Source organism: Bos grunniens, chromosome 6 (assembly GCF_055505025.1).
Source record: "Bos grunniens cultivar Pamir isolate PY7600 chromosome 6, Bosgru_T2T1.0, whole genome shotgun sequence".
NCBI lineage: Eukaryota > Metazoa > Chordata > Mammalia > Artiodactyla > Bovidae > Bos > Bos grunniens.
In genome coordinates, this window is record NC_141170.1 from 14,725,430 (window position 1) to 14,991,129 (window position 265,700).

At 50.6% G+C, this 265,700-nt stretch overlaps 2 protein-coding genes and 1 long non-coding RNA gene across 4 annotated transcripts; 2 read left to right on the forward strand and 1 right to left on the reverse strand.

Moving 5' to 3' along the window:
• Window positions 1-2,582: 2,582 nt before the first annotated feature.
• LOC147370316 (uncharacterized) lies at window positions 2,583-3,930 on the forward strand. Its single transcript, XR_015166119.1, has 2 exons — window positions 2,583-2,784; window positions 3,730-3,930. It is a non-coding gene; the product is annotated as an uncharacterized LOC147370316 (long non-coding RNA).
• Window positions 3,931-13,347: 9,417 nt separating this feature from the next.
• On the forward strand, window positions 13,348-45,203 carry WFS1 (wolframin ER transmembrane glycoprotein). Its single transcript, XM_086407515.1, has 8 exons — window positions 13,348-13,500; window positions 21,441-21,673; window positions 30,884-30,966; window positions 31,426-31,570; window positions 33,521-33,691; window positions 35,398-35,478; window positions 36,345-36,490; window positions 42,429-45,203. Exons 2-8 carry the CDS (start codon window positions 21,442-21,444, stop codon window positions 44,235-44,237), a joined length of 2,667 nt encoding a protein of 888 aa, XP_086263641.1. The 5' UTR covers window positions 13,348-13,500; window position 21,441; the 3' UTR covers window positions 44,238-45,203.
• A 13,309-nt stretch (window positions 45,204-58,512) lies between these two features.
• Window positions 58,513-226,303, reverse strand: PPP2R2C (protein phosphatase 2 regulatory subunit Bgamma). Of its 2 annotated transcripts, none has more exons than XM_086407517.1 (9): window positions 225,746-226,303; window positions 119,948-120,045; window positions 117,350-117,515; window positions 113,702-113,814; window positions 107,947-108,124; window positions 89,547-89,711; window positions 79,323-79,492; window positions 71,799-71,890; window positions 58,513-61,306 (listed from the first exon to the last, which is right to left on the reverse strand). In XM_086407517.1, exons 1-9 carry the CDS (start codon window positions 225,771-225,773, stop codon window positions 61,015-61,017), a joined length of 1,302 nt encoding a protein of 433 aa, XP_086263643.1. In that variant the 5' UTR covers window positions 225,774-226,303; the 3' UTR covers window positions 58,513-61,014. The 2 variants fall into 2 exon arrangements, with proteins under 2 accessions (XP_086263643.1, XP_086263642.1); XM_086407516.1 differs by having other exon boundaries at window positions 225,823-226,283.
• Between the last annotated feature and the right edge of the window lie 39,397 nt (window positions 226,304-265,700).

Below are 265,700 nucleotides of genomic sequence, written 5' to 3' on the forward strand. Positions count from 1 at the left end.
GTGGTAATAACAGTGATAACAAATGGGTTCCTGTGTGCTGGAATAGTGATATCCTCTGCACTAGGATCCACTACTGCCTGTGATGCCTGGAGCCTTTGGGTCCAGTGAGCTCCCTATAGGAGTAGCCTCACCCCTTTGCTCTAATCTGTACAAGTACCATTTTTCTCTGTGAGCTGTGACTTCAGAAAGGCTTGGAAGCCCTGTTTAATTTGATGCTGTTCATATCATTCTGCCTTATATTTGTTGCTTGGTAACACTGACTCCCACTTCTTTTCTTTTCTTTTTTTTCTCTAAAGACAAAGGCTTCCCACTTTGCTCTTTTCATTCATTTCTGCAGACTCTTTAAAAGGTCTCTGGACAATTGGTGGAAGGAGAAAATCAAAGCCCTGATCCCAACAGCTTGTCTTTTTAGATGAAATATTTTCCTTTTTTGATAAGTGGCTTTAAAGCCTGTGTGTTGAGGAAAGACCTCTGGCCAGGAGCCAAGGACTTGAACCTGAGTTCTGATTCTCCACTATGTCAGCCTGACACTGAACTGGTTACTTAACTCCCTGGGGGTCCCATGCTGCAGCAGATGTAAAATGGCTGCAAACTCTTCATCACCCATCATGTAGAATGTGGGCTGGCTCCCCTGTGACTCATTTTGAACAATAGCTTGTGAACATATGATGCAAAGAGATGTTCTTCTCTGAGGCTGGGTCTTAAGGGAGGTTCAGCTTTCGTGCCCCTCTTGGACCCTCCCTCGTGTAAACCAGCTGCCACATAAGAAGCCTGACTGCCCTCGGCCACCATGCCAGGAGGAAGCCCAAGCAGCCACATGAAGAGACAGAGGCCACGTGCAGGAGCCCAATGTCCACTTTATGTGAGTGAAGCTGAGGTAGGAGATCAATGGGTTCCAGGTTAGACATTTACAACTGGGCCTCCTGTTTGCATTTCATGGGGCACGAAGAAGTAGGCTTCAGGCTGGATCCTTAAAATTGTTAGCACTTCCTGAGACAGTGTTCTCCAGTTAAAGCATTTACAATTAGCCTCCTGCTTGCCCTCTGAAACAGAAGTAACAACAGAAACAGGATGAATAGCCAGTCTTTGTCTCTTATAAGTACCTTAAGGTAGTAATCTTGGCAAGGACAAAGAGGGGCAAGATTCTGTTTGAGTAAAGGATTAAGAGACCTCTGCTTCCCCTCTTTTTGAAATAAGGAAGACACTACACGTGTGCAGAAAGGCTCCTTGGGGGTCAAAATTTAGTGGATAATGCCAGGCCATAATGAGTCTTGCTCCTCCCAGAAGCCTTCCCTTCGAGATCTGTCTTGGCTGGGGTGTGCAGGCGCAACCAGGGAAGGGTCCCAGGATGGGTCAGGTGTGGAAAAAGAAACCAGATAACTGGCTAAAGGTAAACAAAGACCCGGAAGAACTGACCTATATAAATGACTTAACTGTCTGTTTACCGCTCTCCTCCTCACTAGGGGGGACACCCATACCCTTTCTCTTTGGGTGTGCATCTCTGCCTTCCATCTTAGCTAAGCAAACCATTTCACTGCGTGTTCTCCTACTTCTTGTTGTGCTATATCTCTGATAAACTTTGTATCTGCATTCACAGTTTCTGCCTCCATGATAAATCCATTTTTCACCAGGGGCAAAGATCCAGGAGAAAAGAGCTTCTAGCCTCTAGCCCTTGCTGGTCGGGTGACTAGGATTCCTGGTTTTCATCCAGGCTCCCCAGGTTCACTTCCTGGGCAGGGAATGAAGATCTTGCTTCACGTCATGGCTCACTACTGCCTCGCCGAGATCAAAGCCTTCTTGGACCTTCCAGCCCTGCTCAGCCCCCAGCAGAATGCTGCCAAATGGAGGACCCCAGCTGACCGCTCACTGCCCCCTGCAATGAAAGAACCACCCAGCTGATTCCTGCCCAAATCCCTGACCCAAAATGAAGGGCAGGTGAACTGGTTGTTTTCAGCCACTGAGTTTGGGCATAGATTCTTACCTAGCAGTAGATAACTGATTATCATGAAACATGCCTTCTTCCTCTCCAGGGGACCACTTTGGAACATTGGGTGTTGGGGATGGGGTTGCTATTCCTTCACCAGTGGGTAATCTGCAAACTCTGAACTCTTCACCATCCAGCCCTCTACGGCCTCCTGGGCTGCTGCTCCCACCCCCTTAGCTCTCATCAGCCCAGATCTCTGCCTGGCTCTGCTCTGTCTCTTCTCCATGCCTTTGCATCCATCCTGACTTCTTCCTGAGGAGTCTTTTCCTCCTCCTCTCCTACAGCACAACTCTGTCCCTCCTTTGGGATCTAGCTCAAATGTCATCCTTTCTCTAGCTGCCCCTAGGCTACCTCTGGACCCCACAGGCCCTCATGAAGTCTGAATCTTATTCTGAAAATAACACTGCTGCCCTTGGTGGGGCACATCCTGGATCCTGGTGTGTCTCCAGGCAGACTGTACATGCTGACATCAGGCCAGACCGTCCCCTTTGGCTCAGGGACCAAGATGGATGTGCTCTGGGATGGCAGCTCGTGGTCCCTGCATCGGGGCAACACAAAGACCACCTGAACCGTGGCTAACCACTCTTATTTTCCCCAGGAAAGAAATTTCAGTTCAACACATTCGTGCAGCATTTCGTGTACCACACAGTCTCAAACAGCCAAGAGGATCTCCTGTACCCAGGCTCCTTCTCCTTTCTTGTTCTCAAAGTTCTTTTGCAAGTTACAGAGCAAGTTGCAGCCACAGTCTGACAGCTTCCATTGTGTCAAAAACTTCGGGAAAACAATTATATGCGATCACAGTAAGCTCTCTGGGTAACTTATATTTCTAACAATTGTCAAAAACAATATCTCTTTTTCTAAACTGTCCAAATTGCTCCCACAAATATCAAAAGTGATTTTTTTCTTCCGCCCAGCGTTCTCTGCCAGTCTCTGCATTGACACCTATCTATGGTGTTCCTATCGCTGCTGCTAAGTGGGTGTCTGGAAAGTTTCGGGGAGGATTTTGAATTGGGTAATGTTCAGCACTTCTTGACATTGTTTGAGTGCTGTGTGCCCAAGTTTTCTTCTATTGTTTCATGCTAAAGTGAGCGATAAGTTCCCTCTCCCACTAACTCTGGGTTTTGTAAAGATGACAGCAGGGACTCAGACTGAGAACTTGTCACTTCCGAAGGGAGGGAGGAAAAGCCGCACCCCCTCCCCCGGGAAGGTACACGAGGAAGTTGGGAACTTACAGACTGGGGGTGTTTGTTTAAAAGAGCGCTTTTGGTGACACATTTTATCTTCCCTAAAGCCACCTGACCCTCTGCCCAGGTGAGCTTGTTAGGGTTCAGACAGGGGGTCTGGGGGTGGCGTGGCATCACAGCAGGGACTGGGGACAATCAGACCAAAGAGGTGTCATGGCGTGACCTTGGGCAGGTCCCTCCACCTCTCAGAGCTTCTGACTCTCTGTCTATAGCCTGGGGATAATACAAATTCTCAGGGTCAAGTGTGGACTTAATGAGCCCCCAGGTGTAGTGACCCTTTGCAAGGGGTACTGATCATTTCTGTGATGATGTGCAGGAACCAGAATCCACTGGTCCTGCTGTGCTCTGGCCCTGTACTGGCCACTTCCCGCAAGTTAGTTCATGGACCTTCCCAGCAACCTGTGGGGTAAAGTGTGTGCTGAGCTGATGCTCAGGGAGATCCCTGAATCTCCTGGGCCAGGCTTACCTAAGGACCCTCTCTGCTCTGTTCTCTGATGCCAGGTCTGCACCTCTCGGGAGCAGCCATGATGTCCTTCAGTAGGTGATGGATGGATCAACGGACACATCCCCACCTGGAATACCATACCGTGCTGAAAAGAGATGAGCTATCAGGGGAGGAAGGACATGGAGGGACCCGATATGCATATTACTAAGTGAAAGAAACCAATCTTATAAAAACTCCCTACTATGCGTTTCCAATTATATGACCTTCTGGAAAAGGCAAAACTATGGAAAGTGAAAAATCAGTGATTTCCAGGCTGATGACGGGGGCCGGGGATGAATGTATGGGGTACAGAGGATTCTGAGGGCTGTGAAACCGCTCTGTGTGATGCTATAATCATGGATACATGTATTTTAAATTTGTCTAAATCCACAGAAGGTATAAGACCAAGAGTGAACCCTCGTTAAACTATATGCTTTAAACAATATAATGACGTCATACTACAGGTTCCCATGTGGCACTAGTGGTAAAGAACCCACCTACCAAAGCAGGAGATACTAGAGACATGGGTTGGAGCCCTGGATTGGGAAAATCCCCTGGAGAAGGACGTGGCTACCCACTCCAGTATTCTTGCCTGGAGAATTCCATGGACAGAGGAGCCTAGGTCGCAAAGGGTTGAACATGACTGAAGTGACTTAGCACAATGCAAGTTCATTGATTATAACAAGTGTACCACTCTGCGGGGTGGGGGTGAGGGGGCTGTTGACAGTGGAGGGGGCTCTGGGTGTTAAGGAGTAGGGGGTATATGTTAAAAGTATCTGTACTTTCCGCTCAGTTTTACTGTGAACCTGAAACTGCTTTAAAAAATAAAGTCTACTTTTTAGAAAAAAGAACAACAAAAAAAGTCAAGTCAGCACCTCCTCCAGGGAGGCCTTCCCTGACTGCTGCAGCTGGTGGCAATTTCTTTGCGTGCTGGGAATCTGTAAGCCAGCACCACTTCTTCCTAGTTATCTCCTCATTTCTGTTCTCTAACAGGTGGCTGGTATTTTCCAGCTTCTGGACCAAACCAGTCCATAAGCCCCTCCAGAACAAGGAAGTGGATACACCTTAGACTCTTCCATCTCATGCCGCAGTGCTCAGGAAGGAAATAAGCAGGAGGTTCTTGGCAGATGTGGCCCCTGTTGCTGGTGACACAGAGCCCTGTGGCTTGTTCTTGTTGACTGAACCATCAGTGGCCCCTGAGCTGCCCTCAGTGATGCCACGGGCAGGCCCCACGTTGGTGGCTTTTGCGGTCACCTCTCCCCACCCATCCCAGGCCAGCAGGCTGGGCCCATTTCTCAGGTGAAGGAGCCAACGCTGGGGGAGTGGGTGCCCCCCCAACCCCGGCGCTGCAGTGGCTGTGACTGGTTAAGTTTATGTGCCTACCTGCCTGGACCAAGGGGTGTGCAGAGAGCTGGTTAGGCCTTCTTTCTGAGCGTGTACATGAGAGTGCTTGAGTTGGGACTGAGAAGGCAGATCACCCTCCCCAGTGTGGGTGGACACCCTCCATCTGTTCAGGGCCTGGATAGAACAGAAAAGGCAGAGGAAGGGCGGATCCACACTGCCTGAGCTGGGCCGTCCACCTTCTGTCCTTGGACCTTGGCTCAGGTGCTCTGACTTGGGTTGGAACTACCACCAGCCTTCCTGGGCCTCCAGCTTTACAAAAGGCAAATGGTAAGCTTCCGTAATTGCATGAGAATCTCTCTAAGGCATTTCTCTCTATATATCCATATAGGTCCTGTTGGTTCCGTCCCTCTAGAGAACCCACCTAATGACCTAGTGGGGTGACGGGGACCCGGGGGGATGCCTGGGCCTTGCTTCTCCCCTGAGCAGGCATTTGTCTGTCTTCTGCCCCAAAGCTGCCTTGGCATGTTGGGAGGTCTTTTTTCCAGTATGAAACTTCTTGATGTGTTCGGTGACTAATCCATCGGAAGGCCCTTAAGAGTGGCAGTCACACTGCCTTCAGAGATGAGTAAATCACGACTCAGACTTGTGGGGGCTCAGAGTTCCCCAGCAACAATGCAGTGTAGGGGGGTGGAAGTGCAGGTCAGCGTGGGTAGGTGAGGTGTGTGGGGGGCGGCCCTCATGTAGCACCCGGCGCTGGTGACACAGAGCCATGTGACTGGTGCCAGGCCCTCTGTCACAACTCTGGACACTTCTGTTGCAGTTTTAAGGATTCTGCAGAGTGGACTGTGAGCTTGGGTTGATAAAGGCACATAGGGAAGGAGGGTATTGGGGGATGGTTAGAGAAGTGGGGATAGAGGAAGCGGAGCTTGGGAGCCCAGAGATTCTGCCACTGACCCGCCCTGTGATGTGTGATCCTGGGGAGTCTCCACTTCCTTGGGGACAGAGGGAGGCCACCCGGTCATGGTGTCAGGAAGATCCATGGAGATGTAACACTAAGAGAGTTTCCTGTCTAAGACATGGTCAAGAGCAGGGAGAATGGCCTCCAGCAGGGAGGCTGGGAAGGGGTTGGAGGGAGCACGGCTGGAGTGCGCTCCTGAACTTGCTGAATGAGGAGCACGGCCCCTCTGCTTCCAGCTATCCAGGACTCCCCATAAATCCAAATTTCTGACTCCTTTGGCCTGGGCAAGTTAGGCTTTCCAGGTGGTTCTTAGACGCATGCAACCTGGTCTGGGAAGCTGCAGCCCAAAGCAGGGCACCTCCTACTTTACCATCCACACAAATCACAGGCGTCTCTCTCTGAAATGAAGACTCTGACTCAGGAGGTCTCAGGTGGAGTGGGTTTCTTCATCTCTAACAGGTGCCCAGGTGAAGGACAAAGATCACACTTTCAATGACGCACCTTTACAGTCATGGGTCTCAAATTTCCCTGCACATCAGAATCCCTCATGGGAGTCTGTGAAGCAGGGCACTCAAAGCCGGTGCTCTGGGGCAACCCAGAGGGATGGAGTGGGGAGGAAGGTGGGAGGTGGGTTCAGGATGTGGGGACACATGTGCACCCGTGGCTGATTCATGTCAATGTATGGCAAAAACCACCACAATTATTAATAAAGGAATTATCCTCCAATTAAAATAAATAAATTAATTAAAAGAAATGTGGATACATGAGTGGTCCTAGGGTCTCACAGTCCTGGACACCCAGTGCGTGTCTGACATGCCCAAATGTTGTTCTGGTCTCACTAGCCCAGGGGGCTACACACTCAGGACCTAGGTCACTGGGTCTGTGGAATTCTCAGCCTGGTCATTCAAAGGCACTACCCACCTCTCAATACAGCTTCTTTATTTTCCTGGTCCCTTGATTTCTTGATTTTGATGAGTACGGATTTGAATGCCAAGGGGTTGGTTCAGTGCTCTGGTTATGTTTATCCCAAGGCTGTGCTTGCAAAGGTTGGAATCTCCATGCCTCACTCCAGTTCATCTGCAGGACCCTGGTGGACAGCAGGTGACAGCAAGACCATAGAAACAACATAACGTCAGGATTACCTTAGTTTCCTGAGGCTGCTGTGAAAAACTGCCACAAACTCAGTGCCTTTAAACAACAGTTCTGGAGCCAAAGGCCTGAAATTAGTGTCACTGCACTGAAATCAAGGAGGATCCATTTCTTGCTTCTTCCAGCATCAGTGGCTGCTGGCATTTGACGGCTTGTGGCTGCATCACTCCAATCTCTGTCTGCTCCATCTCCGCATCACTTTCTCTGTGTGGGTGTGTGTGTGTGATCTCCCTTTGCCTCTCTCCTTCAAGGGTATCTGTGACAGTCTTTGGTGCCTACCTGGACAATCCAGGATAATCACCCCATCTCATGTAATGACATTACATGTCATTTGGTCACATCTACAAAGACATTTTTTTCCAGATAAGGTAACATTCACAGATTCCAGGAGGTAGGGCCTGATATCTAGGGGACTATTTATGGCCTAATAATAATCTAAAACAGGCCCCAACTCTGTTATCCTTCAGATGATAACTCAAGGCCTGGAGCTGGTGGGACATCGCTGAATGCTTGTGGAGTAAACTGAAGTGGTCTTCCCTGGTGACTCATCAGTAAAGAATCTGCCTGCAATGCAGGAAAACCGAGTCCGCTCCCTGGGTCAATAAGATCCCCTGGAGAAGGGAATGGAAACCCACTCTAGTATTCTTGTCTGGAAAATTTCACGGACAGAGGAGCCTGGCAGGCTACAGTCCACGGGGTCTCAAAGAGTCAGACATGACTGAACAACTAACAATATCTCAATATCTTAAATAGGAAGGAAGTGGGCAAGCACATGAATTCAGAATCTGAAAACAGTGAGGCATCAGAGAACTGCAGTGGGAAAGTAAGAATGAAGTGTGGGAGGTATTTTTTTTTTTTTTTTTTTGGCCACACCGTGTGGCATGTGGGATCTTAGTTCCCTAACCAGGGATCAAACCCACGCCCCATGAGGCAGAAGCATGGAGTCTTAACCACTGGATCACCAGGGAAGCCTGTGGGAGACTTTTTTAGATGTTCCATTAAAGAGTCTGGACACTGACCTGAATGCAAGAAAGAGCTCCTTATGAAGCCATTCATTCATTTAATACTCAACAATAAAGCACAGGGTTATTTCGACTTTGTGCAGAAGTGAAGACAGGCCTCCTAGAGAGATGGCATTGAATTAGGACAAGAGCTGTGTTTCAGTAGGTTCTCTTAGTAGGTCTAAGTTAGTGCCCTATGAGTTTGGGTGCTGCATCAGTCAGGGTTCACTAGAAAAACAGAACCAATGGGAGATATCTATACCTATATCTGTATCAACATCTGCATCTGTGTCTAATATATGTATGTTGTTTAGTCACTAAGTCTTGTCTGACTCTTTGTGACCCATGGACTACAGTACACCAGGCCTCCCTGTCCCTTACCATCTCCTGGAATTTGCTCAAATGTATGTCCATTGAATGGTGATGCTATCCAACCATCTCATCCTCTGCCACCCTCTTCTGTTTTTGCCTTTAATCTTTTCCAGCACCAAGTTCATTTCCAGTGAATTGGCCGTTTGCATCAGGTGGTCAAAGCATTGGAGCTTCACTTCAGCGTCGATCCTTCCAATGAGTATTCAGGGTTGATTTCCTTTAGGATTGACTGGTTTGATCTCCTTACTGTCCAAGAGACTCTCAAGAGTCTTCTCCAGCACCACAATTCGAAAGCACATATATATATATATATATATATATATATATATGAGAGAGAGAGACAGACAGAAAGACAGAGAGAGACAGATGTAGAGATTTCAAGGAATTGGCTTATGTGATTGTGGGGGCTGACAGGTCCAAAATAAGTAGGGAAAACTGGAGACCCAATGAAAGGTTGATGTTGCAACTCAAATCTGAAGGCAATCTGATGACAGAGTTCGCTTTTCCTCAGGGGACCTCAGTCATTACCTCTTAAGATCTTCAACTGATTGGGTGAGGCCCACCCACATTACAGAGGGTCATCTTCTTTCCTCAGAGTCTACTGGTATAAAATGTTACTCTCATCTAAAAAATATCTTCACAGCAACACCTAGACTGATATTTGACCAAATCTTGGCCCTGTCAAATTGATGCATAAAAGTAACCATCACAGCTGCTATATTTTCTGGTGAATTAAGATTTATAACTATTGAATCTCAGCAGATTGTATCTTGCTCCATTACATAATAGCCCTCTTTGTTCCTGTGAATGCTTTATGCCTTGAGTTCTTTATGCAACATTAATTTGTCACTCTTGTTACATTTTAAATTTCAGTTTTCAAATGTAGTCCCCTTTGGACCTCTGTTTGTTAGCATTTTGGGTGCAGTTCTTGGAAACAGCACTTAAACTGGATTTGTATTTATCTCCCTGGTCTAATGGACTTTAGATAGGAAATGCAGCCCATTCATATTTCTTATGAAAGTTGATGTCCATGGTTTTAAATTTTTCATCCTTTATTATGTTTTGTTGTTCCTGCTGTTTCTTTTTTCCCCTTTCTTTTTGTCTCTTATGCATAATCTCCCAATCCTCCCAACTTCCACACTACTCAGCTCCTTGAACTTTTCCACTCCACCCCTTGCTCCCTCTTCTCCTGGGTTTTGCTAAGATCAATTCTATTTTTCCACTTCCAGGCTACACAGGTTTCCCTTACAGTATGTGGCTTATGTTTCAAGAATCCCTGCTTAGCAATTATGGTACAGAATCCCAGGTATATTTAGATTAAACCATCAATTTTGCAAAGGTCACTGCTCACCACCATTTTCTGAGTTCTATCTTGGGTTATCGACTCTGACTGAACTGTGTTGGTGAGAAAGAAACTTCTGTGGGTAAAAGGAAACTTCTCTGTGTCTGGCCATGTCAGATATTTCCCTTCTTTTGCCCTGACATGTGAATTTCATCACAGGAGGGGAAAGTCTCAGTGTCTGACATTCAGAATCCCTATATATTATCCCAAAGTCACCAAGGAATATGACTCTGCTCTGAGTCTCCTTCTCTTGGATGTGACTGGCTTTTTCTGGAATTCTGCAAGACTTTCTCCTTATCCTTGGAGTTGGGGACTTTATGGCATAGCTTCAGCCCCCGAGACATTTTCTATTAGCATTTCTTTCATTTCTGCTTCCCCTCAAGCTCCTTTTGGAGTGCCTGTTCTTTAAATGCTGTACCTCTTAGAACTGCCTGCAAGCCTCCCATTTTCTCCCTGATGATTTTCATGTTTTCCCTCCACATTATCTCCCAGTTTTTTTTTTCCTTTTATTTCCACCTTGACTGTTTTCTTTCTGAATTTACCTATGACTTTTAAAGTTTTTTCATTCCATGCGCTGTGCTGTGCTTAGTTGCTCAGTCATGTCCAACTCTTTGCGACCCCATAGACTGTAGCCTGCCAGACTCTTCTGTCCATGGGGACCCCCACACCAGAATGCTAGAGTGGGTTGCCATGCCTTTCTCCAGGAAATCTTCCCAACCCAGGGATTGAACCCAGGTCTCCCGCATTACAGGGGGATCCTTTACTGTCTGAGCCACTAGGGAAGCCCACAGCATATGTTAAATGTTTCTGTGCTCTGACTGTGATTCATTTTCTCTCTTTCTTTCCCAGGAGGAACTGTTTACCCTGTCTTCTTCCCTCTATTTATTGGGTCCTTTCAAAGGTTTTGTCCTCTACTTGATGGTGGTCTCCTAGGCAGTGGCCAGCCAGTGGGAGTGGATGACAAGCCTCTTATGTTCTTGTGGACGGTGACGAATGAATTGGAAAAGTCCTGTCGAGATGCTGGAGGAGGCGTCTCTGCTCCCAGGCTTGCAGGTGCAAGGAGGGCTGCTGGTTCTCAAGGGTGGGCTGCAGGAGCCATTCGGGTCAGCCTCCAGCCCTCTGAGCTGAAGGAGAGGGTGGGCAGTAAGGACGAGGGCACGTGTGTGCGCGCGCTCAGTCATTTCCAACTCTTTACAACCCCACAGGAAGCAGCCCGCCAGGCTCCTCTGTCCATGGCATTTTCCCAGCAAGAATTCCAAAGCAGCTTGCCTTTTCCTCCTTCAAAGATACCCATCTTTGGGTTAGAAATAAAAGAAACTCATCTGATTCATTTTCAAAGAGCCTCTAAGCTCCCAATAGATAAATGAGAGAGTGAATTCTTCTCAAAATTAAGAAATATATAATGTCCAGCCTCTGAGTTACCATGGAAATGCAGATTGCAATTGCAAAGAAACTATTTTCCACTTACCATATTAGGCAAGAGTAAAAAATAAATAATTCCCCAAGCTAGTGTGTGCCCCTTGGAGATACACTGGAAGTAACTTTGAGAAGCCTGTTTCAGAAAAAATGTATCTATAGATGTGAAGAATCCTCTCAGAATCTAGGGATTCTGCTTCTAGGGCTTTGCCCTAGTGCCTTGGCCCCCAGCCTTTTTGGAACCAGGGACCAGTTTCTTAGAAGACAATTTTTCCATGGATGGGTGGTTGGGGGGATGGTTCAGGCAGTGACACGAATGATGGGGAGCAATGATAGGTGGTAGATGAAGCTTTGCTTGGTCGCCCACCACTCACCTCCTGTTGTGCAACCTGATTCCTAACGGGCCATTGACCGGTATTGGTCCCCTGAGGGTTGGGGACCCCTGCCCGGGGCTGGGGACCCCTGCCCTAAGGCACACACACATGCACCAACACGCGCAGTGTAATCACAGTGATTTCTGGAAACCCTTCCTTAAATATGCATAAACCATTACAAAATGTGAACAGTAACAGCCTGTGGTTCTTTTCTTTTTTCTATTTTGTGTGATCCTCCAAGTTTTCTGTAATTAGTATACTGTATGGGGGAAAGAATTCTGTATGACTCTGGACAAATAAACCTTCTATGCCTGAGCCTCAATCTTCTCATCAAGAAAGATGAACCCAAAGCTACCTGCCTCACAGGGTTATTGGGGGTGAAATGAAAAACATGTGAAAGCCCCCCAAACTGAGCCTGGAGCAAAGCTAGTGCTGCTGGATGCCTGGCTCCTTCGTTCTTCTGTGGGCCTCACAGGGTCACACAAGAAGATAGCGATGGGACAGAGGTGGGGCACCTGGGAATAAAGTGAGGGAACTGATATGAATCACAAGGCTTTAAAAATTCCCTGAGCTAGTGCGTTCAGCAGATAGACCTTATCTCCGGAACCATCTGGAATCTTTGCTCCCAACCTGTTGGTAACATGTTTCCAGCGGCCATTCTGAGCCGCAGTCTGCAATGATAACCCAGGACAGGCATCTCAGGTTGGCTGTGAGGATCAGACATAGAGCAGACACAGCCCAAGAGGTGCCCCTGCTGCCAACCCGGGCCTCTCAGCCCCAAGGCCTGGCTTAAGAATAGACCTTTGCCCTCATCTCCAAACCACCCCTCTCAGACCTCAGGGGTAGTGTTAGTCGCTCAGTCCTGTCCATCTCTTTGCTATCCCAGAGACTGTAGCTCACCAGGCTCCTTTGTCCACGGAATTCTCCTGGCAAGAATACTGAAGTGGGTTATCATTTCCTTCTTCAGGCTCAGACCCCAGAGAAGGACCCAAAGAAGAGGGTTTCCAGACTGCCTCATCCTTGCCCCACTCCCTGGGTTGGTAATAGATATTTTTAAACGAATTTCACAATTACTCTGTGAACGCATGCTATATTGCATTTGACCTTGTGCTTTTAAAGCAGTCCTTGGTTAAATGAGTCACATTAAATGGGATTTCCAATTCGTGCTCCATTAGGGCAGCCCTCTCCATCTTTGATGGGGCCGAAAATTAAGGCGTCTGGTGCATAGTAGGCACTCACCGTGTCAGTTAATATTGCAAGAGCAGTGATAATAAATCTGAAGTTGGGGAGCCTGGGGCCAGAGTAGTGGGTGAAAGGTCGTCTTGAGCCTCGCCCGTGGGCTTGCAGCCGGGCACAGCAACCCGGACGCCTTGTGGGTGTGGCGTGGCACGCAAGGGTTCAGTCTGGGCAGCACGGCCCGAGTTAGCTCGGAAACTTTCGCAGTGGGCGGGCCAGACCCGCCCTCCCGGCGTCCTCAAGCTTGGCAGCGCCATGGTCCCGTAGGCTGTAGCCGCCGAGGCGCTCTGTGATTGGCGGAGGTGCGGCGTGATTGGCAGGCAGACCGGCCGCTCAGCGGGCCGAGTCGGCGCCGCGTCCTCCGGGCCGCGTCGGGAGTGGAGGACGGCCTGGGGCCCCGCCCCGGCCCCGCCCAGGCCCCGCCCCTCCCCGCGCTGCTAGTTGCGCTCATCGGCTTCCACAGAAACCAGTACAGCCCGCTTGGTCCCGGCTGCTTTCCTTCGGCCCTGGTCCCTCCAGCTGCTGCCGATCAACTTTGTGGCGAGCTCGGAGGCCCAAGGGCGTCGCAGCGCCGCGTGAGGCCCTCTCGCGGGCCGGTGAGTACTTCGGGGCGAGGGGCGGTCGCAGCGGCACCTGGAAAGCGAACCGAGAGCGCCTGGACTGGCCGCCCGCCTCGGCCTCAGTTTCCCCATCTGAGCGGTGGGCGGCTGGTACCAATGTCCCCTGCAAGTTCCCCAGAAGTTGGAGGGCCAGGGTCCCGTCCTCTCCGCGACACTCAGGGCTCCCCCTGCCCGGGCCTGTATCGCGGCTTCCTCCCGGGGATGCGCGCCCCCTCAACCCTAAGCCTGGGCTCCCCGGGCATCGTGGGGGCACCGCGCGCTCTGAGCACCGTCACGCCCGCGAGTCTGGCTTCGAACCCGCCCCCCCCCCCAGCCCCACCGCCAGCGGGAAAACCGGCCTCAGAGGAAGGCGGCTCTTGGCGCTGGGGACCCGGTGGGTGGAAGGGGGCGCCCCTGTCCCCTGCGCCCCACAGCATGGGTCTCGAGTTGCCCCGTCATGATGGCCCTTCCCCCTCGGCCTGCTCGGTGAGACCCTGAGCTGCCCTCAGTGCCCCTGGGGCCGCTGGAAGGCGCATGTCACCCCCCACCCCCTCATGAGGGCTGCTGGTTGTGTGTGTGTGTGTGTGTGTGTGTGTGTGTGTGTGTGTGCGTGTGTGTGCGTGTGCGTTGAGGGTCCTGGTGATCCCAGCCGCCGGGGGAACATCAGTTTCTGCTTTGACAGATGGAAACTTTCTGGGAAATCTGACCCACCTCTTCGGGGTGTGATGGATCTGGGACCTCTCACACCAGTGGTTGTAGTTGATGTTAAGAAATTCTGAGGAGCTAACACTTCCACAGTATTTGACTGTCCAGTAGTCTTAGGGGTATGGGATTATTGGCCCATTTGACAAATGAGGAAACCAAGGCTCATTAGGGCTTGATGACCCACCCAGGACCCCACAGTGGATCGGGCAGAGCCTGGTGGAAACCTGTGCCCCTCCTGGGCAGTCGCTGAGAACAAATGCCTGCCTCTCGTCACCTTGGACAGTGACCCCTGGCACAGGGCCCATTTGTAAAGGGCTTTCCCTTCTTCTGGGATCCATCACTCAGGGAGCAGTGCCCCGGGTACCTGGTGTGCGGGCTGCCTCCCTCACTGCAGCCCCAGTGAGGAAGCCACGCCGAGAAGCCCAGAGGTCATTCTTCCCCACTGCCTGTCTCCAAGGGGCTGTGATTCTCACCGGTGCCCCCTTGGCATCTGATGGGGATTTGGAGGAAGGTTCCTTTATATTCTTGCTCCCCCCAGCAGCTGGGCCTTGACTAGACACAGGAAAGGTTGCCCGGAGACCACATCTCATCTTCTTTCCCAGGATAGAAGGAATCTGGAGGGCTCCCCACTCAGGCCACCCCTGCCCCTCCCAGGCCAAGGCTGGATAGGCCTTTGGGGGCTGGTCGCCAAGGGGGACCTAGTTCAGTCCCCAAAGTGCCTGGACAGAGACCAAACCCTGGTCCATGATGCTGGTGATGAGAGGGGTCTGGTAGAGAGGTTGCTCCATTCTTCAGACGACTCCGTCCCCTCCCTCAGGTCCCCTCCCCAGAAAGTGGCACCACCACCATGGCCTGCACCACCAGTCAGACCACATCCTGCTTCCACACCCTCTCGTTCAGTTGGGGATGCTCTTGTCTCTCCTGGTCCAGGAGTTGTCCTCAGATGCCTGCCCCGGGCCAGGCCTCCTCACTTTCCCTGGAAGGCTGCCCGGCTCCCTCCTTGGTCTCCCTGGCCTGTCTCCGCACAGCCTGGATGGGTCTCAAACTGCCGCTGCCCTGCAGCCCGGCCCTCAATTCTCCTTCTGCCCGGGGCTCAACCCCAGCACCAAGCCTGGCACTTGTTTTAGGGCCTGCCCCAGCTTCCCGGCTGTCCACTCAGCCTCTTTTCTCCTTCCCGTGTCCTCTGCCCAGACTCAGTTCTGCGCCACGTACACCTTCCCCACCGTGTTGCCAGCTCCTTCTCTGTCCACTGCCTTTTCTCCTGGGCAGTCCCCCACTGAAATGCCCACACACCGCTGTTCCTCCCCCTCCTTCACCCTTGCCTGGCTTGTACTGGCTTGTCCTGAAGGCTTGGTCTGGGCCTCTCATGGAGAATCCCCGCCCTGCTCCTTTCCCACGGCTGAGGGTGGCCCCCTTCTGTGCCTGCTGCCCCCCGCAAGTGCGCCATCCTGGTGGCTGTTTGTTTGGGTGTCATCCTTCCCATCCGGACAAGTTTGCGAGTTCGCAAAGGCTGGCCCTGTGGGATCCTCAGTGGGGTGGGGAGGCCCAGCACAGGCCGGGCACAGAATCAGCCCACAGTCCATGCCCACTGACCCACCCTGGCCAGGCGGGAGCATCCCCAGCCTGATTCCCCCTTAGTCCTGTGAACTTGGCACATTGGTAGAGCTGGAATGTTCCTTGGTTTGGCCCTTAAGACTCTGGGACAAAAATAGGTACCTGGGAGTCTCCAAGGGCTTTGTGCCCTTGTCTTGAGCAGCCTCGTGCCAGGCGGCTGGGCTGTGCAGGCCAGAGCAGACATCCCAGACCCTGAGAACCCCTGGACCCTCTAGCTTTGGGCTCAGTCACAGATGGGTTTCAGAATTAACATTTTGTTGTAATTCCAGAAACCTTCACATTCATTATAGAAAATTAGGGGAGCATATTTAGAAAAAAGAATAAAATAAAACTACTTCAGTGGCTCAGTGGTATAAAGAATCTGCCTGCCAATGCAGGAGACACAGGAGACAGGTTCGATCCCTGGATTGGGAAGATCTCCCGGAGGAGGAAATGACAACCCACTCCAGTATTCTTGCCTGGGATATCCCATGGACAAAGGAGCGTGGCAAGCTGCAGTCCGTGAGGTCACAAAGAGCCGGACGTGACTGAACGCCTGAGCACACACCTACCCTCTTCACCCAGACGTAGACACTATTGCTGTCTGTTGGAGGGGGGGCATTTTCTTCTATCTTTTTCTGCAGATGCATTTTGTTTTCATCTAAATAGACTCAGGGCAGTATCTCAATGTTGCTATAAATCCTGCTCAACAGAGTTATACAAACACGTCCTTACCTTTAAATATTCTTACACAAGTTGTGGCTAATGGCTGTGTAGTGTAGCAGCATCTAGAGGGGCTGTGAGTTTCACACCTGCCCTCTCTGGATGGCGCTGGAATGTATGATGGACACACCTGAGAGGCGTCCTGTAGGAGCAGAGACATGGAGGTCCGCAGATGGGTGTGGATGTGGGGTGGGTGTGAAACAGTGGGCATCCCAGGTTATTCCCCTGTAGCTGGCATCAGAGTACGTGAATGTCTTTGAGTCTTCCCCTGAGGGCTTGTTTCAGAGGTGGGTGGTCCCCTGGGGGTCGAGAGCCAAGTGGGCTTGGCCCTTATAAGCAAGGGTTAGAGAGCTTGGGAGAGGGCAATGGCAACCCACTCCCCATACTCTTGCCTGGAGAATCCCATGGACGGAGGAGCCTGGTGGGCTGCCGTCTATGGGATCGCACAGAGCCAGACACGACTGAAGCGACTTAGCAGCAGCAGCAGAGAGCTTGGGCTGAAGTCCACATGCTGCCATTCTCCACCTGTCGGTAGTTATGTGGTCCCAGCAGCCCCCTTGCAGGGGTGGCAGACCCTCAACCGAGCTCTGTGGTTGCTGGCGTTTTTGTGTTTTGCTGGGGTAAAATTATGCCTGGGTGCTCATGTGGAAAGAATGCCAGCCACTCTGGATCTGACACAATGACAGGTTCCAAGCCTCCGCTCTGCTCTGACCGTGGGGTGGCGGTCGGGATTGACCGCCCCTCCTTGTAGGCATTGGAGGAGCCTTGGAGGCGGGGCGGAGTGCAATGCTGATGCTCTGTTCTGTGGTTGAGATTCAGGATGCCGGGCTGGGCCGGAGGGAGGGACCTGCTTTCTTTGGTCACAGAGCGAGATGGGGCCAGCTCTTCTCCAGCCAGGGCTCCTTCCCCCAGGCCAGACTGCCTCAGATGTACCTTGCAAAGCACGGAAGCAGGGATTCTGAGTGAATGAGATGCCGGAAAGAAGACTGTCAGAGAAGGAAGGACCAGACACCACTGTGGGTCCCTCCACCAGGAGAGCATCTGTAGTCTTCTCTGTGACCCATCCATGGCAATGGGTCATTTTGTTTGTTTTTAAGTAACAAGGCCTTTGATCCATAAAGGGTTTGGCCGACTCTCAGGAAATCTGAAAATTAATCCTCCTCTGTTCGTCCATTCTCACTAACTAGAGATTTCACTTTAAAAGTTTCGTTGTGATTGTAATGTGACATGCATGATACTTAGCCCAAGAGGCCAGCCAGAAGCTACCTGTTCTGAAATTTCTATTATAAGGTGTCTCTCAACTGAATGTGCCTTTGTTTTGCACTTGAGAGAAATGGCTTTTTTTTTTTTTAATGATTGATAGTTTGCAGACTGCTTTCTCTTTCTTCACACCCTTACACCCCAGAGCACCCCTTCACTGGAGGCATTATTCCCTCTTTACAGATGGGGAAACTGAGGCCTTGTGAGGTTACGTGCTCAGTCGCTCAGTTGTCCGCCTCTCTTCAACCCCATACACTGTAGCCCGCTAAGCTCCTCTTTTCTATCAGATTTTTCAGGCAAGAATACTGGAGTGGGTTTTCATTTTCTCTTCTAGGGGATCTTCCCAAACCAGGGATTGAACCCGCATCTCTTGGGTCTCTCGCATTGGCAGGTGGGTTCTTTACCACTAAGCCACCAGGGAAGCCCTGCTGCTGCTGCTAAGTCACTTCAGTCATGCCTGACTCTGTGTGACCCCATAGATGGCAGCCCACCAGGCTCCCCCGTCCCTGGGATTCTCCAGGCAAGAGTACTGGAGTGGGGTGCCATTGCCTTCTCTGAGAGAAGCCCTAAGTAGCTACTAAAGAAAGGTAGAACGGACATTCACTCCCTGTGTTGGCTTTTGGTGGAAAAATTGTGTCCTGCTGGTGAGGGATGGTGCTGTCCCTCCTGACCCATCCTTCCTCATAGATGGGGAGACAGACAGGTGTGAGTCCTTCTTGTCCACCTGGCAGAGAGGGCTCTCCAGGAGACATGCCTTGGGTGCTGTGTGGTTCCCTGAGAGCAGGTGATGGAGACAGGACTCGGGGCAGAGGCAGCTGGGAAACTCCCAGAAGGGGGCGAGTTGGGCCCTTGACTTGAACGACGTGTTGGATTGGTCCCGGCGGAGAGGTTACTTCCAGGTCTTGGGGGCACTTTGAGAGCTAAGGCGTGGGGGTCACAGAACTGCAGGTTTGGGAGTGAGTGACAGAGGAAGAGAAAGCATGGTGGGGATTGGATAGCAGAGGCAGGTGGACAGATTTTGAGAGGCCTCTTTTTCAGAAACAAGGTCTTTCTGAATGAGAGGCTCTGTGGTTTTGAATTCTAGCTCCAAGACTCTGAGCTACGAGGCCTTGGGTAGGGATCTCACCTTTCTGGAGCCGAGGTTGCTGTCTGTGAAAGCGGGTGAGCATGGAAGGACAGGTTATCTCACCATCCACCACAGCCGGGTAACACCAGGACGCTCCTCCCGGGCCAGCCACCCCCACCCGCACCCCTAGGAGAAATCGGTGGAAATTGCTGAGAAGGGCACGTTCCAGACATGCTTGTTGCGTTGTTAGTAGTGACAGAGGATCCCTGGTATAAGTCAGCTCTCCGAAGGCCAGCTGCCCTCTGCCACTCCAGGAAGGTAGCACTTGATTCCTGGGCAGTGGGAGCCACAGGAGATGGTGAGGTCAGACGTGACTCCTGTGGTTTGTCTCGGATCAGCCGGGGACCTGCACAGCTGGGTTCTGTCTGCCGAATCCGCGGCTGACTTTCCCCGTGCCCCCCCCACCCCAGCTGGCCGCCCGCCCACGGGGCCTGCCTGCCTGTCTACCCAGACGATGGATTTCACAAAAGTTGCCTCTTAGTTTGGTTCCCGGAAGCCTGGCGTTTGGGAACAGCATTGAGCACTGCGTTGGTTTCCAAGCAGAGATCTGTGTGGCTTGACAAGCTTTTGGTTCACAGCCAAGGGGATGTTTTAAAATAAGGGCTCGGTCCCTCCAAGGGAGTCGTGCCCAGATTGAAATCTCCAGGGTCCTTTGGCGAATGCAGGTCTGATCTCTGGAGCCTCCTCTGACTCTTCTGGTGACGGCGGTCTCCAGGCACGCTTCAGGTACCCACTCCTGCAGGCTTGGGGGAGCCGGAGCTGGACACTTTGGATACCTGGGAGCCTGGCCCTTTTGGTCTCTGATCTCATGTAGTCCTCACAGTACCCCCATTTACAGTCGAGGAAACTGAGGGGCAGAGAGGAATGTGACCCGCTCAGGACCCCAGAACTGGCAGCACAGTGGCTGTGGTGGGTTAGTTTGGGAGCCGGATTCCTCACCCCTGGCCTTGCCCTGCTCTGCTCTCATTTCCTCATCTCAATGAAGAGGGTGGACGTGGCCTTGAGCCTGGGGTGGGGGCCGTGGGATCCTTGGGGACAGCCCGCTCGGTGCATGCGGTCCTATCTGCTTCAGTGTCTGTGTCCACGGAAGCCCGTCCCCGCTCCCCAGGGCCCCGGCCTGGGGTCCCGGGGCTGGGGAAGGCCTGGAGCTCTCGGCCCCGCAGTCTGGGGCTCGTGGTCTCCCTCAGTTGTGTCAGTGGTGATTTTCACCTTGTTGCTAAACAACAGTATTGACTAATTGAGCCCTTTGCCCCTGTTGGTCATCGGATCTCTTTGCTTGTCAGTCTGTTCCAGTCATCGGTTCCGACACACCAGCCCCCCGGTTTCCATCACCCACGTCTAGCGTGGGCTCATATCCGGTGCCGTCAGGCTCGCCGAGTTGTGTCCTGGGGTTCAAGCCTGGTGTGGGGGCTTTGGAGTTGGCCAGGCCTGACCACATCCTGCTCCAGGGGCTGTGTTCCCCCCACACCTGTCTTCCACCCCTCTTCCTCTCCCCCTTTCCCTCCCTCCCTCTGCTTCTCATGTTTATTTTTTTTTAATATTTTATTATTCATTTATTTAGCTGTACCAGGTCTTCACTGAGGCATGCAGGATAATTTCGTTGCGGAATGTAGGATCGAATTCCCTGACCAGGGATCGAACCTGGACCCCTGCATTGGGAGCTCAAGAGTTTTAGCCACTGGACCACCAGGGAAGCCCCTCTCAAGTTTATTTTAAACTTCCACTTTGTGCCAGTGTATTCGTTTCCTAGGGCTCTAAGGAGAAATTGACAGAAACTTGGTGGCTTTAAACAGCAGAAACTTTGTCTCACAGCTCTGGAGGCACAGGTCCACGATCAGGATGTTGGCGGGGTTGGTTGTCCCGGGGGGCTCTGCGGGAGAGTCCTGCCTTGTCTTTCCTGACTTCGGGTGTTGTTGGTGTCTCTGGGCCTGCAGCCACGTCTCCCATCTCTGCCCCTCCTCTACGTGGCATCCTCTTCTCTGTCTGTGTGTTACCCTCTTATAAGGACCCCAGTCCTTGATTAGGGCCCACCCTAAGCCAGGATGCTCTCTTGTCAAGATTCTTGATTACATCTGCAAAGTACCCTGTCTTCCAAATAAGGTCCCCTGCACAGATTTTGGGTGGACAGACTGGGAGACCAGCTTCATTCCAGTGCAGCCAGATGCTGTCCCCAGGGCTCCATGTGGACCATCTCACTGAATCCTCCCGACCTGCCGCATCTCCATTTCTCAGATGAGCACACCCGAGGCCCGGGACTCAAGTCCTGGAGACTGAGGGTCCAGCTCATGGCTGCTGTGGGACCTGCCAGGCCAGCGGGCCTTGAGCAAGTTTCCTCCCTCAACTTCCTCATCTGTAAAATGGGAGTGTCTTTGCGGGGGCTATCGTGAGATTGAGTGAGATCACGTGGAATGCTGGGCAGCGCCCTTCCATTTCCCTTTGCCGTCCCGTCTCTCAACCAAAAGCTAGGGGCCAGGGCAGCCTGGGCCTGGCTGGCCTCGTGTATTTGACCCCCTGGTTTTTCTCGCATCAGGATGGCTTCCAGCGCCTCTCCTCCGAGCTCCTCTGGCCCCCAGCTTCCGCCGCCACCGCAGCCCCAGGCCCGCTCACGGCTCAACGCCACCACCTCGGTGGAGCAGGAGTTCAGCGGGGCGCCCCCCGCTCCTGGACCCCAAGTTGGACCTGGATCAGATGTGAGAGACCCAGCTGCCCCGGCCATGCCCCAGGCCTCGCGGGCCAGGAGCCGAGAGAGGATGGATGGAACAGGTAAGGGGCGGGCCCGGGATGCCGGACTGTCCTCCCCGGGGGGTGTTCTGTGGGCAGCGTGGACACCCAGGTCTTGGCATGTGGGCCACATGCCCCTGCAAGGTTCCTTCCACGGGCGGCTGTCCCCTGAAGTCGGGCCCAACCACTCCACCCAGGCCTGTCGACTCCCACCTCCCAGCAGGATCTGCTCCCAAGTTCATAGACTTGGGCTGCAGCAGATGTCATGTTTCCTTCCATTATTTATCATCGAATGCACTAGCTCCCACCTGCTCAGGGACTTGGCAGGTGGTCTGCACCAGGCGCTGTGTGGTGGGAGGTGGCGGGAGGCAGGCTCCCCTCTGGTCCCCCCCAGCACTCGGGGCGGCCCACGTCATCATCCCTTGTCCACCATGGCCACTCCTCAAGTGGCCATTTGGTCAGGTTGCTGTGCCTGGTCTGGGGGCCCCCCGTGGCCACTCCCCTTGGAGGCCAGCTGACACCCTGGAATTCACCTGGGCCCCTGGCCCAGGTCCCCACTGCCCTCTGGACCACCATCCTCCATGCCCAGGCCCGGCGGCCAAGGATGGCCCCAAACCCCAGTCCACTCTTGGGCGCCCCCCTCAGGTTTCCAGTCTGTCCCAGGAAGCACTTCTCAGGGGCCGAGATGAGATAGTGTGAGGCCCCGGGTGGGCTGGGACCACTGGTTGTTGTGCCATTGACATTGGGGGAGGGTCACCAGGGTTTGGTCAGTCCACCTGCTGCTCACTGAGCACGGCCTGGTGCCAGCCCTGAGTGGCCATCGGTGGCATAGGTGAGCCCTGCCTCTGAAGAGTCCACAATCTCCTGGAAACACGGGACCTGGGGAGCACAGAGGTGGCCCTGGTACTGGGCTAGGGAGGGAGCTGGAGGCCTGCCTTGGGAAGAGAGGATGCCTGAGCAAGTTGGAGCCTGTGGGGGGAGAGAGCACAGCACGGGCAAGGGCCAGAGGGAAGAACTGACCTTCCCTTGGGTGGGCTTGGCCTGGAGAGAGCCCTGGACCTCCCAGGTGATGGGGTGGAAGGAAGGATGGAAGGATCGGAGTGGTTATGCTTGTGTGTCAGGCTTGTGATTGAGCTACAGCAGGAGTGAGCAGGACCGGGCAGCGGGCTGTAACAGGAGCTGCCATGAAAGGCTCCTTTGCGCTTCGGGGGCTGTTGTAGGTGAAAAAAGCCTCAAGCCTTGCTGTGAGTTTCATAAAAGCAAGGATCCCTGGGTCTCCGGCTGTGATGTTTGGGGAGAACATAGCTGGCATCAATGTTGCTTTTTCTAATAACTCACGCGGTGCTTCTCAGTATGTCTGTCTTATACTCACAGTGACCAACCCTGTGAAATAGGGGCCTTGGCTTTCACTGTAGGTACAGCGATCAAAACAGAGCCCACTGGGGACACGAGCTCCAGGGGTGGTGAAAGCCCCGCGGCTTCTCTTCGTGGCTCACCGCCTGTTGGGCTTTCTGACCTCTGCCCACAGTAAGAAATACATGTACCGTAGTCATAACCTGGCCCACGCCCACGTGCCTGCATGCACACACACACGCACACGCACACGCAGTGGGGATGGAAATTTCCAAAACAATACTTGCCTTTACAGTGTGCCTGGCTGTCTGGTAAGTCTCCACGCTCTTGCTTTTATGTGCAAACAAATGCTGCTTTGGGCAGGTCAGTTGGTTCTGTGACCTTCTGGGTCGACGTCTGCAGTTTGAAAACCACTGTCTGGTTTGGCGCCAGTGCTGATTTCCTGCCCACCCCGGCCGGGACGCCAGAGCATGCGTCTCTCCATACGAGCTGTTTATGTATGGAGCATCCGGAGCACGAGGTGGTACAGAAAGGGCCGAGACAGCCGGGGTGGGATGCTTGGCTGGGCTATTGACCTTGAGCTGTGTGCCCTCTCCAGGGAGTCGGGACGCCTCTTTGAGACTGTTTCTGTGAAGTCAGAGCAGCCACGTGGAGCCTGCGTGCTGGGACCTCGTGCTCATCAGCCCGGCACGTGGGATGTGGTGCTGAGTCAAGGCCCCTGGTCCCTTAGGTACCTGTGTGGTGCTGTGGGGGAAGGGGTCCGTGCCCTGAGCTACAGAACCCGATGTGCTGCGTGGGTGTCATCAAGCCTCCTCCCCTCCTCCCCTTCCTCTTCAGGACCCTCCTGGGGGGTCGCCATGTGCGTTGAGGCATCCGTCCAGTTTTAGGGCCCCACCCAGTCCCTCTTGGGTGACCGGCCTTAACCTAGGCTTCGGGCCCCGTGTGTCCGCATGCAGCGACTTCGTGTGAGTGTCAGGCTCTTTTCTCCTCCTGGGAGGCTTGTGCTGCAGACTGTGCGTGTGTGTGTGTGTGTGCACGTGTGTGTGTGCACGTGTGCATGTGCTTTCTCGCGTCTTGCACCACCACAAGGCAAGATGCCGTGACTTTTGTGGTCACAGGGTCCTCTCCCCCAGGTGCTCCGTATGAGTTAACGGGGTCTCAGCCCCCACCCCACCCTTCTCCTGCTCACCCAGCCTTGTTGTTTTGTTTTCCCCTTGAGAAGCTGGCTGCCTGAGGTGACCACCCCCAGCTCAGCACCACCCCTACTCTGTGCAGAGGCCCCTGCCAGGTGCCCTGTGGACCCAGAGGCTTTACGTGACCCCTTACGGCAGCCCGAGAGAAAGGCTCTGTCCCTGTCTCCATTTAGAGACCAGGAAACCAAGCCCCTGACTTGCCAGAGTGACCAGCACTGAGTGATGATGGGTGCAGGGATCTCCCCCAGTCTCCTGTCCCATAAGGCCCCCTGCCCCCAGCAGAGCTACAGGGATCTCCCCCAGTCTCCTGTCCCATAAGGCCCCCTGCCCCCAGCAGAGCTGCAGGGATCTCCGGACTCTGGAGGGTGAACCAAGCCTGTGCTCCCCTGTGTAATTGTGCTGGACTAATGCCTACCTTACCCCAGAAACATACCCATTGGGCCCTTCTGAGCTCCACATCTCCTTCAGAGATCTCTGCTTTGTCTCCAAGGCCTTTGGGCAGACCCAGGCCTGATCCGGAATCTTGGTCCAGCCACAAACACCACCCCGCAGCCGCAGGGCGCGGAGACCAGGGCTGGAAACATGCTTGGTTTCAACCTGGGTGAAGCGAAACAGCCTCCGGGGACAGACCGAGTCAAGACTGCCAGTTTCAGATAAGGAGAGTCGGGAAACAGATGTGGTCTCCATTGGCTTCTGTCCCCGAGGGGAGGGGCGGAGAGTACTGAGCAAGTTCTGGGCAGGTTGGCGGCCTCGGGCTCCCAACCCCACATATCTGGGCTGTGCTGCGTCCCTTTCCTTTGTGCTGTCACCATTGCTGAATGGAACACAGCAGACCCCGCCCTGCCAGCCCTGCACAGCTCAGAGATCATCCACCCAGGGAGGGATTGGGGTTAGTTTTCATTAACTCCCCTGTCCATCTAGCAAAGTTCTGCTGAGCATCAGTCAAGTACCAGTAAGTACTTCCAAGAGGAAGATGGCATAGCACCTTCCAGGCTAGGCCTCACTTGTGGTCCTTGTCTATGTTAACTCACTTCTCCAGCCACGTCCAGTTCAGTTCAGTTCAGTCGCTCAGTTGTGTCCGACTCTTTGTGACCCCACAGGCTGCAGCACGCCAGGCCTCCCTGTCCATCACCAACTCCTGGAGTCTACTCATGTCCATTGAGTCAGTGATGCCATCCAACCATCTCATCCTCTGTCGTCCCCTTCTCCTCTGGCCTTCAATCTTTCCCAGCATCAGGGTCTTTTCAAATGAGTCAGTTCTTCGCATCAGATGGCCGAAGTATTGGAGTTTCAGATTCATCATCAGTCCTTCCGATGAATATTTGGGACTGATTCCCTTTAGGATGGACTGGTTGGATCTCCTTGCAGTCCAAGAGACTCTCAGGAGTCTTCTCCCAACACCACAGTTCAAAAGCATCAATTCTTCAGTGCTTAGTTTTCTTTATAGTCCAACTCTCACATTCATACATGACTACTTGAAAAAATATAGCCTTGACTAGATGGACTTTTGTTGACAAAGTAATGTCTCTGCTTTTTAATATGCTGTCTAGGTTGGTCATAGCTTTTCTTCCAAGGAGCATGCATCAGGGGTTAAGTAGAGGACCCCAGGCCACCAGCTGGTGAGAGGTCAAGTTGAGATGGAACACAGTCTGCGAGTCTGTGCTCAGCCACCGTGATGGCCTCTGGTGGCAGCGGTGACCACAGATGGAGCTCTGGAGTGCCCCAGGGCCCTGGGCCTGCCTCCTGCATTGCGGCTCAGAGCAGCACCCTGTGTACCAGCACAGCAGGGATGGCCCAGGCTGGTCTTCAGACTCGGGGGGGGTGAAGGCTCAAGGGAAGGGGGAGACAGAAGAACCAAGTAACTCTGTCCTCTGTGGGGGGCACCAGGCAGGGGCCATGGAGGACGAGGCGCCCTGTCTGCTAACCTCGCAGGGTTCACAGGCCCTCAGGAGTGCCAAGTCCACAAGGCCTCCAGTTCTGAGTGTGGGGCTGGCACTCGCTTAGGTGGCCACAGGGCTGCAGACAGGAATGGTGTCTGGAACCCCTGGTGGGTTCCGTTTGCCAGGAGGCATTCACCCTGGTGTTATCTGAGGGCCTGCCCAGTGGGTGCAGGAGATGGTGGGCAGGGCAGGCAGGGCCCACCTCTAGGAGGGAGACCCCGGGTCAGTGAGGGGAGGCCCAAACAGTGCAAGACACACAGGGCATGAGGGGCTCCACGGGTGATGGCTCTGGGCAGCGGTTGGACGTGGGGTCAAGAGGTCAGACAGTCTCAGGTAGGGCCTCGAGGGTCAGGGTATGGAGAATGGGTGTTCTGGGGAGCATTAAAGCCTTTAAATGAGATGAGCAGCGTGATTTCTGTTACATGGAGATGACCTTGGACAACCGTGGGAGCTGAGGCCAGCGGTGATGCAGGGCGGTGGGTGGACTGGGCTTCAGGAGAGCTAGACTGATTCCAGGCCTCTGGCTGGAGTCATCAGGTGGGCCTGGGGGGTGGGCAGGCAGTTTCACAGTGGGATTCAGAGCTGGACAGAGGGAATGGGCCCCGAGGAAGGCCGGGAGGTGAGAGGAAGGCCGGGATATGATGGGGTGAGGGGGTGGATGCAAAGCGCTGAGTCCCTGCTGCCCTGGGGACAAGTCACAGCCATAAACACTCAGTTTCTCCTTGTCCAGTGGAGGTGCTGGCTCGACGATCTCAGGAGCTCTGTACCCGGATTATTTATCCTGACTCTGATGGAAGCCCTGATCTGTCTGGTTGCTGTAGCATCCCTGTGACCCCCTCACTCTAGGATGACCTGTTGTGAGGACAGATGGCTGGGGCAGTGAGGCTCTCTCAGGTCTCGTGGCTTCCTCAGATCTCAGGACACTCGACAATATGCCCTTCATCCCTCACCTTTCCCCTCCTCTTTGCATTTCAAGTCTTGGGCGTCACCTCCTCCAAAAAGCCTCTCCCATCAGGATTGATGACTCCTGGCACCTCCATAGATTCCACTTGTGGACTGTGGCTGTCATCGCTGGCACCCTGGGTGGGTAGAGAGAGCTGGGGTTCCTACCTCTTTCTGCTCAGTGCCCTTGGCTCCCGGCATCCAGACCGGTCCAGGCGGGTGCTCGGTAAATGTCTGCTGGGTGAGTGATGAGGGGCAAGGTCCATGACCCCCGCTCGGGCCTGTAGGAAGCTGGGACCTCCTGGCTGGGACCCCCGCCTTAGAGCTCAGCCAGGCCCCTGGAAGAGGCGGGGTCACAAGGCTTGTCCTTCCTGTGTATTCATGAGAACCAGGGTTAGCATCTCGAAGGCTGATGGGGCACCCCTGGCGCAGGGTGACCCAGCTACCCACAGTGATGAGAAGGACACACGGGATGCCCTTGGGTTCTTGTCACCTTTCCCTCAGCTCAGCCCACGCGGCGGGCATCAGGAGAGGACCAGGGACTCTGGGAGGCCAAGGCTTTGCCCCAGGGCCAGTGATGTAGAAGGGCAGCAGCCCCGAGAGACGGGAGCAACAAAGTTGCTCACTGCGTGTTTCAGATTGTGCTCTTCTTCTCAGAGCCTTTGGCGTGCATTCAGCAGTTTAAACAATGCGCTCCAGCCAATCTAGATTGCAGCGGCCGGGTGAAACTGGAAGCCAGTTTCTCTCTCTTGCTCCCAGCCGGCTCCAGGAGAACTTGGTAGGGATCAAGGGGCTGGCAGAGCCCTCAGGGCTGCTGGGAGGAGATGCCTGAGGCTCCCCAGCCCAGGGACCCGGGGTGGTCCTGAAGAATGGGAGCATTTGACTTGCTCAGTACTCATCCTTGTCCATTTCTACTTAGAACCTGTTCAGATCAGGAAGGTGAGCTTGGCAGTTCAATCTCTGGGCCACACGTGTTCCAGGCGCCATGCGAGTATTTGGGGAGACAGAGCTGGAGACCCTTCCTTGTCGGTCCCCCATCCATTCATCCCCCTGTCTGTTCAGCATTTGCTGATTTGTGTCCTGCCCAGGGCATGGAGATGGGCCAGACCTGCTGGACACAGATCATCTCCATTAAAGGCCTGTGGGACCGTGAGAGATGCAAGAACACGGAGATGGGCTGTGCCGGGGGAGGGGACAATTTCCAGGGCCCTCCTTTCATTTCATGACAAAATGTTAGGCCATGAATAACTTCTGTGGAAAATGAATCATGGACAGAATAATCTTTTTAGCCAATAGATCTACACTTGAATCTTCCATGACCTTGGACTTGCAAATTCAGTTGGTCAGGAAAAGAGCTGTGAACTCGCAGGAGGTACCTGGTGTTGAACTAGGACACGTGGCCTCAGTGAGCCAGGGAGGCCCTGGGGTCAGCAGAGAGAGGTAGGGCATGGAGAGGGGAAGCAGACGCACCTTGAGAACACCCAACTCTGGACCAGGCATCTAATCTCAAGTGTCCCATTCTTCATTAACAGTCCTACTGGCTGGATATTGACGATGGGATTGGACATGAGTCTCGCACAGTCACACAGCACTTTGATGCTGTCAACTGAAGAAAAAAAAAAAAAGGCACAACCTAAAAGTTGAGAATTACATTTTATTTGGTGGACAAAATTGAAGACTTAACCCTGGAACACAGCCTCTCAGATCTCAGATTGCTCTGAAATACTGCTCCCAAGAGACGGGAGGAGCCAGGATACACAGGGGTTTTTGCAACAAAGACCAGGTAGTCGGAACATCAGTAGATTACTGTTAAAGAAAACCAGATATCTTGAGTCAGGGAATTTAGTGCTTTTCTGTGTATGGGGTAGATGCAAGAGTCTGGGCTCACGGAAATCATTCCTTTGATCTGCCCCTCAGCTCTCTGAGGTCAGTATCCTGTGCTTTCTCATCCTGTGTCTCCCCAGAGTGCATGGTAGGAGGGTCTGCCACATCCTTTGTTTACTGATAGATGCTCCATCACTCAGTTGTATCTGACTGTGACCCCATGGACTGTAGTCCGCCGGGCTCCTCTGTCCATGGAATTTTCCAGGCAAGAATGCTAAAGTGGTTTGCCACTCCCTTCTCCAGTTTACCGATAGGGTAGCAATGTTCTTTCACTCCTGAGGCTCAGAGTGCTAAAGATTCACACTCGGGTCGGATTTCTCTAACCCCACACACCCTCCTTCCCTGCCCTTCTCTTTGTTCTCTTAGCCTGAGCCCTTGGCCGGAGAGTGCATTCCAGGGCCGGCAGAGAGCGTGACAGCAGCCAGAAGGGAAAGCTGACCTTGATGACTTAAGAAGCACTGAGGTCCGGGGCCAGGGCTGGGGTGGATGTCCTGGGCCCAGGCCAAGTGAGGTCCCAGGACCTCGGTGAAGAAGCTCAGCAGGGGGAACTCCACAGCGGGACGGGTATCATCATGTTTGCAAGCCATCCACCAAGAGGGGTGCAGCACAGGGGCCTGTGAGTCTCAGGAAGAATCTTCCCCTTTGAGCCATCCCCAGCCACCTGCTTCCCCTTTGAGCCATCCCCAGCCACCTGCTCCCACTCCTGTGTGCCCCAAACTGGACGTGGCCACTCTGCCTTTGAACTTCAGAGCTGTGTCACTGTAGGCCCCTGCCCTGCTGCCTCCCGACCGGGCACCCTGCACACAGGGGCTAACTCTGAGCCTGGTGGATGGAGCTGGTCCTGGGAAAGGTCTGGAGAGATGGGTTGGGATAGCTAGACATCCAGCACTGTTCCTAGGGACTGCTCTTATTTCCCTGAATTAGAGATCAAGAGTCTGTTAACCCCAGATAAGCACCTGCTAAGATGGGAGGTGACCATGGGTGGAGGCCAGGTGTGGTGTCGGGCAGAGGCCCCCTGTATTGGTTGCTTAAACCGGAAAAAGGGACTGGTGAAAAGTGATTAAAAAAAAACACAACTTTTTGTTATGCTACACACTGCAGGAGAGGTTATAGTGAAATCAGTGAAGTTACATGATGCTTTTATAACTTAAGATAACGTTTTATGAAGTAAATATTGCACGAGGTATGTGATATTTGGACCCTTGGATCAAGTAATTCGCCTGAAGAACCCACGCCAGGAAAATGCCCCCCAAATAAAAATACACGCACAGACTGGTTTGTGGCATTGTTTTAGAAAATTAGGGAGTCTGGGCATAATCTAAAGGTCCGATGGAGAGGAGAGGCCCAGAGGCCCTGAGTGTCCCCGCGGTGGGATTTCTGAGCCACTGAAGTGGTACATTTCACTGCAGAGCCACATGCAAAGTTGGTTGTGCAAATATATATGTGTATATTTCAAAATGTATGTACTGTGATTATGACCTCCCAAAGTCAATCGTGTGTAGATGACTGTCTTGGAAAACATAGATTTGGTTTGTTTATTGGGATGCTTGGCATTGGGGTGCAGGTTCTTTAAATCATTAAATAAAGAACCTCAGGGGCTTTCATTCCATCTCTTGCATCTTTCTAGAGCCCTGTTCAAGCCTGAGATCAGCTGCTCTGGCTGCAGTGAACCCCAGGGGCGAAAGTGGTTATTGGTCTGTGCCCCGCTCTGTCCTTGTGCCTGGAACAGGGGTTCCTTCCTGGAACCCCTCAGCAGCTTTGCAGTCCCTGTTCCCTGGCTGTGCAGCAACGGAAGGAGCATCCTGGCGGGCCCTCTCCACACCTGCTCTCATGCTCCTGACTCGGGGCTGAAGCCCGTTTCTGCCAGCCCCTCTCGTCCTCCAACAAGCGATAAGGACCAGCGTGGTGACAGTCCGTCTGCTTGCTTTCCTGTGTTAAAGGACCTGCAAAGGGAGATGTGGACACGCCCTTTGAGGAAGTCCTGGAGAAGGCCAAGGCTGGGGACCCCAAGGCACAGACGGAGGTAAGGACCAGTGTCCGCGGGGAGCTCGGGCTGCGCCCAGGACAAGCTAGTGCTGAGCCTGCTATCTGGGCTTGGGTACAGCCTGCCTGTACCTGCCATGCGTGGGCCCCCATGTGTGGGGTTTCCATGTTTGTGGCGTGTTGCTTTTCTTCCCACCACTCTTCGGGGAGCATGTACGTGCTCACCTCTGTCCAGCTCACACCTGAACTTGGGCATCACCTCCTCTGATGCCAGCCCTGCCTCCTGCCTGTCCACATGACCCCACCCTCTCTCTCATTTCATCAGTGGAAGGGTGGGGTCCCCACACCCCGCTCTGGCTTGGGAGCACTGGGTGGACAGGGTGAGGGAGCCCAAGGTTGCCTGGTTTGGGGGCGGGGCAAGGCAGGATGTGGACTGGGGGCCCGGGCGCTGCACGGGGAGGCTGCCGCGGTGTGTGGTGTGACCAGATCCCTCTTGCAGGTGGGGAAGCACTACCTGCAGCTGGCCGGCGACGGGGACGAAGAGCTCAACAACTGCACCGCCGTGGACTGGCTGACCCTCGCCGCCAAGCAGGGCCGGCGCGAGGCCGTCAAGCTTCTCCGCCGATGCCTGGCGGACAGGAGAGGTAGGTGAGGCGGCTCGGAGGGACCCACGAGGGATGCTGTACTACTCTGCTAAATTAACCAACCGAAATAACAACAGGGAAACCTGGTGCTGGCAACGCTGTTGGGAAAAATGAGTGTGGTTTCTGCTGTACTCATGGCTCTGCCTCATAGATGGTTTGGGAGTATAACATGGGATATTTAGGGAACAAAGCCATTTTCATCCTCTTTAACTTGTGGTGGGGTCTACAATGAGATATACCATCTGGGTTCTCATCCAAATTGAGGAGTAGACCATGGAGCCAAGTTGGAGGGCATGACAGGCCTGAGGTATGAGTAGCACTTTCTGAACTGACTTTCCATCCGGTCTGAGCGGAGCAGCTACGGACTGGGGGCCAGAGAAGGGCCCACCCAGGCTAGCACTCGGAGCCAGGACGGGCGTGGGTGTTGGGGGGCAGTGATGTGTAGCCTAGCCACTTGGGGACACTTACTATGTTATCCTGCCCAAGGGAAATGGTTCATTCCTGGTGTCAGGGTAAAGTGCTTCCTGAAGCTTCAAACCTCAGAAGAAAGATGAAAGTGTGTGTGTCTTAAAGGGGACCTCCTTTTTCCCGCTCAGATTGCAGAAGTGTTTATGGTTGTTATAGAAAACTTGAACTATATAGAAAACATAAAGATAGAAATTATCTCTAAAAATTATCTATAAACCCAGAGAGAAGTGCTCCGTAGTTTACTGTTTTTCCTTCTGGTTTTATATTGGAATTTTTTTTTAAACGTTAGGGTTATCATATAGATATATATAAAACAAAATTTGTATACAGTATTTTTATGTATATATATTTATTATGTATGTATATATATATATAAGATATATATAGAAATGATATTTATTAACATTATTTAGTATTGTATAGAGTCTCCTTTCTCTGGACATTAGGCTGATATCTTTAATGATTTAGAACTGTCATGTTCTGCTGGCCAGAATTTCTTACCAAGCCAGCCTCCCTTGCTCCAGGGCAGGTGGGATGGTCTTGCCCTGGCCAGTCGAGTCAGTGTGGCCCCCAGAGTTCACAGTTGGAGCCAGTGGTCTTCCCAGAGGCCCTGAGGGGGGTGGCCAGGGCAGGCCTGAGGACTGGCTGGCGTGTAAGGGAGGGGGCCAGGTCTCACGGAGCCCACACCCTCCACCTTCTCACTGAACGCGTCCTGATCATAAAAGGAACGTGGGCTCCGGTGGAAGGTTAGGGAGATGCTCCAAAGGAGAAAATAATATCAGTCCGCCACCCACATTCTCACTGTCCCCTGGGGTGGGGGTAGCCGGGCTGATGTTCCTGGTAGTCCGTGTGCAGGGGGAGAGGCGGCCGCTAAACGGCCCATGAAACCTGCTCCCCATCTTTCTGTGGGCGAGCCTTGCCCCCTGGGAAAGGGCCACCTACGTGGGGACACTGCTCCCGGCTGCCCTCAGGAAGGGCTGATGCTGTGAGTGTAGGGGTGCCCCCCGTCTTGCAGCCTGGCCGCTCACTGCAGTGAGACTGACTGGGGTTTGAGACCAGCTCAGCCTCTCTGACTCTGTGGCCTTGGCGCCAAGTCCAGGCCACCACCCCTGGGTGCCTCAGTTTCTCCATCTGTAAGATGAGAAGAGTAGCACCCCACCAGAAGGGTCCTTGTGAGGCAGAACCTGGGAGGGGAAGGAGCCAGGAAGGTGGGGAGGCCTTGCCCAGCACCAGCCCTCCGTGGCCACTCAGCGAGCATCTGCTGAAAGGCCAGGCCGAGCCTCCCACCCTTGGGGACTCAGGCCAGACACTTGTCTGGCTGGACCTTCGTTTCTGCCCTGGTGATGAAGATGCCTGCAAAGCCACTCATGGGAATCTCTTCCCAAGCCCCTTCAGGCGGGGCTGGCCGGGGCTGGGGCATCCCTGCCAGCTTCCAGGCGGGCAAGCGGGCGGCCCCAGGCCTCTGACGCTTTCCTCTCTCAGGCATCACCTCCGAGAACGAGCAGGAGGTAAGACAGCTGTCCTCTGAGACCGACCTGGAGCGGGCTGTGCGCAAGGCGGCCCTCGTCATGTACTGGAAGCTCAACCCCAAGAAGAAAAAGCAGGTGGCCGTGGCGGAGCTGCTGGAGAACGTGGGGCAGGTCAACGAGCACGGTACGCGCTCTGTCCGTGGGGCCTCCTGGGCTTCTGTGCCGGGATCCTGGGGGCTCCTTTATGGGAGCTGGCATGGGGGGCTCCAGGGAGCTTCTCGCAGGTGTCCTGTAAGGCTGCGGAGTGTCCTTCCTGGGTGTCCTGTTCCTGGCGCCCATCAGGGCCCCCCCAGCTCTGGTTCTACCTGACCCGCTCCACCCCTAGGGTTCTCTCACCTGCTGCCCACGGGCGGAGCTGCAGGTCTTGGCATGTCCAGGGTGTCCTCCTCCTCCTGAAGGGGACAGGGAGTGGGGAGGGTGAGAGGTGCCAGCAGTGACCTGGGTCCCCGAATCCCTGAGAGCCTCTCCAGGGCTGGCTCCTTTGCCAGCCTCTTCAGTGCCCCCACCTCCTTCTAACCCGGCTTTCCGAGAAGGGCACGGGCAGCTGGAAGGACAGATGGACCAGGAGAGTGGGCGTTACTGACTGGGTGTGGTCTCTCCATTTCCAGGGTCTGGGCTGACTTCTGTCTCTTGGTAACCTTGATAAGCACCTGGCCAGGGCTCCATCCAGCTCCCTCCTGCCCCGAGGGGGAGATGGTGGGGGTGGGGCTGGGGCCACCTGCCGACACATCAGAGATGAGTGGGTGGGCACCTCTGCACCTTCTCCAGGCCGGACTCTTGTCTGATCTCTGATCCTCTGGGGTCTGACAGAGGCGGCCGTGAGGCTTGGGGCTCCAGTCGCAGGACCCCCGAGAGGCGTGCTTGACCTGACAGGTCCGGCCGCCCCTCGTGGAGCCCCAGTGACCCTGCGGGACCATGGCCCCGCCCCGTTCCTGCTGCCCCCTCACCCACTCTGGGCTCCCGTGGCCCCTCTCAGTCACGGTGCCCCTCCCCTTGTGTAGTCTCACCCTGTGGTCCAGCCCCTACCTGACCCGACCCTGCAAAGACCACTTGGAGCCTGACATGGGAGAGCCCAGTGAACGCCTGCCTGGGTGTGGGCATTGTGGGGGGAAGGTGTCGACAGAGGGCAGGATACCTCAGTCCTGGCTCTGTGTTCACCCACTGAACCGACTTTTGCACCAGGGCTGGGGACACAGGAAGGCCTGCCCGGTGGCCCTGGGGAGCTTGGTTTCTTCCAGGGGAAGATCACACCAAGGGACAATGTCAGCAAAGGTGTCTGGGGGCCGGCTGTGCTGATCAGAGAGTGTGGTGTGTCCAGGGCTTGGTCTGTGCCCAGCGGGGCCCACGTCACCTTGTAATGGAGATTGAGCAGTGGTGGTCCCAAGGGTTGACCTTGCACAGCCCTCCAGGGCTGCATGGGGGACACTGGCAAGTTTCTGGGGGCTTGCAGGGGATGGGGGCTTCCCTCATAGCTCAGTTGGTAAAGAATCTGCCTGCAATGCAGGAGACCCCAGTTCAATTCCTGGGTCGGGAATATCCGTTGGAGAAAGGATAGGCTACCCACTCCAGTATTCATGGTCTTCCCTGGTAGCTCAGCTGGTAAAGAATCTGCCTGCAATGCAGGAGACCTGGGTTCGATCCCTGAGTTGGGAAGATCTCCTGGAGAAAGGAAAAGGCTACCCACTCCAGTATTCTGGCCTGGAGAATTCCATGAACTGTGTAGTCTGTGGGATCGCAAAGAGTCAGACATGACTGAGCGACTTTCATTCACTCATTGCAGGGGATGGGGCAGTCAGCTGGCCTTGACTCTCCCCCGCTCTGTCCCTGCAGATGGCGGGGTGCAGCCCGGGCCCGTCCCCAAGTCCCTGCAGAAGCAGAGGCGGGTGCTGGAACGCTTGGTCAGCAGTGAATGTGAGTACGGCCGCCCGTCCTGTGCTAGCGACACCTTTGGCCATGCTGTCGCCCCCACCACCCCGGGCTTCATGTCTGCGCCCCCCGACTCCCCATCAGTCCAGGCCCGGCCCCCAGGGTCTCAGAGGCTGACAGATCTTCCTTCCAGTCCCTTCAGGGCTATTGGTTGGGTGTTGGTGTTCTGGGCTCTGGGATTTGGACCCCACCCACTGGGAGCACATACACACTGGAGGGACGAGAGGGCAGTGTAACTGTCCCTGATGGAGAAGGATGATGTGAGCCAGCAATGGTGGGGAGGTGGGTAGCCCGCAAGGGGCAAGGAGGTGGATGCTCCAGACTGAGTGAGCGAACCTCATTGGCAAAGGCCTGGGAGCACCCAGCTGGGAATGGGGGCTGCCGCCAGCATGGGCTGTGGGGAGGTGGGGATATCGGGCTGAACTTGGGGGTGGGGGGTAATGAAGATTTGGGCACGTGCCTGGCACATAGTAGGGCCTTGGAGGATGCGTATTGGCTGGAGGGGCTAGTAGGTGGCTGGGCTGCAGGGGTCAGGGCCGAGGGAGTACGGGGGTCCGAGCAGCACGGGCGGAAAATGTTCTGAAGAAGGGTCCGCATGGAGCCTGGCTCAGGCAGCCCCCCAGGACTTGAAGGGTGGGGGGACACTTCTGGCGAGGGACGGTGGGTCCCCAAGGCCAGGAGGCCTTGGCAAGCCGGCCTGCCTTTCTCTCCTCTCATTGTCCGGGCCCGAGAGGGGTCGCCCGTCTCCAGCCTGACCCCAGCACAGCTGCTGCCCACCATGTGCCCATCTCCACGGGGCGGCAGTGCTCACGGTCTCACCGACCTCGCGTGTGTCCTCTCCTGTGCTTCAGCCAAGAGCTACATAGCCCTGGACGATTTTGTGGAGATCACCAAGAAGTACGCCAAGGGCATCATCCCCACCGACCTGTTCCTGCAGGACGACGATGATGACGAGGTGGCGGGCAAGAGTCCCGAGGACCTACCCCTGCGCCTGAAGGTGAGCCCTTGGCCCGGGCCACCTGCCTGCCCGGGTGCCCCCCAGGAAGCTGTAGGTGGGAGACCTTGCCCAGCAGGGAACCTCCAGGGCTGTGTCGCTTGTCCTGGATAGGCCTGTGCCGCCAGGTCGTCCACATAGCTGCATAAGGATGCGTCCTCATGAAAGGAGGCCTCCTGCACACGCTCAGGCTCTGGAGGCAGGGGCGCTGTTGGCGTCGGGCGGGCCCAGTGGTTGCTGGATGTGCACGGGCACCTTTGCATCTTTCCCTGCAAAACGCCATGTGGGGAGCAGGGTGCTGTGCGCTGGAGACCACCTTTCACTTAGACTCCATCCTTTGGAAAAATTGTCTGTTTATGGCCCAGAGGAGAGGTCAGTTCCTCGAAGGTGCCTCCCCCCAGAAGCAAAGTGCGGTCTTGTGTTCAGGAGGGCTCTGCGGTGGTGCCTGTTTATCTGGATCTGCAGCGGTTCGAGGAGCGAGCGGGTGTGGAGAGGGTGGCAGGGGAGGTGACCGAGGGCAACCTGAAGGTGGACGGGGGTGGGGAGGAAGCTCGTGTTCACCACCGCCTCCCACCAGGGAGCAGCCGTGATTACAAGGGATGAGCACGGAGCGTCTGGATCTGTGCCGACAGCCAGGAGTGGCTGCTCATGCTCCTGGAGTCACAGCTTTTGTTTTCCTGGCCATGTGGTTTGTGACTAAAGGGGGCAGATATAAGCCTTGGTGAAGTGTGACCACGGCCCCCTTCACCAGTTTCCCCAAGTTCAGCTCAGGGGGTTGAATTCGTCTTCTGTATCCCCCTTTGCTGAGAGCACCAGGATTTTCAGAAGTCTGGCCACCTGGCCCCAGACAGGTCCATCCCCACTCGTGGCCAAGGGGACCCGGCCAGCACAGGGGGCCTCTGGGCAGGCAAAGCATCACAGAGCCCCTGGCATTGGTCCCCCAAGAGTCTGTAGGGTTCTGTGCTTCCCCAGCTCCTGGGCTCGTGTAACCTGCCCACAGTATGGTTGGAGTGTGAGCAGGGTTGGGGCCGGTGATGGGACGTGTGCTGGTGTGTCCTCATCCCAGACACGGCCTCAGTGTAAGCCCCGTGCTAGGGGCTGAATATGGGGGCTCAGAAAGCCGCCCTTGTGGGTTGAGAGGCCACCTCTGGGAAGCAAGTTCCTCAGAGAAGCTGTAGCCCAGAGGGTGGGTGTGAAGGCCACGCTCCGGACCAGCAAGCTTGCTGAGAGCCCCTGAGGGCAGGTAGGGCGTCGGGGTGAAGGTTCTGAGGCGCAGGGTCAGGACGGCCCAGGAGCTGGGCCAGGGAGGTCACCGCTTTTATTGAGGGCCCACCTGGGGGCAGGCCTGGGCTAAGTGTGTTCCAAATGCCATGAGAGAGGCATGTTCTCACTAACATGAGAGAGGAAAGGTGGAGCGTTTGCCATGGTTCTTGGCTAAAGAGGAGGTGCTCCCCAAATGCCAGTGAGGGTCAAAGGTGAGGGAAGAAGACCCGTGGGCCAGGCGGTCCCAGCCTGGACAGCCTAGTTTGCATTGTCCTGGCATACTTACTAATAATGCCTGCTTTCAAAAGCATCTCAGTGTGGACAGCAAGTTAAGTCACATTCCTTACCGGCAACAAACTCGGTGCTGTAAGATGTCTGAAGCTCCTTTTTGTGAAAAAGAGATTTTAAGTATCCTGACAAGAAACAAGGCTATTTTTAAATTTTTTTCATTTTTTGCAATTGTTGTCAGAGCACTTTCATTGCTTTACAATTTATCTCATTAAAAGTGTTCTGGAAGGCTTCCCTGGTGGCTCAGTGGTAAAGAATCTGCTTGGCAATGCAGAGGACACAGGTTCGATCTCTGATCTGGGAAGATCCCACATGCTGTGGAGCAACTTAACCCGCAAGTACAAGTACTGAAGCTCGTGCACCTAAAAGCCTGTGTTTCACGACAAGAGAGGCCACTGCAGTGAGAAGCCCACGAACTGCATCGAAGAGTAGCCCCGGCTGTCTGCGACTAGAGGAAAGAGCCCACGTGGAAACAAAAGACCCATCTCAGCCAAAAAAAAAAAGTGTTTTGGAAAAGAGAGAATGAATTGGAGCAGAATGAATTTCCTGGAGCTCAAAGCTGTCCCGGCTTTTATTAACCACCCCCTGGGGACAGAGAAGGGGCATGTGCCTGGGGAGGGCCCGGCACCCCCAGTGGAAAGTGCCAGACACCCCTCTGCAAGCTGACGTGACCCCCAGGGATGTTCCAGGCTCCAGGCTTCTCCAGCCTTTGTGACAGATGAAACCTTCTTAAAGATGGATTCAGAAATGTCTTAAAATCCTAACAGTGTTCGCATCACATTATTGAAAGTCCAGCACGTGGACGTTCGCTTAGGTCTAAGCAGGGTCTCAGTGAACCAGCCCGGACCCTCTGGGCGAGCGGTGGCCTCCTTGGTTGGCTGCCCAGGTCAGTACCGGGCAGTTCTCTTCGGTTTTTCCCGTCAGCCAGGCGTGTCCGTGCTGAAGGCTGCTGGTGACTGCAGCCTGGGTCAGGGTGCCCTTTCCCGTCCTGTCATGAACTGACTCCCTACTCGTTTTTTAAAAACTTCTTTCCTGCTCAAAGTGAAGTTCATTTTAATTTGGACTGCCTCTACAGAAAAGGTTTCTAGTCTCACAATTTGGTGGGGTCCCAAGTAGTAGGGCTTGGGTAGAAGCGACAGGGGACAGAACAGGGACCTTAAAGGACAGCTGTGGTCACGGCGGCCACAGGGGCTCACTGTGCCAGCAGAGGCCAGCACTGTTGGACTTCAGGTTCTAGAATCTTCGTTGTCTTTTAAATGTCCTCTCAACCGTGTGATTGTGTGGTCTCAATAGGCAAAAAAAAAAAACCAAAAAAACAATAAATAATGTGAATGGTTTTGAGCATTAGGAGTTGTTTCAGGTTAATTTTAAGGTGCCAGCTACTTGGATGCCTCCAGGCCAGCTCCCCCAAGGCTGCTCAGCACTGACTGTGCAGAGAGAGAATGGAGGCGAGAACAGGAGCACCGGGTGCCTTTGGTCTGTCTGGTTAGAGAGGCCCCATCGACAGGAATTAGCAGAGCAGACAGCGGCTGACGCACGCATGGGCTCTTTCTGTTGCTGGTGTGTCTGGCTTTTGGTCGAAGGGGCTCCTGCAGAGCTGGAGCAGATTCTGGAGACACTGGTTTGCTGTCTGGCAAATGTCAGATATGTGGGTGATACCACTCTAATGGCAGAAAGCGAAAATAAACTAAAGAGCCTCTTAATGAAGGTGGAAGAGGAGAGTGAAAAAGCTGGGTTGAAACTCATTATTTAAAAAACAGGGGATCATGGCATTTGGTCCCATCATTTCATGGCAAATAGAAGAAAAAGTGGAAGGAGTGACAGATTTTACTTCTTGGGCTCCAAAATCATTGCGGATGGTGACTGCAGCCATGAAATTAAAAGATGCTTGCTCCTTGGAAAGAAAACTATGACAAACCTTGACAGTGTATTAAAATCCAGATGCATCACTTTGCTGACAAAGGTCTGGATAGTCAAATCTATGGTTTTTCCAGTAGTCACGTGTAGGCGTGAGAGTTGGATCATAAAGAAGGCTGAGAGGTGAAGAATTGATGCTTTCGAATTGTGGTGTTAGAGAAGAGTCTTGAGAGTCCCTTAGACTGCAAGATCAAACTAGTCCATCCTAAAGGAAATCAACCCTGAATATTCATCGGAAGGACTGTTGCTGAAGCTCTAATACTTTGACTACCTGATGCGAAGAGCTGACTCATTGGAAAAGACCTTGATGCTGGGAAAGACTGAGGGCAAAAGGAGAAGGGAACCACAGAGGATGAGACGGTTGGATGGCATCACTGACTCAGTGGACATGAATTTGAGCAAACTCCAGGAGATAGTGGAGGACAGGGGAGCCTGGTGTGCTGCAGTCCATGGGGTCGCAAAGAGTCAGACCTGACTTAGCAGCTGACCAACAACAAGTGTCAGAAATCCCCACCAAGGCTGACTTTATGGTATTCGAAGTTCCTTGGTACCCTACTCCAGACACGGTGAGCACTGGGTCTCCTCCTGGGGAAGCTGGCCCATGAGCTGGGGGAGCCCTGAGCTGGTTTGTTGGTTTCATCATTTTCTTACTTGTTTTGAAACAGAGGGTAAGTGGACTGTTAGTTGAATGAGGAATGCAGCTCTTTGAACATATACAAGTGGGTTTCCCAGGTGGCTCAGTGGTAAAAGAACCCGCCTGCCAATGCAAGAGACTCGAGAGATACTGATTCGATCCCTGGGTCAGGAAGATCCCCTGAGCAACCCCCTCCAGTGTTCTTGCCTAGAGAATCCCATGGACAGAGGAGCCCTGCAGGCTACAGTCCATGGGGTCGCACAGAGTCACACACAGCTGAGCGTGCATGCACTACCCCATGTGGGTGTCTATAGAAGTGCACATACACACACACACGTGGGTGTCTATAGAAGTGCGCACACACACACACTCCCGTGGGTGTCTATAGAAGTGCACACACACACACACACACATTGTTAAACACTCCTGTTTCCCCTGTAAGCCCAGGTCCCTCTTACCTGGAAAACTCACTCTGCCAGCTACTCCCGGGAGTCCTGGTCATCCAGAGTTGACACCCCAGCCTCTTGGGCAGATGACAGCCACACCCCAATGTTGCCACTCAGTGTGGTCCCCCAGGATCCCAGCTCCTCCTTTGCCCTTATGTTCATGGGGCAGAAAGAGCGTGTCCCCAGGACGTAGATGGAGGCGGGGCTGCCCACCTCACCCGGCTACTGACCGGGCTTCCATCACATTGCCCCTCAAATGGGCTGTGGGCTCAGCTGGGCTTCCCTGCCCTGACGTGGGTGTTCCTCACAAGGACCGCCCCTCTTCAGCATGGTCCAGTCCACGCCCTTGACCTCCTTGCGTGAGCCCTAGCACGGTCATGGACACGTTCTCTTCTCAGCTCCTTCAGCTTCTCTCCTGTCTCCCCGGAGCCCTGGTGGAGCTGAGAGCTTCAGGACCAGGCAGGAGTGGGGGCCGCCCTGGATGGCAGGAGCGTCCCTGCCTCCTGCCCGAGGCTGGTCCCCCACTCGCCTCCCTGCCAGCCCCTCATTCCTCTTCTCTTGTGGGAATGGACGAGTGTTTCCGCTGCCCTTGCCTCTGTGTACAGTCTGTGGGGGGCGGTGGGACGTGAGGCGGGGAGCACCCCCCGGGGGCTGTGTGTATGTTCTGAGCACACGGGTGTGCAGGGGTGGGTGGTGCAGGCGGCGGGTGTCGGGGCTCCTGCTGCAGTGAAAATGTCACATCAGCCCTGTTACAGCTGAATCATTTCCATTCACGTGGCGTGAACTCTCCTTTCTGGAGTCCCCACTCCTGGGACGGGCAGGGCCCAGGGTAGGCTGGTAAAGCAGCACTTCCTCTCCCCGTTGGTGGGTCACCTCCCCCCCCACCCACCCCCCATCCACCAGAGACAGAGGCTCAGGAGGTGAAGTCCTCATCACAGGGGTGGCTGAGATGCAAGTAGCCTGGTCCTCTGTTGTCTTTGCAAGTGTGAGGCCCCATGGGGAAGGAAGAGGGGGCCAGGTGGGCTCCCCGAGGCACCCAAGATCTCACAGGGGAGACGGGCACTCATGAGCCTGGAGACCCTTGTGGACAGTCGGGTACAGTCAGGGACTAGGGATGGGCAGGAGGTAGAGGGCAGACCCTGCGGGACTGGGTAGAATCAAGGGCAGGTTTGTGGGGGCCATGTGCAGCATGAGCACCTAGAGAGAGAGCTACAGGTGGAAGGACTTTGCAGACCGAGGGACCCGCCGTTGGTTGAAACAGTGGGCGAGTTCACTTTGCCCAGGGCCAGGCCCCAGCTTCAGGGAGACTGGAAGGGTTAACCAGGGAGCAGTAACGTGGCACAGAGCGGTCCAGGTTCTAACGCCCCTCCTTTGTCTCCACCCCTCCTCCCAGGTGGTCAAGTACCCCTTGCACGTCATCATGGAGCTCAAGGAATACCTGATTGACCTGGCGTCCCGAGCGGGCGTGCACTGGCTGTCCACCCTCGTGCCCACCCACCACATCAACGCCCTGGTCTTCTTTTTCATCATCAGCAACCTCACCATCGACTTCTTCGCCTTCTTTGTGCCCCTGGTCGTCTTCTACCTGTCCTTCATCTCCATGGTCATCTGCACCCTCAAGGTTTTCCAGGACAGCAAGGCCTGGGAGAGCTTCCGCGCGCTCACCAGCCTGCTCCTGCGCTTCGAGCCCAACCTGGACGTGGAGCAGGCCGAGGGGAACTTCGGCTGGAACCACCTGGAGCCCTACGTCCACTTCCTGCTGTCCGTCTTCTTCGTCATCATCTCCTTCCCCATCGCCAGCAAGGACTGCATGCCCTGCTCGGAGCTGGCCGTCGTGTCGGTCTTCTTCACGGCCACCAGCTACATGAGCCTGAGCACCTCGGCCGAGCCCTACACCCGGAGGGCCCTGGTGACCGAGGTGGCGGCCGGCCTGCTCTCCCTGCTGCCCACCATGCCCGTCAACTGGCGCTACCTGAAGCTCCTGGGCCAGACCTTCTTCACGGTGCCCGTGGGCCACTTGGTCGTGCTGAACGTGAGCGTGCCCTGCCTGCTGTACGTCTACCTGCTCTATCTGTTCTTCCGCATGGCCCAGCTGAGGAACTTCAAAGGCACCTACTGCTATCTGGTCCCCTACCTGGTCTGCTTCATGTGGTGCGAGCTGTCGGTGGTCATCCTGCTCGAGTCCACCGGCCTGGGGCTGGTGCGGGCGTCGGTGGGCTACTTCCTCTTCCTCTTCGCTCTCCCCATCCTGGTGTTCGCCCTGGCGCTGATGGGCGTGGTGCAGCTGGCCCGCTGGTTCGTGTCCCTGGAGCTCACCAAGATCGCCGTCACCCTGGTGCTCTGCAGCGTCCCCCTGCTGGTCCGCTGGTGGACCAAGGCCAACTTCTCGGTGGTGGGGATGGTCAAGTCCCTGACGCGGAGCTCCATCGTCAAGCTCATCCTGGTGTGGCTCACGGCCATCGTGCTCTTCTGCTGGTTCTACCTGTACCGCTCGGAGGGCATGAAGGTCTACAACTCCACACTGACCTGGCCGCAGTACGGCTTCCTGTGCGGGCCGCGGGCCTGGAAGGAGACCAACATGGCCCGCACCCAGATCCTGTGCAGCCACCTGGAGGGCCACCGGGTCACGTGGACCGGCCGCTTCAAGTACGTGCGAGTGACCGAGATCGACAACAGCGCCGAGTCGGCCGTCCACATGCTGCCGCTCTTCCTGGGCGACTGGCTGCGCTGCCTCTATGGCGAGGCCTACCCGTCCTGCAGCCCCGGCAACGTCTCCACGGCCGAGGAGGAGCTCTGCCGCCTCAAGCTCCTGGCCAAGCACCCGTGCCACATGAAGAGGTTCGACCGCTACAAGTTCGAGATCACAGTGGGCATGCCCTACAGCGGTGCCAACGGCAGCCGCGGGCCTGAGGAGGACGACGTCACCAAGGACATCGTGCTGCGGGCCAGCAGCGAGTTCAAGGACGTGCTCCTTCACTTGCGCCAGGGCAGCGTCATCGAGTTCAGCACCGTCCTGGAGGGCCGCCTGGGCAGCAAGTGGCCCGTCTTCGAGCTCAAGGCCATCAGCTGCCTCAACTGCATGGCGCACCTCGTGCCCGCCCGGCGGCACGTGAAGGTAGAGCGGGACTGGCGGAGTGCCGTGCACGGTGCCGTCAAGTTCGCCTTCGACTTCTTCTTCTTCCCCTTCCTGTCGGCGGCCTGAAGACGCGCCCCCTGCAGGAGCGGCGGTTGCGCGTGGCTGCCAGGACCTCCCCCGTGTGCACCCCCCCCCTCCCCCCGACCCAGCTGGACGGCGCCACACTCATCTGTGTGTGTGTGTGTGTGGGTGGGTGGGTGGGTGGGTGTGCAAATGCAGGGCTTCGGAGATCCTCAGTCGCTCGCAGCCGGCTTCCACCTCCGTGAACAGGCTGACCGCTGTAGCTCTGTCCACCCTGAGCGCCCGGCGTGGTTGGAAATTGCATGCACGGCCTCCACCCGTAGCCCCGACCTCTCCGTGTGCAGCTGGTGTGCCAGCCAGACTAGGATTCCGGCGCCCGGAAAGCACTTTACAGACACTTGTTCTCCTCCTGCACCTCCTCCACGCACGACCCCCGCCCCCCACCCCCTCATTTACTTCCGTTTGAGTTTGTTCTTTGAATAACTAGTAGTCCTGCCGTGTAAATTTGATAGCCTTTCTTATTTATTTGATCGCTGCTCAGCCTTGACAGCTGTTTGCCAAGCCCAGGGGTGGGGGAGTGGGCCTGCAGAGCTGCTCTGTCACCTGCCTGGGGCCCCACCTGATTCTGAGATGGAGGCCACGTGGGCAGAAGCCCTGAGCTCTGCATGCAGCAGCCTACCCGCCTGGAGGCTCTCCTGCCTGGTGGGTTGTGGGTGAGTTTGCCAGGGTCTTGTCTGAATCCACAGGGACCCTGGTAGATGCAGGTTTGATCCCTGGGCCAGGAAGAGCCCCTGGAGAAGGAAATGGCTACCCACTCCAGTATTCTTGCCTGGAGAATCCCATGGACAGAGGACCCTGGCAGGCTACAGTCCATGGGGTCGCAAAGAGTTGGACATCATAGAATCTGGATTGCAAACCATTCCCAGTGCTCAGAAAAGCTAGACCGTGTTTAGAACCAGAAAGCAGAAAGTCAAGGTCCTGAAGCAGCTGAAATAAAAACCTTCGATGAAATTTGCTGTCCTTTAAGTCATTTTTTTTAAAAGCACATGCTAGAGAATCAACAGGTGTCTACACTTGCACTGAATTACGCACAAGTACAGTTTGAGTGACAAAGAGCAGAATACTCAATAAGCAACCCCAGCCCCACTGGGCTAGGGACCCCACCACCCAGCTGTCCATTCAGGCCTTACTAGGTGTGAAATGCACAGGGTTACAATGATTTGAGAAACTCAGCGCTGCTGAGAGGATTCAATACGTGGTTGTTCGTGACTCAGTAGCTGCCGCCTTGTTCAGGAGTGTGTTTTTTGAAACCATATCCTGTGTTCAGAAATGAACGATGATAATCCCATAGCATTATCATCACAACTTGAGCCATGTTGGGGGGCTCGAGCAGCTTGAGGTCCCTCAGAAACCTTAGCACCCTGGGTGGGGGTACCTGTCTGTCTGGGTCCCTTGGGCAGGAGGACATGTCCGCCTGGGTCCCTCTCGTCCCGGGCAACCTCTCCTGCCCCCTAGTGGGCCGTGCCCCCACCCAGTGAGCAGGAAGTCCAGTTCGTTGTGGTTAGGAAACCTGGAGTTGTTCACACATTCGTCTGTGGTCGGGACTTGGTTCAGGGAGCGGCTGCCTCCTTTTTGAAGACTCACCTCAGCGTGGTGGCCGGCAGCTGCCTGTGTCCCTGTACAGCTGACCCTTCCTGTTTTGTCCTCCAGCCTGGTCAGGTCTGCCTGACATCCCACGTGTTGGGAGGTGCTCAGGAGGGCAGTGGCCTCAGAGCTGTGTGTTTGCTCCTAGGTTTCTTCCCAGGCAGTGAGATGAGGTTAAAGGTCAGCCCCACCCCTCTTCTGATCTGGAGGTTTATGAGGCCCTGAAATGCGTTCATAGTTCAGCTCTGCCTCCCAGACTCCCCACGGATGGTCCAGTCGGGGAGAGCGGGGCAGACGGAGTTGCCTGGTTTTCTGAGTGAATGCAGATGACCTCATCTCATCCTTCCAGGCCTGGGGGAGGTGCCGTGACAACACTGATCTGCAGAAAACAGGTTCGGGAGAGGAGGTCACACTGAACAATGGGGCCAGAATTAGACCGTGGTTCCCTGGGCCACACTGTTACTCTGTTCCCCACAGAGCTGCCCCCTGAAGGAACAGAAGGTGGGGTCGTCTCATGGGGGGATTGCCCTGGATCGGCCGTTCAGCCCCTGTCCCCAGGTTTCAGCATCCTGATCTATAAAATGGTGAGTCTGGGTTAGATCAGTGGTTTGCAAAAACTACTGGGTTGGCCAAAATATTCACTTGGGTTTTTCCATAGGAGGGGACAGAAAAACCCAAACAGACTTTTTGGCCAACCTAATACCTAGCAATGAAACCCTTTTTTAAAAGATGTACAGAACTCCAAGTGAAAACAGTGTTATTTGTAAGTTTCGATGTAACCTCAACAGCAGACGAGAATGGAGGCCACCTGGCTGGTTAGAACCCCTTGTCCCAGCTGTGTGACCTCAGACAGCTTCACCCTTTCCAGGCCTCCGGTGCCTCTTCTATGACTTGGGAATGTAAGAGGGCTGACCTCATTGGTTGTTTTTAGGGACTAGACTAGTTAATTTTATTGCAGGGTGGTCCCAATAGTGTCAGGCACTAGTAAAATACTGATTTGTGAATGTTTTAAACATAGTTAAACATTCATGGAACTTCAGAACTGGTTAAGAACCTTATACAGGCCCTTGGGCTTCCCAGGTGGCTCAGAGGTAAAGAATCCATCTGCAATGCAGGAGATGGAGGGTCAATACTGGAGATGTGGGTTCAATCCCGGGTTGATCCCCTGGAGAAGGAAATGGCAGCCGACTCCAGTATTCTTGCCTGGAAAGTTCCATGGACAGAGGATCCTGGCAGGCTACAGTCCATGGGGTTGCAAAGAGGTATGACTGAGCACACACATAACACACATATAAGCCCTCACCAGAAGAATGTCCCTTCTAGCTTTTTAAAAACTTAACCTTTGTGAAAATAATTCATGTTTAGCTGAACAGAACTTACTGGAGTGGCTGAATCCCAACAGGAGCCTGGTGTTGGATGGTGCTCTGTCTATACCCTCTCCCCCAACACCACACCCCCCGGGACCCACCGTCTTGCCTTTCTCTCTGCATCACGACTTTAATTCCTCATGGCTACACATCCAGAAAAGGTTGGCTGGTATGTGTGGCTTATGATCTCAAACATTCCTTATTTAACCTAACTAATGAGCTTTGGATGCATCGCTGCCGCCCTCGAACAAATATTTATGGCACTGTGATGCTGAGCAGATGCTGTAATTCCACGGTTTGAGTCAAACCCAAGTCCCACCCTCGGGAAAATCACCCAAGTCAGATGTGAGTGGGCCCTGATTCAGTCAGAAGTGCCTCCCTGCCTTCACACACAGGAAGTGCTGTGGGGGCCCAGAGAGGGTGGAACCCAGCCTGGGGTGGGAGACAAGGCCGGAAGGCTCCTGGGAGGTTATGGGGTCTGCCCTGTTTTGATAACAAGGGGAAGGGTGGGATTTGGCGAGGTCAGAGGAAGACTTTTCAACCTTCAGGGCACCCATCGGAGCCTCGGGCATCACCCAGAACAACGGGGGTCCCAGAGGATAGAGCCTGGGGTCCGAGGGCCAGGGTGGGATTGAGTCTTGGTCCTGCAGGCTGCTGCAGCCCCTCTCTTGGCTCTGAAGCCAGGGCCCTGGTAAGGTCAGGAAAATGGACCTGAGGGCACTTTAAGGCACAGTGTGGAGGAGGAAAGGGACAGTGGAAAGACCACCCCCGCTTTCCCAGCAGACCTGGCCAGCTGGCCCTTCAGAGGCAGATGCTGCTTCTTTGAACACTTTCCACGGGACCGTAAACATCAGAAGGCCCTTGGTCCCTGTGGTCCTGAGGATCCCTGGCCTGTTCGCCGTCCTCCTTTCCTGTTGATAAACAGGCCGCTGCCTGCAGGGCCCAGGACCAGATGGTAGACGCATGGAGGGATTTACAGAGGTCAGGCTGTTGGGAGCAAAGGCCCCTGCTTCCGGGAGCTGATCCCCACTCCCTGCGAGGAGGGGAGGGGACCCAGGTCTCTGAGCATCACTATGGGCCTGGCACTTTGTGAGGCCGTTTGGTCCTGATGACTAGGTCCCATGACCTGCCACTGCCCTCCCAAACATACACACGTGAGGATTAAAGGTTCATGTTTGTGTTGTGTGGACTTGGCCAAAGCCACACGGCCAGGAGGTGGCAGAGCTGGACAGAAGCAAAGCCTGCTCTTTTACAGAGCCGTGAAGAAACCACCATTTACCTGGGCCACAAAATCCCTCTTCAGAACAGAGGTGTCGCCCTCGGACCTGCCAGGAAAGAACAGTGCTGACCGCAGGAGCCACCAGCAGCTTACCCCATGTCTGAGCAGTCACGGGGGCCTTCACCCTCTCTGGGTCTGCAATGTCGTTGGGTGGGGAGTGGGGTCTCACGATGCTACCATGAAACCATCACAGCCTTTGCACTGCGCAGGGAAGACTCTGTTTGAGACCTAGAGAGGGTTTGGTACCAGTTTCCCATACACTGCAATGAGACCACCAAATGCCAGGACTCAGAGGGGCATCTTTCACGGAACCTTCCCTGTCCATCTTCTCTGGGGGTGGAGAGCAGTATAGCAGAAAGACTGCTCTCAAAAAAATAAAAATTAAAAAGAAATAAAAATTTTTAAAAAAGAAAGAAAGACTGCCCTCCCCTTGTGGACATGCCTCTGAAGACCGATTCTTCAGGACTTCCCAGGTGGTCCAGTGGTTAAGAATTCGCCTTCCAATGCAGGGGAACATGGGTTTGATCCCTGGTCAGGAGACTAAAATCCCACCTGAAAAAGTTAAAGAAGTAGTGAAAGTCCTTAATTGTGTCCGACTCTGCAACCCCATGGACAGTAGCCCACCAGACTCCTCTGTCCATGGGGATTCTCCAGGCAAGAATACTGTGCTGTGGTGCAAATTAAGCCTGTGCCCCGAAGTACTGAGCCTGTGTGCTCTAGAGCCCATGCACCCCAGCATGGAAAGCCTGTGCTCCACAGCGAAGACCCAGTGCAGCCAAAAAAAAAAAAGATCAATTTTTCAACATTCACTTATTCAAATGCTCTTTTCCTTTTTTTTTTTTTCCATTTCCATTCCTGTATCCCAATCACACCTCATGTAACTGCAAAAACTCAAATTTCTCCAAGTACCTATTTCAAAGTTGTCCATAAAGCAGGACCTTGTTGTTCCTGAACATGCTGTGAGACCACAGAACCCTTTAACCCTCCCAGTTCCCAATCTGCATGTCTGGGTATCAGGGTTGAATCCACACCGGCCTGCTGTGCGCACATGAACTTCACTGTGAAGCTCTGGGAGAGTGCACTTCGGCTGGCTGGGTCTCCACCTGGGGACCAATGCCACTCGGTCATCATGAAAAAGAAAGAGTGTTCATTTGTTCCCCAAATTGGTGAAGAGCAGTGTGAGGTTCTTCTGTCATTGAAGCTGAAGCACACACTAGAGGCATGCTGATGGAGGAGGACAGTGGCTTCCTCCTGTTACACAGAGGACAGAGAGGCTCGGTGTTATGACGACAGTGCCCTTGACAGGCGGAAATTCCCAGGGGCCTCAAACCCTTACTGCAGATAGGGGAAGAAGGGGTTATAAATCGTGTATGAAATGGATGGATGAAAAAATAAAATATACACGGTAGCTACTTTTAGAAAGTAGCAAGAGGAAGAGATTAGGATAGTCTTCAAAGGGTCTGTAGTTAACCTCTTTATAATAAAATGTTGGGATAAAAAGTTCCCCCATGATCTAACTATTTGTGCACCCAACCACTCGTATTTTGATGTGTTCTTGGGAACTCGCTTATGTCACGTTCTTAAAAGTGGTGTGAGGAACTTCCCAGATGGTCCAGTGGTTGCGACTTCACCTTCCAATGCAGGGGGTGTGGGGGTTCCATCCCTGGTCGGGAGTTAAGATCCCACGTGCCTCACAGCCAGAAGAGAAAAAAAAAAAAAAAAACCCAAAACATAAAGCAGAAGCAACAAATTCAACAAAAGCTTTAAAAATGGCCCACATTAAAAAAAATCTGTAAAAAAAAAAGTGATATGAACCTAAAATTCTCCACCATTAGTGTGGGAAAGATCTCTAGGTGGGTCTGAAGACCCCATTCTATACCCTTCTTCACTTCGGTTGGCCTCCTTTGCCGAGTTTTCTTGGGGGACTTCTATCCCCTCATGCTCTGGCCCAAGCCTGGATCAAAACTCTCCCCCTGGGTTCCCCGTCACTCACGTGAGCCTGGACCAGGGTGGCACACAGCATTGTGAGTCCGGCTGGCTTACGAGGAGGTGACACTCTCTCTGGGCCCCTGCATGGCTCGCTCTGCAGGGTCCTGGGAGAAGAGGGCTCGCCCCAGCACCGCTTGCCGGTTTCCCACCACGCGCTGTCCTGTATATCCCTGCTGGGCAGGAGCACCTTCCTCGACACCCAGAGGAGATCTCAGGCTCCTTCCTGTTCCACATCTCTTCCTTCTTGGCTCCTTCCCATCCAGCTTCCAGGTAGAAGCCCTTGTCTACTCCCTAAGAGCTAAACACCCTAAAGTCACTACCCCTGGGTAAGCCCAGCATTTATATTCTGCTCAGTCTCAGCCCTGCCTCTCCGGGCCTCTCTGTGGCCCTGGTCCCAGCACTGAGCTTCCCGCCAGCCCCACCGCAGGGCTGCAGACCACCCCCTGAAGCCAGGGCTTGAGAACAGGTGACGCCATGGATGGGGTCTAGCTCCTGGGCTTGGGACCCTTTTCAGGCCTGGGACACTGTCTCAGTCTCTGTGTTTCTCCCTAAGTCCGGGACCTGGGTACATGCTCTCCTTTTCACTTCCTGGCTGCCTTCCCCATTCCGCCCTTGGGGATTCCGCTTCCCAAGCTGGTGCCTGGTTGCCCCAGATCCCCCTTGAATGCTGCTCTGGGGAGGACTGGACAGGCCCTTTGATGATGACCAGTCCCCCCAGGCAGGAGTGACAGGGACTTGCATGTGGGCCAGTGGTAGGGTCCAAGTCCCTAGATCCCAGCACCAGCACCCACAGGCCCTTGGCATGGCTCCTGGGACTCTACTCTCACCCGGAGATGCCTCCCTGGAAACTCTTGGATTCCTGCTGTCTGCCTGTTATCCCCTAAAGTGAGGGTTTTTTTGTTTGTTTTGTTTTGATTAAAACTCCCCATCTCCCTGCTTGGCCTCCTTAAGGGTCTCTGTCCCCACCATGGGGTCTGAAGGCCCCGCCCAGGCAAGTAATTGACACCCATGGGACCTAGAAACTCTCAGAGGTTCTCAGCGCTCTGGCTAAAGCTGGATCCCTGTACGACCCCCTCCACCCAGGGGAGTCTTCACCTCTCCTCGCAGACTCACCTGTCTGCCTGCCCTCAGGCTGGATCCTCACCCCAGCTGCCCCTTCTCCTGAGTTTCCTATCCTTTTCTGGACTTGCCTCACCGCGTTCATTGTCAGTACCTTTGTCGAGTCATTTCCTGTCCTGAGTGTGTGGATGTTTGAGGGCGAGTCATTGCCACCACCACAGAATCAGACCCTGATCCCGTTGTAACGGGCACGCTGAGTGAGCATCTATCTTTTCCATCATTAGGACTGTTTTCTGGCAGCTCACAGAAATGAACTGGCTGACTCTGGCTGAAAAGTCCTACTGGAACTGAAAACAAGGGCTTCTCTGAGAGTTGTCCGATCACAAGCATTGCTATCGAACTTAGGTCTGGCTGCTTGCTGCTCAAAATCAAAACATGAGCAGCAAATATTGGTAGAAATGGAAAACCCTGCTTTTAATCAGAAAGCCAACAATTTGGGGAGATAAGGCTCAGTGTCCACAGAAAATCAACTCTGAAGGTTTTCTTGGTGATCAAAGTTTTCAAAAGATAAAAAGGGATGTAATCTTAGTTAATCATTGAGATGGGAGAGGGGTAGGGTCATCACCATCTCCCCCTGTTACAGGCTTCTTTGCAGCCTTGTTGAGTCCTTGTGATCTTTCTTTAGATACTGTCTTTCTTGTTCACACAGTTTGTGAGATCACTGAAGGAGAAGCCAGGGAAGAGATCTGGTCATCTGTTAATTATTTATTCTTTATTTCTACTCTTTGGAACTATGGAAGGAACCAACGCATTAGGCAAGGTATTCTGTGATTAAAAGATTTGAAAGGTGAATTTGGGCCGGTGGTGAGTAGACCATGATGGGGAGGGGGGTGGTAGCCTGGTTTAAAAATTAGTCTCAATGTAGCTTTGCTAAAGTGACAAGAGAAAAGGGGTTTCCTGCTGAGGGCTGTTTCCTGTAAAGAGCTGCTTACAAATCCCCCTCCATCAGATAATCATTTCATTTCTAGGGGATTACGGATGAAGGTCCATCTTCTGTAACCGCGTCATGCTGAGATTGGGGGCCAAGGTCTCAGCTGAAAGATAGTAACGAGTTTGAAGCATCTCTCTGCGGACAGTTTTAGTTGCCCATTTATGTATACAGGCAGAACAAGCACCTACAATTATTTTGATGCTCATAAAGATACAGATGATGAGCAATAGTGTTCGTCTCATTCTCTTGAGGCCAGTTCTTGGAATTGTTTTAGCCCGAGATTCAGTGCTGCTCAGGATGGAGCATCTTAGGTCATGGCTACAGCCTGGTCATCATGCAGTTAGCTGTTCCCTCTGCTGGCAGCTATAGCATCTGTAAAACGACTCAGGAAAGTACATCAGATGCTGAATCTGTGACTGTAGGGTCCTAATCTTTGACTGATTGAGCCTGCACGAGCCTGCTCTTCTGTGACTCAGGGAGGCCTGAGAGACTTCAGTATCTCTATGAACAAGAGGCATGGGACACAGAGAGGCCTTAGTACTTGGGAGGGCCCACAGGGTTCTGCTCATTTCCAGCATTAGAAGGAAGAAGCATCACTCTGTTTTCCTTTATCCCTCGGAGGTCCCCTTCTTCTCTGGCAGTAAAGCCCTGATCTTGAGCTGGACTTTTGGAACAGCCCTGTTTCCAGCCTCCCCTTCCATGTTCCTAATTTCTGGCTACTGGGAGCAATTAGAAGGCATACAACATTCTCTTCCTAGCCTGAGAGTCAGGGGAGAGGTTGGGTTGGCCTTGCTTGGGTCATCCACTGACCCCATGACTTAACAGGGCAAGACACCTGGGCCAACACTGCACCCAGCCTGCACACATGAGGGAACAGAAGTTTCTCCCAAGCCAGTTCATAGCCCAGTTACCAGTAGAAGGGAAAGTGGCTGGTGCTGGTGATGAACAGCACCGTTGCCTTGCCTTCCCAGGTTGCAGGGAACCCAGGCTCTGGCCAGCAGTGCCAGGGGTCCCAGGGATGCATGCAGACCTCAGACCATCCTCCTGGGGGATGTTGGTGGTCCTGCTCAGCCTCCTGCAGCAGCCTCTCTTCCTCCCCCACCTCCGCCTCCCCCAGCCCCCTCCTCCTTCCTACAGGCTGTCCTCCCATCCTTCTCACAAGGTCTCTTCATTCTCAGCACAGACACATGCTACCCTGATTTCCCCCAGGGGACCGAGCTGCAGGGTTTAGCAAGACTTCCCTGAAGCTTGGTCCCAGTTTGAGGAAAGAGCGATGATGTCATTAAACAGGCTTACAGGGGGTCCAGGTTCTGTGCTGACCACTCGTGCCAGGATCTTCTTGTTTAATCTGCACTACCCCATGAGATAGGTACTAACATTCTCTGTGCTTTGCGGATGAGAAAACTGAGGTGTGGCAAGGACTGGTAACATCCCCAAGATCCAGAACTGCCATCAGGGCCAGGATTTGAATCCCTGAGCTGGACACCAGTGGCCCCACCCTGAACCACTTAGCCTCTGTGCCGCTCACCTACTGGGTGCCCAGAAAACATTTGTTGAACGAACAAATGAGTGATTAAGCAAAGACAAATGGTGAAGTCAGTTCTTATTTGGCACATCTATAAAAAATGCAGTCATTTGCACCTCTCACAGGCATTACACGTGTATGAAATGAATAAGTCACTTCTCCAAATGTCCATCTCCATTTTGCATGTTTGGACGTCTTTTTGCTTAATTTTGCTAATGGATTCCTTTCCATTTTTATTTTCACTTCTACCCTTCCAATATTGCTGCTTTTTGTGGATGTCAGTTCTTCTTTGAAATCCATCATGTCACTTGACTGTGTGGGCCTGATGTGGAAATCTAACAGCATCCAGGTAGAGACAATGGGGCTTTGTTTTTTAAAAAGGACATGGCTGTTTGAAATGAATCACTCACAACTGGGGCAATTATCTGGAGCTCTGAAAGCTTCTCGGTTGCTAGGAAACCACCTCCCCAAGCTTGTAAGCCTTTGCTAAACTTTTCATCAAGCGGTTGAACTTCTGCAGGTCCTGACCCAGTCTGTCATTCTAAGCTGTGTTCCTGGCAGACGACAAGCAGGAATAGTGGCCTGAAAACATCCGTCAGACACCACCCGTGGTACAATGGTTCAGGACCCAAAGTGGTTCAGTCCAGGACAGAGTTTGGAGACACACTGCCTGGGGTCGGATCCTGGCTCCAGCACCCACAGGTTTGTGGTCTTGTGAGAGGTACCCTTTCTCCTCTTGCTGCCTCAGTTTCCATCTCTGTAAGATGAGCATCCTCTTTCACGGTGAGTTGCTGATGAAATGAAATGATGCATACGGTGCTCTCAGCTCAGTGCCTGGAGCAGCCCACAGCTCAGAAGTATCTGCTGTTAATACAATAATGACTAATGACCTGACCTGTGCTGTTTAAGAAAGCTGACAGGGCAGCTGGGCAGATCACTGAGAGGCCCGCATTACAGATCAAGCCTCAAAGAGTGGCCAGTGGGCATCAGGAGCCTCAGAGCCTTCAGGGCTCAGGGAAGACAGGGCCTAGAGTTTAGGCCTTATTCCATGCACCTTTGAAGAAAAGTTATGACTAACCTAGAGAGTATATTAGAAAGATGACTCATTTGAAAAGACCCCAATGCTAGGAAAGATTGAAGGCTGGAGGAGAAGGGGATGATAGAGGATGAGATGGTTCCATGGCATCACCGACTCAATGGACATGAGTTTGAGTAAGCTCCAGGAGTTGGTGATGGACAGGGAGGCCTGGCATGCTGCAGTCCATGGGGTTGCCAAGAGTCTGACATGACTGAGCGACTGAACTGAACTGACCTGAACTGGATTGCTCACCCTGTGGCCCGCCCACAGCTCAACCCAGGGCCTGGCTTGGAGGAGGGGGCCTATCCACGCATGTAGCTCCCCACAGGTACCTGGCCTTCTAGGAGCCCCACTCACCCCTCTGTGCCACCATCTGGCTGCCAGCCCCCAAGGTGCCCAGAGCACCTTGACAGGGCCCTCCACCCTGGCTGCCCTCAAGAAAGACAATGTGGAGACTGGTCCCACCTTTACTGCTGGGGTTTAGGCAGGTGTTTGGATCTTTCTGGGATCCTCATCTTGAAAGTGGGCAGGAATCCGCTGAAAAGGTTGACTGTGAGATCAGAATGAAGGTACCTGAGTGTGTTCATGTCCCAGGGCCACTGTGACAAAGGGCCACAAAGTGAGTGGTTTAAAACAACACACGTCTTCGCCTACAGTTGGGGGCTCAGAAGTCCCACGTGGTCTTATGAAATGAAAATGTCTCCTGCCATATTAATAAGTAAGAAATGTCACAGCCACCTGCGATCACTGGCCTCCAAACGTGAATGAGGGCTCCCAAAACTGCAATCCAACGGATGCTGCCCCTCTCCAACGGTGATGGCTGAGGAGCTGGGGGAATGAACGCAAGAAGCAGCCACCTGCCACTCCTTAAGGTGAGCAAGGAAACAGGATGAGCCCCAGACAGCTGAGGTGCACAGGAAACGAATGAATTCAGTGAGCGCAGAGGCTTGCATCTCTGCATACATAGAATGCTTAATTCCTTGATACCTGATCTTTGATGTTTAGACTGCCTGCTCCCTCTGTTGGAAACCTGAGTCTGATTTCCCCTCCTACCTCATCGGAGCAGTTTTCTCAGAGATAACTGAGATGCTGTCTTCTGGGTTTGGAGTCCTAAACATTCCCACCAAACGAAATAACTGTCAACTTTCAGGTTGTGACTATGTTTTTTAGTCGACAGTCTCACTGGGCTAAAATCCAGGTGTCGGCAGGACTGTGCTCCTTCTGGACGTTTTAGGGGAGAATCCATTTTCTTGTCTTTTCTGGCTTCCGGAGGCCACTCACATTCCTTGGCCTGTGGCCCCTTCTTCCATCTTCAGAGCCAGCAGTGGAAGGGGGAGTCCTCATTGCTTGCTGCATCTCCCTATGAGTACAGTCAACAGAGGTTCTCTACCTTCTGGAACTCATAGGAGAGACTGTTCTCCACTGGATAACCAAGGATACGCTCCCCACTGTGGAGCCCTGTACCAAGGTCACAGGTGTGGAGCCCTATACCAAGGTCACAGGATAAGAATCTCTGAAACTGACCAAGCTGCATGGCAACTGTTGCCATGAGCTTCCAGATCTAGATCGGCCAGTTCCCTGACCCCATATTATGTAAAATACCCGCCCTACTATCCACCTTATAGCATCCTAACCAATCACCTAATGCCACCATTCCAGTGGGAATTTTCTCTGTCTTGAGGCTATAAAAATTGGCTGCTAGCCTGCGAAACGGTTCAGCTCTCTCTTGAGCCGGCCTGCTGTGTCTCCCATTCTAATCAACTTTATTCTCCTCTCATTCTGCCTCATGTCTGGAAATTCTTTTCCAACCCACGCACGGACCACGACACCCAGCTCAGGTCCATAACCTTAATCACACCTGTGAAGTCCCAGAGCTGGTGCTCAAGTCAGTGCTGGGTGGGGCTGAGATCACGGTGTCATCACTATTGTCTAGGCATCCACCCGTGCTTTCTTCATCTGAGTTTGAATCCAAGATTCTCCACTTACGTTCAAGTTCTATGAATTTCGGCACAAGTTAAATCTCAATCTCTCTAAGCCTTAGTTTTTTCACGTATAAAATGGGTTTAACAATAGTACTGCCCCTTCTGCCACAAAAGGCCTAACATGAAACCTAAACGAGATACTATGTGTAAAACCCCCATACGGTGGGGCCACTGAGCTCAACAAGGCATTTGTTCATTACCTCAGTAGTTTTCCCTCAAGAAGAAATGGCATCACCCTCTATTTTTAATCTTCCCTAGCTGCTCAGATGGTAAAGAATTGCCCTCAGTGTGGGTCAAGAAGATCCCCTGGAGGAGGAAGTGGCAACCCACTCCAATATTCTTGCCTGGGAAATCCCATGGACAGAGGAGGCTGGCGGGCTACAGTCCGTGGGGTTGCAAAGAGTCAGACATGATTCAGAGACTAACACACACACACACACACACACATATACACACACCTATTTGCACATGGGGTTCAGAGAGGTTAGCCCCGTGTCCAAGGTCACACAGCCCAGAAGTGGCTTTTCCTCTTTTTTCCTCTGTCCTGGAGTGGAGGAGAGGTTGATGGAGAACTAAGTCAATCAAAGTCCTGCCAGCAGACCCCCAGGGCAGCTGCTGACTTCCTCGTGCTGGGCCTGAAGTTAAAACCTCCTCTTGAAAGTGAAGAGGTGAGGCCTGGGCTCCCAGAAGGGGTGCAGAGGAACCATGGGGGATGTGAAGGGCTAACCCACACATCCTCCGGCTTATCTCAGCCATCGCAGCAGGCGGGGCTGGGCCTCTCTGGCTTCCAGAACTAATTCAGATGCCCTATAGCCTGGCTCCTCCCAGCTCTTGTTCCTTGGGACACGGAGGCACGTGTGTAGTGGTACCACTGGGTGAGCACTATATTAGGAGTTAACTGGGCCAAACTAGAAACTTGCTCCAGCATCTCCTAGCTGTATGATTCTGAGCCTGTTCCCCAACTTCTCTGAACCCCAATTTCCTCATCTGTACCATATTCTCAAGTTGGATATAAGGGTTAAAAATGATCATGGGAGAATCTGGGAATATTTGGAAATCACGGTAGGCTATGCTCACTTGCTTCAAAACATAACAAAACAAAACAAAACAAAAACAAAATAAAACAATTGTCATTTATTGAGCGTTTATGTGCCTGGCACTGTGGTTTGCAGGCCGTTGTCCAATTTAATCTTGCCCTTCCGCCCACAACCCCCAAACCACAAGGTTGGTATTATTATTAGCTCCATTTCCTTGGTGATGAAATCAGAGCTGAGGAAGGTTAAAAGTTGCATTGGGAGCTGGAGGCAGGAAAGCCTGGAGGTGAACCCCACTTTTCACGTGTGTCCCCACCTGCCATGTGCCTCTTGCTGGGAGCCCATTAAAAACAAACAGTATTCCGAGCCTCATTTTCGATGTAACATTTGTTATTTTATTGGAAAAAGCTGGTATTAACATATTTATAATTTTATTCAACAGGTGGATAGTTTGTGAGACACCCAAGAAAACGAGAATGCACCTGTGAGTTACAGAGTCCAAAATGGTCAGGCCCGTCTAATCTACCACCACATGTCTGAAGCCACCGAGCAATCAGTCCTCAGAGAGTACTGAAATGAAAACGAAAACAACCCAACAACTCCACAGTGACTATGTGAACGCTCGTACATTCAAAAAGAGCAGGAAATTTAAACAGGAAGGAAGCAAAGTTTGTGACTATGTTACTGGCCTTTCTGCCACGTCTAGTTTTACCTCTTCCCTCGTCAACATCTTTTCTCAACACACATTTTACTCACAATGCTTTTGTTCATTACGCTTTGGACATCATTATTTTCCAGGGATCCAAAGACATGCTTTTTCTTCTGAGAAGATCTTTTCCTTTCTTCTCCCTTTTCGGTTTGGTGTCCACAGTTTAAAACAGAGTAAGGAACCAGGAACTGTATTGAGACCTCCTCCTGAATGCAGTGTAAGCTTTGCGCTTTGTAGAAATGGTCCGTGTTAAATCTATGATCTGATCAGTAACCTCCATCTGCAAATGCAAATTGCCTCTCAGCATCTGAATCACAAAGGGAAATGATCATGCCAAATATCCGAATAATTGTATAAGGCCCTCAGAGCTGGATTTTGGCTTCAACAAGATTTCTATACAATTTATCACATTCTTGAACCTCTTTACAAAGGGAAAAAAAGGAATCCAATCCTGTGATTGTTAGTTTTAATTAGAATAGATATGTACATATAATACTGTCCAGGTCACCTGGATTTTACAGTGATATATAAACAAACATTCTTCATTCATGTTGATTAAAAAAAAAATCAATGGACCCATTTCCTTGTGTAATTATTGTATGGCTGGAAGTGAGTGCACATGCGTTCTGTGCTTTGACACACACAAAAGTAGACCATTTATCCGCTGAGAAAAATCTTGAGTTGGGTCTATTTCCTGGGTTAGGTTACATCTTGTTAAAAAAAAAAAAAAAGTCAGATTCAGTCGGGCCTCTGCTTTCTGAATCAAAATGCAAGCCACGTGGTTCCGCTGGGAGTTCCAAGGGCAAAGACAAGCTGGCGTGGTTGGCGGGTGGGCCAAACCGATCCTGACAAAGTAGGAGGGAAGCATCCTGGAAACACCGCATTCTCACTGGCCCACGAGGGGTCAGAAAAGAAAAGGTATCTTAAAATGGTCATAACATGCAATTTTCTTTTGGAGACAGTTCAGTGCATCTGGAAAAGGAGCTGGGGTCCACATCTGGGGTGGAGAGAGGGCAGAGTTCCTTATCACCAAACAGGCGAGGAGACCCGAGGGTGTCTTCTCCTTTCTGTGTCTCAGTTCTCCCCGACCCTCATCATCATCCTACCTGCTCTGTCCTGCTTCACAAGATGAAGAGATGTTTCCAGAACCTTCCAGGTTGGAATGTTGCTTTAACATGAGCCACCAACATGGTGGGAGGGAAAGGGTCTTGTGGGAAGGCCTGGACGGAATTCCTGGCCCCTCCTTGGTTGATACAGGCCTTGGGCCTCAGTTTTCCCATGCACACAGTGGGGAATGACAAGTTATTCACCTTTAATCCCTGGCATGGAGCCTGGCACTCAGTGTACAGTTGGCATGTATGGAAGAAATGAATGGGCCCCCGCTTCTCAGGGTCATAATGAATATTCAGGAAGATCACGGAGGGAGCCAGGACGAGTTCCTGGATCTCCTGCATCCAGGAGATGCGGAGGACAGCTGCAGAATGACAGGCGAGCCGGCACAGAGGCCATGGAGGGTACACCCGCGGGCCTGGAGGGCCGGCACCACGCCTAGCACTGGGCAAGTGCTCTGAGAAGGGTGGTTAAGTGGTGAAGAAAACACGCCCCCACTGCAGGTGGGTTCCGCTCCCCTTCCTCTCGAGAAACTGTAAGGAACCTGCGATATTCTGAAAGACATTAAAATAACCTAAAAGAGGACCTCCCAAATTCTCAGCATGAATTCACGATCCAAAATGCAAAAAGGTGAGACTCTCGGCTCTGAGACAGTGGCAACTGCTCCATTAGCATCAAAAGAATCCCTGGCTGGCTTGTTTGACTTCATTATCTGTCCCCGGAGCCCTGAACTGGGGCTAGTGAGGCGCGCGAGACACACCACTCCGGGGCTCCCGAGGCCCCCAAGAAAGGAAACCGCTGGCGTGAAAAATGAAAGCGCAGACGAAAACATCCTAAGCAGGTGGGAAAGACTGCACGCGATTAAAGTACGGGATGCAAGAAGTGAACTTCCAGGCCGGCGATCCCGTCGGTTTACTGTGACTCCTTTGTCCTGTGTTCCAGTAGAAATCATCCGCAAAGGTGGGTCCGGTCCTGGGATGCTTGGAGGGACGCGGCCCGGCACACCCCCCGCCCCGCCGCCCGCAGTGGCCGCTCCAGTGCGGCCACCGGGGCACCTAGTGCATGTCGGAGTTCACCTTGTCCTGGAAGATGTACAGGTTGTTGGTGGCCGCGATGGCGATGATGTTCTCGGCCGGGTGCCAGGCCGTGTGCAGGATCTTCTTGGTGAAGTCCAAGCTGTCCACGCTGATGTCGTCCCGTCGCCGCTTGCCGCCCACGCACACCCGCCGCGGCTTGAGCACTGCCCGGGGCTTGCTGCTCTCCCGCGACGCCTCCAGCGTCACATCCCGCTTGGTGTTCCGGTCAAACATGCGGAAGAAGTTGTTGTAGGCTCCGGTCATGATGACGCTGGCGGGAGAAGGACAGGCAGGCGTCAGGTGGGGCCCAGGAGGAGGAGGAAGGAAGCCTGCTGCTCCTTCCCGGGGCTTCAGAGCTATCACCCCCGGAATGGGGACCCCGTGGGAGCAGACCGGGACAGGCCTGCCTCCTCCCACCTTCTCTGGAGTGGGGGATCCTCTTGTCCCCACCCCATATCTGGGCTGCATCAGCACACAGACTTAGAGCCCGGAGCTGAGGCCGTTGAAGGCTCGCCCCAAGCATCATAAAAACATTCCTTTGTACGTTGCCCTGTATCCCAGGCGAGAGAGCCCTAGACTTTCAATGAGACTAGCCAACAGCAGAAGGAGGGCAAAGGAAAACAAACACAGTAGACACAGGGCCATAAACTCAGCACCAAAAAAGGGCAGGCCCCCCCTGAATCAGCCAGACATATCCTTCTGGTAGAAACCTAGGACCCTCCTGCTGTCTGAGGAGTTGAGTGACTAACCGATCACTCCGCACACCATCCATGTGCAGGCGTTCACAGACCCCGCCCCCATGTCCAGCTAAAGCGCGTTCTCCATTTGTCTATCCACTGCCCACCTCTTCTCCCCCACCTCCCCTAAGGAGAGGCATTCCTGTTGAATCAGAGAAAGGATGTTAATCTACACGGTAAGAGCTGGGAGAGAAAGAATAGCAGCTACATGGATCTGGGCCTGGAGAAAGAAGGGGGTTAAGGATTTGGAGCATCTGGGGGCAGAGCATACAAAGTCACTGGGGAGGTGGGAATAGATTCCAGAAAGCAATACTGAGGGTACAGAAGTGATCCCCTTCAGTGTTCAGGAGAGATGCGGGTCTATTGGAACCCCTCCTCCTTTTGGAGATGAACTGTGCTTCCCGATGGTGTCATTGCTCCCAGAGGAGCCACAAGGACCCCTAGGTTTACAAGGGTTATGCACGCAAGCCATGGCTTCAGTATCACCCGAGCTACAGGAATAATCCCATGTGGAGGAGACGCAAGAGGGCAGGGGTCCATCTGGGTGGACCAGGAGAGTGCGGGAGCTGAGGCCCTGGCCTGTAGCATCTTTATGGGAGGCCTGGGGAGCCCATCTCCCTGGGGCCAACCTGAGAATGGACAAGTTGTGATTACAAGTCACCTCGCCAAGGCTATGGTTTTTCCAGTGGTCATGTATGGATGTGAGAGTTGGACTATAAAGAAAGCTGAATGCCAAAGAATTGATGCTTTTGAACTGTGGTGCTGGAGAAGACTCTTGAGAGTCCCTTGGACTGCAAGGAGCTCCAACCAGTACATCCTAAAGGAGATCAGTCCTGGGTGTTCATTGGAAGGACTGATGTTGAAGCTGAAACTCCAATACTTTGGCCACCTGATGCGAAGAGCTGACTCATTAGAAAAGACCCTGATGCTGGGAAAGATTGAAGGCAGGAGGCGAAGGGGACAACAGAGGATGAGATGGTTGGATGGCATCACCAACTCAATGGACATGAATGTGGGTAAACTCCGGGAGTTGGTCATGGACAGGGAGGCCTGGCGTGCTGTAGTTCATGGGTTCGCAAAGAATCGGACACGACTGAGTGACTGAACTGAACTGAACTGAACTCACATGTGGACCATCTCTTACCATCACCCCCATCATCTGCTGGATGGGGGTGGCCTGGATGTGGGTTGGGGAGGGAGGCCCCTGCATGGTCAGTAACGCTGCTCAGGGAGAGGGGTCCCCCTGGCAGAGGGCCAAGGGGAGGGTGACAACTGTCTCCCCGTATGAGAACACAGCACTGTGTCTCCTTTCTCACCGATCAGTCTGTCCCTCTGAGTTCTGATTCTTCACAGAAAGGACATTTTCCTTGGCTTGGGGCCTGGCGTGTCTGGCCCAGGAGCTCTCTTTTGGTTCCAGCCCACGAGTGGCTCCCTGCCCAGGCTATGTGTTTCCTGGAGACACCGTGCCCCATGACCTTCTGCCAGAGCCACAACTACAGTGTTAGTGATCGGCGCCACCTCCTCTTGACACCCAAACTCTCTCTGACCTCGTGTTCAGAGACGGGTGGGTGGGTGTTTGGGGGCCATGAGGATGCAACACCTCTTACATAAAGTGGCTCTTCCAAGGCTGTTCGGGGGGCATCCAGGCAGAAGGGGGCGAGGCTCACTACGGCCCCAGTAGGGAGCAGAGGGCACATGCCAACTGGGTGGTTGGAGAGGAGCTCCATAAAAGGACTGTTCACACATGTTCTGGAAGGTTCTAAGGGAATCTAGGGAAAGTGACTTGCCCGGGGACTGGTACATTTGTAGGTTTTGAAACCTGCCCCCGCCCCCATCCCCCCAGGCCTGAGACATGAAGGGAGGGAGGAGTCATAGGAAAGAGAGAGGGAAAGAACCAGAGGCAAAGAAATCTGTGTGAAGGGGGCTGTCCTCTGAAGGAAGCTGTGCCCTAAGGGACACAGTTAGCCAAGACGATAGGGAACAGGGGGGATGAATGTTCCAGCCGCTCTCGCCACCCTCAGGCTCCTTCTAGTGTGCCCCATGGTCAAACCCAGCCAGAGGCCAGCGGGCATGCAGGCCTGTGGATGCCCCACAGGGTCAATATCCAGGCACAGTCTCTTAGGAGGAGGAGGGTGGAGACGGGAGCTGGAGGGGTTGGGGGTGGGGGACACCTCTGGGCTCACCTCGAAACACTAATTCATCATCCATAGGCAAGCATCCACCTGTGCCTCTGTCTCCACACCAGGCGGGGGCTCCGGGGGCACGTGTGTCTTGTTTGAGTCCCCAGGGCCTGACTTGGCCCTCCTAGGGGTAGGTGGTCCTTGAAGGAAAGATAACCCCCAGCAACAGCCAACAGGAGCTGACCAAGCACAGGGCAACGCCCTCCTCCCAACCCATGAAGATTAAGGATGCAGTAAATGCTTTGTAAACCAAATGGACTGAAGGGCCAGAAGCTTCTCTTAGTCACGGCCAGACCTGCAGGTTCAGAAGGTGCCTACCCCTCGTACGTGTTAGTGCGATGAGCATCTGCCGAATGCATGAATGAATGAACAAATGACTGACCGAATGAATAAGCGAATACCATGGAAGGGTCACCCACAGTTACAGCCACACTTGGAAGAGAAGCTATAACCAACCTAGACAGCATTAAAAAGCAGAGACATTACTTTGCCAACAAAGGTCAGGCTAGTCAAAGTTCTGGTTTTTCCAGGAGTCATGTATGGATGTGAGAGTTGGACCATAAAGAAAGCTGAGTGCTGAAGAACTGATACTTTTAAACTGTGGTGTCGGAGAAGACTCTTGAGAGTCCCTTGGACTGCAAGGAGATCCAACCAGTCCATTCTAAAGGAGATCAGTCCTCAATACTCATTGGAAGGACTGATGCTGAAGCTGAAACTCTAATACTTTGGCCACCTGATGCGAAGAGCTGACTCATTTGAAAAGACCCTGATGCTGGGAAAGATTGAAGGCAGGAGGAGAAGGGGATGACAAGAGGATGAGATGGTTGGATGCTGTCACCGACTCAATGGACATGAATTTGAGTAAACTCCAGGAGCTGGTGATGGACAGGGAAGTCTGGTGTGCTGCAGTCCACGGGGTTGCAAAGAGTCGAACACAACTGAGCAACTAAACTGAAGTCTTAGAAAGGCATGAAATGCCCTGCTCAGTCCCCCTCCTCCCCCCTACCCACCACGGTCAGGGGACAGACCACGGGTGGGTGGGGCGGTTTCTCTGACACTATGTGGGGGAGCAATGGGGGTGGGATGGGGCTGGCAGTCAAATGGTTCTCCTTTTAAAGAGACTCATCTAATCCCTGGAGGTGATGGGAGGGTGGGTGGAGAATTCTAATGTACTTTCTGGCTCTATTCTTTTCTGTTTTAAAATCTTAATTGGTGTGAATAGATCTGAGTGTTGTTGAGACAATGAAATGACAAGCCCCTGGAGGTGCTGGGTGGGCATGAGGAACCCACCTCTTCCAGGCCCGCTGGCTGCTGCTCGGTTGGCAGAGAGGGTGCCCTCGGCGCCCTCCTTCCCAAAATGGCCCCTCTTCTCTCCCCTGATGTCAGCTCACCCCAGGGAAGGCTGGGTGGGCTCCTATGTTACCTAAGTTATGACCCATGAGGCTTCCCGACAGTGTGACCCCCCCCCTCCCCAGTGTGGGACAGGGAGTGGGTTGAGCCCGAAAGTGAAAGTGAAGTCGCTCAGTCGTGTCTGACTCTTTGTGACCCCATGGACTGTAGCCTACTAGGCTTCTCCGTCCATGGGATTCTCCAGGCAATAATACTGGAGTGGGTTACCATTTCCTTCTCCAGGGGATCTTCCTGACTCAGGGATCAAACCCAGGTCTCCTGCATTGCAGGCAGACGCTTTAACCTCTGAGCCACCAAGACGCCCCCAAATCAGAGAGGATCTGGCACCTGAAAGTCACTGAAGCCGAAGTCCAGGTCTCTGGGGCTGACCTAGGGATCCTGGGTGTGCCAGCGGCTGCCCCTTGGGGTCCAGGCATGTGACCCTTGGCCAGGTCATCACCAAGTGTTGTTGCTGTTCAAGTCGCTAAATTGTGTCCGACTCTTTGTGACACCATGGACTGTAGCCCAACAGGCTCCTCTGTCCTCCACTATCTCCTACAGTTTGTTCAGATCCCTGTCCATTGCGTCGGTGATGCCATCTAACCAGCTCATCCTGTGCTGCTGAAATGCATTCATCACCACAGTGCCTACCCCTTAACCAGTGGCTCTGCCAGCCGTGGCGCACCCGTGTTCAGGCTGGAGGACAGGGAGGAGGGTGGGGTGAAGTCAGCAGAGGGGCCATCCTACCACCCAGCACCCAAGCGTCCCAAGGCCAGAGGATGGGATGGGGGAGCAGGGGGGGTGCATGGACAGGTTGACCCTGGCCACCACAAGCAGACACTCAGGGATGACCCCACAGAGCTGGGGAGGTGACACTGGGGACCGCTGCCCAAGTTGCACCCTCCGTTGCCCCTTCTTCCCGCCTCTCAGACACAGCAGGGCTGTGAATGAGGAGAGGTGGGCAGGGGAGCCGGTGGCAGTGATCCGGGGACCCTGTGGGTATGAGGAAGTCAGGCCAGAGTCTCCATGTGCAGGACAGACAGCAGGGTAGTAAACATGGCCAGGAGGGCTTGTAGGGCTGGGGAGAGACCTGGACCCCCACCCAGGCAGTGCCTTCTGCCAGGTGAGCAAGGTGAGCAAGCAGGAGGCAGAGGCAGGGAGGAGAGAGGGCGAGGCAGGCGAGATGCCAATGTGTGAGTGTGTGTGTGCGCGCGCGTGCGTGTGTGCGTGTGCGTGTGTGCGTGTGCATGTGTGTGCGTGTGTGTGTGTGCACGCGTGTGTGCATGTGTGTGTGTGTGGGGGATGGGGGGTGGATATGCTTGTGCACCCCTGCAGAGAGAATCCTCAGGCCTAGGGGTCACCAGCCAGGATGAACTCTGATCTCCAGACCCCAGGGCAGTTCTCCCACCAGGCCTGTCTGGCTCTGCAGACGAGAGGGGGCCTGCCCGGGACCCTGGCAGACGCCCTGTCACTGCCCCAGCTGGTGTGCACTGGTGTAGGGCTCTGCAGGCTGGGTCACAGGACTGGCCCATGCAGTTTTCCCATCCATAAAATGGGGTAACGAGGGACCCCAGTCCCTGGTGAGAATAGCCCCAGGAATGGATTAGATAATATGCTAAAACGCTTAGAACAGTGCTGGGCTCAGGAAATTCCACCTCCTCTTATGTATTAAATGCCAGCAGGTATTCATGGTGCTAGAGGAGACTCTGGAGAGTCCCTAGGGCAGCAAGGAGATCAAACCAGTCAATCCTTAAGGAAATCAACCCTGAATATTCATTGGAAGGGCTGATGTTGAACTCACAGAGGATGAGATGATCAGATGGCATCGCTGACTCAATGGACATGAGTTTGAGCCAACTCCAGGAGACAGCGAAGGACAGGGAAGCCCGGTGTGCTGCCATCCATGGGATCACAAAGATTTGGACATGAATTAGTGGCGGAACGATGAACAACATTTATGGATTCTAACCATCCCTGTGGCCCACCTGTCTGACTAGTGCCCAAGACTATGGAAGTAGAAGGAGGGAGTGGGTGATGGATTCCCAGAGAAGGGTGCTGCCTGCCGAGGGGCTGGACCGGGGCCTCACCTTTCCCTCTGTGCCTGCAGGGGCAAGAGAAGGGAGAAGACAGCCCCTTGGTTCCAGGGAACATTTCACGAAACCCAGTGGGCACTGTCACACCACACCCACCCTTCCCCTGAGCCACCAGGGAAGGGAGAGTGAGATCATTAAAGTCATTTGCAACCCACACAGCTGCTAATCCTCCTTCCATTCAGATGCGGGATCCAGAGGACACCCCTGGGGAGGAGGGAGACCCCCACACACACACCTGCAGAGGGAGGGGTCTCTTCCACCTCAGAACACCAGGTCCCAGCATCCTGCAAACCACGCCAGGTCAGACTGACCCATTAAGCCCCTTCTTAGGTGTGCTCTAACACCCCAGAAGGTTCTTTTAACAGGGAAAAGGGGAGTCCCTGCCCTGGCTTGCATCTAAGCAAGTTGCTTCACCTTTGCCAGTCTCGTTTTCCTCATCTGCACCTGAAGATCACAGCCTTGGCTGCCCTGGAAAGAACACTGGGAAAGACTCCTGCCCCATCCCTGTGGGGCTGGAGGGTCTGTCAATCATGATGCTCTACTGCCCCCTTCTGGCCAATTGTGGCATGCAACAGATCCTGTCCATGCTAAACTGGTGCAAAAGTGAGCATGTGACCCCAACAAAGCCAATCAGATCCTTCTCTGAGAATTTTTCCACATACCTAGAAGGGGAATTCGGAGAAGGCAATGGCACCCCACTCCAGTACTCTTGCCTGCAAAATCCATGGACGGAGGAGCCTGGTGGGCTGTAGTCCATGGGGTCACTAAGAGTTGGACACGACTGAGCGACTTCACTTTCACTTTTCTCTTTCATGCATTGGAGAAGGAAATGGCAACCCACTCCAGTGTTCTTGCCTGGAGAATCCCAGGGATGGCGGAGCCTGGTGGGCTGCCGTCTATGGGGTCGCACAGAGTCGGACACAACTGAAGCGACTTAGCAGCAGCAGCAGAAGGGGAATTGTGCTCCAGGACAAAGGAAGGGGGACTATTTGGGGTCACCATCCCTAACTGCAAGGGGGAGCCAGCCATAGTCAGGGAGGAAGAACCTAGTGTGTAAGAAGCAGGGAGGCTCTGAGATGGGCGTGGACAAAGAAGAAATGGCCCCAAAGGTACAGCATGGGCTCTGAGATAGTCTTGCTGGAACTTATCAGAACAAACTTAGGCTTGCTTGTCTGATTCCTGTAATTGAAAGATGCTTAAAGTGTAAGTTGCTCAGTCATGTCCAACTCTTTGACACTCTGTGGACTATAGCCTGCCAGGCTCCTCTCTCCATGGGATTCTCCAGGCAAGAATACTGGAGTGGGTTGCCATTCTCTTCTCCAGGGGGTTTTCCCAGCCCAGGAATTGAACCTGGGTCTCCTGGATTGCAAGGAGATTCTTTACCGTCTGAGTCACCAGGGAAGCTGGAAGATACTTAGTTGACACAAATCCCTTTTCCCCAGGCAGAAAGAATCAAGGAGAACTTCCTAGAAGAGATGGCATTTGTGGTGGGTCTTGAAGGCTCAGCAGGGTTCTTCAAGACAAGACAGACAAGAGACCCATGTGTGCCAATCACTGGACCACCCACTGCCAGTACACAGCATGGCCTTGCCAGGAGCATCACACACAAGGTCTCATCCTCAAAGCAGCCCTTGAAAGACATGGTTTATTTGAACTACTTTCCATGTGAGCAGACTCAGAGAGATCAGACTGCTTGGGAAAGATTGAAGGCAGGAGGAGAAGGAGGTGAAAGAGGATAAGACAGTTGGATGGCATCATCGACTCAGTGGACATGAGTTTGTGCAAACTCCGGGAGATAGCGAAGGACAGGGAAGCCTGGAGTACTGCAGTCTATAGGGTTGCAAAAGTCGGACACGACTAAGCGACTGAACAACAGCAACAATTAAGCAAGTAGCTGGAGACTGGTAGACTGTGGTCTGGAAATCCAGGGTGTCGGATCTAAAAACCTCCGCTCTTTCCTCTCCCCCAGGCTGCCCACTCAAGTCTTGCTGGAGTTGGGTAAGAGGCACTGTGAGCATTATCAGATGTCCACTAGCTCTTTGCTGCCACGTATACAATTGGGATGCTGGAAGTTTCTCATTAACATAAGAAGGACAGGAAATGCTGAGCTATGGGATTCAGAAGGTTGGCTTTGGTCTGCTAGGATGGGGGCCCTGAGGGGCAGTACTTGCTTCTCCCCTTAGCCTCTGAGCTCTTGGAAGGCAGGGATCAGGCTTTATTTATCTTGGGATCCTCCTCTATGGGCTTTCCTGGAGGCTCAGAGAGTAAAGAATCTGCCTGCAATGCAAGAGACCCAGGTTCAATCCCTGGGTCAGGGAGATCCCCTGGAGAAGGGAATGGCAACCCACTCCAGTATTCTTGCCTGGAGAATTCCATGGACAAAGGAGCCTGATGGGCTACAGTCCATGGGTCGAAAAGAGTCAGATACAACGGAGTGACTAACACACACACACCTCCTCTACGGGGCTTGCTGGGCTCATAGGATGGTGGTGATGAAGTGGAAGGAAGTGGCACATCCCTTTGCCTTCCAGGACGTCAACAGTCGTTGACTGGACACTTTTGAGGCTTCAACTCAGGGGCTTAGAATGGGCTGAGCTACAGTCCCACTTCCAGGGGCACTCCAACCAGTGGGAAAGAGGCAAGGTGAAAATGTGTAATAAATGCAAAGACACAGAAGGAAAACCCAGGAGGCTGGGGGTGTCGAGATGGAGAGGAACACCCTGAGGGCTTCCTGGAGGAGGTGGCCTTGGGTTGAGTAAGTCATTTGAAGTGACAGCAGGAGTGAGCCAGGTACAATGCAGTCAGGGTTCCAGGGGGGTGGGAGCAGAGTGGGCTGTGGAGGTGGGTGGCAGGGACTGCCAGGGCTGGGGTGGCTGGCATGGCAGGAAGAGGTGGGTGAGAGGCAGGACAGCTGAGCTGCAGGCTGGGCCGGGGAAAGACAGGAAGAGAAGGCGGCTCCCGTCGTAGCTGGAAGCCCAGAATTCACTGTTCATGGCTGCCCTCTGGTGGTGACGTGGAGGAAGGGCGGGCAATGGTCACAACCAGTAGGGAGCCCAACACTGACAGACAGACACACACACACTGAGCAGTGTTGGGATCCCCTTTTTCCAGCACTGAGTCTGTCTTCTGAGACTCTAATAGACTCCCAGACCTGCTGCCGGTGTTCGCTGGGGGACCCCCAATTTGTCAGCCTGGGTGCAGGCTCCCGGAGGGAGCACTGTGTCCCTGAGACCCAGCAGCATCAGTCCCGTCCCAGGCCAGGGCCTCCACCTGCTTTTCTAAGCATCCTTCAGTGGACCCCCTGTGCCCACCATTCCAGTCCCTATGAGAGCACTGTCCACGTGGAGATCCCTCAGCCAGGTGAGCCCCAGGATGTTGGCAGCAGCTCTAGGGGCTCCTCCACCCCTGGATATAGCAGGTTGGTCCCACTTGGGGCCAGCCTGCTCCCAGGGGTGCCCTTCAGGTCTTGTCCCTGTGGTTCTGCCAGTCCCCCCACCCACCTTCCCTGACGGTCCCAGGGGGCCTGTGCTCATAGCCATGCAGCATCGCAGCACGAAGGTTCACAGGACCACGGCGATGCCAGCCACACTTAGAGCCCAGCCTTCTTATGGCCAGAAGCTTGGGACTGATGGAGTCCACACCCCTGGATGCACCCGAATGGAGGCTGCCGGCTTGCACCCTGTCCCTTCTCATCCATCACAGCCCTGCTCCAGTTGTGAAGTGTGACGGGTGACGTGCTGATGTCCCAGCCCAATGTGGTTTTCATCTCCATGTGGTCTGTTACCCAAGTCCTTGCCCTGGACCTTCCCTGTCCACACTCGCCCTGGGCTGAGCCGGGTGATGGGGGAACAGGAACTCAAGTCGGGCTCAGGTCCATTTCCCAGGTGGGCAGGGCTGTGAGGGGCGGGTGCACCTGTGGAAACCCCCTTGTCCCAGAAGATGCAGGAGCTGGAAGTGCTCTCTGGAGCCCCTGTGGGCCGGAAGCAGAAGCCATAATAGCTGGAGGCGGGTGTGGAACAGTGGCTAAAGCCTTCTGCCCCACGGGGGACCTGGCACTGATATACCCGTCACCCTTAAGAACCTGGGGAAGGGGCTGCGTGGTGAGGTACCCAGAATTGGCTAAAGATGCTCCCACTACTGCTCAGGAGAATGGGGCTCCAAATGGATGTAGTTTCAGAATAAGTTTCATTTCCATCCTTGAACTTGAGAGCTGAGAGCTTGAGCCTGCTTACCAGAAAGGCCGGGGCTCCTTGGAACACCTTGATTCCTTTGGCTGGATAACAGGGAACTCTGGCCCCGCCTAACCCCCCCACGCCATGTCAGCAACTGGGCCCGCAGGGCAAAGGTCCAAGGTCTGAGGTTACCTGTCACTCCCATTCCAGGCGCATTCGAACTTGTCAAAAATGCAGTCGTTCTCGTACAGGGAACAGAGTTTGCTCCGAAGATAATCATGGACCTGGCGGGAGAAGGGGACGATGGGGTGAGTCAAGGGGGTGCCTGGAGAGTCCTGGTCCCCTCTCCATGGCGAGGGCCTCACTGAGCAGGGCTGTGCCCTCCGGGGTCTGGATGGCACTCCTGACTCAGCCCTGACCACTGGGAAGGGTCCACAGCTTGGCACATGGCCAACCCCTGAGCTGTGGCCAGACAGGGGACAGTCACAGTGACGAGGGGAACAACACCGAAGGGAACCACTTCCTGGCTCTGCCCCTCCCTGGCTGTATGACCCTAGACAGTGACTTCACCTCTCTGAGCCGTGGTCTGTGCCTCCTTAAAGTGATAAGAGCACACACCTCATGGGCTGTTCTGGGATCAAATGTAAGTGATGGGTATAGGGTCTTGTCCTTTGGGGACAATAGTCACCCTGAGCACACTGGTGACCATCATGGAGAAAAGAGGACGTTCACACAGGTCTCTCAAGTGTAACCTCAGTAGGTGCTATCTGTCCTGTTTATAGATGAGGCACTGAAGCTCAGAGAGGTTAAGTAACTGGCCTGAAGTCACACAGCTTACAAGTGGAAGACCAGGATCCTCTCCCGGGGTAGCCTGGCATCACAGGAGAACTGGTGACCCGATCCTGCAAGCTCTGTGCCCACAGGGCCTCCTGCATGCCAGCTCTCTTCAGGGACATGGCCCTGGCCTCTGGGTGGTGGGAGTGCATGCGTGCTCAGTCGTGTCCAACTCTTGAAGACCCCATAGACTATGGACTGCCAGGCTCCTCTGTCCGTGGAATTTTCCAGGCAGGAATACTGGAGTGGGTTAGATTTCCTACTGCAGGGGATCTTCCTGATCCAGGGATCGAACCCACATCTCTTGAGTCCCCTACATTGGCAGGCGGGTTCTTTTACCACTGAGTCACCTGGGTGGGGGAGAGGCAGGTAAATGAGTAACATGAAGCCTAAACTCCTGGCTCTGTGTGTCTTCATGACCCAGGAGAGCCACTTAGCTGCCTGGAGCCTCAGGTTTCCTGTCTGAAAAGGGGGTCATGAGACACCTGCCCTAGAGAAGAGTGTGAGGATTCCAGGAGATGGATGCAGGGCAAAGCACCGGGGAGCTATCTGTGACCCCAGTTACCTACAGAGGGATGGAGAGAAAGAAATGTCCAACTCCTGCTAGGCAGTGATGGTGGAGGGAGAAGGAAAAAGCAGGTTTTCATCCTCTTCTGTCTGGGAATCTCTTATTCATCTTTAAAAACTCAGCTTTAGAGGAGGTCCCCTCCTCTAGCAGGGCTTCCCAGGTGGCGCTAGTGGTAAAGAACCCCCCCGCCAATGCAGGAGACGCTAGAGGCATGGGTTCAATCCCTGGGTCTTAGAAGATCCCCTGGAGAAGAGAATGGCTACCCATTCCAGTTATTCTTGCCTGGAGAATCCCATGGACAGAGAAGCCAGGTGGGCTACAAACCATGGGGCTGCAGAGAGTTGGACACGACTGAGCGGCTGAGCACACCGAACGCCTCCTCTGACAGCCTCCCTGGATTTCCCCAGACTACACATCTCTCTCTGACTCTTTCCTTGGGGCACCTGAGGCTCTTGCCCTGACTTTGTGTTTATGTTGACCCCACAGCCTGGAAGTTTCTTTCTTTTTGTCTCAGAATCAATTTTAATTATTTTTATTTTTTCATGATTGTGATTTTGCTGTTGTTGTTATTGTTTTCAGGCAGCTTTTCTTTATTTTTAACTGAAGGATAATTGCTTTACAATATTGGCTTGATGTCTGCCAGACTGGAAGGTTCTTAACCCAGGATTTCCTCTGGCCTTGGCCAACACACCGCTCCCCAGAGAAGGTTCCCTGCCCACCCTGCCCACAAAGCTTGCTCTCCCGCCCTTCTCTTCCCACCTGACCTGTGCTCTTGGTTTAAATTCTGTGCATAGGCTGACATCACCCAGATGTTTGTCTCCAGCCAGGACCTCTCTCCCAGAAGCCCACACTGAACTGTCTAGCTGTCTACAAGGATGAGCACGGCTGAGCCCTGGTCGCCCTGCTATCCCGCATTCTTCCGCTGGTACAAAGGGTACAAATGACCACGTTTTTCCTTATCTCTCACACCTACATTCAGCTTGTCCAGAATTCAAAGTGATCTGGAGCCAGTCCCTTCTCACCACACCCGTCCTACTGCCAGCCTGCTCCAAGCACCCCCACCCAGCTTATTGCAAAAGCCCTCCTGGTAGCTCTGTGTCTGCTCCCCATACCCTCCAACACTAGTCTATCTTATGGGCAGCGAGAGAGATTCCTTGGAAACTAAGCTGGACCATGCCATGCCTCTACTCAAAACCCTCCAGGGCAAACAAGTCCCCCTGGTCACCTCTCTGACCTCAGGCTTTTCTTCCCTCCCACAGGCTAACTCTGCTCCAGCCGGCTCCTCACCATTCCTTTCGTGCACTAACCATGTTCCTGCCTCAGGGCCTTGGCACCTGCCGTTCCCACCTCTGGGAACACCTCCCTGCAGAGGGCTCATGCCCTTACTTCTCCTAGGCTTCAGCACCTCTGTTTCCTCTGCCTCAGCCTCTGGTTTAGTTGTCATCCTTTGGGAAGCCTGTGATTATTTCACCTGTTTGCTTGGTTTCTGGCCATCTTCCCTGCTGGCATGGATGCCCCTCCAGCAAGATCTATTTGTCTCGTTCCCCAACAACTTCCCAGTGCAGTGCAGAGGGCCTGGCACATCACAGGACCTCAATACAGTTTTAAAAAATAAACGAGTGGTATTAGAGGCAACTGGAGATGGTGTGGCTGGGCTCCCTAGGTGGGCCACTTGTCTGAAAGAAAGAGCGGGGTCCCTCCCCCAGCCATTCCCCTTTCTCTACTCTGCTTCCGTAACAGTCCTTGGTGACTCTCCTGTGGTGTGTGTCTGTGGCCTGAGGTCTCCTGACGCACGGCCACACTAAGCTCAGGCTCAATGTGTTCCTGTCGTCTGGGACCCTGGAGGGTGAGGTGGGGGCTCCTACCCTCCCTCTGAGCCCAGGGTCTATCAGGGCACGGCACACTGGCCCAGGGTGTGGAGCGACTAAGGTGAATGGGATAAACGGTGCCTGGCCTCATCCCCGGCCGCAGACTGTGAGGTGCTCACGTTCACCCTCCAGGCTGGCACGTGCGTGTGCTCCGTGCAGTCAAGGCAGCCTCACTGATGCACTCGTCCAAACACACGTGCTCTTGTCTCCTGCACACTGAGTGCCTCCTGCCCTCTGGTGGCAGGGTAAGGAAGGGCGTGGGCTCTCGTGTAAGGAAGATGTGAGCACTGATCTAAGGTCCGTTGCTTGCTACTCCACCACCACAGATATGCCATTTAACTCAGTTTTCTCCAAATAAAATGGGATCAAGAGGACACTGTCCCCACCTCCCAGGGCAGCAGGGAGGCTTAGAAGAGGAAAATGTGCCAAGGTCTTAGATCAGTGCAGCACGTGCCAAGGGCCAGCTGACTCAACACCCCTTTCTCCCTGCCTTCTTCAACCACAGAGGCCAAAAAACTACTAATTTTCCCAGTGTGTTCATGGGCTCATCCTAGCCAACGAGTTGAAAGAGGTCTTCTGAGGAGTGTTCTGGGAAAGCTTTTGTGTTCCTAATAAAATATGCCACAGATCCAACCAGCACAGCCTTTCACATGTCCTCTTATTTCCTGCCTGGAAGGTTGGCATCGTTCCTGGAGTTGTGGCAGCCATTTTCCCACCATGAGGTATCACTGAGGGAGGTAGAAAACCAACATGCAAATGATGGGGAACTAAATCACCAAAGTCATTGTTGCAACACTGAATGCGTCGGGAAGCCACTCACTCTTCTGGGACACTCCAGCCTCTCGTAAAGAGAGAAAAGCTCTTATCTATTCAGCACTGCAAGTCAGCCAAACACAAATCTGCAATACACAATTTCTAGTGCATAACAACTAAAGACATCAGGTGCTACGTTGGTTTTATGTAGCTATTACTATTTGAGAATCAAGAGGTCAGTGGGGCCATGCCGGGAGCCGGCATATTGCATTTTGAGTGCATATTGCATATTTCATATTGAGTGCAGCACTTTCCACAGCATCATCTTTCAGGATCTGGAATAGTTCAACTGGAATTCTATCACTGCCGGGAGCCAGCGTGAGGAACTCCGCCCATGACAAAGGTCATGAGGAAGGAGGCTCAGCATATGCAAAGGCGGGATCAAGCCTCAGGAGTCCACCTGGAAATTCTCGAGCATCTACCCCCAAAACCAGAGTCTGCCTACTTTCTGCTTTGTGCTTTCACCTACACCTCTGACTTTACGGGGGGCTGTCCCCCACTACCTCTCTCTGAAAAAAGAGTTAGCTTACAGCTCCAGTTAATAATTCCTGGGTGTGACAGTGTTTCAACCTACAAACTCCTTTGGAAATCCTCTAGCCTGCCTGAATAGGTTTTTCCGGCCACATGTGATTGTTCAGAGCCTCCCAACTGTGAGAGGCAGATGTTCTAAACTGTCTAAACACAGATTCTTTTGAGTAGTTAAAAGATTGATTAGAAATTGTATTGGTGAAGGGTTTTTCACTTATTGGGCCAATGTTTGCTGCTAAGTCTCCATACCCCTTACCTACTGTGTCCTTGGCAGTGTATTGATTGATATAATGGGTGTATAGAAATGTAAGTAGTAGCCTCAATGTTTGTAACCTTGGACCCTTGAGTTAATTCTTTTCTTGATTGAGCCCACCACACCTGTGCCCTTTAGGAATGCAACTTTATCTAATGCTTTTGGAGGGTGGCTCCTGACTTTGGAATAATCACCTTTAGAGAAAAATAAGTTTCTTACAATGTTAACAGGCCTCCTGGCCAGAAGATGATGTAATTCACCTGAACTTTTGCATATAAGTTTGAAAGCCTGGCCTCGATTAGAACCAGGAACTGCTGTCCTTGTATGACTCTACCCCTTTCCCCATTATCCTCTATGCATAACTTAAGGTATAAAAACTACTTTGGAAAATAAAGTGCGGGCCTTGTTCACCGAAACTTGGTCTCCCCATGTCGCTCTCTCTCTCACTCTGGCTGAGTCTCCATCTGGAGCGTGGAACCCACCATGCTTACTAATTATGCCTGAGCTTCTAAGATCCGACCGGAGAGGCCTCAGTGTCTCCTTTCCTTCGGGAGAATGGAAGGACGCCTGTGGCCTACGTAAGTGGTGCAAACTTCTTGCCTTGAAGTTTTATTGGTCTCCTGCGTAAACCAAGGTACTCAGCCTCTTTTCTCCACTGAATTTCCTCACTGAGCTATTCTCATTCTATTACTCTTTATATCTTTGATAAATATTTAAATAAATAGGTCGCCTATGCCCTCTCTCCTTCAAATACCCTGGATCAGCTGGGGCTGGACCCCAGCAGGGCCAGAGGCCAAGCAACCAGCTTTGGGCCTTGTCCTCTAGAGCAGTGATTCTCCTGCTTTATTGGGTCCTCACGTGCTTTGTGGAGAAAGCAATGGCACCCCACTCCAGTACTCTTGCCTGGAAAATCCTATGGATGGAGGAGCCTGGTAGGCTGCAGTCCACGGAGTCATGAAGAGTCGGACATGACTGAGCAACTTCACTTTCACTTTTCACTTTCATGCATTGGAGAAGGAAATGGCAACCCACTCCAGTGTTCTTGCCTGGAGAATCCCAGGGACGGGGGAGCCTGGTGGGCTGCCGTCTCTGGGGTCGCACAGAGTCGGACACGACTGAAGCGACTTAGCAGCAGCAGCATGTGCTTTGAGAATCTGAAGGCTCTGGACCCTCCCCCCCACAAAATGCTCATATTCAACATCTAGTTTCAGGGTCTGTGGGCCGTTGCTAACTCTAGGGACATGAAAGGCTGGTGGGGGGCCTACTAAGGGGGTTGGAACACTCATGTCCCTGGACAGCCTCTAGGAAGGCATCAGAACAGTCCTCCCCACAGGCCTGAGCAGGGTTATGTCATTCCTGCCCCAGTCTCTGACCCCTGCCACTCCTGAGGGTCAGAGGAGGAGCTGATCCAGTCACTCCACAGCCCTGAGCAGGGGTTATGTCATTCCTGTCCCAGTCTCTGACCCCTGCCACTCCTGAGGGTCGAGAAGGAGCTGATCCAGTCACTCCACAGGCCTGAGCAGGGGCCATGTCATTCCTGCCCCAGTCTCTGACCCCTGCCACTCCTGAGGGTCGAAGAGGAGCTGATCTATTCCTGGGTTGTGCCATGGGAGCAGGAGGCCTGCCTGGGTCAGAACTGGAGGGAGTGGCAGGACTTCTGGTAAACACACGTGGCTAACAAAGGAGTCCTTTCATGAATCCATTGTCCTGCAGAAGTTGGGGTGGGGGTTGGGGTGGGGGTGTGTGCCAGAACCTTCTGAGACATCGTTGTGGGCATGGGGCTGCCAGGAGCATACATGTCCAAGGTCAGACTCTGAACCCCAATCCTCTCCTCTCAGCTCTGTGCCCCTCTCCTGGGACATGCTGTACGCCAGGCCTTGGCAGGACGGAGGACAGGGAAGGGGGCTGTAGGGCTCCCATCTGGGCTCCAAGTCTGTCACTGCCCAGCTGTGAGGCAGCTCCCCATATCATCACCTCCCAGTAACCCCAGGTTCCTTCCTGCCAAACGGGGCCCATGGTGCCCTCTTCACAGGAGCAGTAAGGAATAGAGGTCACAAGTGTATGTGGCACCCTGTGTACACCTGATGCTCGGTGACACTATAAGAATTTGGCTGGGTCTTCTGATGAGGTCTTTTCCCACTCTTATCTGCATGACTGATTCCTACAAGGTTCAGAACAAATGTCACCTCCTCCAAGAAGCCTTCCAGATTGTCCCAGCTAGAAACATAACTGGAGCAGCTATAAAGCAGCTTTAAAACAGTCCTATATTTTTACCAAATTGTAACATCACATGAATTTTGTCTTTCATTCCCTCATATATATGGATGAATCATAGCAGAAAAATAATAAACACCTTCCCAGGCAGGTGTCCCAGGCTTCATCCTATAGGCCTGGCTGAAAAGCCTGCCCTGAAGATTTAGAAATGTACCAAGCTCCCATTTCACCACTGCATCACCAGCTAAGGATGCTCCCTGGGAAAGGGCAGTGCTTAACCTGCCTTAATGGTGGAACTGCAGACATTGGCTCCAGGGGAGGGAAGCCGTCATCTGCACCCTCAAATTGAGCCCAGTGTGAGGCTCATCTTTGTCCCCTGGGGCCTGAACTGAAGGCCTAATCACAGCCCTGGCTCCGAGCAGAAGCCAGCAAGCAGAGGACCCGCAGTACCCCGTGAGGTGAGGCTGAGCTACATGAGATGAGCTGCCTGATCTCTTGAGCCTCAGTGTCTTCACCTGCAAAATGGGCTGATGAAAGCCACTGAGCTGGGAAAGCCCCTCCATGCAAAAGCACAGGGAAGGGCTGGGGGTCTCCCACCCACAGAAGGGCTCCCAGGTTTTCCAGGTCGCAGCGCCCACCTGGTAGGTCTCTATGGGCCGCGCCTCCATGTTCAGGTCCCAGACCTTGACCGTGAGGTAATCGCGGGTGAGCATGTACCGGCCGCTGTGACTGAACTTCACGTCTGACACGGAGGAAATGATTTCCGAGAAGAAGGAGCGGTTACTGGGGTCCTCGGGCTCTTCAAATACTGCGGAGACAGAAACAACCAGGTCACTGGGCTGCTCCCGCCTGTGAGGTTAGAACAGACGGCTCCGTTTCTGCCCTGCGCTCATGCAGTCGCTTATTCATTCATCAAACCTATAACTAATACTGGCAAGCACACGCCCGAATGAATCCTCCAAGTGGGGAAGAACTAGCTCTTGGAACAATATTTATGGAGCATTTACTCTGAGCCAGATTCTGCGCTGAACTTTCCCGAACATGACCTTATCAATCCCCCAACACTTTGGCCACCTGATGCGAAGAACTGACTCATTGGAAAAGGTCCTGATGCTGGGAAAGATTGAAGGCAGGAGGAGAAGGGGACGACAGAGGATGAGATGGTTGGATGGCATCACCGACTGGAGGGACATGAGTTTGAGTAAACTACAGGAGTTGGTGATGGACAGGGAAGCCTGGCGTGCTGCAGTCCGTGGGGTAGCAAAGAGTCACACACGACTGAACGACTGAACTGAACTGAATCCCCCAGTAGAAATGTCAGGTCGGTACAGTAATATTCCCTTCTTATAGCCAAAGAAACTGAGGCATGGATGGTTAAAAGCCATGCCGGCGGTCTCAGAGCTGGAAGTGGTGGAGTAGCGGTGCTCACCGTGCTGCTCTCTGCTGCCTCCTGCTGGCGATTCTGAACTCCAGGACCGTGAGGCGTCCGAGCATCCTGGAAGGTGCTGGACCACGCTCTGGACCAGGCGGGGCACCCTGTGCGGTTCTAACTGGCTCAGGGGCCTCTGTTCCTGGTGTGCTGGGCACACATGGCCAAATCCCACTCTGAGGTGTGTTGTTTGGCTGCCACAGGGGTTGCAGCAAAACCAGATCTCGCCTCCACAAGTACAACCTGTGAGGCCCCTTGGCCTCCCACCTCCCATTACTGCAGGCCCGCTGCTCCACACAGGACACTGCTTTCCTGGCCCCTGAAGATGAGCGCTTCCTGCCCCTACCAGACATCCCAGAGCAGGGTCCCCAAGCAGTGTCCCCTCCCTGCCGCCTCTGTAACCTGGCCTTCCTGACACACAGAGGTCCCTGTGCAGCGGGACGAGCTCTTCCAGGCTCAGGTCTGTTGCTGGCTGTCCCACCAGTTTGCCGACCAACACCCTCACTGGCCAATCAGACCCTATAGTGGCCCTGGTCCTGCAGCAGGATAGACATTATGGTCCCTGATGACCAGTTAGGACCTGGGCCATGGATGGCCCTGGGCTCAGGTAAGAGGATGGGGTGGTGGGTGGGCAGCCATATCCAGCCAGTCTAGAAGGACTCAAACGTTTGATGACCTGTCCAGCTGCCCCCACGGGGCACCAACTGGGTGACTGTCCTGCCTGCTGGCCTGCTATGAGCCTCCAGGCTTCAAACAGGGAGCACAAAGCTGACCACATGTCCTCAGAGGCTCACCAGAGTGCCCCATCTACTGGTGCCTCTTCTATGGGGACTTCTCATACACCACTTGCCAGGTTCGTCCCAGCCCCTTATACCCCATCTGGGAACCCAGTTTCCCACTTGTCCAAGGTCCTGCCTTTCCCAGAAATACAGCCCCTGCCCAGATTCCCCTCTGCAGGGTGGCAGGGAACATTTCAAGGCCAATCTGATGGTCTCACGTGCTCATGTCTGCAGGCATGCATTCGTTCTCTCAGTTAGCCAGTCCATGCTGAGCACCCACCATAGCCAGGCACTGTTTAAGGGCCCGGGATGCTGCATTGAACAAGGCCCCCACTCTACTGGGGCCCCCATTCTCCTCCCAAAAACAGACAGTGAAGCTCAGTGACATGCAGTACTGTGGGGGCAATGGTGGGTGCTGGGAAGAAAGACAAAGCAAGTGAGGAGACAGGGAGAACGAGGGGCTGGTGATTTGGACGGATGGGGCCTCTATGGGAGAGAACATCTGAGCAGAGATGTGAATGAAGTGAGATACCAGGGAGGAGAACTCCAGGCAGAAGTCATATCACGTGCAAAGGCCCTGGGGCGGCGATGAACTGAAGGCCATGGGGACTGAGAAAGGCGTGAGCCTGGAACTGTAAACCAGGGGAAGGGCATCACCCCACGGGCAATGGGAAGACACAGCAGGGCTTGGAGAGAGGGCGGGCAAGGCGAGCTGTGGGTTTCTCCAGGATTTTGCTCCCTGTGGTGGTGAGGAGAACTCCTGGTGGGTCACCTTTAGCCTCTAAAACCTCTGAATTTTGACTGGTCATCTCACATAATTGTGTTTTGTACCTGGTAATAGTAATTAAACTGACACCTTTATTTCTGCAGACATCAACATTCATGTTTCTTTGTTAAGCCCCAAATTAAATCAACAACATTTCCCTCTTCTCTCAGATGCCTGGAGTAAAGAAAAAAAAAAAAAATTCAATACTGATTCCCTACTTAAAATAAAGCATTGAGAATCTGTATAGTCTTTAAATGAACAGGGATATGGACCTAATATTTGGGGGAAAGAGGGCAGACGGATTGAAAGAAGTGTACCCCACACTCTCAGCAGGGACCTGGGTGGGGCCCTGTACTTCCCCGGGTATGTGGCAGGAATTCTCTCCCGATGGAATCAGCATCTCTGCTGCTAGGGGTCAGACAGAAGGTAAGATATAAAAGCACAGTGAGTAGTACTGAAACATAGTCATTGGGCTTCCTAGGTGGTGCTAGTGGTAAAGAACCCATCTGCCAGTGCAGGAGACATAAAGAGACCCGGGTTTGATCCCTGGGTCAAGAAGATCCCCTGGAGGAGGAAATGGCAACCCACTCCAGTATTTCTGCCTGGAGAATCCCTTGGACAGAGGAGCCTGGCAGGCTATGTGCACAGGGTTTCAAAGAGTCAACATGACTGAGGTGACTTAGCATGTACGCTACCATATGTAAAATAGATAGCCGGCGGAAGTTTGCTGTGTGATGCCAGGAACCCAAAGCCAGTGCTCTGTGACAACCTAGAGGGGTGGGATGGGGAGGGAGGTGAGAGGGAGGTTTAAGAGGAGGACGCGTATGTATGCCTGTGGTTCGTTCACGTTGATGTATGACAGGAGCCATTACAATATTGTAAAGTAATTATCATTATCCTCCAATTAAAAATAAAATAAAATAAATTTTTAAAATATAAAAAGCATAAACTGGGGTCTGTCTCTTGCACCCCGACTTTGTACCCCTTGCCTGCCTCAGTGGTTCCCTCTGGCCTCCACCCAAACCACTAGGTCTGGTCCAACTCACTGCACTCTGCACCTTACAGAGCTCCCAGCATGCCTTGTGGGAGTTCAGTAGACCTATGGGGGCCAGAATCACAGAGGAGCATCTGTATGGGATGTCACAGAGCCATAGCTGTGTCTTCTGCCAGCTTTAAGGAGCAGGAAGCCACAAAGGTCAAAGGCTGAGAGGATGATGGAATCCATAGTTGAAAACAGAAGCACCCAACAGCCCACGGCAACTTCAGTTCTGGCTGTCCGTGGGCATTTCTGATGGTTTGTTTTAAGCACAAAAGCACCAGAATTGAAAAAGATTAGTGGGAAGGGACATTAACAAGCCTGAAAAAAGTTATACGGAGAAGTTCTCAGCTTTCTTTTCAAACGTTTCTATGACATTGTTTTGTTGCTGTTATTTTAATGTGTTTTTAAAATTCATTCTTCTTGGAGTACAGTTGCTTTACAATGCTGTGTGAGTTTCTACTGTGCAGCAATGTGAATCAGCTATACGTATACACATAGCCCCTCTGTTTTGGATTTCCTTCCCATTTATGTCACCACAGGGCACCGAGTAGGGTTGAAATTTTCAATACAACTTTTTAAAAAAATTTTTGTCGAAAGACTGCAGAATCTTCTGTATCAATCCCCACCCCTGCCCCCACAGCCTGAACATCTCCAGGGCATTAATAAGAGAAAAGGGGATCTCCCTTCTGATTGACAGAATCACTAAGGACATTTTACAGTAATTATTGCCAACAAGAGTTTAAAGAAGGGCATCCCAGAAAAGTTGAGAGGCTCTGGAACAGCAGCCCATCTTTTTTTAAAAACTAGTGTTGCATAATGAAGGCTCCTGTGGCCCTAGCTGGCTCCCTGACAACCACGCCCTCCCCTCTGGGTGTTGCTGCTGTCACACACTGGAGAGGCTGAGGAGCCCCCTCCCTGTCACGCTTGCCTGAGTGAAGAAAGGGACCCCGGGGAGGTTCTGAAGCACCTGGGATGCAAGAAAAGGGAAGTGAAACCTGAGGTGGGGCCCGCCTCATGCACAACTCCGATGTGTCCTTCTTCTGCTTAAAGCCCTCTGTGGCTCCCAGTGCCCACAGGTCCAGGGTTCAAGCTCCCACATGTAGCCGACAAAGCTCCTTCCTAACTGGGCCCTGCTGCTCCAGCCTCATAAACCCAAATTCCCCTCCTGCAGCCACATGCCGACCCCCTTTCCCACCAGGGTCCCAGGGCCTCGAATAGGGTGAGGCAAGCAGACCCCAAGGGCAGGCGCCACGTTGAACAGCTCACTCTTGGGGTCGCCTTAAATGAATGTCTCCTTCCATGGCATGACTTAGGCATCTCACTCGCCTTATCCTAGCCCTTGCCCTGCCATATACCAGGCAGCAGAGCGCAGCCAAGCTCTGTGTGACTTCAGGCAAGCCCCTTAACCTCTCTGAGCCCAAGTTTCCTCACCTGAGGGGCAAGCATGGTGAGACCTCCAGAGGTAACACCTGGAAGCACCTGGCCCAGTGAGGCACTTGAGTGGCTGCTCAATAAAAGAGTTGTTTTTCCCATTGTTTTTGCTCCTTTTTTCTTTCCTGTTTTTCCTACCAACTCCTATACATCCTTCAGAACCCCAACTCAAATATCCTGTTCTCTGTGCAGCTTGTCCAGCTGTTTGCCAAAGAAATCAAATGCTCCCCCTTGTTGCCTGCATGGCCCAGGGGTGCCCTCTTGTATGGCATCAGTGAGGATAACCTGGTTACCCCGTGGGGCTGTGAGCTCTTGTCAGCCTGTGGATGGTCTTCTCTGGGCATGGATGGGGAGGTGGGGGGTTAACTGAGCAGGCAGAACTGACCAAGTGGGACTGGGAGGAAGGGAGGTTCAGGGCTGATGGAAGAATGGCCCTGGCTTGAGCCCCACGCTTAGGGACAATGGTGCAGGGCAGTGAGACCCTGGAAAGAAACACGGACGGACAGAGGTGGGGCTGCGGGGCTGAGGAGGTGGAGAGCTGAGGAGGAGACCAGCCTGAAGGAACAGATGGGTCCTGCCTGGTCCATGCTCCTGGCTGCCCTAGCAACGGGCCCCTCCTCTGCTCTGACATTATGAGAACATCCACTTGAAAGATGAACACGTGTGTCCAGGTGAGTCCCACCTTGGGCTCCAGGATTAGCAAGGGGGTGGCCATGGATCCTGTTAAAACACAGCCAGGCCAAAGCGCCCCGTGGTTCCTGTGCTTTCAGAGTAAACCCAGAGCACCCCACCAAGGTCTGTAAAGCCCTCTTCACGTGGGTCCTCCTCTCTCCATGCACTTCTGACCTCACCCCCCACCTTCCCTGACTCCGCTCCTGCCGCATGGGCCTCAGGAGCCAGCTGCAGGGCCTTTGCACTGGCTGTGCCCTCGGTTGGGGGCTCTGCCCTGACTCACCCCTAGACATCAGGAGCCTCCCCAGCAGAGAGAGGGCTGGGTGTGGTCTTCCCACCCCAGATCCATTAGCAGGGGTGAGCTCTGAGAATCTACCCCATCTCGCCCCTATAAATGAACCTGGTTCACCCCTAACTCCCATGAGCATTCTTTGTTCTCAAGGTTTCTGTAAAGAGTAAGTGAGAAAGAGCACAGGCTGATAGGCATGAGACTTCTGGAGCCTTTAATAGTCTCTGCTTAGCTGTGTGACCTTAGGGGGATGTCTTAACCTCTCTGGGCCTCTGTGTGATAAACAATAACAGCCCCCAAAGATGGCCACATCCTCATCCCTGGGACCTGTGCGTGTGTTACCTAACATGACAGAAGGCTTTGCATATGCAAGTTTAGGATCTCCAGCTGCAGAGATTATCCTGGACTCTCTCGGGTGGGCTGGCCCACTGGTAATCATGAGGAAAGGAGGACAGTCAAAGGCAGAAGAAGAGACGACAGCATGGAAGTGGGGGTTGGAGTGATGCACTTTGAAGACAGAAGAGGCCACAAGCCAAGGATCACAGGTGACCTCTAGAAGCTGGAAAAGATAGAGACCGATTCTCCCCTGAAGCCTCCGGAAGGAATGCAGGCCTGACAACACTGAATTTTGGACCTCTGCCCTCTAGAACTGTCAAAGAATATATTCATGTTGTTTTAAGCCACTGAGTTCATGGCAATTCGTTACAGCAGCCACGGGAAAACAATACACTCGGTTTCCTCATCTATAAAATGAATAATCGAGGACTTGCATCATGGCACAGCTCTCAGGACTTAATGAGATGTAAACTTTGAGCAGCACCTGGTGTGTAGCAAGCCCTGGACCAACGTCACCTGTGGTTTCTGCTTCGCCCAGCACGGGGCTGGCACGGAGTAGGGGGCCCACCAGGGGGAGCGACTGTCATTACCACCTATTCTAGGGAATCTTCATGTCTCTTGGCACGGCCCTTGCTTTTGGCAGACTCTGTGCTGTGAAAAGCAGAAGTGTCTGTCTATTTTGAGGATTCAAGCACAGTCGTTTCCATGGTTACGCTGTCATTACGACTAGCAGACAAAAGACTCAGCTTTCTACTGCTTTGGAGAAGGACACGAATCTGTGGGTTGGGCAGCAGCCTGTGCCCCTTGGCTCTGCCCCTGATGATGGGGAGGGGCCTGGGGAAGCCACTGTTTCTCTGAGCCTCGGTTTCCTCATCTGCCCAATGATAGAAGTCAACACGTGATCCACTTGTGATCTGGGATGCCCTTCCTTCAGTGAACAGAAAATCACAGTCTTACCCATTGGGAAAATGGTGCCTGGACCATTCATCTCTGGGATGTCACTATCAGCCATCCCCTGAGTTCTGAGTAGTAACTAAATGGGTAGAAGTGAGATGAAAAGACCAGATCCTAGCCTCCAAGTCTCTTTAAAACAAGATCTGGCTCCAATAACAGCCATTTGTTCTGATTAAAAATAACAGCCTAATTGGCAATCGTCTGCTTGCTTAATTTCTCAGGAGAACTAAGAACAAACGCCATCTGGAGAATGCAGACAGTAGGGCAGGTATTTCCTCTACTCACGACTTGTGGCAAATGAGATGAAGAGAGGAAAACAGAAGATGCAAAGTATTTTGCAGAGCCTGGTGAACAATCCTGTCACTGGCATTAATGAGAAACTTTCTGTGCAGAATATTGAGTTTGAGAGTGAAAAGAAAATTCTAGAAAAATGCATTTTAATACAAAATTAATTCCTTTAGAAAACCCATATAAACCAATAATCAAAAAGGATCTACATGTGAGTTTTACTAAGACTTCAAGGAGCAGATATATTATACTAACTGTTCTAGGGGAAAAAAAGAGAGAAAGCGGCCAGCTCATTTTACAAGAGAACAATCCTCTTAATAAAACTGGACAAAGATTGCAGGCAAAGAAAATTAAAGGCCAACTTCATCTCTGATCATTTATGCCTAAAGCAGAATTTTTGCATCCATGCAAAAATGTCCTCAGCAGGGAAATTTCCTGCCCTCAGTGTCACCAGGCACTGAAAAAGCCCCTGGGGATCAGGAGGTGCCATGTCCCTCCCTTCATACCTTGGCCCTGTCAAAGCCTTCCAGAACCTGCTGAAGATGCAGAATCCTCCGTGGCCCTAATGAATGCTCACTGCAGCCCCTGGAGAGGGTGTAAGAAATTCAATGGAGCTGAGTCACTGAAATAAAGTTATAGCTCTTGCACTTGACTTTGCGGGCTGAGTCACATGCAAATCTACACCGCCAGGCGTGTGACAACGACGCGCCCAGAATGTCTGTGTGTGTGCCTAGGCTCAGGAAACGGATGAGGGATGGCTGTCCTGGTGGGCGGCTGCTTGTTTAGATCCCAGGGAACCAGCTGATACAGTTCCAGAAGCCAAGACGGTCTCTGACTCCCACGTCCAGCCCACAGAGACCATCGTTCAAGCAGCGTGGGGAGCACAAAACCATCCCCATTCTCCCTAAATTCCTGAACCCACATTTAGAAACAATTTCTGGGAGTATTTCTTTCCATGATTTTCTGTTTCCATTCTTTTGCTGAAGTAGTCATTATCCTGCTTTTCGCCCCCATAGAATCTTCCAACATAATCACTTCCCCATGTTATTATACCTCTCCTAAGTCAGTTTTTTAAATGTCTGAATAGTATTCTATTATACAGACGGCATCATCTGGCCACACAGGTGCCTTCCCATCTCAAAGCCTTTGCCCCTGCTGTGTCCTTCTAGAAGATTCTGCATGGTGCACCCCCTCAGCGCCTCATACTGTTCCACTGCATCTGCCTCTAGCAGTGCAGCTGACATGACCCTCCCTGCACTCTGCTTTTCTGGCGGCTGTTCATACCACTCACCACCTCTCAGCATCATATCGCCTAGTTAGGAGTTTACTGTCGGTCCATTGGTTCCTGCTGCACCCCAGGGACAGTGTCTAGAGCATGGCAGCTCACCGTGTGACACATGAGTGTCCTGGTGGCCCCGGCTCCACCCAGAGAGGGAGATCTGCCCTCCCCACCCTGAGTGCCAACAGCTCAGCCCTCAGAAGGCTTGGTGCCCAGGGAGGGGGCTTTCCCAGGACCACGCATGAGCTCTGCTGGAGGAGCCCTGGGGCTTGTGGATGGGGGTCAGTGGCTCCAGTACTAAGTACAGACCCAGATAGTGGACATCCCGCCCAGCTGTGAATGTAAGGAAGGCTGGGAGAGTGTGTGCAGTGTGGATGAACCCGGAGAAGGGTGACGGGGTGAGATGAGGGGACAGAACTTGGCCAAGGAGGGAGGAGGAGCTGGCGGCTACAGAGAGTCCTGAGTCTGAGTCCCTGGGAGCTGGGGCAGCACCGTCCTCTCTGGCTGCCCGGGGAAACCAGGCCCCCGGGGGAAGACAGCAACCCTGTCCCTCCCAACAGCCCTCTGCCTCCTTAACCAAGACACTGATAAAGCCCTCCAGTGGCCAACTGGTCACCACTCATTCATTGTTTGTTTGTTCATTCATTCAACATTTCCAGATCCTGCTGGAGGCACTGGGATGGATACAGAGATGAACTAGATTCCCTGCCCTCTCGACTGGGGCCACGTCTGCTTCCGCCCCGCCTGCTGCTCCTGCAAGGTCATCCAGGGAGGACATCGTGGGCTGACCCTCTGCCTTCGGTGCCTCTGGGGAGCACCGCGTTGGTGGACAGCCGCCAGATCAATCCAGCACCAAGCAGCCCAGACCTGGGGTGAGGCGCACCAGTCAGGGTATCTCAGGGCCCCAGGTTCAAGTCCCACCCTGCCAGTTTTTCAGTGTGAGTGACCTTGAGCCCATCTCTGGAGCCCGTTTCACCTTCTGTGCAGGGCTCCGGGACAGCTCATGTGACAAGGACATGAGCTAATGCCAGTAGACAGCGTGGCTGGGCGCCTGGCTCAGCGTCCAGTGTGAGCTATTCTGTGGTGGTTGGTTATCATATGAAGTTCCCTTGGACCTCGTCCATCCCTGAATCCTCTGACAGCTCTGTGGCAACCCCAAGGCTGCTCTCTGGGGGGTTCCAGTATGAGGTGACCCAGCCTACTGGGGGAGGTGGAACAGCACAGAAAGTTCTGCGTCGTGTGTAGTCGTGAGCAGAAAGCTTTGGGGGTTCTGGGAGGTACAGAAGAGGGACCTGGCCCAATATGGGGATCAAGGAAGGCTTCCTGGAGGAGGTGACAGTTGGGTGTGGTCCCTCTTTGGCTTCCAGTGCCCAGCTCACTCCCTGGTCCTCATCTCTGCTGGGACTCGGGGTGGGGGGCAGTGGGTGGCAGGACCTGGTGTCCCCTGCCAACAGCGCTAAAGAAGCACTGAGTCCACCCCACTCCCCCACCACCCCCGCCGCCAGCCCATTCAGAACACCTCCATGCCCCGCCCACCCACACCCAGGAGGCCCCGCCCACATCAATGGCTGATGGGGCGCTGGCGGGCATGCGCACTTACATTTGGAGTGCTTGTCACACAGGGCGGCCGCACGCATGTCACAGAGGCGCAGGGAGCCCTTGCTGCTGCTGTAGACGAAGAGGTTGCAGTGATGCGGGTGGAACTCGGACGCGGTGATCACCTCCGTGAGGTCCTCCATGTTAGCTGGTTTGATGTCCACGATGTCTGGGCAGCCGGGTCAAGGAAGGGGTGGCAAAGGGAGGGTGTCCTCGCAGCTCTGCCTTCCCCTGCTCGGAGACCCTCGGGTAACCGAGACACCTCCCCTGGGCACATCCGCTTACCCCGAGTCTGAGCTGTCTCCCCATTACCGAGACTCCTGGACAAATAGCTGACCCCAGAGAGTCCCCAGGCTGCAGACCTGCCTGTCCAACACCCCTTGTGGGTGCCCACCCACTGTCCCCATAAGGCGGGACCTCTGCCTCCTTCCTGACTGGTACTCTGTCGCCAGCTGGTGCCCATCAGCTGCCCAGCCCCGACACAGGGCAACCCGTGAGGCGTTTCCCCTCTGCCCCTCCTCTTCCAGTTGCCAATCCAGAAGGCCAGGAGCCTTTACTGAGTTCAGGACCATGGACACAATAGGTGGAGAACTGCAGTTCTCTCCCATCACTCTGTGCATTGTGTCTGATCTGAGTGGATGGGTTATGACTTGGCTCCCCTCCACAGCTCCCAGACCCAGGCCCTTGAGCCCACAACATCAAGACTCTGCTCTGGGGAGGAGGTTCTCTGCCCTTCTGGATTTTTAGCTCTGACCTGTGTCTTCCATTCCCACTCATGTCACCATGAAGGATGAGCATAAGGCACCAGATGTGCCAGTAGAGGACTCCAGACTCGAATACTGGGAATGCTGGATGCAGCTCTGTCATCTCTGCAGGGCTGGGTGGTGTGGCGAGGAAGTAATTGTGTCTGCTGCCGCGACAAGGGGAAACCGAGCCTGGGGGTGGAGCAGACAGCCCCAAAGACAGAGTGGATGGAAAGAGAGATCTGCAGTGTCTTTAGAATCCTAGATCAGGATCCACCTGAAGCCTTGACCCCTGGATGGTTAAATATGTGAGCCAATAAATACATTCTCTGTTTTGTTGTTCAGTTGCTCAGTCGTGTCCAACTCTTTGCGACCCCTGGACTGCAGCATGCCAGGCTTCCCTGTCGTTCAGCATCTCCTGGAGCTTGCTCAAACTCATGTCCATTGAGTCAGTGATGCCATCCAACCATCTCTTCCTCTGTCGTCCCCTTCTCCTCCTGCCTTCAGTCTTTCCCAGCATCCAGGGTCTTTTCCAGTCAGCTCTTCGCACCAGGTAGTCAAAATATTGGAGCTTAAGTTTCAGCATGAGTCTTTCCAATGAATATTTAGGACTGATTTCCTTTAGGATTGACTGGTTGGATTTCCTTGCAGGCCAAGGGACTCTCAAGAGTCGTCTCCAACACCACAGTTCAAAAGCATCAGTTCTTCTGCAGTCAGCCTTTTTATGGTCCAACTCTCACATTCATACATGACTACTGGAAAACCATAGCTTTGACTATACGGACCTTTGTCAGAAGTAATGTCTCTGCTTTTTAATATGCTGTCTAGGTTGGTCATAGCTTTGTTATTATAGGCATACACAATGGCCTGCCTCAGGGAGCCCTGTGTGGCCCCCTCCGCCTGACTCTTGGGCTAGGGTGCCTTTGTTTGGCTCACAGGGAGATAGCCTGGCCCTGCTTCCCTGTGAAGGGCTGTAAGGAAGTGAAACTAGCATTTTCTATTTAGGGCCAAGAATTTTGTTGCTTGGAAAGGAAGAATCCTTGGCTGATACTTCTGGAGCCCAGAGAGGGTAAACAACCAGTCCATGGTGACTCAGCAGTAAGTGGTGAGGCTGGATTCCTGTCCATCCCCCATTGCCTACGACAGCAAATTGGAACCCCTGGGTGTATCATCCAAGGCCTAGCATACCCAGGCCTCTTTCTATCTTTCCTGCTTCAGATCTATTAGTCACTGTGCCCCAAAGGCACTTTCCTCTCGGACAGTGAAACTCTTGGTCTCTGTTCTCCCCAGCCCTGTGGGAGCTCTGCAGCCCCTTCTGAAAAGCCCTCTGAAAAGCTGCCTCCTCCCTCTTCTTTACATGTGGGCTCTGGATTCAGAGAATTCCAACTCTGCCGCCTCCTGGCTGCGTGATCCTGGGTGAGTTTCTCAGCTCCCGATGCCTCAGTTTCCTCATCTGTAAAATGGGCTAACAGTTCTAACATCATAGATTTGCTGTGAAGATGAGAAGAGGCAAAGCCCTTGACAACTGCCTGACACATTGTCAGTTGCTCTTATTATTTTTATTATCTGGAAAATACCAACTGAAACTCTGAGATTCATCTGCTGTCAGCCCTGCCTCTTCCACCTGCCCCAGACTGCTTCCTCTCTGAGTAAGAAAGGTATTTTCTGACTTCTGTAAACAGAGTTTATAAAACATCAGAAAATATGGTTGAATCTGTTGCAATCAGAGGCACCAAGGAGGGTCTCTGTGCAAACGCTCAAATCTTGCCTGCTAGAAGCACACCATTAACCAGAAACTTAGAATCACATCAAAACAGAGGGAAAAAAGGAGGCATGCTGTCAGTGCCTGGATTGGTTTCCCAGGAAACTGTGGTTTCTGGTTCAATAAGAAGCAGAGGTTAAATCATGAAAAAGTGAGACTAAAGTTTCACAGAGAAAAAGAGCCAAGACATATAGGATGCGAATTCCATCAACCTGCAGCCCTGTCCTAACGGGTCTGAGCACCCACTGACGACTTTCCACCGGACTGTGCCTCCTCCTGACCGCTTTAATTCCCTACTGAACTTCAAGTGGTGTCTGGAGAAAAAGTGCTGTTGTTGACGAAATGTCATGCACATCAGTACAGCACCCGTCAGATGTTCTGTGAACAGGGAGCAGATTCTCCCGCAGGACTGGGGACAGAAAGCCAGAGAGGGGCTGGGAGAAACAAATGCAGTCCTCAGGGCACGCAGGCTGCTTTGGAGTCCTGGTTGTGTCAGTTGTCAAGGGACACGGGTTTCACCGTGTTTCCCAGGGTTACACCCTCCTCGGGAATTGAGGATGCTTGCCTTGCAGGTGGTCCTCTGAGCATCCCAGGGAGAGCTGTCCCCCCACCCGAGGGGACTCAGGTCATCATGACTTGTTGCTTTCGTCAACGAATGGAGGACAGAAGTGACAAGTGACACATATCACTTCCAGGCCGAAGCTCCGAGAGCCAGCACGTGCTGTGCTGTGAGCCTCAGGTCACCTGCGGTGGGCTTGTAGCATGAGGGGGCTGCTGTCATTTCTGAGACTTTCTGATTGTTACTTCAGGGTCACCTGACCACCTTGATTGAATCAGCATCCAAATTTGCTCTCCTTTCCAGATGTCCTAGATGTTCTAGAACTGAGCTTGACAGAGAAGGAGCAGAGATATGATGTCTGAAGTCTCTGGCTCATGGAGAAAGTTTATGAACCACTTTCTAGCCTGGGAGGCTGTGGACGCTGGTGGCCAGAGGGAAGGCAGTGTAGTATGTTGAAGTCTCCTCTCCCAGGTTCCCAGATCCTGGCCCCAGACTCACACAGGGGCCAAGACCAAGCAAAGGAGTGTGGCCTTTCGCCTGATCACAGAGTCCCTGCTCCCTGCTTTCTGTTTCCCATGACCCACCTCTCTAACAGCCCTCTGACAGCCTCATGACAACCATGTTCAGCTTTGGCCAGCCTCCTGAGGACACTCACTAGAACTTTGATCAAGGCCATGATGGCTTGAGTCCACAGGGCTTGATTGGGTCTGCAGGCTCTACAGTGAATATGCCTGAACCAGTGCTACCTAGAGCTGACTGAGGGGGAACCCACATGGACCCGGGCCCTGTGGGCTGAAGAGGTGGAGTCCCTGATGCCTGGGTCCCACCAACAGTCCTGAAGCACGGCTCTTACGACTCATGCGTCATTCTGGGAATTGCTTGTTGTTTCAAACAAAGGCCTGGATGCAGTGGGTGCCAGGGAAAGATGATGTGAAGCACAGGACCCATTTCCACATGATGCTGGTGGAGGAAGACAAGAACACGGTCACGGCCAACCTGTGCTTCTGAATCCTAGGGGCCACACCCACCCCCGCCACCTCGGACAGCACAGTGTCCTTCAGGACATGGCCATCCAGTTGGGTCCACCATCACCTGGTCTCAGGACGGCTTCTCCACCACCTCTGGCTCTGCTCGAGGACAAGGCTCTCCCTGTGGGTGTCCAGCTCCTTGTTGGCCATTGGGTGTGTGAGGGGCGAATGATTGAGTAGGTCTGTCCCTGCTAAATCTGTGTGGTCACATCACTGAGCAGGCACCTGGAGATGGACTCCTGACTAGGGAAGTAGGTGAGGAGAAGCCTCTGTGTGTATACTTAGTCACTCAGTCGTGTCCGACTCTGTGACCCCGTGGACTGTAGCCCACCAGGCTCCTCTGTCCAAGGGATTCTCCAGGCAGGAATACTGGAGAGGTTTGCCATTTTCCTCCTCCAGGGGATCTTCCCAACCCAGGGATTGAACCTGCATCTCTTTTGTCTCCTGCACTGAACGTGGATCCTTTACCACTGTGCCACCTGGGAAGCCCTGGGGAGGCCTCTATAGCTCAGTAATTAACGTCCCAAACAGACACCCCAAACACTCCTTTGGGACTCCCACCCGAGTGGCCACATGCCTGTGGACTTTGAGACACTTGACCATACACGGTGGCCTTGACATTGGCAAGACCAGTGTTGGGTTGGAAGTTGGGGGTCTTGGACCAGGTGTCTGGGGTCTTGGCTCTCTCTAGAATGTTCAGTTCCATATGCAATAATCATTTCCATCCGTAAACCTTGTTTTCCCCTATTTGCAAAGTGAGGGGTTGAGTATGACCCTGGAACACCATTTCTTTTTGAGGATTAACCCCCAAGGTGCTGCCCCCAGGCCCATTTTGGAATCAGCTGCAAGAATCCCAGGTGTAGGCAGAGCTTCTTCCATGGCAGGACTGACCTCTCTTGGGAAGATGTATAATTAGACTCATTTACGAGCCCCCTCCCCCTGGCAAAGCTGGATGAATTATTCATGTTCTGTTTTTCCATTTAATTGTACTCCAAGTGTCTGATGGCTTTTGTTTCACTTTCAATCACACTTTGGCAGCTAAGAATGATTTTTCCCTACAAGGGAAGTTTGTCAGACACAGGTAGGTGGAGAGAGGAGCAGGTCACGCAGAGAGGATAAGGGCAGAAGGTAGACTAGTTCTGGTCCCCACCCTTTGGCTGAGTGCAAGGTAATTTTCTCCAGTGCAGGAAGTTGAATGGTTCCCCTCCCCACCAATACATATCCATGTCCTAACCCCCAGAGATTGTGAATGTGAACTTATTTGGAAAAAGGGGTTTTGTACACATGATCAAGTTCAGGATCTCAAAATGCGGGGTGGGGGATCTTCCTAGATTACCTGGGTGGGCCCTAAATCTGATCACAAGTTCCTTATAAGAGGCACAGAAGGAGAAGCAGACACACCCAGAGGAGAAGGCCATCTCAGAGGCAGACGCAGGAGCGATGCCTGGGGCTACAGGAGCTGGGAGAAGCCTGGAAGGACACTCCCCAGGAGCCCTCAGAGGAACACAGCCCTGACAACACCTTAATTTTGCAAACTTCAGACCTCTGGAACTGTGAGCCAATAGATTTTTATGTTTTGAACCAAATGGTATGTGAAAAGTTATGCCATCTATAGGAAACTCAGACACCCAGGTTGCTTCCTGGAAGCTGGGAAATAAAGCTGGGCTTCATGCCGGGATCATAGACATCTTCCTCGACATCCATTCCAGACTGCTTCTTTCCCCGCAGGTCCCTATTGTAGCAGCTCCAGCCCTGAAATGCTGATCCAGGAATCAGGGCAGCTTTGGAATCCCCTGCTGCACTCCTTCCTTAATCACCTCCAGCCTGCCTCCATGTCCTGGCTCCTCCATTTGGAGGTCCCTCTGTTCTGGCCCTCAGCCCAGGCTGCCTCTGCCTCAGGGGGGCTCCCTGCCCCTGATCAGCCCCCCAACCTCAGCCAGAGTGAACCTCCTAAAATGGGGTTGGGTTCCCCCCGTCACTGCCCTGCTCCATAGGTGTCCTTCTCCTCCTGCCCCCACCTGCCAGAGAAGGCCTTCTTATTAGGCTGCAAACATCGGCTGACCATTTTTACTCATCCAAGTGCACGCAAAATCATTTATACCCCTGACTTCAGCTTATACCAACTTGGTACCCGTGCCCACCTGAGATGCCCTATGGCCTGGCTCCGAGCAGATGGCATCACATCTGTGTCTGTTGTATCCTCTCCACCTGTGGGTGAGATGCTCCCTCCTGTAGATGAGTTAACAGGGGCTCAGCAAGGAGAAGCCGCTTGCTCGGGGCTAGGCAGAGGGCGGCCAGCTAGGGACAGCAACAGAATTGAGCTCCAGAATCTACAATATGCAATATGCTGTGACTTGGGAGACAGAGGAATGGGGTGAGAACAACCTGACAACCTGGGGCTGAATCCAGGCTCTCTCTGCTTGCTAGCTGTGTGTGCAAGTTTCTAGACCTCTCTGTGCTTCAGTTTCCCCAAGTTCAAAATGACAATGGCATACCTTACCCCTGTCTTCTGTCCATGAGATTCCCCAGGCAAGGAGACTGGAGTGGGTTGCCATTTCCTTCTTCAGGGGATCTTCCCGACCTAGGGATTGACCCTTCTCCTGCATTGCAGGCAGATTCTTTATTGACTAAACCACCAGGAAAACCATCAGCACCACACCTTACCTCCTAGGGTAGTGTGTGTGCTTAGTCATTCAGTCATGTCTGACTCTCTGTGGTCCCATGGACTGTAGTCTGCCAGGCTCCTCTGTGCATGGAATTTTCCAGGCGAGAATACTGGAGTGGGTTGCCATTTCCTACTCCAGGGGATCTTCCTGACTCAGGGATTGAACCCGCATCTCCTGCATTGGCAGGTGGATTCTTTACCACTGAGCCACCACGGAAGCCAATTATTCAGTTACAAGGTTTCTTATGATAAATCATTGTCTCTCCTTGTAAATCCTCAGTCCGCCTCCTATAATTAAGATGATGCATGTGATGACGTGCTGAGGACAGGGCCTGTTGTGGAGAAGGTGGTTTGTAAGTGAACTAGTAAGAAGGAACATGCCCTAACACTGCAGGCAAGTGTGGAACTGGCTGCTAGGGAGCCTGGATTCCACGCTCAAATCTGCCTTTAATCCATGTGGAGACTCCCTTGGGCCAGTCACACAGCTTCTCTGGACCAGTGTGGGCGGAGGCTTCAGGAGCAGAAGAGGAAAGGCCCAGCCGTGGGAGTGTGGGCGGGTGGGCAGGAGGGGGCCTGGGAAGTTGGTACTGCTGCTAGCAGCTGCCTGGCTCCAGCCCCTTTTCCTTCAGTGCTTGTGTGAACAAGCACAAGTCAACCCTCCACACCACAGTCAGCAGACAATTTCTGTAAAGGGCCAGAAAGGAAATATTTCAGGCTCAGCAGGCCACAAGATCTCCTTCTGCTACCCAACTCTGCTTCTGTGATGCAAAAACAGCCACAGATAATATGTAAATGAATGGGCATGGCAGTGTTCCCATCAAGCTTTATAAAATTCTTGCGCCCACCTCTCCTTGCTGGGCTACTCTTTGCTGACCCTGGGGTTTAGAAGAGGAGTTGCAATCTTGCTGTTGTAACAGAAGCCTCTCTTTACTGCCAGTCTGTAAAATGCCTGGAGGTCAGTAAAGCTCAGAAACAAGGGTTTATTCCATCCCAGAGTGAAGTCTGTGTTTCTTCTTGCCAAGGACACAGGAATGTAATTCAGCTGGGTCTTCTGCAGAGTCATCAAGTTTGAGGGGATTTTTATAGAAACGCCTTCATCTCCTGCTGCCAAGGGCATCTTCTGATGTCCTGAAACCCGCGGCTGGACACAGGCACCTGGCACCTTGGCCGATCATTGGTCTGAAGCCACACCACTGTGTGGGATCTCACTTGGAGGGTCCTGAAACATCGGAGAGAAGGTGGCTGCACTTCTGTGGCCCTCGCTTCTCTGAGCTGCAGCTCTCTCAACCTCGGTCTCCCTTCCCCGTCCCAGGATCACAGGCACAAGCTCTGTCACTCATTCCCCGGGCAGATCTCCACTCACCATAAAATGAGTCCAGCACGTGAAATGAATAAATGTCATGGGTTCGTTTCAGGGAGGAGCTCCAATGAGAAACAGGTATGGAAAGCACTCCACGGACACCCAGGAATCACACAAGTATCAACTAATGTCGTGACGGGCTTGAGTGGCTATGCTGTGACAAGTGACTCTGAAGATACAGCAAGTAACTAAGCCTGGAGACACTATCAGACACTTGGAGAGTTGGTGAGGGCAGCCCCCTGCAGGCCTGGCACCTGGGCATTCCTGCAGAAAGGGACCACCCACCCTCCAATCCCATGAAGGAGGAGAGGGAAGCAAGGGCAGGGAGGTGACTGGCCCAGGGCCAGAGGCAGAAGCAGAGCAAGGATGAACCTTGGCTTCCTAACGTCCAGCCTTCTTAACTGTTGCTCCCACTGTCCGCTCTGTTCCAGAGTGATTGTACCCCGACTTACCATGGAGTTCTGCCATGGGGCCAACACCCCCAAAGACCCTGCTGTTGGGGCTTGCTGGACTGGCTCTGTCCTGGGCAAGCTGGATGTTGAGAGTGGGCAAGGGCTCCATGATGAGAAGGATGCAGCTTTGGGCTCCACTGACTGAACACAGCAAAGCGTGTTTTATCCAGATGTCCTCGTAGGAGCACGCTCTTAGGAAGGGGAGGCTGTTACCATGGTGACCAAGCAGGAGTAAGGATGGAGGCAGCTCTGCCAAAGGTCACACAACAAAAGACCTCCCACACACGCTCCCCAAGGACGCTGGTATGGAGGGGCCTGGAAGGCCTCCTGCATGTGGAGGCAGTTTCACTGGGGCATGGCCAGCAAAGCTGCTTTTTTTCAGCAAATTTTCTCCAAAAGATGACCTGGCTACAAGAATGAGGTATGGGCACTCCACTAACCGAGCAAGATTCTATAGGAGGTTTCTGGCGACCTATGTCTCTTTATCAGTTTGCTTGGGTCGCCATAGTGAAATGGCACAATTGGGTGACTTAAACAATAGAAAATTATTCTCATGGTGTGGAGGCTGGAAGTCCAAGATTAAGGTGTTGGCAGGGTTGGTTCCTTCTGAGGCCTCTGTCCTGGGCTTGCAGATCTTCTCCCTGTGTCCTCACGTGATCATCCCCTCTGGGTATGTCTGTATGCCAGGCTCCTCCTCTTATAAATACACCAGTCACACTGGATTGGGACCCACCCTAGTGACCTCATTTTACCTTAATCACCTCTTTAAAGACCCATTTCCAGATATAGTCATATCCTGAGGCACTGGGGGGTAGAGCTTCAATATACAGCTTTTTTTTTGTTTTGGCGGGGGAGACAAAATTCAGCCCATAACAGCCTCCTTCTCTTCTCTGCTCAGAATCTTATGAACTATGATGGAGCAATCTCACTCTGAGAAAATGCTGGGGCCACACACGTCCATTAAAGAGGAGCCATTCTGAGTAACTGCTCACTGCGCAAGCTCACTGAAACCCTGAAGTATATTCTCTTTGTGATGAGTAGTTTGTGCACCTCTACCACGGGCCAGCTTATGTGATACCCAAATGCTTAGGCAAGAAAGCTCTGACTTCTGAGTCACAAAAACCAGGGCTGGACAGACCAGACCCCATTAAATAACAGCTGTGTGACCTCTGGAAAACTTCTCAGCCTCTCTGTGACCTGCTTGTTTGCAAAACTCTGTAGAATGAGTGGATACCATCTGCTTTGCACGGCTGTAGTGAAGAGTTTAAGGAGATGACATCTCCTTCATCAAGGAGATAAGGACCTAGCACATGGCTGGTACTTTGAGCAACAATTAAAGGAGGTTAAAATCAGTGGAGTTCTCTTCTTCTGAAACAGACATGAAATTAAGCGGGTTGCAAATGGTATAATGTTTGTTGCACCCTAGATGGACAGTGAGGGTTTGCACTGGATTACATGCCTGGGTTTGCATCCAACTCAGGGTTGGGAGGGGAAACCCACGGTGGGCACAGCTGGGATGCACACCTAGGTGGCTCCCTTCCATGGCATCGAGAAGGAGCAAACTAGATCCTGTCTTGACCTTTCAGAGCTCCTAGCCCAGCAGTGAAATGAGATGCTAGCCCCATGATGGATGCTTCAGGAGACACATAAAGGGCACCTGTGATGAGATTTGTAACAACGCCCTGAGCTGGTCTGGAGAGTCAGGGAAGGGTCCTCTGAGGCAAAGGCATTCAGCTGAGGCCAGAGTGTAAGTAGGAGTTATCCAGGCAGAGGGTCGGGCTGGCAGAAGTGTTCCAGGTGAGAGGGAAGTATAAGGGTGAGGAGTTGAGAGAGAGCAGGTTGCTTGAGCCCTAAGAGGGAGACAGAGGGGGTGGGTGGCAGGGTTCTAGCCTGGAGTCAAAATGGAGGTTAATCAGGAGTGTGTTACACAAATGCCATGGAGGCCTTTCAGGAAGGGACAGGAAGCACGATAGAGTTGTATGTCCCACCACCCAGAGGACATGTTAGAAACATCATACAGCTGCCAAAGCCCATGCATCTGGTCACCCATGTAATGAATTAACCCCCACTCTGTCTTGCAACAGTGTGAAGAGCACCTTAGGATCTAAAATGAGAGCCTGAAACTACTGCATGGATGGAAATGGAAAGGCAATCTGAGTAACCAGGGCCAGGAGGAGCCACAGGCAAGTGCGCTCACTTCTCAGAACTCATCTCCACAGCTGCGTAGTGGAATGACAGCACTACCTGCGTGAGCTGCCATGAGGATTAAGGGTAGCAAGTGCAGTGCGTTCAGCTCAGTGCCTGCAAGAAAAATGTGCAATAACACGGCTGTCATGGGGACTGTTAATATCATGACCGAAAAGCAGTGTGGCATGATGGTGACGTGCACAGTTCTGTGTTCAGATGCCCCAAGTCTGAATCCCACCCACTTGTCAGCTGGGTGACTCTGGGTAGATTGCCTAACTTTTCTGTGGCTTAGTTGTTCTTGTTCAGTGGCTAAGTCATGTCTGACTCTGCAACCCCATGGACTGTAGCCCACCAGGCTCCTCTGTCCATGGCAATTACCTCCCCTGTAAAGGGGGGATGTTAATCATGCCTACTCCACAGTGATGTGGGAGAATTAAGTAGGTGAATATGTGCACAGTGATTGAGCACTGCCTGGCACAGAGTAAGTCCTCAGTAAGAGGTGAAGGTGGTGTGCGGGGTGGTGAGGGTGATGATGGGAGGCAGCACGGGCTCCTGTGGAGTCAGCACCATGGACAGCGTGCATGCGACATCCCCTGGCGTGGAAACTGACAAACCTGAGCCCCTAAAGCAGTGGTGCTGATAACAGTTTAACAGTGTGTTTTCTGGGTGGAAAGCCAACCTGGGGGATTCAGACTTGGGGCATTTCTGTGTGGACACACCCCACTTTCCTTTTCTGTGGCAGGGTGAGAAGAGGCAGCCTGTAAGGTTCTTAACAGTGGTCATGGGCCTATGTGGATCCTGCCTACAGCACATCAGGCTCTATATTCACCAGCCATTCTGCTATCACAGCCCCCAGCACAGGAGGCACACACTATCAAATGGAAAAGAAAAGCGAGGCTCAGAAAGCCTGAGTGACAGGCAGTGTCACTGGGCAAGGGAGTGTCGAAGGCAGGGTTGAACCCCAGGTTTTAGGGTTTCGGCATGGAGAGGAGCCTTGGTCAGTCTCCTCTCTGGCTCTCTGTGCAGAGAACAAGCCCAGCCCACAGGTGGCTGGGTGCTGACTAAGAATTTGGATTTGCTTCACCATCCAGCCGAGCTTCAGCACCTGCTCCATACATGAGAATTAGAAATTTGTTCCAGGCTGTGGCTTGGTGTGGTGCCAGCTTCCACCATGAGAGATCGCTCAGGGGAGAGAAAAATCAATTGAACCATCTATACAAGTCTCTGGGTGCTAAAAATAAAGCTGGGGTCCGTCAGCTGAGGCCTGCGCAATCTGTTACCTCTAAGATTTTCAGACTCAAGAAAAATCACCCAGCACTGCCTCAGAGCCTCAAAATGTTGGTATTAAAGGACATGAGAGGTTGATTAAACAGATGTGGTGATGGCACTGGGGAAAAGGGGCTTCAACTATTCCAGAAGATGCAGGGATTTTATGAAAAGCAGCCTTAAGTATTTGAGGAGCCTAAGGAGTGGTCTAAGGGGGCTTTAATGCCAGCCAACTGCCAGACCCCTTTATGCGAATGATCCCTTTATTCCTTACAAATATCTACATGATAAGAAAATTGGCCCATTTTGCAATAACTGAAATTGAATCTGAGCCCAATTCTGCCGGACCCCAGAGCCCAGCTGCTTCTCTTTAGTGTCTGGGGTCCCAGAGCCCTCATGCTGGAGCCCAGACTTACAAGGAGGCATCTACATCCGAAGACCTGTGAACTGTGGAAACTGGGAACTTCCTCCAAAATCACCACCTGCAACCATTCATAAGCCCCTACCATGTGCCAGGCCCTCCATTATGTGTGGGGACACAGAGAGGCCTCAGCCTGGGTTCCTCATCACAGCAGTTTCATCAGAAAACTGACGAGATGTTCCTACTAACAGATGACAAAATCCCAGTGTGACCCGGGAGTGTGGGCCCAGAGGGGCTCGGAGCAGCCCGAGAGGGGCCCAGAGTGGACAGAGGAGAAGTGACCGGGCAAAGGGGGCTGTGAGTGATGCTTGTGGGCAAACAGGAGCCAACCAGGTGGACTGGAAGGAGAAAGGATGATCCAGGGAAGGCTGAGCACCGCCCTCATCCACCAGCATGAGGGGAAACCCGATGACCCGAAGGTGTGGGGAAGCCTGATACACGAGACCAGGGGAGGTGAGTGAGGGGTGGAGGGCGGGTGAGGGTAACCAAGAGCTGCAGCGCTCTGTGGAGGGATTTGGACATTCTCCAGAAGCTGATGGCTTTACCACGAGATGGCTTTGCCACTGAGAGCTTTACCAAGAGGACTGATGTGGTCAGACCAGAGGTGGTGATGAACCATTCTCCCAGCTTCTGTGGAGGGCTGACTGCTGAGCAAAGCAGGCAAGGTGGAATTCAGGCAACGGTCCAGGAAGGAAGGGTGCAGCCTGAGCTGAGCCTTGGCCAGGGTGAGGAGGGCAGGATTCCAGAGCCATCGGGGGAGGATGGAAAGGGCTTGGCGTTTCTTTCCATGTTGTGGGTGAAAGAGGGCAAGGAGGCTGGGGCCTTGCTGACAGACGAAGGCACAGCACCTGTTTGTGCCTGGCACATGGTGGAGGCTCAGGAAGTACCAGTCTCCCCTCCTCTGTTCAGAGCAGCCAATTCTAGAATTATAAGAGGAAAGGTCCTCTGAATCCACTCTATCACTATTCTTACTGGTCAAAATAATGCCCACTTTTTCTTCTTTATTAAAAAGATTTCCTTTTCTCTTAAAACCTTTGCTGAAAATCAATTCTACCCAAGTGGAAAGTGTTACGACCCAGACTCCCAGTGCAGGAGACATGAGATGTGGGTTCGATCTCAAGGTCAGGAAGATCCCCTGGAGGAGGAAATAGCAACCCCCTCCAGTATTCTGCCTTGGAGAATCCCATGGACAGAGGAGCCTGGCAGGGTATAGTCCATGGGGTCACAAACAGTCAGATGTGACTGAAGTGCCTTAGCACGTGTGCACAGAAAGTGTTATTGTTTGGACACAAGGAGATGGAAACACAGCAGAAAGCTCCCAGGGGCCTGGGGGACTGAACAGCAGCACCAGAGCAAATCAAGACACTGAAGAGTAAGAGTTAAAGGAATGTGAGCCCCCAGGTCCCGAGTCCGCCAGGAAGTACTTGCTCAAAAGGTATTTCAAAATTCAGAGCAATTCCCCAGCTCAGCGTGGAGTCACATCAGCTTTTCTGGCCTCCTCCTAGGTTGGAAATGAAACGCCTTTTCTAATTACCCAGCTACTATCAGACTCGTCATCACACCTACAAGCCACAGTTCTGACACCTTTCTTGCCAGGGGGAGGCTGGACGCCATGGGATGGTGCCAGGCCTCTCTGCTCTGGGTCCCTGTGTCTTGTCACTCTGGTAGCGAAGCAGCAGCAGGCCATGGGGAGTGCCTCATGCAACCCGGGTCCCTGATGAGCTGATCTAATCAAGGGACGTCTCCACAGCCACCACATGCCCTGGAGATTCCACTCAGCCCCTTCTGTCTGCCTAATTGGTATTTAGGTCCTACAGACAAGGGTTGCTGTGAGCCCGGCCCTGGCATCACCAGCATGCTATAATGCTCATACTCCCCTACGGGCCAAAACACTTGTGTATTTGGATCAACTAACAATTCATTTTCACAAAATTAGGGTCTATACACAGGTCTAACAGAGTCACATAGCAGGATCTGCAGTCAAGGAAGCCTCTCTGGGTGCCCATGGGGACTCCCCAATCTACTGATGCTCCAGCCCTCACTTCCTCTGCTGGCTGAGATTCTGGGACCAGTCACTATTTTTACTCCCTTGCATATACCATCAGCCCCATGTCTGCATCCTCATTTTGCAAACCCACCACCCTGGCTCCCTCTCCATCCCCTGGGCATCTGCAGACATGAAAGAAAATGGGGCTGGAGAAAAACTCACACGGCCATGCTCTCTGGTCCCTCTCATTCCTCATAGCACTTATCACCTGCTCATGTACTGGATATTTGCTTGTTTATTGTATTAATGGTTTATCAACATTAAATTATATGTCCATTCCAAGAGGACATGGATCTTTATCTCTCTAATTTAAGCAATGGGAACAGAGCCTAGCCTGTACCTTTATTTTTGGGGGCTCCAAAATCACAGCAGATGGCGACTGCAGCCAGGAAATTAAAAGACCCTTGCTTCTTGGAAGAAAAGCTATGACAAACCTAGACAGCATATTAAAAAGCAGAGACATCACTTTGCCAACAACGGTCCATCTAGTCAAAGCTACGGTTTTTCCAGTAGTCATGTATGGATGTTGGACCATAAAGAAGGCTGAGTGCTGAAGAATTGATGCTTTCAAACTGTGGTGCTGGAGAAGACTCTTGAGAGTCCTTTGGACTGTAAGGAGATCAAACCATCAATCCAAAAGGAAATCAACCCTGAATATTCACTGGAAGGACTGATGCTGAAGCTAAAGTTCCAATACTTTGACCACCTGATGGGAAGAGCCAAGTCATTGGAAAAGACCCTGATGCTGGGAAAGATTGAGGGCAGGAGGAGATGGGGACAAAAGAGGATGACATGGTTGGATGGCATCACTGACTCAGTGGACATAAATTTGAGCAAACTCCAGGAGCTGGTGAAGGACAGGGAAGCCTGGTGTGCTGCAGATTCATGGGGTCACAAACAGCCAGACACGACTGAGTGGCTGAACAACAACAACACAGGGCCTAGCACACAGTAGGGGCTCAATAAGTATACTAGTGAATGGCATGCTCTCCACTGAGTGGATATGGCACACGAAGCTGACAGTAATGACTGGCAGATTTGCCTGCAGTCCTGGGATGGATCAGTCCTCTTTTCTTAATAACAACTAACCTGTTCCAATGTCCTGTGGCCACCGTGGTCTAAAAGACAGTTCTGATACAGGCCCATATCTACAAATATCATTTTAACTATCCATCTATCTCACGGCTTCCTGCCCATGGCCGCACTCTACCCTACCCAGGTCCGTGTCTCCCTGGTCTACTCAGTTACCTGGATTCCAGAATTATCTGCTAGAATCCAGTCCATCCACAACATACATCCACAGCCTGAGGGACCCCTCTGCAAGCTGACCAGTACTAATGCCCTGCTTGAAGTGAAAAGTGATGTGAAAGTCAGTCACTCAGTTGTGTCTGACTCTTTGCAACCCCATGGACTGTAGCCCACCAGGTCCTCTATCCATAGGATTTCCCAGGCAAGAATACTGCAGTGGGTTGCCATTCCCTTCTGCCGGGGATCTTTCTGACCCAGGGATCAAACCCAGGTCTCCTGCATTGCAGGTGGATTCTTTACCATCTGAGCCACCAGGGAAGCCCATTCCTCTCCTTAGGGTACTTCAGTAGCTTCTTATCACCTGACAGCAGTTAGGAGGTAGACAGTTTTCAGAACACAGATCCAGATACCAAGCAAGGCTTTCAATCACTTTCCAGTCTTTTTACTGAATGAGGGAGAAGGTATCTATTTGTGCAATCATATCTCTAACACCTGAATCCCTTCTTCATCCCCAGGTCCGACAGAAAGAACCAGCCTCGTCTAACACACATTTATAAAGTCTGCACATGTGACTATTTAACTCAAAGTGAGAAGGCAATGGCAACCCACTCCAGTACTCTTGCCTGGAAAATCCCATGGACAGAGGAGCCTGGTAGGCTGCAGTCCATGGGGTTGTGAAGGATTGGACACAACTGAAGTGACTTAGCAGCAGCAGCAGCATGAATTCTTTCAAACTAAATTAAATGAGAAATTCTGCTCCTCAGTCACCCTAGCCACGTTTTAGGTACTCCACAGGCACACGTGACTTGCAGCTACCATCCTACAAATGCAAATAGAGAACTTTTCCGTCATCACGGAAAGATCTACCAGACAGGGTGGAGGATGGATTTTATTCCCCTTGTTTTGTTTTCATGGCATTTATCTCTATGACTCCCTCCTACTTATGTGTGTTGATACATTTTATTTCCATTTGTGGTAGTAAAATTAATGTTCCTTTCCAAATGCACTGATTTAGGTAAAATTAAAGCCACTTAATTTAAAGAAAATTAATAAAAATGAGAAAAATTAGAAAAGAAAATGAAATAATGCACCGTGTACAGACAGAGTCATAGTTGCAAAAGGGGTTTGCGAATGACCAATGTTTGGAGACCGGTGGTCCCCAGGAGGATGTCCCCTACTCACACCGTCAACCAGGCCTGCTGCAGCTGTCCTGACCTCCCACTTTTCTGTTTCATCATGTGCACCCACAACCCCTCACCCACCCTGGAACCCTCAGCAGCCTCCTCAAGCCACTGGAAGCATCCTAACCCTGCCCACTCCTCAGTCCTCCCTGGTAGCCCAGGAAGAGAGTGCAGACCTGAGTTACAAGCAAGGCTTGCATCTCTGATACCACCCAGGTCAGCGTTGTGTCCCTCCAGAGGTGCCCTAGAGGAAGAAACTGAGTTTCTTTCATTCGCCCTTGTGTTCCTGGACCTCAGCATGGGGCCTGGGACAGAAGAGGAATTGATGGTTAAATGAATGAAATGAAACATAACCCCTTACACAGATGCAGGGCTTTGTAATTTTTAAAGAGCCTTGGCATTCACGGTCCTTACAACAGCGCAGGAAGATGGATCGGGCAGAGGTTACCACCCCACCCTAGTCCTAGGATAAGGAAATCCGGGCTCTAGGAGGTGGGAGTCACTGTCCCAACACCACAGCCCGAGGGCACGGCAAAGAGCACTGGGCCAGGCCAAGGGACTCTGTCCCTGCTGGGGGATGGGGGGGGTGTCTTTCTGAGCATGCATTTCTTCATGTATAAAATAGGCTATGATATCACTGCCACTGCTTTGCAGCTTTTATGTCCACCATGAACACCAAGTGAGGTTGTGAATGACAAGCCACTTTGTAAACTGTAGAGTGCTGCGCAGAGAGCTGAGGATGGCCAGCTGCAGTCCTGTGAGTCCCACACCTGCCCCATTTGCAGACCTGGAGCTCCTGTGTGGCACCTCACCTTTTTCTGCTGGGAAGCAGGTCAGGCATGGCAGTGGCCTTCTGTCCAAGCCACCTATCTCAGGGGCCCCCAGTTCCTGGAACAGTGCCTGTTTTTTCTCAGGAGACCACCCCTTCCCACATTCAGACACCGTCCTGGGGAGGAGCTGACCCCTCCAGCACCAGGGAGGGGCCTGGCCAAGCAGAGCATTGCATCCCCAACAGTAATGGGTTCAGGGGTGTCCCTGAGGCCCAATCAGAGCCTGTGGGGTGCCAGCTGGGAGCTTGGTGGGACAGTTCAGGGACAGCCAGTCTCTTTTCTCCTGGACTTTATTCTGAGCATGCAAGGCCTGATGGGCTGGTGGTTCAGCTCACCACCACTGTGGAGGTCTACCCAGGTCTCCATCTCCTTCTCGGTACCCTGTGAGTCCCCCAGATGATGGGGGTCACCCCTGGAGGAGGTGAAGGGTCAAAGGTAACCCTCAGCAGCCTCAGTTTTAAAGTTTTCATAAATAAACTCATCATGATTCCAAACCTGGGCCTCGCTCACATTGTGAGCCAGGAGGCACCCCCCTGAAGAGGCGGAACAACGCGGCAGCCCCCCGAGCCAGCCCCTTACAACAGGCCAACTGATGCCTGACCCGGGTGCGCCCAGCCCATGGAGTCGGCGGCGGGGCTGCGGCACGAAAGGATACTGAAGCTCCGGTCGGTGATGGCCAGGTGCCAGAGGTTGATGCGCAGGTCGTCCGCGGACATGTACGTCTCGCAGTCGCTGTTAACGGAGATGGAGTTGATGTGGTAGGTGTGGCCATTGGCGAAGACCCTCCGCGGGCTCACCTCCACCATCAGGTCCATGGGCTTCAGCACGGGCACCTGTGGGAGAGGAGGGGCGGTCAGAGCTGGGGGCGGGGAGGCGGGTCTGGGGGGAGGGGAAGGCGATGGGGGAGGGGTGCTGGCAGGAAACATCCAGGGCTGCGTGATCAAAACACCGGGAGTGTGGCCAGTGACTGTCCATCCTGCGTGCGTCAGAAGTAAGCAGTGCCACGTGGCTACGTCCAAAGTGCCAGCCCTGCAGGAATGCCTACCTCCTTTGCACTGCCTCCTGGGACTGGTTCTGAGCCTGCTGTGTGACTTTGAATGAATGGTTAAACCCTCCTGCACCCCCAATTTCCTCATTTCTAAAAGGGAAGGAGAAGACCCTGTGGCAGAGCCAGATTGTCCACCAAACATTTGTGTTCCCTTATTTTTGGCGGGGGGAGGGGGTTGGTGCTCCAAAATCACTGCAGATGGTGACTGCAGCCATGAAATTAAAAGACGCTTGCTCCTTGGAAGAAAAGTTATGACCAACCTAGAAAGTTTATTAAAAGGCAGAGACATTACTTTTCCAACAAAGGTTCATCTAGTCAAAGCTATGATTTTTCCAGTAGTCATGTATGGATGTGAGAGTTGGATTATAAAGAAAGCTGAGTGCCAAAGAATTGATGCTTTTGAACTGTGGTGTTGGAGAAGACTCTTGAGAGTCCCTTGGACTGCAAGGAGATCCAACCAGTCAATCCTAAAGGAAATCAGTCCTGAATACTCATTGGAAGGACTGATGCTGAAGCTGAAACTCCAATACTTGGGTCACCTGATGCAAAGAACTGACTCATTGGAAAAGACCCTGATGCTGGGAAAGACTGAAGGCAGGAGAAGGGGATGACAGAGGATGAGATGGTTGGATGGCATCACCGACTCAATGGACATGAGTTTGAGTAAACTCTAGGAGTTGGTGATGGACAGGGAAGCTTGGTATGCTGTAGTCCATGGGGTTGCAAAGAGTTGGACATGACTGAGTAACTGAACTGATATTGAACTGATCATAGGCAACTGGCTGCCCAGACAGGGACTCCATTTCCCAGCTGCCCTTGCAGCTGGGTGTGGCTACCTGACTGTTCTGACCAATGGGGTGTGAATACAGTGACGCCCCGCACTTGAGGGCCAAGGCAGTTAAGAGGCAGCCGTACCTTCTCTCAAAGAAGGCAATGGCACCCTACTCCAGTACTTTTGCCTAGAAAATCCCATGGAAGGAGGAGCCTGGTAGGCTGCAGTCCATGGGGTCGCTAGAGTCGGACACGACTGAGCGACTTCACTTTCACTTTTCACTTTCATGCATTGGAGAAGGAAATGGCAACCCACTCCAGTGTTCTTGCCTGGAGAATCCCAGGGACGGGGAGGCCTGGTGGGCTGCCGTCTGTGGGGTCGCACAGAGTCGGACACAGCTGAAGTGACTTAGCAGCAGCAGTACCTTCTCTGCCTCTTTCCCCGTCCACAGCCGGAAGGTGAGGATCCAAGCTTTAGGGATGGAGGCACAGAGGATGGAAGGAGCCTGTGTCCCTGTAGGAAAGCGGTGTGCCATCCAGCATGCCCAGCCAGAGCTTTCCATGAGTGAGAAACACATTTCTGTGTGCTCTGCCCTGGAATGCTGAGGCTGTGATAGCCGCCAGTGTTAGCTGAACAGGTACGAACTCCCGGAGACACTGTCAGATAGCATGCCTTTGCTTCCCTCCATGCCCTTTGCCTGGAATGTTCACCCCTTTGGGACACCTGTGCGTGCTAAGTCACTTCAGTGGTGTCTGACTCTTTGCGACCCTATGGACTTTAGCCCACCAGGCTCCCCTGTCCATGGGATTCTCATAGTGAACCCCAAATCCTCCTGCAAGATCTGGAGTTTATAGCCCCTTGGATGTGCAGCCTGCCTGCTTGGGTGTCACACCCTTGCTCACCCCTAGCACGCTGCACACACTGCACCATTCTTAGGGCTCTCAGCGTGCACTGCGGGGTGTGTTGGGCAGGACCTCCAGTTCCAGTAAACCGTGAGGTCTTCAAAGGTGCAGACAGACAGGCACGGCCTCATTGATATCTCCCAGTCCTGGCCCGGACCCGATGTCCAGGAATTGGACATTGCCATCCCCACATCACCAATAAGAAAACTAGATGCCAAGATGAACCAGACTTCCTAAGACGCAGAGGAAGAAAATGACAGAGCCAGGGCCAGAAGTCAGGTGTGACTGCCCCCGAGGGTATCACCGTGCAAAGGTGTAGACCTGAAACCTGACTGCCGCTTCAACCCTGCCCGGCCACTTACTGGTGTCACCTCCACTGCAGATTTCACTTCTCTGGGCCTCACTTTCCTTATCTGTAACCAGGGTGATGCCAGTGCCTGCTCAGGGCATCCAGGAGTTAATGCAAGTCAAGTGTGCCTGGAACATTGCTCGGTACACAGTACCCTCCTCCCCCTTCCTCGGGGTGTGGCCAGGGGTGGCCAGGCCAGGGCTCACACAGCCACAGTTTCCAGAGTGGGTCCTGGGCAGTCAGGGGGGTGGGGGGCGCTGCTGTAGGGGTAATGGAAATTGTGTCCAAGAGAGAGGCAGCGAGGCCAGGCTTGGAGTGAGGAAGACAGCAGATTTCAGTGAAGGGCAATGCAGACCTTTGGCAGCTAACTGCAGGGCTCCTGAGCTCCAGGAGCAAGCACTAGGTGTTAATAGAAAGGCATGACTCCCATCAGAAGTGGGAGGGGTCAGGTGATCAGGGGTCCGCTTCTTACACTCATGTGGGAGAAAAGACAATAGACTGAGTATGTGTGTGTGTGGGGGGGGAGGGGGTGGTTTCAGGTAGTGGTATGTGCTCCAAAGAAAAATAAAACAGCTGAGGGGGCAGGATGACCGAGTAGAAGGGGCTGAGCTAGGTTGGAAGGGTGACCAGGAAGTGATGTATGGGATCGGGTTGAGACATGCTGTGGGGATTGAACCTGAGCTCATGTGGGACCCAAGAGAATCTCCTTGGCCCAGGGGACCTTCGCTGACCCCGCCTACCCTTGAACCGAGCCTGGGGCTCCCTGGGACTCCGACAGCCAGTAATCCCTCATTCCAGCAACAGTGTTTCCCCCTGACAACCTCAGAACAGGTCACCCAGTGCTCCAGCCAGACACTACCGCCCTCAGACCAAATTTCAAAGTTGTTAAGTAAAGAAAGGAGAAGAAGAGGGAAGAGATAACTGCTGTGAAGGCCTGAAGGTTTCATGAATAAAACTTTCTCCCGTACCCCTACCCTGTCAGAGGGACAGTCTAGTCAAGATGAGGGGCAGGAAGACAGACACATGATCAGTAAGGACAAAGTAGTGTAGGACACAAAAGGCCAGAGTGGACAGAGAAGGATAAGGATTTATCTGGCTTGTGTAGAAAAGGCTTTACAGAGGTGGAGGCTAATAGGGTTTTAAAGGATGAATAGGAGTTCACCAAATAGGGTAGAGAAAGGCCTATCTGTGTGTCCCTGTGTCACAGAGCTGACCTCCAGCTTGGGGGTGACTACATGTCTATTTCCTTGAAAGGCTGGGTACATTTAGAGGATAGGAACTCAGTCTCACCTTGCTCAGCTCTGGGACCCCGGAGCACAGGGCTTAGCACAGAGCAGGCTCTCAGTAAATAATAGCTGCCTCCAGCATGAACGGGCCAGGTTAGGTAGAGGGCTGTACATGGTTGGGGAGACTTGGGTGAAATGGGGAGGAGAGAAGGTGAGAGGCTGGATAAGGAGAGATCCAGGCAGTCAGGTTCTTTCCCTCTTTCTTCTCCTCCAGCCTTAGTTTAGAGTCGACTGCCAGCTTGGGATATGTGTGACATGCAGAGAAAAATCTCAGACGGTGGGAGAGAAATAAACAAGATTCCCGTGGGCCACTGGCTTCGCGCAAATGCCAGGCCAATCAAGAGGTGATAATTGCATCCTCCCACCAGATGAAGCCCTCATAAACTTTCTTGGGGTTGGGAGGTGAGGGGGGCAGGGGGTGCCCTCACTCCTGTTATTCAGCATCAAAGCTAATTGGCTTCCCCTCTTTCTCAGAATTTATGTGTGCAATTTTCCAATCATTTAGAGACCAGCGTGTTTAAGCATTTATTCCTCCTTCTGGGGACAACATTGATTACCACTTCATATTTATGAATCCACTGGGCAGGCGGCTGCTAAGTCATGGCAGAAAAAAACGGGCCAGCATCTCCAGTTTGCTGGTGAGGAAACTGAGTCACAGAGCAGGGGAGTGCCCGTGGCCACTGGAGCAGCAGTGGGTAGCACCGCCCTGGTGCCAGGCTGTACCACTGCCTCTTGGAGTGTCACACACGCAGAGGGAAGGTAAGAACCCAGGGAGAAAGCATTCTGTGAGATGCAAACTTAGCACATCTCAAATAGGCCAAGGAGAGCAGTCACCTCTTGATGCTGAACCTCACCCCGTCTTGGGGCTCTGAGGTCCCCTCCCTGAGCAGGACCTGCCCCAAACTTAGACCAGATCCGAACTCAGGTCCTTCACTGCATGGCCAGGCACACAGCAGGTGCTCAATAAGTATGATCGAATGAATGCATCTGGGATCACTTCCAGCAAACACATGGGTGACTGAAAGCACCCACTCTCTTCCTGGCATGGTTCTGGAAGTCAGGGAGGGACAAGGTGGCCTCCGTGTACTTCCCGCAGGAAGCCGATAACCGTGCCTGTGACTCTGCCATGAGGCAGGGACCTAACTTCCCTTTCACGAAGGAGACTGCGATGCTGACTCTGGAGCCAGACTTCCCTGGGTTTGGATCCAGCTCTCAGTTTGCTCGTCTGTAAAATGGGGATGACAATCATGTACTCACTCTACAGGGGTTTGCTGAGAACTGAATGGGTTTTTATAGCCAGAGTGCCTGGGAGACACACGCTCTCCACGAAGTGTTTGTTCTTGTTCCAGATGGGGAATCAGAGGCCTGTGGAGGCTGAGAGCCCTGCCCAGGGTCACCCCAGCAGGAGGCGGTGGAGGCAGGACTTGAACCCAGGTCCTGCGACTCCAGAACTCCTTCATATCTCACAGCCTCTCCGCTGGAGAAAGATGAGTCCTTTTGCTTTTAGTCGAGTTGGGAGCAAGAGTTTGCCTTCGCATGGCTCTACCACCTGACCTTCCTGGCTGCTCTCACGTCAACAGCAATCTTTGCAGCCGCCTTTGTAAAGGCGGCAAATATCGCAGGTTCCAGGTGCCACTCTGCCCCTTGGCAAAGGGCTTGGAACCCGCAAAGCTCTGCTCATGGGTTCTCCCGGCTCTGCCCCTTGCTCTGCTGAGTGGCTTTGGGTGAGTCACTGCCTGTCTCTGGGCCTCTGTTTCCCTCTCTGGTTAATAAGGAGTTAGAGGACGTGCTCTCCACCTCGGGTGAAACTGAGAGTACTTCCTGGAGACGCATCACCTCCCCTATCGTCACATGACTTCTAGAAGGAAGACGATCTTTGCTGGGGAGGAAACCAAGGACACCCAGCTAGTGAGCAGCCCAGCTGAGGTTTGGGATAGGAACCCAACAGTGATTCAGATCTCAAAGGCCCTTCCCGTTCTGAGATCCTCGCTGTGTAATAAACAAAGCACAGACTGCTCCTTGCTGCGGGAACCCACCCTGTGCGACGTCTTACCTGCAGTGACGTCACCGTGGACAGGTCCTTAAGCTTCCCCTCCTCGTCTTTCAGGTTATAACCCTCGGGCCTCTTATCACGTTCGGTAATCTTCCATAGTTTGATAGTTTTATCTTTAAAACCAGAACAAAGTGAAACAGGACACATGATGAGCACCGGCATGGAAAATGAAGGACCTGCTGAGCCCACTAGATAAGGATGCATCTACCCACAAGTGGCTTAACCTTATCCTGTTCTTGGATGTACCGTTGTTTTTGTTTAGTGGCTAAGTTCAGTTTGACTCTTTGGCAACCCCATGGATTGCAGCTCACTAGGCTTCTCTGTCCATGGGACTGTCCTGGCAAGAATACTGAAATGGGTTGTCATTTTCTTCTCCAGGGGATCTTCCTGACTCAGGGGTCGAACTTGAGTCTCCTGCATTAGCAGATGGATTCTTTACTGCTGAGCCACCTGGGAAGCCCTCTTGTATGTGTAGGTTCTTTCTAATTTAATTCCTTCTCTAAACTGATGTGCCCATCTTTGCTAAGGGAACATCTGTAACCACGCTCTGCTGCTGCTGCTGCTGCTAAGTCACTTCAGTCGTGTCCGACTCTGTGCGACCCCAGAGACAGCAGCCCATCAGGCTCGCCTGTCTCTGGGATTCTCCAGGCAAGAACACTGGAGTGGGTAGTTCCTCACAACTGATCACAAAGGTGATACTGCTGCATCAAAGGGCATGGCCCTTTCAAGGGCAGTTATCAGTCTCTCAACTGATTTCCACAAAGACCATCCTAACGAAGCTTCCTGCTCTTCACCCTTCACAGGCAGACCAAAGAGGGTAAGTGAAGTGAAGTGAAGTCGCTCAGTCGTGTCCGACTCTTTGCGACCCAATGGTCTGTAGCCTACCAGGCTCCTCAGTCCATGGGATTTTCCAGGCAAGAATACTGGAGTGGGCTGCCATTTCCTTCTCCAGGGGATCTTCCCCACCCAGGGATCAAACCCGAGTCTCCCGCATTGCAGGCAGACGCTTTACCCTCTGAGCCACCAGGGAAGCCCTATGTGGTTTCCTATTTCTGAGAAGCATCTCACCCATCCAGAAACTCAGCTCTCCCGAAGCCTCACTTTTCTGGAATCCTGCCAAGAACATCAACTTCACCAGCTGTGATGGTTCACAGTAGGCATCAACGTGGCTAAGCCACTCTACCCAGATATGTGGTCAAACGTGTGGCTGTTGCCCTGAAGGTATTTTTAAGATGACGTTAACATTTAAATCCATAGAGTAAATTATCCTCCACAGTGTGGGTGGGTCTCCTCCAATCAGCTGAAGGCTTTAGCAGAAAACAAAACAAAACAAACCAAGGTCCTGGGAGGAAGAGGAAGCTCTGCCAGCAGACGGCCTTCAGATTTGAGCTGCAGTATCAGCTCTACCCTGGTCTCCAGCCCACCTGGCAGACTGGGCACCTGCCCGCCCCCACAGTCGTGTGCACCAATTCCTGAAGATAAACGTCTCCTTGTATATATATGGGCTTCCCTGGTGGCTCAGACGGTAAAGAATCTGCCTGCAGTGCAGGACACCCAGGTTTGATCCCTGCGTTGGGAAGATCCCCTGGAGAAGGAAATGGCAACCCACTCCAGTATTCTTGCCTGGAGAATTCCATGGACGAGGAGCCTGGCAGCTACAGTTCATGGACTCGCAGAGTTGGGCACAACTGAGCAAATAACACTATGTATCTATATCTGTATCTACATCTATATCCATATCTCTGTCTACATTCATACACAAACACACACACGCACACACACGCACACATTCATCCTGTTGGTTCTGTTTCTCCAAGAACCCTGACAAGTATGGCAGCCCAAACCATCACTGCCATGTTGATGAGAAGCAAGGGGAGAAAACTGGTATCAATTAAACACTTGACAGGTACCCAGGGATGGGCTAGGGAGGAAAGGATGAAGCTGGGATTCAGAACCCGGGGCGAGGCGCTTGCAGGGCAGAGGTGTGAGGGAATTCCTGGAGCCGACCTTTCCTCCAAAGAGGCGGGAAGAGAATGCCACTCACTGTTACATGATGTAAAAGAAAAAAGCAACACCTGAAGGAAGCTCTGTTGCCTGCCCAGGTCGAAGCTTGTTATGATCTGATTTCCTTTTATTCTCCCAATAACCCCACGAATCAAGAACAGCCATTGACTTTAGAAGGGGAAGCGGCAGGGCCAGGGTGTGAACCACATTAGGGGTCCCTGCCCCGGTTGACCTGTCCCGGGGGTGGGGGACCTCCCACTACCTCTGTTCCAGCACCTGGGAAGGGCCCCTCTGGCTCAGAGACAGGGGTTTGCTGAACTTGACCCCATGCCAGGCACCCCTCAGGGGACACAGACAATCGGAATGGCAGGAGCCCCAGAGAGCAAGCCCTGGGGGGTCTGCAGGAGTGGGAAAGCCCATGAGAGGGACACCTGGCTCGGCTGAGAGGTCATGGAAGGCTCAGTGGGAGGCGACACCCAGCAGAGGCCTGAGGGATGAGAAGGGGATGGGCTGGGGGGTGCGGAGAGGACCAGCGTTTGAGCGCAGAGGTGGGCCAGTGGCTTGAGATTGATGGGTTTCAGGGAGGCTGTAAATGCTGCCCCAACGAGTCTGACTCCTTCGGGGAAGCAGATGACATCATCCTGCAAGACTCACCCACTCTGGAGCAGTACTGGCTGGTCTTGGGGTGCTGGGTGGGCGACACCTCCTTCCACCCTCATTGTAACCCCAGAGGGAGTCCAGCTGAGCAAACAGGATCAGAGAAGTGAGGCCACTCTGCAACGTCCCCAGGCTGGGACAGAGTCAGGCCTGTCTTAACCCCCACCCCAGGCAACTTTGAGCATGGTGAGGTAAAGGAAGATGAACAGGGGGATGTGAATGTGGGAAGGGGCGCCTCTGGCCCCGGGTCCACCACTGGGCAAGGCAAGATGGCACCAGGAGCCACACCTCCAAGTGGATGACAGTGAAGCAGGGGTCTGGCCTGGAGCCTCCTCAGGGGCCTGGCGGGGGCACGGGCCGTCTCCCAGAGGTGGATGGCGAGTGGCCAGGACACCAGTGCTCCTCCTGCACCAAGTGAGGACCCCCACCATCTAGTGAGACCCCCTGCTCTGGGGTGATCTGGGATTCTGGGTGGGGGGGAAACAAAGAGGTAATTTTGTATCAAGTGTTTACTCTTTATCCTGACCTGGCCTCCTTCGTCCACCCCCAGATTATTCACAGAGATGTTCAAGGCGCTACTATTTACAGCTGCAGAAATAAGCCCATGTCCAACCTCTTCCACGGGAAGAGGCTGAGCAACCATATTCACTGCATGAAACTTACCCGCTGCTCAAAATATTATTTTTTTAGGAGTTCTAAAGACATAGGAAAATGCTCACAATATAAAGTGAGGTGAAAAGTGACCCTTGATGGTCAAGGGCAGGCATGCATACACACACACGTACACAAGCACACACACACATGCACACATACAAGCCCAGACCACAATATAAGTGAGGTGAAAAATGGCATTTGATGACAAGAGCAGGCATACATACACACGCGCACACACACACACATACATGTACACAAATGCACGCACACACACATACACATACATGCACACAAATGCACACGCACACACTCAGACCGGCCCGGCCGCCTCACCGTTGGTGGACAGCAGGGAATGGGCGGCATTCTGCTGCGGGAGCCACTTGATCTTGTTGATTTTCTCCTCTATCTCCAGGCTCTTGAGATAGTCGAACTCTGGCTCGTGGCTCTGGAAAGTGCTGTAGACGTCATACTCGCCCTGGCTGTGTGGCGCATTTTTGCTCTGCAAGGAAACCAGACCCTGAGCTCCAGGATGGCAGGGTGGGTGGGAGCTGGCCAAACCCGCACAGGGCCCGGCACAGCCATGGCCAAGGCCAAGGCAACTCCGTTTTTAAAATGTCCAATACCTTGCTGTGCAGCCCTGGCCCAGCCCCGTTGCCCCCTAAGGGCAACAAGTAAGAAGAAGGGCAACCAAGGGAGCCCACGTTTACTGAGCACCTACTATGCATGGGACACTAAGTGCTTCTCATGCCTCCTCTTGTTCTATCCTTGATGCCCCTCCATGATGGGCACAACTCCTCCCACTTTATAGATGAGCAAGTGGAGGCTCAGAGGTGAATCGACCCTCTCCCCCAAGGCCAGGTGTCCACAAAGTGGTGTCACTCACTCCACTGAGGTCTGTCTGGCTGAGGTCTGACCTGGTCCTTACATCCTTGGGTCTAACTCAGGCCTGGCTTGAGGAATGAATGAATTTTGGAGCAGAATCAACATTAGGGCAGAACATCCTGCAATGTCAGGCATAGGGACAGGCTGGGATAAGGTATTCTCTCCCCCAGGCACACACATCAACTTTCCTGAGTGGGTCCCCTCCCGGTTTAGGCAGCCAAACTCATTAGAATAAGGACCAAATAGTGAGCTGGTGAGTCCATCGCAGGCACTAGGGACCACTTCTTGGTAGATGATTCAGGCTTATATGACAACATGAAACTACGACTACTTGGGAGCAAAGTAAAGAAATTCAACCAAGCACAACTTCAAGTTTCCTGCTGGCCTTTTGGGAGTATCTATTTATATTTCTTTTCCTCTTTTACTTTTGGAACGCTTTAGTGTTCTTGCCTAGAGGATCCCAGGGACGGGGGAGCCTGGTGGGCTGCCGTGTATGGGGTCGCACAGAGTCGGACACGACTGACGTGACTTAGCAGCAGCAGCAGCGTTCTTCAATATTTTTGCCTCTCATTCACTTCATCTCCTATCAGTACTGGCTATGGCAAAGGCCAGTGGGACCAGAATTAAGAAAAAAATTAAAGGAGAAATATTCAAAACTGAGAAACCTGCCTCTGCCAGTTTAATTTCTTTCTGCAGTTTGGCATAAACAAGATGACTTCGCAATCCCCAGTGGGGGCCTCTGATCCTTCTCATGAATCAAAAGTGCTCGAGCCATAACCAAGTCCCTGCTACCTGCCTTCTGGCTATGCGTCCTTGATAAGCTACTGCAAACCCTCTGAGCTCCGGTCTCCCCATCTGTAAACTGAGGATGGTAATAGCACCGAACGGCACCTCTAGGGTGGTGGTGAGGGAGGGTTATGGGAATGAACGTGGGTGAAGGCAGGCCTCAGGGCACCTCGGCGTGGGGACAGCGTGGGGACGACGCTGAGGAACTGGAGGGAGGAGAGTGATCCTTCAGCCCCTCTGCCATCACCTCTTCATCCTTCCCTCCAGCCCCCTGGTCTCCTTCTCCTTCTTGTCTGGCGTCTCCTCTCCCCCTCCCCCTCCCCCTCTCCTCACTGCCTTGGTGTTGGACTATCCTGTCTTCAGCATCTTATCCCAACCCTCTCTGGGAAGCAGGGTGCTGTGTGTGACCGACAGACCACACCCAGTCTTGCTTTCTACTCCTGGACTTTGCTTACTGGCTGGGTGACTCTGCAAAGGTTCTCATTTATGAAATGGGGTTTCGGTCCTCACCCTTGGAGGTGAGCAGTGAAGAGTAAATGGGAGAAGCATCTGTAGTGTCTGCACGTAGTAGGTGCTCAACAAATACGGCCTCTGAACCACCAGGTTCTTCCAGTGGTTCAAAAACATGCCTCCAGGCAGGCTGTTCCAGACAGCAGAACTCACTGGGGCAAGGCCCCGCGCTGAGTCAAATCATCAGCCCTAGACGGGGGGGGGGCCGGCCCACAGCTGTGGAAGGTCCCTCCTCCACTCCACCCAGCTCTGGGTGAGACAGCTCCAGCTCACACAGGCAGTGCTGTAATTATTCGCTCAGGCATGTCTCACTCTTTGCAATCCCGTGGACTGCAGCCCGCCAGGCTCCTCTGTCCATGGCAATTTCTCCAGGCAAGAATACTAGAGTGGGTTGCCATGCCCTTCTCCAGGGGATCTTCCCAACCCAGGGATCGAACCCAGGTCTCCCACATTGCAGGTGGATTCTTTACTGTCTGAGGCACCAGAGAAGCCCACACAGGCAGAGGGCAGTTTACTCAGGAGTCTGTTTCTCCAGGGTCTAGGACGAAGTGACCACGCAGCACAGGGAGCTCAGAATATGGTGCTCTGAGGGGACCAGGTGGATTCCCTCCCTGAGACCCGCCGGGTCCCATCCCTGCATGCCAGGACACCCTTTCCTTCCAGCCCAGGCACCCCGGTGGAGTGCTGTGTGTGGCACCCTGTGGGTTAAAGCCCAGGCTGAGTAGCCCTCCCTCCCACCAGGCCCCGCCGCACCTCTGGTTCCCGCTGGAAGATGACAACTCGGCCACCCTTGTCGCCTGTGGCCAGCAGCTCCCCAGTGTGGTTGAACTCGACGGTAGAGATGATATCGGCTGTGGGGGTGGGGGGTGGGGGCAGAGACAGGAGGGCGTGGCTCATTAGGACCCAGTGATGTGCAGGTGGATGGAACTGCTCCCTGCCGCCCCCCGGGGCCCCCATTGGGCAGTAGGAGCCCTGCCTGGGGCCCCCTCCCCCTCCCCAATGGCTGTAGGACCGAGACCTGTTCATGGGAGACTTTATTTCCTTCCTCCTCCCCTTCCTTTCAGAAACAGTTGAAAGGAGGTGCTGTATGTGCAGCCAGGTGACCCAGATGCAAATCTGAAACTCACTAGCCCGACTCTGGGGGCCACAGAGACTAACTGTAGCCCTCCCTGCTCCCCACTGAGGTTCCCAGGAATGGGACTCCCATCATCATCACATTCTTGGCCTGGACTCTGCATGCACCCAAAGCCTTGGTCAGGCTTCGGCACAGTGGATCTGCTTTCAAACAAACTGCAGAACTGACCATTCCTCCTGGCGGTGGCCCCAGGTGGGCACTCGGCCGGTCCCTTGGCTGGTATCCCTCCTCCCCTCCTCTCGCCCATGTTGTGTTCTCCTTAGAGCAGCTGGGGAGAGGGCCAGCCTTAAGGCTCGCAAATCATGAGGTGCTTCTGCTCAAACCCCCTCCTTGCATCATTTCCTACTCCAGCGATAGCAGTTCCATTCTCCCTCTGGCTTGGACCTGAGCCTTGGGATTGCCCTGACTCCTCTCTCTCACCCTCCATGTCCAATCCTATTGGCTCAGCCTTCAAGATACACCCATATTCCATCATTTCTCCTGCCTCTTGCCTCGAGGACCATGACAGTCTCCTATTGGGGCTCCTCTATTTCTCCCAGCCGGACACAAGTTGGCCCTGACAGAGCAGCCAGAGGGAGCCTTCTCAGAACTTTCTAGAGGCTCCCCACTGACAGAAGACAAAAGTATCAGAATGTCTAAAGCCTTGAGTGGCCTGCAGCCCCCAGAGGCAGGCCATATCAGGAGCCCAAACCTTCACCCTGTCCTGTACCTAATCCTGGCACTTGGCAGGGTACCACCCCCTGTGACTGGCTTTGGCCTGTGGGATGCCAGCAGACAAGCAATTGTTCTGAGTCTCTGCTGCTTCCTGGAGCAGGACCTGCCCAGGCCTGCAGCACAGCCGTCCTGCTCACCCAGCCCAACTAAGCCTGGGGGACTGGAGGGCCTGGTGGTCAGGACTCCCAGGTCTGCACAGTGAGGTTGAATCTCACCTTTATCTGGCACATTTCTGAACTAGCCACTGTGATTTCTGTGGAGGCCAGAAGCAAAGACAAGAAAGAACTTTAACTTCCTGCGTAAATTTTGATCATTCATCATTCCTTCATGTTACAGTCCCAAACCCTTGGCAGATGTGTGATAACCAGTGTTTGTTGTTGAATGCTCCATGTTTTAACTCAGCACAAGGTAAGAAACCCCCTCATCCTCCACTACTCTCAGCCAAGCTCTTCCATCCCAACTCTGGGTTCCTTGCCGATTCTCAAAATACCAGTTACCTTTTGTCTCAAGACCTGCTCTCTAACCTCTAGTGGTTTTCCCACTCCTATTTCCAATTCCGTACACACCTTTTCCTTTTCCAATCAAGTGCCTGACCCACACTGGCCTCTGAGCCACAGGGAAAGGCCAGCTCTGATGGCGAAAGGACATCACAGTGGGGACACAGGGAAGGTGGTTCAGAGGCAGAATGCTGGGCTGGGTGTACTCTCTGATTGGGATAAGAGCACATGTCATTCAACTTAAAGACGTGCGTGCATGTGCTAAGTCGCTTCAGTTGTGTCTGACTTTGTGCGACCCTATGGACTGCAGCCTGCCAGGCTCCTCTGTCCATGGGATTTCCCAGGCATGAATACTGGAATGGGTTGTGATGCAACTTAAAGGGAGATAAAAAGCGAGGAGACCAGCTTTGGGGGATCACGGAGATGCTTGTTGAATGTGGAACCAGGAAGGGCATCAGGCCCAAGCTGCCCAGGACTGTCCCCGCATGGACAGCCTGCCTGGCCCAGGGACACAGGAAGGCAACAGCTGGAGCCACAGCCCAGCAGGCCCGGTTCCCACACGTGGTGCTGGTTCTCACTATTTCATGTCAACACCCCCTTAGGGGGAAAGAGCAGGATATAGAACTGTGTATAAAATGTTTTTAATTATATAGCCCAGTGATCACAGCCATGTTAGATAGCAAACAGAGGGCAAACAAGCTGGAAGAGAATTTTCTACCACCCTAAACAGAGGCTGCTTTAGGGTAGCTGCAAGAATTTTTTTTCCCTCTTCTTTCTGTGTTTCCATGTTTTCTAAATTTTCTGTAATGAATGAATATATTTTTAATAGCTTTTGAAAGTCGCTCAGTTGTGTCTGACTCTACGATCCCATGGACTATACAGTCCATGGAATTCTCCAGGCCAGAATACTGGAGTGGGTAGCCATTCCCTTCTCCAGGGGATCTTCCCAACCTAGGGATCAAGCCCAGGTCTCCCCCATTGCAGGTGGATTCTTTACCAGCTGAGCTGCCATGTTAAACAGAGGCTGCTTTAGGGTGCTGAAATAAAATTTTTTTTCTTCTTCTTTCTACATTTTCTAGGTTTTCTGTAATGAAAGTATATTTTTAAGAGATTTACTGAGATTGTAATTGATATACACAAAATGCATTTGTTTAATGTATGCAATTTAATGAGCTAAGACACATGCATAATATATATTATTTTTATGATGGAAAAATAACAATGCTATTAAACTAAAATGCCAGTGTAACCACTGGTATCCAGAGCAAATGTGGTCATATAAATGCTGGGCAGTTACCACAGTAACAGACACTAACGTCTGCAGGAAATTTACAATTTATATGTCAGTTTTATATCCGCTGCCTCCTTTGAACCTCACGCCAGCCCCTGAGGGAGATATGACTATTATTTCTGTTGGCAGCCGAGGAGATGGATGGGAGCCCATTGACAGTGACAACCCCCTGAGCTGTTCATGGACCAGTCAGAAGTCCTGGGTTGGAGTCCTGGCTTCAATACATGGGCTATGTGGCTTGGGTGGGCTACATCACTTCTCGGAGACTCAGTTTTGTCATCTGTAGCATGGCTATAGCAGAGTCTGCCCAGGATTAGAAACTCAGGAGGGACGGTGGAGATGAGAGCCTTTGGAAAGGAGGAAGAACTATGAAGAACCTCTTGATGAAGGTGAAAGAAAAAAGTAAAAGAGCTGGCTTGAAACTCAACATTAGAAAACCAAGATCCTGGCATCTGGTCCCATCATTCCATGGCAAATAAAAGGGGGAAAAGTGGAAGTAGTGACAGATTTTATTTTCTTGGGCTCCAAAATCACTGCAGACAGTCACTGCAGCCAGGAAGTTCAAAGATGTTTGCTCCTTGGAAGGAAAGCTATGATAAAGACAAACCTAGACAGCATAGGAAAAAGCAGAGACATCACTTTGCCACCAAAGGTTCATATAGTCAAAGCTATGGTTTTTCCAGTAGTCATGTGTGGATGTGAGAGTTGGTCCATGAGGAATGCTGAGCACCAAAGAATTGATGCTTTCAAACTGTGTTGCTGGAGAAGACTCTTGAGAGTCCCTTGGACTGCAAGGAAATCAAGCCAGTCAATCCTAAAGGAAATCAACCTTGAGTATTCATTGGAAGGCCTGATGCTGAAGCTGAAGTGCCAATACTTTGGCCACCTGATTTGAAGAGCTGCCTCATTGGAAAAGATCCTGATGCTGGGAAAGATTGAAAGCAAAAGGAGAAGGGGGTGACAGAGGATTAGATGGTTAGACAGCATCACTGATTCAATGGACATGAATTTGAGCAAACTTTGGGAGACAGTGGAGGACAGAGAAGCCTGATGTGCTATGGTCCACGGGGTCGCAAAGAGTCTCACATGACTTAGCCACTGAACAACAAAGGACTGTAACCCCAAGGAATGATGAATGACCAAAATTTACTGGACAGAAAGTCAAAGCTCTCTCTTATCTTTGCTTCTGGCCTCCACAGAAATCACAGTGGCTAGTTCAGAAATGTGCTGATAAAGGTGAGAGTCAACCTCACTGTGCAGACCTGGGAGTCCTGACAGCGGGACATGCCCTCCAGTCCCCTTCTGCAAATATTTACAGAACAGCTACAGACCTCAGGCCAGGGCAGTGCCTCCTCAGGCCCAGGAAGGGGCTGGTGGGTGTTTAACATCTACTCATTGTTACAGTTAAGTGTCTTCTAGAGTTTGCCTTTGGAAAAGTTGCCTCCCCTGAGAGGAGGAGGTTCTCCCCCTCTTTTACATCAGTAAAACCTTGTAATCAGAAAGTCCATCCTTTCATCTTGGAATGTTTGACACATCTCCAGCCTCAATACCACCTCCCCCAGGAAGGCTTCCTGCAGAGCCCTCCTGTTCCCCTGTATAGTGGTCCCTCCTACATCTATGGTCTCAGGACCACTATGTGCCCCTCCCTGGATGGTAGACCCTGCAGAGGAGATAGCGATTGGAATAAGAGGCAGCACTGGGTGAGTTTCTTATTTTTGTGGTCTTTGGCTACTGAAACTCAGATAGAAAGTCATACTCATTGACTCAATAAGACAGAATCTGGGGAAAACCTAGTAGCTGGAAAATGAGGTACTTAATCCTGGAAAACGGGTCTACAGAGGAGTCCCCAAATGCAACACATAAACTCTGTTCCAGTGTTTAGCTGGTTGCAAACTGCACACATACAACAGACTGCATGCAGAGATGTTAAGTCTAAAAGAAGTGAACTGCGATTTGTGCTGGGACCGAGTTTCGAGTTGAGTTCAACCAAGTTGTGTGTGTGTGTGTGTGTGTGTGTGCACGCGCGCGCACGTTCGTCAATCAGTCGTGTCCAACTCTTTGCAGTTCTAAGGACTGTAGCTCACACCAGGCTCCTTTGTCCATGGAATTCTCCAGGCAAGAATACTGGAGTGGGTAGCCATTCCCTTCTCCAAGGGATCTTCCTAACCCAGGGATCCAATCTGGGTCTCCTGCATTATGGGCAGATTCTTTACCATCTGAGCCACCCAGGAAGTCCTCAACCAAATTAACTGTTTGCAAATGCAAAACAAAACAAAAATGCTCTTTGGAGGGACATACCAAACATCGAGTATCTCTATAGCATCATCACTCTCAACACCGAGGATATTCTCCTAAGTTATATGAAGATATACAAAGAAATAGGAAAATATCACCCAAACTGAATGTAAAGACAACCAAGGAAACAGACCCTGAAGTTCCCTGGGTATCAGAATTAGCAAATGAAATAGTTATTATAACTATGTGCAAGGATATAAAGGAAAATTTGCTCTCACTGCATGAAAAGAAAGATAATTTCAACAGAGAAATACAAACTATTTTAAAAGGAACTAAACAAATAATCAATAACTGAAAATGCCGTATAGGAAAATCCCTGAATTGCCTAACAGGAAATTTGAGATGACAGAAGTTAGTGAACTCGGAGGTATATTAATAGAAATCACCCAATCTGAAGAACAGAGAGAAAATAAATTAAAAAGGAAAAAAACATAGAGTCTCAGGAATCTATGGGACAACATCAATAAGTCTTTGTATATATATTTGGAGTTCCAGAAGGAGAGGAGAGAATAGAGTAGACGACTTGAAATAGTGACTGAAAAATGCCTCAATATGTTGAATGTCTTTCATTTACAAATATAGGAAGCTCAGCTAACTCCACATAGGATAAATACCAATAAATCACAACTAACCTTCAAACTGCTGTAAACCAAAACAAAGATGAAATTTTGTTAGAAACAAGAACAAAAATCACATATTATATTCAGAGGCACCAAGAATCAGATAACTTCCCATCAGCTGACTTCTCATCAGAAATAATGGAGTCCAGAGGCTTTTAGGAAAATATGAAAACCTATAAATCCAGGCTTTTGTATCCATGGAAATACTTTTCCAGGATAAAGCGAAAATAAAGACACTTTGGTGAGAGCTCTCCATGGACCAATGATTTAATCTCAGGACAAGCCCACTGACCTATTACCATTCTTTCTTTAGAGATAAGAAAACTTGATTGAGAGGCGACACACTTGCCTGAAGTCCCATATGGTGCAGAGCTTTTGCACTGTATTCCCCTGGCAGGAACCTGTCCCCACACTGTAGGGCCCAGGTGCCAACAGCTGATGCCTGAGGCTCAAGGTGCCAACTCAGCCGCTGGGAGAGGTCTGCCAAGCCCACCCATGACTGGCAGGTGCTCCAAGCCTCCCTGCTGTGAGTGATGACAGCCACATGAAAACCCATGGTGCCCTTCTACTTGTGCGGTCCCCTCTTCCTTCTGCTGCAGCTCTGGGAGTCGCCCAGATGGCGAGGGAGAAGGGAAAGGGGCAGCTTGGACCGCTGGACAAAGAGCCATCAGTCAATCCTCTGGGACTAGGTGGAACGCAGCCCTATCGGTGCAAGCCCAGACACCTGGTCTGGAAGCCAGAAAGCCACCCTGTGGTCCAGAATGGGCTCAGAGAGACGTCAGGGGTGGTGTCCCAGGTAACCAGGTCCATACAGAGAGCCAGAGCCAGAGCTGGGCAGTCAAAGACCGTGCTGTGGGTTGAATTGGGTCCCCCAAACATATGTAGATGTCCTAACCCCTGGTACCTGTGAAAGTGTTATTCACTCAGTCATGTCCGACTCTTTGCGACCCCATGGACTGTAGCCCACCGGGCTCCTCTGTCCTTGGGATTTCCCAGGCAAGAATACTGGAGTGGGTTGCCATTCCTTTCTCTAGGGGATCTTCCCAACTCAGGGATGGAACCCAGGTCTCCCATATTGCAGGCAGATATTTTATCATCTGAGCCACCAGGGAACTGTGAACTTATTTGAAAATAGAGTCTTTGCAGATGACTCAGTTAAGATAAGGTCCTACTGGATGATGTGGGCCCTATACCACTGACTGGTGTCCTAAGAAGAAGGCCATGTAGAGACACACACAGACCGGGGGAAGGCTATGTGACAACACAGGCAGGGGCTGCAGTATGGCCTCTACTAGCTGAGGAATTCTGGCCCCACTAGGAGCTGGAAGAGGCCTGCGCCAGATTCTTCCCTGGAGCCTTCAGAGCGAGCACGACCCTACGGGTACCCTGACTTCAGTCTCGCAGCCTCCCGAATTGTGAGGAAAGAAGCCTCTGTTGTTTCAAGCCCCTGAGTGTGTCACAGAAGCTCCAACCAACATGCAGAGAGAACAAAGAGGAAGCAGGAGGCTGTGTTGGCAACGGCCTGGAGCACCCAGGCCCTGCCCTGGGCTTCGGTTTCTCCTGGCACCATGTGGGGGAAGATCAGCCCTTGGAGCTCAAAGATGCCCGCTGTGACCTTTTCATCAAGAGGAAGGTATTCTAGTCCCAGCCTCAGTACACACCATGCGTGTGTGCTAAGTCACTTCAGTCGTGTCCGACTCTTTGCAACCCTATGGACTACCCACCAGGCTCCTCTGTCCATGGGATTTCCCAGGCAAGAGTACTGGAGTGGGCTGTCATTTCCTCCTCCAGGGGATCTCCCGGACCCAGGGATGGAACCTGCATCTCTTACATCTCCTGCATTGGCAGGCGGGTTCCTTACCACTAGTGCCACCTGGGAAGCCTCACCCACATCACGCCCTCTCTGAGACCTGACTGTCTTCTCCATAAAACAAGAGCTGTCGTCCTCGCCTGGTCACAGTTCTTCTAGGGTTTCTGTGAAATTCACACCGCTCTGTGGACCGGAAAGCTCCCTGGAAACCCTGGCTGAGGGCTGCAAACTGGAGGAGATTAAGCTGCTCCTCAGGGGAACTCCTCCCCTGTTCGTCCCTCACCATCCATCAGGGTAAGTGCTGTCGACACTATTAATGATCCATCAGTGTCAGAGCTCACGGCAGAGAGGGGGCCCTTGGTAAGCCCAGCTTGATCTTTCTGATGGGATTGTTGCATTTAATTAGTATTGTCGGAGTTATCAGGGCTGCTGCGGGGGGAGACGGGTGGGAGAGGAAACAGGTTCTGTCCGCTATTGATGAGAGTGTTTGGTGAGAGGAAGGAGGCTCCGTGTGTCCGGCGTCAGTCAAGGATGGGACTCCATGAGCACAGCTTACCCAGCATCTTCGTATGGGTTTGCATGGAAGGAGGGGCCAGGCTGAACCCTGGGGATTAGGACCCAGAGAGAAGTCCAGCGGGTTCTCAAGGGCTGCTCCAGATCCAGGGAGATGTGTGGGAGGTGAAGAGGTGGCCGGGGGAAGTGACGACTTCAGGATGGCGAGGGGTAGGATGCAGGAACGCCTCGTGGAACAGTAGTCACACAGGAGTGGTGTCTTGAAGAACAGAAGGGTGGCAGACTAATGATGTCAATGCCCCCTCAGCGGCTTCCTCTATTCACATCCTCTACAATGTGATTTCTGGGCTCCTCCTATCAGAGGTGGGGACCGTTCCTCCATCCTGGACTCTGGCCTGTGACTTGCTTTGGCCAACAGAATGCAGAGGAAGGTAGGGGGTGCTGATCCAAGCCTGGCCCTCAAGCAGTTTTGGTTTCCGCTCTCTCTGGAGCCTCTGCTACACCTCGGGAACAACTCAGGCTATTGTGCTGGATGACGGCGAGAGATCACGTGGACGAGCTGGTGCAGCTGAAGCCATCCATCCTAGGCCAGCCCACAGCTGGTCCATCACCGAACACGGCAGCAAGCCCAGCAGGGACAGCAGAGACAGCAGAGACACCTCCTGACCCGCAGCTATAGTCCACACGAGAATGCATGCTTGTGTGTGCTTAGTTGTGTCCGACTCTGCAAATCCATGGACTGTGGCCCACCGGCTCCTCTTTCTGTGGAAGTCTCCAGACAAGAATACTGGAGTGGGGTGCCATGCCCTCCTCCAGGGGATCCTCCCAACCCAGGGATCTAACCCATGTCTCCTGCATTGGCAGGCAGATTCTTTACCAGTGAGCTACCAGGGAAGCCCACAAAAGAGAATGAGCACCATCAATATGCGAGGAGACACCCAGCTGACCCATAGACTCAGGGGCGAAAGTGCAGGCTTGCAGTTTGAAGCCACAGAGCTGTGTCTGTTACACAGCAGCAGCTGACTGAGACAAAAGGGCTGCTGGCAGAGTATGGCCATCCCCTCCCGCCCCTGGTCTGCTTTGAAGATCACCTTTATTTTTAGAGATGGGGAAATCATTCAAAAGGAAAGACTTTCCTGATCAGCAAAAGCTCTTAGCTGTAGCCTACTTTTCCAGTAGGACTTGCACCCACCAGCCCACACCATCCCCACCCACCCAGGGTGCCTGTTTCCTCTGTGCTCTGATGGCCAAGCTGCCCCTTCACAGCTCAGCCAACAGCCCTACTCACTACCCTGGTCTCAGCTCATGTTGCTAAAGCCACCTGAGTCCTGTGTGCTGCCCTCTGGGTCCCTTTGTTCGTATCACAGCCTCTCACGGAAGCCCTGTGACCACTCCGGGGATGGGGGTGGTGTGAGGCCACAGGAGGACAGAAGCCTGAAACCAGCTCCAGCTCAAGGTCTCACTTCCTGCTCACTGGGTGTGTAGCCTGGAGCGAGTCTCACCTCTCTCCACCTGTAAGATGGGGTGCTCTCACTGACTCCTGCAGGTGGGAACAGGATGCTGACACGGGGCTGCTCCTACCTCAGCTCCAGCAGAGGCACCAGCCAGATGGGCATCAGGATTGCAGAGCAAGATGAGTCCTGAGAACCCGCTCCATGGTGCTGGGCCCCGATGGACCAGAAGGGATTATACAAACACTAACCCCCGTGCTACATCCTGGAACTGTTCCAGCATGTTACACGTGTCATGAATGATCTTTCCTCCATGAAGTTGCTGGAGGGATACTCTTGTTCCCATTGTACAGATGAAGAAACTGAGGCACAGAGAAGATTAATAAGTGGCTAAAAGCTGCCCAGCTGGTGTGATTGATGCCAAGGCTGGCTCTAGAACTTGACTCTCTGACCTGGTGCTTTCCAAGACATTTAAAGGGATCAGAGATGGCGGGCAGGGAGATCAGTGAAGACATTTCTTGGGAGATAGCAGGTCCCAAGGGGTGAGTCCTCACCCACACCTCCCCTCCCTAAGCCTAGGGAGATCCCCATAGAGCTCTAAAGTATGCTTCCTGAAGGTAGGAGACTCTGGCCTAAGACTCTGAGAGCAAAAGGAATCTGGGGTCTGGACTCTGACTCTGCTGGGGGTGTGGAAGACCAATGGCTTTCACCCGTGTGCTTCCTGGGGACAGAAGACAGCTGGCATAGGTCCTCTTAGCCCTGCCTGCTCGCTCCCTAGGGATCAAGGAAAATGCAGCAGAGGGAGACCAGTGTGTCCAGGAGGTGAGGAAAACCACTAGACGTATAGCTGTGACTGTCCAGGTCCAGGGCTCTGCAAAAGGTTTCTTGGCAGAAAACTTCCAGACCACCAGCACAGGACCCATGAGAGAAGCGGGCAGCTGTGTCTACCTGCCAGGCCCACCCAGAGTAGGCAAAAGCACCAGCAGTCTCACAGCCAGTGGGGGGTTGTGGGCAGAAGCTGGAAGACCCCAGCCCTTTTCCCACTGCACCAACAGGCCCTGCTGTGGGGACGCAGGAGAAATGCCATGTCTGGACCATCAACTGGGACTGGACATTCATTCCTGGGTGTGGGATGAGAGGTCACTCAGCCCTCCGAGGGTGATCAGGAAGGTGTGGATCTGCCCGGGCCCCCACTTCACAAGCAGGTCTGGTGAGAAGATCCCCCCTGCACCCCGAGCTTGGTGGAGGGTGAGGGCTGGGGTCAGAGGTGGGGTGGAAAGAGCTGGGATGCCATGCCTGGGCCAAGGCAGGCCTTCCTGGACAGGTCACCTGCATGGAGATAGATGGGAAGGGGCTTATGGGAGGTTTGGGGGGTGGTTTGTGTGGAGCGGGTACCTGCTCCCATTTCCTACCTGTGCAGCTGGAGGCCCAGGACCTCGGCTCTGTCCGTGAGGGGCTGGCCCTCTCATGTTAGGGCAGGAAGAAGGAATTTCTCCCCAGGGGTGCACAGGTGGGAGAGTCACTCGGGAGCCATGGTCCCAGCCCACAGCTGGGACATCCACCCTGCACCGGGATCTAATTCCTCTTTCACTTCTTTTTGTCTGGTGACCCTGGGCAGGTCAGCGCCTCTCTAAAATTGCAGCCCCTCCTTTTCTGAGAACGAGAGGCATTGGGAACTACAAAGACCAAGAGCCCTGATGGCTGTGTGGGGAACTGCCCATGATGCCTCATCTCATCTCTCCGTGTCCCGAACGAGGCCATGTGGGTGAGTCCTGGACCAAACACACCTCCATCAAGCTAGCTTTGTAAAAGGAAAGCACACCCAAATAGAAGACCCAGAGTGAACCTTTAAACTGGGCCTAGTGTTAATTAAGGCAGTGGCACCCCATTCCAGTACTCTTGCCTGGAGAATCCCATGGACAGAGGAGCCTGGTAGGCTGCAGTTCATGGGGTCACAAAGAGTCGGACACGAATGAGCGACTTCACTTTCACTTTTCACTTTCATGCATTGGAGAAGGAAATGGCAACCCACTCCAGTGTTCTTGCCTGGAGAATCCCAGGGACAGGGGAGCCTGGTGGGCTGCCGTCTCTGGGGTCGCACAGAGTCGGACACGACTGAATCGACTTAGCAGCAGCAGCAGTGTTAATTAATTTTAAAGGCTAAAATAATAAAAATAATTCAATTATCTCAAGACCTGCTCAGAGAGCTCCAGGTGAAATGGAAGGTTGAAACCTCGAACGATGATCCCCAAATGTGCCTACTGGTCATCAGCCAATCAGAGCTGAGGATGGTGGGGATATTTGGCTCAGATAATGGCCTTTGGAGACAGGGGCTGCAGAGGGAAGCCTGGGTGAGGAGAAGCTGGATGGCCTGTGGCTGGCTGATGTTATTATGTTCTTAAAGTGTAGTTATGCCATGGTGCTGGTAACCGCCTGGTACAGGGGAAGATCTGTGTTCAAATCCCACTCTTAATGGCCGTGTGACCTTGGATAAGGCACGTCACCTCTCTGCATTGATTTGGTTGTCTGTGAAACACAGATGGCCTTCCACACCCTCCAAGGCTGCTGAAAGGTTTACCTTTCATGTGGCAGGCACCCAGAAATTCTGCCCATTGCTAACTGACTCAAAAGAAGATTAATGGGGAGTCGTGGTTTCAATCATCCTTTAAAGGGAATTGTTGGCTAAAGTTTGATGTTTTTAATGTGGATTGTTGGATAAAAGACTAAAAGAAAAAAAAAGAACAGAGTTTCTGTTTGGGATAATGAAAAAGTTCTGGGAATGGATAGTGGTGATGGTTGCATAGCACTGTGGATGGAATTAATGCCGCTAAACTGTATCCTTGGAAATAACGTGGTAAACTTTATCTTCTGTATACGTTATCACAAGAAGTTAAAAAAATTGAGTACTTACTGTATCCCAAGCAATGTTGTAAACACTGGGAACCCAGAGTGTTCATGCCCCACGAGAAGCTCACTCTCTAGTGGAGAAAACAGACACTAGGCACATTTTCATGAACATAGGATTTTCTTGTGGAGGAGATAAGAGCTGGACATGCGACAACAGACTGGTTCCAAAGAGGAAAAGGAGTACATTGAGGCTGTATATTGTCACCCTGCTTATTTAACTTCTATGCAGAGTACATCATGAGAAACGCTGGGCTGGAAGAAGCACAAGCTGGAATCAAGATTGCTGGGAGAAATATCAATAACCTCAGATATGCAGATGACACCACCCCTATGGCAGAAAGTGAAGAGGAACTAAAAAGCCTCTTGATGAAAGTGAAAGAGGAGAGTGAAAAAGTTGGCTTAAAGCTCAACATTCAGAAAACGAAGATCATGGCGTCTGGTCTCATCACTTCATGGGCAATAGATGGGGAAACAGTGGAAACAGTGTCAGACTTTATTTTTCTGGGCTCCAAAATCACTGCAGATGGTGATTGCAGCCATGAAATTAAAAGACGCTTACTCCTTGGAAGGAAAGTTATGACCAACCTAGATAGCGTATTGGAAAGCAGAGACATTACTAACAAGGGTCCGTCTAGTCAAGGCTATGGTTTTTCCAGTGATCGTGTATGGATGTGAGAGTTGGGCTGTGAAGAAAGCTGAGCACTGAAGAATTTATGCTTTTGAACTGTGGTGTTAGAGAAGACTCTTGAGACTCCCTTGGACTGCAAGGAGATCCAGCCAGTCCATTCTAAAGGAGATCAGTCCTGGTTGTTCTTTGGAAGGAATGATGCTAAAGCTAAAACTCCAGTACTTTGGCCACCTCATGTGAAGAGTTGACTCATTGGAAAAGACTCTGATGCTGGGAGGGATTGGGGGCAGGAGGAGAAGGGGACGACAGAGGATGAGATGGCTGGATGGCATCACTGACTCGATGGACGTGAGTTTGAGTGAACTCTAGGAGTCGGTGATGGACAGGGAGGCCTGGCGTGCTGCAATTCATGGGGTCTCAAAGAGTCGGACACGACTGAGCGACTGAACTGAACTGAACTAAGAGCTAAGATAAAAACTAAAGTCTGATAAGGAATGGGAGGGTTGGAGGTACTGTTTTAGTTAGGAAAGTCAGGGGAGACTTCCTGGAGGAGGGGGCATTTAAACAGACCCCCTACCTGAAGGAAGCAAGAGAGGGAGCCCCATGGATATCTCGGGGCATGGCACATGCAAAGGCCCTGAGGTAGCAGAGAGCTTGGTGTGCTGCAGGTCAGCAAGGAGGGTCATGTGTGAAGGTGACAGGGGCAGAACATGAGCTCAGAGATCTGGGATGACTCCCAGATCCGACTGCAGCACGGCTCTCCAGGCCCTTGGGCCTTGCAAAGAAGGACTCGGGACTTTACTTAAGTGAAAGAAAAACCACAGAGCACTTTGAGCCAGGAAGTCATGATCTGACTTGGGTTTAACAACACTCCTGTCCTCATGTGTGTCTCTTGCTAACGTAGGTGGGGTCTTCTCTTCTGTGCCCTGTCCAGGGTCTGGCACGTTGGCATCTGTCGGGAAGGGTTTTTTAAGTAAATGCCACAGAAGCAGAAGCTCATCAGGGAGGTGGGGTGTGGGAGGGGCCTCTGTCTCGTCCTTGTCACTCACTTCTCACTTGCCTGACACAGTTCCCCTCGTGGGTCCTCACTCTGGTTCCTCATCTCTTAGGAAAGGCACTGGCAACACTATGCTTTTTATTATTGTTGCTTTAATTTTAGCAATTAAAATTAAAATGCTTTTAATTAAAAAGCAATTTAGCTTTTTAATTTTAGCATTAAAAAAAGTTGAGATGCAATTCAGGTAACACAAAATTCACCATTTCAAAAAGTATACCTAGGGGGTTCTTAGTATATTCACTGTGTTATGCAGCCATCACCACTATCCATTCCAGAACATTCCCAGCACCCCAAACAGAAACCCCATACCTCTTAGCAGCAGTCTTTCCCCATTCCCTCCTCCCCCCTCCCCTGGCGACCACTCATTGGCTTTCTGTCTCTACGGATTTGCCACCCAGGATATTTACATAAATGGAGTCATACAGTGTACGGCCTTTTGTGTCTGGCTTCTTTCACTCAGCATCGTGTTTTAAAGGTCCATCTGTATTGCAGCACCAATCAGGACGTCAGGCCTTTTCATGGCTGAGTAATATTCCATCACGGTCATGATAGTTTTAAAGGCAGGTCCTATTCTCTTCAATCAGAAAACAAGGCCACAGAAGAGGGCTTGGAGGGAGCTGAGAATTTATGGATGGCCTTGTATCCTTGGACCCCAGACCCCAGTTTGCTCCCAGCTCTACAGGCTGAGGGGCTGTTTTGGGAGCCAGAGTCAGGATGGGACAGCTCTGTCCCTACGGTGAGTGTTCCAGGAGAGTCAGCGTATGAGGGAGGCCGTGAGCTGTGGCTGCCAGCTCCTCCCTGCCAGCCCAGATGGGCCCCTGCCGAGTAGCTGTTGGCTTGGCTGGTGCAGAGGCAGATGGGCTTGGTGCAGGGGGGAAGGGGCAGCTGTGGACTGGCCTGTGGTCAGCAGACCCGGTCAGCCTGTTGGGTTTGACATGAGGCCAAGTCAGACGGGCTCACAGCATGGACGACTCCCAGATGTCTCTGCAGCATGGCCCTCCAGGCATCATCCCTTAATCAGAGCCCCATGGGCCCTTACCTTGGTCAGGTGGCCTCAGGCACAAGAGAAGACTTGTGCTTGCAGCACAAGCTCCTGAAAGTCCCACAGTGCAACGACCTGGGTTTCCCTCCTAAAGATGAATATTTCCAGGGCCCTGCTCAGACTCACTGGATCAGAACCGCTGGTACCTAGAATGTGCATTTTGACAGGTTCTTCAGTGACGCACTGTTTGAGAGCCACTGGTAACGTTGTAAGTGTTTTGGGAGTGAGACTGCTCCACTTTAGTTGGGCTGCCTGGTTCTCAGCAAGTTACAGACATTCTCTGAGCCTCAGTTTTCTGATCTCTGACCTCTACAATGGGTATTGTACAATCATCTCAGGATTGACTGAGAGGATTTAGTGAGGCAACAAGAAACTGCTCAGAAACTGTTAACTGCAATTGCGTGCATGCTCAGGTCGTGTCTGACTCTTTGCAACCCTATCGACTCTAGCCTACCAGGTTCCTCGGTACATGGGATTCTCCAGGAAAGAATACTGGAGTGGGTTGCCATGCCCTCTTCCAGGGGATCTTCCCAACCCATGGATCAAACCTGTGTCTCCTGCATTGCAGGCAGATTCTTTACCCACTGAGCCACAGAGGAAGCCCCTAGCGGCAATTAGTAGTATACTATTATTACACATGAAAACCAAGTCAGAGGTCTGTCTGGATATTAAAAGAAAATGGGGCAGGGAGAATTAATAAACAAGAGAGAGAAAGACAGAGGGTTTGTGATATGGAGAATTTGCTTCTGGGGGACTTGGCTCTGGCTCCCACCCTGTTCTGGCTATCGTTTCATGCCTCAATTTCCCCGTTTGTGTAACGGTGATGGTAAGAGCGACCCTTGCTGGAGGGCTCTGCAGACTGCAGTGTGTTATCTGGTGCCAGGCAAGGAGCCCATCATGAGGACAAGAACAGAGGCCTGGTGCTGATCCAGACTGACTGCTTGAGTCTGGGCCAGGCCAACTGGCTGAGGCTGGCTCCCGTCCTCCCAGGGCCTGGCTCCTGAAAACCCCATCCTCTCTGGGGCTATCTCAGTTCCTCAGGCCCCAGCCAGCAGGCAGGCAAGTGTGGCCAAATGGCCCTGTGACAAGAACACCCTTCAGGCCCCATCACATCAGTGTGTCTATTTGACCTCTTGCCAGACCTGTGTCTGTACTGGGTAGGAGGAAGGGACTCGGGCACTGAGCTGGATGTTGAGGTCACGCTTGGCAGAGCTGCTGGGCCCTCTGACTGTGTCTCCAGCCTCTGCCATGGCCTAGCCTATCGTGCCTTTTCTCCTGGATAACTATGCTACCTCCCCTTGGGGTTTCCTGCCTTCATCCTGGCCTGAGCCACCCGGTGGCTGGAGGGACGTTGCCATCATACACAACCCTCCCTAGAGCCTCTGTGGCGCTCCATGGCCATCGCCAGCCCTCTGTCCACTCACAAAACAGCCCTCACCTTTCAGGCACCCCGATGGGGCCGTTTATTTATTTAAGAAGTATTTACTGAGCCCTAATGCTACTTGCCTGGTGGCTCAGATGGTAAAGTGTCTGCCTACAATGCGGGAGACCCAGGTTCAATCTCTGGGTTGGGAAGATCTCCTGGAGAAGGAAATGGCAACCCACTCCAGTATTCTTGCCTGGAAAATCCCACGGACAGAAGAGTCTAGTAGGCTACAGTCCATGGGGTCACAAAGAGTCGGACACGACTTCACTTTCACTTTACTTTCAATGCTGCTGATGCTGCTGCTGCTAAGTTGCTTCAGTCGTGTCCGACTCTGTGAGACCCCATAGACGGCAGCCCACCAGGCTCCACCGCCCCTGGGATTCTCCAGGCAAGAACACTGGAGTGGGTTGCCATTTCCTTCTCCAATGCATGAAAGTGAAAAGTGAAAGTGAAGTCGCTCAGTCGTGTCCGACCCTCAGCGATCCCATGGACTGCAGCCTTCTAGGCTCCTCCATCAGGAATTGAGAGGTGGGCCAAATGGGCACCTTGAAGCCCCTCCCACTCCCACCAGGCTGTCCCGTGGGGGAGAGCAAATGCAGAGCCAGTCTACTCTCCGTTCCCCTCCCTTTTTATAAAAAATCGTTGAAATAGAGTTGATTTACAATGTTGTGTTAGTTCCAGGTGTACAGCAATATGATTCAGTTATCAGTTCGGTTCAGTTGTTCAGTTGTGTCTGATTCTTTGCGACCCCATGGACTGCAGCATGCCATGCTTCCCTGTCCATCACACTGCCAGAGTTTGTTCAAACTCCTGTCCATTGAGTCAGTGATTCCATCCAGCCATCTCATCCTCTGTCATCCCCTTCTCCTCCTGCCCTCAATCTTTCCCAGCATCAGGGTCTTTTCCAATGAGTCAGCTCTTTGCCTCAAGTGGCCAAAGTATTGGACTTTCAGCTTCAGCATCAGTCCTTCCAATGAACACCCAGGACTGATCTCCTTTAGGATGGACTGGTTGGATCTCCTTGCAGTCCAAGGGACTCTCAAGAGTCTCCTCCAACACCACAGTTCAAAAGCATCAATTCTTTGGCGCTCAGCTTTCTTTATAGTCCAACTCTCACATCCATACATGACCACTGGAAAAACCATAGCCTTGACTAGACAAACCTTTGTTGGCAAAGTAATGTCTCTGCTTTTTAATATGCTGTTTAGGTTGGTCATAACTTTCCTTCCAAGGAGTAAGCATCCTTTAATTTCATGGCTGCAATCACCCTCTGCAGTGATTTTGGAGCCCCCCAAAATAAAGTCTCTCACTGTTTCCACTGTTTCCCCATCTATTTCCCATGAAGTGATGGGACCAGATGCCATGATCTTCGTTTTCTGAATGTTGTGCTTTAAGCCAACTTTTTCACTCCACTCTTTCACTTTCATCAAGAGGCTTTTTAGTTCTTCACTTTCTGCCATAAGGGTGGTGTCATCTGCATATCTGAGATTATTGATATTTCTCCCGGCAATCTTGATTCCAGCTTGTGCTTCTTCCAGCCCAGCATTTCTCATGATGTACTCTGCATATAAGTTAAATAAACAGGGTGACAATATACAGCTTTGACATACTCCTTTTCCTATTTGGAACCAGTCTGTTGTTCCATGTCCAGTTCTAACTGTTGCTTCCTGACCTGCATATGGGTTTCTCAAGAGGCAGGTCAGGTTCTTTGGTATTCCCATCTCTTTCAGAATTTTCCACAGTTTATTGTGATCCACACAGTCAAAGGCTTTGGCATAGTCAATAAAGCAGAAATAGATGTTTTTCTGGAACTCTCTTGCTTTTTTGATGATCCAGCGGATGTTGGCAATTTGATCTCTGGTTCCTCTGCCTTTTCTAAAACCAGCTTCAACATCTGGAAGTTCACGGTTCATGTATTGCTGAAGCCTGGCTTGGAAAATGTTGAGCATTACTTTACTAGCATGTGAGATGAGTGCAATTGTGTGGTAGTTTGAACATTCTTTGGCATTTCCTTTCTTTGAGATTGGAATGAAAACTGACCTTTTCCAATCTTATGGTCACTGCTGAGTTTTCCAAATTTGCCAACATATTGAGTACAACACTTTCACAGCATCATCTTTTAGGATTTGAGATGGATATATCTTTCCTTTTCTCCTTTCCCTTCTGCTTCTCTTTTCTTAGCTATTTTTAAGGCCTCCTCAGACAACCATTTTGCCTTTTTGCATTTCTTTTTCTTGGCGGATGGTTTTGATCGCCACCTCCTGTACAATGTTATGAACCTCCATCCATAGTTTTTCAGGCACTCTGTCTATCAGATCTAATTCTTTGAATCTATTTGTTACTTCCACTATATAAGCGTAAGGGATTTGATTTAGGGCATACCTGATTGGTCTAGTGGTTTTCCCTACTTTCTTCAATTCAAGTCTGAATTTTGCAATGAGGATTTCATGATCTGAGCCACAATAAGCTCCTGGTCTTATTTTTGCTGACTAAATAGAGCTTCTCCATCTTCAGCTGCAAAGAATATAATCAGTCTGATTTCAGTATTGACCATCTGGTGATGTCCATGTGTAGAGTTGTCTCTTTGATATCACAGTCCAAGTCTATGACCCACCACTAATGCTAAAGATGCTGAAGTTGAACAATTCTATGAAGACCTACAAGACATTCTAGAACTAACACCAAAAAAAGATGTCCTTTTCTTCATAGGGGTGCTGTGCTTAGTCACTCAGTTCAACTCTTTGCGACACCATGGATTGTACCCCACCAGGCTCCTCCGTCCATGGGTATTCTTCAGGTAAGAACACTGGTGTGGGTTGCCATGCCTTCCTCCAGGGGATCTTCCCAACCCAGGGATCGAACCTAGGTCTCCTGCATTGCAGGTGGATTCTCTACCATCTGAGACACCAGGGAAGCCCTCATCATAGGGGACTGGAAAGCAAAAGGAGGAAGTCAAGAGATATCTGGAGTAACAGGCAGGTTTGGCCTTGGAGTACAAAATGATTCAGCTATACATATATATAAAGATATATACATATATATATGTACATTTATAAATACATCTAAAGAATCCATATGGATCTATCCTTTCTTTTTACATTCTCTTCCATTATAGGTTATTACAAGATATTGAATATAGTTCCCTGTGCCACACAGTGGGCTTCCCAGGTGGCGCAGTGGGAAAGAATCTGCCTGATAACGCAGGAGACCCAGGAGACTCGGGTTCAACCCCTGGGTCAGGAAGGTCCCTTGGAGGAGGAAATGGCAACCCACTCCAGTATTCTCTCCTGGAGAATTCCAAGGACAGAGCAGGCTGGTGGGCTACAGTCCATTGGGTTGCACAGAGTCAGACACGACTGAGTGCGCATACATGCAGCCTAATTGTAGTGCCACACAGAAGGACCTTGTCATTTATCTCTTTAATATGGAGTAGTTTGTACCTGCTAATTCTAAATTCCTAATTTATCCTCCTACCCTCATTCCCCTTAGGTAGCCATAAGTTTGTTTTCTATGTCTGTGAGTCTTTTTTTGTTTTATAAACAGGTTCATTTTTACCTTTTTTTTTTTAGTTCCACATATAAGTGATGTCATATGATACTTTTCTTTCTCTGTCTGACTTACTAGTATGCTAATCTCTAGGTCTATTCATACCATGGTAAACCCTCCCTCTTCATCTTGAAAGGCCCAGTGTCCCAGCCCTGGGTGACATTCTGGTACAGATGACAGTCCATCCTGTTAAGGTGTCCTGGGGCACCCCCTGAGAGGGGCTGAAACACTGGGATGGATTTGGGAGGCAGAGGGGTGGGGTCGCTCCAGCTCTGCACTGGCTGCAGACCATTATCAGCTCAACCTCTGGAGGCTCAGTTTGCTCACCTGTGAAATGGGCACTATGGTACCTGTGAGATGAGATGCTGTGTGGGTGGAGGCTCAGAATGGAACCGGCACACAACAGGCCCATTTGTTTTCTTGCTGCTGTCTCATCCGTGTGTGCTCAGTCGCCTCAGTCGTGTCTGACTCTGCGATCCTATGGACCGTAGCCCACCAGGTTCCTCTGTCCATGGGATTCTCCAAGCAAGAATACTAGAGTGGGTTGCCATGCCCTCTTCCAGGGGATCTTCCTGGCCCAGGGATCAAACCACATCTACCCGAATTGCAGGTAGATTCTTTACCACTGAGTCACCATCTCAGGGCACCCACTTTGCTGGCAGAAGCTCCTTGGGCCACTGGGATCGCTGGCAGAATGAGACCCGACTGCCCTGCAGCTCCCTTTTCCAGCCTTGAGGCTGCTGGCACAGCCGCTCCACTTGGATCCCAGGGCAGTGGACAAGGAGTGGCTTTGGAGGTGGTCCCCAGCCTGGTTGCACACTGACCGCCCGGGTGGGAGCCGGGTCCTGGGGACTCACGTTCACTGGCACTGCCTAGGACCCTGCTAGGACCCCCACCCATATCTCCTGCTTGGCAGGTGGATTCTCTACCACTGAACCACCTGGGAAGCCCTAAAGGGGTTTAATACCCATCAAATAATACTACTTCAGAGAGTTGTAAGGATTAAGTGAGCGAATATGTGTGCATACTTGAACAGGATATAGATTAGCCAAAACAATTTTACAGGAAAAAAACACCAAAGTTGGAGGCCTTAGCCAACCTGATTCAAAGATTTCCTATGAAGCTATATGAATGAAGTCAGTGTTTATGGTTGAAAGGATAGACACACAGATCAGTATAACACAGAATCTAGAAATAGATCCCCCCAGCCATGGTCAGCTGGTTTCTGTTAAAAGCACCAGGCAAGTCAATGAGGAAAGGATGGTATTTCCAATAAATAAACTTATGAGAAAAAATTTAATATCAACCCTTCCCTTACATCATATACAAAATTATGCTGAAGAGGGTCACAATATAAATGTTGAAATAAGACCTAAATGTAGAAAAGCTAAAGCAAAAAAACTTCTAGAAAAATACATCTAAGAAAATCTTTGTAACTTCAGTTTCTTAGATAAGACATAAAGAGCATGAACAACAAAAGAAAAATGGATAAACTGAACTGTATAAAAATGTAAAGCTCTCGCTCACCGAAACTGTTGTGAAAGTAAAAAGACACAGCACAGAATGAGACAATATTTGTAACCCATACAACTGACGGAGCATTTGTATCCAGACCTCATACAACTCAATCATAAGAACATAACCATCCAGTTAAAAATGGGCAAGAGAGCGGGGTTCAGGATGGGGAACACGTGTACACCTGTGGCGGATGCATGTTGATGTATGGCAAAACCAATACAGTATTGTAAAGTAAAAAAAAAAATAATAATAATAAAAAATGGGCAAGAGATTTGAACAGACGACTCTCAAAGCAAAATATATGAATGACCAAGAGGCACATGAAAAGATGCTCAACATCATCAGTTACCAGGGAAACCCAAATTAAAATCGCACTGAGATACCAATGTACACCCATCGAAATGGCTAAAGATTAAAAGACTGATACCAAGTGGTGATGTGGCACAATCAGAAGTCTCCACTGCTGCTGGGAGCATGCAACCGTATCATCCCTTTGGGAAGCAGCCTGGCAGCTTCTTACAGAGTTAAGCATGCTGTGCTGCACTTAGTTGCTCATTTGTGTCCGACTCTTTGTGACCCCATGGATTGTAGCCCGCCAGGCCCCTCTGTCCATGGGATTCTCCAGGCAAGAATACTGGATTGGGTTGCAGTGCCCTCTTCCAGGGGATCTTCCCAACCGAGGGATTGAACCCGGTCTCCCACACTACAGGCGGATTCTTTATCATCTGAGCCACCAGGGAAACCCAAGAATATTGGAACAGGTAGCCTATGCCTTCTCCAGGGGATCTTCCCGAGCCAGGAATCGAACTGGGGTCTCCTGCATTGCAGGCAGATTCTTTACCAGCTGAGCTACCAGGGAAGCCCCAGAGTTAAGCATATGCCTATCATATATCCCAGCCATTTCTCCTCACCGAGAGTAACAAGAGCCCATGAACACAAAAAGACTTGTACACACCTGTTCCCAGCAGCTTTACCCACAGTAGCTCAATACTGAAAACCATCCAAATATCCATCAACAGGGGAATGAACAAATTGTTACAGGTCCATACAGTGGAAGACTACTCAGGAATAAAAATGAACAAACTATTGATAGATACAACAACTGGATGAATGTCAAAATGATTCCACGGAGTAAAAGAAGCCAGGAAGAGTGTGTCCTGTGCTATTCCATTTACATGAAATTCTAGAGAATGCAAACTAATATATACTGTCAGACAGCAAATCAGTGGTCACCATGACACAGAACAGTCAGGAGTACACCACACAATAGAACAAGGAAATTTGGGGGTGATGGAAATGCTCTAATTCTTAATTCTGGTGGTGGCCTCATAAGCATACACGGCTGTCAAAACTACAGGACTCTACACTTGAAGTAGATGCAGTTTATTGTACATAATAACATTTTTTTAAAGTCTTTGTTTGCAGTAAAAGGGAAAAGCCCCAGCAGCAGGCACCTACCCTCTTCTGAAGCCTCCAGCAAACTACTGATTTAACACCCTGAAGACTCCACAGGCGAGCCGACCACCCGAGTAATTACATTAAGGGAAACAATCAGTTGGTGCATTTTTCATCAACTGAGATCATTCATATTTATCAAACTGCTAATTCATCTCGATTTGTCCCAGGAGATCTGATCCACCCTGGCCTGGGCATGAGAAATGGGTTATGCCAGGCACATGGAAGAACCTCATTAATTGCATGCTGAATGAATTAATAACGGCCCCGTCTTCCCGGGTACACTCAGCTTTTATCAGTGGCCAATGGGAAGCCAGAAGTCAGTGTGGGTAGCCTGAGCTGACCCTGGGAGAAGCCCAAGGCTACTCTCCTGTACCAACAAAGCTCTTTCCAGGACACTCTCAGATGCCAAGGCTCGGAAAAGTGAGAAAAGGCAAAATCAGGACCATCTTGGTATGGCATTAAGGATGGGCAACACAGCAGAGAAGCTTGAAAACCAATGGCAGCTGATATCAGGTCAGATGAAGGCTTCTTCCAGAAACGTCTAGCCCACCGGGATGATAGAAGTTTGAAGCGGGATAAAACTGCTGCAGACAGTTAGCCAAATGGTCTTGGCTGGGGGTTTGTAAAGTCAAGACATTTAAAAGAGATTTAAAGAGATTTACAAAAGTGCCACTCTTCTCAGTAATTTTTATAGTTATTTTCAGAAAAATATTATTTATGTTAATATGTGATGGATTTGCTATTTCTATTTTTAATGGATGAATATATACATATGGGCTTCCTAGGTGGTACTAGTGGTAAAGAACCCTCCTGCTGGTGCAGGAAACAGAAGAGACGTGGATTCAATCCCTGGGCCGGGAAGATCCCCTGGAGGAGGGCATGACAGCCCACTCTTACTATTCTTGCCTGGAGAATCCCACGGACAGAGTAGCCTGGTGGGCTACAGTCCATAGGGTCACAAAGAGTTGGACACGACTGAAGTGACTTAGCATGCATATACTTATATCTAAATGTTTCAGTTTTAATTTCTTTTTTTCATTTTGTTTATTAAAAAATATATTCGAGTATAATAGATATACAATATTGTGTTATTAATAGTTTCAGGTGTACAGTAAGTGAATCAGTTATACATATATCCACTCTTTTTAAGATTATTTTCCTATTTAGGCCACTACAGAGTACTGAGTAGAGTTCCCTGTGCTGTACTATTGACTGTCCTTATTAGTTATTTGTTTTATATACAGCAGTGTGTATATGTCAATCCCAGTCTCCCAATTTATCCCTCTTCCCCTCACCCCCTGGTAATCATGTTTGTTTTTTACATCTGAAATCCTATTTCTGTTTTGTAAATAAGTTCAAATGAATCGTTTTTTTAAGATATGAATGGAATCATAGGATAGTCATCTTTTTCTGTTTTACTTTACGCAGTATGAGAATTTCAAGGGCCATCCATGTTGCTGCAAATAAACACTGACAGACACAGCCCACACATGCAGAAGCTCTTTGGGATAAGAAATCATTTTTAAGAGTGGAAGAGGGTCTTAACATCAAAACATTTGATAAACACTGCCCTGAAGTATTAATAGCTGGGTAATTTGGGTGTTCGATGTATTAATGTATCTACTGATCCAAGCAGTGTTCCTTACTTCTTAGAGCTCCTGGCCCATGGAGGACTCTTCCGAGTTCCTAGGCTGGTGCCATTTGTTACAAGACGCCCAGAGCTTAAAGGAGAAGTTAAGGTGAGTCAGTGAGACGTGATGATGAGCAAACGTTCCATTGGTGACCTGTGGCTCCCAAGTCTTGGATAAGGGATGGGGTTTTTACAGTCAAGGGGATGTGGGAAGGAGGCTGAGCTGGGAGGGGCCGAGAGAACATTTCAAGGGGAAAAAGGATCTCAACGCACACAGACACTCTGTCAAAAGTAGAAGCATGTCCAATGCACATTTCGGCCAAATGGTGCGTGACCGGTTTGGAGATCAATACTTGGCCAAAGATAAATATCACCACCACAACTTCTGCATTATGGGAATAAGTGTGAAATTGTACTCAGCATTTGAATTACTAACCCTGTTAGGGGTTATTCAGCTCGCCTGCCCTTCTAGAAAACTGACCCATGATGAAGTCTTTTTTTTCTCCATCTCCTGGACTTAGGTGATGGTGAGGATGCAGTTTTGTGAAGCAGCCCTATGAATGGATACTGTGGCAATGCTTAACAAAGGTGCTTCTGAGCCCCTCCAGGAGTGGAATTAGTCTGCCTCCCTCAAGTTTACGTTTGTTTTAAGTATTTTTACTTATCCTGTAAATTGGGCTTCCCCAGGCGGCTCTAGAGGTAAAGAACCTGCCTGCCAAAGCAGGAGACATAAGAGATGCGGGTTCACTCCCTGGGTTGGAAAGATTCCCTGGAGGCGTGCATGGCAACCCACTCCTGTATTCTTGCCTAGAAAATCCTATGGACAGAGGGGCCTGGCAGGCTACAGTCCATAGGGTCGCAAAGAGTAGGAGATGACTGAAGCAACTTAGCATGCGCACACACATCCTGTAAGTTGTCTCACGCATTGGCTACGAGAGTGATCTTCATAAACCTAGGATCTCGATCCCAGACAGCTCAAGGATGAAAAGATGCAGCTACCTGACCTCTCAGAGACCAAGAGCAAGGTCAAAGTGTGGACCAGCAAGCGTGGGGCTCAACACGTGCCAGGCCCTAAGGTCCCCTTGGAGCTGGACTCGAGGACTTCCATCTTCCTCTTCAGGATGATGAACCTGGGAACCCTCCACCATCCGCACTTTACCCAAGTGGCTCTGGGGGCAACAACCATGGAGCCATGACCACAGATCAGCTCCAAGTGCCCTGGCTGCAAACTCACAGCAGAAAGTCAAAAGCTCAAATAGCAGAATCTATGGCGGGGAGGGCGCATCTCCCATCTGGACACCATGCTAGTGCTGAAGGGTGATGACAGCTGGCTGCCACTTACATACCTACTGGACACCCAACGTGGTACTAGACACTTGGGTGGACCAGCCCATCAGGCAGTGGAGCAGAACAGTCACTGGCACCAATATCAGAGCCTAGGGACCCAGCTTCCAAGCCTGGCTCTGACACTCACTAGCTGTGTGATTTGGGGCTGGTTACTTAATCTTTCTGTGCTTGGCGTCCTCCTCCACACATTGGGATTCATGATATGAGGGTATCAGACACACACAAGGCTGCTGGAGGGTAAACAGTAACACGTGAGAAGCAGATGCTGCTGCTTTTATCCTGTCCTCTGGTCCACCCAGCAGCCAGGGAGGTGAGGCTTGTGGTCTTTACTTTATGGCTGAGGAGACCCATGCTGGGAGCTTTGTATCTACACCTGCCTCACTTTAAGCCTCTGCACTTTCTGCTTTACCTGTGGCTCCTCATAAAAGCTGTTCCTGTTTCACCGAATGAAAAAGAAGCTCATCTTTGCTACTTTAAACCCAAGATGGAAGGCATGATAAGCTAGCAGGTGGGGTGCCTGATTCTGCCACTTCCTGGTCACACGTCCTTAGTCTTCTCTTCTGCAGAATGGGCACAGTGCAGCCTGCCCTCCTTCCCTTCCTTCTTTCTCTCCTTTTCTTATCCTTGTTTCCTTCCTCCCTCCTTCCATCTCAGCAGACACGTGCTGTGCCACCACACCAGGCCAAGGGTGAATCAGACAAGAAAGCCCCTGCCCTCAAGAGCTCCTAGTCTTGTAGGAAAGTTAGAGCTATAAAGAAGCACCATGTGGCATGGCTGGTGCGTCCATGGAGGGAGACGCAGGGACTATGGGGATCCAGCCAGGGAATTAGGGGGTGGCTTCCTAGGGGAGGAAGCACCAAAGCTGAATCCTATAAGGTCACTGCTGATGGGGAGGCATGTGGGTGGGAACGGGCCTGCATGAGCATGGCTGGAGTGCCCATCCCATGGAGGATGGTAGTAGAGCAGAGGGAGGCAGACGGGGCCTCAAACACACCCGTCTGCAAGGCCTTGAAGGACCCACTGAGAAAGACTGGTCCATCATGGAAATCTGTGTGTCCTCTTGCTGTCTATTGACTAACGCGCGTTTTTAAGGACCAGCTGGTAAATCAGGAGGTGGAGGCGCTGTAAATCCTACCGAGGCCAGAAGGAGCCACTTTGGGCTAATTAGAACCACAGAGCAGTTTGAGGACTTCAATTACCGCTCTCGGCAGGAAGGCGCATCCCCACATCTGTGGGGATGATTAAATCCACCGGGATATCGCTCATGGTGCGAGGTATTAAAACGAGGTGGGGTCCCGGAGCACACGCCTGTCTTCCTGATGCAAGATTGTTCATCTCAGGGGTCAGAGCGCATGTCAGGAAACGGCTTGGAGACAAGAAAAAATAAGAACTTCCATCCTTCCTCCTTCTCTGCTTCCTTACCCATCCCCAATGTTTTATTTGATTTAAAAGGAAGAAGGAAACGAGATTGCACTTAAGTCATAACTCTGTTGCCAAGTGTGTGAAGTTTATGGGAAACGCTGGACCAGGGTGAGGCTGTTGGAGGCCCACTTGGAAAAGCCACAGTCATCACTTAACCAGCAGCTGATGCTCTCTCAGAATCTTTTCCTCTGGTTCCAGGGGCTTAAAAATATATAAGCACCTTGTTGGTTATCTATTTTAAATATAGCAGTGATCTACTGTATAGCACAGGGAGCACTGCTCAGTATTTTATGATAACATAAATGGGAAAAGAATTTGAAAAAGGATAGATACACAAATATGTATACCTGAATCACTTTGCTGTAGACCTGAAACTAACATGATACTGGTAATCAACTACGCTTCAATATAAAAATAAAATACATTAAAAAAAACTTTAAAAATATATTATTTGAGGGGCTATACTCTGCCACTCAACCTTGATCACTCTCACAGGGAGAGGAGCACTGGGGTGGCAGTCAGGGACACAGCTCCCTCCTAGCTGGCTGCCAACTCGCTCTTTGACCCTGGCTCCGGTGCTTGGTCATCTGTAAAGGGGACAGTGGTGGCTGGATCGGGAAAGCAGAAATTCTGCAGTTCTACAGCTTCCTCGTGTATTTAGGGACTCGAGTTGCCATAAAAGGTCAGGACACCCAGTTAAAATTGAATTTTAGGTAATCATTTTTCAGTATAATCTTATCTCACATATTGTATGGGACATACTTATCCTAAAGGATCATTGCCTGAAATCAAATTTAAGTGGGGTGCCTGTCTTTTCTTTTCAGCCATGTTGTCACCTGGCATATGGACTCTTAGTTCCCCACCAAGGATCGAACCCCAGGCCCCTGCACTGGACACACTGAGTCTTAAGCACTGGACTACCAGGGAAGTCCCAGGCAACCTGTCTTTTTATTTGCTGAATCTGGCGTCCCTATCAGGGATACAGCCTATTCTAAATAAGATTTAGATTCCAAATGGGTAGGAGGGGAGATAGGAGAAGGGGGTGAGGATGGGCTCCATTGGAATCTGTCCTGATCAATTAGTCCTCTTTGTTGAGCATCACTGCGCCTGGAAGAGCAGAACTCAGAATTCACAGGTGGAAACTGCACTTACTGGGGGGGCACCCTGCACCCAGAGAGACTCAAGTATGTGCCCCCCCCCCAACCATGTGTTTCTCATGACAGCCTGAGAAGGGATGGTCGGGGCGGGGGGCGGCACCGAGGCTTCTATTGTAAAGATGAGGAAAGGGAGACCCAGAGTGTGGAGGGACTTGCCCAGGTTCACACAGCTGGTCCAAGGTCAGAGATGCCCACCCCTCAGATCAAGTGTCCAGTGCAGACCCTGGTCTGAGCTTCAGCTTCTGCAGCTGATCCCACCCAGTGCTCACAGGGCTTCCCTTCCAACCTGCCCATCCTCATCCCTTTCAGCAGAGTTCTGGTCAGCGATGGGCACTGACTACCGCTATACACCGGAAGTGGGGCGGGCCTGCTGCTGCCTTCCCGGAAGTTAGTCTCATTTCTCACAGCTGTTCATTCTCTCAGTTAACATGGCTACTAAGGTTAATCAGCTCTCAATGCATGCAGGCATTGCCTCACTGACCCTCCCACACCTCCTATAAGGCAGATTATTATTATACCCATTTCTCAGATGGGGAAGCTGGGGCTCAGAGAAGTGAAGTAACTCATACGTGGTGGAGCAGGGACTAGAAACCACCTGAGGTGTCCTGGGTCCTGCTGCCTTCCAAAGGCCGTCAGAGTTTGCCCACTCTGCGGAATTAGTGTCCTTGAGGGGACCTGTGGGATTTCCTTCTCTAACCAAGAGGTCGACTTGCTAGTGGGGAAGGGCTGAGCACCATAATGAGCCTCTGTAAGGCTCCTGAGGGACTTTGATGGGTGGGGGGAGGGGTTCCCATCCAAGAGATGGTTGAAGGTGCCTTGATCTCCCAGAAGTTCAAGTTCTTCCAGGGCATCAAGGCCTCCCAGGCCCAGCGAGGAGCTGGCACACAGAAGGCGCCCTGTAAGTGCATGTGGAACTTGTTCTTCCACAACCAGGAAAGCAGCTACGTATGGATCCTTCCGCCACATCCTACTAGAGCCGCCAGCCCATGGAAAGAGGATGCCTCTGACCTTGACCTTCCGCACTTTGCAGATTCAAGGTGCATTCATATCCAACACACGGTTGAATACATGGGACATCAACTGAGACAACCAAGCTGCTGGCTTGTTATCCGTAGAGACGAAGGAGTTGAGACTTGGAGGGATGGAGAACTTTCTGAGATGGAGCAGGGACTGGGATAGAGCCCAGGAATCAGGATTTAACAGGCTTCCTGGAGAAGGCAGGAGCCCTCTGGGGGCAGGGGTCTGCTGCAGGCACAAAGGCAGGGAATATGGAAAAGCAAGGTGGATTCAGAGCACTGGCCAATTGCAATGGAGGTTCTGATGTGCAGTGAGTAGCCTAGATGAAAGGGGTCCTATGCAAGCTGAGAGACGAACAGAAAAGTGCTGATTGGAAAATGAGATGAGTTCATAGATGAAAAGGGCTTCCCTGGTGGATCAGTGGTAAAGAATCCCCCTGCCAATTCCTGGGTCTGGAAGATCCTCTGGAGAACGAAATGGCAATCCACTCCAGTATGCTTGCTTGGGAAAACCTATGGACAGAGGAGCCTGGCAGTCTACAGTCCTTGGGGTTGCAAAAGAATCGGAAGTGACTTAGTGACTAACCAACAGCAATGGATGAAAAGTGCTCAGAAGAGTGGCACAGAATCAGCCTTATGTGATTGTTAGGGATTCTTCTGGCTGTCACTGCCCTGTGCCAGTCAGCACATCACAGCCACTACCTCTATAACCCTCTCAACAATAGCTAGCTAGGTGAGTTAGCTAGTATTACACTAGCCTTTCTAGTTTAAGGATGAGGAAGTCAAGAAAGAAGGGTTAAACGGATTCCCCATGGTCACGGAGAAGGCAACGGCACCCCACTCCAGTACTCTTGCCTGGAAAATCCCATGGATGGAGGAGCCTGGTAGGCTGCAGTCCATGGGGTCGCTAAGAGTCGGACACACTGAGCGACTTCACTTTCACTTCTCACTTTCATGCATTGGAGAAGGAAATGGAGAATCCCAGGGACGGGGGAGCCTGGTGGGCTACCGTCTATGGGGTTGCACAGAGTCAGACACGACTGAAGCGACTTAGCATGGTCACGGGGCTCCTGAGTAGAAGAACTGGGTCAGGGCACCCCCACAACCCACCTTGCCTCCTCTTGCCGCAGCCTGGCCACCTCCCACCCTGCCTCTGGGGAATGGGAGCACAGTGCTCCAAACTGGCTCTAAACAGGCACTCGACAGTGATTTTCTGAACAAATGAGTGGATGAACACATGAATGAACAAATGAAGGGGCAGCGAAGGGGAATGAAGAGATGAATGAATGCCACAGGGAAGATAAACGTCTTCGAGCTCAGATATAAAAGGAGGATTCCCAGCTTAACGATGAGGAAGGAACCCCTAGAGCAACCCCATGCCAGCAGCCAAACCAACACTTTCATTACCGTTTATGGCTTCCTGGGTCCATTAGCAAATCCTCCAGGCTCCTTTGGGGGGGCGGTGATTAGAAAAGAGGAGGGGCTGGGCTTGCTCCGGGGGCCACACCAGAGGGTCCGGGTCTGGGAAGCAGCCCATCTTGAATCCAGATGCTGACATGACAACATCAAGAAAATCTCATTTGCAAACCCCAATTACTGCCATCCTGATGATCGTATAAAAGAAGGATGGGCGTATAAAGCAAGCCATGAACAAGCACAGTCACGGGTAGCGGCGGCGTCAGTGAGGAGGTGGGAGAACTCGTCAACAAAGGTTTTTGTCATCAACACCCATTTAGTGACAAGGATTCAATTTAATTCGTTGTTTTGCACGCCGGCAGGGGTCTCTTCCCCCACTTATTTCACCTATTGTCAGCCTCATTAATAATATAGATGTATATGATATGGAGATAAATATACAGCAATGATAATTACAGTTACGATGATGACCTTGAGCATTTATAAAGTGCTGATGCTGAGCGTGGCCCTATTCAGAGCATGTTACAAGCATCACTGTATCTACTTTCGAATGATTTAAGACATTCTTGCTTTTCTGCTGTCTTTCCATTCGCCTTCCTGAATGCATACGACATACGTGTTCATCAAATTAACCCCTGTCCAATCCTGGCTAACGTGATCTAAACCCCAGACGGTGTGGACCAGCACATCCTGTTACATGGGAAATAATGCCAAGTAGGGCTGGCCTTTCATAACCCACTATGACAGCATGTATTTCATGGCTTAGAAAATAAAATGCTGTCTCGTTCTCCTTGCTTCTTCATTCTCACTGTCACACGTGAGGTGTCACTTTCGTGGGCTGGAAGGTGGCACCACAAAAGACGTGTCCATGTTTTAATCCCTAGAACCTGTCAGTGTGACCTTATTTGTCACAGTCTTAGCAGATGTAATAAAGAATTTCAAAATGAGATCATCCAGGACCACCCGAATGGACCCTAACACGGGTGACAAGTGTCCTTACGAGAGACCCACAGAGGAGAGACACACCGAGAGAAGGGGAGGGGTGCACGTGATAAGGGAAGCAGAAATTGGAGCAACGTGGCCATAAGCTGAGTTATGCGGGCGGACTCCAGAAGCTGGAGAAGCAAGAAAGGTTTCTTCCCTAGAGGGTAGGAAAGAATACAGCCCTCCCAACACCCTGATCTCAGACTTCCGATCTGCTGAACTGTGAGAAATGAATTCTTGGTGTTTTAAGCCCCTGAGTTTGTGGCAGCCCCAGAAAACAAATACACTCGCTGGTCAGAAATGGACATTGATGATGGGCTACCTGACTGGGTCCAGAAGGACTCAGCAAAAACAGGACACAGTGAGTCAGGATGAATGGACTCAATCCTCTAAAATCTAGCAGATTTTATGAGCATGTATTGTTGGCAAGCCAATATTTTAAAGTCAAATACTCTTAACCAATGGGCTGTAAAGTCCCTAAACTATTTTTAACTGTTCAAAAGTGGGTGAAAATACAGTCAAAAGGATACAGAGCAAGGTCGCCATTCAGAGTTGCACTGCCCTGCACCGTAGCCACCAGCCACATGTGGTCACTGAGTCCTTGAAATGTGTCCAGCCTAAACTGAGATGTGATGTCAGTGTAAAATACACACCAGATTTCAAAGATTTAGTGTGAAAAACAATGTGAAATATCTCATTAACAATGTCTATGTTGATTACATATTGGCCGTATTTTGGATATGTAGGTAAATTATTAAAACTAATTGCACCTATTCCTTTTTACTTGTATAATGTGGCTACTAGAAAATTTAAAATTACACATGTGGCTCACATTACATTTCTATTGCTCAGTGTTGATTTAGACAGTGCTGAAAATTTAATAGTTATTGGCAATTTAAGAGATGGGTGTGCCATTAGGTTGGTTACAAGAAAATACTTGAATGGCAGAAAAGACTAGGCATCCCCAAAGGGTTAAATGTTAGATAAACTGCGGCGGGGTCTTATTATTGCCCTTAAACCACTGTTGCCCAACCGGCATCAGCAGCAACAGAGTTCTTTATCATATGACCACGCCCCCATGCTTCCCTCAGCTGATTGGATCAAGAGGTAGACACCCTCCTTTAGAGGCAGCCAATCACTAGGCTGCCCAGAGAGCTGAGCCAATCAGATCCAGAGCAGGATGGAGACCAGGTCTGAGTAGTGAGCTCCGAAACTGTGAAGGATTTCTAGGGGTTGCGGGCCTGCAGGCTGAGGCTACAGAGAAACACAAATAAAACTGATCTTCCACATCATTGGGTTCTGCATACTCGAATCAAAGGTATTTGAAAAAAAATTCCAGAAAGTTCCCAAAGCAAGACTTGAATTTTCCCCAAGCCTGGGAACTATTTACATAGCGTTTACACTGTATTTACAACTATTTACATAGCATTTACATTCTATTAGGTATTCAAGTAATCTAGACATGTTTAAAGTATACAGGAGAATGTGCACAGATTATAAGCAAATATTATGCCATTTTATATAAGCGACCATCAGCGGAGTTTGGACCTTGGAGGTCCTGGAACAACAACCCTCCGCCCTCCCCCGCTCCCACCCCTGCCCCGCAGATACCAAGGGATGGCTATAATCCAGAGAAGGGCACGGCAATTACAGCAGTGCTGAAGAATTCAGATTTCCTGGTCTTGCCCCAGAAAGTCTGAGGGGGGCCTGGGGATCTGTGTTTTACACAAGCCTCTGAGTGCACCTGCTAAAGAGGTCTGTGGGTTCACACTGTGAGATCCGACCCCCTCGCCCCCCAAGGACAGAGCTTTTGGACGCCAGTGAGTAGAGGCGGAGGATGGAGCATGAGAAGCAGACCAGAGGCCGCTGCCTTGAGTCCAGTTCTGGGGGCCAGAACCAGCCAGGGGCATCACTGACTCAGAGACCCCAAGAGGATCCCCAGGGCATCCTCACTAGGGCCCCCATCCAACATGGCCTCAGTGACCTCCCTGGAAAACTGGCCAGTGGGTACCAGGCACTCGGTCCACTAGCTTGGAGCAGATGGACCTAGAATGCCCTCCCTGTCTTCCATTTGACAGGTGTCTGATGAAAACTCTGTTTTCATCACTACCTGAAGCCTTCCCTGGTTTCAGAGTTTGGGGACATCTCTCAGGAAGCAGAGTTTATCGTATGAGCCAGCCTTGCATCACCATCAAAACACGTGTCCCTTGAGTGCCCTAAATAAACAGAGGGCCCCAGCTTCGCACCACTAGCAAGCTGGCAAGAGATGGACACACCTGCTTAGAATTCAGCTGCTGAGCCTCAGGGCCACTTTCCTTGGGACCCAAAAGCAGGGAACCCCCCACCGGCAGCCTCGAGTTGCTAGTGAAGCCGTGTATAAGCTGTAATTACAGCTGCTCATGAGCCGGGAGTGGGCTGGGCGTGCTTGATCACGCAGAGCCTAATGAAGCATCTTGTGTTCTACAAACCTCGCTGCATGATTTAATTAACCCTCTGTGCCCTCACCACCCACTGTGAAGGAGGAGACCCCCACCCCAACTCGAGAAGCAGTGACTGAGTAATTGGGGGTGTTCACTAGAGGGACATTTGGTGGGGGAGACAGCTCACTTGGCGAATGGGGGGTTTGGGATTTGAGTTCAGATTTAGGTGGAAGATAAAATACCAAAAAGATAATGCAGGGTGGGGGGGCATGCTGGTGACACACACCCTGTGGTGCAGTGGCAAGAAATGTCTGGTATGGGAAGGAGGGACCATGGAATGGGCCATTCTGGCTGGCGTGTGCACGGGTGAAGATGAAACCTGGCCCTGCCACTTAGTTAGGCTGGACAAGTTGTTCTTTTTCAGAAACATTTATGCATGATCAGAGTCATTTACATATGCTGATTATTTCATCCTCATCATGGTCCTCTGGAGTTGGTACTATTACTTGTTGTTGCTGTTGTTTAGTTGCTCCACTGTGTCTGACTCTTTTGCCACCCAATGCACTGTAGTCCGCCAGGCTCCTCTGTCCATGGGATTCTCCAGGCAAGAATACTGGAGTGGGTTGCCATTTCCTTCTCCAGGGGATCTTTCTGACCCAGCGATCAAACCTTCGTCTCTTGCATTGGCAGGGGGATTCTTTACCACTGAGCCACTAGCAAAGCCCATGGGACTATTATTATTCCCATTTTAATGATGAGGCAGAAAGTGAAGAAGAACTAAAGAGCCACTTGATGAAAGTGAAAGAGGGGAGTGAAAAAGTTGACTTAAAACTCAACATTCAGAAAACTAAGATCATGGCATCTTGTCCCATCACTTCAAGGCAAATAGATGGGGAAACAGTGGAAACAGTGAGAGACTTCATTTTTGGAGGCTCCAAAATCACTGCAGATGGTGACTGCAGCCATGAAATTAAAAGACGCTTGCTCCTTGGAAGAAAAGCTAGGGACCAACCTAGACAGTATATTAAAAAGCAGAGACATTACTTTGCCAACAAAGTCTGTCTAGTCAAAGCTCTGGTTTTTCCAGTAGTCATGTATGGATGTGAGAGTTGGACTATAAAGAAAGCTGAGTGCCAAAGAATTGATGCTTTTGAACTGTGGTGTTGGCGAAGACTCTTGGGAGTCTCATGGACTGCAAGGAGATCCAACCAATCCATCCTAAAGGAAATCAGTCCTGAATATTCATTGGAAGGACTGATGCTGAGGCTGAAACTCCAATACATCCAGCCTGATGTGAAGAACTGACTCATTGGAAAAGACCCTGATGCTGGGAAAGATTGAAGGCCAGAGGAGAAGGGGACAACAGAGGATGAGGTGGTTGGATAGCATCACCAACACAATGGACATGAGTTTGAGTAAGCTCCGGGAGTTAGTGATGGACAGGGAGGCCTGGTGTGCTGCAGTCCATGGGGTCGCAAGGAGTCGGATATGACTGAGCGACTGAACCTAACTGAATGATGAGGAGACTGAGGGTCAGAGAGGGCAAGTAAGGTGACCACAGCACACAGCCAGAAAGTGGTGAGGCCAGGATTCCAGCCTGGCTGCCTGTGCCGACCTCCAGTGCTGGTATGAAGATTAGTGCTGGGGATGTGATGCTCTGGGCCTGGCATGCAGCAAGGAGGAGCAGGAAGGAGGTTTCCTTCTCCTGCCCCTTTCAACTTTCCTCCCATCATTCCTCCTTAGGCTCCCCCTGCTCCACACAAACAATGTTTCTCCCCAAACCAACCACACTCTTGTAACTTTTTAAATTTAGATCTCTTCTCCATCTGGACTCTTCCATCAGCCTTTCAACCTGCTGGCTCTGCTACCCACTGTGATTACTTACTATTCATGTGCCTCAGCTTCTTCATCTGGGAAATGGGCATAATAATCCCTCAAGGATTATTTTGAGGATTAAATGAGTCAGGAGTTGAAAATGACTTACTGCCTGGCAAACAGTAAGGGCTATTTATTTATTTTTAAAAATTTTACTTAAGTATAGTTGATTTACAAAGTTGTATTCATTTCTGCTATACAACAAAGTGATTGAGTTATTATATACATATATAAAAGTGAAAGAGGAGAGAGAAAAAGGCTATGGTTTTTCCAGTAGTCATGTACGGATGTGAGAGTTGGACTATAAAGAAAGATGAGGGCAGAAGAATTGATGCTTTTGAACTGTGGTGTTGGAGAAGACTCTTGAGAGTCCCTTGGACTCCAAGGAGATCCAACCAGTCCATCCTAAAGGACATCAGTCCTGAATATTCATTGGAAGGACTGATGCTGAAGCTGAAACTCCAATACTTTGGCCACCTGATGCGAAGAGCTGACTCATTTGAAAAGACCCTGATGCTGGGAAAGATTGAAGTCAGGAGGAGAAGGGGACGACAGAGGATGAGATGAGATGGTTGGATGGCATCACTAACTCAATGGACATGAGTTTGAGTAAACTCCGGGAGTTGGTGATGGACAAGGAGGCCTGGTGTACTGCAGTCCATGGGATCGCAAAGAGTCGGACACAACTGAGCGACTGAACTGAACTGATATATTCTTTTCCTTTATGGTTTATAACAGGATATTGAATATAGTTCCCTGTGCTATAACAGTAGGGCCTTGTTGTTTATCCATCATATATATATATATATATACATATATATATATTTTTTTTTTTTTTGACTGTGCTAGCACCCCACTCCAGTACTCTTGCCTGGAAAATCCCATGGATGGAGGAGCCTGGTAGGCTGCAGTCCATGGGGTCGCTAAGAGTCCAACACGACTGGGCGACTTCACTTTCACTTTTCACTTTCATGCATTGGAGGAGGAAATGGCAACCCACTCCAGTGTTCTTGCCTGGAGAATCCCAGGGACGGGGGAGCCTGGTGGGCTGCCGTCTATGGGGTCGCACAGAGTTGGACACGACTGAAGCGACTTAGCAGCAGCAGCAGGTTTTCATTGCTGCACAGGCTTTTCTCTAGTTGCAGGGAGCATGGGCTACTCTCCAGCTGCAGCGCGTGGGCTTCTCATTGCAGTGGCTTCTCTTGTGGAGCACGGGCCCTAGGGCACAGGCTCAGTAGTTGTGGCGCACAGACCTCATTGCTTTGCAGCATGTGAGATACTCCTGGACCAAGGATCGAACCTGTGTCTCCTGCATTGGCTGGCAGATTCTTTACCACTGAGCCACCAGGGAAGCCCCCATCCTATGTATAATAGTTTGCATCTCCTAATCCTAAACTCCTGATCCTACCCTTCTCCACTCCCTCCCCCTTGGCAGCCACAGACTGTTCTCCAGTAAGGGCTCTTTAAGTGTTAAATATGAAGTCAGTTGCTGGTTCCCACTTTTCCCTTAGCCCTTCTTGCTGGTGGGAGTGGGTGTGATAGGCCCTTCCTCCATCAGATTGATGAGAAGAGACTTGGGGTTGGGCCACATCCGCCAGCCCAGCTCAGTAAAGGAGCTCTCCAGGGGTCCAGGCCAATAATAAATAAATGATGATCACGGCAGTCACAGGGATGGAGCATCTCCAACGCACTGCACACCTGCTGTTCCTCTTGCAATCACCATGGCAACGCCAGGAAGTGTTTGCTGGATTCGTATTGTAGAGATGAAGAAACTGAGGTGCAGGGCGTTCGAGTGACATTTGCAGTGTTACTTTGGACAGTGCCGTGAGGACCGGGGCAGAGGTGGTCTGGGCTGCTGTGTGCTGGGGAGCTGGGTTCGATCACAGCCAAGTTGCTTTGGGGGAACAGAGACAAACCCAAGCGCATTCTGAGCCGAGCCCTCAGGGGGCACAAGGAGTCCAAACCCCATTCTGAAAGGTGCCCTTGAAGTAATGTGGGATGTTTAGCCAGGAGAAGACAAAACTCAGGAGGACAAGGCTTGCTGTGAAGTCTCCAGGGGGTTCTCATGGTAAAGAGTGAGATGGCTTGGTTTGTGGGGCCCGAGGGACCACCTAAGTCCCATGAGTGGAAACTCAGGGAGATAAACTCAACTCAGTTTATGGATGAACTTATCAATTGAAGCTGAAAGTAGAATGATAGAGAGGTGGTAAGCTCCCCGTCACTGGTGGTGTGCAAACAGAAAGGGCAGGTTCCCTTGTAGAAAATGCTGTGGAGGGAAACTGAAGCATCCTTTGGGCACTGGGTTTCCTGTGGCCCTGACTCTGACCCCAAGGAGCTGAATAAACAGGGTAGCCCGAGTCCACCCTGGAAGGGAGCTCCTCAGAGCAGTTGCCAACACTTCCCAGTGATGGCTCACCCTGGGCCTGCGTCCAGGGAGGAGCACACAGAGTAAGCCCTCACTGGATGACTCTAAAAAGCTACCTGGGATAAAAGGTCAGTTTTGATTATGAAAGTGAAAATGTCAGTCGCTCAGTCGTGTCCGACTCTTTGCGACCCCATGGACTGTAGCCTGCCAGGCTCCTCTGTCCATGGAATTCTCCAGGCAAGAATACTGGAGTGGGTTGCCATTCCTTCCTCCAGGGGATCTTCCTGACCCAGGGATCAAACCTGGGTCTCCTGCATTGCAGGCAGATTCTTTACTGTCTGAGAGTTATTTTAAAAAAGCCATTCTGTTAATGACTTCAGAAATTGACAATTATTTGCCAGTCAAAAGCAGAGAGGCGGAGGACACAATATTTATTTGTAAACAATGTGCTGGGTATCGAGCTAGATGTTGCCATTGTTCATCTTACTGTTCCCTCAAAATAACCCTCATGGTGGGTGGTGGTATTTATTACCCATTTTACAGGTGAGGAAGATGAGGCTTAGGGAGGCTAAGTCCCTGACAAATATAATGATGATTTGCACCTTTATTTTTACGTCCCCAGACACACAGCAGGTGCTCCTTGCATGATGGCCGTGTGCTTGAACAAAAAATGAAGAAACATCCAAGCAGCACAACTTCTGAGCAGAGTCAGGATCGAACCCCAACCTGAGTGCCTCAAAAGACTGCACCGAGTGCTTTTGTGCCCCTGGAACTTAACAGTTTTATCTTCTCTCCAAGTCTGACAGCATTTTCATCTAAAGTCCTGCGCCAGAAAGGTGAGCCAAATACCAAAGATGAGTCTAACGGAGTCACAGACCTACCGGCTCCACTCATGGGACTGATACACAGTCATTTCTGAAAGATTTCCTGCTCTTTCCTCTGAGAACAAACAGCGAACACACACGCACACACACACACACACACACACACACACACACACACACACTCACTGACACTCAGACACACTCCCCCCGAGCTGAAGCTGAACCCTGTTTATTCAGCTACTTGGGGTCAAAGTCAGAGTCTTCACACTTGGCCCGATTCTATCGCTGATGAAGCACCACTGGTGATGCCAACCCAACCCAACTCAACCCAGAATTAAATTTGCCAGGAGGGTGGGGCTGGGTACCCATCTGGGAGGCCATGACTCTGTCTTGGGGAGGTCATCGGAGTCAGGGTCTGATCCCTGCTGGGTGAGAAGACCCTGGCTGCCTTCTCTGCCTACACAAGAGCACGTGCCTCGTTTTCTGTGATGGTAGCAGTGAAAGCAGGCTCAGATCCGCACTGCAAGCTGGTGCATGAGCCCCGTTTTTATATTTCAACACCCCCAACAACCCTCTTGTTGGCAAGCAGAAACTGAGACCCTGAGAAGTGGAGTGACTAGCCCGGGATCATAGCTGGTAAGTGGCAGAGCTGGAGACCCCACCCAGGACCAGCCAGCTACCACCACCTCGCCATCCCCTGAAACCCCTGCTCACTTCCTCCTCTTCCCCCTGGGGCTTCATCCTCCACCTCCAGCCCCGGCCCCAGTGTCAGTCCCTTCATTACACTCACTTTCTCAGAATCAGTGGCTCTGAGATCAACACCATGCTGCCAGTCAGTTGCCAAACAAGAAGCCCAAACCCACCAGTGCCAGAGGGGCCACCATGACAGCCCACACGGGGGCTCAGAGCCCCTCTGAAATCACCAATGACACGTCTCAAGGCGAGGTTTCCAGCTGTTTAAATCCATTAGACTTCGGCAGATGCTCAGCATCTTATTTTAAAGGCAAATCTGCACCTGTTTTACTGTTTCTGCCCAGCCCAGTGTGTCTGGTGTGTGTCTGGGCCCTGGTGACAGTGACACTTCCTAAACGCTTCTCTATGTCTCAAATGCTGTGCAGAGGCCGGGCAGGGGCCAATGGCCTTGAAGAGCTGCAGATGCTCAGGCAGGGCCCTGAAGGTCATCCAGTCTTTGCTCTCTGGTGTCCTCTCTCCATGGGCCCCCAAGGAGATCTCCAGCCAAGACTTTCATGCCTCCCTTGATGGGAAACTCACTACCTCCCTACACAGCCCATTCCAGTTTCAGGCAGCCGTGGTGGTGAGAACACAACCCTCCAAGTCTGCCCTTATTAGTTTCCCTCTTTTTTCCAGGTCTGCCAGCTGTGCCCACACAGAGCATTCAACCCTAGCATCCACAGGATAAGGACCAGGTCCAACTTTTAGTTCCCATCCTTGCTTGTCAAACTGGGTCTTTCTATTTGGATTCTCACCAGCAATTTAAACACAAGATGTCTAGAACTGAACCTGCATGCTAACTCACTTCAGTCGTGTCTGACTCTTCTGTGACCTCCCACCAGGCTTCTCTGTCCATGGGACTCTCCAGGCAAGAATACTGGAGGGGGTTGCTGTACCTGCCTCCAGGGGATCTTCCCCACCCAGGGATAGAACCTGCATCTCCTATGTCTCCGGCATTGGCAGGCAGGTTCTTTACCACTAGTGCCACCTGGGAAGCCCCAGAACTGAGTCCATCATCTTCCAAAACAAATCCACTCCTCCACTTCTCCACCCATCAGCCCACTTTAAAGCTGGCATCAGCTTAACGCCCCTCCCACTGCCTTCTCCATAAAATGTCCTTCCTGCAGAACACTGGGAAGAGCTCCAGGCTTATAGAATCTCAAGGGTAACTCAACTGGGCTCATCTCCAGGGCCCAGCCTGACTGGTTCCCTCTGGATGCTGCTCTAGCTTCGGGGTAAACACATTCTCCTGCAGTGGCTCTCAGATGTGTGGGGGGTGCCCAGAGACCCCAGTCCACGGCCTCAGCCTTGCAGCAATAACTCGAAGATGCCTCCTAGTCAAGGGCAAGCAACAAGGTTTCTCAGGACTGAGTCTGATTAAGGCAGGAGAATCTAATTATGGATGGGATCTGGGCTGTGTGTGCATACACAGGGAAGGAAGGACTAGTGTTGGGGTAGCCACCATGCGGTGCTCAGTGGGGTCACCATGCCTCAAATGGCAGCCTTCCTGGCAGATTTCTGCCATTCAATCCAATGATCTCAGATGATGGAGGTTTCCCTTGGCTCCAGCCCATGTGCCTGATAAAGCCCTGAGCAGGTAGCCCAGGAGAGGGGGGAGAGGGCGGCAGGAAGGCTGGGCTGGGTCCCCATCCTGCCACTTGTCTTGCCTTGTAGCCTTGGGTCAGGCACCTCCCTCGCTGAACCTCTGTTGCTTCATTTCTACAGTGAGGTGACCATGGTAACCCCTGGACAGAGCCAGGATGGGAAAGAACCAAAGGGGTAGGGGACACAGACCCACTCTGGAGGGAGAGCGGGCTGGACAAAACTGTGAGGTTTTGCCATTCAGAGCCACCTAACACGGAGCTGTTAGTAAGAGCACACACCCTGTGTTCCAGGCTCCTTTTGCTGGCCACACCTCACTGTGTCCTCGGGCTGGACGTGACAGGGAGGGCCTACTGGGCTCTCCTGCAGAGGAAGCTGAAGCCCAGCAATGTTAAGGCATTCACTGAGGGTCACAGCTGCCAGACAGCAGAGCTAGCATCCAAATTCGGGTCTGCCTGACTCCAAACTCTGAACTCCCAACACTAGCATTGTGCGGCTTTTAGAGATCATTGCCCTCTTCTCTAGATTCTGCACTTCCAGGACCTAACTTCTTGCTGCACTAGGGTTGTTATGTTAGATGCTCAGCTGTGTCTGACTCTTGACGACCCCATGGACTGTAGCCCACCAAGCTCCTTTATCCATGGAATTCTCCAGGCCAGAATACTGGAGTGGATAGCCTTTCCCTTCTCCAGGGGATCTTCCCAAGCCAGGGATTGGGCCCGGGTCTGGGCGGGGCTCAAATCACGCCACTGGCCTGGATACCCATCAGATGTCCCTCACGTTGGCTGACTTTTACCCTCTGTCATCAAACACTGTACAGAAGTGACTCAGCCAGAGCACCTGCCCTCCCAAAGGGACAATGACACCGGGAAGTTGCTGTCATGGAAGTGGGAACTCAGATGAGGGCCCAGACCAGAGAGGGCTTCCAGAAGTTTCCTTCAAACAAATCTCCCCTGAGCTCTTAGTGAGCCAGGCTCTGTGCTCAGCACCAGGGAGCGGAGTTGAACAGAGAGACAAGCCCTGGGATGGACACAGGATGTGCCAGTCCCCTGCGGCCTTCCTTTGGGAAAACCAGTCATCATTCCCATTGACAGTTCTGAAAACTAACCCCTGGGGACTCCAGACTGGCTCCTCCATCAGCACGTGGCACAAGAGCAGAATATGACCATGTGGCCTGATGACAAACTGGGTCTCCCTACAAATGGAATTAAAGCCTTGAGTCCAGGCTGGCAAACTGCCGCCAGTGCAGCAAACCCAGCCCAGGATCAACGATGAGTTTTGCATTTTTAAAAGACTGTAAAACAAACAATGACAACAAAGCAAAGAAAAAATACACAACAGACACTGTATTTTAGGGATGCAAAGTCTTAAAATATTTACTCTGACCGTTCACAGAAAATGTGCATTGCTTCTGCTTTCAGTCCAACACCCCACTTAGCAAGAAGAAAATTGGGGTCAGAAACTTAGGGGCTGGCTTCGTGCCTTTGTTTCCTTTCCCACTACAAACAGGGAAACCAGAAATGCATTATCTCCCAGTCTGGAGGCCAGAAGCTCAAGGTCAAGATGTCAGTGGGGCTGCCTCGCTCTGGAGGCTCTGAGGGAAAGCCACGCTTTGCCTCTCCCAGCTTTCGGTGCTTGCCAGCAACACTTGGTATTCCTTGGTTTATAGATGCACTCTCCAGACTCTTCCTCTGTCTTCACATGACATTCTCCTTGTGTGTCTCTCTTCACACAAAGACACCAGACACTGGATTTACTGCTGGTGGATCAGTGGTAGAAGAATCCGCCTGCCAATGCAGGAGATGCAGGTTTGATCCCTGGGTTGGAAAAATCCCCTGGAGAAGGGAATGGCAACCCACTCCAGTATTCTTGCCAGGAAAATTCCATGGACAGAGGAGCTTGGCGGGCTATTGTCCATACGGTCACAAAGAGTCTGACCCAACTGAGCATGAACACATGCACACATGCTATTCCAGTATGATCTCATCTTAAGTAGTTATGTCTGCAAAGATTATTTCCAAGTAAGGTCATATTCTGAGATTCTAGGTGACCATGAACTTGGGGGGATAATATGCAACCTCCCATAGTCTGGAGCCTCTAATTTTTTCCACCCATTAATGCTGCCTCCTCTGGGGAATGTATCATCAGAGGTGAGGACACTTTTCTCTTACACACACACACAAACACACACACACACACACACACACACACACACACACATGCACACAGATGCTCTACTCCACATGACAAGAGAGCAAGACTTCCCAAGGACAGGCTGTGGGACAACATGCAGGCTGGCACACGGCCATGACAAATGGCTTGTTTCTTGCCAAGTCCCACTGCCAATGTCTCCTTCCATGAAAACTAACCACCGGCAATAAAGGTGAGGATAAGCTCATTCGTTGTGCATGAATCAAAAGCAGCCCCTCTCTCCCATCCACCTAGCACACAGCAAGCCTCTCACAAGGGCCAGCCAGGATTTGGAACTGCCCGTGTGGCTTCTGGTCCCAGGGACCCTGTGCACTTTTTCTACAAAGCATCAGCCACATCTCCTGCTTGTGAGCCCCAGGGGCAGGCCCCTCACTGCTTTCCAAGGCCCACCTCTTGCTCCCACCTGCTCAGGTCTGGAAAGGGACCTGCTGCTGGCTGGTGACCTGCTGGGGACACTGTCACCCTTGCCTGCTTCACTGTGCTCTTCAGTCTACTGCAGAGCATGCTGGCAGAAGCAATGGATTCTGGGGACTTGCAGGTGGTATTAAACAGAGTAAACACAGAAACTTAATGCCCAAGCCAAAAAAAAGAGTTGGTAAATGTGAGATGGCATGGCCATACAGTGCAAACCCTGACAATGAAGGCCCAGATGAGCATCTGACATAAAAAGATGGTCAAGACACTCCTGGTGCCAGGACTGTGCTTGCATTCTAAATGCTCACCAATAAGTGCTGAATGTTACTCACAGGATGGATATTTGAAGAGGATACTGCGGCCCTCAGTGAGGGGGACAGTCGGTTCTCTTTGGTAGGCGTGGGGAGGGCTTCTGGGAGGATGGGTGCAGGGGCTGGGCTCCCAGATGGGTGAAGAGTCTTCAGGCAGAGGGATCACTTCGATCAAAGGCAGGAGGCACAACCCCATATGGGAAGCATGTAACAGCACAGCTCTGACCTCCTCCTGTCTCCTTCACCTTGAGGGCACTGGTTGGGGGCACACAGAGGGAGCAGTGGGCTTCTATTGTCCTTTGACTGGTCCATGGGAATCCCCTTCTTATTTGGGGTGAACCTTCACTGCAGACAGTCCACAGAAGTGGAGTGGCCAGACCATTCTCTCTGCCCCGCTTCCTTTTGGGGCATGTGACCTGGGATCAGCCAATCACACGTGTCCTGACTAACACGGGCCAATCAGATGCTCCCCTGGAGTCAGGCAGGGGGGCTGCCCAAGGAGCATCTTGGTCTCAGTGGCCCTGGAGGCAACCCTGGGGTTAGACAGCTGATCTGCTCCACAGAAAGGCAAGCCATGTGCTTCCTGCTTCTTCGCTTCCCAGGCTGCCATTTAAAATCCTGGCTTTCCAGTTCTCGAGAATCTGCAAGGCCCTGATGGAGCCCAGGCGGGACTCATTCCTGGCAGTTCAGAGCACCCTGATTGGCACGTAAGTGCTTAGTAAGTGTTGGTGCATCACCTTGACAAACAGCTCCGGGTAGTGTCACCGTCTCTGTGCCAGGTCCCCACGGGCTGCCCCAGACCTGCCTGTCATGGCTTACAGGAGATGGTCCGCAAACTGCAAACCAGTGAGGGGACTTCCAAGATGAGGGCACTGAGTATACAGAGGAGAGGGCACAGGGCTGCCCAGGGAGGGAGCCTCCTGGCTCAAGTCAGGACACATCTGCTGAGACTTGGATGATGAGAAATTACAGCCCTGCCCCGCCCACTTACAGGGATCATGGCATCAAATGAAAGATGGGGGTGTAAAAGGGTGTGGTGAACAGGCCAGGCACAGACAGTCTACAAAAGGACCATCACTTTACTTCTCATCATCAAATGCCTTTTATGTGCTGAGCAGAATACAAGGTGCTGAGTCAACTTGAAGGAAAAAAACCCCAGAATTCCTCATAGTGTGTCACAACAGCTTCAGGCTGCATAATTGAGTCTTGCCTTTGAGCCTGCAGCCCCAATGGGACATAGGTGGATTTTTTTTTTTTTAACTAAGTAGAGTCTTGAGTGGTTAAATCTTGTGTCTCACAAGTATTCTACAACCCTAAAGAGGCACAGGCCCAAAGCGGAGGCTGAAACCCAAGTCTGGGAGGTTGATGGGGCTCCTACACACATTGTTGTGAATTTGCAACCAGCCAATAATAATGCTGAAATTTCAACAGCCGCCTCTGAGCTTAGCACCCACTTGGCCTGAATCAGACTTGGAGAAAGACAAGAGGACCAGGGTTCAAATATCAGCACCTACCAGCATATAGCATGACCTCTTTGAGCTTAAGCATACTTTTCGTTAAAAAAAAAAAAAAGAAATTACTCCCCTCACAGGGGCGTCCCTGATGGCTTAGTAAAGAATCAGCCCACAATGCAGGAGACCAGGGTTCGATCCCTGGGTTGGGAAGATTCCCTGGAGAAGGGAATGTCAACCCACCTCAGGATTCTTCCCTGGAGAATTCCATGGACAGAGGAGCCTGGCAGGCTATAGTCCATGGGTCACAAAGAGTCATGATTAAGCGACTAACACTCCTCCTCCTCCCCTCATAGAAGCTAGAGAATTAAATGAGGGCCTTCTCCTCTCACAGGTCTAGATGTTAGAAATCCAACATGAAAGTGTCAGCAAGGCTGATTTCTCCTGAGGCCTCTCTCCTCGGCTGGTAGGAAACTACCTTCTCCCTCTGTCCTTACAGGGTGGTCACTCCGTGTGTGTGTGTGTGTGTGTGTGTGAGATAATCTCTTCGTATAAGGACCCAAGTCAGACTGGATGAGGGCCCACCCTAGTGACCTCATTCGACCTTAATCACCTCTTTAAAGGGCCATCTCCAAATGCAGTCACTTTCTGAGGTGCTGGGGGTTAGGGCTTTGTCATGTGAATTTGGGAGAACACAATGCTGTTTTAACACAGTAACAGATGCAAAAACTCCACCACACAGTAGGACCTCAAGAAATGTCACAGCTGCTTGACTGCAGTTTTTCAAATAGTAACTATGACTGACAGAGGACCTACTAAGTGCCAGCCACACAGCATGCATTTTACATGCAACATCTCTAACCCAGGGAACAACCCGAGCGAGACGGGTTCATCATCTATCCTAGGCCGCCCTCCCGCCCTGCCACATCCCCACATGGAAGGGATAGCCACCCCCTCACCCCGCACTGACTCAGTCCTTCCACAGATATCCATGGAGCCCCACTGAGTGCCAGGCCCTGTGCTATCCCCTGGGGGTAGTTTAGTAAGCATGTAACACGCAGTCCCTGCCCTCAGGAGGTTTCACTCTAGTGAGGGAGACAGACCCTGAACAGGTAGATGGCATTGGTGAGGTGCACCAGCACGAGACCAGGGAAGACCTTCTCAGGCCCTGGTGTGGGTTCCTCACTGTTGATGGGGTTTGACAGTGTGGATAAAGGGCACACTCAACAGAGGGGATGGATGTGCAAAGGTGTGGGGTTGGGACCACGTCCCTGTGTTTGGAACTATTGGGAGCATCTCCCACACTTCCCAGAGACCGGGCACAAGAACCTCCCCCTGGAGATTCTATTTCTTTACCTCTAAACAGCTAACCTCACACCTTGGAGCCAGACTTTCAGATTCAGATCCAGACTCCACCACTGCCTAGCTGTGTGGCTATGGGAAAGTCAGGTGGCCTCTCTATGTCCCAGTTCCCTCCTCTATAAACTGTGGATAACAGAGTCTCCACCTTTAGGATTGTCTTGAGGAATAAATGGTTTATATGGACAAAGGATTCAGCCTGAGTCTGGTACCCAAAACTACCAAGAAAGCATTGTGATTCGTATTCTCATTTGTGCAGGGTTATTGTAGGGATGGGAGCAAGAAAGTGGCAGCTAAGCGCCCTGTGGCAGAGGCTGCCTAAGGGTCAAGGGCCTTCTCTGCTGGGTCCCTGCAGCAGCCCAAGTTGCTCCCTAAATGACAGCTTCACCATCTGCCTCTCCCAGCAGACAGTGAGTCCCCCGGGCTGGTGCTCAGCGAAATCCATCCCACACATTAAGAACAGGCTCAGGAGCTTGGTGCTGGCCACACTTCCCCTGGTATGTGCTGGCCATAAGCTTCCCTGGTGGCTCAGTTGGTAAGAAGTCTGCCTGCAATGTGGAAGACCTAGGTTTGATCCCTGGGTGGGGAAGATCCCCTGGAGAAGGAAATGGCAACCCACTCCAGTATTCTTGCCTGGAGAATCCCATGGACAGAGGCGCCTGGTGGGCTGCAGTTCATGGGATCACAAAGAGTTGGACACGACTGAGTGACTAACACTTTTTCACTTTCAGGAGCTTGGTGCTGGCCACACTTAGCTCTTTGTGTTACTGTGTGTCCTGGACACAAGCATAACCTCTCTGATCTAAACTACCTGGGGGCAGTGGCATCACCTGGAGATCGGGTCATGCCAGCGCCCACCCGCCGCCCCCCCCCTGCCCCAGAGAGTCCAGTGAGGGTCTGGGGTCAGCCAGTTCGGATGTGTGGTGCAGCCTGAAGCCCAAGGGTCCCCACCATCTCTCCATGAAGCATCCAGCTCTCGGCTCCCTGGGGCTCAGAGCACGTGTGCAGAAGCAAAGACTCAGGAGTGCTGTTCACCTCTGCACCTGCCCAACGGCAACATGTGGCTCTTGGTTACTGAGCAAAAGTGAACCCATCTGCCTTTCTGCAGGAGCAGAGAACCGGGCAGCCTGAGTAGTTGTGATTTCCCACTCAGCACACACAGAACCCTTGAGAAAGTGTGCCCTGGCCCATCCCCAGCACAGCAGCACAACCCGGGTGTTTGTGAATCCACCCCACCTTTGGAGCCCAGGGCTTGTGGACTGAATGTCCGTGTCCCCCTCAATTCATATGTTGAAGCTCTAGCCTCTAACAGCATGGTATTCAGAGGCAGGGCTTTGGGAGGTGACTAGGTCATGGAGGTGGAGCCCTCACAAGGGATTAGTGCCCTTCTAAGAAGAGATGGCAGAGCTGGCTTCCCCTCTCCCCCTTGTCCATATGAGGACACAGGGAGAAGGCAGCTGTCTGCAAGCCAGGAAGTGGATTCTCACCAGGAATTGGATCTGCTGGCACCTCGATCTCGGCCTTCCAGCCTCTGGCACTGTAAGAAATTAATGTCTGTTGTTCAGCTGCCCAGGCCATGGTACTTTGTTAGAGCAACCCTAGTGGACTGAGGTGGTGGGGAAGGGCGTCGTCTCAGGCAGATTGGTGGCCCAGAGAACAGGGCCCCGGAATCCATACTCAAGCCTGCCTGGGAAGCTCGGGAATCCATCAGAATCGGGTCAGGGTTGGGGTGCCGTGGGCTGTTTCTGAGAGGTCACCCCTGTTTCCCTTGCAGCTCAGATCCAAGGGCCCAGTCAGCACCCAGTCCTTGCTATGATGCCCATTGAACCACACCAATTGCCTCCCTGCCTGGCTGACTCAGTCTTAGGGACCAGTTGGGTCTCTTTGCCCAGCCTTGGGAGTGTCAGGAGAGGGCGACTGGGCTCAGACAGTGGCCGGAAGCCTGCTGCCCTTGTAACACACTAAGCGCCTGGCAGCACTGCAGCGGGAGGGATGGGTGGGGGCGGGGGCGGCCTTGCGGTCCAGCTTATTTCATGGTCAGCTGCAATAAATCCCCACCGTGAAAATCCTTCCAGTCCCATACGTGTTTGCTCCGCAGGCACCTCCCACTCACCAACCGCACGCTGGGCTCCAGGCTGAGGACTGGGATAAAGAGGCATGAGAGGGGGCCCTGCTCTCGTACTTGTGACCTCAGGCCAGGCCAGGATGTCCTCAAAGGGTTTGTGATCCAGACTGGCGTGGCCTGCTCAGTATGCTCGGGGAAGCGTGCAAATGTCTCCTGCAGCCATTTATACCTCCGTGATGAGGGTGGGCCTTATGTTTCAGACGCGAGGACAGCATCATCTCAGCAAAGCCCACAGCACACCCACTTTATTCCACGCACCCTGCCAGCATTCCGAAACACTCAGTGCCAGGGTTAGAAGAGGGCAGAACAGACTATAGCAGAACAGACTATAGGACTATATAGAACAGCTTAGGAACAGCATCCTGGAAAGTGGATGCTGGAAGGTGCCATTGAGAAATCACATTCAGATGCCTCATTTTATTTAATTTATTTATTTATTTTATTTTACTTATTTATTTTATTTTTTGGCTGTGCTGGGTCTTTGTTGCTGTGCAGGCTTTTCTCTAGTTGCAGCAAGCGGGGGACTACTCTCTAGTTGCGATGCCCAGGCTTCTCACTGTAGTGGCTTCTCTTGTTCTGAAGCACTCACTCTAGAGTGGGTGGGCTTCAGTAGCTGTGGCATGTGGCTTCAGTAGCTGTGGCTCCTGGGCTCTAGAGCACAGGCTCAATAGTTATGGCGCCCAGGCTTAGTTGCTCCATGGCATGTGGGAACTTCCTGGACCAGGGATCGAACCCATGTCTTCTCATTAGCAGGCAGATTCTTTACCACTGCAGGCTCCTCATTTTATATAGAGAGGGACAAGTCCCCAAAAGTTGGGTCAGCTGTCCATGGCCACCTAGCAGTCACCAGGCAGAGCAGGATTCTTGCTCAACTCTGACCTCAAACCTGCATTTTCCCCACCTCACGGCAAGCCACCCTCACTCCCCTCTTTGGCCCAGAGCCCTGCTCTTTGCTCATGAGACCCACACCGCTGGGTTGAGCCTGGTTTTGGCTCACCAGCACCCACTAGGCAGAACACTTGAATGATGCCTGCTCGCCCAGCTTTGCAGGCTGCACTGTTCCTGAGAAACCGAATGGGGAAGAACCAGTTTTAAAATGTAATTTTAAGAATATTTCCCACAGGCCTGAAAGTGAGCTGGAACTTGGCACACAGCACAGAGGGTATACAGGTATATGAGGGTGGGCAGTGATGGTTCCAGGCTAAGCTGCTCTCCCAGGGAGATGACTCCTGGGGTGGAGTTCACACTGGTAGGTCTGCCTCACCTGACCTGTGCCTTCACCTCCAGCAGGGACACAGCAGAGCTGCAGCCCAAGAAGAGAAAATCTGACTTGGAAACAGCCTGTGTCAATGTGTGCCAAAGAGGGTGAGGGTAACACTCTAAGCCCTGGTACTTAGGCTTTGCACCCATGCACTTATGCTTTGCAGCCTGGAGAGCCAGGCTGGTGGGCCTTTTCTGTGTGCTTGGTACCTAGAACAGTGTCTGGTACACAGTAAGTACTCAATAAATGTTTGTTGAATGAATAAAAGAACTAAACTGGAGGATAAAGTGTCACAGTTCAGCACCTTGGTGGTCAAATGAAGCCTGGAAAATCCTAGCAGGAAAATTCCTTCCAATTCACTCAACCACTGCATCCTTGGTGCTGCCATTCGCAACCAAGCCAGAGGTTCCCACTGGGCCTGGGTGACCGCACAGCCCAGACTTCTTTGGTTCTGTTGACGGGGGTGGAGGACAGGGCAGACACCAGTGTCACAAAGCCACCTGTGACTCCACTATCAAGAGTGAGGGCCACCATTTTTCTGGTTCAGAAACCACATCTTGTCAGGGCAGCTGGGGCTTAGTGGGCCTGAAGGGCTGACTCATCTGGACCAAACACACAAGAAACTGATGAATAAGCCCAACAATTCATTCACAGTCCTTGCCAGTGACTGGAAAGAGGGGCCCAGCAGGTGCCAGGCGCCTTGTGAAGTGTGTCAGTCATGAACAACAGCCCCAGTTTTTAGTTGCAATTTACAGATTTAGGAATAGAGCCCTGAGAGGTGCAGAGATCAGCTCGAAGTCCCAACCAGGAAGTGACAGAGGTGGGATTCAAACCCAGGTCTATCTGACTCCCAGGCCCTGTGTAGCCCTTCACTGCAGACCATCTGACCTTGAGTATTGGGTGTATTGGGTCTCCCAGGTGCCTCAGTGGCAATGAATCTGCCTGCCCATGCAGGAGACACGAGTTGGATCCCTGAGTGGGGAAGATCCCCTGGAGAAGGAAATGGCAATCCACTCCAGGATTCTGGCCTGGGAAATGCCATGGACAGAGGAGCCTGGCGGGCTACAGTCCATGGGTTGCAAAGAGTTGGATGTGTCTTATTGACCAAACAACAGCAACGTTGGTATATTAGTCAGAAAAAACAAAACCGATGTTTCTATTTTTGTTTCTCCAAAGAAACAGAATCAATGGGATGTTTATATGGAGAGAGCAATTTATTTTAAGGAATTAGCTCACACGACTAAGAGGCTGAAGAGTCCAAGCAGGGTCACCCAGCAGACTGAACACCCAGAAAGAGTTAAGGCTCTGGTCTGAGCCCAAATGCATTTGTTACAGAGCTCCTTTCTGCCTGGAGGAGAGCAACTGATTGGATGAGGTCAACTGATTCGATGAGGCCACAATATGAAGGATAATTTGCTTTACTAAAAGTAAGGGAACCCTCTTACACTGTTGGTGGGAATGCAAACTAGTACAGCCACTATGGAGAACAGTGTGGAGATACCTCAAAAAACTGGAAATAAAACTACCTTATGATCCAGCAATCCCACTGCTGGGCATACACACTGAGGAAACCAGAAGGGAAAGAGACACATGTACCCCACTGTTCATCGCAGCACTGTTTATAATAGCCAGGACATGGAAGCAACCTAGATGTCCATCAGCAGATGAATGGATAAGAAAGCTGTGGTACATACACACAATGGAATTACTCAACCATTAAAAAGAATACATTTGAATCAGTTCTAATGAGGTGGATGAAACTGGAGCCTATTATACAGAGTGAAGTAAGCCAGAAGGAAAAACACCAATACAGTATACTAATGCATATATATGGAATTTAGAAAGATGGTAACAATAACCCTGGGTATGAGACAGCAAAAGAGACACTGATGTATAGAACAGTCTAATGGACTCTGGGAGAGGGAGAGGGTGGGAAGATTTGGGAGAATGGCATTGAAGCATGTATAATATCATGTATGAAACGAGTCGCCAGTCCAGGTTTGATGCACGATACTGGAAGCTGGGGGCTGGTGCACTGGGACGACCCCGAGGGATGGTACGGGAGGCAGGAGGGAGGAGGGTTCAGGATGCGGAACACATGTATACCTGTGGGGGATTCATTTCGATATTTGGCAAAACTAACAAAATATTGTAAAGTTTAAAAATAAAATAAAATAAAATAAAATAATAAATAAATAAAAGTCTACTGATTTAAATGATACGCTCATCCAAAAACACTCTCACAGAAATATCCAGAACAATGTTTCGGCACATATCTGGACACTACAGCCTGGCCAAGTTGACAGATAAAATTAACCATCACAGTTGGCAAAGTCTTTCTACAAAGGCCAGGGGTGGATGTGTAAGGTTTGCAGGCCACACAGCCTCTGTTGCAACTTCTCAGCCCTGCTCTTGTAATGAAAAAACAGCCGCAGACAGTATTTAAAAACAGGCACGTCTGCATTTCAATAAAACTTTATTTACAAAAACAGGCAGTGGGCTTGATGTGGTTCATGGGCTGCTGCTGCCACACCCTTGTTTTAAACCACAGGACAGTGCAGAAGCAGCCTTAAATTTCTGACCACATCACTGCCTTTTTCTAACTTAAACACCCATTTTAATTTTCTTTTCTAAGCTAATTTTTCACATCCCTTAAAATAATTAATGTATGGCTCAGACCAGATAGTCAATAATCAATTAACAGTAAATTGCAGGCCCTAGTACCTGAGAAGACAAGAACAAAAGATCGAAAGCCTCACTAAGATGTGTTTTCACTGAAGACAGCAAAGAAGAAAAACCATTAAAGAAATCAACGACACATTTTCAAAAGAAGCTTAAAAGTAATAGGCTGAGCACGATGATAAGTTCGCGCACCATCGATCAGAGTTACAGCTGAGAGTCCGCGGTGCAAACAGCCGGAGGTGCCCAGCAGGCCTGACCACTGCTCTAAATCAAACAGACTGCAGAATACACCTCCCTGCTCCCTCTGGCTTCTCACTCTCTGTAATAAGAAAGCTCTGAAGGGATGAAAAGCCAAATTTATGACCCGCCTCATACTGTTTAACCAGCATCTTGAAGCTTTATTGTGTGCTAACGCCACAGACATTAATTCTTGATCGAACGGAGTTCACTGTCGGGGGATAAACAGATGCCCAGTCACATCCGAGAAGAAAGCGTCTGTGTGCAGGCCAGGGTGGAATGAGGGCCAGCTGTGCCCCCTACTGCATCCAACAATGTCTGAGGACCCTACATGGAGGTGGCCTGCTCCACCTGGAGGCTCAGAGAGGTCACATGCCTTGCCCAGGGCACATCCACAGGGACCTGATCCCTGCCTGTAGGCTCCAATTTCATAATCTTAGGATGCTACCCAGGGTTTAAGTGGTTGTAGAGCCACGTATCTGGGCCAAGAGCAAACCTGGCCATGTGGATTTACATTTAAGAAGTGGTCATGGGCTTCCCTCATAGCTCAGCTAGTAAAGAATCCGCCTGCAATGAAGGAGACCCTGGTTCGATTCCTGGGTTGGGAAGATCCTCTGGAGAAGGGATAGGCTACAGACTCCAGTATTCTTGGGCTTCCCCTATGGCTCAGCTGGTAAAGAATCCACCTGCAATGGGGGAGACCTGGGTTCAATCCCTGGGTTGGGAAGATCCCCTGGAGAAGGTAAAGGCTACCCACTCCAGTATTCTGGCCTGGACAATTCCATGGACTGTACAGTCCATGGGGTCACAAAGAGTCAGACAGGACTGAGTGACTTTCACTTTCACTTCATGTGAATCTATGTCCTTTTCCATGATGAGCTACATTCTCCCCAGTACCAAAATCAGTGAAAGTTGCCACAACTGCATCCATGATGGGTATGGTGCTTCATGGCAGCCAATTACACCGTCTCCCCTGACCCTTTAGGGGTCCTAAAGGGGTCCATGAAGATCATCCAGACTTCCCAGAAGGAAACCAAAGCCCAGAGAGGTGAAGCAAGTTCCCTGAGGTCACACAGCCTGCACCAGTGCTCTGGCTCCTAATGCTTTCTCTGCTCCACCCCTACTGCCTCGTAACGGAGAAATTCCAAAGGGGCCACAGGTCCAGGAAGAGACAGGTGACTCCTCTGTGTGAAAACTCCTCCCGCCAGGGTGCTGGGGCGAATTGGCTTTCAGAGTTTCAGTATGAGAAAAGGCCCAAAGCCAGAGGTTCCCCATTGTACCGAACACTCTCAACTTCACAGTAAACCTCCTGCAGGTAGGGATAGAAAAAAGTGACCATTGGTCATTATAAAATGTCTTTGATATGTTCATTTAGAAAGTTCAGGTCAATTTTGTGATCTATTCCTTCTTTTGTCAAATTATAATTTCACAGATATTTATCACTTTTTTAAAAATGTAAATATTAGAAGAGGAGGATGCTATAGCCGGGCACCCAGCCATTTTCCCCTCTTTGAGAAGCGTGGCCTTAAGGGAACTCACTCTTGGGAGGAGAGTGCCTGAGATCCTAGATGACAGATACCATTGGGTTTTCAAGGCCCAGGAATCAGCATAACCCAGGAAAGGGGGAGAGGAATTCCGAGGGAGGGGAAGGTCTGAAAGGCAGCTGGCAGTTGTTGGCAAATGTTTAACAACTGGCTGGACCCGAATTGTAGCATCTGCCCACATCCATGGTGTGAATACTCCTATTACGACCAATTCTAAACTACCCACAAGATAATGACCAGCTCACAGATCCAAAGTGAAGTTTGCAGTTGACTCTCACCAACCAGTGTGAGCCGCCCAGAACGAGGCCCGCCTCCTGGGTAAAATAAGGCAGGGCCTCAGGGGTTTGCAGAGGCCTCCACACCCCAGGCCCACAGCAGTGTGGCCGCCTGAACCCCAGTGTGGACAAGCTCAGGGCACATCTTCGGGGATCAGGCTGAAACTTTCTTCTGCAGCCACACCTTCCCCCATCCCGCCTTCCCTGCTCCCAGCGTGATGGCCACTGGGGACACTTCCTTAGCAAATAACTTGAACTCCTTTCCTCATCTCAGCTTTGGGGGAGCTGCTGAGAGGGCCTGGAGCCCCACAATCTCAAGCTCGTCCCTGACACTGTCCAGCTGTGCCGTTCTGGGGTGGAGGCTGGGCCAGTGCTTAACCAACTCTTCTGGTCTCCTGGCTCTCTTTCCATACTTGTCTGCTTCGAGCCATCCCCGGGGAACCTGCCCAGCACAAGTCAGACCAGGTCCCAGCCCTGCCTTCTGTATACCCCCATATCATCCCCAGGAGGATCTGGGGTGTGCCAACACCCCCTACTCAAACATACTGCTATTTCTGTAGCAAAACATATGAAAATTTACACTAAACAGATAAATAAAACTCTAAATCAATTTAAGGCATCCATTGAAGTCAGGTTTTACTGCCAGGCAAGTTATAAAATATCTTTTGGTGCTTTTTGGATTTTAGAAGAGTGTTGAATGGATTTCTACGTGTGTAGATGCAAGAGTTTTTCTATCCTATTTACTCAGAAAAGCAATAGCTGGGCTGTCAGCCTGGGACGTCATTCACATTTCTCCAAGTTGGCAAACTCCTTTCCAGGTGGTTTGCTCTCATTTGGAAATGGCAACCCACTCCAGTATTCTTGCCCGGGAAAATCCCAAGGACAGAGGAGTCTGGCAGGCTACAGTCCACTGGGCTGCAAAGAGTTAGACAAAGAGTTAGACACAACTGAGCATGCATGCAATGCAAAAAAGAAGAAAAAGTGCTTCTTATGGTGGTGGACCTGAGAGAGGTGTGCTTGTGTGTTTCTCCATCACATCCAACACCTGGGATCACGAGACTTCAAGATCTCTTTGTGGATCTGCAGGGTGTAATATGGTGCTGCCCCCTTTCCCCATTCATTCATTAAGAACTCAGCAAGAGGGCCTCCCTGAGCCCCAGGATGAGCTGGTTGTCCCATCCCTAGCAACCCATTCCAGACCTCTTGTTGCCTGACTGTGGCTGGGCTGTCGCCAGGTTAGCCACCCACACTGGGCCAAGAAGCATACAGGCTCCGAATCCAGACCCTGGGTTCAACCACAGACACAGTAATTATAGTAGCTAATTTGACTAGTAGTGCCAGGCTCTGTCCTGATTATATCATTTGAATAAACTCAGTTGCTTTCAAATTGTGGTGCTGGAGAAGACTCTTGAGAGTCCCTTGGACTGCAAGGAGATCAAACCAATCAATCCTAAAGGAAATCAATGCTGAGTACTCATTGGAAGGACTGATGCTGAAGCTGAAGCTCCAATACTTTGGCCACCTGATGCAAAAAGCCGACTCATTGGAAAAGACCCTGATGCTGGGAAAGATTGAAGGCAGGAGAAGGGGACGACAGAGGATAAGATGGTAGGATAGCATCACCAACTTAATGGACATGAATTTGAGCAAACTTCAGGAAATAGAGGAGGACGGAAGAGCCTGGTGTGCCACAGTCCACGGGGTCGCAAAGAGTCAGACACATCTAAGTGACTGAACAACAACAATCCTCAAAAACCTGATGAGGTAGTGCCTTGGCCCTCTTGGGATGCTATAACAAAAATAACTTAGACCGAGTGGCTTCTAAACAACAAACATTTATTTCTTTCATTTCTAAAGGCTAGGAGGTCCAAGACCATGGTGCCAGCACATTCAACGTGTGATGAGGACCCATATCCTGAGAGACAGTTGTCTTTTCACTAGAACCTGACCCAGCAGGAAGGACAAGCTGGCTCTGTGGGGGCTCTTGGATAAGACACTGTTTCCAACCATCAGGGTTCTATGCCCACATGACCTCACCACCCCCCAAAGGGCCTACCGCCTAATATCACCACTATAGGGGTTAGGATCCAACATATGTATTTTGGGAGGACACAAACATTCAGCCCATAGCGGTAGGTACCATCAGTAACTCCAATACATGCCTGAGATTCTCAGATGGGAGGTAACTTGCTCAGGGTCACATCTAGTACGTGGAAACTGAAAATGAAAGTCACTCAGTAGTGTCTGACTCTTTGTGACCCCATGGACTATATAGTCCATGTAACTCTCCAGGCCAGAATGCTGGTGTGGGTAGCCTTTCCCCTCTTCAGGGGATTTTCCCAACCCAGGGATTGAGCCCAGGTCTCCTGCATTGCAGGCAGATTCTTTACTAGTTGAGCCACCAGGGAAGCCCAAGAATACTGGAATCGGTAGCCTATCCCTTTTCCAGCAGATCTTCCTGACCTAGGAATCAGACGAGGGTCTCCTGCATTGTAGGCAGATTCTTTACCTACTGAGCTCCCAGGAAAGCCCTAGAATTTGGACCAGCCAGCAACTGGACTCAAACAGCTTAGGTTCAGAATGTCTCTAAGCTGTGTAGCCTTTGGTTATGCAAAGGGCACAACAAACTCTGGAGCAAACTGCAGGAGACAGTGGAGGACAGGGAAGCCTGGCGTGCTGCAGTCCATGGGGTCACAAAGAGTTGGACACGACTGACTGACGGGACAACAACAACAACACAACAAAACCAATAGTGAAACAAGTCCCCCTAGCACCCTTCTCCCTCTGCACCCAGCTCTCCCACCTAGTGGCAACCTCCGTTGGCAACCTCTCTCAACTGTGGCAAACCACAGTTTCAAATGTGTTGTACTATTAGGAATACTCCATGAATAAGCAATCAGAAGACAGCTTATTTAATCATAAACAGTGTCACAAATCACCCACATTTCTGCACCTTGCCCAACTCACCTAAAAAGTCTCAAACGTTGTTCTAGATGAGCATACATCAAGCTCCCTCATTCTTTTCATTCCTGTACATTATCATCAGTTCAGTTCAGTCGCTCTGTCGTGTCCGACTCTTTGCGACCCCATGAACCACAGCACGCCAGGCCTCCCTGTCCATCACCAACTCCTGGAGTCCACCCAAACCCATGTCCACCAAGTCGGTGATGCCATCCAACCATCTCATACTCTGTCATGCCCTTCTCCTCCTGCCTTCAATCTTTCCCAGCATCAGGGTCTTTTCTAATGAGTCAGCTCTTCGCATCAGGTGGCCAAAGTATTGGAGTTTCAGCTTCACCATCAGTCCTTCCAATGAATATTGAGGACTGATCTCCTTTAGGATGGATTGGTTGGATCTCCTTGCAGTCCAAGGGACTCTCAAGAGTCTTCTCCAACACCACAGTTCAAAAGCATCAATTCTTTGGCACTCAGCTTTCTTTATAGTCCAACTCTCACATCCATACGTGACTACTGGAAAAACCAGAGCTTTGACTAGACGGACTTCGTTGGCAAAGTAATTTCTCTGCTTTTTAATATGCTGTCTAGGTTGGTCATAGCTTTTCTTCCCAGGAGCAAGCATCTTTTAATTTCCTGGCCACAGTCACCATCTGCAGTGATTTTGGAGCTCCCCCAAAAATAAAGTCTCTGACTGTTTCCATTGTTTCCCCATATATTTGATAATAGATTAGCTATGATCTCTTTTAAAATATTTACTCATTTTTGGCTATGTTGGGTCTTAGTTGTGGCATGCAGGATCTTTTGCTGCTGCATGTGAGATCTTTAGCTGTGGCGTACGGACTTAGTCGCCCTGCAGCACGTGGGATCTTAGTCCCCCCATTAGGGACTAAACCTGTGTCTCCTGCACTGGAAGGTGGATTATTAGCCACTGGACCACCAGGGAAATCCCTAGAAGTGAAATTTTTGAGTCAAGAGTTCCTGCTTCACTTATATCCTCACCACCGTGGTGTATTAGCAGACATCTTGAATCTTGTCTATATGCTAGATGAAACTGGCATCTCATTTTAACTTGCCACTTGCTTATGATGTGTGAGACTGACTACACCTTTTCATATATGTAAAAGATATCTATATTTCTTTTTGTTTGAATTGTCATCTTATGTTACTTTTCTATTGAATTCTTGAGAGGCGTTCTTTTTGAATTATAAGAAAGTTAGCCCTTTTTCTGTGATGTGTCTTTGTGTTAACCTTACCATACCAACATTTCCTTGGTCACTCACTATATATTTTTTTCAATCCATAAATTCAAATTTTACATTTGGGTAATGTTATGTGGCCATAGAAAAGAATGGAATATTGCTATTTGCTGCAACATGGATGAAATTAGAGATGATCATTCTGAGTGAAGTAAGTCAGACAGAGAAAGACAAATATTGTATGATATCACTTATACATGGAATCTAAAATATAATACAAAAGAACTTATTTATGAAACTGAAACAGTCTCATAAACAGAAAACAGACTTAAGGTGACCAAAGGAGAAAGAAAGAAGAGAGGGATAAATTAGGAGTATGAGATTAACAGATACACACCACTATATATAAAATAGAGAGACAATGAGGATTTACTGTATAGCCCAGGGAACCAACTATATTCAATATCTTATAATAACCTATAATGGAAAAGAATCTGTGAAAGAATATATGTAGGGATAAAGAAAATGTGATATATGTCTATATGTGTGTGCGTGTGTGTGTGCACGCGTGCGTGCTCACTCACTCAGTCGTGTCTAACTCTTTGCAGCACCACGGTAGCCCAGGACTGTAGCCCACGGTAGCCCTGGCTCCTCTGTCCATGGAATTTTCCAGGCAAGAATACTAGAGTGAGCTGCCATGTCCTACTCCAGGGGATCTTTCTGACCCAGGGGTCGAACCCACGTTTCTCATGTGTCTCCTGCACTGGCAGGTCCTTTCTTTACCAATAGCACCACCTGGGGTATATACACCTATGTACATACATAAGGCAGAGAGACGTGATGGAATACCCAGCCATAAAAAGAAGGAAATCTGGTCATTTTTGACAACATGGACAGACTTTAAGGGTGCTATGCTAAGTGAAATAAATCAGACAAAGACAAATACCTTATCATCTCACTTACATGTGGGATCTAAAAGCAAACAAAAAACAGCTGCGAGAACAGATTGGTGGTTGCTAGAGACAGAGGGCTGCTGCTGCTGCTAAGTCGCTTCAGTCGTGTCCGACTCTGTGCGACCCCATAGATGGCAGCCCACCAGGCTCCCCCCCTGGGATTCCCCAGGCAAAAACACTGGAGTGGGTTGCCATTTCCTTCCCCAATGCATGAGAGTGAAAAGTGAAAGTGAAGTCACTTCGCGACTCTTAGCGACCCCATGGACTGCAGCCCACCAGGCTCCTCCGTCCATGGGAGTCTCCAGGCAAGAGTACTGGAGTGCGGTGCCGTTGCTTTCTCCGAGACAGAGGGTTGGGGGTGGGCAAAATGAATGAAGTGGCTCAAAGGCACAAAGCTCTGGCTATAAAATAAATAAGTCACAGGGATGCAACGTACAGCACGATGACGACACTTCATACGTAATACCATATTGTATACTTGAAAGTTGCTATGAGAGTAGTTCTTAAAAGTTCTCATCACAAGAAACAATCATTGTAATTGTGTGTGGTGATGGATGGTGACTAAACTTACTATGGTGATCATTTCCTAATGTATACAAATACTGAATTATTGTGTTATACACATGAAACTAACATAACACTGTATATCAATTATATCTCAATTAGAAACAAAACCCTAGAGCTGGGGGGCTCCCACACCAGTGGATGCACTTGGTCCCGCTCCACAAAACAGGCTGCAGGTCTTGCCCTCTGCACGCACCACATGGGGTGCCGAGTTTGGCTCTCCTGCTCCCTCTGAGCTCTTCTTTTGTAGCCTCAAATTTTCTCTTTCCCCGGTTCCCTCCTGTGCATATTTTTGACCTTTACTGGACTTTCCCATGTGCGAGGCTCCAAATGCTCTGCTTTCATCAAAGATAGCATTTGCCTTCCCTTGCCCCACAATGACTCCAAAGGCAAATAATTTCCAGGAAATTATCTTGAAAATTGCTTCAGGATAATTTCCAAATGGAAAAAGGAGGAAAGCTGTCTTTCCTCTGTCATTTTGTAACTGGAATTCTCTGAGCCAGGCTTTGAACTTGGGTCACGTAGGCATCAAATCCAGAATGTTTCCCTTGCCCCACAATGACTTCATAATATAGACAAGGGTCAGTACATGTTTTCTATGAAGGACCAGACAGTAAAGATTTTAGGCTTTGCAGACCTTACTATCTGTCACAGCTACTCAGTTTGGCTGCTACAGCATGAAAGCGCCAAGGACAATCCCCAAACCAATCAGTGTGGCTGTGTTCCATTCAAGCTTCACTTACAGAAATAGGAGCCAGTCCAGTGGACCACAGTTCATCAACCCCTACACAGGCAACTCAGCCCACAGCTGAGCTCTAGCCCAGATGTTTAAAAAACTTCTTGAGGAACATTTAAAAATGAAAAGATTTGATATACAAACCCAAATATCTTATTTCTTTTTAGAATTGTAAGAGCTTGTCACTCTAGACTCCCACAAGGCTGTGCTCACCCCTTATGCCACAGTCCCCCTCACTCCCTAGGGCCTGGATATCTTGCTACTCCCATCATCACACTGCGCTGTTTTCCTTAAACATTTTTCTGTTGCCATTCAGTTTCTTAGTTGTATCTGACTCTTTGCAACCCCATGAACAGTGGCATACCAGGCTCTTTTGTCCTCCACTATCTCCTGGAGTTTGCTCAAAGTCATGCCCATTGAGTCAATGATGTTATTTCTAACCATCTCATCCTCTGACAGCTCCTTCTCCTTTTGCCTTCAACCATTCCCAGTATCAGGGTCTTTTCCAGTGAGTCAGCTCTTCGCATCCAGTGGCCAAAGTACTGGAGCTTCAGCCTCAGCATCAATCCTTGCAATGAATATTTAGGGCTGATTTCATTTACAGTGACTAGTTTGATCTCCTTGCTGTCCAAGGGACTCTCAAGAGTTTTCTCCAGCACCATAAATCAGAAACATCAATTTTTTGGTGCTTAACCTTCTTTATGGCCCAACTCCCACAGGCATACAGGACTAGTGGAAAAATCATAGTTTTGACTATACAGACTTTGTTGGCCAAGTGATATCTCTGCTTTTTAATATGCTGTCTAGCTTTGTCATAGCTTTTCTTCCAAGGAGCAAGTGTCTTTTAATTTCATGGCTGCAATCACCATCCACAGAGATTTTGTACTTTGCTCATTGACACGCCCTGTGTGATTTCTTTGGGCATCCCAGTTTAACAGTCACCAAGGTAAGGACAAGCATCTTGCCCCATTTCCTCAAGAAAGCCAGTCAAGTGTTAGGCTTAGCTGTCAAGAAATACAACTGGAATTGCTTAGAAATAAATTACATCTCTAGCTTAAGCCATCCATCTACTCTGCTGGCAACAGGAGAGCTGAGACATAAGGCCTGAGAAAACCTCTTGTGCCTATCTGGCACAACCCCTTCCTTTTACTGATGCAGATCTGGGGCTCAGAGAGGAGTAGGGCTTGATCAGAGCCAGAGGAAGCTGGGAACAGAGCTCTCATCAAATGCCTCCTCAACCAGGTCTCTGTCATTTATAAATTCTCCGGGCTCCTTTTTTTCAAAACTGAACTCAATTGCACCAAAGAGGAGAAGCAGAAGGAGTTGTGTCCCTGCCATCTGTCTTCTGTGTTTACTGAAATGTACTTGTAAAGACTCATAAATAAGCCCTATTACTTAACGCACAGAGAAAGGCATGGTGGCCAATGATGTGTGCCTTTTCCCAACTCCTATGGAAATGACAGGTGGTGTCAGCCAAGTCATCTGAGAGCATCTCCTTTATCACCTCAATGCCATCCCCACCTCCACTGTCTGCTCCTTCACACCGTGTTCACTGAATCCTCACAACAACCCCATGCAGATAAACTGCCTTCACTTTTGTGTAAGTGAACCAGGGTCTCCTACTCTATAAGTAAGTTTTCCCATCATAACAGAACCATGGACCCTTGGCAGGGAGGAGATAGAAGTATTTTGGCTCATTTTTCAAACTTCTGAACCAAATAGTTCTGCTGTTGGCTTAGCTGCAGTTTCACTAGGTTTCCTGAAAGGCAAACAGACTGCATTTCTTAAGTCTGCGCTGGAATTCTCATAAAACCTCTTTCCTACCCTTTTTCATCCTAGGCAACTGGATTAACAGTCCTGAGTCACAGCCCTGTCACAGCCCTCCCTCTCCTGCATTTAATCATGCTGCTTGCCGCTGTATGGCCAGTACTGCTACAACCACTGCTTTTGCAAAGCAAATTAGGTCTTACACGATTTGCAAGCAGGAGAACGATGTTGGTTTAATGTGAAAGTCGGATTGGTTCAAACACAATTTGTCTTGGTGTGTTAACGTTTTATGCCAGCCAGTAAAGCAGCTGAACATGAAATACACAGGGGCTGAGCCCAGCAGCTGCAGAGGAGCCCAGGACAGGAAATCATGCCCTTTACTGTACTTCTTTCTCATGGTTCAGTCTGAAGGTGTTTGGTGGACAATTGTGAACTTGGGGCTTGTTTCCATCTATACTTCAGCTCCCTTTTCATCAAATGACCTTTGCCTTTTTTTTTTCCCAAGATAAACTTGTATAATTGCTGGAATATTTATTTATTAGGAATTTAATGTGTTTTTATTTTTTAGAACTGTGCTAGATGTTTATGGGCTTCCCAGGTGTTGCTACTGGTAAAGAACCTACCTGCCAATGCAGGAGACATCAGAGATGTTGGTTCGATCCCTGGGTCTGGAAGAGCCCCTGAAGGAGGGCATGCCAATCCACTCCAGTATTCTTGCCTGGAGAATCCCATGGACAGAAGAGCCTGGTGTGCTACAGTCCATAAAGTCACAAAGAGTGGGACATGGCTGAGGTAACTTAGCATGCACACACGCACAGATGTTTATAGGACTGCTACTATTTTGTTAGTGTTCTGGTTAGAAGCTACATGAGTTTCCAGTGGTCTGCCCCAGCCTTATTCTGTCCATCAGCTTGGATATTGGTAAGCATGCAATTTTGCAGATTAAAAGGATTCTCAGGGATGTATATATATCCTTCTTGAGCAGGAACACCCACACGTATCTTCATAGTTACTTCTCGCTTTTGGCCTGATTTTCTGGTTTCCATGTATGAGAGAGGGTCAGTTTTTAAAGAAGAATATTAAGTGAATATATGAGTGGTATGTGGGCTTCCCTGGTCGCTCAGGCGGTGAAGAATCTGCCTGTAATGCAAGACACCCAGGTTCAATCCCTGGGTGGGGAAGATCCCCTGGAGAAGGGAGTGGCTACCCACTCCAGTATTCTTGCCTGGAGAATTCCATGGCCAAAGCAACCTGGCAGGCTATAGTCCATAGGGTTGCAAAGAGTTGGACATGACTGAGCGACAAGCACACATGAATGATATGCAGGTGGTCCCTGACTAACTACTGTTTAGGGTGTAGAAGTCCGCCATAGTGTGGTGGGCACAGAGAAAACGTAGTATGTGATGAGCTCAGTCAGAGGACCTCAGAACACATAAGACAGATCACACGCGAGCAAGGGAGGCATTCACATTGAACCCTTGAACAGTCTCAGAGATGTGGTAAGAACTTGATACATGGTATTTGCTACTATGATCACCAAACCAATTTCTAGGAAAAGCAAGAATGAAATGAACAGGATGCCTTCTCTCTAGAAACAGGCAGAAGAGCCCATGGTGCCATTCACGGCAACAGCAAAAGCAGTTCAAACAAATTTGCTTTCCATTAACCCTGCATAAGCGTTGGTTTGCCAGGATCAACAGAAATGACTAATTACTCTAGTCCAAGGCTTTAAAAAGATAAAGAATTAGATTTATTATAAATGCAAGGATGCTCACTCTTGTCGAAATGACTTGTTCTGCAGTTTGTGACGAGCACTGATTTATGGTATTACATTCATATAGGGCTGCTTTTCTAGTTTCTAATGCTCTAAATGAGACATGGATTAAAAGGAAAATTAGAAATCTAACTTTAGCATGGTTCAAAATAGCTCATTTTCATCCCAGAAGAGCAGAGATGAAAAGTATCTTTCCTCTTATTTTTGTCTAAATTAGGGAGACATGATTTGGGCTGATGGGCTCTTCTGGTCACAACTAGTCCTTGGGTCCACTCCCTTCCCCTGGAAAATCTGTAAGTCTTCCCACTGCCCCCTTGCCTCCAGGCTCCCCTATCTTGTCCCTTCTTCCCTCCAGGTCCAGAGAGATCTGCCTAAAATGAAAATCTGACTCTTACACTCCAGCTCCAATATCTCTTTAGGATGGCTATACCTTCATGGTCAGGTGTCCAGGCTTACTTGTCAGAATCCTTACTGTCCATATCCACACTTCTAGCCCCATCCTCTAACCTGAGCTAAACCGCACCTTGCTATCTGCCATTCCTGTGCCATCTCACACTTTATAGTGGCCAACACCTCCATCCAGCCTGCCCTCTGTTTTCAATTCACTGACTGGAAAATTATCTTGAGACTAGTTGAAAGACCACTGCCCATTATTATCCATCCCTCCATCACTATCCAGAGGTCTCAGAGCCCAGTGGCCCCTCTTTCCTAGAAATTTCCAAAGTGACAATGTAGTTATCTCTTTGTCCAATGTCCTTCCCTCCACAGACACTTCACCAGGGCATGGCCATGGGGACCTAGCCATCTCTAAGTCCCCAGTGCCTAGCAGGGGGTCAGTGAACAACTGGAAAGCAACACAGGTCAGATGGTGGACAGAGGGACCGGTGAGCAAATGCCCCACGGATTCATTTTCTGGGAAGATCTCAGAAAAGGGTATCTACCTTCAGAGCTTCATGCCTAAACAATTAGTCCTATGTCCTGGCAAGGTCAAGCCAGAATCCTAATCCTATAAAGCAGGAAAGCAGAAACAGGGAAACACAGAGTCCTGTTAGATCCTGTCCTCTGGGTCAAGGATTTGCAGCATAGGTGTCAGAGGGTTGAAGCTGAAGCTCCAATACTTTGGCCACCTGATGCGAAGACCTGACTCATTTGAAAAGACCCTGATGCTGGGAAAGATTGAAGGCAGGAGGAGAAGGGGATGACAGAGGATGAGATGGTTGGATGGCATCACCAACTCAATGGAGATGAATTTGAGTAGACTCCAGGAGTTGGTGATGGACAGGGAGGCCTGGCGTGCTGTGGTCCATGGGGTTGTGAAGAGTTAGACACAACGGAGTGACTGAACTGAACTTAACTGTCAGAGGGTGGATCAGCAACTCCCTAAGGGAGGCCCAAGGTCCTGGGGACCCTGGTACTGACCAGATGATGACCTGGCTTTCAGGGGTGGGAAAGCAAGCAGGGTGTAATATGCTGGGGAAGACCCAAGGTAGCACCCAGGGGGCTTCCCCCCACCCCCCCACCGCCCCCACCCCCACCACCCCGGCGCTGTCCATGGTGCTGAGAAACATCCAGATGCTTTCCTGGCACTGACCACGGTGCTGACTCCCAGCCTCAGGTTCAGCCCATGGCCTCAACACTTCCTCCCCCTCTGTCATTGCCTCAGAGCCTCCTGGCACAGCCATTTCCTGGGTCCTATCCTTGGTACTTCACTGAATTTCTTTCTGAATGAGTGCTTTGGTCTCTTCCTGTATTAGCTTGGGTCTAGAAGCAGACCTTGAGGCAAGAATTTGAGAGCAAGTGATTAGGAAGTGTTTCTAGGAAAAGCCAGGAAGGGTGTGGAAGTGTGACATGAATGGAAAGGAGACCAAGAGTGGAGTGATATAATGAAAAGTCCCAAGGAGTGTGATTTTCTCTCAATCTATTGGGGTGGGTAGGTTCTGGGGACTGTGTAGGTCACTCATCAGAGTGTCCCCATCAGGAGTGAGGAAGCTGGGGTATTTGTGCCACCACCCCTATCAGGCAATGGGTGAGGGCTGCCCCTTAGAGGCCAGAGGTCCCCAGAACCTTCTGGCTCCCCAGTGCATAGGCAAAGGGGGCTCCATCAGCCTGAGGGAGACTGGGTGCAGGCTCTTGGAAGAGAAAGCACTTTGGAGGCCCTTTGCACAAAAACAGCACAGGGGTCTGAGGGAACGTGGGCAGAGTCTGGACACTCTCGGCCACAATCCCACCTCCAGTCTCCTAGACTTCAAGCCCCTCTCCACACTCATCACTGCAGGGGTCCTTCTCAACCCAACTCTAGTAGTCTCTTGCTCAGCTCAAAGTCCTGCCTGAACTACCCCCACCCTTCCTGGCTGTAGAGGAAATCCAGTTTCCTCAGCCTGCCCCTCAAGGTTTCTATATCCTGTACCCCAACTCCCACCCCGCACTTTATAGCCCTGCTTACCGAATGGTCTTCAGTCCCCGCACACACTCTTTCTCACTGCCTGGACTTTGTTCAGGTTGTGACCTTCTGCTGGAGAGCCCTTCCAGGTGTACCTTCCTAGCTCATGGTCCAGGCATCACCTTCCACTCTGCAGCTGTGTTACCCACTCAGCATCCCCGGGTCCCTGCCCCTCGCCCTTGCCTAGACCTCCATGCCTCAGCCTGAGCCTCTGCTCCCCTTGTTACCATCCCAGAGAGAAGGAAAGGGACCTCAGAGGTGAGCTGGATATGTATACAAGATATGTAATAAAGGGTGGTGTTGTGAAAAGAGAGGGGATGGGACCCCCACATCCACAAGAGATCATGACACCTCCTGGCATCATGTGTCTGTGCAAGGATCCCACCCCTGAGTCTCAGGACCTTTAACTTGGGAACACAGACCCACCAGGCACTGCCCAAAATAAATGCCTGGTGCTCACAGCTCTCAGCCAAATGTGGTTCTTTCCCACTCCACCCTGCTTTCACTCTGCACATCTCACAGGCCATGGCAGAAGCCGCCTGACCACCTGGTCAGACCCAGCACACAGTCCATCTAAGCCAAACCTTGACTGTGGGTGGGAGAAGCCAGTTGGCCAAGGTGACCACCTCCCTCCCAGATCCATCCTGTTCCTCGAGCTGCTGAGCTCAGGCTGTCACATTCTGATTTAACTCAAAAGCCTGTGACATGTGGCATCTTGGCAAGTGATGAAACTTGCCAGAGGCTTGGGTGGACCCAGGGCAAGGAGACCACCAGACTGTCTAGCGTGCCGTCTCCCTTGCTGGTTTCCAGCACCTGGCCTGCCCCTCCCAGCCATCTGCCCCCGCTCCGGCCCCCAGCAGAAGGCTTGCACTCCCCTCCGAGTCTCACACTGCAGATGATTCTCCTGCCTGGGGAGGGGGTGGCAGTGGGAGGGGGAAGCATTAGCTCCTGCCTGCTCTTGCCAGGAAGCAGGGCAGGGTGGGGGCAAGTGGGCAGTGACTGAGGCTCAGGACCATCCCACTTGGACTCTCTGGGACCCCCACCAGGAAGCCAAAACTGCCCTCGGCCACCTGCTTCAGCCTCTGGGACCCCCAATCCATGATCGTGATGCTCTGCTGACCATTCAGTTCAATTTGATTGAGGCGGCATTAGGCCCCCCTGGGCACCACAAACAGCATGACCCTGATGGGCCAGGGAGAGGACGCAAGGACAACGACGATGATCAGAGCTGCCCAGATAAACTAAGCACTGCCATGTCCCAGGCACTCACTAAGTATCTCATATGAATTAGCTCCTTTGAGCTTCCAGTGCCCAAGAACCTGGTACAGTTTTAGTATCTCCATTTTACAGATGAAGAAATGAAGGCACAGAGAGCTTCAGGGCTCACCCCAGGCCACACAGCTGCAAGAGGGTGGGGCTTCAACTGCATGCAGTCTGTCCGACCCGTGTCTAGGCTCTGACTGCTGTCCTGGCACGGAGCAGCTGCTGGCTGCACAGCTGGGTCCAGTTCTCTTTCAGTGATGTGTTCTGGGTCCCCAGAACTCACCCACGGGAGGCACTTGTATTATTTCTACCACAGCGAGGAGACTGAGGCTCAGAGAATTTGCCTGACTTGCCCAGAGCTACGCTGAAGATTTGACCTTGAGTCTTCTGAGCCCTGAAAGGCTACATCCTGAATTGCACTGTGCTCCCTGCTTGGTGGCCATTGGCCACCATCTCCACACATTGTGGGAGGCCCTGTTCTCCCCACCACCGTCATCCTCTGGCCCAGGGATCCTGGAGAACAAAGCCCTGCAGTGGCTCCAACTTTTTAAACTTCTAGGAGAGATGAGGGCCCTCCCTCTCTCCTCCTCAGCCCCGCTCTCATGAGGATCCCAGTATATACCTGGCAGCCGCCAGGCCTAAATCTGTACTCCAGCCTGATCAGCCTTAACAGAACCATGTGCTAAGTCACTTCAGTCATGTCCGACTCTTTGCAACCCCATGGACCATAGCCCACCAGGCTCCTCTGTCCATGGGATTCTCCAGGCAAGAATACTGGAGTGGGTTGCCATGCCCTCCTCCAGGGGATCTTCTCGACCCAGGGATCGAACCCACATCTCTTACATTTCCTGTATTGGCAGGTGGGTTCTTTACCATGAGTGCCACCTGGGAAACCCATGCCATCTCTCAAAACTGAGTTTGGCTTCTCCGTCTTCTACTAATTTTATTACAAAGTTTTGATAGGCAAAGATGCCCTGTGGCATACATGGGGTGCCCTTCAGATCAAGCCTGCCCTCTGGCTGTCCACTACCGCTGCAGGAAGCAGTCTACCCTGGCGTGCAAAACCCCAGGACACCCTGGGGACCTGGGGGTCACCAGGCACCTTGAGTGGAGCCACCTTACTCCTGTGTGAGTCATCCCTACTTATCAATATTTCCCACGAGTCACCACCACAGCACTTAGCTGGAACAGTAATCACAAGCCTTAGCAGCCTGGTGGAAAGAACATGAGCGAAAAGGTCAGGAAGCCCTGAGTTTATATCCCACCCGGCCACCTCCCAGCTGTGTGACCTTCACCAGTGACTCAACCACTCTGGGCCTCATGTTCCTGATCTGTATTAACAGCATGGCAATGCTTGTTTTGGAGGAGTATAAAGAGGCTTTGGAAGATGCTGGGTGCTCAGTAAATGTATTCCCTCCCTACTCCACCCCCCTCCCCAGGAGTCCTTGCAGACCATCTGGTCCAAGGGCTGCAAACAGATGGCTCCTGGGTGCATCCTACCCGGCAGCCTAGCTCAGCCCACGCAGGCTTGACAGCAGCATGACGAGGCTGGTATTGAGTTGGCCCAATCCAACAGCAGCTCAAGCCACTGTTCCTGGTCACATATTTCAACTGCCTGTGCCCTATGCCAATGATGGGGTTTGGGATCCAAACACCTGATCAGAAAAGACAGTGATTCTGCATTTCAGAGTCTACTAACAGGGATGGAGGCTCAGTTGCCTAATTTCTTTGACTACAAGGAAGCTTCAACCCCTTGGAAGGGCTGAAGCTGAAGCTCTAATACTTGGCCACCTGATGCGGAGAGCTGACTCATTGGAAAACACCCTGATGCTGGGAAAGACTGAAGGGAAAAGGAGAAGGAGCTGGCAGAGGATGAGATGGTTAGATAGTGTTACCAACTCAATGGAGATGAATTTGAGCAAACTCCGGGAGACAGTGAAGGACAGGGAAGCCTGGCATGCTGCAGTCCATGGGTCGCAAAGAGTGGAACTCGACTGAGAGACTGAACATCAACAACAAAGCTGCAGGCTTCCTTGGTGGCTCAGCTGTAAAGAGCCCACCTGCCGGTACAGGAGTTGTGGGTTTGATCCCTGGGCCGGAAGATGCCCTGGAGAAGACAATGGCAACCCACTCCAGTATTCTTGCCTGGGAAATCCCATGGACAGAGGATCTTGACACGCTACTCTGGGGTCACAAAGAGTCGGACACGACTTAGAGACTGAGCATGCATGCACACACGAGGAATCGGCATATAAAAGGAGAATCACAGTGCAAATAGACAAAACATTTCCATGTTTCTGAGCAATGACAAGATGGTTTTGCACTCAGCAGTTTCTACTGTGACATAGACAACAGTCCTACATAGGTCAGAAAACATCCACCAAGTGGATAAGTAGGCTGCAAGGGTCATTTCTGGGCAGCAACCTCACATCCATTGCCCAGAAGTATCAAAAACCTCTCCCCAAGCCTTTTCAGGGTGACTTCTAGTAATCTCTCTGCAACACCTAAGAATATTCCAGAAATATTCTTGTGTCTGTTCCCCAGGTAAGACAGGACACACCAGGATCATGTGCATGTCTGCATCAGCAACCGTGCACTTAATTAATCCGACTGGAACCAATTTAGGGGAATTTAATTAACTAAGTTCTCAAAAGGACAGACTGTCAGAGGAAGTTCAGCCTGTTCACTTGTTAACCAGAAATTCAAAGAACAAGCGAAGAGACTGCTCTCATCTCTCACAAAAGCAGAGCTTCGTAAATAGGCTGGGGGTGGGAGATTGTAAAGTTTTAGAAAAACAGAGTTCTAAACATCGCTAATCCAAATGGCAAAAGAGGTCTTTCTAAGCACATGTTGAGACTCATATTCCTGCCACATGTGTGCATGCTAAGTCACTTCATTCATGTCCAACTCCTTGTGATGCTATGGAGCCCACCAGACTCCTCTGTCCATGGGACTGTCCAGGCAAGAACACTGGAGGGGTTGCCATGCCCTCCTCCAGGGGATCTTCTCGACCCAGGGATCGAACCCACACCTCCGAGGTCTCCTGCACTGGCAGGCAAGTTCTTTACTACTAGGACCACCTGGGAAGCCCCGTGTTCCCTGCACTGCGGCCTTCACCCATCTGCACTACAGGCCTGGCGACCAGGCCTTTGGGAAGCAGCTGGACCCCTGAAAAGAGCACTGGAGTTGGAGTCAGGCCTGAGCTTGCATCCCAGCTCTGCCTGTTCCCAGGTGTGAGCAAAGATCATGCTGCCTCCCTGAGGCTCAGTTTCCTCATCTGTAAAATGGAAATTAACACTCCCCATCTCACAAGACTGGTGTAAGAGTCCACGCAAGCTACAGGCAGGAAGCCTGATACACACTCTGTCCACTCAAGGACTTCTGAGAGGTGGTGAGTCTCACCATTCTGAGGGCTCTTCTGCAAGTATCTGAGACCCCGAGGCAGTTCCCAGGGGTCTACCTGCCTCTAGGAGCTTATCCATCATGAGCCCCATGGCCATGGAAATAGCGATGACACCCATTACAGCATTCCCTACCTACAGCCAACATTCTCACCGCCCCTCACCAACCATCTATGAGGCAAGCAGGGCAGGCACCTGTGTTTCCATTGATCAGATGAGAAAAGTGAGGCTCAAAGAGGTCATGCAGCCCACATTGGCACTCCTTCACTGAACAAGGCATTCTCTGGTGACAAAACAAATCTGCTGGATAAAGGAGTGAGTGGATGAATGCATGAGGGCTGCAGGAGAAAACTAAGGAGTGGATGGACTTCTCCAGGCAACGGCTGGTTAACGGGTTTGAAGCACACAGGCCCTGCCAAGAGAACGCTGGGTAGCTGCTGGCTGCAGCTCAAGACCTGCTGGAGAAAAGGGGGCTGCAGGCGAGGGCGGTCCTGAAGTCCCTGGGAGCCAGCCAGGGTCTCACATGAAGGAGTCTTGGGGGCCTGGGTGGGCAGTGCCGGATAGGCTTACACTCAGTGGCAGAGGAGAGGGGGGAGCCGGAAACCCCCAGCCTGAGACCCACGAGGTGCAGAAAAGGTCCCAGAAGAGGCCTCCACACCCTCCAGTGGGGGGGACACGCCACCGAGGCAACTCCCACTACATTAGCACTCAGAGGAGCCTCCCACTCTCCGTTTCCATGGGAATCCCCTTGAAATAACCCCATCACGGCTGCTGTTTCCTTTGCAGAGGACGCGCTCAGGATAAACGTAATGGAGGGAGGCAGGCACCCAGGATGCCATGGAAATGTCAGGGTCCAGCCCCGCACCACCCACACACTCTCAGCAATGGAGATGATCAGGTCCCCAGGGCAGACTTAGCCTTCACTCCCGCATCTACGGGGGCAACAAGACCCCTCCCTTGGCAACTGAATGACAAGAGGGAACCTGGCAAGGGCATCTAAAACAACACCCATCTGTCTCCCTTTGAGAAGGCTCATTTCAGCCCCGGGGAAGCCCAGGTTTGCAGGGACACAGTCTGGGGTCAAACCCAGCAGCAGGATGGGAATAAGCCCGTGAATTGAGAGCCCCCTTTTTTCAAGTGTCTTGGGTCAGAATGGAGGAACACAGAAAGCACCACATGCCCCAGGGCTCTGATGTCACTGGTTCTGCCTCCCCACCATGGAATCAGTGTGTGTCTGCCTGTGTGTGTTTATAATCCTAAAATATGGAAAAAGCTCTCTGGTTCACACAGCAAATATCCGTTAAGCCCTCCTGGAGGCAGGAGAGTGGCTGGTCCCCTGGTCGCCCTCCTGGGATGCAGTGGCCAGGTCGCCTACAGTCACATGAGAAGAGCACGCTCGGCTCCCTGGGCTCTCTGAAGACCCCTGGCTCCTGAGAAGTCATTCCTGCAAATGCTTACCTGGGTGCTTTGTCCCAGGCAGCTCGGAAGGCCCTCCCTGTTTCCCTTGTAGTTCTCACAGTCACCCTCTGCTGTGAGGCCTGCTACCCCTGCTTTGGTGATAGGAACATTGAGGGCCAGAGGTCACAGCGAAAGGGGTGGCTGGCCAGGAGCCAGGCCCATGTCTCCCCTTCTTTTAAAATTAATTAATTTTTTAATTGGAGGGCAATTGATTGACAATGTTGTGTTGGTTTCTGCCCTACAACAACTCAAATCGGCCATAACTATATATCTATATCAATATCTAGATATATCTAGATATATCTCCTCCCTCTTGAGCCTCTCTTCCACCCCACTCCCATCCCACCCCTCTAGGTTGTCACAGAGCACCTGGCTGGGCTTGCAGACAGCACTCTTAACAGCCACACTGGTTTGGTCCGCGGGGCCCAGCACACCTAGCTCCAAGCTGTAGCCAAAGGCTCAGGCTCAAGTCCTGGTGGACCCTCAGGGTGAGGTCCTCAGAGCCTGCTGCCCCATGTCCCTGTCCCCTCGTGTCTCGGGAGGGAGCCCTTCCCTCCCACTGGTCCCAGGGCCCACTCCTCCCTCCAAGCTGGAGCCCTGGTTGCCAAGTCCTCTCCAGACCATCTACTCCTGGAGCAGGTCTCTTGGAGAACCTACCACTTCCAAGCTTCCTTCATTGGTGCCTGGCTGGCCCCTCGCCCCAGATGAGCAAAGGACCACAAAGCAATGGCCGTGACCCAAAAGGGCTGTGCTTTCCCCCAGAGAGGAACCTGCATGAAGGTCCAGTAAACCTGGGATGGGCTGGGGGCAGTGCTGATCCTGGCAGACAGTGAAACACCCTCAACGATGACCCGTCCAGCAGACAGCCCCCACGGGTCCCCCCACACTCAGCCTTCGTGACCAACCAGCCAGCCTCTGTCCCTAGAAGATGTCCCTGAAGAACCCCTGGCCAGCTCTCTTGACCATGGGCACCTGAGGGCGGGGACAAGGGCACAACGTTCCGCTCGCATCTTCCCACGTGGGCTGCCGGGGGCACAGAGGAGGGCCTGAGACTGCTGCAGAAAGAAAGGCTTTGTGCAGGTGACGAGTGGGGAAATAGGCACCGCTAAACTTGGCTACATTAATCAGAATAAAAATGCACACACCCTTTGACCCTCCAAGTATCCACTTGTGAGAGTTAATCCTTCAGTTGTGTGCAACTCTGTGTGACCCTATGGACTGTAGCCCGCCAGGCTCCTCTGTCCATGGCATTCTCCAGGCAAGAATACTGGAGTGAGTTGCCATGCCCTCCTTCAGGGGATCATCCTGATCAAGGGATCGAACCCACGTCTCTTATGTCTCCTGCATTGGCAGGCAGGGCTGCCCACTCCCAGTATTCTGGCCTGGAGAATTCCATCGACTGCATAGTCCATGGGGTCGCAAAGAGTTGGACATGACTGAGCAACTTACTTTCACTTTCTTCACCACTAGCGCCACCTGGGAAGCCCCTTTTACTAGATGCCTGATGCGACTCATCGGAAAAGACCCAGATGCTGGGGAAGATTGAGAGCAGGAGGAGAAGGGGATGACAGAGGATGAGATGGTTGGATGGCATCACCGACTCAACGGACATGAGTTTGAGCAAGCTCCGGGAGATGGTGAAGGACAGGGAAGCATGGCGTGCTGCAGTCCATGGGGTCACAAAGAATTGGAACCGACTAAACGACTGAACAACAATGACAAATGCTGGTGAGCTATGATTTCCAGAGAAATGGCCAGTCCTGGATGTGGCTCTGAGGCTCCTGGGGCCAGTGAGGACTGAAAAGAGGCTGACCCCAATCCGTCCACAGAGGCTGCCGGGAAGCTTCCAAGTCCAGGTTCTGTGGCATTCCCTCCTAATTTTCTCTCATCACACCGCCTGTCCTAGATAGCTCTGGGGTGGGGGTGGGGTGGGTGGGGGGCGGGTAGGGGGAGCTTCCTGTAGAGCAAAATGAGCTCTGGGAGGTGCAGGGTGTGGTGGAAATGGCATTTGCTTTACAGTCAGTCAAAGCTGAGGCTAAATCCTAATTCCACCATCCACTCAGCTGTGCAACCCTGGCTAAGAAGCCTGACTTTTCTGAGCCTCAGTTTTCTTATCTACTGGATGGAGGTGGGTAGTACCAGCACCAACTGCAGAGGGCTGTTGAGATAAGCATCAGGGTTCTGCTGGCCAGTGAGTCAGTTCAGTCGCTCAGTTGTGTCTGATTCTTTACAACCCCATGGACTTCAGCAATCCAGACTTCCCTGTCCATCACCATCTCCCGAAGCTTGCTCAAACTCGTGTCCATTGAGTCAGTGATGCCATCCAACCATCTCATCCTCTGTTGTCCTCTTCTCCTCCTGCCTTTAATCTTTCCTAGCATCAGGGTCTTTTCCAGTGAGTCAGTTCTTTGCATCAGGTGGCCAAAGTATTGGAGTTTCAGCTTCAGCATCAGTTCTTCTAATGAATATTCAGGACTGATTTCCTTTAGGATTGACTGGTTGGATCTCCTTGCAGTCCAAGGGACTCTCAAGAGTCTTCTCCAACACCACAGTTCAAAAATGTCAATTCTCTGGTTCTCAGCTCTCTTTATGGTCCAACTCTCACATCCATACATGACTACTGGAAAAACCATAGCTTTAACTAGACAGACCTTTGTTGGCAAAGTAATGTCTCTGCTGTTTAATATGCTGTCTAGGTTGGTCATAACTTTTTTTCCAAGGAGCAAGCATCTTTTAATTTTCTGGCTGCAGTCACCATCTGCAGTGATTTTGGGGCCCAAGAAAATAAGATCTGTCACTGTTTCCATTGTTTCCCCATCTGTTTGCCATGAAGTGATGGGAGATGCCATGATCTTCATTTTTTGAATGTTGAGTTTTTTTTTTTAATTTTATTTAATTTTTAAACTTTACATAATTGTATTAGTTTTGCCAAATATCAAAATGAATCCCCCACAGGTATACATGTGTTCCCCATCCTGAACCCTCCTCCTTCCTCCCTCCCCATACCATCCCTCTGGGTCATCCCAGTGCACTAGCCCCAAGCATCCAGTATCCTGCATCGAACTTGGACTGGCATCTCGTTTCATACATGATATTTTACATGTTTCAATGCCCTTCTCCCAAATCTTCCCACCCTCTCCCTCTCCCATAGAGTCCATAAGACTGTTCTATACATCAGTGTCTCTTTTGCTGTCTCGTACACGGGGTTATTGTTACCATCTTTCTAAATTCCATATATATGCGTTAGTATACTGTATTGGTGTTTTTCCTTCTGGCTTACTTCACTCTGTATAATAGGCTCCAGTTTCATCCACCTCATTAGAACTGATTCAAATGTTTTCTTTTTAATGGCTGAGTAATACTCCATTGTGTATATGTACCATAGCTTTCTTATCCATTCATCTCCTGATGGACATCTAGGTTGCTTCCATGTCCTGGCTACTATAAACAGTGCTGCGATGAACACTGGGGTACACGTGTCTCTTTCCCTTCTGGTTTCCTCAGTGTGTATGCCCAGCAGTGGGATTGCTGGATCATAAGGCAGTTCTATTTCCAGTTTTTTAAGGAATCTCCACACTGTTCTCCATAGTGGCTGTACTAGTTTGCATTCCCACCAACAGTGTAAGAGGGTTCCCTTTTCTCCACACCCTCTCCAGCATTTATTATTTGTAGACTTTTGGATCGCAGCCATTCTGACTGGTGTGAAATGGTACCTCATAGTGGTTTTGATTTGCATCTCTCTGATAATGAGTGATGTTGAGCATCTTTTCACGTGTTTGTTAGCCCTCTGTATGTCTTCTTTGGAGAAATGTCTATTTAGTTCTTTGGCCCATTTTTTGATTGGGTCATTTATTTTTCTGGAGTTGAGCTGTAGGAGTTGCTTGTATATTTTTGAGATTAGTTGTTTGTCAGGTGCTTCATTTGCTATTATTTTCTCCCATTCTGAAGGCTGCCTTTTCACTTTGCTAATAGTTTCCTTTGATGTGCAGAAGCTTTTAAGGTTAATTAGGTCCCATTTGTTTATTTTTGCTTTTATTTCCAATATTCTGGGAGGTGGGTCATAGAGGATCCTGCTGTGATATATGTCAGAGAGTGTTTTGCCTATGTTCTCCTCTAGGAGTTTTATAGTTTCTGGTCTTATGTTTAGATCTTTAATCCATTTTGAGTTTATTTTTGTGTATGGTGTTAGAAAGTGTTCTAGTTTCATTCTTTTACAAGTGGTTGACCAGATTTCCCAGCACCACTTGTTAAAGAGATTGTCTTTAATCCATTGTATATTCTTGCCTCCTTGGTCAAAGATAAGGTGTCCATATGTGCGTGGATTTATCTCTGGGCTTTCTATTTTGTTCCATTGATCTATATTTCTGTCTTTGTGCCAGTACCATACTGTCTTGATAACTGTGGCTTTGTAGTAGAGCCTGAAGTCAGGTAGGTTGATTCCTCCAGTTCCATTCTTCTTTCTCAAGATCGCTTTGGCTATTTGAGGTTTTTTGTATTTCAAAGCCAGCTTTTTCACTCTCCTCTTTCACCCTCATCAAGAGGCTCTTTAGTTCCTCTTCGCTTTCTGCCATAAGGGTGGTGTCATCTGCATATCTGAGGTTATTGATATTTCTCCTGGCAATGTTGATTCCAGCTTGTGTTTATCCAGCCCGGCATTTTGCATGATGTACTCTGCATATAAGTTAAATAAGCAGGGTGACAATATATAGCCTTGATGTACTCCTTTCCCAATTTGGAACCAGTCTGTTTTTCCATGTCCGGTTCTAACTGTTGCTTCCTGACCTGCATACAGATTTCTCAAGAGGCAGGTAAGGTGGTCTGGTATCCCCATCTCTTGAAGAATTTTCCACAGTTTGTTGTAATCCGCACAGTCAAAGGCTTTGGCACAGTCAATAAAGCAGAAGTAGATGTTTTTCTGGAACTCTCTTGCTTTTTCCTATGATCCAACATATGTTGCACTGGCCGGTATCCAGCACCTGTTCCACAATCACTGGCTTCCCCTTTCCCGTGTTGACACCCCCATTTTAAACCTGAACAAAGGATAGGTGAATGGCTACCCAGTTCTTCATCTGGGTCAGAGAAAGATTGAGCAATGGGTCAGCTGCACTCTCAATGCTCGCCAAGGGCTGGAAGAAACACCAGATGATTCGCACAGTGGGTCAGCTCGGGGGGACTCCCGCCCTTCAGCAGCCCAGCCAACGACGACGGAAGGTGGTGACAGAGACAGCCAATGAACATATGCACCATCCTGGACATGCTACTGGTTCCTGGGTATAAGGAGCTTTGTGCACACCTGAGTGAAGGCATTTTGGCATCTGCAGATCTGGGGTTCAAATCCCAGCCCACTCACTTAGGAGCTGTGACATCCCTGCCTCCATTTCCTTGTCTGTCAATTAGAGGTAATAATTCTATATCCAGGGGGTCTTGAACCAGGCGTGTAGCTGCCTCCCCTTCATTTGACTGACCCCTACTCACCCCTGGAACCCTCTTCTCCTCTTAGCCTGCTCCTGCTTCCCCCCTTAGATCCTAGAACTTGTTCAGAGTCTTGTCTCTCCCATACCCTCAACATCAATCTCAATGCTAGTGCAAAACAGGTGCTGATAAATACATGGTGAGTGAAATCACTTCTTCCAGGAAGCCTTCCCTGACTTCCCACCACCTCAGCCCCACTTGGGGCACCCCAGCCTCTAGGCTCCTCCCTGCCACCATCCCATCACTGTCCCCTTGTCCATCCGGTCTGTTCTCGGGACTTCTCAGGGCATGAACCTTATCAATCATGTCCACGGCCATATTCCCCACTCCCAGCAAAATGCCTGATACACAGTCTGTTCTCAGTAAACTGCGGGCTGTCTGGGTGAATCCATCCACCAAGATTCCTGCACATCTGTAAATTCTCTCAAATCTGTCAGCCTCTTTCTCTTCCTATAGGGCTAGGCTTCTCAGCATGCTTAAATTTTCCTGTTCTGGATTTATTCTCTCCTAAACATCCAATGCTTTCCCACTAAATCCAGCTTCTTATTGTGAAGAATTCCACCTAAAAAACATTAATGGCGAATATGCCTTCTCTTCCATTTCCTAGATTTCTTGTGCTCTTTGCAATGGACAGTATGCGATCTCTGAGCAATTGAGGGGAGGGCCAGGGAGGGGGCCGGCAGGCCAGCTAGGGGGTGGGGTGGGGGGTCTTTTGTTCCTTCCCCGTGCACAGCCCTGGAGAAGCAGCCTCGGGTTATAAATCCAGCCGAGCCTGTTTTATGGAGAAGGTGCTCCACTGCTGATAGGTTTTTATAGCTGCCTGTTTACAAAGCCGAAGCATAATTAAATCTCGCCCTCCTCTCCATAGTGCCAGCTGTCCCATGCAGCCAGGTTTGGGGTGGCCAGGCAGACAGAAGAGAAAGGAAGCTCTCTCTGCTGTGCCCTCCCCAACTATATTAAGTACCCTTCACCCTCCACCGCCCTCTCCGGCCCCAGTCCTCCGATGGACTTGGTTGGATTACTTTGGAGACCCAGTGAAATGGGCACCCCTGTTCCTGTCCAAGCCTGATACCCCCGCATGTGGGAGAAGGGGCTTCCCCAGTGACTCAGTGGTAAAGAATCCACCTGAAGTGCAGGAGATGCAGGATATGTGGATTAGATCCCTGAATCGGGAAGATCCCCTAGAGACTGAAATGGCAACCTACTCCAGTATTCTTGCCTGGAAACTCCCATGGACAGACGAGCCTGGTGGGCTACAGTCCATGGGGTCACAAAGAGTCAGAGGCGACTGGGCACATATGAACACTATGCATAAGGGGGAGAAGAGAGTCAGGTATGTTACAGTCAGGCTCAGGGGAATCCTAGCTCCAGAGAAGGGCCCAGGGGAGCATGGGGTACACGTGGTAACACCAGTGGGACTCGCTCTCCCACTCTCTCCACTTGCTCTCCCAGAAACGCCCCCCAACTCCCACCACCCGCACCAGGTGCAGGCAGCACCATCCCAACCCAGGCCTGGACTTTATGCAGGTGGATTCTTTACCAGCTGAGCCACAAGGGAAGCCCACTTTATGTCACAACTTGTCACAAACCCACAAGTCAGAGTACACTTCCCTCCCCACTACTCAACAGTGGCCAATGAAGAGGAAAAGAGGGTCAGGAAGACCCTTCCTCTAGAATGAGGGCTGGGGAGCAAGGGCCACCAAAAGCCCGGATGGGAGACAGGAGGGAGCAACATTGCTGAAAACACAGACTTGTGCCTTTCTTAGCGACAAAAATGGATCCAGCCACCTCCTGCTGGCCCGCGGGCTGCCTGTCCCTTCAGAATGACTTGCACATCCCCAGACTGGATTCCTGATGTGTGAACATGGGCGTTTAACCCTCAGGGTGCAGCTGGCTTTTCCTCACTTCCCAGTTCCTGGGGCGCACCCCGTTTCACCCTCATCCCATCTACGTCTCCTGGATTATTTTCCTGGGTCATCTGGGGACACTGCTCCCGAGCATGTGGGCCTCATTCCTATGTGCCACCTTCTTGGGCTCATGTCCTTGCTTCAGGGAACACACTGGCCTATGTGCCCTCAAGGCAGGATCTTCATCCCACAAATGAGGAAACTGAGGCCCAGCGAGGCCAGGTATCTTTCCCAGGGTCACAGAGCCAGCCACCAGCAGAGCCTGGGCCGCACAGTGGTCACCAGGCCCAGCATCATCACTTGTCACCACGCCACACAGCCCCTTACCAGGATACAGGTCCAATCTTGTACTTTTCAGCCACTGCCCCAATTTCTCACCTGCCTGGCGCCCCGTCCCCATATGGACATGCACATGTAGCCAGACAAGCGTCCCAGTTTGGACTAAGGAAAACTGGGTCACTCACAGGGGAGGGGCCAGAACAAGGCATGCCTGAGATTCACAGGCTCCGAGCTCCAACAAACCCTCCCAAGCCTGGGGCTGGGGAGTTGCCTGGAAGCAAAGTGATCAATCAAGTCCTTAGCTCAAGGCCATGTGGGTCCTTGGTGCCTTGCTGAGCTGCGGGATGTTCAAGCACAACACTCTCCTGAAATACAATTCACCCTCTGGGCCAGCACAGATCAGGGTTTGCTCAGAACATCACGGGATTGCAGGAGACCTTGGGGCTGAGTTGGCCATGCTGCCCCCTGGCGGGCTTGCACTCACTGCCTGATGGGCTGCCCCCAATGCCTGGCTCCAGATCCTGACAGCTGCACCACAGGACACCCTCAGTTGGTCAAAAGGTAGGACTGGGATCATGGTGGGTCAGAGCCGAGAGTCAAGGCCTTTGGAGACCCCCTGGGGGATCCTTTCCAGGGATGCAGATAAGCGTGGATGGGTTGGGTGTGGCTCTTTCCATCTGGGGTTCCACTGCTCAGCAGAAAGATGAATATCTGATGAGACCTTTCTGTGTATCAGAAGCACGTAGTGTGTTATCTCAGTCCGCCCTTCAAGAGACCCCCAAGAGTCCTCTGGCCCTGATCTTAGAGCTGAAATTACAGAAGTATGAGGGGGACCAAGGCAGGTCAACTGCACACAGGCCGTGGGGGCAGAAAAAGGCTGACCCCAGGGTGACCTGAGTCCCCCGGTGCCAATTACTCTGCAGATAAAAACACTCTGGGGACAAAGCATGCGGGGAGGGGCCCCCAAAGGGAACGCGTGGAGTCAGAAGTCATCGGAAGCGCCCGTGGCAACAGGAACCAGCCCCAGGGCACCCCTGCACTGCCTACTCCTGGCTGAGGGAGGTCTTAACTTCTGGGATCCTCAGTTTTCTCAGCTGTAAAATGCACAGAACCACCCCCACCTCCCAGGTCTTCACAACTCAGTGAGATGGGGGACAGAAAAATGATGCAGGGTTGGCAGGAGTGGATGGTGGATCTGCCCACCCTGTGCCCCCTGGCTGGGGTAGAGGAGGGCTTTGGGAAGCTGTCCTCTCAGGAGGATGCTGCGAGTGACGAGCCTGCAGTTGACACAGGCAGGGTCCCTCCCGCAGAACAAGCCATCTCGTTGAATGAGTTTTCTCCCCAGCAAACCTCAGGCTTTCAAAGATCTACCCTCCTTCCCGACTGCACAACATGGATGAATCTAGAAGACATTCTGCTCAGTGGATCAAGCCAGACACACAGGATAGTGTATGACTGCCTTGTTGTTATATGAATCCTTGTTGCTGTTCTGTTACTAAGTCATGTCCGACTCTTTGCAACTCCATGAACTATAGGCCACAAGGCTCCTCTGTCCATGGGATTTCCTAGGCAAGAAGAAAACTGGAGAGGGTTGCCATTTCCTTCTCCATGGGATCTTCCCAACCGAGGGATTGAACCCACATTTCCTGCTTTGGCAGGTGGATTCTTTACCACTGAGCCACCTGGAAAGCCCATATGAATCCTACTGCTACTGCTAAGTTGCTTCAGTCGTGTCCGACTCTGTGCGACCCCATAGACGGCAGCCCACCAGGCTCCCCCGTCCCTGGGACTCTCCAGGCAAGAGTACTGGAATGGGTTGCCATTTCCTTCTCCAATGCATGAAAGTGAAAAGTGAAAGTGAAGTCGCTCAGTCGTGTCCGACTCTTTTCAATCACATGGACCGCAGCCTACCAGGCTCCTCTGCCCATGGGATTTTCCAGGCAAGAGTACTGGAGTGGGTTGCCATTGCCTTCTCCGTATGAATCCTAGAGGACAAAAATTAATGGACAGAGAACAGCTTAGAGGTTACTGGGGTGGAGGGAAAGGGGCCACTGTTTAATGGGGCAGAGTTTCTGTTTGAGTAACCAAAGCATTTTGGAGACAGATAGTGGTGATGGTTGCATGATATTGTGGATGTAATTAGTGCCACTGGATTGTACACTTAAAATGGTTAAAATGGCAAATTTTATACTATGTATCAGTTCAGTTCAGTTGCTCAGTCCTGTCCGACTCTGCAACCCCATGGACTGCAGCACGCCAGGCCTCCCTGTCCATCACCAACTCCTGGAGTTTACTTAAACTTATGTCCACTGAGTCAATGATGCTATCCAACCATCTCATCCTCCGTCATCCCCTTCTCTTCCCACCTTCAATCTTACCCAGCATCAGGGTCTTTTCAGATGAGTCAGTTCTTCGCATCATGTGGTCAAAGTATTGGAGCTTCAGCTTCAACATCAGTCCTTCCAATAAATATTCAGCACTGATTTCCTTATATTTTACCATGATTTTTAAAAAAATTGAGTAATATACAAAAAACCTATTGAGTTGTACACTTTAAATGGGTGAATGGCATGGTATGTGAATTGTATCTTAATAAACCTTTTGTTTTTTTAAATTAAAGATGTGAATCTTGGCTCCTGGGTCTCTGACTGGCCAGGGTCCGAGGTGGGAGCCTGAGCCCATCGACAGAGGCCAAACCAAGGTACCCACCTGGCCTATGACCTGGACCCTGGTGGACAGAGACTCTTTCCATCAATTTTGTTGATGCTGAGAGGAAAAGGTGACCCCCCTCCTCCCCAACACACACACACACACACACACACACACACACTTAATCTGAGGCTGGAGGGCTGGGGGAGCCTCTAACATGGCCCAATGTCCTCTCCCCACTCCCAGAGGAGAAGGGCTTGGAGGGGCAAGGTCACTGCCTGGGACACACATGGATGATTTTAAGATGATGCTAGCCCACCTCTCGTTCAGAACAAGACTGGAAGACAGGCCGAGTCTCAGCATGTCCCTTTTTCTCCCTAGGCTCCTGGCTCCCCATCTGTTGAATGCAGACAATGGCAGGGGCTGCCCTGGACAACGCCTGGACATGGCTCTCCCAGCCTGGCTCACTGGCACGAAATGGTGGGCAGCTTCCTTCCCTTCCATCACATGAACTCAGACAATGGTCCCCTATCACCCAATGGGTGGATGCCATGTAGGCTGTGTCTGGGACAGGCCACCAGGCTATAACGGTTTCCAATAAAACTGCTTCCTCAAAGCCAGGCATAGATGATCTGGGAGGTCGGGGTGTCCTTAGAGTCAAGCTGAGAAGGAAAACCAGCCAGCTCACCTGTTCCCTTCTGCAGTCATCACCGCCCCCACCACCACAGGGGGCTGCCAAGAAAGAAAGCACAGCTTCACCTAAGGCCACCATTCCAGATGTGGGCATCACACAGCACAGCCCACCTGCAGTGGGAGAGGGCTGGGGGGAGCGACTGACAGGCTGCATCCCAACCTGACCCCCATTTGTATTAATAACTTCAGCTTGATGCACAGAGGGAGGCAGGTCTGTGAGAATTGAGTCTACCTCCAAAAAAAGAACTTTTATTCACCTCTTATTTTCCATATTTTCTCTAGCTTTATTGAGATATAGGGCTTCCCTTGTGGCTTAGCTGGTAAAGAATATGCCTGCAATGCGGGAGACCTGGCTTTGATCCCTGGGTTGGGAAGATCCCCTGGAGAAAGGAAAAGCTACCCACTCCAGTATTCTGGCCTGGAGAATTCCATGGACAGTATAGTGCATGGGGTCACAAAGAGTCAGGCATGACTGAGTGACTTTCACACACACACATTGAGATATGACTGACATATAACACTAACTTTAAGGTATACAACATGTTGGCTTGATACACTTATAGGTTATAAAATGATGACCATCATGGCCTTAGCTAGCATCTCCATCTCATCAAGTTATTATCATTTTTTTGTGGTGAGAACTATTTCAGATCTACTTTCTCAGCAACTTTCTAATATATAATACAGTATTACTAACTATAATCATTACACTATAGATATTTCATGCAAAGATGGGCTCGAAAAAGGACGGAAATGGTATGGACCTAACAGAAGCAGAAGATATTAAGAAGAGTTGGCAAGAATACACAGAAGAACTGTACAAAAAAGATCTTCATGACCCAGATAATCATGAGGGTGTGATCACTGACCTAGAGCCAGATATCCTGGAATGTGAAGTCAAGTGGGCCTTAGAAAGCATCACTACGAACAAAGCTAGTGGAGGTGATGGAATTCCCATTGAGCTATTTCAAATCCTGAAAGATGATGCTGTGAAAGTGCTGCACTCAATATGCCAGCAAATTTGGAAAACTCAGCAGTGGCCACAGGACTGGCAAAGGTCAGTTTTCATTCCAATCCCAAAGAAAGGCAATGCCAAAGAATGCTCAAACTACCGCACAATTGCACTCATCTCACACGCTAGTAAAGTAATGCTCAAAAATCTCCAAGCCAGGCTTCAGCAATATGTGAACTGTGAACTTCCTGATGTTCAAGCTGGTTTTAGAAAAGGCAGAAGAACCAGAGATCAAATTGCCAACATCTGCTGGATCATGGAAAAAGCAAGAGAGTTCCAGAAAAACATCTATTTCTGCTTTATTGACTATGCCAAAGCCTTTGATTGTGTGGATCACAATAAGCTGTGAAAATTCTGAAAGAGATGGGAATACCAGAGCACCTGACCTGCCTCTTGAGAAACCTATATGCAGGTCAGGAAGCAACAGTTAGAACTGGACATGGAACAACAGACTGGTTCCAAAGAGGAAAAGGAGTACGTCAAGGCTGTATATTGTCACCCTGCTTATTTAACTTATATGCAGAGTACATCATGAGAAATGCTGGACTGGAAGAAAGCACAAGCTGGAATCAAGACTGCCGGGAGAAATATCAATAACCTCAGATATGCAGATGACACCACCCTTATGGCAGAAAGTGAAGAGGAACTCAAAAGCCTCTTGATGAAAGTGAAAGTGGAGAGTGAAAAAGTTGGCTTAAAGCTCAGCATTCAGAAAACGAAGATCATGGCATCTGGTCCCATCACTTCATGGGAAATAGATGGGGAAACAGTGGAAACAGTGTCAGACTTTATTTTTGGGGGCTCCAAAATCACTGCAGATGGTGACTGCAGTCATGAAATTAAAAGACGCTTACTCCTTGGTAGGAAAATTATGACCAACCTAGACAGCATATTCAAAAGCAGAGACATTACTTTGCCAACAAAGGTTTGTCTAGTCAAGGCTATGGTTTTTCCTGTGGTCATGTATTGATGTGAGAGTTGGACTGTGAAGAAGGCTGAGTGCCGAAGAATTGATGCTTTTGAACTGTGGTGTTGGAGAAGACTCTTGAGAGTCCCTTGGACTGCAAGGAGATCTAACCAGTCCATTCTGAAGGAGATCAGCCCTGGGATTTCTTTGGAGGGAATGATGCAAAGCTGAAACTCCAGTACTTCGGCCACCTCATGCGAAGAGTTGACTCATTGGAAAAGACTCTGATGCTGGGAGGGATTGGGGGCAGGAGGAGAAGGGGATGACAGAGGATGAGATGGCTGGATGGCATCACTGACTCGATGGAAGTGAGTCTGGGTGAACTCCGGGAGTTGGTGATGGACAGGGAGGCCTGGCGTGCTGCGATTCATGGGGTCACAAAGAGTCGGACACGACTGAGTGACTGGACTGAACTGAACTGAACTGAACTGAATGTGCCGTGCTGTGTGCTAAGTCGCTTCAGTCTTGTTCGGTTCTCTGCGACCCTATGGACTGTATCCAACCAGGCTCTTCTGTCCACCAGATTCTCCAGCAAGAATACTGGAGTGGGTTGCCACACCCTCCTCCCGGGGATCTTCCCAACCCAGGGATTGAACCTGCATCTTTTATGTCTCCTGTGTTGGCAGGTGGGTTCTTTATCACTAGTGCCACCTGGGAAGATTATACATTATATTATATAATGTATAGATTATATATTAGATCTCTAGAATTTATCAGAATATACCTGGACCTTTTGACCAACATCTCATTTCCTCCAGTCCCAGCCCCGGCAACCACCATTCTAGACTCTGTTTCTCTAAGCTTGGTATCTTTAGATTCCACATTGAAGTGAGATGGTATGGTATGACTTCACTTAGCATAATGACCTCAAGGTTCATCTACATTGTCACAAACTCTGTATTTAAACAGGCAACAGTACGGAATGCTTTTCGTATTCAAACAGAGAAAGGGTTTTGGGGCAAGGCCTCTGCTTCCTCTGAATGGTCAAGAAGACAGAAGGCAGAGCAGCACCTCCAAGGTCAGACACTCTGGCCGGCTCCTGGCTCAGCCAGCCACCTGCAGCAGACCACAGTTCTCAAAGGGGGCCCCAAACCTGTCTCCCATCCCATCTGTTCTCCACAGTGTGACCTGGCTTTTCCTGAACCCAAAGGTAGAACTTCACTCCCCTTCAACCTGGGCCAGCTTGTGACTTGACTGAAGTCACACAACAGTGATGTGAGACCCTGAGCAGGTCAGCAAGCCAGGTCTCCCATCTGGTTCCTGGGGCACTTGACTTGGGAAAGCCAGCCCCTCCCCGCCCCACTCCCCCAGGAGTCTGGGTGCCCTGGGACCTTTGTGCTGGAGAGGACAGTTCTACAGTCCCCAGGGAACCAGCCCCACCACACACAGAACATGTGAGCAAAACCATCTGGGGCCCTCCAGACCAGCCTACCCACCAGTTTAGAAGGGAGACACAGCATTGCCATGTACAACAGATTAGCCCAAATTCCTGACCCACAGAATTCTGGGGACATAATAAAATGGCTGTTATCTTCAGGCACTACAGTTTAGAGTGGTTTGTTATGTAATAGTAGTGATCATGGGCTTCCCAGGTGGCACCAGTGGTAAAGAACCCACCTGCCAATGCAGGAGACATAAGAGACATGGGTTCAATCCCTGGGTTGGGAAGATCCCCTGGAGGAGGAAATGGCAATCCACTCCAGTATTCTTGCCTGGAGAATCCTATGGACAGAGGAGTCTGGTGGACTATGGTCCATATGGTCGCAATGGGTTGGACATGACTGAAGCAACTTAGCACGTGTGTATGCACACAGTACTGACCATAACACCACTGTGTGACTTCAGGTGTATGACCTGACCTCTCTGGGACTTCGTTTCCTGTTATACAAAAGGGGGTCATGGTGGTTCAAACGGGAAAGAATTCATCTGCAATCCAGGAGACTTGGGTTTGATTCCTAGGTCAGGCAGATCCCCTGGAGAAATGAATGGCAACCCACTCCAATATTCTTGCCTGGAGAATCCCAAGGACAGAAGATGATTGAGCTACTAACACTTTTCTCACTTTTTTTTTTTCATTCCCACCACCTCCTAGAGCAGGTGTAAAGTTCCATTGAGATGATGAACATACATCTCATGATATCGTAGGAGTCAAGAAATGGAAGCTTCCCTCGTCATCACCACACCATTATTATTTTACCACGAAGACAATATAGTCGCACACATGGAGAAAGGTTCACGGCATGATTCCTCTCCTGCACAGGCAGAGTCCACCACCCAACAGACACACATCAAGAGATAATGAACACAGCCATAAGTCACGATGTGCTGGAGGTGAATTGATCTTTTTTTTTTTAAGCAAGAGACAGAGACTGATGGGTTTGCTGTAATCTGCAGATTACTCCACAGCTGCATTATATATGTGGACTTACTCTTTTAAAGATCACCCACATGCAAAATTTTGCTAAATCTGATTTTTAGTTCAGCAGGCATGATATTCAAATCTTTATTCAAGCCCTTTAAAGACACTCCTACATTTTCACCCAGAAACTGCATTCCCAGATATCCAGAGACAGGAATAACCTGACATACAGAAAAAGATGTAAATTTCAAGGATGTGTCACATCTTTAAACACCCAAAGTTGGGATATAAGTGTGCAAGAGTGGGAGGTCTCTCAACCCTCCACCACTGTCATCCGCACCTATATCATTTTTAGGAACATGCTTCTGTTGACCCAAGACTACGAGAGGAGGCTCAACTCTTCCTTCTCCACTACGCTTACCGCTCCAACCTGGCCTGGACAAACTCTCTTTCCCACGACTTTTGCCTCCACCCTCTTCCACTGCTGACTCTGGGCATCTCCCTGGGGTCTTCTCGCCTCTCTTCGAAGTGTTCACAACCCCATCTGGACTTCGCTCCCCCACGTCACTCTCCAAACTCCCAGAGACCTCTGGTCACTCTCGGTTCTCTCTTCCTTCTCTGCCTGGAGAGGTGGCCATGCCCCCTGTCTCACCAGAGGCCTGTTTGGTGTGTTCATCTGCCACAGCTGTCCAGGAGCGCCAAGACCAAACGTTACCAGTCCAGCAACCCTAAGAGTCTCACTGCATCTCACTGCTGAGCTTCTCCCCATAACATCCTTACTGCCTGGGACGTCTTCTCCCCGACACCCTACTCTCCTGCTGGACCAGCTCCTCGTCTGCTCTGACCTCAGCCTCTCTGCTCCCAGGCTACACCCTAGCTCCGTGTTATGATCATCTGTTTATGTCTCCTTGGTTCCAGAGGTTCTCAAGGGAGGGGCTGTACCCTATTCCTCCTCTTTCCTGCATCCTTCTTCCTCACACCCATACCCTCACTGCAGAGGATCGACCTCAGTCTGATGGATAAATCCATAGGTAGTTATTGAATAAATAACTATATCTGTATGATGGACTATTCAGTTCAGTTCAGTTGTTCAGTCATGTTCGGCTGTTTGTGACCCCATGGACTGCAGCACACCAGGCTTCCCTGTCCATCACCAACTCCCGGAGTTTACTCAAACTCATGTCCATTGCAGTGGTGATGCCATCCAACCATCTCATCCTCTGTCATCCCATTCTCCCGCCTTCAATCTTTCCCAGCATCAGGGTATTTTCCAATGAGTCAGTTCTTCGCATCAGGTGGCCAAAGTATCAGAGCTTCAGCTTCAACATCAGTCCTTCCAGTGAATATTCAGGACTGATTTCCTTTAGGATTGACTGGTTTGATGGACTGTTAGGCAGCCATTAAAAATTTGTTCAGGACTCCCTGGTGGCTCAGCGGTAAAGAATCCACCTACAGCGCAGGAGATGCAGGTTCCATCACTTGGTTGGGAAGATCCCCTGGAGGAGGGCATGGCAACCGACTCCAGTATTCTTACCTGGAGAATATATATAGTCCACAGAGTTGCAAAAAGTCAAACACAACTACAGCCACTGAGCATGCATATACCCAAAAATTGTTCACTTGGAGTATATGATAATATACAGGAATGATCCAGCATGTTAAATATTTTAAAGAAACAAAACTGTATTTATACTACAATCTACAGGGGGCAGTTAAGAGAGAAATACAACAATATTGGAACGTTTGTAGGCCAATGGAATCAAAGGCACTATTTTTTTCCCCTCTTTATTCTACTTTCTGCATTTTCAAACATTTCTGCAATGAGATAAAATAAACAGAGGAAGAAAATTAAAACCTTGCAAGGAGCATCTTAGCATACATGTACCTTAGCTCCTGGAGTATGACAACATGGGGCACATTATGATGATGGATTGTATTTTCACAGCTTCAATAAAGAGCATTACCTCTCCTTGGGGAAAATATTCAGGGTTGGTTTTTTTTTTTTTTTTTATCACCTTCGCACTGACAGCTGGCATAGGAACCCCTATTATTCAGCCCTTGACTCCTTCAGCCAGTTCATTCCATGATGGACTATTCCTGAAGCAGACAGGCTGGCTAGGAGGTCTGCACAGTGAACGGTGCAGACAGGAGGCATATGCCCCTCTCCTAGTGACCCATCAGCTGTCTAACCATATCGGCAGTGAGCAATTTGAGTTATTTAATATTCTCCAGTTTCCACTTGCAACAAAGAGGATGCTGGCTCCAGTTCTCGACCCATGGTTCACCATCACCATGCCCTGAACATGTGGAAGGGCCATGCAGGATAGACACTGCCCATCTGGCATGAGTTTAGGGAGACCCCACTTTGCACAACTGTGTGGAACCCTAAAATGACCATGCAAGCCAAAATCACTCAGAGTGATCTTAATAATCAAGGTGAAAAATTAGAAAAGTTTCATAATCTTTGAAAAACTTTTAAAAAACCTTAAAAACTCTCTTATTGATGGTTATAAACGTATAGGGAAGTAGAAGAGTAAAACTAGTATTTTATTTAGTACCCAGTCATGTAAAACACTATATACACTGAGAATTCCTGCTGGTTTTTTTGTTTTTTTTTTTGTAAAAATTGCATCTAGGCTAGTTTCAACAGTGCTGGCTCCTTCTGCTTGTTGGATAACTTAGGATGCTGGGCAAGCATCTTTCTATGCCTTGGAGAATTGCCTTTCTAAGTTTAGATCAGCTTCCAAGATTCTATTCTCTGCACCTTCAATGTTGTGAAATATCTTTAAGAGTTCAACATGAAATATGTTACCAGTGTCACCTCCCCTGAGACATCTTAATTTTTTTTTTTTTTTTTTGGTCACAGGTACTTCCCTCATTTATGTCAATTAGTTCAGCTTGACTTAGTTTCCCTGGCTACACAGAATTTCAAATGGTTGCAACTTCAGCATTCCCAGAGTGGGAGATTTCCTCTATAACTGCATTTTACATTCAATCCAAATTCTTCTTCCAGCATTATCGCTTTTCTTTTTTTTCTCTCTCTCTTTTCTGAACAGCATCTTTGTGAGCCAAGTTCCCTCTTTTGACTACCCATTTTTGGAAAATGTCATGTGGGTTTATCACCTGGAAACAAGGAGGCACCATCTCTATATGCTTTGCTGTCTGTGTGTGAATTCACAGACCCACAGGGACCAACCAGCGACAGACACTGAAAGAAACGACTCGGTCACAGATTACGATGCTCGTATGTTATTCACTTAGTGATCCTTGGGCTGGAGGGCAACGGGCAAGGTTTGTACTCAGGGTTACCATTCAGGGGCAGCTGAAATCTGGGTTGTGTGGTTGGGGGGCTGGCATTACTGAACTAAACTGTGGTGCTGAAATCTGTACACGTTAGGACAGTGCAAAGTTAAGACTGCCTATACCCAGAGAGTGTGGCCAGGGGGAAGTGAGGCATTTGGGGAAAAAAAAAAAATTGGACTGCTCTGGGATCGGATTTGCAGATATGCCATTTGTTCACTCAGTCATTCAAATGCACAAATACCCGGCACCTAGGAAGTACGGGTGGGTGCCAGGTGTTGAGCTGTGTACAGACGAAGCACGCGTGTCTGAGATACATGTCTGCTGATGCTGCACGAGACGGGACTCCAGGTCCTCTGTTTCAGGAAGGCCAGGTTCCTGTCCTGTCTTACGATCTGAGCTCAGTCATCCCTTCTGGCTGGGACTGGGAACTAAAGTTCTTTAGTTATAAGGAACAGAAATTGACGGAGGTCAACATAAGCAGGAAGGAAGTTATTGGAAGGTCCTGAGGGAGTCACAGAATCTAGGAGACACAGAAGCTGGACAAGGGGCCTCAGAAGGAGCTGGGCAGGACTGGGAACTCAATTTCGGGGATCTATGACCATTCCAGCCACTTATCGCTGTGCAAACTGTCTCAAAACTCAATGTCTCCACCGAATGAAATGAGCATGAATTCCTTTCAATCTGAATTCTGGTCCATGTCTTCAAACAGAAACCATTTATTTTGCTCATGGGTCTGTAATGTGAGTAGCTCTTGGTGCCGATGGCGTCACCGCTGAACAACCTGCCCAGGATCTCTCAGCTGATGAGTAGTGAGGAGGGATCCTGGAATCAGAAGCGGGCACGCCTGGGGATTCCCACCACCCAGGCGACCACCTGTCAGCATCCAGTCCTGTCACAATACTGGGGTCCAGACAGGGATTATGGACAACAGGGTTTAAACTGTAATTCTTTACAAAATAGTAACAACTGTCTTCAGCAAGTCAGGGTGGAGGACTGATCTCCATCAGAAAAGACTCAGGACACAGAATAACCAAAAAGTAGATGCAGGACTTTAGAACCTGGGTCAAACCAACCAGCTATAAAAAAAAAAAAAAAAAAAAAAACATTTTTGAGATGCCTGGAGACATTGCTAAAATGAGCCAGAATTAATCAATGTCTGTTTATGTTGCACTGAAGTAGAGCTGATTCACTAACATGGACCAGAATTTAAATTGAAAGGAATTAGTACCCATTTTGTTCAGTGAGATAGTGATACTTGGTTATGCAAAAAAAAAAAATGCCCTCACCTTTCAGAGGTGCCTGCTGATGTAGGGGTAAAATAACAGTAGTCTTGAATTCACTTAAAAAAATAATTTTTTTTTAGCTTTACCATGCAGCATGCAGAACTTCCCAGACCAGGGATTGAACCCATACTCCCTGGATGCACAGAGTCTTCACCACTGGACCACCATAGAAATCCAGTACTTAAAAATTCTTAAGCCAAGGGACTTCCCTGATGGTCCGGTGGCTAAGGATCCATGCTCCCAAGGCAGGGGTTCGACCCCTGGTCAGGGAGTTAGATCTCCCATGATGCAACCAAGTTTGCATGCCACAACTAAAAGCATTCCGTGTGCTGCAACTAAGACACAATGCAGCCAAATGAATCAATAAATATATATTTTTAAAAATTCTTAAGCCAAAAGAATGGGAAGGTAAATGAAGAAAGTACAGCAAAATCTTGAGAGCAGCTGAAAGGAGAGGGGATGGGTGAAGAACAGTCGATATAAAATTTTCTCTACTTTGGTACATATTTGAAAGGTTTTGTTAAGACTTTATTGAAATTGTGAAAAGAAACTCAGAAGCTGATAAGGACAGTACAAGTAGCTCCCTTTTACTGAGACGTAAGCACAATATGCACATGATTGCACATAATACAAAAAGCCTGGGTGCCAGGCACTTCTCCCCCTGCTTCAGGGATGGGGAAACTGGATCAGAGGCTGAAGAACCTGCCAAAGGTGCCCAGCTGTGCCAGGAGCAGAGCCCAGGCCTGGCAGCCCCTGGGGCCATGGCTGCAACCTCAGCAGGGCATGGGGGCAGGAGGATGCAGGAGGCCAGGCTGGTCCAGAGGAGGCCCAACGGCTGCAGTTGGAGATCCCATCTCTGCTTGGGGCAGCCGGAGCCTCTGAACAGCCTTTGTTCTGCCTCAATGTGCCATTCAGCCCAGGGTTCTTAAGGACAATGGGTCCCACTGTTCAAAGGGGCAATGCCCATCCTGGGCAGCACAGGAGTCCCAGGTGGGTCCTGGTCCCCAGGCAGGCTGGCAACTACAACTGAGGTTCAGGCAGAGAAGTCCAGATTCTGTCAGGCGACAAGCACATGTCACTCTGCACATGCTGTTCCTTCTGCTTGGAATACACTAGAATGTATCTCCATACACCACCACTCCTGACCCAGGAAAGGCTGCTCCCTTCGGTACCAAAGCACCTGTTCTTCACAGAGCTGTGATTACCCCCCACCACTCACCCTGCGGTGGAGGGGACCCCTTCTCTCACTGACCCATCTGGATTAATTTCACCCCCACGCAGCTGGGACAAGTGCAGTTCTAGCTGCGTGTCCAGCATGAGCACTGTGCCAGGCAGTCCTGGGTTCAAGTCAAGAGACCCTTTGAAGCTGGGTGCAGAACCAGAATGGAATGGGCCACCTGTCACTGCTCAGTCAGTCTGACTAAGCAGTGTGGAGATCAGGAGAGTGGGTTCTACAGGCAGATGGCCAGCATTCAAACCCCAGCTTGGCTCTTTACAAACCAAGTGATGCTGGGCAAGTGCCCAAGCCTCACCTTTCTCCTTTGTAAAATGCAGACAACACACACACATACACACATACATTGGGGTTTGTGGGGATCCAATAAGATGAAGCATTTAGCATTGCATTTGACATACAGTATGTGCCCAATAAATGGTCGATCATAATAATGGCTCAAAATCCTTCAAGCTAGGCTTCAGCAGTATGTGAACCAAGAACTTCCAGCTGTGCAAGCTGGGTTTTGAAGAGGCAGAGGAACCAGAGATCAAATTGCCAACATTCACTGGATCATGGAGAAAGCAAGGGAATTCTAGAAAAACATCTGCTTCATTGACTATGCTAAAGGCTTTGACTGTGTGGATCACAACAAACTGTGGACAATTCTTAAAGAGATGGGGGTACCAGACCATCTTACCTGTCTCTTGAGAAACCTGTATGCAGGTCAAGAAGCAACAGTTAGAACCAGACATGGAACAACAGACTGGTTCAAAATTTGGAAAGGAATATGATAAAGTATATATTGTCACCCTGCTTATTTAACTTTTATGCAGAGTACATCATGCAAAATGCCTGGCTGGATGAATCACAAGCTGAAATCAAGATTGCCGGGAGAAATATCAACAACTTCAGATATGCAGAAGGCACTCTAAAGGCAGAAAGTGAGGAGGAACCAAAGAGCCTCTTCATGACGGTGAAAGAGGAGGGTGAAAAAGCTGGCTTAAAACTCAGCATTCAAAAAACTAAGATCATGGCATCTGGTCCCATCACTACATGGCAAATAGAAGGGAAAAAGTGGAAGCAGTGATAGATTTTCTTTTCTTGGGCTCCAAAATCATGGTGGATGGTCACTGAAGCCAGGAAATTAAAAGATGCTTGCTCCTTGGAAGGAAAGCCATGACTAATCTAGACAGTGTAATAAAAAGCAGAGACATCACTTTGCTGACAAAAGTCCATGTACTCAAAGCTATGGTTTTTCCAGTAATCATGTATGGATGTGAGAGTCAGACCATAAAGAAGGCTGAACACTGAAGAATTGTTGCTTTCAAACTGTGGTACTGGAGAAGACTCTTGAGAGTCCCTTCAACTGCAAGGAGATCAAACCAGTCAATCCTAAAGGAAATCAACCCTGAATATTCATTGAAGAACTGTTGCTGAGGCTGAAGTGCCAGTACTTCAGCCACCTGATGCAAAGAGCCGACTCATTGGAAAAGACCCTGATGCTGGGAAAGATTGAAGACAGGAGAAGAGGGAGCAGAGGATGAGATGGTGAGGCAACATCACCGACTCAATATACATGAACTTGAGCAAGCTCTGGGAGATAGTGGAGGAGAGTAGTCTGGTGTGCTGCAGTCCGCGGGGTCACAAAGAGTCCGACGTAGCGACTGAACAACAATAATGGCTATTATGTTTGTTTCATTATTGTTTAATGATGAAGACCAGGTGAGTAATTCTGCATGAGGGCTAAATGTGCTAAGTAAGAGGACTCCCTAGGGCACCATGGGGCTAGTGGAAAGCAAACTATTCTGCAAGCCAATGGGGAGAACTAGGGGTGCGGAGTATAGAGTCTCATGGAAATATGACATCACCAAATAAAGAGGACCAGGTGCCAGGTGTGTGTGAGCACCTGAGTGATGCTTACCGATACTGTTCTGACCGCTTGGCAGTGTTCAAGCCTGGCTGATCCACCCTTCTTCCTGCCAGCCCTCTCTCTCCCTTCCCTTCCAGGATTCTCCTACGTCTGTGACTCCAGAGCCTTCTTGTTTTATCTTCTAGCTGGGTGGCCAACAAGAATTCTCATTCTCTGTCCCTTAGACGTTGGTGCTCAGCTCTCTTTCTTTGTTCCTCTCACCCCCGCCTCACTCTCCCTGCCCAGAGATATGGGTATCTTCTGCGCCTAGCACATAGTGGGCATTCCAGAAATATTTTGTTGAATGAACGAATGGGTGAATGACCTTGTTCTTCAATGTTATATATCTGGCATCTCACCTCCCTCTGGCATGTAAGAGGATCAGTAAATGCCAGTTGTTGAACACAAGGGGAAAAGTGTTCAACCTCATTGGCATTTAGACATGCATTAAAACAAATATTTTTTTCATCTATGATATCTGCAAAGGTCAAACAAATTAGAATACCCAATTCTGATCAGCATGAGATAAAGTAGAGAAACTTTCTGCAGAATAATTGGGCAGTGAGTGTCGAGAACATTAAGCACATTCATAATTTCTACATAAAGTTGCACGTGCAGGACTCTCTCTGAGCAAAATTATTTCAGATTTAGCAGGAAGAATGGGATTAGGGTATCTTCTTACATACATAGCATTCCTTCCCTCAGTGTTAGTTATAAAAGAAAATAGGCAGCCTAATTATCCAGCAGTTGGAGGTGATGAGTTGAACTATGACATCTCTCAGGGGAGAGTGTGCAGCCGATAAAAGGATGGTATTTGGAGGCAGGGCTGAGGGAACCAGTTACACACCCTTCATCCCTGCTAGGACTTCAAAACACACAAGGAAGATGGACCAAAGGTTAAAACATATCTTTCTTAATGGCAAATTTGGGGGGGAAATGAGCTAGGGACCCCTGCTCCACCACCCCACCTCCTGGGCCTGCGGGGAGAGACAGATCTAAAGGCTCGTCTCTGAAATGAGGGAAACATAGGCTTCTTCTTGGTGGAGCAGAGACCTTAATACTATAGCTCCGCTCAGCAGAGAAAAATGGTCCAGTGAGTGACAGGTTCTCACTAGTTCCACCAATCACAAAAGCCAAGGGAGGCGGGATCAAGGATTCCACACTCCTCACTACAGCACAACAGGACTATCCATAGCATTTGCAGAGGAGCCTGGTGGGCTGCAGTCCACGGGATTGCAAAGAGTCACACGTGACTTAACGACTAAACAACAACTCATAGGGTATTGAATAGTTGATGGTTTGAGATTTTCCCCACCCAGGTGGCGCAGTGGTAAAGAACCCACCTGCCAATGCAGGGGACACAGGTTCGATCCCCGTGTCAAGAAGATCCTCTGGAGTAGGAAATGGCAACCCACTCCAGTATTCTTGCCTGGAAAATTCCATGGACAGAGGAGCCTGGCGAGTGGACTACAGTCCATGGGCCTGCAGAGTCAGACATGACTGAGCATCTGAACATATTGCATTTGTGGGGTCTAGTGCAAAGTGAAAATGCAGAGGATAAAAAGCAGGGAGAAGTATCACTAAAGGTACAAAAATATAAAGCTTTCTATTCTTACCCATGACTGGTCTTAGTTATTTGCTATTTAATGACAGTTGAAAAAACAAAGTTTATTAACATGGATTTTATCGCCCAGTCTATTGTGTAATTACAGCTTTAAATGCAAATAGAAGAGCACTGAACTAGAATGCAGAATCACTGAATTACACAATTTGTATCTGGGAGCTCCTGCAGGCACACGTAGCTTGTTCGTATAAGAACAGGAAGAACACTGCACGTTTTTATTTCACTCTTTGACGCTTGAGTGTTTTAGACACAAATCTCCACTTGCAGTGATGAATGAGGGTTGACGGGAACAGGAGCTATGGTCCGCCTTTCCCTTTCTTTTGACGCCATCGTTTTCAGAAGTAATGACTAGCTAGACCAGGGATGTCTCACGAGTAACAAAGGGGTTATGTTAGGGTTCCTTGGGCTGTGTGCTTCTTAGAATGTCACTGCCTCCTTCCAGCATTCAAAACAAGTTTTCTGGTTCAAAAAGAAAGCATGGCCTCTCCGGGCTGTCAGTGCCTCTGTTTACACCATCACGGACATGCTGACTGGTGCCAACTCACAGAATTCTGGTGGCTCAGGATGCTCAGAAGCTCAGTGATATTCCAAGTGACCCCAGGTAAGTGTGAACAGTGGACCTGCTTGTTGCACGTGTCACTTCTGTTCCCCGTCGTGCTCCACTATCCTATCAAAGGTAACTCACAAAACACGGGTTTAAGGACACAATTATTAAAGATTTCAAGGTGGGGACAGTGGAGAATTAAACCAAGAACAGGGTTCTTGGTCCTTCTGAGCATGTGAGCATGGGGCCTACCTGGATTGCATGCCCAGAAAACCAGCCCTTCAGCAAAGGGACTGGAAAATTCTTATAACCTCATGCTTAATGAGAAAAGTACCCTTCAAAATGGTTTATATGGAAAGGTTAAGCTTTTATTAAAAACAGACATGGGCATTTGCAAAAGATGGGAAGGAGTTATGGCAAGTGGCTAACAATGTTCATCTAGAGGCCATTCTTTTCTCTTTATCTGCATTGTTACTCTATAATCCTTCCCATTAAGCACCAGCCTTTCACACAGCCATGCTTCGGGTCTTAAGACCTAAAACACCTCTCAGGGAAACATCCCTTAGCTATGCTGACTTTAAGGATAAAGACCAAAAGCTGCAGCAGGTAAAAACAACCAGGAGATGATGTGGAAGCATTGTATTAGCATTTGATTTCCATCTTGCAGAAAGAAAATGAGAAAACCCCTACTTCATTGACCGCACCAACCTTTAAGTGAGGGCTGGCCTCCACGACAGTTTGAGGAAACCGATAACAATAATAGCCCCTGCCCAGAGTGAACTGTTGGGAGTCCATGTGGCCTTGTGGAATCCCAGGGCAGGAAGCAGTGCAGGGAAACTGCAGCTCAGAGAGGTGATGTGACTTTACAGGGGACAGCCACCGGTGTCCCATTTCAGCCTCCCACCCTGCCCCCACGCCAGAAGTGGAAACAACATCAGCTCATGAAACCCCATAAAAGCTTATGAAAGGGACAGTTCTAAGTGGAAGCAAAAGGAACCAAGATTTCAAAAATCAAAGGCCGGCTCTCCCGCTTTCCCTCTGGGCTGGCTCAGGTCACTGTCAGACATAACCTCCCCTCTCAGCTCAATTTCCCTAAGGCTGGAGATGAAGTTGGGTCAGCCAGTCTGACATTTCTATGGGCTGTGGGTGTATTAGTCATTCAGTTGTGTCCGATTCTTTGCAACCCCATGTACTACAAAGCCTGTCAGGCTTCTCTGTCCATGGAATTCTCCAGGCAAGAATACTGGAGTGGATTGCCATCCCCTTCTCCAGAGATCTTTCCAACCCAGGGATCAAACTCCATCTCCCACATGGCAGGCAGAGTCTTTACCATCTGAGCCATCAGGGAATATGCAGCTAAGAGCTAGTCTGACTCCAACTCCTAAAGAACAGACATTGTTATTTATGGACAATATTTATTAAGTCCTGACTGTGCCCCAGGCCCTGGGCTGGGTATGATCACATGCACCAAGCCATTTAATGCCATAAGTCCACTGAATGTATTCCATTCACAAAGCATGGTGGGGGAGTCCACAGAGAAGATGCAACAACATCAAACATTTGCACATCCCTCATTTCAAGTGATCTGCAGAAAAACCTGGAACAGAAACTAAGGCTCCTGCCCAAGATTACAGACCCAGAGCAGACTTCACCAGGAATGCAGGTCTCCAGACCCCACCAGGTCTCCAGTCCCCACCAGGAACCTAGGTCTCCTGACAGCAGATCTTGGGATCCCTCATGTGGCTGGAAGTACCAGGAGGGGAAATCAGAACTCTGCAGCTTTGACTTGAGTGCGTGAAAGAGATCAAAGAGGATTTCCAAAACAGAACACACACACACACACAAAAAAAAACCCAGCTACCTACTGGCTTTAAGTATCTTGTGTTTTGGTCGTGAGTGACAGGGCAGCTTTTCTGTTTTCTCGACAATCAGTAAAGGCTATATGAGTAGGGCTGCTGCTGGCTGCAAGTAACAGAGACTTGGTTTCAAGTTTGAAGCAATGAGTAAGTATAGAAGCTTATGGAACTGGAAGCCCAGAGGTAGGGTGGACATTAGGCCTCGTTAATCCAGGAGTCACCAACATCTCACTCACTGTTGTTGGCTTAAGACCGGCTTCACCATGGTCTCAAGGCGGCTGCTAGGGGGGCTTCTGTGTTCCATCACAAGAAAAGGAGCAGCTTCCTGCAGCTCTCTCTACTCTCCACTCAACCTCCACAGAGGACTCCCATGTTCATTTTTGAACCAATCACTGGAAGTACCCTGGTTCATCCCTGCCTGCCCAGACCCAGATGCAGAAAAGCATGTGCTTGGTAAATGCTACTGCATGGAAGAGGATGAACGTATTTCTCAGATCCAGTCTAGCCTAGAAATGTCTATTTAACTCACCCTAAAGCTGAGTCCAGGTTTCCCTGGGGGCTCAGTGGTAAAGAATCCAACTGCTAATGCAGGAGACTTGGGTTCAGTCCCTGAGTCAGGAAGATCCCTGGAGAAGGAAATGGCAACCCACTCCAGTATTCTTTCCTGGGAAATCCCATGGACACAGGAGCCTGGCAGGCTATAGTCTACGGGGTTGCAAAAAGAGTTGGACATGACTTCAAGACTAATCAAACAAATGAAAACCTGAGTTCTAGGACTGCAGCAAGAGAACATAGCCAGGAAGAGTCCTTCTTGAAGTCATATTTGGCTCTTGAGAAAAGTCTAAACAGAGACTCCTTGGCATTCTCTGATCCCTGGGACCCCTTTCTCTAGGGCTCAGGTCCTTCCACTGTCCTGAGAACCTTAACTGTACTGCTCTCCCCCAACACACATCCATTTTGCAAACTTCTCTGTGCTCCATGGTGACACATGTCCATGCCTAGTGACCAGAAGGTGTGAATTACTAACAAAACCTAAACTCTTCCCAAGGTATTTGGGATTTTACAAGAGGAAACTGAGGAAGCGGGCTCCCACTGGTGAAGATGACATTTAACTCGAGACCTAAAGGATGAGAAGGAAGAGCAGGAGGTGGGTGTTCCAGGTAGTAGACACAGCCAGTGCAAATACCTTGAGAGAAAGGAAAAAATGCCCTGCTTAAGGAACAGGAAGGAGATCACAGCCACTGGGGTGTTGTGTTTGCGGCCAAATGACCAGCTGGAACAGGGATTTGTACACTTGGCACTTTTACAAACTCCCAGCATCCATTATTTGCTTGTGAAGCTCCTCCAGGAAAAAGACTTTTAAATTCTAACAGTACCATGTATAAAATGCTTCCAATAGGCCAAAAGCACTGTGCCAGATGCTGTCTATATTAGCATAACCACTGATATCCCCAACAATCCTTTAAGACAAGTCATTATTACTTCTCTGTTTAGAGGGGGAAAATGAAGATCAGAAAGGTTTAGTAACTTGTGCCTGTTGCACAGCGCATGAAGATTCAGAAGTAGGACTTGAACCCAAGTCTGTCTGACATCTGAGGCTTCCCCAGTGGCTCAAGTAGTAAAAGAATCCACTTGCAATGCAAGAGCCACAGGAGACATGGGTTCGATCCCTGGGTCGGGAAGATTTCCTGAAGGAGGGCATGGCAACCCACTCCAATGTTCTTGCCTGGAGAATCCTCATGGACAGAAGAGCCTGGCAGGCAACAGTCCATGGGGTCACAAAGAGTCAACATGGACTCAACCGAGCATGCACATGTGCTGTCTGACACCCAAATCCGTGACCTACTCTGTGCTCTGAGCACAAAATATGGGCAAGATGCAATAGCAGGAAGGTCTGTTTCCACGCAGGGTGGCCAGAAATCTCATATAATTCTAATAATTATTGTTATTGCTTTCTTGACTAGACCCTGTTCTCTGAGGGCAGGAACTCTGAATCCTGTTTCTTGCTGCATTCCCAGGAACAGAGCCCTATGCCCTGGACACAGTGGCACTCAGTCTGGGATGTGGACAAAGGCTAAGCCTCAGTTTCTTCATCTATAAAATGGGCATGTGGGGAATGTGGAGCTCCTGTGAGGCCTCAACACATAATGGGTTCTCCATAAATGTAGGCTGCTAGTTCACAATTTGTAGTTCTGGGGTCAGTTCATCTACCATCTCACCTATGCTGTGCTGTATTTAGTCATTCAGTTGTGTCCAACTCTTTGCAACCCCACAGACTGTAACCTGCCAGGCCCCTCTGTCCATGGGGATTCTCTAGTCAAGAACACTGGAGTGGGTTGCCATGCCCTCCTCCAGGGGATCTTCCCAACCCAGGGATCGAACTCAGGTCTCTCACATTGCAGGTGGTTTCCTTACCATCTGAGCCACGAGGGAAGCCCACCATCTCACCTAACCCCCACATAAACCCTAAAACTTGTAGACAGGGTGGTATTATTCAGTCCCATTTCACAGATGGGGAAAGAGATTTGTCCCCATAATGGGGCTCCCTTCTAGAATTCAGGCTGCCCAGGGGGCAGGACCTGTGTCCAGTCCCCAGGGCTAAAACACTAGTAGATGTCAGTAAATATTTGTTGCATGAATGAAGAATTAACAATTATCACCTCCTACTCTGATAACTATGCACGTCTCCCTTGTTCCTCCCTTCTAAGAGCTGGTGAATTCATGAGAAAAACGGGGAGAGACAGGATAAAGAAGGAATTAGGGTTTGCCAATGTCCACTATGAGTCAGGCAGTGCTTTTTAAGTCACAGAGTCCAGCGCCTTGTTCCAGCATCCTCCATGCACAGATGAGAAAGTAGAGGCTCCTCCAGAAAGCCAGATCAGGATGACCTGCCAAGATCCCCTCTCCTGGCTCCAGCCAGACCACTGGGGCACCTGCCAGCAACTCAGCAGCCTTTCACCTCTGCCTCTCAGCAGGCTGCCAGCAAAAAGAACACCCAGGAAACACATTGATCCTTCCTCGGCCTCTCCAAGGCCGGCGACAAAGGACCCTTTTCAGATGCCCTGGACCCCCGCTTCCCCAGGAAACCCCTAACTTGAGGCAGAGCCCTCAGCTAGCCCGAGCAGCCCTGCCCCCTCTCCCTACACACACCTATCAGCAAAGCGTGACTCAGCGCTTCTCCTCTGGGGAGTGGGGAGCGCCACTCTCCAGCCTATACTCCGCCCAGGTCACACACCCAGCCTCAGCATCCCTGGGTCGGGACGCCTGGGAGCCCACCCCGCGCTGGTCCGGCGCTCTCCAGGCCTCCGCAGGGCTCCGACCGGCTCCTCGGCCTCATTTCCGGCGGAGCCTGGAATCGGCGCTGGCTGGACAGCGCCCGGAGTCGAGTCACCACCGCTCGGAGCCCACACGGGTTCCTGACCCGGGCTCCCACGCGGCCCAACCCCGCGGCACGCAAAGCCCTGGGCCCCTCCCACAGAAGCACCCACCAGGGAACCTCTTGCTAAAACCCACCAACACCTCTGCAACCAGTCCGGCAGCCCCTAGGGAAGACGCAGTCAAGCCTCTTAACCCGGGAAGGTCTCCGGGCACAAGGGGTCCCCACCAATGCATGCCAACACCCCGCGCGGCCGGCCCTTCCACATCCGCAATGGAGGCTCCAATCCGCGGGCGCCTGGCTAAGGCCTGGGAGCTTCCCCACCGTTCCCTGGGCAGGGTGGAGCCGGGGTACACTTGAAGTTACTACTGGCTTATAAGAAGGGGTCGCTGACCCTCTAGATCCCACCAGCCTCGCAGTGGGGAGTAAGGCCAATTTAGGGGATTTCCAATGCAGGGCCCGTTTGGGGTAGCAGGTCCCACTTTGGGGTTCAGACAGTGTAGGGTCAGCTCTTCCTGTCTCATTTTATTTACCAGGAAGAAAAGATCCACCCCAAACTAGCCACCTTCTCTCACCCCGCTAAGGGACCTTGCTTCTGGCCACAGGGAGGGGCCGAAAACCTCGAGCCTCTGGGGCAATCTGGCCACGGAATTTTTTTTTTCTCCTCCTGGGTCGCTCTTAGTCTCCGGGGAGTGGGCAACCTAGAAAATTCTGCCGGGCTCTGGACTGGGATGAAAGGGCAAACCCAGGATTTGAAGCCACTAAATTCGCCCGGGATGTCTTCACCAGAGTAGACGCAGAGGTGGCCTTTACAAAAAATGAGGGCCGGGGCCGATTCAGGGTGCCACCAGGCCTGGAGGCAGAAAGCTGCCCGCCGGAGGGCGGCGCGGAGGAGGGCGCTGCCCTGTCAGGCTACGGAGCAGCAGGAGACCGGCGCCCTCCGGCTCCCTCCCTCCCGGACCGGGGCGTGGGGGGTGGGGTAGGGTGGGGTGGGGGGACACGACACACAGCGCGCGGTCCAAACCTTCGGAGGGCATTCGGTGCGACGGCATCCCCACGCCGCGGCCGGCCGGAAGGGGCCTCAGACAACACGTACGTTACCTTCAGTCACATAGCTGTGGTCCCGCAGGAAGCTGTGGTTAATTTTCCGCGTGTCCGTGTCCTCGCCCATTGAAGGCCGTGCCCGGTGCCCTGGGCATGCCCCGCCGCCGCACACCGATGCAATCCGCAGAGGTCGCGCCGGGCGCGCGGGCCATGCCGCCGCAGCCTAGCAAGGGCGCGGGCCGCCGGGGCCCCGGAGGACGGGCATCGCGCGACCAGGGGGCGGCCGGGGAACGGGCGAGGGCGGCCGAGGCGGGCGCCGCGGTCAGGCTTGAGCGCGGCGAGCGGGCGGCGGCCGCGGGTGGGGACGGGCCGGGTCCCGGGCGCGCATTCCGGCCGGCGGTGCGCGCTGCGTCCGTGCGCCCCGGCGGCGGCGGCGGCGGCTGGGTGCCGGTGCGCCTGGCTGCGGCGGCGGCGGCGGCGACGGGAGGGGACGCGCGCGGCGCTGCGCCGACCGAGCCGGGGCCGAGCCGGGCTGCGCGGACTGGGGCCGCCGCCGCCGCCGCTGTCGCAGGCCCCTCCCTCGCGCCGCCCGCTCCTCCGCCCCCGCGGCCTGCGCCTCCCGCCTAGCGCCCGCCACCCAGCACCCTGCAGGTGGAGCCGCGCTCCCCCGGCAGAAGCTGCCCCTCTGCGCTCTCAGTCTCACGGATGGACACCTTTGGTTCCTGGGTATGCCAGCGGGCGAGGGAGGAAGGAGATGACCAGCGGGCGGGAGGCACTGGGCAGCTGAGCATGTGGGGGCCACTTTGCGTGCCCGGTGGCTCAGACGGTAAAGCGTCTGCCCGCAATGCGGGAGCCCCGGGTTCAATCCCTGGGTCGGGAAGATCCCCTGGAGAAGCAAATGGCAACCCATTCCAGTACTCTTGCCTGGAAAATCCCATGGACCGGGGAGCCTGGCGCTCTATAGTCCATGGGGTCGCAAAGAGTCGGACACGACCGAGCGACTTCACTTTTTTTGCGTGCCCAGGTACTCCTGGTGGGTGGAGAGCTTAGAAGAGAGGAGGACCTTCAGAGGTGTTGGGGGCGGATCAGTGGATCCACTTCTGCCCAACCGCACAGACACCAGCACTGCCCCCCGACGGGAACCAGAGCTGAAGGGGCCCTTGGCCTGAAATAGGGGTCCAAAACCCAGGTGGAGGTGCAGCTGGTCTCTCGAACTCCTGCAGTTTTGTGATGCTCTCTTCCTCTCAACCGTTGGGTGGGTGGGTGGGGGGGGGGTACTCCAGGCATTCCCCAAACTGCAGTGGAGGCAGAAGAGTCCAGAAGGGGCTAAGGCAGGAGGCTGGGGTTATGGGAAAGGCTGGAGAAGGTGGAAGCCCCCTGAGGTTTCTGGCTGGGGAGTGAGAGGGAGTTTCTGAAGCTACAGCTGGGGTTTTATTCCTTAGAAACACCCAGAATAAAGTTCCTCCCCACCCCCACAAGCACCCTACAGGGCATAATTGAAAGGGCAGGACCCAGGAGGGGCTTGGGGCTCTGCCAACATCCCCTGGATGCTGAGTGACCCAGGGCAGGTCCCTTACCTGTCCCCTACCTCAGCTTCCTCAACCACACCCACCTCTTAGCACAGGTATGCAGATTCAGTGCAAGGACCAGGAAAATGCAGGGACCCTCCGGATGTGAAAATGAAAGTGAAGTCGCTCAGTCGTGTCCCACTCTTTGCGACCCCATGGACTGTAACCTACCAGACTCCTCCGTCCATGGGATTTCCCAGGCAAGGATACTGGAGTGGGTTGCCATTTTCTCCTCTAGGGGATCTTCCCGACCCAGGGATCGAACCCGGGTCTCCCACATTGCAGGCAGTCACTTTATCATTTGAGCCACCAGGGAAGTGAAATAGGCTGATAGGCACACCCTCTCTTCCCACCAGCCTGGGCCGCTCTGATCCCTTGAGCCTAACCCCGGAGTCCCACTCTCTGTCCATTCCCCTCTCCACTCTAACTCAGTACAGAAAGTGGCTGTGACCTCAGACACTGGAAGATGGACAGACTGAGTTCAAGCCCTAACAGCGAGGGAGCCCTGGGCAAGCACAACCTCACCTGTTTAATGGATGTGATCACAGGGCTAGTGTGGCCAGTCCATGCTTAGTAGGGGCCTGGCCTCACGGGTGCTCTGGAATGTTAGTCGCTATCATCAGGCTGAGCCTCACTTCTCTGAACTTGGAAAGACCCCTCACCCCATCTGTGAGTCCTGAAACATCCACCCCATCTTCTAGGATACCCTGGATCACCATGAAAAGGGGCTTGACCTGGCCCAACACAGTGATCCACCCCTTTCATCAGCCTCTGAGCCAGGGTGGGGACCTGGGAGTTTATGGTCTTGAACCTTGCTGGGCCCCAAGGCTCAGTTTCAGCCACTTGCACCCCCGTGAATTCTCCTCTGACTCCCTCGGGGTTCCTGAGAACTGTCTCCTCCATTCTGAAGCCCTCCCACACCAGCACCAAAGCTCCTCCCTCAACATCCTGCTCACTCCCACCCCAACACTGCTCAACCTGACACCATCCATTGTTTCCTCTCTTAAATCTGGAGGCATCTCTGGTTCTTGGCACAAAGCTGAGTTCCGCATCCTACTGCCTGTCTGTCCTCCTGACTCCATCCTCTCTCTCTCTCTGTGGCCTCCTCCTTATTCTTTCATTTGTGATGAATGTTTGTTGAGCATCTACTCTGTGAGGGCACATTTCCAGGACAGTGGTAATGAGAACAGAACAGACCAAACTCTCTGCTCTTATGGGATTGACCTATTAGTAGAGCAAGATCAGCAAGACAATATGCATATATAACATGGAGGTCATGATGAGTGAGAAGTGAAAGTGGGGTGCAGAGATGGAGATGGATGGGGGTCTATGTTATAAAGAGAGAGTGGAGAGGACCTTTCTGAGAAGATGTAATTGGGTAACTGCCGTCACCTACATCAGGAAAAGAGACCACAGCTGTCCTCACAAGATCTTTCTCATCACCCACTCTCTGCCCAAAAGATAACCTTCATCTCGACTTCCAACACTGTAATTTTGCTGGTGGGGGTGGGGGTGTTTCTGTAAATAGAATCATAGAATATGAAGGTTTTTCTACCTGGTTTCTTCTGCTCAACATTGTTTCTGAGCTTCACTCAATTTTTCATATATGGTTTATATATGTGGTTTGTTCATTTTTCACTGTTGTATAGTATTCCGTTATACAGATACACTGTATAAGGTACCCTCCTGGTGATGGACACTTAGTTTGCTTTCTGTTGGAGGTTAAGTTCTTTTATTCTCCTCCTGACTTAGGGCCTTGGAAAAGTAAATGTCAAGATAAAGCCTCTATAAGCCAGAGTCCATGCATGATTACAAAGAACATGGACCCCATTAGATGTATAAAATGAGCGAGAAATAAATATGTGCTGTGTTTGGGCACTGAGATTGGTGAATTGTTTTTTCACTGCAACATAACCTCTCCTGTGGAGACCACTACATCCCTGTGTTCTGGCTGGTGGTGGCTAAACACTTCACATGGCTTATCTTGTACTGTCCTCAAACACGTGAGGACTCTTGTCTCAGCCAGAATGAAAACTAGGCTGTATTGAAACAATGGATGACCTTTCAAAATTCTGTGCCTTATAGAATCTATTTCTCACTCGTGCCACATGCCCTTCACAAGTTGGCTACAACTCTGACCCTTGTCATATTTATTCTGGGATCCAGGCTGATGGTGCAGCCCTACATTGGGCATTGCTGGGGTCATGGTAGAGGTGAAAGAGAGATCCGGGGCATAAGCTCACTCTTAGAACTTATTGGCCCAAGTAAGTTCACATAACCACCAGTCATGAGTTCAAAGGTCAGGGAGGAATGCTATAGGTCATATGGCCATTAATGACCTTATGACCTACGACCTTAATGGCACAAACAAGTACAATCCGCCACCAAGAAGGGAGGATATAGTACAAATATTTTGCTCTATAACACAACCCACTACAGTACTCATTTTATAAATAAATAAACAAACACCAAGTCACTTCCTAAGTCACCCAGCTAGTAAGTGGCAGAGCTGAGATTTACCCAGGTCTGTGAGACTCCAGTACTCTTGCCTGGAAAATCCCATGGACGGAGGAGCCTGGTAGGCTGCAGACCATGGGGTCGCTAAGAGTCGGACACGACTGAGCGACTTCACTTTCACTTTTCCCTTTCATGCATTGGAGAAGGAAATGGCAACCCACTCCAGTGTTCTTGCCTGGAGAATCCCAGGGATGGGGGAGCCTGGTGTGCTGCCGTCTATGGGGTCGCACAGAGTCGGACACGACTGAAGCGACTTAGCAGCAGCAGCAGTGAGACTCCAGAGCTTGCACAGTCTGCCCATACAAGCTGATGCTGATGCAACTCTCTCTCTGCCACCTTCCCCTCTGTGACTACCCAGAGGGAGTTCCCACAGGGAGTTCAAGGTGGTCTCTCTTCATTTCTGGGAACCATCTGCCTTGCCCTGGAGTAAGCTGCCTGAAGCAGTACTCGGATGGATCTTTTCTCCAGTGAAAGGCTAGACAGAAACCCACCCACCCACTCGCAGTCTAGGTCACAGTGGCTCTGGATGGAGACTTATCTAACAACACTGAGATGCGCTAAGACCTGTCGGATAGCAACGTCATCAGGGAAGGACCCAGGGCTGTCATCTGGCCCCACACTCACAATTTTAGTCATTTTCTGCCATTGCAAAAGTGGCACATAGTAGAAAATGTGTATATAAAGGAAAATAGACAAGGGATGGTCTTGAATTCATTGTACCAGAAACCTTTTGGAGTGTCCCATTCCTGGGCCTTTCAAGGTAAATTTTTGTTTTTACACAACCATGATCCATGCTTTATATTCTGTATATATTTTAATGTGTGTGTGAGCATGCTAAGTCACTTAGTCGTGTTCAACTCTTTGTGACCCTATGGACCATAGCCCGCCAGGCTTCTCTGTCCATGGGATTCTCCAGGCAAGAATACTGGAGTAGGTTGCCATGCCCTGATCCAGGGGAATCTTCCCAACCTAGGAATCCAACCTGCATCTCTTATGTCTCCTGCATTGCCAGGCGGGTTCTTTACCACTAGTGTCACTTGGGAAGCCCCATTTATTTTAATGAGATAGTTCAAATAAACAAGAGACTGGAGTATATTATTATAATCCCCCCTTTTGAATATTGATTCAAAAGGAATCAATATTAAGATTCTAACATGTTAGCTTCCAATCTTTTAATGTAAGAAATAGAATCAGAGACATTGAAGCTTTTTTGCATCCCTTTCTAGCCCTAATCCTCCCACTGTCTTTCCAAACGTGAACACTGTCCCTAAATTTGTTTTCTTCTCATCCACGTTCTATTCTTTAACACATGTACATGCATTATATCATTTAATGTAATTTAAAAATGTATACAAACATTATCATATTGATTGTACCATATTGCAAATTGCTTTTTTTCTACACCTTGTTTTTCAGCTCTGCCTAGTGTCTTCATTGATCTCAAATGCGGAAGAAAACAATCAATGATGTGCTGGAGCCTGCCCCGAGAACCTTCTTGCTGATTGTGTTTCTCCTCCAGACTCTGTGTTCAGTGATATCATGGTAATAACTAGAAATCAGCCCTATTGGGAATATTTATAGCACAGAAACCAGCAAATGCTACAGATTCTGGCTTTTCCACCTTGTTGCATGCATGTGCGCTCAGCCGCTTCAGTCTTATTGGACTCTTTGTGACCCTATGGACTGTAGCCCAGACTGTAGCCCACCAGGATCCTCTGTCCATGGGATTCTCCAGGCAAGGATATTGGAGTGTGTTGCCATGCCCTTCTCCAGGGGATCTTCCCGACCCAGGGACTGAACCCACATCTCCTACATCTCCCGCATTGCGGGCAGATACTTTACCCACTGAGTCCTCTGGGAAGCCCTTCTCTCTTGATAGGGGTAGTTAAACATTGACAAGCATATCAGTGACTACAATTAATTTATTATTTCTCTCATCCTCTCCACCCACTTGGATGGATGTCTAGGTTGTTTCCAACCTGTTGGCGTTTCAAACAACAACTCAGTGACATCGTTTTACCTGATTCCTCACACCCAAGTGTAATGGTTCTCCAGGAGGGACACCTGGAGGCAGGGTTACACTATATGTACATATTTCACTTCCTATATGTTGCCACATCAAGAAACAATTTATACTCCTGTACGGACTTCCCTGGTGGCTCAGACGGTAAAGAATCTGTTCGCAATGCGTGAGACCTGGATTCGATCCCTGGGTTGAGAGGATCCCCTGAAGAAGGGCATGGCAACCCACGCCAGTATTCTTGCCTGGAGAATCCCATGGACAGAGGAGCCTGGCGGGCTACAGTCCATAGGGTCACAGAGAGCCGGACACGACTGAGTCACTAAGCACAGCACACACTGAATTGAGTGGCACTGGAAGCTGATGTAAATGCACCTCAAGTTGGTGGGTCAGCTGGTAGCCGGTAGTAGTTTAATTTGCATTTCCTGATTGCTAGTGAGGTTGAGAATCTCCGTTTTCTCTTCTAAGAATTGCCTGTTGTTCCCTTTCGGCTTTTTTCTTACTGATTTTCTGGAGCTTCTTATATAGTTTTACTACCTGTTCTCTGTCTGTTCATGTGTGTTATGAAACATTCTCTGCTAATTTGTTGTTCATCTCTTAACTTTGTAGTACTGTTTTCCTTCAGAAGTTGCTAATTTTGATGTAGTGAAATTTATCACTATTTCCTTTGAAGTATTTTGCCTTTTTGTCTCTTTTTGATTTTCACTAAATCTCTATCTTGTAAGTATGAAGGTAAGCTATAGAATGGCTTTATATTTACATTTTGCCCCTCTAGAGCATAATGTTCTATTTGGAGGAAAGTAGAGATCTAACTATATACTTTTTCCATATGAAGAACCCAGTATCCAAATCAATGATTGACTAGCCTATCTTTCCCTCTCTAATTATAAAGCCCATTCTCTCTATACCAAGTTCTTTTATATATGTGGGCATGTTTCTGGACTCTCTATTCTATTCCATTGGTCTTTTTTATCTGGCCCATGTGTCTTAGATAGTATGAGTGAGTGAATGAAGTCGCTCAGTCGTGTCCGACTCTTTGTGACCCCATGGACTGCAGCTTACCAGGCTCCTTAGATAGTATAGTTTTTTAATAAGGCAATATCAAGTAGATCAAATGCTATAGTCTTTACTTTTCTTCAAAATTGTCTTGACTATTCATGGATGTTTGCATTTCTATATAAAATTTCAGCTTATCAGATCCCTGTTGTCACTTTTCTTGAAACAGCAAAGAATTTATAAATTTAAACTTATAGATCAAATGGAAAGTGATATGTTCCACTTGGGAAATGATATTTTTCTAATGCTAAGTTGTCCCATTCATGGGATGATCTGTCTCTATATTGATTCAGTTAATCATTCATGTTCTTCCATGAAGTGCTCTAATTTTCTTCCCAACAATAACAGCAAACATTTATATATTTGTATGTGCCAACTACAGTTCTAAACACTTTATATTTAACTCAGATGAATCTTCCCAACTTCCCAAAGATGTAAATACTATTACTGTCTCCCTTTTACAAATGGGGGAACCGGCAGAGTGGTCAGGTAATTTGCCCACACCAGCCAGAAGTAGAGCTGTAATGTAGCACCAGGCATTGAGGGTTGGAGGCCCTGCTTTGACCCCCACTGCAGTACTGCTTCCATATGGAGCTTGTACATCTGTTCTTAGATTTCATCTTAAGTACCCTATAGGTTTTACTGCCTTTGTGAATGGAGTTTGCCTCTCTTATATGTTCTAAATGGTATTGCTCTTCAGGAGAAGTGTTACTGACTTTTGTGTGCTGTCTTGTACCCAGCAGTTGTGTTGAGCTATCATATGGTTTAAATAGTTGGAGAGCCGATTATCTTGGATTTTCCATGTAGACCACGATGTCTGCAGTTAAAGACAGTTTGCGCTTTTTCTTGCCATTCTTTCCCCATTTGCTGTCTGGCTCAGTTGGTTCCACTATGAAGTGGAGTTGAATAGCACCGGTGACAGAAGGCGTTTTTGTCTTTGGTCTAGTAAAGCTTTTAAAGTTCCATGTGAAAAAAAAAAAGTGTTTGCTGTTGGGTTTTCTCATCCTTCCTAATTTTCTGGGAGAATTTATCAAAAATGAATATCAAAATTTGTCTAATGTGGGTGGTTTTTTTTTTGGCTAGTTGCTTTGTTTTGCTGTATCTATCCATATGATCATTTGGCTTTTTGCCTTTGATCTGTTAAAGCAGTGAATTAAATTAATAGTTTGTCTTTAAACCATTCTTGCATTCCCAGGATAGATTAGACATAGTCATAAAGTTTTATTGACACAGAGCCATACTCATTCATTTATGCATTTTCTAGGGCCACTTTCACACTATAATTGCAGAGTTGTGTAGTTGCAGCAGAGACCATATGTCCACAAGCCTAAAATATTTACAATCTGGTTTTTTAAGGAAAGTCTGTTAACTTTTTCTAGAAGTTTTATAATTTTGGATTTTCCATTTTGGTCTATGATCCATTTTGAATTAATTCTTGTATGTATGTGAGACATGGTTCTTTTTTTTTTAAAGTTGTTTTAGCACCAATTGTCTGTTTATTCTCCACTGAACTACCTTTTTATTTTTGCTCAAAATCAGCCGTATCAGCTGCCATAAATGTGTGGGTCTTTGTCTGGGTTCTCTATTCTGTTCCATTGATATACTTATTTAGTTTGACACAATACTATCAATACTGATGTCAATTACTGAAGCTTTATATTAAGTTCTTGAGATTAGATCATATTAGCCCTCTCAACAAACTACAGATAAAGATGAGATTCCTTAATTTGACAAAGGACATTTCTGAAAAACCTATAGATTTAATGGTCTTAAATATGAAATAGTTTCCCCCATAACAGGGGACAAGGCAAGGATAGCCATTTATACCATGACTATTCAGCATTGTACTAGAGGTTACAGCCAGTGCAATAAAGCAAGAAAGAGAAATAAAAGACATTCAAACTAGAAGGAAGGAAGTAAAACTTGTCTTTATTCACAGAAGACATGATTGTCTATATAAAAATCCAATGGGAGCTATAAAAAACTGCCAGAATTAATAATAAATTTAATGTTTTCAGGACATAAGATCAATCAAAATCTAAATTTTAAAGATATCATTTACAATATGAGATATGGAGAAATAAATCTAAAAACAGATGTGAAAAACCAATGCACTGGAAATTAGAAAACATGAGATAAATTAAAGAAGACCTAAATAAGTGGAAAGTGTCCTATATGTTGGAAGACTCAATATTGTTAACATGTCAGTTCAGTTCAGTTCAGTTCAGTCGCTCAGTCGTGTCTGACTCTTTGCAACCCTGTGAATCGCAGCATGCCAGGCCTCCCTGTCCATCACCAGCTCCCGGAGTTCACTCAGACTCATGTTCATTGAAGTCAGTGATGCCATCCAGCCATCTCATCCTCTGTCATCCCCTTCTCCTCCTGCCCCCAATCCCTCCCAGCATCAGAGTCTTTTCCAATGAGCCAACTCTTCGCATGAGGTGGCCAAAGTACAGGAGTTTCAGCTTTAGCATCATTCCTTCCAAAGAAATCCCAGGGCTGATCTCCTTCAGAATGGACTGGTTGGATCTCCTTGCACCCCAAGGGACTCTCAAGAGTCTTCTCCAACACCACAGTTCAAAAGCATCAATTCTTCGGCACTCAGCCTTCTTCACAGTCCAACTCTCACATCCATACATGACCACAGGAAAAACCATAGCCTTGACTAGATGGACCTTTGTTGGCAAAGTAATGTCTCTGCTTTTCAATATGCTATCTAGGTTGGTCATAACTTTCCTTCCAAGGAGTAAGCATGTAACATGTAAGTTAACATGTCAGTTCTCCTCAAATTGATCTATGAACTTGACACAGTCCAAATTAAAATCTCAATATGCCTTTTTTAAACTGACAACTGTTTCTAAAATTCATACAGAAACAGAAAATATATATATATATATTTTTTTTAAAGATTCTTTTCTATTATAAGTAATTTGGGGGGGGGCCAGGAAACTGTTGTTTATTTCACATTCTCTGGACCAAAGTAAAAACATCACAACAACTCCCAGCACTGCCTCTAAAAGAGGGCATCTCATTTCAGTAAAAACAAATGCACTTCAACAGTCAGGATGAGGAAGCAACCTAAATGTTCATCAATAGATGGCAGGGAATATTAGTCAGCTTTAAAAAAGAACAAAATAATGCCATTTGCAGCAACATGGATGGATCTAGAGACTATCACACTAAGGGAAGTAAGTCAGACAAAGACAAATACTACATGAATTACTTTTATGTGGAAATCTATAAAAAGTATGGTACAAAGGAACCTATTTACAAAACAGAAATAGACTCACAGATTGGGAGATTGGGATTGACATAGACACATTACTATATATAAAATAAATAATAAGGAGACATAGACACATTATTTATATAAAATAAATAATAAGGACCTACTGGGTAGCACAGGGAGCTCTACACAATACTCTAATGCCTATACAGGAAAAGAATCCAAAAAAGAATTGATACATGTGTAGCTGAGTCATTTTGCTGAACACCTGAAACTAACACAACATTGTAAATCAACTATATACCAATAAAAACTAATTAAAAACAACAAAAACAAAAATAAAGTCACCTCCCCATCTCCACTGCAAACCTGGAAGTACTTTGAAGGTGCGTAGTGCAGTTTTTGTAATGGTTCTCATCCACAAAGATACAACACCCATTTGGTACAACACTGTGCAATCCAGGGGCCCGCAACACTAGGGTATTTTAATATTCATTTAAAACTTACTGCTTTCCAAAAAAACCATTTGGGATATTCAGTTCAGGCACTCAGTCGTGTCCAACTGACCCCAGCTGTGTGACCCCAGGGGCTGCAGCAGGTCAGGCTTCCGTGTCCATCACCAACGCCCAGAGCTTGCTCAAACTCATGTCCATCCAGTTGGTGACACCATCCAACCATCTCATCCTCTATTGTCTCCTTCTCCTCCTGCGCTCAATCTTTCCCAGCATCAGGGTCTTTTCCAGTGAGTCAGTTCTTCACCTCAGGTGGCCAAAGTATTGGAGCTTCAGCTTCAGCCATCAGTCCATCCAATGAATATTTAGGACTGATTTCCTTTAGGCCGGAATTGTTTCATCTCTTTGCAGTTCAAGGGATTCTCAAGCACCTTCTCTAACATCACAGTTCAAAAGCATCAGTTCTTTGGCACTCAACTTTCTTTATGGTCCAAATCTCACATCCATACATGACTACAAAACTAATACAATTATGTAAAGTTTAAAAATAAAATAAAATTTAAAAAAAAGAAAAAGAAAAACCATAGCTTTGACTAGATGGACGTTTGTTGGCAAAGTAATCTCTCTGCTTTTTAATATGCTGTCTAGGTTGGTCATAGCTTTTTTTCCAAGGAGCAAGTGTCTTTTAATTTCATGGCTGCAGTCACCATCTGCAGTGATTTTGGAGCCCAAGAAAATAAAGTTTCCATTGTTTCTCCATCTATTTTCCATTGAGTGATGGGACCGGATGCCATGATCTTAGTTTAATTAATAATTAACAGCCAAAAAAAGGGATGGAAACAAGAATTTATTGATCAAGCCATGTTGTATAGACCTTTGATTATTTAATCTTCACAATGTACCTTAAATACAATGGAGGGTTTCATTGAGCACTGAGGTACACACCGGTTTCCATGTCTTAGTTTCCAACAGTTCGCACTTCTTCCCCCTATTAGAAGTAATTGTTTTACTGGATGGCAGACTTCTTTTACCTCGTGGGCCAAAGATGCTGGATATGTTTATAGCTCTAGAGGTATTCTTGAGCTTAACTCACAAGCAGTTTGAGTCTTTCAAGTCTTACTTTGGTGATTTGCTAGGGACATTTGAACCAATTCTCAATCTCGGACATATTATCTTCCGCTACTGAGGCAAGGCTTACCTGAGCAGGCTGCCCAATGCCCCCAAGGAATGTGAATTTTTCCAGCAGGCACTATTCCCAACTCTCTGTGTTCTCAAAACACCGTGCCCTCTGGAACATCTGGAAGTCCACGGTTCATGTACTGCTGAAGCCTGGCTTGAAGAATTTTGAGCATTACTTTACTAGCGTGTGAGATGAGTCCAATTGTGCAGTACTTTGAGCATTCTTTGGCATTGCCTTTCTTTGGGATTGGAATGAAAACTGACCTTTTCTAGTCCTGTGGCCACTGCTAAGTTTTCCAAATTTGCTGGCATATTGAGTGCAGCACATTCACAGCATCATCTTTCAGGATTTGAAATAGCTCAACTGGAATTCCATCAGGTTTTAGAAAAGGCAGAGGAACCAGAGATCAAATTGCCAACATCTGCTGGATCATTGAAAAAGCAAGAGAGTTCCAGAAAAACATCTATTTCTGCTTTATTGACTATGCCAAAGCCTTTGATTGTGTGGATCACAATAAACTGTGGAAGATTCTGAAAGAGATGGGAATACCAGACCACCTGACCTGCCTCTTGAGAAACCTGTATGCAGGTCAGGAAGCAACAGTTAGAACTGGACATGGAACAACAGACTGGTTCCAAATAAGAAAAGGAGTACGTCAAGGCTGTATATTGTCACCCTGCTTATTTAACTTATATGCAGAGTACATCATGAGAAACACTGGGCTGGAAGAAGCACAAGCTGGAATCAAGATTGCCAGGAGAAATATCAATAACCTCAGATATGCAGATGACACCACCCTTATGGCAGAAAGTGAAGAGGAACTAAAGAGCCTCTTGATGAAAGTGAAAGAGGAGAGTGAAAAAGTTGGCTTAAAGCTCAACATTCAGAAAACGAAGATCTTGGCATCTGGTCCCATCACTTCATGGGATAGATGGGGAAACAGTGGAAACAGTGTCAGACTTTATTTTTGGGGGCTCCAAAATCACTGCAGATGGTGACTGCAGCCATAAAATTAAAAGACGCTTACTCCTTGGAAGAAAAGTTATGACGAACTTGGATACCATATTGAAAAGCAGAGACATTACTTTGCCAACAATGTCCATCTAGTCAAGGCTATGGTTTTTCCAGTGGTCATGTATGGATGCGAGAGTTGGACTATAAAGAAAGCTGAGTGCCGAAGAATTGATGCTTTTGAACTGTGGTGTTGGAGAAGACTCTTGAGAGCCCCTTGGACTGCAAGGAGATCCAACCAATCCATCCTAAAGGAGATCAGCCCTGGTTGTTCTTTGGAGGGAATGATGCTAAAGCTGAAACTCCAGTACTTTGGCCACCTCATGCGAAGAGTTGACTCATTGGAAAAGACTCTGATGCTGGGAGGGATTGGGGGCAGGAGGAGAAGGGGATGACAGAGGATGAGACGGCTGGACGGCATCACTGACTCGATGGACGTGAGTTTGAGTGAACTCCGGGAGACGGTGATGGACAGGGAGGCCTGGCGTGCTGTGATTCATGGGGTTGCAAAGAGTCGGACGCAACTGAGCGACTGCCCTGAACTGGACTGAACTGCTCTAACTTAGGGCAATTTCCTCCTATGATCATTTCTGAGTTGAGTGCTGATCATTTCTGAGTTGAGCGCTCACGCTCAACCTCTCCCTACCTCTGAAACTTTCTCTTTCTCTTTGGAGCTCTCTCCTCTTCATTATCCTGCCCCATGAGCCCCTAGCTTCCTTGATTTCCCCAGAATCTCAGCTCCGTTTCCTCAGGTTGAGGATTTATCAGACTCAGCTTGGACAACGTCTCCCTGAAACTTGGACAGGAAACTCTCAAGGCATCAGCTGGAGCAATCCTGGGCTGTCCTTGTGTTTTTGTTTCTCGCTGATCACTGTCCCCTTTACGGCCTATTGTCCAGCATCTTGAAAACCACTGTTTCACATGTTTTGTCTTGATCTTCACTTGTTTTGAGTGGGAAGGTAAATCTGATTCCTGTTGTTATTTCCTGGCTGGAAAGCCATCAGGTACATTTTAAGCTTTGAGTCATCCATCCACGCTTGACTACAGAGGAGGGGTGGGTACTTTCTCTTCCTCCTGCTTAACGGTACTTTAGAGCCCCAGCACGGCCCCCTCCAGAGCAACACTCCCCATGACTTCCCATCATTACCCACCACCCTACCCTGTCAGGAAGGGGTGGAAGAATCCTTGCAAACTGCTCTTAACAATTTTCTTTAGAATGGATTTTATCTTGTCCCCCACATCATATTACTTGGCCGCCTGATGTGCAGAGCTGACTCACAGGAAAAGACCCTACTGCTGGGAAAGATTGGAGGCTAAAGAAGAAAAAGACAGCAGAGGATGTGATGGTTAGATAGCATCATTGACTCAATGGACATGAATCTGAGCACACTCTGGGAAATAAAGAAGGACAGGGAAGCCTGGCGTGCTGCAGTCCATGGGGTCACAAAGAGTTGGACACAACATAGCGACTGAACAACAGCAACATTTGTTTTATTTGGATGTCTCAGTGAGAATTGAAGGAGATGATATACACAGAGCCTGGTACATCACATGTGCTCAGGGAGTATAGATTGCCCCTCATTTCTCCAATTTTGCCAGTCCACCACTCAAACAGGTCAAGACTTGAGGAGATGGGGTACTTAGAGCAACACCTCTCTGCAGTACCAGGTAGGGGAAGAGCCTCTCTCCTCCATTTAACCCCTGAATTAATCGCATCCACAGTGTTCAGACTTAATAGCAAAGAGGAATGGATCACATCCTGTTGTACACTGTAGACTAGATTCAAGCAAAATAAATAGGCTCAGAACTAATCCCCATCCCCAGGCCAGCCCTAGGGAAATTTGGAAAGCAGGCAATTCAGCATGATGTAACAGTTTGACTTAAGGAGGGAAATGACCTTTCCTATACGTTACTCTCCGGTGATCAATAATTCACAATGTTGTCGGCTGGGTGCACGGCCTCCATGCATCTATGCCTCCAACCAGCCCTAGCAAGAGGGCCCTGAAGGCCCCATGCTCATCCTCATGTCCCACCTGGACCTGGTGGTATCAGGGAAAGAAGACTCCAAGTGTCCTGCAGGTAGGCTCCTGGGAGCTTGGTGCAGCTTCCCAGAACCAGACTCTCATCTGGGGACACACATTCATCTTTCAAGGGGAGACTCGTTTGTGTTTCTTACCAGCAACTCCAAGCCACCCTTCTCATGACACTTCCTCCATGAAGCCCTCCTTGATTACTTCAGTGCTTGAAGTCATCACTGAGTCCTTAGAGCGTTTATTCACCATCCATTAATTAAATTAGAAATTACTGATCACTATTAGGTATCACACCTACAAGGGACATTGGAGTAGAAGCCAATGAATAACATACATTCCTGACTTCAAGAGAAACTTCCCTGGTGGCTCAGATGGTAAAGAATCTGCCTGCAATGTGGGAAACCTGGGTTTGATCCCTGGGTCAGGGAAGATCCCCTGTAGAAAGAAATGGCAACCCACTCCAGTATTCTTGCCTGGAGAATCCCATGGACAGATGAGCCCAGTGGGCTACCGTGCATGGGGTCACAAAGAGTTGGACACCACTGAGCGACTAACAACAACCACTGACTTCAAGATCTCAAGGAAACCTGAGGGACAGATTCATGCAGAACCAGATGGGATGAATGGACGAAAGCCATCGAGAGGACCACAAGCCATATTAGCACTAACTCTCAAAAATGAGGTCATGCATCTCCAAACAGAGTCTGAGGAAACCTACACATCTCAGGCCCAAGAAGGAATATTAGCCACAGAGAGAAGCTAAGGTTGAGGAACCACTCACATGCCACACTGTTGTTCAGTCGCCCAGTCTCTGCCACCCCATGGACTGCAGCACGCCAGGCCTCCCTATCCCCCACCATCTCCCAGAGTTTGCCCAAGTTCATGACTATTGCATCAGTGATGCCATCCAGCCATCTCACCGTCTGATGCCCTCTTCTCCTTCTGCCCTCAATCTTTCTTAGCATCAGGGACTTTTCCAATGAGTCAGCTGTTTGCATCAGATGACCTCTGTCTCCCCCTCCCCCATGGCCCCCGGTGCCTGGCAGGCAGTAGGAGCTCATTTAGTACTTGTTGGATGAATGAATGAATGAATGAATGAATGAAGCCTATCAGAAACTCGGGTGACCAGCCCTTCTCCTTCCCTCCCAGCACAGTGCCTCCCATCAGGAGTGGTGCAGGCTGCCCAACAGAGTTTCTGCACTGGGCAGATTGTACAGGGCTGGCTCAAGTGGGTGTCTTGGTGGGTCAGCCCAAGGGCCATGCTGGGTAGCAGGACCATCCAAGCTTCCCTCGGGGAACCAGAGAGGGAAGTCCAGTGGGGCTGTCAGAACCATGAGGACCTTGGAGAGCCAGGGAAAGAGGCAACTGGTTCATACAGGAGGGCAGCTGGGTCTGTCATGGAAAAAGGTTGGAGGGGGTGGGCTGTCCCTGTGGCTGGGCTCTACCTACCAGTCTTGCTGCAGGGCTTGAGAGCTAGTGTCCTTGAGGGCCCGATGTTACCAGGGGACGATGGGGAATGTTGATCAGCACCCTCGAGTTGCAAGTGACAGAAAGGCAACTCAGAAATGGCGCACAAGCCCAAGTCTCAGAAAGCAGACCCAGCCTCGGGGACACACGGCCCTGGAGCTTGAACTTCACTGGACCCTATCTGCCCCTCCTCTTTGTTTCTCCAGGGGCTGGCCTAGTCTTGCCCATCTGTGGCTTCCCTTATAGCTCAGTTGGTGAAGAATCTGCCCGCAATGCAGGAGACCCCGGTTCGATTTCTGGGTCGGGAAGATCCACTGGAGAAGGGATGGGCTACCTACTCCAGTATTTGTGGGCTTCCCTTGTGGCTCAGCTGGTAAAGAATCCACCGGCAATGAGGGAGACCTGGGTTCGATCCCTGGTTGGGAAGATCCCCTGGAGAAGGGAAGGGTTATCCACTCCAGTATTCTGGCCTGGAGAATTCCATGGACTGTATAGTCCATGCAGCCTGGAGTGGGGGGAGTCAGTGTCACCTGGGCACTCCTGACTTATTTGGAAGAAGCATCCTGGGAGGATTGCTGATGCTCCTCTCTTTCAGGGATCAGTTCCAAAACCTTCGGGCTACATCTCAGTGGACGGGAATCCCATATTCCCACAGCAGAGACGGAGTGGTGACGCCAGAGATCCCCTCCCAAATAGACTGCCTGCACGCACATGCTTCTTAGGCTCTGACTGCCAGGACCCCACACTCACCACAGAGAGGGCCCTGCAGAGTTGGGAGAGTCAGGAACACAGACGCAAGGAGCAAAACGGCCCTCAGCGGCATAAAGGCCTGTGTGCAGGGCATGGATCCGGGGATCAAACCCATGTCTCTTACGTCTCCTGCATTGGCAGGTGGGCCCTTTACCACTCGCGCCACCTTGGAAGCCCACAGGACACACACAGGCCTGCAAAGAGCACGTGTGTGGGAGAGACGCAGCCTACATGGGCCTTCCTCCCAGCTCCTCACCCTCTGTTCCCCACATCACTCATCTCTCTCTCACAGGCTGCTCTGCACATACCCACCTTCCCTACTTATTCCCTCCCTCCCCATCCCCTTCCCTCCCATTCACTTGTTCAGTAGCCGCTTCCAGAGTGAGCTCTGGGGACCAGGTGTGAATCAGGCTGGGGACAGGACCCGAAGGGTCCATGGTCTAGAGGATAAACCCAAAGCCCTACTGCAAGGAGGGGGAGGGCCTGGGGCTGTGGGCCACCAAGCATAAGGAGTACCGATGAAGTCAGAGGGAGGGGACATTTGAGCTGGGCCTTGCAAGATAAGTAGGAGTTTGTGGGAGGAAAAGGTAGGTAAGGCGCCAGCAGGTAAAGCCCCGAATTCAGGCTCGGTTACTCAGCAACTGTTGGATCTCCTGCCGGCCCTTTCCCAGCGGCCTCAGCCTGCTTGTCCCATGAGCTAGACAGGGGAGTCTCACCCCTGTCTGGTGCCCAAGCCCACAGGAGAAGACCTGGCACGGGACAGCCAGGTGAACTGCAGTCCCCCTCCAGGGTCCCCTCTTCCTGCTATGACATCCCCCCTGTGGAGGACCTGAGTGGACCTGGGGACCCCCACATGATCTGCTTCCCTCTACCCCTCATCTCCCCCCTCGCTCCATTCTAGATGCACTGGCCTCCCCGCTGTTTCTCCAACCTGCCTCAGGACCTTTGCACCTGCTCCACTATCCCTTTGCTTGGATTGTTCTTCCTTCATCTCTAAGGCTTAGTCCCTCGCTTCCTGTAAGACTTTGCTCAGATGAGACTATCCCCCAGTTTATAATTGCAACCAGCACCGCCCCCCGCCCCCTGCAGGACACTCACCCCTGTTCCTGGACCTTTTTGCTTGGCTTTGCTTTTTTTCTTTGTAGCATAAAATATACTTGGCTTGTTCAACATGACTATTATTTAGTGACTGTTTGCGCACCCCCTCCACACACACACACTCTGAATGTCAGCTTCACCAGGTGGGGAACTTCTGTCTCGTTTGCCTTGGAACCCCAGCAGGGCACCCAGAGGTATCCGTGTGTGCCCAGCCAGTGAACAGTCCTGTTGAGAGGCTGGAGCCCTTGGTAACCTAAGTGAAGACAATAAACCCTGAACATCAAGATGACACACTTCATACGCTTTGCACACCAGCAGCGCTATGTTAGACAGCGGATGGCTACTAAATCGATTTACTGCAAAATAAAAGATAAATTCTCATTGGTGTCTTTCTGAAGGAGAAGCCATGTCAGCAGCTGGCTTTCCATCCTCGCAGCTGAACACACACGTGAGAGATTACAGACACGGAGGGGCTGGATCCCCTTGGCTTTACTCTAATTGCTGCTAACTGTTCCGTCCTCTGGGTTGCATTTACACCCTCCTCCAGCCCCCCAGCCCGATTAATGGTTTCTTTCCTTTGGTCAGAAGCCACAGCTTTAAAATCACACCCACTTCAGTGTACTCTGTTACCTAGCAACAGTCATAAATCAACAGAACGTGCCCGAATGTTAAAGCAAACCTCCCTGACTGTTAGATGTTTTTTTTTTTTTTTTAATCCAAACATGTTCATTGACCCTCATGCCTCTTCTGCACCCACCTTTCCACCCCTGGCTTCACAGAGCACCTGGGTGTGTGCATTTTAAAACTGTCTTATGGCCTGTCTGATTTTGGAGCAAGAATCTTTTGTGCTTTCTCCAAACTCTGGCCAGTGCCCAGGAACAGGAGCAGGCCTGTCTGTCCAGTCTGCATGCCCCCACTTCAGCCCTGCAGCTGGGAGACCTGGGTCAGCCCTGCAGGGTGTCTGGACACATGGGGACCTTGGTTCTTACCACAGCTCCCCAAATAGCCCATCAACGTGGTACCCTGGGTGGGCAGTATGGATGGAAAGTCCATACCTGGGTGCTGTCACAATAGAGTCTATTCTGCATTCGCTCACTCGTCTGTTCAATCACTCAATCATTCCACAAACAGTTACAGAGCACCCCCTGCATGCCAGGCTCCTACAGGCAGAGAGAAATAAAGCCTGCCTTCCTCATTCCACTGGGGAGGAGCCGACCAGAACACAGCAACGCAGAAGCAACACCATTCGCCAGGCTGAGGCCAGACTCGGTGCAGGCGCCCAGGCTACGGGAGGCAACAAGACAAACCCAGTCCTGAAAACTTGAGATGCCTGCGCCCACAGAGCATGCCAGTGCAGCAAGTGGCACTGTGCACAGAAGTAAACGGGTGAGCCCAGCAGGCTGGAGAAGGGTCACGTGACCAGGCAGGCCAGAGGCCTTCCAGGAGAAGGGGCTGCCCACCCTGAGGCCAAAGGAGCAGGAAAGCCTCCACTGGGGCTCCGGGTGCAGGAGACAGAGGAGGATGGCGCAATAGGCCCCTTCCTAGCTGTCCGCCTCCCAGCATGGCGGGAGAACCAGGAGCTGAGCTTGCAGTGTGGACTCCAGCCAAAGAGCTGTGCTGAGCTGCTGCTGCGAGGGTTTGAAGTAAGGGAGAGACAGAGCAGACAGATTTCATCCAGAGAAGGGGCTCCCACAATGCCGGGGGGCGGGGCAGGTGGTGAAGACAGGGGCAGGTTGCTGACGTGGAAAGTGACAGTGTTACTTGGTCAGTCATATCTGACGCTTTGCGACCCTGTGGACTGTAGCCCCCCAGGCTTCTCTGTCTATGGGATTCTCCAGGCAAGAACACTGGAGTGGGTTGTCATGCCTTCCTCCAGGAGATCTTCCTTCCCAACCCAGGGATGGAACCCAAGTTGCAGGCGGATTCTTTACCATCTGAGCCCCCAGGGAAGTCCAGGTTGCTGTCAGGGATGAGGACATTGGGGGGCCGGGGTGGTGGCAGCCTGGCTTGGCGACACACTGCAGGGAGGAGAAGGGGAGAGACTGAAAGTCCCTGGAGGGAGACTGGATAGGTGCAGGGGCCTAGGGAGGGGCTGGGGAGGAAGGAAGGGAAGACCCTATGCCTGTATGACCAGGGAAGCTGGGCGAGGACCCTGACTCCAGCTGTTCAGCCAGCCTGCTGAGTGGACTCCATGGCCAGGAGAGAGTCCTCAAGCCCAGGCCACAGTGCTGGTGAGCAGTTAGCCTCCCCTCTGAGAGCCTGGAGGCTCTGGACAGGCCACTACTTAGCCCATCCCTCTGCCATTGGCATGGTTGCATCCCCGGAGGGCCCCCCCCCTGCCCCCGAGGGACTGCAGATCAGTGTCAGCGAAGCAAATGCCAGACCAACCATCGAAGAGGCTGGGCCCGGGGACGTGGGCAGCAGGGGCAACAAGGCAGTCGATGGGCTGGATATGAGATCCACTAGCTGGGGCCCTAGAGAATGGAGGGTGCTGGGTGTGCTGCTAGCATGCAGCGGAAGCTAGAGGTCTGGTGCGGAGAGATGACTGATCTCATATGGGCTGAGTGACATTTCTGCCTGCCCCTGATATCCTCCCAGGAAGAGGACAGACTCGAGATCCCATCTGGGCTCATCACAGGCTCTGGTGGTGACTCAGAAGGAAAGTAATGCTGAGAGGCAGAGGAAGGGGCGAGGAGACCGCCTCTGCCTAGAAAATAGAGGCAGAGATCCCTGAACCCTTCTTTTTGGACTGCAGTGAACATCAGCTTCAAGAGAGCAGGTCAAAGACTTTGGAAGAGCAGTGCTGTCCAGGATGGAGGGAAGGTTCTGGACCAGTTTTCCCCAGCTCTCTCCTGCTGGGTGTGCGAAGATGAAGCAAGTCAGGGGCAGTGGGAGGCAAGAGGGAGGGAGCGAATGTTAAGTAGCAAGCAAGGGTGACTCAGTGCAGGAGGAGGGTGATACCCAAAGAACAAGCACTTAGATCTGCTCGCAGGGCGGTTCCAGAACCCCGGAAGGTGATGAGGCTTGATCTGAATCTATGATCCAGCGGGAGTTATTCAGAGGAAAGAGGGAAAAAAGAAATGAAACAACATTGGTGCGAAAGCAAGATGACAAAGAGCTGAGTGTGTTCATGAACGCAGCATTAAGATTAGGGTAGCTAGTAGTTACTCATCTTTATAAGAGGAAGGCATTTAGGAGGAGGAGAACTTGCTCTATCTGAGAGCAGATTTATGATAAAGCTGGGGTCCTTTTTTAAAAGGCTTTTTTAGATGTGAACCATTTTTAAAGATTTTGTTCAATGTATTACAATATTGTTTCTGTTTTATGTTTTGGCTTTTCAGCTATGAGGCATGTGGGATCTTCATTCCCAGACCAAGGACTGAACTCATGCCCTCTCCCCTGGAAGGTGAAGGCTTAACCACTTCACAGCCAGGGACATCCCGAAGCTTTAATTCTTAAGGCAGTGTGCTATTGGCGCAAGGGGAGATGATCAGACACAGAAGAGAATCCAGACAATGCGAATAAGGAAACTAAATGTAACAGAGCAGGATGTTATTGGTCAGTGGGAACTCACGGAAGGTGCTGGAAGATTTGTTGTCCCTTTGGAAAAAAACTACTTTAGACCTCTACTTCAAGCCCTACCTCAGCAAACTGAATATTTAAATGTGAAAAGCATTTGGAATTTGAGAATTTTATAAGACGTTATAGAAGAGTATCCATATGACCCTGGGATAGGACGGAATTTCTTAAGTCAAAAGAGGAAGAGATTTTACCACACTAAATCGAGAGCTTAAGACACAATAAACAAAGACAAGTCACATGCAGGGAGAATGCATCTGCCACATATGAAATGAATGAGTAATTAATGAAGAAAATATGCAAAGAACTTCAACAAGTAAACAGGAAGTCAAAGAACAAGATAAAAATGCTTGCCCAAACCAGGAACAGATATCTCATAGAAGGGACCATGAGAAGTGCCTGGAAACATATGAAAAGATCTCCAGAGAAGATTTAATTTAATTAAATCCATATTCACAAACTTTCTAGATTTTGCCAATCTGGTGGGCATTAACACACACCAGATTGGCAAAATCTAGAAAGTTTGTGAATATGGAGAGTGGGTGAGGTCTTTCGCTGCTGGCGATGGTCAAATTGGCACTGGATTTATAGGACTGTCGGAGTTCCATCAGTAAAGCTGGTGACATGACACCCCAAATCCAACACTCTCTCTCTAGTCAACTCCCTAGAGAAACTCTTACAGCCCATATCCTGGGAGACTACAGTGATGGCCACAGGGCATCAACCTGAAAACTAAGTATGGACAACAACCCAAATGTCTACTCACAACAGGATGGATAATGTCTGCACATTCATATAGAGAAACGGTGCACAGCAGGAGAAGGGAACACAGAACGCTACCTATATCAACACATAGCCTTGAGTGAAAAAGGCAACTACCTGAAGGATACTCACAGAATGTTCTATTTATATAAAGTTCAAAAGCCAGGAGGGGGATTCGGGATGGGGGACACATGTACACCCATGGCTGATTCAAGTCAATGTATGGCAAAACCCACCACAATATTGTAAAGTGATTAGCCTCTAATTAAAATAAATAAATAATTTTTTTTTTTAAAGAGCCAGGCTCAGCTAAGTGCTAGATGGTTTAGGGTTATAGCATGTAAAAGTGAAGCTGCTCAGTCATGTCCGACTCTTTGAGACCCCATGAACTCTAGCCTACCAGGCTCCTCCGTCCATGAAATTTTCCAGGCAGGAGTTCTGGAGTGGGTTGCCATTTCCTTCTCCAAGGGATCTTCCTGACCCAGGGATCGAACCTGGATATTATTCAGGAGAGTGGTTACTTTCTTGGAGGGGTAGGGGGAGGGTTTGGGCAGGAAAGAACACATTGAATAGTATTTTCTAGGCTCAGGGTAGAGTTCACAGCTATTTTCATTTATCAGTCTGCTCCGTGATCCACACACACACATATTACGAATTACCTTTCTGTATGTATCAAATAATTAATAACTTTAAAATAGAAAGTCAATGTGCCAAAGGTTTAAAGAAGAAGTGAGGTGGAAATGATTCACTGGGAGTGCACTGGAATATTAACGAGGGACCGCAGTTTGCCAAGGGGGCTGTGAGAGGTGACACCCTCGGGGTGTGTTCCCAAGTGGAGGAGCAGATGATGGTGCAGAGCCCTGGGAAACCGGGCCAGCAGGAGCCACTCAAGCAGATGGCTCGTCCTCTCATGCAGGAGACACCTGTGGACCCCACGATGCTCCTCAGTTGTGTGAGGGCCGTGGGGGGGGGAAGGAGACACAGGGTAACCCCAACAGTCCCCAACAGAGGAAAGGTCTCTTCTGCAAGTCTTCCCTTGGTTACTTTCGTCATCTTTCCCCATCCTGGGAGGGACTTCACCATCTGACTTCAGGAGGCTGGTACCAAAACTGGTGCCCCTAAGTCTGTGTCCTGTGATGAGGTTGGTCCTTTGGGTGACAGGTAACCAGACGTTCTCTCTCTCTTCCCCTCCACCTCCCTTCCCTTGACAACTCAGGGCAAAGCGAACCATGGGGAGTACCTGGCAGGTAGAGGCAGCCGGACTTGGGGGTGGGGAAGGGGAAAGAGAAGGGCGGTGCTCACCATGCTTTTCAAGCTCCTGCCCTAGACCCTGGAAAATCCTTTGAACCCTTGCTCAGGGCTCCATGATGTGTGTCCACTGGATGGACAAAAGAAAAAATGGAAAACCATGAGTGGCTCAGGGAAAGGACTAACTCTCTAATTTCCCAATCATCCAAATCGTCTGGCTCATGAAACACGGGAAAGGATGAAAGAGGTGTGAAGTACACTTAGAATGATCCTGAGTCCTTCCTCGGCTTCCTGCCCACCCCACCAGCCTTGTGTTCCCCCTTCCTCCTCTGCTTCGGCCACAACACGCCCAAGTCCCACCTCAGGGCCTTTGCACGTGCCATCCCCCCCCCCCCCCCGGAAGCTCCTACCCAGTGCTGCCCGGCTCCCGCCCTGGCTTCACTCAGGTCTCTGCCCAAAGGTCCCTTCTATCTCTGACCACTCTAAGCAAGGAATGACCCCCTCCCCACCAGCTAGTCTCCCCCTGCCCTGGCCAGGCTTTCTTTCCTCCGAGTCCTTCCACCCCTGGTCAGTATATATACGCTTACCTGTCCATTCATGCCTTGCATGTCCCGTCACATCAGGAGTGAGCTTCATGAAGGAGAAAATGGCTGGCTTTCCCCAGGTAGAACTGTGCCTAGACATGCTGGGTCCCTGATCAACATTCAATAAGTGAGTTACAGCTGCACATGAAGGGATTCTAGGACTTCCCTTCAGTAGAAGAAAGGAGACAGGAAGAGGGGAGTTGCTCTGATTCCATCTGACCCGGCCCATCTGGGGCAGAGGCCTTGGGCTGACCATCACTGGGAAGGAGTCCTATGTATCCAGGGGAGCCTCTGACACTAGGCCCCTCACCCTGGCCCTGCTGTCCCCAGAGGGGACAGAGCCTGTTGCCAGAGCCTGGTCTTAAGGTTCTGTGTGACCAACAGGGAAGTTTCCTTTGAACTGAGTCTGGGGGTATGTTGGGACCCTGCCCTGAATGACTACTAGTCCCAGGTCCTGCTGGTGCATAGCTCTGGGCACCTCTGGGTGAGTGATTCAATAGCCCCGGTGGGGGACACACCGCTGTCATTCAAGGATTATCTGGAACCCTCAGGGGTCTGAGGGAGCTGGCTGTTAAGGGTAATACAAGCTGACACGGGAACAACCGTCACTTTAGTTCTGGGCCTTGGTTTTCTCAGCTGTAATGTAAAGCACTTGGCCTGGCTGATGCTGGGGCCCTTCCTATCTCTGACCATCAGCAACTTTAGGACACCAAAGTGAAAGTGAAGTCGCTCAGTCGTGTCCGACTCTTTGCAACCCCATGGACTGTGTAGGAAACCAAGGTCGGGGGCAAATGTTGATGCTGTAGAGATTTCACAGGAAGGCTGAATTTCGTTCTACTAACGGCTGCTGTGTTCATTGCTCTGAGCTTGCCTTCTCTGGGATTGACCTCCAAGGCCGCCTGCTTGTTTTAGCTGCAGAATGTTTTGGAAGAGCACTCCCGTCCTGCATGCCCTGTTGTTCTGTGGTTTTGCCATTCCTTCCACTAGATGCATATTTGAGAAAATCCCAGAGCTTATCCTAATTTCCTCATCTAGAAAAATTGAGGCTATATTTGGGTCTATTTTATGGGTTGTATGTGAGGATTACCTGAAAAACACTTGTTAAATATACAGACCAGTGGCTGACATAGAGGAAGTGCTCGATAGATGTTAGTTGTTATGGTTATAATGATGATGGTGGTGATGGTAGTGATGATGGTGATGATGATGGTGGTGGTGGAGATGGTGGTGGGGGTGCTGCAATGGGGGTGCAGCTTCTGAGGATGGAGATGATGGTAATGGTATGATGTTGATGGTGATGGTGATGACTGGCGAGGAAAATGTGGAGGATGAAGCATCACCTGGGCCCAGCATTTTGTACAATGATGGAACGTATATAAAAAAGCCCAGCATGGCGCTTGACAAAGTGCCTATGAACTGTTGATTTCAGTTCTGTTCCTCTCACTTCAAAACAAATGTATCATCTTATGATAAGTATTGGTGAAGTCAGATCCAGGAAAACCACGCTTATAAAATTCTGATTTAACAGCCTTAGCTGGTCATATCGAGATTATAGAAAAGACTTCACTGCACTTTATGGCATCTTGGGGAATTTTATAAATGATATAATTAAATTTGCTCTCATGGTGAGGTTTTAAAAAAGACTTACCGTTAATATGATTACATCTTAGAGCTAGAAAATCTTACCAAGGAGAACACTTGATTCAGTCACCCACTCACTACTAATTCATTCATTCATTCACACACACTTAACCAACTCCCACTCAAAAATATATTCAGTTTTGAGGACCTCAGATATTAATGAATAAACTGCATTCATGGAGGCCTTGTTTTTCAATTCAGTAGGACAAACAGACCCTGGGATGGGATGGGGTCTGTTGGAACAGTTTTTGTCTTTCGGGAACTGTGGAGCAGACAGGGGGAGGGGAGGATGGGTGAGCTCAGAGCAGCCTTCACCGGTTGGGAAGGAGGGGTGTGCCTGCGTGCTGAGTCTTCAGTCCGATCCGACTCTTCGCAATCCCATGGACTGTAGACCCCCAGGCTCCTCTGTCCATGGGATTCTCCAGGCGAGAAATACTGGAGTGGGTTGCCATGCCTTCCTCCAGGGGATCTTTCCACCCCGAGAATGAGGGTGAGGAGAGAGCAAATGAACGACTTCCTAGGAAATGGGAGGCTCCACAGGAACTTGGAGGCAGGGGCTTTGATAAAGGGGCTGTGCAGACTGATGCCTGTTCGGCGGCTCTGAGCCACTGGGTGGCGGGCTGGAGTGAAGCAGCTGAGAATGAAGAGTGGAAGTGTTGGTCGCTCAGTGGCGTCTGACTCTTTGCAACCACATGGACCACGCTTGGCTCCGCTGTCCATGGGATTTTACAGGCAAGAATACTGGAGTGGGTTGCCATTTCCCACGCCAGGGGACCGTTCCCACCCAGGGGTCGAACCGTGTCTCCTGCATCTCCTGCACTGGCAGGCAGATTCTTTACCACTGCACCACCTGGGAAGGGGGCTTCCCTTGTAGTTCAGCGGGTAAAGAATCTACCTGCAATGCAGAAGACGTCGGTTCAATTCCTGGGTCGGGAAGATCCGCTGGCGAAGAGATAGGCTACCCACCCCAGGATTCTTAGGCTTCCTTGGTGGCTCAGCTGGTAAAGAATCCACCTACAACGTGGGAGACCTGGGTTCAATCCCTGGTTTGGGAAGATCCCTTGGAGAAGGGAATGGCTATCCATTCCACTATTCTGGCCTGGAGAATTCCATGGACTGTATATCAATGGGGTCACAAAGAGTAGGACTCGACTGAGTGACTTTCACCTGGGAAGCCCCAGAGGAGACAGGTGCTCTGTGAGGGTGACGAGACTGGACCAGTTCACAGAGGGCATCCCAGCTGAGCCAAGGAGCTTCAGCTTTCCTCTCTGGGCAGTGCAGACGCAGGAAACACTTGCACACAGGAGGAGCCCCTGGCAGTGCGGGAAGGGTGCCCCTGGAAGGGGGGAGGATGGGGAGGGGTCCCCGCAAGCCCCGTCTCCTTCTCGTTTGCTCAGTTTTGTGCATTAGGGAGCGCCCGCTTTGCAGACACCACCTTTTCTCTCCCTGAATGAATCACCGACAGTTCAAAATAACTTAGGCAAATATTTTGCAAATCTCTGGTGAAAATAAATTAAATCAACACTAATTCTGAAGCACTCTAAAAATGTTCAAATACAGATGGGGTGTGCTTATATTTAGGAAGCTGAAGACTACAAAAGGAGAACCACGTTAATGAGCAGCGAATTAATTTTATGTAAGGAAAAAATAACTTACCTCCCTTTGACTTTTTTTTTTCATTTTAGAAAGTACAAAACCATGTATAATTGAGTAAGTCTTTTTCCCATGGATCTAAATAGCAGGTGAAAATATTGTGCAATTAATCTTTTCAATTTTGTGAGCCTATGATATTAACCGAAACTTAATTTCATCTATTGAATGAACCATCCTCTGGATTGAAGCCAGGAGGAGAAGCAGGTGACAGAGGATGAAATGGTTGGATGACTCAATGGGCATGAGCAAGAGCAAACTCCGGGAGTTAGTGAAGGACAGGGAAGTCTGGCGTGCTGCAGTCCATGAGGTCACAAAGAGTTGGACACGACTGAGTGACTGAACAACAACAGCAATTGAATGAACCACCCACTGGGAGATTTGTCATTGTATTCAGTTAAATTCAAGAAGCATTTATGGAAGACCAGGTACAATCAGGTACTGTCCAGGTGTTTGCACCTCTGTCCTACTTAATCCTCATCCCTCTTAAGGCAGTGCCATTGTGGTCACTTTTATGGAAGAGGTGGCTTGAGAGGTTGCCTGGTGGGCCCAAGTTCTTAGTGCGTATAAGTGACAGAGCTGAGCATTTACTTAACCCACTATTGGCAGATTTCAGAGCTCTAGATTATTCTAGAAGTGCACCTCCCTGCCCTGCACACACAGGGATGTAACGTACTGCAATGCACAGAGGGGAGAATGTTCACATCATCTGAACTATTGAATCGAGGACAGTCAGATACCCGAGTTCTAGAATATTCTGAAAGGATGGGGGATGGAGTTTAGAACAGGATGAACACAGTCAGCTTGCAACAAAGCCTGGAGTATATATTCATTTCCTGGGGCTGCTATAACAAAGCACCACAAACCAGGTGACTTCAAACAACAGAAATATATCCTTTCTTAGTTCTGAAGCCAGAAGTCTGAAATCAAGATGAGCACTGGACTACTCTCTGCCTGGAGGCTCAGGGAAATTCTCTTCTAGGACTCCATCTCAGCTGTGGTGGTTACCGGCAAGCCTTGGCATTCCTTGGCTCTTAAATGCATCACTATAATCTCTGCCTCCTTCATCACATGGTATTTTCCTTGTGTGTTTCCGTGCCTCTTCTTATAAAGACGCCCATCATGTTGACTGAGGGCCCACCTTCATCTACCATGACCAGTGGCTTTTCTGGTGGCTCAGATGTTAAAGAATGCCTGCAATGCAGGAGACCTGGGTTCAATCTCTGGGTCCGGAAGATCCCCTAGAGAAGGGATTGGCAACCCATTCCAGTACTCTTGCCTGGAGACATCCCATGGACAGAGGAACCTGGCGGGCTACAGTCCATGAGACTGCAAAAGTTGGACATGACTGTGCGACTAACACATTCACTTTATCTTAATTTGTTTCCATCTGCAAAGACCCTATTTCCAAATTAGGTCATATTCACAGATACTAGAGTTTATGACAGAGAAGGCAATGGCACCCCACTCCAGTACTCTTGCCTGGAAAATCCCATGGATGGAGGAGTCTGGTGGGCTGCAGTCCATGGGGTCGCTAAGAGTTGGACACGACTGAGCGACTTTACTTTCACTTTTCACTTTCATGCATTGGAGAAGGAAATGGCAACCCACTCCAGTGTTCTTGCCTGGAGAATCCCAGGGATGGGGGAGCCTGGTAGGCTGCCATCTATGGCATCACACAGAGTCAGACACGACTGAAGTAACTTAGCAGCAGCAGCAGCAGAGTTTATGACCTTAACATATCTTTTGCCAGGACATAATTCAATCTACAGCAGGATGCTAATACAGATGAGGGCTGATCACAAAAGACCTCTTGGAAGAAGTGGCAGTTTTAAAGGTATAATCAAATCAGCTCTTACTTGGTGAATCTCAATGAGCAAACCAGTCATCCTGGAAGCCTAAGGTGGGAAAGAAAATTCTTCTTTTGCTTGAAAACCAAACAGTGGTGTAGCATCCCAGAACCTTCTCAGCATAACTGGGGAAAAGTAGATAACATGCATGGGGCAGTCAGCATTTATTGAACACCTGCTGTGTACTGTGCAACCAGCTGGGAGGCACTATTACACTGCTGGGCGGCCAGGGCTCTGGACTTAGAGCTGCTTATGTGACCCTGGTTAGAGGCTTGTCCCTCTGTGTCTTGGTTTTCTCCTGCATGAAATGTTCAGCTCTCATCAGATCCTCAGCCCAGTGCCTGTTATACAGTGTCACGCCCACAGATCAGCACGTGTGTGCTCAGTCACCCAGTTGAGTGTGACTCATTGTGACCCCATGGACTATCGCCTTCGAGACTCCTCTGTCCATGGGATTCTCCAGGCAAGAATACTGGAGTGGGTTGCCATTTCCTTCTCCAATGGATCTTCCCGACCCAGGGATTGAACCCAGCTCTCCTGCGTCTCCTGCAGGTGGATTCTTTACCACTGAGCCACCTGGGAAGTCCTCTTACATAACAGGCACTTGATAAACATCATCCCTTCAGCAGACATTTATCAAGTTCTTACTGGGTACCCAACCTGCATTAGGCATTAGCATCAGTTTCCAAGGCTGTTGTAACCATGTGTTGTCACAAAACTCTGGAGGCCAGAAGTCTGAAGTTGAGGTGTTGGAGGATCCTTCCTGGCCTGCCCCTCGGCACCCTTGGCTTTCTTGACTTGTAGCTGCAGCACTGAGATCGCGTCCTGCCTTGTCACGTGGCCTTCTGCGTGGGTGGCTTTTGTTACCAGGACACCAGTCATATTGGATTGGGGCTCACCTAATCCGGTATGACTGCATCTTAACTAACTATATATGCCATGACCCAATATCAAAGTGAGGTCATGTTCCGAAGCACCAGGCGTGAGCACTTCCTTCAACTTATATTTCGAGGGAGCACCATTCAAGTCATATCAATGTTGATGATTGCTGTTTATGGCAGGCATCCTCAGGAGACGCGTCTGCGTGCTCCCAGCTGCCCACCATTTCCACTGCAACTCCAGAACCCTGACATGGCAACTCCAGGGGCCCTGGGACCACGCTCACTGCGCAGCCTGCAAAGTGGGCCATGGAGAGCACTCCTTGTCTGCACAGCAGAGCTCCAGCAAATTCTCATCACTGCCTTGTTTGGCCTCCGCACCATCCTGCGAGGTGGGGATCACCATCCCTGTTTGCAGAGAAGCAAGTTGCATCTCAGAGAGCGGCTGGTTCTCCTTTCAGCCCCACACCCACAGGGCCCAGCATGATGTCCAGCCTCCCAGCTTTGTCCATCTGTCCATCTATCCACCCTTCCACCTCTCCAGGTGTGCTTAGCACCTCAAAACTTCGGGCTCTGGGACTCCCCACCAACAGGCCCCCAGAGGCTTGTGTTGTCCATCACTGTTTTCATCAGATTCTGGAAGAATTAGAATAGCTAAGGCCCTGTGCTGAATTTTCCATTAAAAAAAATATATTCCACTTACTGACCTGCCTTTCATTCCAAGATTATGCAATTTCTACTTTTCTGGCATTAACACAGTATTTGTTTTATGACATGATCATGGTGATAAGTGATGCTGTTTGGAGAAGTTCTTACTTGGCAAAAGGAACAGCTGACAACATCATCACCGTTAAGTTTCCGTGGGAGATGTCGCTGCCTCCTGAAGTCCTGACCCAGCTGGCCCCGACTCCTTTCCACTCTGCAATCACCCAACAGTCATGGTGAGCAGGGTGCAGCAGGGTGCTACCCACTGCCATCCCAGAAATGTCAGGAGCTCAGAAGCGTCAGGCGCTATTTATAGACAAGCACAGTTTTCTTAAAAAAGCTCTGCTGCAGTTGGCTCCCCCACAGCTCTTCACACTCCCAGAAAGAGACCTGGTACAGCCTTCCCCTTCCCCAGGCCCCGGTGGCCAGAAAGAGAGCCCAGTGTGGACCCCCACGCTCCTCCCCAGCGAAGCCACCGGGTGGCTGACCCGGCAAAGGTAAGCAGGCCCTGGGTCAGGGGTAGGATTGGCCTTCCCTGATGATGCTCAGGGCTTCCCTTGGTGGCTCAGCTGGTAAAGAATCTGCCGGCAATGCGGGAGACCCCGGTTCGATTCCTGGGTCGGGAAGATCCGCTGGAGAAGCGATAGGCTACCCACTCCAGTATTCCAACCCCAGGGACCACGGCGGGACAGCCGCCCTGTGTGACAGACACCATGCTGGATCTCAGCACAGAAGGGTGCCCTCGGAGCAGCCACATTGTCCAAAGCCAGGCTAAACAACTTGGTAGCTGGGCGAGCTCAGGCAACTTACTTAACCTTTCTGAACCTCGTTGTCTCCTCCATGCAACAGTCATAAGAATGACTATTTCTCAGGGATCATATGAAGAGTATGTGTGACCAGGGAAAGTGCTGGCAGGTAGATTCCTTATGTGGTAGGCACTGTTATTATGATCAGTGGGCTCCCTGGTGGCTCAGATGGTAAAGAAATCTCCTGCCATGCAGGAAACCTGGATTTGATCCCTGGCTTGGGAACATCCTCTGGAGAAGGGAAGGGTTACCCATTCCAGTACTCTTGCCTGGAGAATTCCATGGACAGAGGAGTCTGGTGGGCAACAGCCCAGGGGTCACCAAGAGTCCGACACCATTGAGTGACTTTCACTCACTCACTCTGAGTATTTATTCATCACCCCCATTTTGTAAACGAGGAAACAGGTTCTAAGAGGTTCTGTGTTGCTAGGAAGCAGGAGAGAGACGGTGCTATCTCACGGGCTGTCTGGGAAGCCCTCCTAGAGACACATCCCCTCTCCATGGTCCTCCTTTCTACATTCAGCGTTTCAGCCAACAACCCTGGTTTGGGAAAGTGGAAAAATACATGGGTTTGGAAGCTGGGCAGACAGCCTTCAGATCCCAGCTCCTGTGCTCCCGGAGGGCTGAGCATATGCTTCTCCCTGCCTGGGTGTCATGGAATGGGGTGGTCTGCGCTCCAGGGCTGCCTGGGTTCAGGGTGAATCTGGCTGATTCTGGGGCTCAACCTGGGGAGCCCTTTGTCCCCAAACTTAAACCGTATTTTCCACTATCAGCTTCCTTGGTCACAAGGCTGCTATTTTTGATGTCCCTTCTGCCCCTGTTTGGATCTGTCTTTTCATTAGCTCCAAGTCTGGCAAAGAGGTGATGTGTTGGCCTCTTGTATTCCACTTCCTCCTAAACCTACACCCAAGAGGCACTGAGCAGGCCAATGGACTTCACCTGCCCCAGGACAAATCTGGGCCCCCCGAGCCTGCCTTTCCTCCCTCCCTCCCTCCCTAGAGGGCGACTCAGCTGCTCACCTCACCAAGATCCTGGAGTTCAGCCCTGCCTCCTTCTCCCCAACCCCACCCTAGTCGCTTTCGCCTGCTTTAGTGCCAGTTCTGGGTTGGAATCTGAAGAATTAGGAGAGCTGCTGGTGTAACTCAGTTCAAGTCCAAAGGCCTGGGAATTGGCGGGTGATGGTATTAAGTCCTGATCTGAGTCCAAAATTCTAAGAAGCAGGAACAGGGATGTCTGAGGATAGGAGAGGTTGGAGAGCTCCAGGGGACAGAGAATTACCCACCCCACCAACACACACACACACTTTTTGGTCCTATTGGGCCCTCAACAGATTGCATGAGGCCCACCCCCACGGGGAGGGCATCTACTGCACTGATGTCTCTGACTCAGATGCTAATCTCATAGAAAACTCCAGGCAGGAATGGGTGGATACACATAAATAAATGTACAGGATCCCAGCAGAGAAAATGAGACCTCAAACCCTACCTGCTGATTCCAAGGAATTGTTACTTTTTTCAGATGAGATAATGTCATTACACTGACGTGAAGAGGTGATTTCACTTGGCGGATTCATGTTGATGTATGGCAAAACCAATACAATATTGTAAAGTAATTAGCCTCCAATAAAAAAACAACAACAACAAAACCCTCCAGTCACGGGAGAAGAACAAAAGGAAAAAGGTAAGGATGTAGCCAGTGCAGCAAAATCTTGATAGTTTTTTAATCTGAGTGATGCCATGGCTGAATATGAGCAGGTATCTTAATAATCTGAGGGCTAGGTCCCCCACCCAGATTCTCAGATGAAATTGGGACTTTAGAAACATTTAGAATGACTGCTTTCCCGGATTTCCTTGGTGGCTCAGATGGTAGAGAATCTGCTTGCAATTCAGGAAACCTGGGTTTGATCCCTGGGTCAGGAAGATCCTTTGGAGGAGGTCATGGCAACCCACTCCAATATTCTTGCCTGGATAATTCCATGGACAGAGGAGGTCATGGCAACCCATTCCAATATTCTTGCCTGGAGAATTCCATGGACAGAGGAGACTGGCGGGCTATGGTCCATCCACTTGCAGAGTCAGACACGACTGAAGCGACTTAGCACACAGCACACACACTTTTCTCTGATGGGGGTCATTGTCATCCCGTTCTGCCATCTTTCCTTCTCCGCCTTCCTATGCCAACCCACCCTTTTCCAGGAAGATACTGACCAGTTTGAGAACCCCTCTCGTGCCCTGCTCTTTTTCATAATGGCCATTAGAGGGCGCAGTCGCCTAAGGCAGCTGCTGTTCTTGGTCCTGCAATTATGACACCAGGTGGAGCTCCTTTAGTATTGAATCCCCATGGACAGAGGAGCCTGGCGGGCTACAGTCCATAGAGTCGCAAACAGTCAGACACGACTGAAGCAACTTAGCATGCACACAAGAAAATTATTTAATGGGGCTTCCCTGGTGGCTCAGACAGTAAAGGAGCTCTTTAAGTCTCCATATATCTTGGTGACTGCAGGCATGTGAAAGACATCCATATTTAGGTTTAGTAAACATATGACTTAAGCTTTCCACACTTTGATCATTGGCTCAGATGGTAAAGAGTCTGCCTGCAACGTGGGAGATCCAGGTTCGATCCCTGGGTTGGGAAGATCTCCTGGAGAAGACAGTGGCAACCCACTCCAGTATTCTTGCCTGGAAATTTTCATGAACGCAAGAGCCTGGAGGGCTACAGTCCATGGGGTCACAAAGAGTCAGACACGATTGAGCGACTAACACACACACACTTTGATACTTGGACGTTTGCATCTTCCAGGTTGCAAAAGGAAGGGACCATGGAAATCCGCAGTGATCACCATGGCTGCTTCCACCTTTGGGGACCCTACCTCCTTCCCCACCATTCCTGGATCCTTACCTCACTGGATTCTGAGTCAATGTCCGAGGCAGTGCAAGGGACAGGCAGAGCCTAGGTTGCCACAGCAACACCAGGAGGAAGGATGTCCATCATTTTCTCCTCCATTTGCATAGTGGGAGGAGAGCTCTGCTTCATAAAGTCAAGGGTTTTTCCCAATGAGAGGGTTAGATGTGGGTCACTCACAGGAGTGACAACTACCTCCTCTGCCCAGAGGAGGCACAGGAGTATCGATGCCACAGAAGAGCCATAGATACTGCTGGGGGTGTGGCAGCAAAGGGAACATTGTTAATTACTGACTTTTGATGGTGATGGTCATTCCCTGGCCTCATGGAATCCTCAAAGCCATCAAGGGAGGTGGGAATTATCTTCATTTCACACATTAGGACCTGAGGCAATGAATCTGCAGGGTCTGAGATGCAGGCTAAGGAACAGGTTAGAATGCATGGCAAATATTTTCTGACTCATGGCAGCATCAGTCAGAGTTCTTGCCAAACAGCTTCAACAACTTCATGGCTTATTATCTTCAAAGCCTCTGACTCTTTTTCTTCCCCAAACACTCTTTCAGGATTACTGCAGTCTGCATCTCCAGAACTGTGAGGTTCTGAAGACTGCAAATAACATTCTTATTTGCAGCCACCTGCATTAATTTTCTTAGTTAATATGAGGATGGGAGAGAAAAGGGAAGAAGGAAAATGGGTACGTGGGAGAGGGGTGAGAGGCAGGAAGGACCCCAGAGGATAAGCCTGGACTAGGTGTTGAACAGCGTGAGGCCCTCTCCGTGGGTGCTGCTGAAATGGACCTTGGACCTTGTGCCCCTCTGAGGGCAGCTTATGGAGTCTTCCCAGCTCATTTTGATTTGGAGTCAAAATCCTTCCAGTGACCTACCGGGCTTATTGTGGTCCATAGAGCGTAACAGGCTTCTCTGCCTCAGGACTGTGGCACTGGCCAGGCCTCTCCCTAGACTCCTGCTGCTGCCGCTAAGTCGCTTCACTCGTGTCCAACTCTGTGCGACCCCATAGACGGCAGCCCACCAGGCTCCCCCATCCCTGGGATTCTCCAGGCAAGAATACTGGAGTAGGTTGCCATTTCCTTCTCCCCCTAGACTCCTACTCTCCCCTTATGTCTCTACATGGCTCACCCCTCATGTCCCTCAGAGCTTTTCAGTTCAGTTCAGTTCAGTCACTCAGTCGTGTCTGACTCTTTTGACCCCATGAACTGCAGCACACCAGGCCTCCCTGTCCATCATCAACTCCCAGAGTTTACTCAAACCCATGTCCATTGAGTCGGTGATGCCATCCAACCATCTCATCCTCTGTCATCCTCTTCTCCTCCCGCCTTCAATCTTTCCCAGCATCAGGATCTTTTCCATGAGTCAGTTCTTCCCATCAGATGGCCAAAATATTGGAGTTTCAGCTTCAACATCAGTCCTTCCAATGAACACACAGGACTGATCTCTTTTAGGATGGACTGGTTGGATCTCCTTGCAGTCCAAGGGATTCTCAAGAGTCTTCTCCAACACCACAGTTCAAAAGCATCAATTCTTCGGCCCTCAGCTTTCTTTATAGTTTTGATCCGCTAATTCATAGCACAGGGTGCCACCCCCCAGACCACACATCCCCTTTCCAGATCTGTGCTCTCCACCACCGCATCACCATCCAGGCTGATAATCGTTCACCGATTTATTCTGTTTATTGTCTAACTCGCCCCATCAGATGGAAGCTCTGTGAGGCAGGGGTCCAGGTCTCCTTATTCACTGTGGAGACCTCCATGGTGGGCACAGTGCTGTCCACAGGGAGCTCCCTAAACTGTGTGCCAAATGAGTAAATGAGCTTACAACTCAGTTTGCAGCTCCGCTGCCTCACCAAGTGAGACATGGCCCAAACGCAGCAGAGAGGGAGGGTGCATGGTAAGATCATGCAGGAGAGAGGGGGGCGCTGGGTGGGGTCACGCCAGGCAACCCAGACTGCTGGGCTTTCTGAGGCTGAGCAGGAGGGGGAGAACTCTAGGTGGGTTCCACAGGAAGACAGGAGGAAGTGGACCTGAGGAGGAAGGTGAAGCAGATCGATGCCCACACAGGGGGCTCAGTATCCGCCAGGCAGACTGGAGTGGGTCTGCTCCTTCCAGAAACTGAGACCAGCAGCTCTGGTCCCTAAACATGAAGGCCACTATTTAATGGGTATAGAGCTTCTGTTCTGCATGATAAAATGTCCAGAAATAGGTACAGGTGAGGGCTCATATCTTTGCGAATGTATTCAATGCCACTGAGTTGCTCACTTAAAAAGTTAAATAAGTTTCATGTCCTATATGTTGTTGTTATTCAGTCACCCAGTCGTGTCCAACTCTTTGCACCCCATGGACTTCAGCATGCCAGGCTTCCCTGTCCTTCAACATCTCCCGAAGTTTGCCCAAGTTCATGTCCGTTGCATCAGTGATGCCATCCAGCCATCTCATCCTCTGACGCTCTCTTCTCCTTCTGCCCTCAATCTTTCTCAGCATCAGGGACTTTTCCAATGAGTCAGCTGTTCACATCAGATGGCCAAAATACTGGAGATTCAGCTTCAGCATCAGTCCTTCCAATGAGTATTCAGGGTTCATTTCCCTTAAGATTGACTGGTTTGATCTCCTTGCTATGCAAAGGACTTTCAGGAGTTTTCTCCAGTACCACATTTGAAAGGCATCAATTCTTTGATGTTCTGCTTTTTTTTTTCCCCCAGTTCAGTTCTCACAACCACAGGTGACCACTGGAAAGACCCTAGTCTTAACTATACGGACCTTTGTCGACAGAGAAATGTCTCTGCTTTTCAACACACTATCTAGGTTTGTCATAGCTCTCCTGCCAAGGAGCAATTGTCTTCTGATTTCATGGCTGCAGTCACCATCCACAGTGATTTTAGAGCCCAAGAAGAGGAAATCTGTCACTACTTCCACCTGTATGTTTTATATATTTCACCTATATATTTTACCACAATTAAAAGAAGACAGTTTCACATCCATCATCCAGCTGAATCCCTGAGGGTCCATGGAGTTGACGGCCATGACCACACTTTACAGAGAGGACCGTAAGCCAACAGAAGTGAAAGAGCTTAACCTAAGTCCCAACATGGGGACATCAGATTTGGCAATCCATCCCAGATTTCCCTGCTACTAAAAAGAGAGTGATCAGTTAGGTGTATTACACTGGTCACCTCTCACTGTCAGCTTGCTTTAACTGTTACCAGAAAAGACTTGCGCATCCTCCAAATATTACTTAGATTAAACAGTAAGATGTTTGCTGATTAAACAGCAGTAAGTTGTTTTTCAGGAGCTCGGAGTCCGCGGTGTCCAGCGCATGCTCCAGCCAGTTAAGACTGGTTAGGACAATCAACCCCTTACCTGCAGATGTGAGAATGTCCACTCAATGACCTTTTGACATCAAGGGGCCAAAAACTCCACTTTTAGAGCATGCTGACCCTGCCGGTTTCTGAACATGGAGAAATTGTAGCTTTGCTGTGCCTGCCCAGAATGACAAGTATCTCATCTTTTTCATATTTATGATCACCACTTCCATGCTCCCCACTGGTCAGACCAGCCTGCTTCTTTATCCCATAAATCCCCTGAGCCCCTGCCTGCAGGGAAGTGGATTAGAGATTTGTTTCCATTTCCTCCCTTAGCTGCCTAATGAATAAGCCCTTCCTCTGCTTCAAACCTCAGTGTCTCAGCATTTGTCTTGCTCTGCGTTGTGCAAACTGGCTAGATTCTATAACACTCCCACCTCTTCTCCCAACCACGTCTGCCCTCCGGGGCAGAGATACTTGCATAGAGAGGTCCTGTTACTGAACCAAAGCTTGGGTCTGCTAGCAGGATGAACAGAAAAGCCAATCTACTAACACTGGGTTGTGATGAAGGAAAGCACATTTTTAAGTGCTACACTAAATGAGAAGAGGCAGCTCCTGCTGAAAAGACGACCTCACTTGCTCATGGCTCTCAAGGAAGAGCTTTTATAAGACAACTGTAGGAGTGAGGGATGAAGGGTGTGTGATCTGCTTAGGCACCACTCTCTGATTGGTTGATGTTTTGGGAATCTCAAGAATCATAATGATAGCTTATGGTGAACGGTGTCAGATTCGTGATCTCTGAAGGAGAAAATTTCACTTCGGGACCGAAAACACAGCTTCAGTCACTCAGAGCTTCACACAGCAAACTGAGTGAGTGAAGTCACTCAGTGGTGTCCGACTCTTTGCGACCTCGTGGACTGTAGCCCACCAGGCTCCTCCGTCCATGGGATTCTCTAGGCAAGAACACTGGAGTGGGTTGCCACTTCCTTCTCCAATGCAGGAAAGTGAAAAGTGAAGTCACTCAGTCATGTCCAACCTTCAGTGACCCCAGGGACTGCAGCCTTCCAGGCTCCTCCATCCATGGGATTTTCCAGGCAAGAGCACTGCAGTGGGGTTCCATTGCCTTCTCCCTAACATACTAGACTATTTATATAAACATTAAATAGTTTGGACATATGGACATTCATATAAACATAATTGGACAGTATGTGTTCTTTTGTATCTGCGTACTTCACTACATATAATGATTATAAGATTCTCTGCTCCTTTTTATAATTGAGGAGTATTCTACTGTGTACATGTGGCAGGTTTGGTGTATCCAAGTATTACGGATGGACACTTGAACTGTGTCCAGCTTTTGGCGACTGTGAACAATGCTTCCTTTAATTTGCCTGGGATAGTTTCTGGTCAGCATGTGTTTTTAATCCTTTGGCCACAGCCCTGAGAGTGGATATTACAGTTTTCTTGTCATTAATACTTTTTCTACTAAATGTCCCCTGTTTTATGTGGTGTGTGGTTTTCTTTCCTCTCCTGGTGCCTGAGCTGGGAGGCCTTCTTGCTCGGCAGGTGCCTCCCTGGTACAGGTGAGGAGCCTGGGGTTGGACGCTCAGCTTGGCCTCATGCACAGAGCTCAGTGCTGAAG

Bases quoted from the DNA above. Each gene is read 5' to 3' on its own strand.
- PPP2R2C (XM_086407516.1), bottom strand. From the start codon at position 225,892: ATGGGCGAGGACACGGACACGCGGAAAATTAACCACAGCTTCCTGCGG. The intron at 89,712-107,946 runs GTATCCTTTCGT...CCGGCTGCCCAG, and splicing joins CATCACCGACCGGAGCTTCA to ACATCGTGGACATCAAACCA. The intron at 61,307-71,798 runs GTAACCTCAGAC...TTCTCCCGCCAG, and splicing joins GCCTGGAATGGGAGTGACAG to CGTCATCATGACCGGAGCCT.
- WFS1 (XM_086407515.1), top strand. From the start codon at position 21,442: ATGGCTTCCAGCGCCTCTCCTCCGAGCTCCTCTGGCCCCCAGCTTCCG. The intron at 31,571-33,520 runs GTAGGTGAGGCG...TTCCTCTCTCAG, and splicing joins ATGCCTGGCGGACAGGAGAG to GCATCACCTCCGAGAACGAG. The intron at 36,491-42,428 runs GTGAGCCCTTGG...CCCTCCTCCCAG, and splicing joins ACCTACCCCTGCGCCTGAAG to GTGGTCAAGTACCCCTTGCA.